Genomic DNA, 288,358 nt, shown 5'->3' on the forward strand with positions numbered 1-288,358 from the left:
TTGTTAAATCATCATCCAAAGAAATGTGTATCTTAGGCTCTCTCATCCTACAACTTGATCAGAAAAAATACTGATGGTGATACCAAGAAAATGTACAATTTTTATAGAAGTCTCTTTTGACATATTTAATAAAAATCAAGTCTCAATAATTCAGAAGTTTCCCGAAGTCAAGACATAAACTAGCAGTCTGCAACTTGACGGTCTACTGCTGCTACCTCTGTAGATCCATGCCCTTGAATTAACTTCCTCCAACAATGTACCTGTTAGACCCTGTGACAAAGAAAATACACTCTATTACTTTAGAGGTCTGGTTATAAAATACATGGCGGAGTTTATCTGCTTCTGACCTTATCCTTCCCTTTCTTACTTTCTCTCCAAGAAGGAAGCCAGCTGCTATGTCTGAGGAGCCCTAAGGAGAAGCCAACATGGTCAGGCACTAAAATCACCACTTAGGAGCTACCAAAATGAGCTCAGAAAAATGTTTTTGTTTTGTTTTGTTTTTTACCTTTCTTTTTTCTCTTTTTTAAAAATTTTTTATTAATTACACTTTATTCACTTTGTATCCCCCCTGTGGTTCCCTCCCTCCTACTGTCCCAATCCCTCCCTTCCTCCACCCTCTGCATGCATGCCCCTCCCCAAGTCCACTGATAGGGGAGGTCTTCTTTTCCTTCCTTCTGATCCTAGTCAATTAGGTCTCATCAGGAGTGGCTGCGCTGTCTTCTTCTGTGGCCTGGTAATGCTGCTTCACCCCTCAGGGGGAGGTAAAGTGCAGGAACCCTCCTCCTCTGCTGGTGGGACTGTAAACTTGTACAACCACTCTGGAAAGCAATCTGGCACTTTCTCAGACAACTAGGAATAGCGCTTCCTCAAGATCCAGCCATACCACTCCTAGGCATATACCCAAGAGTCTCAAGCACACAATAAGGACATTTGCTCAACCATGTTTGTAGCAGCCTTATTTGTAATAGCCAGAAGCTGGAAACAGCCCAGATGCCCCTCAGTGGAGGAACAGATGCACAAATTGTGGTATATCTACACAATGGAATATTACTCAGCAATAAAAAACAAGGAAATCATGAAATTTGCAGGTAAATGGTAGAATCTGGAAAAGATCATCCTGAGTGAGGTATCCCAGAAGCAGAAAGACGTACACGGCATATACTCACTCATATAGACATATAATATAGGATAAACCTACTAAAATCTGTACGCCTAAAGAAACTAATCAAGAGGGAAGACTCTTGCTAAAATGCTCAATCCCTATCCAGAAAGGCAAAGAGGATGGGCATCAGAAGAAGGAGAAAAGAGGGAATAAATCAGGAGCCTGACACAGAGGACCTCTGAAAGGCTCTGCCCTGCAGACTATCAATGCAGATGCTGAGACTTATGGGCAACCTTTGGGCAGAGTGCAGGGAATCTTAGGAAAGAAGTGGGAAACAGTAAGATCTGGAAAGGACAGGAACTCCACAAGGAGAACAACAGAACCTAAAAATCTGAGCAGAGGGATCTTTCCTGAACTTGATACTCCAACCAAGGACCATGCATGACCACTATAACCTAAGACCCCTGCACAGATGTAGTCCATGGCAGTTCAGTATCCAAGTGGGTTCCATTGTAATAGGAACAGGGACTGTCTCTGACATGAACTGATTGGCCTGCTCTTTAATCAGAAAAATGTTTTAGCCCAGGCATGGTGGTACACGATTATAACCCCAACGCGTGTGAGGTAGAGATAGGAGGAGCTCAGGCTTGTCCTCTGGAGAACTAGAGGCTAGCCTAGGTCACAAATAACCATGTCTCAAATGATGATGATTCAAAACTGGTTGGTGAAAATGACTTGCATACATGAGGCCTGAGCTTGGCTTCACTTTCCAACACTAAGGACAAAAAAAAAAGTGTGATATTCTAAATGACATCTGTCTCCTTAAATGCACTGGGGCTAGTTCAGGGGCGAACACTGAAGAAGGAAACAACTGTGTATAGCAAGGACATAGCCAACAAATCCACCACCTACTTGTGTCTCTATCCCCTGGTCCCTTTGGCCTTCACTTATTGCCCGTGTTCCTGTCTCTCTTACAGGCTGTGTAACCATCTGGGGATACCCCGGGTATGGCAGGATAATAAATCATATGCTTCGTCTTCAGGAAAAATGTGTAGCTGTTTACTGCAGAAGCAGCAGTGTTTGGAACACACAACAGTGACACTCGGTAAGCACGTGCTTCCAGTTTATGAACGGATCCATACAATCTATGTTGTAGTCCATCGACAACAGAATCCTTTCAAAGAATCGAAATACGTTTCCCTGGCTTAAGAAAAACTAAGGCCTTCACTGTTACTTGCAGGATAGAGCAAAAAGGATTTAGCCACGCCAAACACCAAGACAGCACATATAGAAGTCCTTCTTTATGCTATCAAAGAAAAGACTTGCACTCTCGTTCTTTTGGTTTTTCAAGACAGGATTTCTCTAGCCATGGTTGTCCTGGACTCACTTTGTAGACCAGGCTGGCCTTGAACTCACAGAGATCCACTTGCTGCCTCCCAGAGTGCTGACATTACAGGCACGTACGTAGCCCCAACATACATCAATCCTATTCCCAAGCAACCCTATTAAGGAGCACAGCTCACGTAGGCTCCAAGCCTAGATGTGCCTAGCTTGGTTGACTGGGTGAGGTTAGAGGGAGGAAACGCACCTGTTCTCCACATCTTCACAGCCTCTCCACTGTCATCTTCTGACCCACATTGTGCCTGTCAGGTTCCAGCTATCCCCACCACACTAGGGGTTTTGTGGGAATGCGGACTGAGTACTGTCAGGATCTGGAATGGTGCCAAAAGAGCCCCTGAAAAGCAAGGGTTCTCCTCTGGATCCCAGATTACCTTCAAACCACACTAAAACACCTGTTTTCACGCAGAGATTCTTTATCAGGCAGGGAAGAACAAGTTAAAAGTGGCTGCTTTCTGACTCAGGCAGAAAAACAGCAGCCAATGACCTTGCAGGTGTAATTTTTAAGAAGGGAAAAAAGGGGAGGTCTGTGTTGGAATAGGCTTGGATGCAGTGGTATATTTTGATTGGGTGTGTTGATCAGGTGAACCACAGGGGGCTTTCGATTGTGAACCTTGATAGTCAGCCTCAGGAGAAAGTGGCCAAATAAGAAATCAGACTGTGGGGGCTAGCTGTAGGAATGTAATCTAATGGTTTTGTTGTTGTTGTTGTTGTTTATCAAGGCAGAGGGAATGGGGGAAGGGCAAGACCTGCCAGAGCCATGACTGCCAGGCCTAGGATGTCTAGAGCCCCTTCAGTGCTGTATAGCCAACATCCAGTATTTGTAACAAGAGTTAACAGAGAACCACAAAAGCCTGAAGATAACTAGAAAAGCAGAGGAAGGGCTGGCCATCTTGGTTTTCAGCTCTAACTAGCCTGACTCCAAGTCCTCCAACTCTTTCCAGCTAAGCAAAGGAGAAAGCAGACTATTAGACAAGGTTCCTCTAGGAATTACAGCCCTACGTGCACGTGTGCAGAGTGCTTACAGCTACAACACTGACTGAGTGACAGCCAGAACTCACAAATACACATAAACATTAGTCTCTCTACAGGCAGGCATTTTGCCAAGTTTTCTTTCTTTCTTTTTTTAAAATTAACTTATTTTTTATATTAATCACAGGTTATTTACTTTGTATCCCAGCCGTAGCCCCCTCCCTCATTCCCTCCCAATCCCGTCCTCCCTCCCTCATCTCCTCCCTGCCCCTTTCCAAGTCCACTAACAGGGGAGGACCTCCTCCCCTTCCATCTGACCCTAGCTTATCAAGTCTCTTCAGGATTGGCTGCACTGTCCTCTTCTGTGGCCTCCAAGTTTTGTTTTTTCTAATTTAATGTACTTCTAAACATTCACAGAAGCAATGCCTGTAATCTCAGAATGTGGTAGGACACTGAGTGAGTTTTAGGCTAGCTTGGGATAAATTTAAAAAACAGAACTTTGTCTCAAAGAAAATTATATTACTAAAAACAAATAAAAAATTACAAAAGGGAATTCACATACACACACACACACACACACATTATATCTATAGTATTCCCCTTTGGAGAACCAAGACGATGCAACACTCCCAACATGGCTTTACCTGTTCGGTGCTTTGTTGTTTTTCTACTATGGCATGGATATCCTTCCTACATATCTTTCATGCACAGTGTATAATTTGTAGTGTGGCGACATTATCTGTTTTACACCCGGACATTTTGATCATTTATCTTACAAAAGAATTCCACGTTGTCCTGATGTGTGAAATTTTGTGCACATAACTGTGTTGACAAAACTAATTTCTAGAACTACATATCTGGAGCAAGCCTGCATTTTTACCTCAGTTGATGTGTATGCGGATCTCTACCCTTTTGGTAGGAGACATAACACAATCCCTGGAAGATGCCAATACTCATAGTGGGAGAAGCAAGTTGAGGGAAGTCTGATGATTAGAGTAAGAGAGAGAAAGCTGGACATGGTGGTGGTGTACACCTGTAATCCCAGCACTCAGGAGGCAGAGGCAGGCAGATCGCTGTGAGTTCCAGGCCAGCCTGGTCTACAAAGTGAGTCCTAGACAGCCAAGGCTATACAGAGAAACCCTGTCTCGGGGGAGGCGGGGGAAAGGATACATTTTTTTTCTTATCCAAAATCTCTGAGTTCACAGAGAGTCTAATTCAAAGTGGAATTAGAAATAACAAATTTCAAAACAGCAATTAGCTCACTACTCGGCCAAGCACAGCACTCTACAGGAGACCAGGGGTCCCTATCAATTCACTCAAAATGAGACGCACTGTTTCACCTACAACTTTTACTATTTGCAGTAAAGGTTCATTATGGCTTTCTGTAAACATATCACTTGAATGATACCATCAGCTCTTTCATTTTTACACCGCCACAAAAAATGCAGACATTATTCTTCTCAGTTTCTAGAGGATGAAATGGAAACCCAGAACAAATAAAGTGATTTGCTCTTGAAAACAAAGTTGATGAAACTAGAGATAAGAGCTATTTGCGGGTTTATAATGTTAAACACCATATTCTTTTCTTTTCTTTTTTGTTGTTGTTGTTGTTGTTGATTTTTCTGAGAGGTTCTTACTTTGTAGTCCAGGGTGGCCTTAAACTCACATGAAATTTCTAACTGTTGTGCTTAAATTTAATGAGATGACTATCTGATAAGAGACCTACTCCATTTAACCTGGAAGGAAGGAAACAAACCGGGGCACTGCTTATGAACAAGCATATTTACATTCTTGAGGAGAAACCTAAAGCAACCTCAAAATCCCATTTATTTGATTTGAGTAAAGTAAATACTGACACTTGGCCTTACATTTAATGACATTAGTCTGGCAAATGAGTCATATTTTAGCAACAATATTAAAAGGAGGAAAAGAATAGCAGTAGGTTAAGTAAAACTTGGAGGATCTCTTTTAAACCCGGATGAACACCTAACCTATGTTTAATACCAAGTCACTTCAGCTAAGGACAACTGAAGGGCAGAGCCAGCATTAAGAGCATCAATGATGAAAACTCAAACATGCATAGGGAGATTAAAGTTATTTTATTAAATCATGCACATCACGTGTGTTAGTGCAAATAGTTTAATCTGTACTCCAGAAATTCTATTGTACGTTTTATCTTTACAAAATAGATTTCAAACAATTATTTACTTTAAAAAAGGTAATTTTGAAGTTATGCATTTCAGAACAGTATTTGCAATAACTATATACAAGAGGTACTGGGTACCACTGGCATATTAGCATTCTGTGGTGGAGTGGCTTCCTGCAACAGAGATGGTAAAATGAACTATATGACAGTATTTTCTATAAGTCTTTTGTGGCTATTTCCTCCATATATCTAGTGATTCTCCCGGCAACAATCCCAAATAGCTTTAAATACAACTTTTAAAATAAAAACAATGACTGCCAAACATCACAAGGCAAATTATATCATAAACTCCTATCTCAATAGCTGGCTAGAGCTGGGTATTCTCATAGAACATTCAAGCCAATTCACTGACATTCCCCCCAGTCTTCACTGACTGAAGAAAATTTAACTATGTGATACTTTAGGATACTGACATCACTATGGTGCTGTACAAAACCATAGCTAAATTTTAACCCCTGTGTCTTAAATGTATAATGTCAAGCGGTGCTTAGGTGTGTCACTGTGCATGGAACACTACCAATCTTGGGAATAGTGCTACTAATTAAGAGGCCGTTCCGATTAATAATAAAAAGAGAATAACCATTTGTATACCTAACCAAGAACTCTGTTGGTAGGTAACATCAGCTCACCTTGAATGTGAATTAGCTCCACATCATAACCAAATTAAGTCAATAAAAGCTTATCTAAACAGATATAATTCTTCCTTCAATTAAACATGCTTGGAGGAACAGATGACAGAAAAAAAAATCATGCTTTCTAAACTGCTGTATATGAGAAGGTAACTTGGCTTTTAAAGAAAACATTTCTTAAATACATGAGGTTTAGTAAAGTACATTTCAATTCACTCAACAGTTTGGTTGATTGCACTGAAATTATGCAGTTATGCTTTTGCTCCCAGAAATATGTTTGCTCAAGAAAATACAAACTCTCATGGAAAGTTTTTCAAAGCTGATGTCCTTCACATCTTCAAGTCACATTAAGGCTGAACAAAAATGTATGTATCCCCCAAATTATCATTAGAAGAGAATATTTTTCAAATGTTTTTTCCTTAAAAAAAATCCACACAAATAATTGTCTAAGTCTTGTTCCCAATAGCTCAGTGGTTTTATAACAAGTAAAAATGGCGTAAATATGTAAAAAATATATATATATATGTGTGTGTGTATATATTCAAACTGATAGGCACTGAGCACACAGGGCCTCTCTTCCCATGTATGTATTGGTTGTTCGGTTTGAGTACTTATCGAATCAGAAAAATGAACTACGTGGCCATCAGAATTCAGAGTAAAATATCTATAAATTTATGGTATAAATAATTTGGTGCACTAGGAAGCCTACTTTAGGCCGCCATAATAATTCAGAATCTCAACATACTAATTTAAAAATTAAATGTAAAACCGAATAAATTCACAACTTTATATCCTCTCTATAGACAGATATATTTTATATAAGTTAAAGCAATGACCCTACAGCTGTATTCTTGCACTTTGCTGTTTTAAGAGGTAAAAAGGAAGAAAATGGTTCTGCTCGTCCCCAGCATGAGAGTGATGCCAGCTTCTAGAGGGAGGACGGTGTACAGACTCAAGACACACTGTCATGGAGAAGCTCTGGCCAGACCTGGCACATACAGCACAATAGCTGTCACTGCCACCAGGGCCGCCAACATGGGCATCCAGGGCCAGGGTTTCTGTGTGGAAAGAAACCAAGAGTCAATATCACATTCTCCCCTCTCTTTCCAGACATATTTAACCCTCTGGTGAACTGAGCCCCACATACTTAAAAGACCACTGCAAAACTTCTGTGTTTGCATTGTAAAGGTAAGTGTAGAAAGGACAACAGGGCGGAAGCACGCTGGCAGGACCATTATGTGGAAGCCTGAACACCCAGGGCAGCCCTGGACAGCTTGTTATAGCTGAAACTTAGCAGTTACTCCTAAGTGTGTCCCTGGGCTGTGCTGCTGCATTTGCTGTGCTGTCTACAGGTGTCAGCAGAACTCATGCCTATAGTGCACTTCTGCTGAAAAGTTCATTTGTTTTTATGAGATTCAGAGTTCCAAGACGGGATAGAAAGAAAAAAGGCCCAGGCTTGACCCTGTAACTTGAAACCAAAGAAGACGCAAATCAGACGAGTTAAGAGGAAAGGAGGCACTAAGAGCCTGCACAGATGGGCTCCCAGTCAGCTTTCAGGGGTTCATAACACCCACTTTACTTAGTTACTACCTTTATTCTTACTGGTATTCTCAAAGTATTCTTGATTAATTCTCTGATTTGCAGATCACAGCTCAAAAAGATTTGTTATAAAGTTTACTTATATTCTCAAGTAAATTCTCACTGGTGTTGAAATTGTAAGCCAATGGTTCAATACACTAATTGCATTTTCTTTCATCTTCACAGAAAACAGGCAAAGGATTAAAGGAGGAAAAAAAAAACTACACCATGGAAGGGAAGAAAAAAAGGGTAACACAGCTAGCTGAAGACTTCAAAGATGCAAACTCTTCATTTCTCATTCAAATCTTATTGAACACATAACTGGGGCGTGGATGGTGATACTGCAGAAATTCACTGCTTACTCCAGTTTGCTAGAGATAAAACTCAGTTAAAGGAAGCATATTAACAATGGTTAGCTTGAGGTTAATTTATGGTTAGCATTACTACAAAAGAAACACAACACAATGTTATGTGACGAGTTGATTGCTCATTAGTGTGACACAAACACACAGCATACTAAATGAAGGGTTTGCTTCAGGTAACAAATACCTGTGTGGTTTTGCCATGCACTCTATTACAAATATGGCACAAACAGGTGACAGGGACAAACAGACAAGGACTCAACAGTAGTGCTTGTACCTTTCTCTACCACAATGGACCGAAACACCAAAACAGGAAAGCCAGGAATAGGCCGATGAATACGGCTGGGACAGGTTGTAATATGGAGGGCTGAAGAAGGGAAGGTATATTAAAATCATTTTAGGCTATGAAAAAAAAAAAATCTGCTAAGATGATTCAGACCCCATGGGGTGGTTGGAGAGGAAGGAAAGGTAAGCTGAGGTAACAGAAGTACACCATTTAGGTTTTACACCAATTCAAACACTTTAAGGACATCTAACACAATTTAGAATGATGGGCTGTGATGTGTATCCTAAAAAACTACTATTTTAAAAGGAACAGTTGGAGGCAATAGTCAATGTGCTTGCCCCCAAATATCCTGATGAAACAAAACAAGTCCAGACAGAGCAATGATGACAGTTTATCACATGATGCTCTGTTTGACAATATGTTTTTTGTTTCATATTTGAAGTCCACTAGTTGATAAATGTGTTTCCATGGCAACAGATAGGTTATATCTTATTGTTTCATCAAAACCCATTTACCTTCTAAGCAAAATTCTTTCACTTTTGAGATAGTAATGCTTTAAAGTTTAAAAACATATCTTCTGTGATAATGTCAACTTGATGAGGCAAGAGACATGGCACGATATAGGATAAATAGGCAGCCAAAACATACAAATTTCCTTTATTCTAAACATTATTGATTTTAAAGGGAAAAGGAATTACTTGAAAATATAAGCCTTTACGGCAAAAAGGGAAATTCACCCTGAAGGTGAACAGTTTTATACAACTGTAAGGAGTAACAGAATGGGGAGGGCCACCCTGGTCCTGCAGGGCAGCTTTGGAGGTTGATTTAGCAGGACGCGAACTGGAATCCTATAATCAGATACGAATTAACACAGAAGATATCAACATTATGATCTGATTTTAGAAGAGTTCTATAATCTATGCATTAAAAAATAAATGCAATCCACTTTTGATTAGCATAACGCCTTCAACCCTTCATTTTTCTAAAGGGCTCCTACCTAAGCAGCAATCCTGGATTACCTAAAACCCACAGCTTTAATAAGCAAAGGACAGCTGGACGCCACTCATCAGCACTCTGTGAAAACTACGTCACTGGATGCCATGCAACATCACATGTCTGTGCTTCTGCTGCAAGCTAAGGAGCCACAGGAGGCATGTGGCTCACATCCGCTGCAGTGTCAAGCCGTGACAGAATTTGGAGTGAGTCTCAGAGCACAACCAACCACACTGAACAGCCATCAGTTAGGGCCCACAAATGGTCACCAAAACAAACAACACGACATTTATTTAGTATAACATTGCCTGAAAGACCTTTCTTTCTAACAAGTGAGAAACAAGTGTTATCAAACTAAGTTTACAGCCAAATATTTTTCCCACTTTTGTGCTTGAGACCTCAAATTCTCTTTCTCTCTCTCTCAAACACAAATGCTGACAGATACCACATAAACAGCAAGTTTTTGGGAATGTACTTACTACTATAAAAACTATACTGAAGCTCTGCTTTCTGAGACAACTTAATGCTAAGGGCCAGCATGTACCAAGTCTCCTAAGTGAACCCCCTGTGGTACAGGCTTCATTTCCCAGCAGGAAAGAAACAATGGCCCCATAATGACTTATTGACAGAATGCCAGACTCATCTGGGCAACCAGATAGTTCTACTAAGTTGTTTTACTGACAGTTGTTTTCCACCAGGCAGGCTTCAAGCTTCAAGCTTTTCTATGGATGTATGTTAAAGGGGTTAATTCTTACTTAAAAAGAAAGGGAGAAATCCTCCATCACAGTGGTTCTATCACAGATATTCTCAATGAAAAGCTTATTTCTCAGATATCCCGGATGTTAGTCTTCTGAAAAACATCCTCAAACCTCTGACACCCCTCTCAAAAGCAGCTAGACCAGTAGGTGGACACTTACATTATTTCCTTTCTCTCGCAGCAGCTTCAGGTTGTCTTTACATTGTTTGAGCTCATCTGTGATGGATTGCTTTTCCTGCTCAGTCATTTCAAACTTCAACTTCAGTTCTGAGAGTACGGTCTGTGTCTTTTCATACTAAAGGTAAAGAAAAAGAGAGTGTGCAGACTTGATTTAAGATGGGTATGAAGCTATGGTTTTATCAGGTATATATACTGGGCCCTGTTTGATAACTTTAACACCAAAGCCAAGTCTTTCCAGGCACTCATATAAACAAACCTTTAATAGTGACTTAATCCTATGTAATGACTTTTTTGCCCTGGTGTTAAAATCAAGGAACAAAACATATCTTGCTGCCATCTGTTTATAATATAAAGGGTCACTCTTCCATGAAGTGAGAAGAGGTAAAATTGAAATTTCTTTTCTTTGAGCAAAAGAAAACCAGGCAGAAACAAATCCTATAGCTTAACTAAATGGTAATGTTAGGTCTACATGTATTTTCTGGTAATTAAAAGTAAGCCTTGTTAGCCAAGTTATTTACTCTTGAAATAAAGAGCATTAACTTTCAGTAGATCTTCCGTTATTCAGCACTAGTGGATATCATCAGTGTGCTATCACTGAATTTTCTAGGCAAATAAGGCAAGGAAATGCGCCTGACATATCATAAAGACTGGGGGATTTGACACTTAAAATCTATCAGCACCAATGTAAAAAACTTCTAAAAATCTATTTCTTAAAGAAAAGTTTCCATAAAGGAACAAGCCATTTTCTACTCTTGAAAACTGTGTGTGTGTATAATATATAGACATAACATAAATAATGTATGACTTTCATACAAACTATCCTTCTATCCTTGAACACAGGTCAAAGAAAAGCAATACAGTGTGGTTTGATCTCTTTAACGTATCCAAGAAGCTGTAATTCTAGATTAGTCTTGTGTCCAGTACTGCAGGTTACTGAAGCCTAGGCACCCAAAGGGACACTGTTTTGCTGCTGGGCGTTTGTCTGTCCCCACTTCTGCTGCTCCATTCTGCATTTCTGAGTGTTTCAGAAGGAAGACAGGAAGACAAGGACTGAACAGAAAACAAATATACCATGAGTGTAGTCTGTCAGAAAGGCTCCTCCTCTTCTCTCAACATGGCTTAGGAGAATGGAAGGTTCCTAGTTCTTTTCTACCTATATCCTAAACTTAACAAAGGACTCCTTTATGATAGTACTCTTGAAATAAAAACACCTTGAAGTGGAGAAGATCTCCTCAATACTCAATAATGACAAATATTAAGAAAGATGGAAATGTGCAAATAACACTAGAACAGAAGGAGATAGGGAAGAGGTCAGGGTCAGCATAAAGCTCACTAGGAAGGAAAAGAAAAATATGAAAGAAATGTTTTGTTACCTAAGAACATTCCCAGAACTGTCCTGGGCAGTACTCTAAAAAAAAACGAACTAAAGACTAAAATCCATGGGTTTTTCCAGTTGATGTGAGAGTCTGTGAACTTCCCCAGAAGGTAGAAAGCTCCTAGGAGGCTGCCAAGAAAAGTCAGTGATTCTAGACTAATTTTTGCACCGTCAAATACAGTCAGTTCTCAGTGTGATGAAATAGTTCCGAACAGCACTAAGTTAAGTCAAAAGTGCCTTGTCAACCAAACTTCTCCTCTCCTTCCTTTCCCACAGTTTTCACATGCAGACTGCCCTCCTCTGTTTCAGGGACTGTGAAGCAGAACCACAAGAAAGCAGCGCTGTCTCGGGGATACTGCTGCATGTCTCCAGCACAGGAGTGTCTGGTGAGGACTCTGGCCCTACCAGCAGACAGGGAAGCCAAACACCAATCCTGAGTCAGTCTTTTTAGAGTACACTTAGATGTTCAAATGTTTCATTTCTCTGGTTGGTAGGTTTCTCTGAGACAGAATCTATGTAGCCTAAGTTGGCAACAATTCAAGACCTATCTCTCTCGGCTTCCTAAGTGTGGAGATTGCAAGTACATGCCACAAACTGGTTGAACTCTTGGATCACAGATAGTCTCACTAAATTAAAATACACCAAACCTTTATAAAACTAAATATAAAGATGATATACAATTTTTTCTTACTATTGAGCATTAAAATTTGTTTCCCATACTTTTTCTTTGGACTTAGTTATATAAAAATTACCACAGATGAAGCTTTAACCAGCAGAACAAAGGTCACCCTCTGCAGCCTTAGCTTTACACCTTGCTTGGATGTCACTTCTGTTCCCTCTTAACTTAGAAGTTAACAAGTGAGTTCGGTCTTAAGAGAGAAATATCACATAATATTACCAACACCTGTGGCTGTTCTTCATAAAAATAATCATATCTCAGCTTGCTCAGCTTACAATAGTTTGACCTGTTACAGTACTCAAGACACATATTAAGGATTTTGAGCACAAGAAGCATGATTCCGTGAGGAAAAGGAGAGCAAAGGGAAGTGTTGAAAGAAAGTAAATATGCATTATTAAAAAGTAATAATGTATTTGCAGTGGATTACACAGAGATAAAAACCTTATTAAAACTGTTTTACTTACAGACTAGTATCCAATGCATTGACAGAAGGACAAACAGAGCAATTTCACATTACAAAGGAATATGATGACCATACATTATTTCACAAGGAAAAACATTCAACATGAAAATAGGAAAGAAACATACCGACAAGCTCAGACATATTTTTAAATATGCTGCATTTAATGCAATCCAAAACCAGCAACACTTTAGATGCTGTGACAGCATGCCACTGCCATTTGTGGAAACAATTAAAAGCATTTGGCACTGATTATTCAGTGACTAAAAGCAGACAAACAAATAATGCAACAAAATGGCTAATGTATTCATAATAACAGAGGACAGAATCATCTTCCAACCACAAATTCTTCCCAAATACTGAAAGAATTATGGCACATGGACTGGAAGGGTACAAAGTGCTTACAGTATTAAAGATTATTTACTTTGGCACAAAATTTGTGTTTCACCGAAATGAGGATTTTCCTAAAATATACATCCTTAACCAGGTAAAGCAGAACATTTCAAAATCAATGTATCTACACAAATATAAAAACTGTTGCAGTTTCCCCCCCCCCTTTAGAAACAAGCACAAAGATAGAAGAACAATAATCATTCCCAAATTCAGGACACTCAAGGCAAAGTGCAAAGAGAAACTTGCATTAATCAAATTTTCTAAAATCAACTTTCAGAAAATTCATTTCTAAAGACACAGAGATGTCTTCTGTTTCCTTCTAACTTATGAGGAATCTTGCCTGTAAGCAAGTCTATACTGGTGGTTCCTTATAAGCAGACAGGCTAACAATCTGTATGCTGAGCTGGCCAGGAATTATTGCAGGAAGGCCAGCAGGAGCTGGCCCTATTGTCAGCTTTAAAGATATGTACCTATTCTATTCAGAAAGACCTTGGGTAGGTTCCTTCCAGAGTTAATCTCTCACCATCCTTAATACGATTATTCAAAAAGTTAATGAAATCAAGGTATAAGCAAAAATCACATGGAAATTTAAGTGTGTGCATTTGTGAAGACAAAAAGAAAGTAGAGGGGAAAACACAGTTTTACAGAACAGGCAGCTGGCTGCATTTTATGTATAGATGAATTTTAAGTAATGTTTTTTTCTTGTCTGTTTTCAGACATGGGATCTCATATAGCCTAAGCTCACCTCAAACTCACTATGTTGCTGAAGCTGACCTTGAACTCCTGATTTTCCTGCTCTGCCTCCCAAGTGCTAGGATTACAGATGTGCATCACCATGCCCATCTATCTATATGTCTTATTTGGTGTTTTAAGCTAGGAATCATTATGTAAGCCAGGCTAGCCTTGAATTCATTGCAATCCTCCTGCCTCAGTCTTCTACATGCTGGGATGACAAGCATGAGACATCACATCAGAGTATGTGACTTTTTAGTCACTTTCCCAGTAGCGTATACTTTCAGTATTAGTGTTGCCCTAGTCTGCCTTCTGAAAGAACAGTCTGTTAAATATGACACTCTTTGATAGTTAAACCAATAGACCAAGCATCTGGTACAAAGGGTCTCTTATGTTAGTGAGTTAGAGAAAAATAAAAACTAACTCTTATATCTGTATGTTTGAAAAGAAACACTTGATAAATTCTCTTGATACAGACCATGACGCACACCTAGAAATTAGAAATGACCAGGTTGGAGTGTTCCAAGTGTCAACTGACAGGTAATATGGTTTCTGCTTTCCTTAAGTTCTAAGTAGCATGGATATCTGATTTGCCTTTGGCTTTAAGTCCAACCATAATTGGGCTCAGAATGTCTTTTCGCTTTACCTCTTTCTGTACATCCTTTGCTTGGTTTTCAGCCTTACTGAGAAGAGTTTTTAAGTCTGCTGAATCCCGAAGGTGTTGTTCTTTCAAGGATCCCACTTGGTTCTCAAGCTCTTTCCTAGTAATCTGAAGGACGCTGAGGTCACTCGTGAGCTCCAAACTCTGCTTCTGAGAACTGCAACATAAACAATGACAGTCATCACAGCAGACCCTGGACACAGAGGAAGTCCAGAACCCTCAGCATTTCACCAGGTAAGAGCAGATTTCACAGCAGAAAAAGGTATACAGAAAGTAAGATACTTTAGTAAGGAAAAGACATTAAGACATTAAAAATCCCTTTAAGTTTTAAGCTATATCCTTTCAAATATAAAAGAAATTTTTTATAAATAGAAAAAAAAAGACTAATTAAATGTGGGGAGTTTTCTTTGCTTTGTTTTCTTGTTCTGAGATAGGGTATGCAGCTTTTGGCTGGTCTGTAATTCCCAGACTGGTCCTGTACTCACAGAGATCTGCTTGCTTTTGCCTTCCGAATGCTGAGAGTAGAGATAGGCACCACCATGTTAGGCCCTAACTGTATACTTTGGGATATGGAAAAAGTCATGTAACTGGTACACCTTATTCTCTGATTAAACATTTCCTGAGCTCTTAGATGTGTACAGGAGGCATGTTATAATAGCAAGGGGTGCCTCAGTGTCCTCTTTTGTCAAACATTTACCTCAGTGCTGGTTAGTTTTTTGTCAACTTAACACATTCTAGAATCATCTGAGAAGTCTCAGTTGAAAAAAAATGCCCAGTAGGGATAAGGTTATTGGGTATTCAAATGCTGATTTCTACACACCCTGTATTTGGTTGCAATCCTTGTTCTGAGAATCTCCTGTCTCAATATTGTGTAAACACTGCTCCCAAACTGTTCCCTGGTATGCCAATAAAGTAGCTTACAGCCAATCGCTGAACAGGGAAGGAAATAGGGATGGACTTCCTGTCAGCCAGGGGAGGAGTAGATTAAGCTCAGCAGAGAAGCTGAATCAGGAAAGCTACAAAGTGCAAGTATCTCTGCAATGTATGCAGGGAAGAGGCCAAATTAGCTTAAAGAATTAATAATAGCGTTAATACTGCTCAGGATTGTGCTATGAAGCTTGTTAAAATAACATGATGGGGTCTCGGTTATTTGTGTGAAAGCCAGGTAAGGGAAGAGCTGGGTTCAGAGAGAAACTGAGAAACAAACAGCTTCATAAAAATAAAATAAAATGAAACTGTAGCAATGGCCCTTGCTGACTAGCGTGTGGGGTATTTTGATTGATGTGGGCAGCCCCAGTCCACTGTGAGTGATGTGACACTGGGAAGAGGCCTTCCGCTGCGCCAGCCGTGAGGAGCCGGCCAGCACGAAGCATCCCTCATCCCGGGTCCTCAGTTCCTTCTCCAGGCTCCTACCCTGACTTCCTTTAAGGATGGTCTGTGACCCAAGACTTGTAAGACACAATAAACTATTTCCTCTCCAAATTGCTTCGGTCATGGTGTTTTATTACAACAGTAGAAACCCTAAGACAATATCTGAAGCTATTTTCCAGCTTTAATTACATTATTTTTCTAATTTTCTAATAAAAATAATTTACACATGAGGCAAGTAAGTTGATATGAATGAACATCGATGCTTTTTTTCAGAGACTGGGATGTATCTCAGTGGTGGGGTGTATGGCTAACATGACCAAGACTCTGGGTTCAATATCCATTATTAAAAATAACAATAGTTCCTTGTTCAATTCTTTGAAAAAGACCTATCTGGCTTAAAGAAAAGTTAGCTCCCACAATCAGATAAAAGAATATAAGATTTTTAGAGTTGGAAAGATGGCTCAGCGGTTTAGAGCACTAGTTGCTCTTCCCGAAGACATGTTTATTCCCTGTACCCACATGGCAGCCCACAACCATGTGTAACTCCAGTTCCAAGGAATGTGCTGCCCTCTTCTGGCTTCTGCAGGCAATGTATGCGCATGGTGCCCAGGTACACAGGCAACAAAACACCCATACACATAAAACATTTTTTTAAATATAAGATTTTCAAAATAACATTGTTATGTCTTTTAGAATGGAACTTAATCAGATTCCACACTATAAATAACGAACTATAGAGGATATATATCCTATTCTGATTATACAATGAGCATATTCTTAGGGATGAGTCTCATAGTATCAAGCCATTATACATGGACACTAAAGGGCCTTTAAGACCTTTAAAAGAGAAGCTTAGCAAATAAGTGCTCAGGCAGAAATGTTCAAGAAATAGAATTAACATATATATCATGTAATTCATGTGAGTTTAGACAGGTGACTGGATTCATGATACGTATTGATTCAGTATTCCTTTCTAGAACCTATTGTTTTGTTTTGTCTTGGTTATGAGGTAAGTATCTTACAAGGGACTCTCCCTGACTTAGTGTCCACATAGCTGATTCTCCAGGCAGCAGCAAATACCCAACTGAAGTCTAACATATTAAGCTATAGGCCCCTACTTACATGGAATCTGTAAACATTATTTTTAACATTTAAGCAAAACTGGCAAAATTTAAAAGAACAATACTTTAATAATCTGCTACATTTCAATTAATCACTTCTCAAAAATGAGAGATCAGGAGGTTCAGAATCTGGGTGTAGTTGCTAATGCCTGTATTGCACAGTACTTGGTAGACTGATGCAGAAGGGTTAGTAGTTCAGGACCAGCCTTGGCTACAAAGCAAGTTCAAGGACAGCCTGGGTTATATGAAACCCTATTTCAAAGTGCTAACAAATACACAAACTCAATTTGTTTACATGTGCTACCGTAAAGGTAATCAATACATACACATACATGCATACTGTGGGTCTTTATTTTGTCCTATTCCTATTTTAAGCATTGCTTTTACTAAATTCCATGTTACAAGTAAACATTTGTTTTATTTATTAATTCTCACCACATACTCAAAAATGCAATAAACATAAAATACATAAAAATATGGAGCAAAGTTATGGCATTAGAAAACTCAGGGGCTAGAGAGATGGCTTAGTGGTTAAAAGCTCTAGCTAGTGTTTCAGGAGCCAGGTTTGGTTCCCAGTACCTTACAATTATCTGTAACTCTAGTTCCAAGGAGTAAGTACAGTTCTAAAGAATCCAATGCCCACTATATATGCAGGTTACCCTTACTTACATGCAGGCAAAACACAAATATACACCTAAAGTAAAAATATATAAAATCTTTAAAAATGAGAGAAAATCAAAGTGCTTTGTGGATCCTTATGCTGAGACCTCATGGTATTATGAGAGGCTTTAGAGAATAAACCAGCAGCTCTTATTCCTCAGGCCTTTCCATACTGAGTTTAGGAGGGGTAAGGAATTGAGATCAGGCTACCCAGACTGTAGGCCTAAAAAGGACATGGAATTCCTGGTCCTCCTGCCTCTCACTCTCTCCTAAGTGCAGGGGTTATAGGGCTGGGCCACCTTATAGATTAGTCACCCCCCTTCTGGTTGTGTGTGTGTCTGTGTGTGTGGATCAACATGTGTTGTATGTATATCTGTACATGTACAGGTGTGTGCATCTATTGCTTTGTAAGGGAAGGCCAAAATCAATGTCAGGTGTCTTCCTGTAGAGACAAGGTCTTACTGAACTTGGAATTCCCTGTTTTGGGTAGATAAACCGGAGCAAGCCACAGGTCCAATCTCAATCTGTAAAAATCTATCGTCCCCTCCTTTACACCAGAAATGGAACCTACAGCCTCAAGTCTTCCATTGTTTGCTACATTCATAGCCTTCTCCTGTGTGATTTATAAGCTAAATTTATGTCTCTTAAAGTGGTAAATTTTGTTAGTCTTAAATCACCATTCTTACTAACAGAGATCAATGGGGTGAAAAAAAAAACCAGTAATTTTATATGTGAAATATATCATAATTTTGTTAACAAGGCAATTTCAGTTTTGGAACTTTGCTGTTTGTTTTTAGCAGTGGGGAATAGTACAGCAGGAGCATCTAACTGTGTCTGAATTCTAGGGTATTCCAAAAGAAGCAGGCTTATGGGAGATAATGGTAAAAAGAAATGAAATAGTGTAATATTTACTTGCTATGTTTAACTTGTCAAGCAGTTTGGCTGAACATTATGCTCCAAAATGGCATTTAAATATCAAAATTTACATAAAAATCAAAGATAAATATTTTGAAGTTGAAAGGAAAATTCTCACATACTTGTGCAATTCTTTTTCTTGCCGCTGCAGTTCTGATGACAACAAAACATTTTCCTTTTTCAGAGAATGGCATTCAGTTTCCAATACATTCCATTCCTTTTTCAACTTCTCTAGTTCACCTAAAAGAGTCACAAAACATATTTGTTAACACAGAAACCAAAATCCACCATATTCCAAGGTGACAGAGTAACGTTTCAGAAAACACACCTTTTTTCTTAGAAGCACGGGAGTTTTCATAAGGGAGTCTTTGACTCCTATCACTTTGTTTTGTAGCTCAGGGACATTCTATCACCTTAAAATTTCAGGATGTTTCTTTTCCTACGCCACTGTTTTTGTTTGTTTGTTGGACAGGAGGTCCCTATGTAGCCCAGGCTGGGAAGGCTCTATGTAAACCAGACTGGCCTCCAACTCAAAGAAAACCATCTGCCTCTACCTCCTGAGTACCAGCACTAAGAGTATGTTCGAGTACGCCTGGTTGCTTTGTTGTTTTAAGATAATAATGTTAATGTTTGCTTGTTTTACACAGGCTCTCTGGATATAATCCAGACACGCCTTAAGCTCAAAATCCTCGGGTCTGTGCCTCCTAGGTGCTGGGATTACGGGTGGACATCATTGCTGTGACACATGCTCCTCAACAGCATTGCTTAGAATTAATAGTATATGCAACTCATTACACAACCTATAGACCTGCAGGGTGTGCCTACAGCCCTTGTATGGAAGCCCTGGTACACAGTTACCTTCCAGCAAAGAGAACAATTACTGCTGTCACCAGGTAAGAGCTAGCAGATGTGGGCTAGCACAACACAGTAGGACCAAAAGCCCTCCCCCTACTCCCTGAAAAGTAAGAGTTACTGAGCTTTATGACTCAGTACACACTCACCTTGCAACCTTGTTGCCTCCTCCCTTTGCTGGTCTTCACATTGCTGACATCTAAGCTGGAAACTGTTCTGCAGACTTGTGATTTCTTTCTCATACTCAGATGCTGCTTTCCTCCAGCTCTCAAGCTCTGCTCTCACCTTCTTATGCTCCTCTTGCAAAGAAGCAAAGTCAGTGTCCCGCTCAGAAGCGGCCCTCGCTGCTGCTTGATGAAGGAGCAAAATCTCATCTTGGGCACTAAGCAATTTATCTCTTGTGCTGGAGATTTCGGAGTCTTTTTCCTCTTGGAGATTCTCCATATCCACGTGTAACCTCTGCAGCTGGACTATAAAAGCGTATTTATCTATCATTTTCTAAAATGGTAAGTCCATAGCTCTAAGTCCACAGGAATTAGGAACAAAGTTATAACATATTACAGGCCACAGCTATGAGGCAGCCTAGCTGTCACAGCTGTTTCTTTTGATTAAACTGCACAAGCAATCCATGTTTGAGACAGAAAATGCCAAAATACAGATACAAAAGGGAAAACCAAAAAGCCAAAGCAAACTTTATTTTCTCCCACAGAGAGGAGATTTATTTTAATATTTTGCTATTTATTCTCCTTGTTTTCCAATGCCTTCCAATGCCTTCAAACATACATACGACCAAATATTAAATAGAAATATGTGTGTTTGTGTGTATTTTTCTATCCTCTTGCTGATGAAAATATTTTGGGAGGAGGTGAGACAGGCTAGTTCAAGCTAGTCTCAAATTCATTATGTAGATGAACTGGGTCTCAAAACTCAAACTCAAACGTCTTCCTCGTCTCTTAAGCGCTAGGATTATAGGCCTGCACCACCGCAGTTAGCATCAGGCCCGCCTTTTCACCTCCAGTGTGCAAAAAGAGGTTACTGAGACAATCCCTCCCCTTCATCTGCTTTAAAGGAAAACTATCCAAGAGCCTAGTATCACAGGGAAGACCCAGAGCCACGACAACTGAAGACCCTCTGCAACCTTACTTTCTATTCCTTTTCAATCATTGAACAAGAACAATATCAACATTCATCTCAAACAGTTTTGGGATGCCCCATACCTTGAAGAACCTGTATTTGTTTAGCAGACTCCTCAACTTGATTTCGATAGGCTTTTCGTTCTTCTTCCAAAAGAGCTAAAAAGAAAAAACACAGTACATCTAATTTTGTGAGTTAATGAAAAGCATTCACAATTTTGCGTAGCTAGAAAATTCTAAAATTTGTCTTTTAAATTTTACTGAAAGACACAAAGTTAGGAGATAAGTATTATCAGTATTAGCCATTATGATTTTAGGAACACAAAACAAAAGTAAGAAATCTACAAAATCTAGTTACAGAATCTACAAAAATCTAGTTACACTTTATCACCAGGAAGCCTTTCTTACATAAAAATATCCTAATAATTGTTAATCATCATTGAGCAGTGCAATACCACATGTTCAGAATGAAGGCTAAGGCAAGGAAGTTCCCAAGCTCAGGGCCAGCCTAGGCTATGTTAGATGGCTCTATCTGCAGAAAAGGAGTTGGGCTATGCCTCAGTAGTAGAGTGCTTGCCTTCTATGCACAAAGGCCTAGGTACAACCCAGAACCATTAAAAAAGAATGTATTAAGGGGCAGGCTGGTACTGTATACTTTAATCCGAGCGCTAAGGTAACAAAGGCATAAAGATCTCAAAAAAGAGTTCAAGCAAGAAATGACTAGGTAGTGAGAGCCTTTATCAAAAACAAAATAAAAAACTCTCCTCAACCACAAACAAACAAAAACAAATCTTAAAAATGATATATAAAACCAAAACAAAACAAAACACTTCAAAAAAGTTCTTGGGTTTGCTGTCAAGCACCTAGTAAGTACAACATAACAGCTGATTACTAAATATTTTTCAATGTAATTAAACATTATCCTGTAGCTTATAAAAGATACAAAATAAATGTTTATTTTTTCATTTTTTTGCAGTTCTGGGGTTCAAAGCCAGGGTTTCATATAAGCTAGGCTGGCCTTACACTAAGCTATAGCTACCTTGAGCTACAGTGCTAACAGCTCATCAAGATAATAATGTCTTTAAGAACAAGGAAAGGAAGTAGTCATAAGAAATTCCCAGATTCTTCTTGGCATTTGAGTGTTCTTCTGCTCAGGAAATGTATCTTATAAAACCTGAGGATGCCTTAAGAATCCATGGGCTAGATGTGTCTTCATTAGGTGCTGACCTCTGACATAATGAGCAACAAGCCTTATGACTTGAAGTGAAGTGGATGACAAAAAATAAACTGTCAGCCATCCCTGTCTCAGCATTCTGTGACTCAGTTTAAACTACAGTTTGAGAAGCTGGTGCAATTCTGCTTTATTAAAAAAGACAGCACACTGGATGCTGCCAAAGAAATCATCATGGCATGGGACAGACAGAGATGTCTGGATGTGTGCAGGTGCAGGTCCATCTTACAAAGGACTTCCTAGTCGGTGCTGCCACCTGGTGGGCACTAAAAAGAATCCATGGTCTGGATCTGAGGCCACTCCAAGGTTTTAATTGCCTAAGGGCAGATACTGGACCGCAATGGTAGCAAAAGCTCCAAAGAGCATGGCACCCACTGGCAATAATTATGGGGCAAATGAACCACGGGAAATCGAAGTGGCAAGATGAGAAGATCCTTCTTTTTCTTTTCTGAGGGAGTCTAGATACTCTGGCTGGCCACAAATTTGTGCTCTTCTTTCCTGCACATGTGCCACTGCGCTTGGCTTAGAAGATTCTAAATCCTGAAGCTTGCCTGCAACCTGACTGCTAAATAAACTCCTCCCTGCCCCTAAAGCGAACACTAATATCAGAAATAAATCAATTTCTAAGTCCCCTCCCCCAGGGCTTCTATTGCACTGACTGACTGGGCATCTCACATCCAAAAACACCTGAAATATGAAATCTGAAACTTCTGATTCCAAGAATAAGGAACATTTAGCCTGCAATTAGCACGTAATTAACAATGGAGGTCTTTTGTTGGCAGAGCTCCTAATGCTCTTCCCATTCACAGAGTGAACATCTGTAACAGTCCTCGTCTCCCCATCTGAAACAGAAACTGAGGGGTCTAAATGGACGTCTGAGAACAAGCCTAGCAAAGCCCTGGCTCTAGACACCCTGCCATGCCTCTGGGCTCTGAGTTCTGTGCCAACAAGTCACACTGTGCTGCCTTCATAAGACCCCAGAAAATTGCAGTGATCTTGATCTCACCTTGGAGTTCAAAGCATTTTTGTTTACTTGCTCTAGCTAGCTCCTGGGCTTCAATCAAGTCTTTGCGGAGATGCTGAATTTCTTGTTTGGCCTCAGTTTCTGACTGTGCACCCTGTAAGTCATCTGACAAAAACATGTTTATTTTTAAAAGCAAGTGTTAGTACTGCACTACAGCCTCTATAACTAAAGTCTGGCGCTCTTTTTCATATTTAGACACACACAGCTAGTAACATGGCACAACAGAGTTAAATAAAACTTAGAAGCAAATTAGAGTAAGCATATTAGTTATTTTTACTTTGACCAACAGAGTTAACATGGACACTAGTTCTATAAAATGCAGAAATTAACATACATTTTATGGACGTACAGCTCCTGTAAACTTGAAATTTAGTGAGACAAACATAACACTGTTTTTCCATCACTTTTCAAATTATTTATTATTATTGTTATTTTGTATGTGCGTGTGTAACATGCATGCCACATCACATATGTAGAGGTCAAATACAATGTAAGGAAGTTGGGGTTTTTGCTTTACTGTGGTGGTCCCAGGAGTTGAATTCAGGTTATCAGACTTGGCAGCGAGTGCCTATTTACCAGATGAACCCTCTTTCCAGCTTCTTCTCCATCAATTTTGAAGTTTAACAATAAGAGAAAAACTTTCCTTGGAACTTAAAGTATGGAAATAAAATATGGAAATAAAAATGGAAAAACAAAAGAAATTCTTCAAGACAGAGAAGACTACCAGGGCTCAGAGGGGAGAGGCAATGCCAAGCTGACCTATCCTAGAGTTCTATCCCACAGTTCTACCCTAGAGTCCCAAACCGCAGCAGGGTGGAGCAGCCTTCCTAAGAGCTGCTGTCCTCTTAAACTCCATACATATCTCTTCCCATCCTACCCACACGAACAAATAAACAAAATTTGAAAAACGAAAAACCAAACTTCTGGTCTGGGGTTTGCTTTTTCTTTTCTTTTTTTTTAAGTTGGGGTGTGTGTGTGTGTATGTGTGTGTGTGTGTTTTGACATAGGGGCTCACTACGTTTTGCTGTCTACTCTGAACCTCAGTATGCAAACTAGGCTGGTATGAGTTTACCTGTCTCTGCCTCTCAAATGCCAGGATTAAAGGTACGCACCAGCAGCTGGGAAGTGGTGACACACACCTTTAATCCAGCATCCAGGAGGCAGAGGCAGGTGGCAGGCCGTTTAAAGCCAGCCTGGTCTACAAAGCAAATTCCAGGACAGCCAGGGCTGCAATGTTACTTGTAGAATACAAAAAATAAATGTGTGTGTGTGTGTGTGTTTGAGAGAGAGAGAGAGAGAGAGAGAGAGAGAGAGAGAGAGAGATAACATTTAAAGAAAAAGAAATCACTTGAGGTTAGCATAGTAAAAGCTGAAGGGAGGAAAGGGTAATAGAGAAACAATGTTATAGATTAACTTTTAAAAATTAAAAATACTATGAATCATAAAAATGCAATAAAAACTAGACTGGATGCTCCAGTATACCTGATTTGTACCCACCATCACATAGACAGCAGGTAAAGATACTTGAATTATTAACTGATCTAACTTTAGCAATTTAACTAAAATAGACTTAACCCATCATTACCAACTTCCCTAGCCTCTTCCCTTTCTTGTTACTCTGCTACTCATCTTTTGCTGTACTAACACTTTGGTGGGATGGAAAGATGACTCAGCAGCTAAGAAAGCTTGCTAAGCAGCCACAGGGCTAGAGTTCAGAATCTAGCACACAGGTAACAAGCTGGGTGACTTAGAAATGCCTGAACTCACGTCCTTAGTCATAAGGGAAATGCAAACCAAAACGACCCTAAGATTTCACCTTACACCCATCAGAATGGCTAAGATCAAAAACTCAAGTGACAACACATGCTGGAGAAATTCTGGAGAAAGGGGAACCCTCCTCCACTGCTGGTGGGAATGTAAACTTGTACAACCACTCTGGAAAGCTATCTGGCGCTTCCTCAGACAACTAGGAATAGCGCTTCCTCAAGATCCAGCTATACCACTCCTAGGCATATACCCAAAAGAGGCTCAAGTACACAATAAGGAAATTTGCTCAACCATGTTTGTAGTAACCTTATTTTCAATAGCCAGAAGCTGGAAACAGCCCAGATGCCCCTCAGTAGAGGAATGGATACAGAAATTGTGGTACATTTACACAATGGACTATTACTCAGCAATAAAAAACAAGGAAATCATGAAATTTGCAGGTAAATGGTGGGATCTGGAAAAGATCATCCTGGCTGAGCTATCCCAGAAGCAGAAAAATACACACGGTATATACTCACTCATATAGATATATAAGATAAACCTACTAAAATCTGTACACCTAAAGAAACTAATCAAGAGGGAGGACTCTTGCTAAAATGCTCAATCCCTATCCAGAAAGGCAAAGAGGATGGATATCAGAAAAAGGAGAAAAGAGGGAACAAGTCAGGAGCCTGCCACAAAGGACCTCTGAAAGGCTCTGCCCTGCAGACTATCAATGTAGATGCTGAGGCTTATGGGCAACCTTTGGGCAGAGTGCAGGGAATCTTAGAAAAGAAGTGAGAAACAGTAAGATCTGGAGAGGACAGGAACTCCACAAGGAGAACAACAGAACCTAAAAATCTGAGCACAGGGGTCTTTCCTGAGACTGATAATCCAACTAAGGACTATGCATGGAGATAACCTAAGACCCCTGCACAGATGTAGCCCATGGCAGTTCAGTATCCAAGTGGGTTCCATTGTAATAGGAACAGGGACTGTCTCTGACATGAACTGATTAGCCTGCTCTTTAATTACCTCCCCCTGAGGGGGAAGCAGCATTACCAGGCCACAGAAGAAGACAATGCAGTCACTCCTGATGAGACCTAATTAACTAGTTTCAGAAGGAAGGAAAAGAAGACCTCCCCTATCAGTGGACTTGGGGAGGGGCATGCATGCAGAGGGTGGAGAGAGGGAAGGAATGAGACGGGAGGAGGGAGAGAACCACAGGGGTGATACAAAGTGAATAAAATGTAATTAATAAAAATTTTAAAAAAGTTTAATCAGTTAAAAAAAAAAAAAAAAGAAATGCCTGAACTCCTGATCTTATATCCCTTATTGGCTTCTGAGTGTACACAGGCCTACATATACCTCTCCAAAGCACACACATATACAAATGAATGTACATGTGAATGGGTGGGCGTGCACACACACACACACACAATCAAACAAATCTTTAAAAATATTTTGGCTATTAAACACTAACATCACCCTGTTAAGTCATATCTTTCTATTGTATCTAGTTGTGTTTTGCATTCTTTCGCGTACACATGCTTTAGCTATATTACACAGCAAGTTCTAGGTTAGCCTAGGCTATAGAGTAAGACTTTGTAGCAAAAAGAAATAAAATAAAGATTCTTACTACAATAGAAGGCAAGACAACAAATACATAAGAAATGATAAAGTTATAAAATCATTCTTTGACCCCCCCCCTACTGTAGCAATAACTAATTGGGTGTAAATAATCAACATTTACTAATACTTAAGTAGTAATAAGTGTGCGATTTAAAGGAACATGTTTGTAGTCAGACATTTCTCCAAAGTTAATTAGTTATAAAAATAAAATTACTTTAAAAGTTACTCTGCAAGGAGAAACCTGGGAGACAACACCTTAAATAATCAAAGTTAATGTCACCAACAAAAGAACAATTCAATATCTGGTAGTTTCTGACAAGAGCTCTAATATTTCTATAAAATATACACAGTTCAAATCTAGTCATGAGGAGACATTAGTCATCCAAACTGAGAGACATTTTAATTTTTTCACGCTGTTCAAAACTGCTAATGTCATGAAATTCAGAGGAGACTGAAGAGACACGACAAAGGCAATGCATGGTTCAGGACTCCTTTGTCATAGCACAAAGGAAAAATGAGAATGAAGTCAGCAGGTTCAAGTACAGTAACATACCAATGTTATTTAACATCTTGATTTTGAGAATGGTATAGTAGCCATATAGGAGGAGGTGGGTGTGTAGCAAGGTATTTAGGAATAAAGGTTATCATTTCTTCTATTAGTTCTGAATGAGTCACAGGAAAGAGACAGGGGAAAGAAGAGTATATGGGGCTCAGTCATAATGCTGTAAGTTTTCTGTGGATCCAGGAATTGTGTCAAAGTAAAATAAAAGAACATGCTACATATATTTAAATACAATAAATATAGTAGAATATTAACACTTACTGAATCTAGGAAGTAAACATATACAGGTGCTTCTGGTTTTCTTCAACTTTTACCAAATTCGTTTGGTTTTTTGTTTGTTTGTTTGTTTTGTTTTTCAAGACAGAATTTCCCTGTATAGCCTTGGCTGTCCTGGAACTCACTCTGAAGAACAGGCTGGCCTCAAATTCACAGAGATCTGCCTGCCTCTGCCTCCCGAGTGGTGGGATTAAAGGTATGCCCCATCACTGCTCAGCTGTTTACATTTTTTAATAATAATAATAATAATAACTCTCCTAAAGTAACCAATCCTAATACTACCATCTTAGGACAAGCCGAATCATTTCTGACTAAACTCCATCAACTTATCTTGCCCTTCTGTGTTTATCATTACAAGCACAGTAAGAATAAATGGATGTCTGCAACAGCTTTTAAAAAAAGACAGTTTTGCTTTAGTGGATCTTCATAAATCAGGAATCATCTACCTCTAAAGTCTATACATGGACAATTCTTGTCCATAGCATGACACTTCCCTGGATAGGTCATGCTGTCAAGCAAAACTAACAGAGTGCTTCACTTTCACATGAGATAACAGAGAAGTTGGTTTTTATGCCAAGTAATCACATTTTAAAGAACATATAATCAAAGCCATAATGAGCTGTGCTTATACAAGAGAGCATTATTTACAAATTAGTTCTCTGAACCATATAAAAGACCAAATAAAACAAACAAACAAACAAAAGGCATGTATCAGATCATACAAACTCTAGAGCATTTGGTCACAGAATTAGTACTACTACTGACTAAAATCTCTGCAAATTAAGTTTGGTGCAATAAACACAAATGACCACTTTCAAACTAATCAGAGTTAGTGTGTAGATCAGCCTTCTAAGCAGCCAAGAGACAATTTTTATCAAAGACTAATGAGAAATCTTTTTGTGCTCAAGGCTCATGAAGCATGTTTTTCACAAGGTTTTGCTGGAAAGTACTTTATTAGTTTAGCTTATTGTGACTTAAGTCTACCTTCATGGCACCCTACTTCTTTTTCTAAAAACAGGATTTTTGTTTTGTTTTGTTTTGTTTTGTTTTAAAATCAATCTGCTTCACAACCTTGGGAAAAGTTTGGTGATGAACATTAGTGAAAAATGTTTAGACAAGGGTAAATACAAGTGTTCTGCAGCCTAATTTATTTTCTCTATCTTTTCTTTTGGAGGCTGAGTCTTATCTAGCTTAGGCTGGCCCCAAATGAAATTAAGAGTATTGCCTCAACCTTGCACCAAGTAGCTAGGATTAATGGCATGTTCCTAAACACCTAACCCCATTTTATTTAGCTATAGAAGTCAAACGGAAATAGATATTTTTGAGGAATTATGATAAGTGAAAATAATAAAACAGCTTCCCTGCCCCAGCTTTTCTAGCATTTGGAAAGATGAGACAGGAGGATCTCGGAGGCTGAGACCTTAAAAAACATGTTTCACTCCTAACACTAATTGTCTATCTTTAGAGCTGCCTGTGCTGTGTTGACTAAATAAAACTATATATAGTGTGGACCTCAGAAGTACTCACATCCTACATGTGCACAGAAGCCCAAACTATGACACTGGTATCTGAGCAGAGGCCAGAACCAGCTTCTCAGCCGAAGGCTAATTTCTGCAGGTTTGTATTATGCATGAAGCAACTAAACTCAAAAGCATTAGCCTACAGAAAAACTGCATATGCCCTAAATTAAATTTGGTTTAAATAAATTATGTTCCAAAGACTCAGACTCTTTTAGTATGCATAGTTGAGAAATACTGAACCACTTAGGAAAAGGGCCAATCAAAGCATTTTCTCCAAGATCTGCCTATGCATGCTTCACCTGCTTGCACAGACACTAGCACATCAACTGATAGAAGTGATCTTGCTGAGGCTGCAGCTACTCAGATGGGTGCGTCCTCTTTCCACTACCATCAGCGTTCCCCTTTTCAGAAAGTCTGGCAGTGGTAGGCTTCGTCTGTAAATCAAATTGTCTACCATAATTATGTGTGCATGTAGGACAGTCACAGGTTACTGCCTAACTGCAAACTGAATCTTGGCAGTGGGCTCTTACAGCTGAGTTTTTCACTCCCTTGCCTCTCCTGATCAGACAGCTGGTTCCTTTGCTAGCTCTCTTGTCATTCCCATTTAGTTTTGTATTTATCTAGTAATTTCTCCTATCACCTGCATCCATAATCGTGTAAAAGTTCCTAAACTGAGCCACTGCCTTATGCCTGCCCAAGTCTTATCTTTAACCACATTTATCCAACAGGGCCATACCCACACCCATGCTCCTGCATGGATGGCTGAGAGATGGATTCCCACTGTTCACACTGGTCCTGCCTTTAAGAAATACACCCTTCTCTTGCTCTTCTTGGAACATTCTTACTTACTTTTAGCCATCTTCTTTGGGAATCCCATCCAGACTACTGCCCCAACCCTGTTCCTTACCAGGAAGTTAAGCATATTTTCCAAAGTTCCCATCAACTCATTAAAATGACATACCTCTCCTAAGATTACAACCTCAAGCAGGTATGTTGGCACACCTGCAATCCCAGCTCTTAAGAGGTAGAGACAGCAATACCAGAAGCTCAAGCTATACAGTAAGTTCAAGGCCAGACTGAGCTACATGAAACTGTTTCAAAATTCAAAACAAAACCAAGAAAGGAGGAGGAGAAAGAAAAGCGAAGAAGGGGCTGTCGCTTTCTTATCAGCCTGTTTCTGTGTCTTCCAGTTCAATAAATATGTCAGTGGCACAGGCTATCAGGAGGAACTGCAATGACGCAAGTGAGCTTCATAGAGATGGCCCATTGTTTTGCATGGCTATGATGGGTGTAACTTGGAGATGAGTGTCAAGCTTTTCTAATCAGTCCTAAAAGTTAACCATGGGGTCTGAAAATTTACCCTCTTCCTTTAAGAGAAATTTCCAAGTTGGGTGTGGTAGTGCATCCCCATAATCTCAGCATTCAGAAAGCTGGGGTACTGCAAGCTTGAGAACCTGTCTCAACTACCCCACACCAAATCAGAAAGTTCTGTCAGGCTACTGCACCTCATTATATAGAGTCAACCATCATCCCACACAATCAAGCATAATTTAAGTGTTTCTAGTAAGTTTCACTGAGTACATTGGTTTAGGAATGTATAAAACTCTTACAAAAAAAATAATAACTACCACTTAAAGTAATGATGATGATTATTTCTTGGCAACTCTTATAAGATCCTCCTGCTCCTAATCAAGCACGGAATGACTTAACACTCCATTCTGTCTTTTTTGAAGATTTACTTATCTTACTGTGTGCGTGAGTGTTGTTCCTGCATGTGTACAGGTGTACCACGTACACACCTGGTGCCCACAGGTGAGAAGGGTCCTGGGCCCCTCACACTGAAGTTATGGATGGTTGTGAACCACTCACATGCACTGAGAACCAAACTCAGGTCCTCCAGAGCAACAAATGCTCTTAACCATTGAGCCAAGCTCTGGATGCTTAATATTCTGTTTCTAAAAATCAAGCTGCAGGATGATGGAAAGATGGCTCAGCAATTAAGAGTGTGTACTGCGTGGAGAGAGTGCCAAAGTTTAAACCCCAGCATGTACAACAGGCAGCTACAATGGCCTGTAACTCCACCTCCAGAGAATCTGATAACCTTTCTGGACTCCAAAGGTATCTTCACTTATGTATACATACCTCTACATAGGTATCTATGCACACTTAATTAAAAATAAAGTAACTCTAAAAATAACTTTAAAAATCAAGTTGTAAAAATCTTTCTATTTTATTGAGAGGTAGACAGGCCTCTAAATTTGCTTCGCAGTCGAAGACAGCCTCGAGTTCCTTATTCTCCTGCTCTCCCAAATGTGGTTTGCTATTATAGGCAAGTGTCACCAGAGCCAGCTTCAAAATCTTTGAATAGCTGTGGTTAAAACACTATTTCATTAGCAAAAGTTAGCAGTCATATAGAAATGTTAGGAGGGAGGGAGGAAGGGAAGAAGAGAGGAACAGAAAGAGAGGCTGTGTGTGTGTGTGTGTGTGTGTGTGTTCATGCATGCAAATGTGGGTAGATAAGTGTCCATACAGATATGAACATATGTGGATGCATGAATGCACACTTGTGGACTTGTGAGTATAGAGGCCAGAGGTCAATGTTGGCTGTCTTCCCCCATTTGTACATACACATAATTAAAAATGAATTGAATGAATAAAAAAGCATTAGTAACAGTTGAATACAATTAACACAATCATAATGCTACCTAAAAGTTAATCAGAATTTAGCTGATAAGATTTGAGAGATTTATACAGCACAAAAGACCATATAAACTGCTACCTTTATAAGTGTTTATTACTTAATTTCCTTTCTTATTTTTTTATGGTCCCATAAAGTACCAAGGTTCCATTCACCGCTGCCCAGTATCAGCTCTTTTGTCTAACAGTGCTCCCTTTCCCAGTACCAGCCTGTTTGTTTGCTGGTTTATTTGTTTTGCAATGCTGGAAATCTTGCAAGGCCAGGGCCTTGTGCCAGAGTGGCAGGTACTCTAACAATGACTTTCACCCTCATCCCTTTTTTCCAGTATAACAAACATCTTATAGCAATGATTTTACGTTTCTGTGGAGATTTCTAAACTGTGCAAACATTAATTCTTTTTAATTATTATGACATGAAAGAAATCGTGCCTTGGGCACACCAAGAGTCACCTAAGAGAAGTACAGATCAATAAGTAAAGATAACTGTCATCAGACTGAAGGGCACACTGGCTACCCGGGTCAACAATCCTCAGGAACTTCCTGAGTGTGGAATTCAGTCAAAACTGCTTCCAGAGACAGTGTGACTTTCAGTGTCCATGGAGAAGGAAAAGAAAAAGAAAGTAGGAATGTCCAGATGAAAGAACATGAGAGAATCTGAGTGAACTCATTCTTGCCATGGTTGCATAACTAGGCCGGCAGTAGGGTCATGCAGGGCGGAGCAAGCCCTCTTCCCTCATATCTCAGAATTCAGCCTGCCTTCTACTGACCCTTAACAGCCCTGCTGAAACAATAGGTGTGCGCACACAAAGGAACTTCTAGAGACTACCCCCAATGTTCCTCTCCCAGAGAGCTTCCTGACTGGTGCTAGTTCATCAATCCCCATATACTCATCCACGGAACTGAAACTTTCTTGTATGAAGTGAGGCAATGAAAAGTAGTAAATGCTAAAAGTCATAGATTTATCAGTAAGTTTTCTCCAAAACACTTTATTTCAAAATAGTTTGTAAATAATTGGTATTTCCTACCCACTGTATTCTAAAAGAATAACTACCAAGAAAAAAAAAATACTTCCCTTTCAGGGTTGAAAAAAGTGAAGAGGTTTACTGTAAAATTTCTGAGCTCAGTGAAAGAGAAAGACTTAGTCTCCCATAGGGATGCGGCCCTGACTGGCTGCCTCCTCAGCTCTGAGTATACTACAGACGTTCAGGCTGTGTTCATGCACTTATGCATATACACAGAATAATAAGTAAAGAAAAAGAGGCCATGAACCCGAGAAGAAATGAATGAAGCATGAAAGGAGGTAGAGGGAGAAAAGATGTAATTGAAAAAATAATAATAATTCTAGCCCCAAATTTCTCAAAGAATCTTAAGAACTAGATAATTTTGGGGAAATAAGAAAGAGCAGCAAAGTTTGAATTTAAGGATTTCTAGCACATGACAGCAGAAATAATGTGGTTTTTTTCTAGAGAGGTAAGAGTTTTTACCTTACTCTGATTATGTTAAAAGTACATATAAGTTTCTATTAAGAAAATGAGAAAAAACACAAATACAGCTGAATTTCAGGTTCAACCACTTGCTTCTTTGTCTCCACCAAATTAAGTTACTCTGTAATTTAAATGTGTCTACATATTTCTTAGCAAGCACTAAGCATCAACACTTTTAACTTTAGTTCTTCATACTTTAAACAACCTTTTTAAAACAGTGAACTAAAATGTAAAGCTTTACGTATACATGAAACAAATTTTTGGCAAACGCTGAGTCTAATAATCCTGGCTTTAACTGTTGTAAAATCACATTAAAGTACCTTTTAATAGAGACACCTTAGCAAGGGGTTCATTTAGGTCTTGCTCATCCATTTGGGCGTCTACAAGGGGGGAGAGAGAGAGATACAGTTTTTAAATCTATCAGCAAATTATTATTATCAGAGTAAATAAACTATCTCTTACACTTGGACAGTTGAAAATAGTTTTAACAAAATATCTAAGATTTTATAGAAGGATCTGCTAAGTCAAAGCACTGCTTTTTGTTAAACACAAACTCTAAAGTTTTCATCCACATTTTAATCAATAAACCTAAATTGCCAAAAGACTGTTCAGCTTTGTAATACTAAGTTAACTTACCTGTAGTGTCGTCGCTGCTTTTTTCCTTGCTTGGACTCAGAGTATCTGATAAGTCAGATTCCTTTGCTTTTGCCTGATTTTCTGTCAGGAAAAACAGAAAAGTCAAAATGTTATTAAAATTCAACACCTTCTAGCAAGAACACTGCTTTAAGTTCAAAATCTATGCCTACGCAAAACTGTTAAAAATCTACTGAGATCTCTGAATCTCTTTGTTCTTCACCACCTGATCCAAAATGCAATGCTGGTTATTTCTCAGAGCTCAGAGCAAATCCTAACGCGGATCCTGCCTGCTATGCAGAAGGCTGGGGCTGTTATCCAAGCTGTCCACTTATCAACTGGGAACAAAAATGCAGTGAGCTTTGTTACAGTAATCAGGGAAGCACAACAAATACAACAAAATTCCCAGAGCAATTGGGACATTGTCTGAAGATAATCAAAGGGAAAGGTCACATTACTGCTGGAAACTTCTCTTAGTAGCACATTAGAAAAATCAATCTAAAACTCACAATTATGAAAGTACCTGTTAAGATGAGCAGCCCATTTCTAAAGAAAATTCAGCAAACCATAATTACAACAAGAAAGGAGACCTCTTTTAAAGATTCTGGTAGTGCCAAGTATTCTAATTAAAAAATGGGGTACAAAACTAAACAGAGAATTCTCAACAGAGGAATGCTGAATGACAGAGAAACACTTAAAGAAATGCTCAACCTCCTTAGTCATCTGAAAAATGCAAATCAAAACAACCCTGAGAATCTACCGTACACCAGTCAGAACGGCTAAGATCACAAACTCAAGTGACAATACATGCTGGAGAGGATGTGGAGAAAGGGGAAGAACCCTCTTCCATTGCTGGTGGGAATGTAAACTTGTATAACCACTTTGGAAATCAATCTGGCACTTTCTCAGACAATTACGAATAGTGCTACCTCAAGATCCAGCAATACCATTTGTAGGCATATATCTAAAAGATGCTCAAGTACACAACAAGGACATTTGCTCAACTATGTTCATGGCAGCTTTATTTGTAACTGCCAGAATCTGGAAACAATCTAGATATCCCTCAACCAAAGAATGGATACAGAAATTGTGGTACACTTACACATACACTACTCAGCTATTACAAACAAGAAAATCATGAATTTGAAGGCAAATGTATGGAACTAGAAAAGATCATCCTAAGTGAGGTAACCAAGAAGCAGAAAGACACATGTGGTATATACTCACTTATAAGTGGATATTTAGACATTTAGGATAATCATACTAAAATCTGTACACCTAAGGAAGCTAGTCAAGGAGGATCCTGGGTAAGATGCTCAATCTTCATTCAGAAAGGCAAATGAGATGGACGTCAGAAGAGAGAGAAAACAGGGAACTGCCTAACATGGGTGCTGGGAACTGAATTCTGTTCCTTTAGAAGAGCACAAGTACTCCTAACAGCTAAATCATCTCTCCAGCCCCCTCTTAAAGTATTTTAAAATTTCACTTCTGATTGACATTTAATCGTTAAGAGACATATACAAGAAAATGGAAAAGCTACCAACATAATAACAAAACTATTCCTAAACTGAGAAACATATAAGGTGACTGTTTTACTTTATCTTGAGTAGGCACAACTACTATAAAAAAAACACACCAACCATAGGCCATTTCTGTATATACCAATGGACCAATCACTTGGGGAAAAAAAAGGGAAGAATTCACTTTTTTGTTTTGTTTTTGTTTTAAACAAGGTCTCATTCCGTATCTTTAATCGTCCTAGAGCTTGCAATTTATGCCAGAAAGGCCTCATATTCATGGCAACCCTCTTGCCTCAGCCTCCTGTATGCTGGATCAGAGTACCAAATCTAGTTAACCATGAGAATTTTATAAGCAGTGTATGTTAGGATTGTACAGCGAAGTTATACATCAGGTTTATAAACCACGCCACGTGACTGGTTCCATGTGGGAGGTTTTATCAGGGAAGGAGGAGGGGGTCACAGAGACCATCTCTGAGTAGGGTAGGAGAGAGAGAGAGAGGGAGAGAGAGAGAAAGACATGGTGGGGGAGAAGGCGCAAGAGAGCTAGATAGCAACCATTATGACCACCCAGTTTGGCAGTGTGAAAAGTACTAATAAATGTTGATTTATAAAATATAAAACATACTTATATTATTGTTAGAAAATGAATTAAACTCATTTGCATGGAATTATTTACCATAATAGATTTAATATCTGACTGAAACAAAGAACCTTCAACATTTGTCCACTTTGTTCCTTAAGATAAAAGCCCAGCCAAGTGCGGCTGTTCCCATTTGTAATCTCAGCACTCAGGAGGCTGAGAAGGAGCTCAAGGCTAAATGAAACTACACAGTGAGTCCCTGTCCTAGAAAACAAAAGTCAAACTAAGAAAAGACCCAGAAGTGGAAATGCTGAGTCAAAACAGGTTCTCCAAAACTTTCCTTGTATATTTTTTACAATCAGTAATATTGCACACATCTTTTTCAAAAATTTTACCTGATTTCAAGCAAATATATTCTATTCCAGAATACACTAACGTACTAAGGCAGCAAGGCACTTTTCTTAAGGCAATACCAAACACCTTCTCCCTCTGCTTTGCTTCCAGTGTGAAGTGTTGGTTACTCAATCAACAGATTAGAATAGGAACTTAGGTGGTGAAGTAAAGGCTATTTTAAAATCTGTTCTCATCTCACTTTAATAAGATGAAATAAATTGCCTATGTACTAAAAATAGTTCACTATTCTGAAACCTTATGCCTGTTTGCCAGAACAATATTAGCATTGCATAGTCTATGCATTCTTTCTCCTAATATGGCATCTACTGTGCACAAAACTAGAATGAAAGCTACCAGACATTTGAAATAACACAATTTTTTAAAAAACACTTTAAAAAGCAAGCTAACCCCATTATTCTAACAATACAGAATGTACTAAAATAAAGTGTTACAAACACTTAGTGTTTGTTGTTTTAACTGGCTAAGATTGTGAAATTTTATGTTGGCAAAGTCTGATTAAAGTTCCACTCTAACAAAAAATACATCCCACCAGATTTATTTATTTCATTATCCTATGCTTAAAAGCAGCAGTATGATGCTTTAAACCTTAATTTTCTTCCCTGAGTTTAAACACTATGATAATAATAAATTTTTAAGCATAAAAAAACCTGCTACTTTGGCAAATTATTGGACTGTTAACTATAAAATACAACAGTTTACATTGACAAAAGTTATCACTAATGTTTTAATCGAACTGAGATAACAAAATAGAGAAATGCTGAATATCAAAAAGAATGTTAAAGATACAATAATCCTCAAAATAAAATTAAATATTTTTCACTCATAAAAGGTTTGCATTATGTTGACTAAAATTTTGAATGAAAACTAAAAACAATAACAATACAGAAGACAGAAAGATCAGAAGCAGACCTACCACAAATATTAACTTTAAAACCATACACAAATGCCTACATTAAAAGAAACTGTCCTATATTTTCTTAAAATAGACATCTAAATATTTCAGATAATATCTACACTTGCTAGATTGACATTTTGTAAGCAGTAATAAATAAAACCGTGGTTAAAATACAACAACCTTGAAATTTTAAACTAACTTTCATTATCCAAAATAACTGTAAAACCATAGGGGGAAAACAGAAAACTAACCTTTTGAAAGCTTTGATTCTTCTACCACTTTGGTTAGATGCCCCTGGACAATCAGCTTCTCTGCCAAAGAAAATAAATGTTACTACCGAAGCTCAAACACAGCCGCATTCCCTGAGTGGAGCAGTGTAACACATTCCATGACCAAATTTAAAGACGATAGCATGACCCGTTATGACCAAGCTTCAACAAAAAGCTTGAATCCGGAAGAAGAACTAGAGAACTGAACTTACTAAAACGATCACGTTAATGCAAAAAACTGGGAGTAGGAAAAGACTATGCCTTCTGTTTTCATTAGATATCACCATACTATAAAGTGCAGACCTTCGTATAAAGGAAACAACAACAACAACAACAACAAAAAACAATGTGAAATCTTTAAGTCATGGGTATGAAGCTGAAATAAAGGCATTCTGGGAAGGCAGTTTACTTAAAGAAGAGAAACAATGCTATATTGATAGTTTACTCTTTCCTACTGACACACTTCAGAAGAGTCTAAATAACATACACCAAGAAAATGATGACTTTAGAAGAGCTAGCTATTTAAAAGAAATTTTTAAAAAAGCATGTGGTTTAGCATTTGATGTATGTTTCCACATTCTGCACATCACTGAGGCAGATAACGTATCCATTCTGCTATTTCATTCTCTACTCCTGTGTATCAGCTGCTGTCCTTCAGTCAACTCCTTTGTGCTAGAACAATTTCTCTGTTCTTTGAGTCTTCAACTGCAACTTAGTCTGCGCCCTCCAATCAATCACTGAAGTCACTCCAACACCACTACCTCTTGGTTGCCTGAGTCCACAGCTCCTTCCCATTTCTTTTTTTTTCCTTTATTATTATTATTATTTTATTTATTATTATTATTATTACAATTTACTCACTTTGTATCCCAGCTGTAGCTCCCTCCCTCATCTCTTCCCGGCTTCACCCTCCCCCCTTTCCTCCTGTCTCTCCCCTATTCCACTGACAGGGGAGTCTCTCCTCCCCTGCAATCTGACCCTAGCCTCTCACCCACTGTTTATCTGCCTTTCTCTAAAACAAAGAGAGGTTCTTAGGAAGGAAGGGTAGTAGGGACTGAGGAAAGCGTCTCGTTCAAAGCAGGCAGCTACTTTACCACTAAGCAATACTTCTTGTCCTCTTTTCATATTTCATTTTGAGACGTAAGTTGCCTATGTTGGCTTTGAACTTGGAATTCTACCTTTCATGCGCCAAAGTAGTTAAGAATACAGATTAATGCAACAGATGTATTTCACACTTAGACAATTTGAAGAGGCACTAGTCCTCAAGACATAACTACCTGTTCTCAACTGTATCCTGTACTGTACTCTTGACCCTGAGCTCTAAATCTTGTTTTATTCTCTCATTTTATTATTGTAACATAATTTCTGATTATTTCATGAAACAGAATCGCCAGAAGGTAAATGATTTGTCACCCTTCTCCCCTGAAAATGCTGTTTTTCCACTAATACCGATAGTTGCTTGACAGTTTAACTAGGCCCATAATTCTACAAGAAATTTCCCTTCAGAGTTTTAAAAGCAGACTGCTCTGCTCTTTCCTGGCTTCTACATGAATGAGTCCAATGACAATCTGAATCCAGTTCCTCTTGGGTAGGAAGGACTTCTAATGCTTATAATACTGGATCTGCCTGTCCTTCCTGAATACCTGGGGGTGACATACCCCAATTCTGTGGCCCTGAGAAAGTTCCATAGACTTATGCTAGCCAGGGCCAAAGCATGTAAGAGAGGACGGGAGTTTCCTACTTCTTGCTCACACTCTCCCCACACTACAGGAACTCTAGAAAATCTTCTGAGATGGCAAAGACTATTAACCTAACCCTAAGTAATGATGTGGCACAAAGCGCTCTCATCACAACAAACAAGCAGCATAAATGAGAAATACATGCTTGACAAATTAAACTACTAAAAACCAGAGCTTGCTCAGTGGTTAAGAGCAAGTGCTCTTGCAGAGGAACTGGTTCCGTTCCCATATCAACACGGTGGCATGTCCACCTGAAACTAGCTCTAGGGGATCTGACACACTCTTCTGGCCTCCGTGGGCACCAGGCATGCACATAGTACAAATGCATACATGTAGGCAAAATAATCATCTATAAAAAGTAAAATAAATAAATGTTAAAAAAAAACAAATACAGACTACAAAGATGGCTCAGTGGTTAAGAGCACACTATCTGCTCTTCCAAAGGAACCAGGTTCAAATCCCAGCACCCACATGGCAGCTCACAATTGTCTGTAATTCCAGTTCCAGCGAATCTGACACGCTCACATCAATTCACAAAAAATAAAAATAAATTACTAAAAAAAAAAACAAAAAAACAAAAAAAAAAAAAAAAAAAACAAGAATACAGAGTTTGAAATGTAGAAGGGAGGGAGAGACAAAAAAAAATACTTCAGGGTTTATTTACTACCAATTTTGTTTACTATGAATCTTCTTTGTATTCTTACAGCTCTTGAATTCTCCTTCCCCATTCTAGCCCTCATACTGGAGAAAGAACACAGGGTACTATACCACTGGGCCATATACCCAAAGGTATTTTTTATACTCCCCCCCATCTTTCTCTAACTAAACTTCACAAACCACCCATTTTAAAGAAGCAATTCAGTAATATTTAGTATATTCGTGATATCTAAAACATTTTTGTCACTCAAAAAGAAGCCACATAAACATTAAGTATTTATTCCCAGCCTCCCTCTCCAGGCCCTGGCAGGTTCTGATCTGTTTTCTATCGCTTGATTTATTTATCCTGGGTGTTTCCTGTAAGTGGAACAATACAGTGTGTGCCTTGGTGTCTGGGTTAGCTTGTGGTCTTTAAGACACAATGTGATGAACATTCAGGGTACCTTCTTGGTTTACAATGTAGACTCTGAATATCTTTCACCGGGGAACTGTCTTATATTGTCTTATTGATAAGTATATTCATATTCTCTGTATGTGTGCATGTCCCCTCTCTCTATGTGTGTCCGGGTGTGTTATGTGTCCCCTTTCACTACATCCCATTCTCTTCCCTTCTCATACCTGAACTTATTATTGACATGTAACATCTTCAGGATAATTCAATATTTTAAAAATTTTAAATTAGAAGATTAAAAATTTTACTTAAAAATTCCTACCATTCTTATTTTCTAGAATATTTACTTTTTAAAATCCTTGTGCTGATTTAAAAAAACTCTAGTATCATAGTCTTAATTATCAAAAACTTTACTTACACTGCACCTTTTAAAAGACAATATCATCTTTTCCTTGTTTTATTTATATATAACTTTCTGAAAAATAATTACATTTTTTAAAAGCTTTCTTCTGCTTTATACACTTTTTTCCTGTTTCTTCCCCGGTCATGATCCCCTGTTTCTCCTATATTCAAACCTGGGCAAAGTTCTAGAAGCATGTACAGGACACAGGGTAGTTCAGAAAACATGTGCATATCAGTGCCTGTATGGACCAGGCTAAGGGAAATAAAGCACAGACTATTCTTTAGGTAAATCCAAATCCTTGCTTAAAGTACCACATGGACTACTCCCTTCCAGAGCCCCTACTGCTTTTGGTATCTGAGCTGTAGATTTAAATAAAACTTGTCCTTTTTATTTTTTATGCTCCCTGCAAAATAGAAAACAAAACAGATCCCAAATCTCTGACACCTGTTTTACTTGTGTGTATTCCAAAATATTGTTGACACCTATTGTTGACTTACTATAGTATTTTCTCCCATTGTCCTCATGACCTTATATTTAATACATATTTTTGTTATAAATGGATTCACTCACTGTATTTAATCAAAAGCTTACAAATGCCTTTTAAAAACTACTTCTTTTACTTCTGGAACTGCCCATTTACTCCCTATGTCTTCATGCTCCTTTCTTAGCTTTTCATTGCCTTTTTCTCCATCTGGCTATAATTTAAATAAGTGTATTTGGTCTTCAAGATTTTTGCTAATGGCAATAAAATTCATCTTTTCACAGTTTCAATTACCTGTAACTGAACTATTTCTAAATGCTGATGGCAAGTCACAATTTCTCTCAGTTTCCAGAATGCCGTTCCCTAACTACTTTCTAGATATCTTTATCCAGAATTCCGCAGGGACTTAATTTCATCATGGCTAAAGCTGAATTTCTATTTTCTTCTTTTCTCTTAAGTGATACTGTTGGTGTCCCTTCTCTTTTGTTCCACTATTCTTTATTCAAATCTCTCTGACAGGATATTGCAACTGCCCATTATATCTCTACCTTCATCAATTCACTATAAACTACTTGTGGGAATATAAGGATTTCTTCAAATGTTACTATGCATCAGGGTAACAACACTGTGAGACATCAAGGAACTTGGTTTAATCCAAGTGGGGAGGTAGCCTAACAAATCTGACAGTAGGTTTCTTATCTGCCTAACTATATCAATATAACTCTTCTGGTCTTTTCTCAACTACGCTGATTGTTTTAAAGATCAAAAACACAGCAGGGTGGTAGTGGCACACACCTTTAATGCCAGCACTGGGGAAGGCAAAGGCAGGCAGATCTCTATGATTTTGAGGCCAGCCTGATCTACAGTGCAAGTTCCAAGATATACAGGGCTACACAGAAAAACTCTGTCCTGAAAACCCAAAAGAACATATACTAAAAGACTAAAATTTATTGCTGAGAACTCTCTCTTCATTTTGAGAAAGTACAAAACAAAACAAACAAAGCAAAACACAAAATCTCCAACAACACAAAAACTTTTCTGCAATGCATATAATCCAAAGAGACACAGAGCTCTGCTTCTGGCCCTATCTACCTCCTCCTCCCCTTGCCAGAGATCTGAAGGAACAACTTCCTGTAACATAAATTCAGATCTTGAAAGAGCTCTCTGTCTTGCCACAACTGAAAGAGATAAAACAGAGGGCTTTCTTCTAAAAAAAAAAAAAAGAAAGAAAGAAAGAAAAGAAAAGAAAATCACTTGTTCCTTTGTCTTTGTTTGTTATTCTTTAGTTACTCTAGAGAGGGGATTATCCACACCCCTGCTCCTCTTTTATCTGAGGCAGGGTCTTACCTTTAGTGTTACTCTAGAGAGGGGTTCTTACCCACACTCCTGCTCCTCTTTTATCTGAGGCAGGGTCTTAGCGTGTAGTCCATGTTATCTAGCACCAGCAACCCTCCTAGCTCAGCCTCTTCAGCACTAGGATTATAGGCACCACATCTGGAGAGTTCCATGTTTAAGCCATGTGTATTTATTTTGAAAAATAGCACACACCCAAGAATACTTTTTTAAAAGAGTTATCTCTCCTGCCTGCAAGAATACTTTTTAAAGATACAGGTTTTTATAAAGTGAAGTTCTCTGAGACTATTGCCCAGTCAAAGAAATAGAGCCTTCCTTCCTACCAGCCTCCAAAGCCTCCATATTTTCCACAGTCTCTCCTGCACAAAGGCAAGAGCAACCTGACTTTATACTACTTATTCTTTCATATTTATCTGTTTCCTCCTTTTCTTGGTGTATAAGTTTGTGCGTTCATGTGTGGGTATGCGTGTACATGTGTGCATATGCATATGAAGGCCACACATTACACTGGGTGCCTCCCTCAGTTGCTCTCACATTATTTTTTGAGAGATGATTTCTGACAGAACCTAGTCTCACCATTTCGCTAGACGAGACAGCCAACATATCTTCCTGTCTTTGCCTCCCCCATGTCTGGGATTACAGAGATGCACAGCCAAGCCCAGCTTTTTGCACTACACTGTGACTAGAAACCCCTCTGGGCTTCACGCTGGTATTACAAGCACTTTACCAACCAACCATCTCACTGAGCACTCTCTCACATTTCTTTAGTCGCACTACCCAAATGTATCTGACTAAACATAACTTGAATGCTTAAAACTTCCCATAAATCAAATACTACAGTGTGCCTTTTTACATGCTAGGCTTCTTTCACCCAAGAGATCACATTTATTCCCTTATATTGAAAGTCTTTGGGGTTGTTTCTACTTCTCAACTATTATAAACACTGCTGCTATGAACATCCTTGAGTTTCAATCTGATATCACTCCTTGGGCAGTTCTCTAAGGAGCTTATTTTAGGGAGTAAAACTGACAACATAATAATTTTAACTATATTAGGAACCATCATCTAAGCTTTTAGCTTAGCCAGGAAGTAGAGGAGAATAAAAGCAGAAGAGCTATTGGATCTGCCACAACCTGCTAGATGAGAACTAAACTTCTGTCTTGGTTCACAGGAGTAAGTTATGGACCACATCACCAAGAGGTGCACAACGATATAAAAAACAAATGTACTAAAAAGAAGACTAAAGGAAATTCGGGTGTGCAAACATTAGAGTATAAGTGCTGAAGACACATTTTTCTTAATTAATAAGGAAAGCTAACCAGAACAGTAAGGCAGAACTTAAGTACAGTGGGGATCCCAGGAAATCAAAGGATAGAGGAGACCTAGGCTATCTGCTCTGCAACCACCAACTTGGAAATATTTCTAAATCTCAAAATTGAGCTTCATCAAGAAATAAGGTCATAGTAATAGACCTGAGCCTAAATTCTGTAAATTGTAAACATAACAGCAATTAAAATTTTGTAAATGGTATGCGTACTGGTAATGAGCGTGAAACTCTAGATTCTGAAAAGCATATTACAGTAATCTGAAAGGCAAAGCTGGCTCCTCTGGCTCGCCACTCATGCCTGAGACAGAGAAGGACAAACCAGCTACTCCAAAAAAAGCTTCTGCTGACATCTTCCCACAGTTTCTGAGACGTGAGTGTCTCCCACCTCCCAACCCACGAGCACTTCTACAGGTGAAGATCAGAGAGCACCAGGTAAACACAGTCTCTCAGGGCAGGAACACCACCTCACTCTGTGGAGCTAAAGGAGGGAGTGGAGCTGAAGGAGGCTGGTGTGCGAGGAATTGTGCTGTCGGTGAGAACTCATCAACATTCCTCTCTTAAAGGGAAATGAGCCAGAGTCACCTCAAGAGTTGCTTTTTAAAAAGCAAATACTAAAAATAAACTTATTAAAATTAATGTGAAGATATAATTAAATTGAAAAATTATAATTAGTATTCCACATCAAGCTAGTAACTAATCTTCCTCAGAGACTGGCAACTCACTAGAAAAAAACACAACCTTAGAACTTCACAGAAGAGGCTCCATGCTTGCATTTTAATAATCAGACATCTACACCGGAGGCACAGCTCTATCTAATGGAAACAGTGAAAGTCATAAAGCTAACATACCTCCTTGACAAAGATCCAACAAAGCTGAGCCAAGTGATGCAATTGCTATCCTGTGGTCTCCCTCTTGTTAGCCTTGAGCTACAGAAGCTGCATGCTTGTAAGGTGGATTTTACTATTTGTATAACTTGGGGATGTTGAATTGATAGACATTTTCTTATGAATCATTTATGCCTTCTCCCAAGAGTACTGCTTCTAAGCTTCTCCAGGAATGTCCTGACCATAACACCCCTCCGCTTTTAGAGAGATATCCTTTTCTGGCCTACTTGAGAGTCTTCCTTATGCCCTGCAGATTGTGACTCAAATAAAAGATGCCAGAGACCTCCTTATGAGGCTCTGACCCCAAGATACTCTAGAACAAGATAACCAGAACAAACTAAACTTTAAAAGGTAAACAAGATTCGGTGGGCTAGAGAAGTTGGCAGCAGATCAAATTAAAAGGCTCTTCCTACTACTGATGGATAAAGAATGATGTAGAAAATAATAAAAGAATAAAGTATTAAGTCCTCCCTTTTCTTAGAGAAAGTTAACTCATATAGGGTCACTATGGTGTTGTATGACCAAGGAACAAAAGAATATCATGATTAGACATATAAATAAATTCTACAAATACATAAAATATAAACACCTTATTGTGGCAGAAACTGAATACTAGCTGCAGCAGCTTTGGCCTGAAGACTTTTCCTAGGTCTAATGACAACTAGCACCCGACTATTAAAAGTTGATAATACACTGCTTGGGACATGACAATCTGCCCAGGCCAACTTGGAGATTTTCTTTCTGTCTAGTGCCCTTGAAACCGCAAGACCTACCAGCCTGAGAACAAACTGTCCTGCTTTGGCAAAATATGCCCTTGAAAGTAAAAGATTGTTAAAAGTTAGGTTGTGGGTTTGATGAGGGAAAATGATTGCAAAAGATAATTATGGTTTATCAGTGATGACTAAACATATGACCAAGAGGAAGCTGAAACACGTGCCAGGGACAAAAAAGATATGATCTGTGTTTTGGAACAACATGCATCTACTCTGCCCCCTGAGGATGCATAAATGAATGAGCACTCTGACTGCCGCAGTCAGGACGTAAAACTTACTGCATCCCCATCTCTGTGCCGACACACTCCTTCCTGGAAGACTCCTTATGTCCTCTCCCAAACCTGACCATAGGGGCTGACACCCCCCCACCCACACACACTAGTATTCATTTCTGGTGAAGTAAATCAATTGAAGCAATTCTTGTTTTAGACAATATTCTAAAAGCTGTTTTAAAACAACAGGAAGCAGAAACAAGCAACAGAGAGAAAGATTCAGAACTCAAACACAGGAGGACAACATGGTGAAAATAGACCAATTTCAAGAACAGAAGGATTGTTTCTACAAAGATAGCACCAGAACAAATGTATAATTGTCCTCTTCTTGCCTTTCAAGTGTTAGAAAAGCTGCCAGCAACCTTCAATGTATCCTAGACCAGACAAACTAACAAAAAGGGATCAAGTACTAGAAACACCTAACTCTGAAAAACAAGCCGAGTTTTCCCACGATGAATTCAGAACCATAATTCTGAATTCAGAACCATAATTATTTTTGGTTTTTTTTTTTATCATAAATATACTGACCAGGTTTAAAGGAATAAAAAAAAAATTTAAACCAAAGTTTAAAAGAAAAAAAAATCTGTTTCTAGTAGAGTATGTACCCAAATAAATCTGAGATTGTTCTGGGGCTGACCTCATAGAGTGATACAATAAACAGTGAGTTACCCAGCAACACTGATTCAGTGGATCCCTCTAAATAAGGCTTCAGTTTCAATGAATTTCAAAATGAGGATAGGGAAGGGGGAAAAATATTTTGCAAACATTAAGAGAGAAAAACACCTGGAGATAATGAAAACAATAAAGGCATGAATTTCACTTCAGGATACTTGGAAATGCAATCAAGAGGGAGACGACTCTAAGAAAACAGGCAACTTCTCTCTACAAAGCAGACTGGAGAGGAAAATTTCTCTGGCATCCAGCAACAAAATCTCTCCCCATATGAGGACATTCAGCAGCCAGAGATACCAAAGAGGCAGACAGCTCTCCAGAGAACAGTCTCTCCCTGTGCTCCAGAAAAGGTCTTAGGTCTCAGTCTCTACTTAAGAGTTTCACCTTTCACGCTTCATCTTTTCACTCAGCATTCAGGAAAGTTAACTGAGGGACAGAGTTCATGGACCAAACAAAACAGATGCACAGCTTGTTACCTCAGACAGCATCTTTAGCAAAACACATGAGTTTTGCTAAAAGAGTTTCAATGTATTTAAGCTTAATAGTGTATAAACTTAACAGTTTATAAACTAAGCCTCAAAGTACTCAAGAAATTAAACTTTACAGAGACAATGAAGGAACCTAGTCCTTCCTAAACCCTGAATTCCTGAAGGCAATTTTTTGCTAACAGGTTTTTAACAAGTTTTAATGAAGTTACCTGCTAATTCTAGATTTTATGTAACTTTATACATAACGTATACAGATCTAGAACCGTAAATTGCAAAAGGTTATACTTAAACCTGTTTAAAGACCACCTTCTTTCCCTAGGATTAAGAGCATTTATCTAAAAGAACTTTTGAAAAATTACAGTCTGAGTTTCCATACAAAAACACTGAAATACGTTCCGCGTTATTTATTTCTATAAAATCAAGCTATTCTCTTATTGATTCACGAGGGTAAATTAGAATATCTCACAGTATACTAAATATAGATGAAGAATCCAATGGAAGCAAACCATGGGCTTTTTAGTTTTAGAGCACAGTGATTTTATCCTAGATAAAGCCCAGTAAATAATAAAGACATTTGTTTTTTAAAAGACTGGAAACAAGAATTTGAAGTACTACTGCACACTGAATACATACGTAATCAAGACCAACCAACTTAAGATGCCTGGCCATTTAAATAAAAACACCGAAATGACTGTGTATGGCTCTCAGTACGTAATCCCAAACTACTCTACAACTCTTTTCACAAGTTTACCTGAGCAAGGTTTGCTGAGTTTCCTTGTTTGTGATAATACTCATTAAACGTAACAATGTCTACAACGGCAGTTTGCCATAAGATGACCTTTCTAACAACAGAGGTAACCATTGTTCCAGAAATCCTCAATTTCAGATTTGGAAAAATTTGGAAAAAAAATTGGAAAAATAACACCAGAATGGCTAAGATCAAAAACTCAAGTGACAACACAGGCTGGAGAGGTTGTGCAGAAAGGGGAACCCTCCTCCATTGCTGCTGGGAATGTAAACTTGTACAATCACTTTGGAAATCAATCTGGTGCTTTCTTAGACAATTAGGAATACTGCTTCCTCAAGATCCAGCTATACCACTCCTACGCATATATCCAAAAGATGTGCAAGTATACAACAAGGACATTTGTTCAACAATGTTCATAGCAGCTTTATGCACAATAGCCAGAATCTGGAAAAAAACCCAGATGTCCCTCAGCTGGGGAATGGACACAGAAATTGTGGTACATTTACACAATGGAATACTACTCAGCCTTTAAAAACAAGGAAATCATGAAATTTGCAGGCAAATGGTGGGAACTAGAAAAGACCATCCCAAGTGAGGTGACCCAGAAGAAGAAAGATACACATGGTATATACTCACTTATAAGTGAATATCATATATATAATATAGGATAAACATACTAAAATTTGTACACCTACAGAAGCTAAGCAAAAAGAAGGACTCTGGGTAAGATGATCAATCATCACTCAGAAAGGCAAATGGGATGGACATTGGAAGAGGGAGAAAACAGGGAAGTGGACAGGAGCCTACCACAGAGGGATTCTGAAAGACTCCACCTTGTGGAATATCAAAGTAGAGGCTAAGACTCACAGCCAAACAGTGGGCAGAATGAATGGAATTTTATGAAAGATAGAAAGATCGAAAGGAGATGGAAAGACCTGATGGGGACAGGAGTTCCCAAAGGAGACCGACAGAGAAAAAACAAAAAACAAAAAAACAAAAACAAAAAAAAAAAAAAACTGGGCTCTGGGGGCCCTGCAGAGACCGACACCCCAACCAAGGATGATGATGCATAGAGATGACCTAAGACTCCTGCTCAGATGTATCCCATAGACTCAGTCTCCAAGTGGGTTCCCTACAAAGGGGAGCAGGGGCTGTCTCTAGCATGAACTCAGTGAAAGGCTCTCTGATCACCTCCCCTTGGGGGTGCAGCCTTACCAGGCCACAGAGGAAGACAATGCAGGCAGTCATGATGAGACCTGATAAGCTAGAGTCAGAGAGAAGGGGAGGAGGACCTCCCCTATCAGTGGACTGGGGGAGGGGCATAGGTCTCCACCCTACGAAGGGTGGGAGGGTGGGACTGGGAGGAGATGAGGGAGGGGGCCACAGCCAGGATACAAAGTGAATACATTGTAATAATTAATAATAATTAAAATTTTAAAAAGTTAAAAAATATTTTTCTCAAGAGAAAAACAAGTAGGTGTGCTGACAGCTGAAGACGGTTCCTTGCACACTTCTACTACAAAAATACACCGACCCACGTTATTTCCTATAGCTTCTTAATTCTAGCCCCTGACTTCATACAAATCAATGTGAGAAATACTCTGTACTCACTCTGGCATTCTAGGAACTGATGAATAGAAGTGCAGTCCCCGCCACTCTTTGAAAGCAAGTGCTCTAATAAAGAAAGAAACACCTTTAAGGATATAATTTGTTGCTGTCTTGAAATAAACAACAGCCAAGGTAAAAAAAAAAAATATTTTTTAAATATTTTAACATAGGTAATTAAAAAGAACTAATAAAATTGAGTATATTTTAACACATTTTGAGGTACTGAAAATTGTAATTTATAAAATCACTAGTTTACTCTGGCAAGTTTTTAAAGGTGCAGTTTTTATCCAAAGAACTCAAAAACCTTTAAGAAATATGTTGCTTTAAAAAGCTTTTTCCATTTTTCATATGTACCTTTATCCATAATAGATCTACAAATACTCCTAGGTGATTTTTGTGTTTTTATTACTGAATTAATTTCAAGGATGTGTTCTAACAGTCTCTCTTCCAAGATGTTGACCTTAATTAAGATATAAAGGGTAAAAACGTCAGAATGCATAAAGTCAGCCAGGCAGAGCAACATATGCCTGACGTGCCCGCATTCAGAGCGTGAGGCGGGGCTGCCACGAGTGAGACCAGCATGGGCTGCACACAGAGCGTCCTGAGAACCGACACCAGGAAACCAGCCTTCTTTAAACACACCGAGCTGGGGAGGCGGGCTGCCAGACAATGACTTCTTTAAGTTGATGACATAAATATTTTTATGCATTCATCACCCATCTTACAAAGAGTTATCCACTTGACGTACCGTAATCTATATCATATATACCATTACAACATTACATTGTTTATCTCCACCCAAATTAGCCTGGTCTATGCAGCTGAAAACAAGAGCTTCATAAACACTTTTGCTTACTTAAGAAATAATCCAGTTTTGTGAAAAAAATTTTAAAAAAGAATTTAAAAAGAGAAAATTAAAGTTTTGGCCCTTTTCTTACAAGAGCCTCTACTTAATTCAAAGATCAAGGGCTAACTGATCCAGGAAGTTTTAGTATAAAGGCTACACCCAGCTGGCAACTGCTCGGAAGGTCTGAAGGTGCGCACACCAGGAAGGAGTGCATGCGGTTCAGCACCACCTCGCTGTGAACTCGCTCTCGTCACCTCAATCCACCCCCTCTCTGCTGTGTTGCACTGGTAGAACAGTCATATTTACACAGTATCCGAAGGGCCCATGCTACAGCTATAGGACAAAACTGGGAGAATGATGAACACAACTTTTGTTTAGGAAAGATCAATGAGAAGTTCAATACAGCCTCAACTGGAAAAAAAAAAAAATTAAAAGTTAACTGCAACAGAAATCAGGAATTAAAGAAGTAATTTAAACAAACAGAATCTGACAACTGGAGCTAACCCTAGCAAAACGGAAACCCTCAGTAGATTAGAAAATATCAAGGTAAAAAATCATTTTACGTAAACTCTTAACTATAACACTTTCAAAACTCAAACTATGTGATATCATGTAATGTGTGAAAATTTGTTTGGACAGGTAAAGAAAATGTATATACATGTGACAGAATTTTATGCAGTCATATAGAATGGTATATGATCTGCAGATCACCTGCAAGAAAATGGATGGAACTGATGATCAGCAAGCCAGACTCAGAAAAGACAAACATTATGTGTTTGTTTCTTTCACATGTAAAAATCTAGATTTAAATTTATAAAAAGCATATGTGATATGAAAGTAGGAAGGGACTATGTAGGAGGAGGAAGTGACCTAAAATGAGTGAGAACAAGTAAGGATAATGGGAGGAAAAAAGACAAATATATCTCTCTTACATGTAATCTAGCTTAAATCCACGTATTTATTTTATATAAGAGCAAAAGAAACCACTGGGAAAACAAGGAGAATCAGCAGAGAGGAAGATGATAAGGAAGACTATAAAAAGATATATGTACAAATGTACAAGAATATGAACAAACTGTCATTAGCCTTTATGTATGTCTATCAAAAAATTTAAAAACTCATTTCGAACCAAATGTGAACATAACTAAAGGACTTTAAGGCAGACATGAAACCAGAATTCAGACCGATATTAATTCTAGTGATTCTTATTAAAAACAGGGAATCCTGCCGGGTACAGTGGCGCAAGCCTGTAATCCCAGCAGAGGCAGGCAGATCTCTGTGAGTTCAAGGCCAGCCTGGTCTACAAAGTGAGTCCAGGACAGAAAAGGCTACACAGAGAAACTCTGTCTTGAAAAACTAAACTAAAAACAAACAAACAACACAAAAAACCAACAACAACAAACAGGGAAGCTCACTGTGACGGTCTGAATGAGAATGGCCTCCATAGACTCATATATTAGAATGCTGGGTCCTCAGTCGGTAGAACTGTTTGGAAACTGTTTGGAAAGATTAGGAAGTATGGCCTAACTGGAAGAGGTGTGTCACTGGAGTTTGGTTTTCAGGTTTCAAAGGCCCAAGCCAGGCCCTGTCTCCCTCTTGGCCTGCAGATGCGAGTTCTCTGCTGCTTCTCCAGCACCATGTCTCCTACCTGTGCCATGCTTCCTGCAGTGATGTTATGGACTCTCCCTCTGAACTGCAAGCTCCCAATTAAATGCTTTCTTCTAGAAGTTGCCTTGGTCACAGTGTCTCTTCATAGCATCGGAACATTACGTAATCACAGCACCCACTGGTACTCACTACACTAAAGATCATCCTTTATCTATTTTAGAATTGCATGCAGAAACCCACAGAAGTCAGAAAAGGATGTTGGATCCCCTAGAGCTGCACTTACAAGTGATTGTGAACTGCCACGTGGGTTCTAGGAACCAAACATGGTCCTCTGGCAGAGCGTTAAGTGCTGTGAACCACTGAGCCATCTCTTAAGTGCCCTATGTACTGTTTTTAATATCTGAACCCAATCCTAGAAATATTTAGTAGACTAGCTTAGATAAAGTCTTCTATTAAAGTAAAAGTACATACACATGTATCGTGTCTACAAAAGCACCTTTTACACACGAGACAACATCCTCATAGTCTATACAAAGCATTTTAAGCACAACACTTAATAATCTACTCCTTGAATTGAGACTTAGGAATTAAGCTGGCACAACTACAGGTTATATGATTAACACTGGTAACCAAAAAGAATCAGACAAATTGGAAGGAAAACAAGTCTCTATGATATTGGTTAAAGAAATGGAAAAAAAGACAAACATGGAGACATAAAGAACTCTATTTAGAATGCATAATTTATCAAATGAATTTCCTATGTATTACGGTTTTCTTCATCCCTATTTGGACATATGCCACTGTAGCTTTTCATTGCATATGCTACTAAGTCATTCAAACAGAGCTTATTCCAACAGCTATGTGGCAAGCATAAAATAATTACATGATGATTTCAAATACCTACTAGGGAAAATTAATATGAAATGGTCACTAATAACCTTTAAATATTGGTTACATATTTAAATCACATTTTTATATTGTTGGTTAATTAAAATTTATTATTAAAATGTGTTTTATTTGTTTCTTTTTAAACTTTTACTTCAGGTACCAGAAAAAAAATTTAAATTTTATATATGGCTCTGATATTGTTTCTAGACAGCACGATTCTACACTCTTATATTTAAATAATGCTTACTTAAAAAGAAACAAAAACTTGTGTTATCAAATCTGTGCTTTTAGAAAAGTTAAGTCATTTCAAAGAGAGCTCACTGGAAGAAGTGTGAACTTAACATCTCTAGACACCACTGACATTTTCTCTTGTACCTACACTTGGTGTTTTCTCTACTACTTAAAGTGTGATGTTAACCTAAAAATTCATAAAAATTATTGCTATGAACTTTGGTAGTATTAAAAAAGTAAACGATCTTACTACTAAGTCCACTCTGCAATAAAATGTGGCATAATAATATGTTTGGGTAAATGTAAAAACTTAGGGTCAAAATGCTCTACTAGTCATTCTCATGCTACTTAATTTATTTCCAACAAAGACCCAATATTTTAACACTGGAATACTAATTATAGCAAGGAGTTCCCCATAACAATAAAAACAAATTTATTTAATATTAATTAAGGAGTCTGTAACTATTCTCTAATAGAAAAGCAGTCTACTAATCTAAAATCTCAGGCAAAAACTTTACACAGTAATCTGACAGCTCTAGTATAAAGTTAGCTTTGAATGTATGTAAATATTCTTAACTGAAAACAATAAGTTTCAGCTTATATTAATATAACACATGATACATAATTAAAAGTATATAAGCAGAAATGAAAAAGCAAGCAAAATAATGGAAAAATAAAATCATTTAAGAAAAATGAGTACTTAAAAGACAAAGATTAATTAATTTAGCAAAAATTTGCTAACACTTAATAAAAAGTCTCTAAAAGTTTTGGTAAAATGAATATAAACTACACCTTTAAAATTTTTTAAATTGCAACTCAAAAACTTGAATATGAAAAACTTAAAGCATTTTACAAAACACACAAAGGAGTCAAAAAGCAATGAACAATTTTTTTCCTCAAGGATCTTAAACTTAAATGCATAATATACACAACATTAGACCTTGACCATACAGCTCATATTTACATGATTATCTGGGCCTGCTTGGGCAGTTTCTAGAAGAACTTTCTTTTTTTTCCTTTTTATAATGCTGGAATTGACTCCTAGGCATAAAGCAGGATAAGTCATGAAGCTACAGCTCCAGCTCATCCAGTTACAAATCAAAAGAAGCTGCTTCTTAATTCTGGCCTCTTACCATGCATGATAAAGATATACCCTGATATGTGGAAAACTGTTTCATTAGAGCTTCTAGTTCTGACCTTGATATCTCCTACTAACTTCTGTATATTAAAATGGGATGACAAGCACATCATTATGCACTCTCCTACTCCAAACATCCAGTGTAAAACTAAGCACCCAGTTGGAGTTGGTGCTCAGTGAGTCTTAGAGGAAAGGGGCAAGTGGCCAAAGCGAACAGAAATCTCAAGACTACAAAAGCCTGTGATTTAAGAGTAGCCATGTGCTGGGCGGGGCGGCTCCTGTCTTTAAAAGTAGCCATGTGCTGGGCGGGGCGGCTCCTGTCTTTAAAAGTAGCCATGTGCTGGGCGGGGCGGCTCCTGTCTTTGAGCCATCCCAGTGCTTGGAGGGCAGAAGCAAGTCAGCATTATTCAAATAGATAGATCCAAGCAGCCAAAGTGACATAGTGAGACTCTGCATTATAAAGGAGAGCGAGACAAAAAGGCAGAGACAGAGAAACAGAGAGAGAGAAAGAAAGTGAGAGAGAGAGAGAGAGAGAAAGAAAGAAAGAAAGAAAGAAAGAAAGAAAGAAAGAAAGAAAGAAAGAAAGAAGACAAAGAACAACAAAAGAAGACAGACAAACAACAAAAGAACAACAGGAAACCTAATAACCTAATACACTGGCCATAAACCATAAACTTTGGTTAACAGAGGACTCCTGCTACTCAGAAAAAAAAAAAAGGGTCAAGAAATTAAAAGCTAACAAAATATTTTTCTGATTAGAGTAATGCTTAATCTCATTCTGTGATCAATAAAACAGACGGATTAAAAAACGTTTCCACATGTCTAAGGATCCAATGGGACATTTAATAAGCTCATATACTGCATATGCAGACCTGGAGCCTGAGCATGATAGAACAAAACAGTAGTACAAGCTCCTAGGAAGGTAAGAGCCACACAAAACAAGCCACAGTTAGCAATGAACAGCACTTTCTTACCTGAGCCATTGTAACTTCCACATAGAAGGGATATCTAACAATAGATCGTATTTGTGTCTTAGACTATAAAGAGAAGCTGTATTTTAAACAACAAAATTCAATGGTATGTGAACAGTTGTATATGTGTTTTCTTCTAAGCACTAAAAATCATCAGGCATTTAGCTCTCTGTCCTACTTAAATGAGCTAAGGATATCATGAAAAAAATGTAAGTTTTTTACGCTACCTTTTTCTGTGCTCCCATTTATTTTAGGTAAGAAGTCATCAACTTGTATCCCTAGGATTAAGACAGGATATCATTGCCTGATCAGAGAAAGTATCACTTTAAAAATGGCGTCACGTGTAATCACTGTATGCATATTCCTACTCCCACTGATGCGGTCTAGAACACTGTACTTGTAAGATGAGCTCAAGCCGCCATACTCTTACTAATTCACACTTAGGGACCTTCCAAAGAACTTCAGGATAAAGGATCCTGCCACTGTTCAGAGACTCACAACTGTCTCAAGAGGCAGAAATCTCACCATCTCAAAGACTAAACAATGGCGCCCACTGGTGGCAATCATGAGAATTTTAAAAGGAGATTTCTAAAAGTGTAACCTTTGATACTTGATATGTGAAATATCAAATGAAAGTAAACAGTGTGAAATGTGAATAAGGTCAAAAGCTTAATGAAAACACATCTTTAAATAAGGTGACACCTACCTAAGCTGCTGCATTCTTTAAGAGTTTTCTCCTGCAGATGTTCTAACCGTACTGTAAAAAATAGTCCAAGAAAAAGATATTTCACAGACAAAGGAAACAAAAGCCAAATAAAACCCAATTTCTGTATCAGCCAGCTTACCTTGTAAAGCTGTCAGCCTTTCATTGGTGAAATCATTGTCAGCTTGCAAAGCTTCTATTTTTGCCTGAAGCTCCTGTTCTTTTTCTTCCATTTCATCTATTTTGCTCTGTAATTCTTTCTTCTCAGCTTGTCCCTTCTGTTGGATTTCCTCTTGTTTTCCCTCTGCTACCTATTGAATAGGAATCTTCAGTCATTTCATAAAGCCTCACATTTAAGTAGCCCAAGGCCAGGACTGCTTCATTTACTTATACTTCTAAAGAATATATTCAGAATTATAAAACATTTATAAAGCTGATTTTCTAAAGAAAACAAAGACAGAAACTTAATGTGGAAAGTGATCTGCACTGAGGTCACTACTACATGGCACTGACAAGGGAAAAACTTAGAAGCAAACAAGTAGGCACAAGAGATAAACACGGAGATAGTCAAAATTAAATCTGCCATATAACTTTCATGGGAAATAGATTTCCAAATTTACTATTATTACAAATTGTTTGTAAGTTCTAAAATGTAACATTAATTTAAAAGTATCAACTATTTATTTCTGGCCAAAAAGATGATACAAGCCCTTTCCAAAAACATTTCTCTTGACAGAAGCTTTCTGAGAACTACCATGAGTCTTCTCTGCCTTCTCTGATAAATACCTATCTTGTAGGCACTCACCTGAGACCAAGATCATTTTCCTTTATTTTAATTAATTTTTAAGTTAATATCACAAAGTACTGTGTTTTACTACAGCATTCTTCATACATACATGTCTATACATTGTTTTAATTTATCCTTATTTGCACTGCCCACCCCAATGACTACTGCCCCTCTGGCTGTTTCCCTTCCTCTTCCCAAACAGCCCCTTCTGCTTTCATGCCATATGCATTCTGTTACCCTCTCTTCTCTGTTCTCCACAATCTTCCTTCCTTCTCATAAGCCACTTGTTGTTTCATGACCCACTAACAGATATGAATAACAAACAGTAAGATGGGTTTTCAACAGTTGAGTCACAAGATTTTAAAGGACCAACTAGACCTATTCTCTAGTCTGATGCTCTTATTCCAAATGTTTCAGAGGGAATCGCAGCTGAAGCACAATCAACACCTGAAGGCTGAGGACAACCATGCCTGAAGCAGGTTATCCCACGCTCCCTGTGAGTTTGCTGCAGCACTAAACAGCTGGTCTCTAACTGTGAGATGACCTAAAAACAAGCATGTTTTCTCTTGCTTTCTTTTTCATTTTTGTTTTTGGTGGCAGGGTTTCTCTGTGTAGCCTTCACTGTTCTGGAACTCACTCCATAGACGAGGCTGGCCTCGAACTCAGAGATCCACCTGCCTCTGGCTCCTGAGACCTGGGATTAAAGGTTCGAGCTACTACCGCCCAGCTCAAAATGAGCAGGTTTTAAAAGCATCACATTATATTAGATTTTGCTAGTTCTTTTTTAAAACATTATTATTATTATTATTTTTTACTGTGTGTGAATATGTATATAAGAGGCGCAGATAGGTGCATGTGGAGATCAGAGCATAGCTCTATTTGTCATTTCCTTCCACTTTTACATGGGCTCCTGGGAGTGAACTCAGGTTATCAGGTTTGCAATACACTTCAATATCTCACTCTGACCACTGATCTCTCTTCTTATAATTTATATATTACTATTATTAAGTGTGTGTGTGTGTCACATGGCTAAGTTCTGGTACATGGGTGCCATGGCCCTCTTATGGAGATCAGAGGACAACTTTGGGGACTTTCCTTCCCCCATGGGTTCTATAACCAAACTTAGGTCTTACAGTTTGTATGACAGTGCCCACATTGAGCCATCTTGCCAATCCTTATCATGTTGATTTCCAATACTGCTCTTTTCTGTATCATTCCAATCTTAGTCTATGTGATGTTGAAGCAAACACTACACCGGACTGTCATGAAGCACTGACTGCATTTCCATCCAGAAGAAGTATGCCTGGTTTTGGTTTTAAAGGCTTTCAATTTTCAACAGTAATGGAGGGCACACTAAACACAATATACTTTTTTCACTATCAATTTCAACTTTTCAGTTTCACCAAATTTTACATCAACAACTACTGAGTGATGTATAGACTTTAAGAGTTAATGTGTAGACTATTAGCTTAACATGCTTTCAGGCAGACTAAACACAAGCTGTGATGGTTTGCGTAAGAATGCCCCTCACAGGTCTGCATGTTTGAATACTTGGTCCTTAGCAGGTGATACTGTTTGGGTAAGTTTAAGAGATCTGGCTTTGCTGGAGAAAGTAGATTTCAAAGCCTCAAGCCATTCCCAGCCAGCTCTCAGCTCCCAGCTCCAGTTGCCATGCCCGTTTGCTGCCACACTTCCTCAGCATGATGGGACTAGATTCCTACTCCTCTGGAGCCATAAGCCCAAATAAACTCTAACTTCTGTAAGGTGTCTTGTCATGGTGTTTATCACAGCAACAGAAGAGTAAATAATATACATACCTTTAATTTATCAGATAAATCTTTAATTTCATTAACTGCTCCATTATATTTATTGGCTAATTCTCTTAATTCCTCCTGAGTCCGTTCATTCATTTCTTTCAGGTGGGTACATTCATCTTCAGTGTTACTCAGGCTTCGCTGCAATTCAAGTTCACAGGCAATTCATTTAGAGTAAATGGGTCCTTATTTAAAATTTATCATAAATTCAATTTGTAAAAAAATGTAGCTCTGGACTATTCTCCATCAACATTAAACTTAACTTATGTAAAGGTAAGTTAAAAGACAAAATAATTTCAGGAATATGTAGACTAAAACAAAACTAAGTATTTCTTTTTTTTAATGTTGGGAAATGGACAAAAATACTTTTAAAAGGTCAACAGGTCTAACTTTTAGCCTTGAAAATGTTTTAAAACCACCAATTCCTTTTCTATTTATTTCTGAAACAAGACTATGTTACTCAGTCTGGCTTCAAATTTGCTACAGTACAGCTTGTGAATCTTCCTGACATCATCATCATCATCATCATTCTCATTCCTGCTATTATTGTAGTATAATCTATCACACTTAACTTCTAAGCCAACAATCCTAAAAATAAGTTTAATACCACGTAGCAGTTCATCTAATGTGAAAATAGGAAGATGTTTGAAACTTTCTTTGTACGTCAAATTAATCAAGCAATAATGAAGATAAAGTACATACTATAGAATAAGACCATAATACAAACTATCCAGTTCCTCATACGTGCTAAGCTCATACCCACTGAGCTAAACTCTCAGACTCAAGAATCACATTTTGATTGTTCCTAGGACCTACACGACAGTTAATATCTAAAGCCTAAGACACAGTGTTACTCTAGAGCAGAGGTTTTCAACCTGTGGGTCATGACTGTTTTATGGGTGGAATGACCCTTTCATTGGGCGCCTATTACCATCAGAAACACAGATATTTACCTTACAATTCATAACCATAGCAAAATTTCAGTTATGAAGTAGAAATGAAAATAATTTTATGCTTGGGGGTCACCACAGCATGAAGAACTGTATCAAATAAGCTCAGCATTAGGAAGGTTGAGAACCACTTCTCTAGAGGATGGGTAAGTAGTCAAATTCTCAGTCTTATGTTGCCATCCTCCATGAAAAGTCAGCAAACATTTACGCCAAAAGATCAATTCCCACCAGACATGGTATTGGCATATCTTTAATCCCATCCATTTGTCTCCATTTGGAAGACAAAACTAGGTGCATTTCTGTGAGCTTGGGGCCAATCTGGTCTATATAGTATGTTCCAGTCCAGGCAAAGGTAGTTTAGTTCCCAGCATCCATGTCAGATGGCCCAAAACTGCCTATAATTCCAACTCCAGTGGATCAAAGACCTTGGACTTCTGTAGACACCTTTACTTGCATACATGTACCCATACACACACTACACAGACATATAATTTTAAAAATAAAATAAATCTTTAAAAACAGTAACAATATAAGTGAAATACCTCAACTTCTGAAAGTTTTCTAACCACTTCAATTTTCTCCTGAAGAACCCGCCTCAGGGACTCTTTGGCTGTTGTTTCATAGTTGTGTTTATCTTCCTGCAGTGCTATAAGTTCCTTCCGTAAACTATCTTCTGTTTGATTCTAGAATAAAAGACACCTATATTATACCCAAACTACTCTCCTTTAAAAATTGCTTATCCTTTGAAAGAAATAAACACATTACAATAGTCAAATTTGTATGTTGAGGCACCCCCAAATACAAATATTGGCTACTATTAACGAAATCTGTATTTCAAAGTTGTGTCAGTAACTTATGCCTTCAGAAACTATACTAATTCCAATGGAAAGAACTAAAGGCAAAAAATTTCTCTCAAATATTAAGATTATTCATATTCTGTGGAAGCTATCACAGTTCCATTTATGAGCAAAAATCATTGCTATCAAAACATTAATCATTTTAGAATAACACTTAAGACAAATATAGTAAGACCATCATGAGGAAAAAGGAGATCCCAGGTCTGTAACTAGCAATGTGTAAAATAAGCATGAAGCATCCTGTCTAGTTTGGCCACAGGAAGCTATCGAAGTTTGTTTTAGCCAGAGCACCAACTTTTTACAGAAACTAAAATGTTTACTGCCAATACTTAATAAGTTGATCATCAACAAAGATAACTACAAATATAGACTGAAATACAGCAAATATACTTAACTCTAAGCAAGGGAGAAAGTACTTCATTGCCATTTGCTGGTACATAAAAAGGAATCAATTTATTCTGTTTCAATCTAGTAAATAATTGGGGGCTCACTTATTCTGTTTTTTCCCCCTGTAGAAAATGTAGTTAGAGTAACAAAATGGTTCATGAGGAAAAAATTCTCTTTGAAGAAGTAATCCAGCCAAGTAAATGAAGGAATGATAGAATTAAATTACAAGTTAAGTATCTTAATGAAATAATGGACCTAGTGAAGAATCAATGAATCAATAAAATCCTAAAAGAAACACCATCTAGCTATTATTTTGTCTTCGACTGAAGAACACCACCACCCATAGAGTGTTGTGTTGTTGGCCAAGGAAGGTAGAAGTGGGGGACAAACAAGTATCATAACCTAAACCAGACTAAATATCTATTATTTCATGCCTAGAGAAAGAGCTAGAAAAATATTTTAATAGCAGTATAGACTGAGTCACAATCCAGAAGGCAAATCATCTCTTCAATAAATATCAACTACAATAGAAAAAAAAAAGGAGTCAGGACTGGACCCGGGCGAGTACTACAACTCTTCCTACTTACAGGTATACCTGAATTTTTTTTTATGACAAAGATATAAATGAATTCTAGAACTATATAAAGAAATGAAACTGCGGAAAACACCATGAGTTCTTTCTATGTACCTGAAATTAAATTACCTACTTTGGAGCATGCCTGCAACTGGTTTCCCATAACTTCTAACCGTGATAAGAGTCTATCTTCATCTATTAAAGCCTGTTGAAAAAACAGATATAAATAAAAACCCAGAGTAACAACAACAACAACAAATTATGCAGAACAGATTTTATTGCCAACAAAAGAAAGAAAATTGGAAAATCAATCAAGATCTACTACAAAACACTGTTTCAACATTTAATTAAGATATAACTTTACTTTTGTTTGCCAGAGAATCTTATTCATTCAACACTTAAAACAAACAAACAACTGTTAAAATGTTTAAAAGCTTCTTGAATATAAGTCAATACAGTACCTGCCAACTAGTATCTGAGGCCTCTTGGGTGATGGCCAGTAGCCGCTGAAGTGTGGCTAACTTCTGCTCCAGCATCTGTTCCCGATGTAAGGCCTCCTAACATAGGTCACACACAAAAACTCCAATGAGCTCAGCAGCACAATTCCTCGGAAGAATAATACTCGGTATGGTGTGACTATATTCGCAAATTACACCATGGTTTCAGCTCACTATTTCAGCCCATGCACTGGACTGCAGGTACAGATGTAACAGGTAGTCTAATAACTTCTCCCCCACAAGTTACTCATTTCTGTTTTCTTTTTATTGGTAATCTACTAAAAGAGCAACTTTCAAAAGCAGAGTAGAAAAATTAACAAATGTTTCTGTTTCTGCTTGTATTTCATAAATTCACACATGGTTTTTAGAAATATTTATATACCTAGAGACAAATGCATTTCAAACTAAAACAAAGATACTTTACAGCAGCTCTACAACATGGTATCTAAAATAGTAATAGTTTTTAGGTTCTCCTTTTTACAATGTTATTTAAATATATATATATTTAAAAGAGAGACTACTCAGAGCTTAAGGCATTTTCAAATGTTCTGATTCTCCCCCTGATTATGTCACTGAGTAGTAGTTAATATTTAAAAAGCAAGAGCCCACTAATATTAGCCTCTATGTGAATATGGTGAAAACATCGAAGAGCAAGAGTACTCTGTGGTCAACATTTAATAGCTAACAGCATCCCCTTCACAGAGTGTGAAGGTAAAATGCCCACATCATCCAGCTATGGCTTTGGCACACCTTCATCCTCTGTCGTTCCTGTCAGTACCGGAAGGACACACACTATCATTCTATCTTTGAGCTATCTTTGCTTTAAAGATAGCACTTAAGGTTTAAAACAGTAATTTACTGCTCTCCACATCCTCAATAAACAATGACTAGGCGAAATCTGGCCTACTGTAGAATTATAAGTACTTTGTTTTAATGCAGAGTGAGTAATCTAATAACACCATCACCTGAGAATCCACATTAAAATGGCTATTTACCATATTTTATTTTAAGCTCTTGAAACATTCCTAATATCCAGGAAGTAACAAATACAAAAAGTTTTAGTGATGAACAAAGCTACCGGCCAACCACAGTTTTAGAATCTACCTCCACTAGATGGTGTCATTACATCTTTTTTAAAATTCCATTCCATTAGTTTCTTAATTCTGAACCAAACTCCCATAAATGTAGTACTTCTGGAAATAGTCTTTTAGATCTAAGATATAAAATTCAGGTGATCAAAGAGCCGGCCACTGAGTAATAGCCAGAATCTGGAAACAACCTAAGATATCCCTCAATGGAGGAATGGATACAGAAAGTGTGGTTGGTACATTTAGGTAGCAATTAAAAACAAGGAAACCATGAAATTTGCAGGCAAATGGTAGGAACTAGAAAAGATCATCCCGAGTGAAGTAATCCAGAAACAGAAAGACACATATGGTATATACTCACATATAAGTGGATACTAGCCATATAATATATGATAAACATACTAAAATCTATAGCCTTAAAAAAGATAAACAACAAGGAGGACCATAGGACCTCACTCAGCAGAAGCCTTCCACAGGGGACCTCTGAAAGACTCTACCCACCAGGATACCAAAGGAGAGACTAAGTTACTTTTAAAAGCTAAGAATTCTCAAGGTTTGCTTTTACCTGTAGATACTGAGAAAGTTGGAATAGTTCCTGAGAGTACATACTTGGAGTGTTAGCAGCAACCTAGAAATAAGACAAGATGACGTCAATAATCACAGAAAACGAGCGGTACATTAAGAAGGCTATTAATAGTCAATAAGCTAGTACAGCAAGTAACGGTGCCTGCTCTCAAGTCTGATAACTTCAGTGTGATCCCTGTGCTAGATGGTTTATGTCATCCTGACATAGGTTAAGTCATATGAGAGGAGGAAACCTCAATTAAAAAATGACTCCATAAGATTAGGCTGTAGGCAGGCCTGTACGGCATTTTCTCAATTAGTGATTGATGGGGGAGGGCCCAGACCATAGTGGGTGGAATCATCCCTGGGCTGGTGGTCCTCGGTTGTGTAAGAAAGTAGACTGAGCAAGGCATGGATAGCAAGCAGCATCCTTCTGCTTCAGCTCCTACTCCATCCAGGTTCGTACCCCGTTTGAGCTCCTGTCCTGACTTCCCTTGATAATGAACAGTGATGTGAAAGCGTAAGCCAAATGAATAAACCCTTCCCTCCCCAAGCTGCTTTTGGAGTTTTAGCACAGCAATAGTAACACTAACTAGGACAATCCCAATATCCACATGCTAAAATGAGAGAACCGACTCCTGCAAATCATTGTCTCATCTCCATTTGCAAAGACAGCATGCACACAAAATAAAATGCCCTTAAAGAATTAAAAACAAACCAATTTCATAAAATGTCTATTTTCCTAAATATGCATGTAAAATATTTTTAATCGACCTAGTCTCTCAGATTTCAATCGCTGTGACTTATAAGCAAGATGATGAAGCAAGCACTACTGTGAAACTTTATAAGCCAAATCAAACTTATAGCACAAAGATACTGAGACTTTTCATAACCAGGAATAATAACTCCTAACCAATACAGTCATGTTTTTCTTTTACAATTCATTACTAATTACTTCATTAATGTGTCAATATGTCACTTAGAAACAATGTCATTTAGAAACAACATTCTTCAAAATGTTACTTAAAAACACATGTCAGGTTAGAGGATAAAATGAAATTTCACACTCTTCACTCACTGAAAAATTAAAATGAAAATTTTTTATTATTATATATAAAATTTCACAAGAAGATAAAAAAAAAAATGTCCAAAAACTACAAATCAGCTTAACTGCTTAGAACCTAACTGTACTAGAATAAACCTCAGTAAGGGCTTTTCATGACTATTGAATACAGAATCGCATGATTAAAAAAAAAGTCAAATGTAAATGTAATGCCAAATAGTAAAGAGGTATGGCTTTGCTCTTTGATCACACTCTGTTATTTAGCAATGGCACCTATACTTGCAATGCACCATTACTGCTAAACAGAAACAAAACTCTAGCCATCAATTACTGCAATTTCTAATCTGTGGTGTCAAGAATCAATGTTCAATGGCATTAAAAGAACAATTTATGCAATTCCATTTTAGAGCTGCTTTGCTGCATGTGCAGATACTAAGTAACTTCTTGGATAGAAAGCTTTGGGAAATTCCTAGACAGAACTGTACTTCAGAATAAAAGGTAATAGTTAATACTACTTACCTCTGGCAAGGCACAAAACCAGGTACATTTAGTCTACTCAGTCAATGGTTTACCTGGGCTACAAAAGCTTTTTCTGAAGAAACACTCATTCCAAATTTTCCAGACAATGAAGGTTATATTAACTACATAGCCATATTAAAAGTTTTTTTATTGGTAAAACATATTAAATATAAATACTTGAATGAAATAATATTTCAAAGTTTGGAAAACAATCATTCACAACTTACTTTGTCAACAGGACTCGGTAATGGAGCATGGATGACACTGCAAAGTAAAATTTAGAATTTTTATCTAATTTCCTGAAAACAGAGGAAATGGAACTAGAGCACCAGAATATCTTGTTATAAAATTCATGTATTTACTCATGCAATTAGAAGACTATGAGTTATCTTTCATCCTTTCATAAACATATGATATTCTTAAAAAATAAACTAATACATACATAACTACTTTTTACTCATTATTTTCCTTAAAACAAATTTCAATTTCAAAATGTATCGTGCCTTGAGTGCTGTAATGACTTCTTATTTTTAGCATTTCAACACACTGAAGTACCTTTCCAATCATGTATTTTTAATTTGCAACATCCAAATTATCAAAAATTAACTGCTCCTATGCAGAAGTCTTTAATAAGCACAGTTGGAAAGAAAGGTTATAATTTGGAAAGTTGCTCTAGTCAAGAACAACTTTAGCTGTAAAGACAGTACAACTAATCTCACCTAGACATCTTGGGACTAACTTAAAGTTTTCATGTATGTATGAAACTGAACTCAGAGCAAACACAACAGAGATCATCAACTGACATTAATTCCCTTTCGAGCCTGATAAAGAACTTTTGACAAAGAAGCAGCAGCAAGTCAACATACGAGCTCAGAAAATATACCAACTAGACCAAACTGGCTCTACTTACCAGCTAAAAGGCAAAGTAACTAAGCAACACAGGCCTCAAGAAGTGGTCCTATAAATTTAAGTATTAAGTGCGTTGATATAAACAAGTAGTTTTAAACAATGGCTTGGAATAGCACCCAAGCAAACACTTCCTTTTACTTTCATGAGAAATGTGCAGCTAAGGAAGCCAGGGTCCCTATTTTACAAAGCTCTGTAAGAGACTGTATGTGTCTTGAAGGCACGTAGAGAAATGTAGAAAAAGCGTGACACCTATCCCCCCTACAGTTCACATCTTAGAAACCAACCTAGTGTCAACTTGACAGCTTGAAGGCTGATTTGGGAACATTCCCAGATTCAACTGGTAAAGCTTGTATAAACTGCTGAGAAACTGACCTGGTATGGAATACACAGGAGAGGGTTAAGTAACTACCTATTTTCTGCATACCAGGATATCTTACAGAGACTTCACTGAGCATGTATAAATCTTAACTATATTTATTTGGTAACATGTCTGTGTCTCAGGAATTACGATCAATTCACCCCTGCATTCACAGAGCCTATCAGATGGCCTTAAGAAACTTGCTGCCTAGTAAAGGTTTTTAAAAAGTTTTAACTACAAATATTTTTCTTCACTCTATAAAACTAAAATGGATGTTTTAAACATAAATTAATTTTCCTTGACTGTACAGGCAATATATGTTTAATATGGAAAATGTGTTAGGTATAAAAAAATAAACCAAAATTATTCAATCCTAACACCCAAAGATAACCATTTTTATGTATTCTTTTTCTCTCTATGTGTATTTGTTATGTCCATATACATATTTTTTTAATCTTGTTTTAAAATCTGGTTTTCTTAGTGATCCAAAAAGAAAGTCTCTGTTCTCATGAAATCTGGTTACCACCACCACCAACAACAACAACAAAAGGCTACAAAAGTCAAATAACAATTCTGCAAATATATTTGATTTTTACAAAATCTATATTAGATATAGATATACTTTGAATTGTTGAAAAACTTTTGTATATAAAAAGTATAGCAAGGGAATGTTAGAAGGCAAAACTGTTATTTAATGTTAGGGTTGTAAAGTTATAAGCAATTTCTATATCTTGTTAGAAAATTATAAAATATAACAAAAAATAAATTATCATAACTACCTACTGAAGTTAAAAAGCGTACACATCATTTACATGTGGACATGGCATTAATGTATTCTACCATTTAAACTCCCAATTAAAATTAGATTACAATAGCAGCAGTTAATGTTTATCAGGGATTTATTATACGGTAGATACTACACTAAGTTCTTTAAATATGCAACTATATTTAAGCCTTGTAAAGTTCCTTCTCAGTAAGTCTTATGATTTATCTTCATGTCTCAGATGAAAAAGGCCTGCAAAGTCACAGAAGAGGTGGAGTAAGGCTTTCACTGAGCCGCCTTCCCTAAAGTCTACTCAGATACTCATCCAGCTTTAGAGAACTGTTCGTTCAAAACTTGTTTTCTAAACTGAAGCAAGATATTCAATGAGGGAATGTTGACTAGCCCTTTAAACAGGGGTAGGGACCTTCTTCAGCGGGTAAGGTCCCTGCTGCTCAAGCATCCCCAGAACCCTGTAAAAGGTCAAGTGCTAGAGCATGCCTGTAACCTCAGCACTTGGAAGGTAAAGACAGGTAGGTCCCTTGGGCTCAATGAGACCCTGAGGCTGCCCTCCCCTCCGCATGCAGGCAATACACATATGCATACAAACATTCACATATGTAGTCACTAAAGGGAGTGGGGGAAGAAAACAAGAAATAGTTAGAAGATATTATAACTATTAAAGAATGGTGACAACACAAAATCCTGCCTCAAAGAAGCTGGAAGGCAAGCACCAACACCAAGGTTGTCCTGTGACCTCCACACATGCCATGGCACACACGTACACTCACTCACACACACACACTCTCTCTCTCACATACACACAAACACACACACATACATACATACATATGAAAATCCACTTATTCTATTAGATGGAACCTAAGAACACAGAAGACATACATGACTGCTCAAAGCTTTTAGCTCTATCAAAAATGATCTCATATCAACTATATTTCATATCAACTGCAAACAGTAGTCTTTAAAAAAGCTATATGTCATTGGTGAATCGATTAGGTATTATACAACTAAAAGCTTAATTCTTGACCCATAAAGGCTTTGTTACGTTAAAGTTCTTAAACTTTACTACAATTTTTAATAAACTGTAATTGCATTTTAATAAACTATAATTAAAATAAATGGTATTTTAAATTTCAAATGTTTTATAATCTCTGCTTTGCATAATCTAGCCATAAAACTACAGAGAAAAAAAAAACTATGGTAGGCCCTAAGAAAAGCATAAAATATATCATTCTAATGACAGAAAAAGAGACAATTACAGTAATGGGGACAGGAGGGCTCTTTCTGCTTTGTCTTTCTCTCTTCCCTACTCATTACTCAACTTTTCCTTAAACTCTGGGTATTCTGGCATAATCAAAATCATGTGAGCCATTAGTAAAATATAGACTGTCATAACAGGAAGCTCTTCTGAAACAAGGAAACAAGCATCTAGCATAGTCAAGGCTCTCCTTAAATTTAAAAGGAAAAAGCATTAATATTTAAATACTTCCCAGCCCCTACCATACTTCACAATGACAATCTGTAAAAAGCCCAGGATATACTTATGTTTACCTTTTAAACTCTAGACTTCATGATAGGACTTGACATCCCTTCATATAAAACATAAAATACAACTTTGGGGGGATTTAAAAAAAAAAAAAAAGCTCTCAAAAATATTGACTATATTGGCATCATCAAGTTCTGGAAGACAATGACACCTACACTAACTCCATAGGCACTCGGTTTAAAGAGCTTTATAGTAAACATATATCAAAAGGAATACAGTTATCATTCACCATATCCTGACATGTCCTAAAAATCACAAAAAAATTATCCATTCAAGTATACATTGTAAAAGTAGATTTAGAAACAAAACAACCTTTACCTCTGATACATTATTATTTACTAGATTTTCAGATAATATAAAAAGCAAGTAAACTGAAGTATATAATATGCCAAAAGGTACTATATCAGGTTTTTAATATGGTAAAGCAATCTCGTAGTATTAACAGTATATCATCACTCTGAATATTACCAACCAAGAAAATTGATCCAAAATTTCACAGCACTAAATTATACTCACTCTGAGCGGAGTCGGGCTTCCATACCATCTGGTAGAAAAAGTTTTATTGTGGAAACAATACACCCATGGGTAACTGGTTAAAACAAATAAAATAATTGTTTAAAAATATGAAGCTTAGTGGGTCTCATATCTAAACTTGTATTTCATTCTTAAAAGTAATAATTTCTAGGAAAGTAAATAAATCTAGTAGTTTAACGACAGTATCTACGACCTTGGAAAAGCTTCTAATTCCTTAACACAAAGGAAAGTCAACTGCCCAGTGTACAGAAATAATAAGGAGTAGAGAGGAATGAAACAGTTTTGTCCCAGTTTGTTTACATCAAACCTAATATACTACCCTTTAAAAAGTAGCCCTTATTCTTAATTACCCTGTCTCCAATATGTCCCCTCATTAGACTTTGTCCTTGATTTGCAGTGTAGATGGTGAAGTTGAGGAAACCAAGCCTGCGGACAAGCGCGGGCACCTCCCCGACTCTTCCCGTGCACAGCTGCTCTGACTCGCAGAGGAGGCTCTCCAGGCAGCTCTCACATGGCTGTTTTCCTACATCCCCAACACCTTCTGATAAAGTCATGGCAGCCCCTCTGTATACAACTCACAATACTGCCTCTCACTCCTTTTCCTCCTGAGGTTTTCAAGAGACAAACCTCCCACATACAGCGACTGTACAGAGGACTGTGTCTTTTACAGAAAAATATGCCTTCCAATTTAAAGATTCATAGTTTTGATTTCTCTGTTCTTAAAATTCTGCACCACTGACAGTTCAACAAATTTGTTAGTTTACTAAACTGACTTAAAGCTAATGTGGGCAGACAAAAACACACTGTATACTGATTTTAAAAGCAGTACTTAAAGTGGCTGCATACATCTGTCAAAACTCACCAAGCCGCACAAGGAAATTTGCCTATACATATATATATATAAACGTATATATATATATATATATATATATATACACATATATACACACACAATAATTATTGCTCTAAGGGTATAACAGGTTGAACAACTGCAATCATAGTATCAAGATGAAAAGAAAAAGTAATGTAATATCATCTGTAATGTATATTAAATTTAAGGAATTTAGCACAGTTTAGTCAGTATTTGTTTTCAGTAACTAGTTATATACCAGAAGTGCTAACACAGACAGAGAGCCATCGACTAGACATCTACTTCAAAGTTCTGACTGGAACAGCCATTACTGCCATGAATCATCCTCGAAGCTGCTGCCATAGGTCTCTTATTCAGGTTACATGCAATCTCAAATATCTTACTGTTAACAACCCCAACTTTACACAGCTGATCTGTGATGTTCTTTATCTTCTTGCTAACATAACCAAATGCATTTTTTTCCCCAGTAAGCAATGCCCCATCATGGCCTCTCCCTAAGTTCCTGCCTCCAGTTTCCTGCCTAAGGTTCCTACCTTGATCTCCCTGTATGATGAACTATAAGTTGTCAGCTGGAATAAACCCTTCCTCCCCAGTTGATTTGGTCATGGTGCTTTATCACAATAGAAGCCCTAAGACAAACAGTAAGTACTTTTACCACTGAACCATCTCTCCACCTCCCTGTGCTGGAATTCTCAGCTGGGAAAGACTTTGATCAAACTCCAGAGCAAGAGATTCCTTTTCCTCCCATATTATCTTAGTTTTCCCTTCTGCCCTGCTTCATTCCGTCTATGCCCTCTCTCTACCTCCAGACCTTCAGATTTTTTGCCCAAACCTCTCTTCCCTTAAAAGTACCCTGCATCCTCAGATCTTTATTCCAAAATCTCTTATCTTATCCTCCAACTTTCTTGTGCCTCAGAATCACTTCACTTAGTCCTTAAAATATGCTGCCAATTGTGCCCTTCCCTCAAAACTTCATCTCATTTTTTAACTCTTACCTCCTCCCTAATATCCTAACTGTTGATACGAAAGGAGCAAAAATTGAAGCAAGATGTCCCCTTTCCAGCAGTTTCAGATCGCCAGTGCTTAGAGCCTAACCCAGGGACTGTGATGCCATTACACAATTAGCACCTGGCTCTTCGTGGCCCCCAGCATTTCCGTCCAAATAGCTAACCTCACTGAAGGCACATGGTATTATAAAATTTGACTTCAGCTCCTATGAGTACCACTAATTAAACATGTACGTTCTCAAGGCATAAGAGTGGTAAAAGTAGAAGAACAGCTATTTTGAAACAAGAAGGGCATTACCAACGGGAAGGGGCAATAGAAGATAATTGGTGAATATAACTAAATGTTTCAAATACATGTACAAAATGTAATAAAACACATTATTATACCTAATTAAAATATGCTAACAAATAGCTTTTTATAAATTTACAGGAAGAAGAGGTGGATAAACTATAGAATCAAACTGCAGGTCCAGGGCCAGCATGTGATACATCACATCAGGAATTCTACCAGTCAGCTAGACGACTCTAAAGTTCAGCAAATGGACTAATACATAAACCAATGAAGTGAACCATGGACTAATACTGACTAGGCAGTCAAAGTTCATGTCTGACTATGCAGCTAACCGTATCTGCAAGAAGAATTCATCTCAAGTAGATACTCAGAAGCATAGAAACCGTAATGATTTTTCAGATTAGCAACAGGCAAACACTGAAAACAATGTAATAGGACTAGGCATGGAGATAACCTAAGACCCCTGCACAGATGTAGCCCATGGCAGTTCAGTATCCAAGTGGGTTCCATTGTAATAGGAACAGGTACTACCTCTGACATGAACTGATTGGCCTGCTCTTTAATTACCTCCCCCTGAGGGGGAAGCAGCATTACCAGGCCACAGAAGAAGACAATGGAGCCAGTCCTGATGAGACCTAATTGACTAGGATCAGAAGGAAGGAAAAGAGGTCCTACCCTATCAGTGGACTTGGGGAGGGGCATACATGCAGAGCATGGAGGAAGGGAGGGATTGGGATGGAAGGAGGGAGGGAACCACAGGGGGGAGGGGAATACAAAGCAAATAAAGTGTAATTAATAAAGAAAAAAAATTTAAAAATCAAGTAAAAAAAACAATGTAATAGGCATGTTTTAATATTTGTATTAATCAACCTGGTATAGTAGACTTTTCCCAAATATTATGCTAAAAAGTGTTAACAAAAAGGAATTAGGAGCCACATGGTGCTGACACATGTCTTTAATCCCAGCCCTTGGGAGGCAGAGACAGGCAGAGCTCTGAGTTCCACACCAGCCTGATGTACTCAGACTGAGTTCAACTGAGTCAAAAGAAGTTTAACAAGTTTTTATGTGTATTAATTCTGAGCTTTCTTTGCAGATGAGAGACGAAAGAAAAAGCTGAGAATATTGCTCAGTGGTAGAACAATTGTCCTGCATATATGCAAAGCCCTAGATTCAATTCCCAGGACAAAAACAAAAGACTTAAAGGATATTTGTACGGTATTAAGATACATTTTCCAAGTTTATCTGGCCATCAGCCCCAACCCCTTTCAAACACTTTCAGAGAATCTGATATTATGAAAGAAATACTTAGAATAATAATGTTCTAAAAAGTCTATGAAATATTTTAAACATATTTTGCTCTCAAAATCACCACAAAAAGGATTGCTACAGTTCATACTCAAAGACTAAGATAATTTAAATAGTTTGTCCACAAAAAAATGGAGCATCAGAACATTGCCACATTAAATATACAGATATGCTAAATCAGATATAAATTTCATCAATGTTAAATATGAAAAACAGGTGTGTACAAACAGAGGCAACGAAACACACGTGGAAGAACTACTTATATCGACTCCATGGATACAGACTACTAAAAATCAAAGTAACACCAGGAGCCGACTGCCACTGTTTCTTTTCTGTTACCTACACAGACCATTTATTTTGATTTTGAGATTTATTTACTTTGTGGTATGCACTCAGCCTCTATTTGCCTCTTCAGACAAATGCCAATTAGGAGACCCATATTCAGTTTGTTTGGTTTAAAATACTTTGGAAGCCTTCAGATGAGAAAGAGGAACAATGGGGTATATTATATCTGGCTTTGCCTCTAATCATTCTCTGTAGAGTAGAAAAGCCAGTACCATTTTATACATAGCAGTCATCTGAAGAACGGAAGACTGACAACAAGAAGCAAGAACAACAATGGAATCCTTTAAAACTCAAGCAAACATTTTAAAAAACAAGATCTGAATCAAATATTAATATTTCTAGACTGAAATAATTTGCATTAATCTATTTTTACCATTTGAGATAAAGTAATTGTTAAGACTTTCTATCTTGAAGATTTTTACTTTTTAAGGCTTCTAATTCTTGGGCTTTAAGAGTTAAAAATGCAGAGAAAGGTAGGTGAATCAACAGTGCTTTCATTCTAAAATTAAATTAGTATTCTATCATTCTGTCTTCTCTTGAGAACTGTAGTTTAGTTACCACAAAGCTTTCAACCTTCAACTAGTTTTTAAAAGACTTATGTTTTAGTTATGTGCATTGGTGTTTACCTGTGTGTGGTTTTGTACACACAAGCGAAGATGCCTGACGAGTCCAGGGGACAGTGTCAGATATCCTGGCGCTAGAGTCAGACCTTTGAATCTGAGCGCTTGATGTGGACACTGAGAACTCAAGGCTGGTCCTCTAAGAGCAAAACCTGCTCTTAACCACTAAAGCATTCCTCCATCCTCCTCAACTACTTTCTTTTTAAATCTTAGCTATAACTCAGGTTTGTTTTGATAGTTGTTGTTTCCCAAGTACTGAGATCAAGTTAGGACTTCATGCCTACTGGGCAAGCATTCTACCAATGATTTAACCCCTACCAACCAAGCTCTTCCTGATACAGGACAGGAGATATGAGTGCTTCTATTCTTTCTCTTTCTTTACCAGTTTTCAGAATGGCAAATGATTTCTTCTAAGTTCTTACAAAAGTAATAAAAAATCCAGTTCCCTTTTTAGTTTTAATATAAGCTCATCAACTTAAATGTATTTAGCATCCTTAAATCCAATGCTATTATAATCTGATGTTCAAAATACCTGCCTTTTCAGTAAAGAGTCATTCATGCTAGTTCCTAGTCCTTTTAATGGGAGGCCAGCAATCTTAGACAAATAATTTTACTGATATGACAAAAATCTTGTAGGCCTAGATTCAGCAGCTGCTGTTTCTCCAAGTCTTATTTCAAGTTCACCTAGTTGATACAGTCCTTTTTCTCAATATTCATATTTCACTATTTTATTTCTCTTAACATACCATTAGTAATATTACTACGGGGCTTGTTCTTTAGCCCCTACCCAAACAGAATTTCTCTGTGCCTGTCTGTCCTGAAACTTGCTCTGTAGACCAGGCTGACCTCAAACTCAAAGAGATCCACCTGCCTCTGCCTCCCAAGGCCTAGGATTAAAGATGTGTACCACCACTGCGTGGCTAATGTATTCTTTTTCTTTGCTTTTTACTTTGGGCCATGAGATATGGTGGTGCTGTGGAGAACTTGCTGGCTGCAAAGCAGCATTGCTAGGAATAATGTTGAAAAAAAAAAGGTGATTATGTCTAGGTCCCTTTAAGAAGATCTCAATAGGGAAACAAACCAGACATAAAAATAAAAAGGAGGTAATAGGTGTTGTAAGAAATAAAAACCAATATGGGAATTTTCAGTGAGCATGGACAAGGGAAGGCTTTATAAATTTGAGTCTTTGTGTGTGTGTGTGTGTGTTGAAAGGAACAAACAAAACAAGATTAGAAAGCTGGAAATAGAAGGAAAAGCCAGAATAAAGAAGAAAGCACACATACAGAAGAAAGCTGGAATAAGCTGTGAACAAGAAGAATGCACTCCAGAGGCAGAGGCAGGTGAGTCTCTTATAAACAAAAGACTGGCCGGTTTTATATAGGAAGTTCTAGGCCCACCTGAAGAAAAGAGCAAGAAGAGAAAGAAGGAGTAAAAAATGGGGGCCTATAAAGACAGCTCAACAATCAGAGCACTTGCTGCTCTTCCACTGGACCTGAGCTCTAATCCCAGCACCCATGCTGGGCAGCTCACAATCATCTACAACTCTAGCTCCAAGGATCCGACATCCTGGCCTCCAGGGACATACAGGTGCAATTTTTTAAAAAGAGAATGTACAGTTAAAGGCTTTCTGAATGCCAGGCCCCAATAAATGTTGTCTGACTAAGGGACTTGTCACATGTACACGTGGCCTCTCCTTTCGTGAAAATCCTCTTAATTTCTATTTGGTGATACTGTAGATATAGAATTCTTCAAGTGATATAAAGCTCATCATACTGCTGTTTAGCATTAAAAAAAATCTATAATTTTTCCTAGCATAAGCTTGAACAGGTAATACATGTTTTCTAATATACCTGTATCTCAACAGCCTCCAAATTAAATAAACTTTGTGGAGATGATGAATTTCCAAAGCATTTAAATGACAAACATTTTTATTTCATAAGTTGGTAGAAAACAAACATTCAAAGAAGCCTTCAGAAACCTACTATTGGAGAAATAATACCGTACTAATAATTATACTAAATCTTCTCCAGTCATAGATGGGGAAGAGAATAAAAGAACTAGAAAGAGGTGCAAGCTGCATTCTGTAATCAACCCCCTGTAAATCTGCATATATACCAGCATATTAAAGGCTTTGCTCAGCATAGCTTAACTAAGCTATTTTCTAAAACTGGCAACTACATTCTTTTATCAATTAATGCCTAATAAATTTTGAGAACCCTGTATCAATAAGTAGGAATTTCCTGAAGGAAATACATGTACTCAAAGTCTCTGTGGGCTCCTTACATCTGAGACTCCATTTACTTGAGCCTAATTATACTACAACAGCAGCAAAGTAGGTTTGCCAAGTGCTGCCCTTCTCACTGTGACAGCAAAATGTGAGTTCTCTTACTATGGAGTCATCAACGCTTTGTATCATGATTCAGCCTCTACTTTACAACTGTAAATGTAGGTTGACTCTGTACAAATTCAAATACCAAAACACAACTTAGAGAGGAGGGAAAATAATCTAACAAAAATAAGGCTACCATTATAAGGGCAATGAAAGTTTATACAGGGAATGCACACAAACGAGTCAGCACTACTGCCAAGTTTTAACGTACTGTGCATTGTGCAGTATAATGCCAAGTGCACTGCACTGTGCAAAATATCAGAGTCTAATGATTTAGGGCATCATCAGTTAAGATCATGCTCAGAAAAGAAAAGGAAAGATTTGCCAAGCTATTGTTCCATTGTCTGAATTAAACTAATAAAGTGTAACTGCCCTCTTTTGGTTTGTAACAGAAATGGTTTAATTTTATCAATCAGCCATTAGAGTTCATAATCAGAGAGTACATAGTGAACTAGTTAGCGCCAGGGAGCTTTAGAATTGTAAAATAAATAATTTTCAAAAGCAGTTGATTCTTTAGCTAGAGAACTTCCAGTTTCAGGGACTCTAGCACAGGAAACCTTACACTTGCGTTCAGTACTTCTGCTTGCCCTCATGGCTTTTCCTACTTCTTGATGACAGATCTCTGATTTCCTTGGTGATAACAATGCACAGTCAACCCAAGGAGAGAAATCAGAATTGATCCAGATCAACCATAGATCTCCTTTTTCTCATTTGTCACTTATTGGGTTTCTTTGGTATGTGTGTGACCTATTCATGAGGCCAGGAACACATAGAGAAATATAAGCTTGGAGCACTTTCTGTAAGATTGACTTTTACACACACACACACACACACACACACACACACACACACACACACACAAAAGGACACAAGAGAGCATTTTAGCCCCACGTTTTGCATGGTATGAGAAAAATGATACCTAGGTTTGCAGTTATCACCCTGTGACCATGAGATAATCAGAAGCATGTTAACAGTTTAACACTATGTTAAAGAGAATAGAAAAAAGAACAGTGAAGACCTTAAAGCCACAATGATTTATTTTTAGGATAAAACACGACATTCATTATACTATTTTTATGATTTTTTAGTTGGGTTACAGTGAGCTTCACTCTGTCTTTCTCATCCATGTGTCTGAGCACAGTGGACCAACCGCTGCACTTGGAGTGTGTTTACCCACTGCCCACCTGTCTCCTCAGAGCCAATTTCACTTCTGCTTTTATGACTGAGTTCCACTGTATCATCTAGTTCACTAAACAAACCGTCTCCAGGCTGCTCATCAAGCCTCAGTAACTCCTGCTACTGATAAGAACTCTCTACGCTTTAAGTTTATCTTAGCTGGGTATGATATCACGGCAACCTGTGCTTCCTGATACAACAGCTCCCTATGTTGTTGTTGTTTTTTTTTATAACATAATGAAAAATATCCATAACATATTTTAATTTATAATTTTAGAAAAGCAAAAAGGAAGTAGGTAACTTCTAAAATTTTTGGCTTTGTATATCCATATTTAAATCGTTTTTACGAGAATGTAATGTTTTATAACATAATAAAGAACTTTAAAACTTATAAAGACAAATGACAGGAAAAACTGACTCATACTCTTACCTTTCCGTGTATTCTCTGTGACATCTACCCCAAACTGGATAATGTCGCCAGAAAGAATTTCACATGGTGGACTTTCTTCAGAGCCTCGGCTCAATCTCTGACTATTTATAAAGGTACCATTACTACTTTTAGTGTCTTGGAGATAAAACTGAAAAAGAAACAAATGCAAAAAGCAAAAGATTAACAGTAATAATCTCAAACTTACTTTTTAAAAAGTACTGTCAACTTTGCAAACTACTTCAAGTGCTCTTTCCCCTATCAACTGAAACCACTCAGTTCAGTTAACACTCAATATACATGAAAATAAAAACTTAAAACTGGATAGCTTAAAAATCTAACTGAATATATGGTGTAACCACCTTATAAAACAGTTTGTGTTATGTCCTTAAAGTGTTAAATATAAAATTAGAGTACAACCCAAAACTTCCAAATCTCCTTGGTATTTATCCAAAATAATAGAAAACACGTCTTCACAAAATTTGCATATAAAAATTCATCATAACATTGTTCATAACAATCAAAAACAGAACTGAAATGTCTATCAACTGAATACATAAACAAATGCAGCATATCCACACACCAAGTTATTATTGAATACACAAAAGAATGAAGTATTGATGCATATGGGCCTTCATTTGATGAACCTACAGAAGAGAACACGAAGTAACAGAACAGAGTTAGGAATGAGTGCCTGTAATTTTAGCATTTGGGAGGCTTAGGCAGAAGGATTATGACATCCAAGAAGGAAAGAACCTGTCTCAAAAGACAAGGAAAAAGACAGGTGATGACTGGAGGTGAAAAAGACAGCTCAGCGACACAGTGCTTGTCAAGCATACACTAGGCCTTGGATTGAATCCCAGCAAGACAGTAAAGGAGGTGACAAGGGCAAAGCAGCTGCAGTCATCACCAGTCTCCAAAACCCCTATATTGGATCAATCCATTTACATGAAACGTACTGAATGTGTGAATACACAAAACAAAAGTACAAAGATGGTTGTACGGAACTAAGGTAGCAGGGTGACTGAATGACATATAGTTTGTTTTAGGAATAATGGGAAAAATAAGTAACAAGGATGTGGTTGCACACCATGAATGCACTAAATATACTAAGATATACACTTTAAAAGGTGAATTGTAATTCAGAAATAGCAGCCCATACCTGTAATCCCAGCACTCTGAGTTTGATACCAGCCTGAGCTACATAATAGCTCAATGACAGCCAGCCTGAACAATATAATGAGACCTTACTCAAAGAGTAAAAAGAAAAAGCCTATGATATGGATATTAACAGATTCATATATAAATAAGAAATGTAATGGTTAAACAAGTTAAATTATCTTTATAAAAGTTACAGAGGTAACAGGTAATCAAAGATTCAAATAATATATCAGAAGAATACTTTCCCTATTACTTCACAATAACTTTGATGTTTTAGTGTGCTTTCTTCTTCCCACAAGCACTCTCCCAAAATTAATCACATCAAAGGCTAGTACTTTGCTAAAAACATAAAATTTACATTTCATTTCATTTATTTCCAGATGATAATTTAAAGACTACCGTACTCTCTATAAATGACTTACTCTGCTTAAAATTTCAACATAGAACAACTGCTGACTTTGGCTAGAGGTCTGTACACTTAAATATAGATCATTAATAAATTGTTGCTATTTTACAAATCCATTTGAAATTTACAACACTTAACATTTCACACCAGGAAGACAAGGACAGGTGACAATGTCAGGAAAGAACATTTATTCACAAAACCTTTTTCAGCATTAGAACTTACTGTATAAGAAAAATGGAAGGGGAAGTACTGTACTTCTAATATATTCTTAGGAAATGTGGCAATAAACGGATTCTGGTTTAAGTTTTCAGAATTTATACGTGGAAAAGTCATAAATAGCTAATACAAAATTTACAGTCGCTTTCAAACTTCAAATAGTAATCTGTTAGCCAATCAAGTCAATTTGTAGAACTGCAATTCTATTTCCTTAATGTTTAGCTTTATGTTTAAATGTGTGTGAGTTTTGCATGCGTGCATATGTGTGCACTAGGTGCACACCTGATGTCCACAGAGGCCTGACAGGGTGTCTAACCCCTGGAACTGGGGATGCCTGTGAGCTCTTATATGGGTATTGAGAATCATTTCTGAGTTCTTCGCAAAAGAAAAATATGCTCTAAACCAGTGAACCACTGCTCTAACCCAGTTTCCTGGGTTAGAAATTAAAATTAAAAGTACATGGAACAGGGTTTAGTACTATTTATTAAAACTGTTGAAAAGCAAAGAAAAATATATACACATATATTATGGGTGAATATCTCATTTGCCTTCCACTTATAAATAAAACTGTGACAACTTTTCAATTAAAAAATAATACGTCAGTATTTAACCATGTTCTTTCCCTTCTGTTATTGTTTACTATATTTCTTTTCAGAATACACCATGCTATCTTTGGTCTCCATTTAGGTGGAACATTTCACTTCTTTAATTGCCATTTTTCCTTTGTTTTTAACCTTATGGCTTCCAAACACCTTAGAATAAAATATAAAGTCCTTTCTACTGTAGCCTAAGAGGTGGCCCTGTATGATACTGTTCCCTCTGAATTCAGTTATTCCAGGTCTTTCCTTGACACACTAGCATTCACGCATAGCTCTGAGTATGTACTTTCATTTCACACAGACTGAATTTCCTTGAAGGTATATCTGCTCTTGGCAGTTGTGATGGCTGGTTTTAATTGTAACTTGGCAGGATCTGGAATCCCCTGGGACAAGAATCTCACTGTAGGGTGAAGGGGGATCTCTGGGTTACAATGGCATGTGGGCATGACTATGGGGGATTGTCTTATGTTAATTGATATAAGATCCATATTAATTGGGAGCATTGCCGTGTAAGTGAAGAAAGTTAGCTGAGCACTAGGATGCACTGATCTCTTCTGCTGGCCTTGACTTTCTCACTATGATGGATGACTGTAACCTGGAACTGTGAATAAACCTTTTCTCCCTTGTTTTTGTCAAAAAGGAAAGAAAATAAAATGGAATTAAAAACAATGGTTCTGCACTACCTACAAAAAGAAGGAAAGAAAAAATGGAATTAAGAACAATGGCTCTGTTCCACCTATAAAGCAACGTTGTTACTGTCAGGTCTACACTACACAGAAAGCATTGTATTTACTCTTGGGTTAGCTTAACTAAGGATATCAACTTGTTTGCAAGGGACCACAGAGCCTATGCTTACAGCTCCTGAATGCTTTCATAGAAAGCAGTGTATCAGTTTGTCCTGTCAAACCAGATATAATTTTGTTATGCTTTTTTCCACTAAAAAAAAAAATTTGAATCACATCTGAAAATTTTAATTAGGGCAGATTTAATTATCCTTTTTTCTTAGCACCCTGAAGAATACCCTAATTGTCTCATTGTCTGTACTAGCTGCTAGGCATGCTCCTTGATATTCTAAACTTATAAAACAACCCCTGTGGCTTGAAGACCAAAGTTCAACAACAGTACTTTCACTGTTTTCAGGCTTTAATTCTTCAATTAACTCTTGCTTTCCCAAGTGAGCTTTAAGCTCCCTAAATCATGAATTGATGGTCATTCCTAACTGAAAAACTTTCTACACCAACAATGTCTTTTTTTAAAATCTCTGATCAACCAGCGCAGTCACAGCACTATCCAATCTGTATTATCTAACTTCACAAAGTTCCTATTATAAACTGATTCCATAACTACATTCATTGTACATTACTTTCAAAGTAGAATATTTAGAAGCTGAGAATACTTTCATCCCTATTATAAGTGATACGTTGTTTCTTTTTAACCTTTTCTATGTTGAAAGGCTTTTGAAATATCCAAATAACAAAAAGAGCTGAAGCTTCCAAACAAAACGCAAGCATATATATGTGGTGTGTGTGTGTGTGTGTGTGTGTGTGTGTGTGTGTGTTGTGTGTGTGGTCTCACAGGTAAGCACAGATTCTAACTGCATAGAGAAGAGGTTGTTTTGTTTATCCCTCAAGACAAGCTCTGTACCCTGGACTGGCCTCAAACCTGGCACCAGCAGAGGGTGAGCCTGAACTTCTTTGGCATGCACCACCCCCCCAAGTGCTATGTCATGCTGGGAACCAAGTCTGACAGGCCCTCCACTAACAGTGCCCCACAGGGAAGTCTTCTAAATGTGACCACAGAATGAATTCTGTGTATACTGCAGATACTGGAAAAAACACACACATTTTAATCTACCTTAATTATCATCTAAAATCAAACACTGAGACAAAAATCCAAAACCCCACAGACATTTACAGAAAGAGTAGGTAGCAGGATACCCACATGGCCCTCAAAACAAAACAAAAAGAAAGAAAACAGCCACATGACCATATACAGGGGAGTTGACCAGACTTGAGAATCACAAAATACCTGCTAAGTATTTGGGGGAGAGTTTGGAGGGCAGTGAGAGAAGAGAAGCTGAAAACGGAAACATTTAACTCAATCCAATAACCATTTAAACTTGGTTCCCAGTTGAACCCAGAGCCCTTCTCAGTGAGAAACTATGCTCTAACATTCAGGTAAACAAGCTCCCTATGGAAATTCTTGAAACCAATCAGCCAATCAAAGCTGCCTTCCAAGACACGGCTCCTCAAGGATGGAAAACTGCTGGAAATGGAACCAAAAGTGATAACAGGGACAACAAAAGAAAAGATCCACAGCTAGTGTGTATGTCTTTAATCAAAGCACTCAGGGAGGCAGAGGCAGGTGGATAACTGTGAATTCAAGAGCAGCCTGGTCTACAAAGCAAGTCCAGGACGGCCAAGGCTACACAAGAACCCTGTCTGGAGGGGAAAATAAAAGGAAGGAAGAAGGGAGAGAGGGAGGAACGGAGGGAGGGAGGGAAGAAGAAAGAAAGGAAGAAAGGAAGGAAAGAAGGAAGGAAGCCTACAGAACCAACTTTACAACTCCAGAAAATGGGCAAAGACTTAGGGCAGTGCAAAAACACTGATTCAAGAACAAGATAACATAACAGCAAAGTAAGCCAGTGCCAAACACAGCATATTTTCTCTCAGATACAGAGTTTGTGTCTTTATACGTGTGTGTGTGTGTGTGTGTGTGTGTGTGTGTGTGTGTAAGTGGATGAGAAAGAGGTCTAAAGAGAAAAGAGGAAATGATGGGAAGAAACATACATCATGTTCTCTTTTATGGAGAACTTAGATTTTATTACATACACACACAAACACACACATACATATATGACATGACAGCAACAGGCGAACTATTTGGGGAGAAGAAAAGAATCAACAGGAGCACAAAGATAAGGGGAACATAAGCAAAGTACAGTGATACCCATGCATGAAATCGCCAACAAAAGCCCGTTATGTCATACACTAGTAAATATGTGTGCGCCATGTACTGTAACTTTAAAATGTGTTTTTACACAAGGAAAAGGGCGATTTAAAATAGTAACAAGTGTCATATCACTTACCTTTTAGGCCTGCCTACTCTTCAGAACAGCAGAAATCTGGACAGTACCATAGGCATTCCCAAATAGGGACTTTGGTACCTGGCTCCAGAGGGAGCAGGCCAGACTGGAATCACAAATTACTGTGTAGCTTAACCTCTCTGAAAGTGATATGAAGGACAAACGTAGAACTCACCCAAACCAGAAAAGCAGCTGCTACTTTATCTATCACCAGTGGTGCCAATTAAGAAAGTTAGAAGACATAAGTCAACCAATGTTATGCATTAGTAGGAAAGGGAATCTCACAGTCATCTCAATTTATGCCAAAAAGGCATTTGACAGAACATAGTATCCTCTCATTAAAACACTCAGGAAGGTGGGGCTAGCAGGCAGCTTCCTAACATGGAAACACACTGCCTGACCTTCCTACACAGTATTAAGAGTAGCAACTTAACTTCAGGTAAACCTAACTGCAGATTAAAAGCCATTTGTATGTGACACGGTGGATGAAGAAAGCCAGTATAATAAAAATAAACACCATTACAATAAAGAGACAGCACTGGAAAATCATAAGGATAGACAGCTGAAAAGAGCTGAGAAACAGAAATGACTTAACAAAAAGCAGCAGGGTGTGTGGCCGTGTGACTGGGGGTGGGGCATGCAGACGTGACACTCAAAATAAGCCAGACAGCCCTGGTTAAAAAAAAAAAAAAAAAAAAAAGAAGAAGAAGAAGAAAAAAGGATTGACAGCCCTACATAAAGAGCAGACCCACAGTGCTCACAAGCCCCAATTCCAGGGTTTGGGTCACCACAGAGTTGCCCAAATGCGTCACTGGTTGTGTCTCCTGGGCTGTCTGGCTTGTGCCCCATTGAGAGAATCCATTACCTAAAACTGAGTCACGCAGGATGGCCTGAGAGCAAGAATGAACTGTCATCAAGACTGAAGTCGGCCTGCCACGGCCGCAGGGTGAGACGGTGAGAGGCAGTTATAGAGAGTGGTAGCTGGGCTTCAACAAACGTAAAATTCGGGAACAAGAGGCTCAGCTCGGGCAGTGATCATAGAGGGTGAAGTGACTGTCACAGATGCCTAGGAGCTGACCTTAATCATCTCCTGGTCCTCCAAACTCTGCCTGGAGCTAAGGGACTCAACCTCTAGAACCACCTATATGCCAAGAGATTCACTGCTATAGAACATGACTTCTTAAACTGTGAGCTGTGATCCCCATGGCAACCGAAAAGGTTTCTGAAAATGCAACAACCAAACATTAATTCAAAAGCAAACACATCTGGCAGCACATGGTAGCCTTGGTTCTTCAACACGTGTACTTTATCCTGAGCATGCAGGGCTAATACACACTGCCTGAACCTTTGGCTCAAATTCAAGGGCAGTGCAGGAGCCACACAAATAATTTTGCTCTTAGAGAAACACAATCGTTCAAGTTCAGTTACAGAAAACAAGAACTTTAAGCATTTTCCTACTACCATTTCTTGACACAAAAGCATCAAATTAGTATGTCTGTGGATTATTTTATGTTAGAAAGTTTGATTTTAAAAACTTATGTTTGTATTACTGATTTCAATTTCATAACAATGTAATTTTGGCTTGGAATTAGGATAAAACTTTCTCAATGATTTCTGAAAAACCTTAAACATATTTCTATCATTTTTGTCCTGTATCATCTATTCAAGTGGTATTCTTAGTATTGGTGATTATAAAATCAAAATATTGATCCTTCCTATAAAACTCTGAAGATGTTCTAAGCCTTATATAGTATCAGATACTCAGACATAATTCCATAAAAATAAACAAGCATAGAGTAGAGTCTTATCAGTATGCAATTTGGTTTTCATCCTTAATAAATATCAAAATCACATGTATATCACAGACTTATTTTAAATTCACTTTATGGTTTATTTCAAGTAAATGTCTGATTTATATATTGATTCTAGATGCTTACATATCCATGGTCACATACAAATTTAAGTGACAAAGAGTAAGGTGTGGAAAAACTATAAAAAAAAATCTGCTGCAGAAACTAAATAAAACTCCAGTGAACAACTGACTAGCCACAGCTTTAACACCCTCAAACGTGGTACTGAGCTTTAACAGATTCTACTGCTGTGCTATTGAGATGGTCTCACTGTATAGCTCTAACTCCCCTTAAGCTCACAGAAATCCGCCTGTCCGGCTTTCAAGCGCTGGAATTAAAAGATGTGCGCCACCACACCAACACTATTAACAAATGGGTTTTTTTAAGATTCATTTCTATTTTTCATAATTTTTTATGTTTTGAAATTGTAATATATTTACATCATTTCACCCTTCCCTTTCCTCCTTCCAATCCCTCCCATTTGTTCTCTCTAATTTATGGCCTCTTTTACTTTAATTGGTCATAGTGGCGTGTATGCATAAATACAACAGGTTCAGCCCTGTTATATTTGATTTGAAATCATATGTATATGATTTCAGAGCTGACCGCTGGGGTACTGGATGACCAGTTGAGAGCCCTTCCCTAGGGAAGACTATATCTCCTGCTCAGTACTCCTTAGCTGCCTATAGTTCCTTCTCTACAGTTGAGAGCCCCTTAGCCTTCCTCCTTCCATGTTAGCATGTCTGGTGTTATCACTGTTGTTGAGGCCTTGTTTAGGCAGCCACTATGACACCTCTGACCCACACAATGATCAGCATGACATGCTAACTCTAAGGGTTGCTGCAATAGTGGTAACCAACTGCACTTAAGAACTGCTCAGCAAGAAAACCATACCAGATACTGGAAACCTAGCCAACTACATAGTGCGAGGAAAGTGGATCTCTGATGAGAACCTACAAGTGTCACTTCACTACACCAGCCTAAGCCTAACAAAACTCTAAATATTTATCCTTCTATCCATAGATAAGTGTAGTTTGCAAACCTTATAAAAAAAATTCTCTTTGCAAAAGACAGAGACCATTCCAGAAAACCTCAAGTGGAGAGAACAAGAGATCATACGGTACCCAGTCTCAAATGATACATCTACAACACGATTCCTGCAACCTAAGGCTCGGGAGCATAGCAGACGAGAGAATGTGAAAACTCTAAGAGCCTGAGGAACCGGACGCTTACTGTGAGATTGTGTCTCCTAGAAATGTCAGAGCAGCTATACCAGTGAAATTACTTAACAAATTCTTAAAGCAAATATCTCAGAGCTGCTCTTGCTCCCCAGAGTTCCCATGCACTTGGGACACAACCCCTTCCTAAAGCATAAACCATCCTGGGGAGTATAAACTAGGAATCTTGACAAAGAGGGAGAACTCACCAGACCGCAGACTGTAATGTTACCTGTGACCAGCAGAGGCCACTGGTGTACTAAGAACTGAAGCTAATATGCAAAGACAGCACTGGCAGACCTGAGTTTGGAACCGGATCTACTATATATAAAGCCAGCAGTGAGAGAGAGTCCTGAAGGCACCAGCCAGGCAATCTAGCTCAATCATTGAGCTCCTGGTTCAGTGAAAGACCCTGTCTCAAAGAACAGAGGCTGAGTGGGCTGGCGGGATGACTGAGTGAATAAAGGTGCTTCCCCAACCCTGAAGACCTGCTGTCAGGCCCACAAGGTAGGAGAGAACCAATCCCACAAGCTGGCTCTGACCCTCATATGGATCTTATAGCTCCTATATGCATGTACACACACAGTAAAATGAAATTTAAAAATTATTTCAGATCTTATCTGTAAACCACATGGGTGCCTAGGCCACAGAGTCCAGAAGGATCAGATCCCCTGGAACTTGGAGTCATGATGTTTCTAAACCTGGTCTGCAAAAGCAACAAGTGCTGTTAATTAATTAATAAGCCATCACTCCAGCCCCCAAGTTAAAAAAAAATTAAAGAAATAAAAATAAAAGTAGAAAAAGATATAGGGAGAGAAGCAAAACTGAACTGACTTGTGCACATGCATTATGGAACAGGCACACATCATACACACATGTGATAACAGTTAATTGATTCATTAGCTGTGATGAGTGATAAAGGAAGACAACAGACTTCTACCTCTCGCCTCCACAAGCACATGCATAAGTCACACACACACACCTACCTCTGAGATCCCAGGGATTTACTCAGGTTCAGTGACAAATAGATCTCAAAAAATAACGTTGGGCATGGTGGCACATGCTTTTAATCCCAGCACTCATGCAGAAGTGGCCAAATCTATCAATTTAAGGCCAACCTGGTCAATATGGTGAATTCCAGTCCAGCCAAGACTATAGAGTAAGATCCTGTCTCAACAAACAAGGTAAAGGGACTGGAGCACCACATGATGACTCACAACCTGTAACTCCAGTTTCAGGGGAATCTTTTTGTGTCTTCTTCTGGCCTCCAAGAATACCAGGTACACACATGATGTGTGCATGTCTGTATATGTGTACGTGTGTGTGTGTAGGCAAAACACTTTAAATCTTTTAAAGATAAATACGGTATAGAGTGATTGAGGAAAACACCCTCTAACATCAGTCTCTACCATGCACACATTTAGGCACTTGCTCTTGCTCACACACATGTACATACAGAGATACCATACACATGTGCAGAGATAACATACAGATACACACAAAAGTATAAAAATCATTACAGAATACTAAAAACATATCCTAAAATGATAAAAAAATCTATATATGAAAAAATTTCTAGAAGTATGACCCACCAAGAACTTAAACCAAGAGGAATAAATAGCCTTAACATAACAAGTAACACACTAAAGAGATAACAGACTCTCAACAACAACAAAAGTCCAGGATGAGACAGATTCACTACTGGATTCTACTGGACCTTTAAAGAACTGCCACCAGTGCTCCTTACCCTGTTCCATAAAATAAAATGGGAAGGGACACTACAAACTCAATCTATAAAGCTATTTTTACCTCAATACCAAAATTAGACAAGGACACAACAAAAAAAGAAAACCACAGACCAAACTCCCAGATAACAACTCTCACTAAAGAGCCAGTAAAATGGTTCAGCAGGTGAAAGTGCTTTCCAGGGGCTGGAGAGAATAGCTCAGCAATTAAAGGGTACTAGCTACTCTTCCAGAAAACCTGGGTTCAATTTAATTCCCAAGACCCATGTTGCAGCTCACAACCATCTGTAACTCCAGTTCCATGAGATTTAAAGCCCTCTTCTAGCTTCCGCAGGCACAAAGTATGTACATGGTGCACAGACTTACATGGAGGCAAAACACCCATACACATAAATTTAAATTTTAAATTTAAAGCACAGGCTAGAAAGATAGCTCAGCAGTTAAGAGCACTGACTGCTCATCCAGAGGACCTGGCTTTAATTCCCAGAACCCACATGGCAGGTCACAATTGTCTGTAACTTCAGTTTCAGGGAATGTAGTACCCTTACACAGCCATACATGCAGTCAAAACACCAATGCACCTGATTTTATTTTTTTAATTAAAGCACAAGTCTGAGGTCTGAATTCAATTCTCAGAATTTAATTCTACAGAAAAGTGGAGAAGTGACTCCACAAAGATGAGCCCTGCTCTCAGTACACATATCATGCCAGGCATGCACATGCACAATAATAATAAATAAAAATTTTAATTCTCAATAAAAGACTTGCAAACTAAATTAAAAAACCATTTCAAAGATCATATACCATGACCAAATGGACTTTATTTATGGGATGACAGGATGGATCAACACACACAAATCAATATGTAATCTAGCTCATGATGATGAGAATTAAAAAACAAAAATCACATAGAATCTCAAAAGACTTTTGACAAAGCTCAAATCCCTTCACGATAAAAACCCTAAAGAAACTAAAACTAGAAGTACTATATCTCAACATAATAAACACTATATCTAACAACCATATAGCTAACATTATATTAATAGGGAAAAATTTCCTTGAACTAAACGATAAGGATGACCACTCTCTCTAAACTTATTACAGATCTTAAAGTCTTCAGCAGAGCTAAGAAAAGAAGGCAAACCATCGCTGTTTGCAGATGACATGATTGTAGACTTAAAATCCCTGCAGAATCCATCAGTAAGCTCTTAGGTCTCATAAATAATTTTAGCAAAGTAACATGATACAAAATTAGCATGCACACACACACACACACACACCGCCACTTTTCCATTTACCTATCACAAACATGCTGAGAAAGAAATCAGAGGGGGAAAGCCATAGAACATCTTTCCACTAAAGAAAATACCTAAGCACAGGCCTAACCAAGGAAGTAAAAGAACTGCAATGAAAACAGCAAAACACTGAAGAGGGGTTGAAGAGATGCCTCAGTGGTACTCTTGCAAAGGCCCTAAGTTAGGTTCCCAGAACTCAAAAAGGGCAGTTCACTACCTCCTGTAAGTCCAGTGCCAGGGAATCCAATATGCTCTTCCTGTCTCTCAGGACATACCATTGATGTACTCCACACATAGGGACATCAATGTGCATAATCTTTAAGATAAATCTTTAAGAACACTAAAGCAACTGAAGAAGACAACTGAAGATGGAAAGATTTCTCAAACTCACATTCACAGAAAAATACTATGAAAATAGCTGCATTAATAAACATGGTCTATAGAGTCAATGCATAAAATTTCAATGGTACTATAAACAGACCTTGAAAACAAAATCCTGAAATTCCTGAACAGACAAAACAGTCATATGAAGAAAACAATACTGAAGGTATTACAATACTTGACCTCAATTATATTATAAAGATCCAATAACAAAAACAGTATCATACTAGCAAAAAAGTCACATGGACTAATGGACTAGAAGAGAGGACCCAGAACTAAACCCATGAATCTACAGTCAACTAAATTTTAACAAAGGTGTCAAAAAAAAATGTGGAGAAAAGACATTCTCTTCATCAAATGGTGCTATGGCTCTCCATAGAAAGGAATAAAAACTCTGACATATGTAGAAAAACAGAACTAGAAGACCATCATTGTAAGCAAAATAAGCAGCTCAGAAGACAAACACTGCAGGTTTTCTTTCATACACAGCGCACACACACATTGTGCTGGTGAATTCACTGTCAGCTGGCCACATTTAGAATCATCTACGAGACACACCTTCAGGTAGTTCTGGGAAGGTATTTCCAGGGAGGTTTAAATGAGAGAAGACCCACTCTCAAAGAGGGCACGTCATCCCACAGGCTACTGGTGCCCAATGAAAAGAAAAAGAGAAAATAAAATGAACATCAGGATTCATTTCTCTTTGCTTTGTCGTGTATGGTAAACATCAAAGAAAAAAATGGGAGGCAATAAAGGGAGGAAGGCACCTGCACCAGTGCTGCTTGATTGTCAACTTGGAGGCATCGCCATGGAAACAAACTTCCGAGCACGCCTTTGAGGGAGTTTTTATACTGTGTTAATTGAGGTAGAAAGACTGACCCTAAATGTGGGTACACTATCCCACGGGCAGTAAAATGAGCACCAGTATTTATTACTCTCTGCTTGCCGAGCATGGAGACAATGTGAATAATCGCTTTATGTTCCTGCCATGCCCTCTCCTCAAGGATAGACTGTACTCTCAATCTGTGAATACAAATAAACCTTCTTTTCTTAAGTTTCTTTTGTCAGGTATGTCATTACAGCAACAAGAAAAGTAAGAAATATACCTAAAGTTAAGAGGTAGCATAAAAGCCACTCCTGATGAGAGTCTAACAGACTAGGATCAGAAGGAAGGAAAAGAAGACCTCCCCTACCAGTGAACTTGGGGAGGGGCATGAGTGAAGAAAGAGGAGGAAGGAAGGATTTGGGAGGGGAGGAGTGAGGGAACTACAGGGGGGATACAAAGTAACTAAAGTGTAATTAAAAAAAAATTAAAATAAAAAATATAACAAACAAAAAACAAAAAAGTGTAAAAAAAGAAGTAGCACGAACAAGAGAAGGACAAAAAAAACGTTTTCTTTTATGTGTTATATACAATATATATGGCATACATACTTATGTACATACATACGTGTGTAGAGAGTATGTGGTACAGAAGCAGAGGGGGACAATTACCAGGGAAGGCACCAATTGGTGGGGCAGGGCAGAATATGAGCAAAATATGGATACATATATGCACACATTGTCATATTAAATTTTTTTAAAGAATAGCAGCCTCTCCCCTTAGAGCAGGAACAATATAAAAACACCTAGCTTTACCATTATTTTGGTACAAAACATTATACTAGAACTTTTTGCCGACGACAAAAAAGACAACAAAACTTTAAAGGGAAAGGTAAAATACACTCATTCAGACATGGCGTGATCCTCTATCTAGAAACCCCATAGCTTGCACCAAATACCATTCAAGCTAATAAATTCCACAAAATTGCAGCGTATAACGCTGACCCAGAGAGCTCTTGTATTTCTCAGTTACAGCCCTTCCCCCCTCCTTTCCGCTTGTCGGTCTGTAGATGGAACCAGGCCTTTGTACACCCTAGGCAAACGTTCTACCATTCAGCCACAGCTCCGGCTTAGCAGCTACACTTCTACATGCCGGCATGGGCACCCCAAAAAGAAATTAAGAAAGCCCTTCCACTTAAAAAGACTATAAAAGAATAAAATACCTATGAATAAATTTAGTCAAGCAGGTAGGTCTCCGCAGTAGCATTAAAAGAAGCTGCACTAATAGCTACCACCTACAGACCCCGTGTGACGTGCAGATACTTGATGTGCATCACTTCCGATCCTCATAAGAAGACTATCAGGAAGATATTAAAATCTCTTTGCAAGGATTAAAAAACTGAGACTTGGGTATATTAAACAAATTAGAATAGTCTCATAGCTATTGCTGACTTGACACTATGATTCCAAAACAGAAAAACACAACACAACCTTCCTTCTTAAACTAAGCACTCTCTGATCTTTAATTCAAAGTTTCTTATACAATCTCATAAATTATGAAATTTTATTGAAGCAAAGAGAATAGTTAGAACTCGCTTCAATGTGAATCCATTAGGTCACGTCATCTTAGTTTACAATACTTACTGAGCACCCGACTATACAGAAAAATCAATCATATACACAGAAACACAAAAAAGAAGTCAGAGAATATGAATCAAATAGCCAAGCTCTGCAAGACTGATATGGAATGCAGATTGGCACAATTGTTTCTAAGTCACACTTATGTATGAGGATGGTGACTGGATTGAGGAGGCAAGGAAGAGGAGAAACAGGTACAGCAGGACATTTATATAGTTATGACCCAGCCCTAAAGAATAACAAAAACCAGAGGAACGAGGGCAAAAATCCAAGACAGAACATAAAGGGGAACCTTGGCACCAACAAAAGTTGAGATTTCTTAAAGCAGAAGGCACAAATAAGAGATTTAGTTAAAATATTAGTTTAGGTCCCTCTTTTCAAAATCAACTGTGGGCTGCCTGTGCCCTGGTTATTGATACTTCAGTAGAGGCTGTCAAAAGCCTTTCCCTGTGTTTGGAAGGTATGTTCCTGTCCTTGTCAAACCCTGGTGCTTTGGAACACATCTTCCTTCTCACAGCCTCAAGGTCTCCTAGCTGCTGAAAACAGGCTCACTGGGTGTTCTCTACCAACACCAGGCAGGGCTCCCTTACAGAATAAACAACTTCCGGGCTTAGTTTTGCTAGTATCTCACCAGCCCCAGTCACGGCTTCCTGTGGAACAACCTTCCCTGATTTCTGTGCAGAGGAGAGCCTCCAGAAGGCTGTGTGGTAGAAGACTAGTTTTTTGGGAGTTGGTCTGGTGCTACATATGCAAATGCTGATTTCAGTGCCTTGAGATCTGGTTACAGCCATGTCATGCACATTGTTATAATACTGAACTATCTCCTATAACCACATGATGAGATGGTATCTTCCCCATTTACCCCTGATTGGCTGATTAAAAGGCCTATTCCTGGGCAGGGCAGAAGGAGGTAGGCATGGCTAAGGTTCTTGGGCTTTGGGGACAAATGGATTATGGGAGAGAGAAACAGGAAGAGGAAGAAGAAGGAGTGAGAGAGTCGCCCTGGATTAGCATGGGAGATGCACATGGCCAGCATGGATGGAGGAAGTGGCCCAGATAGAAAAATGAACAAGTATTTATAGAATTACGGATGGGAGGTGGCCTGGGATGGGGCTGGGAGGTAAAGGTAGTTTAGAGGGTTAATATCTGCCCTGCCCCAGGTATGATAAGGCTATTCTAAAATCTATCAGGTGACTGTGTCTTTTATTGACTGTAACAGCAGGTTAGATATACCGCTGTAATAATTATAGGGCTAATAATAAACATCGTTAGACCATACCATTACATTAACAGCAACACTAACCTTTTCTCCTTGCCTCCCAGGTGTCTGTGGACACCACCTGGCCAAAGAGTAGACAACAAGACTACCACACAAAATGAAACTGCAGACACTGCCCACTCAGAACATCAGGAATCGGCTTGGACTCAGCTTAGGAACTGGCTCAGGCATGGGAGACTCCGCACACAGTCTCGACACCAGGACCTCAGAGGGCTGCTGTGTGTGCCCGTGTCCACCTGCTAGTGTCTGGAATGACTACAGTAACAAGAGATTTTCTATTGCACTTGTTGCAAACTTTTCTGCTACGATTATTAAAAGAAAATCGGATTTAAAAAATTATTCTAGTTGTACATAGTAGTGTAAGCCTTTAATCCCAGCACTTGGAAGGCAAAGGCAGGCGGAGCTCTGTGAGTTCGGGGCCAGCCTGGTCTACACAGTGAGTCCTAGGACAGCCAGGGCTACACAGAGAAACCCTGTCTTGAAAAACTAAAAACAAACAAAAAATTCTAATATCTCTGATGATATAGCAGCTCCAGGGAAAATGAACTGCAGTCAGAGTTACTAGGAATAAAAGAGTTCATGACTTGTTCCATTCTGCTACCAATAACTAGTCCCTTCTTAGAAAACACAGTTAGACTTTACATACTCAAAGCAAACTGTAATATTTAAAGAATTCCTCTGTCAATATTTATGGCCAAAGTCTGGAGCAGATGCTTTTTTCTTTGCAAAAGTAAACTTAATAACTATATATAGGTAAATAAATATAAACAATGATACAATCCATAAAAAATCTTATCTGAGAAAAGACTACCTTATCACGGTGAATGACTATTTGGGCTAAAGGAAATAGACTCCTTACAAGGTGAAGTGGAGAGGCCCCTGATTTTCTGCACCACATGACTCAGGTGTTCAAACTCCAATCTACTCCCAACATTTACCACTTCTCAGAATAAGCAGTACTCCCATTCTTTTAAAATTTTGAACTGAAATTCAGTAACAAAGTATTATGTTCAATTTCTACCCCCATTTATGGCTTAAGCATGGATACTAAACATATCCGCTAGGAAAAATTTGACAGCCAAGTTGGAGAAATTCTCCAAGTTGAAGAATTTTTCTTTTAATTAATTTCACTCATTTGTTTGTTTTGAGATAGGTCTCGCTATGGAACCTTTGGTTGGTCTCAAACTCACAAAGATCTACCGCTCCTGTCTCCTGAGTGTTGTAATAAAATGTGTGCACCACTATGCAAACTTTTCTTTTAAAAGAATTGATTTCTGGGCCAGTGGGTTGGATCAGCAAGTTAAAGGGGTTTGCCATCAAGCTTGACAACCTGAGATCAATCCCTGGAACACACACAGTAGAAAAAGAAAGCCTCCATATGAGCCATGTCACAGACGAATACACATACGCACAAACTAAATAAAAGAATACATACATTTTTAAAGAATGATTTCTTTCACCTCCATGAAAAGCAATACCATTTCCACCAAGAATTTAACTATCTACAAGTTTTAGTCACACAAAGCAAAGCCAAACAAGGAACTCATTGCTAATGACAACTCACAATCATTATAATCTGTGTTACGCATTTACTACATGCTTAGACAAGCTCCTCTGCATACATTTTTTTCCACTTAAGGCACTTGTTATATTATCCCCACACTACAGTAATAACTGAGAATCAAAAGAAACTAAGTAACTTGCTAAAAGTGTTCCTAAACTAGCAAGGGTGAGAAAGGTGCATTTTAAATATTTTGTTTTCCTGTTTGCTTCTGAAACAAGATCCTACGCTTCCAGGCTATGCAGACTTCACACAGGCTTGCCTTCAATGTGTTATACAGGCAAGGATGACCTTTAATACCTGGTTCTCCTGCCTCCAACTCCCAAGAGATGGCATTACAGATGTGAGACTTTACACTGTTTTAACTTCAACATTCTGCTCTATTATCTTCTGTTTCTCTCAAGCCTCTATGAAATAGGAGTGATTTTATTTCATGCATCAGTAAGATAAGGCTGACAAACTGGCCAGGTGGCAGATCTATAGTAGTGATGGGGAAAATAAAATGATCAGATCTTCTGTTACAAAAACCGTCTGGAAAGACAAGCTTTAATATTATTGAAATAATGTATATACTACTTCATACCAACTATTTGACACACAGGCCTAATAAATTTGGGTTTTTCATAGACTCAAAAAAGAAAAACAGAATTTGAACAGGAGTAATCTGCAAGGTGGTTAAGACACAGGTTTTCAAACCAAAATTCCAATGCCAAATATGAGATACTACCATGTGATTGGCTAGGTGGTCTTCACGGGCTCCCAAAACACTACAGACTATTATATTTGCTCTTGGATACCCACCACCATAGTGCTAGAACAATCACAAACTTGAAATAACTCTAAAGCCCATTCACAGTGTATGATAAGCAGGGCCTGGTGAACATGCCTCTAACCCAAACACTCCAGAGGCGAAGGAAGGGGAACTGCACATCTGAGACAAAACAACAGCAAAAATCCACACCATAACCATCTGATGAAATATAATGCAATCTTCAGAAATAATAAAATGCAGCTGTAGTACCAGGATTAAAATGTAATGAAGGTATTATTTATTTTTATAAGTCAACTATATAGATTACAGTATTAGGAAACAAAAACCGAAAGAATGTACACCAACAGTTTACAGTCCTTATCACCACAAAGAGAACCTAAAAGAGTTAACTTTTACCTTAAGGATATAAAACTTTATTCACTAAATCCAACAACTTCTTCAATGAGCACATTATGGTCATTAGTGGAAAATAATGTAAAAAGGTAAATGGGAAAGGAAAGAAAAAGGCTGAGGAGATGGTTGGGACTTAGTTCGGAGCCCCAGCACCCACTGAAAGTCATGTGGTACGCACTACAATACAGCGCTGGAAAAGCAGGCCCCTAGAGCCCGCCGATGGAACCTGATCCAAACAGGTGAGCTCTAGGTTCAGTGAGGAATCCTGTCTTGGAAAATAAGGTGGAGAGCAACAAAAGGCACAGACCCCCAACATCTGGCCTCCACACATACCATGCACCTGAATGCACACACCACACACACACACACAAACACACACACACACACACAAACACACACTACTGTTAGAGGGGGTGTGGGGACAACAAAGAAAGACAAGTATCACAAAATAAGAGGAAAAGCACAAAAAACAACATTTTCCAAGCACAGAAGGATAAATTTCAAGGATAATCAAAGGAGAAATTCAGTAAGTTAAAAATGGTTAGGAACAGTAGGCTTGTTATCTATCACCTTTCACACAGTCAAAACTCACCAAAAAAACAAACCAAACAAACAAACAAAAAAAACACAGTGTTCAGAAGTAAAGTTACTACCTTCAGGAATAAAATCAGACTTTTAATTTTAAGAGTTTTCACAGCAACTGGTTTTTTATTTGGGTAGGTTTTTTGGTGGTTTTTTTTTTTGTTGTTGTTTGTATGTTTTGTTTTTTTGTCTTTTAAGATTACAGAACTAAGTTCTGAATAGAAAACTTTTGGCAACCTGTTCTGTTTGGGATTTTTTTCTTTTAACTTAGGGGTAATTTAAACCATGAGCCTTAATATACCTAAGGTCTCCAGGGTCCCTACCGCTGAAGCAATGTTACAAAACTGAAAATGTATAATATTAACCATTTACTCAACAGCACAGGAAATTTGGTTTCCAACATAATATGAATGGAATTTAAAGTCATAAAGTAGATGAGATCACCCACACAGCAATTACAGATAAACAAGAGGTCCAACCTTGAAACAACTCAAAGTGTAAGGGTTAGGGAGATGAAGATCAAGTAAGAAACTGTGAAAAATAATAAACAAGTATAAAAAAATACCTTGAGAAAAGGTTATTTCCTGGAACTGTGTGAAGGCGTGAAGGGTGTTTCCCAGGAATATTGGGATGAACTAATGCTGCGCTAAGTAAGTAAGGTATGAAACAGAAACTGACTACTGGAAAGAGCAATCTAGATGTCATTAATGATCCCAGTAAGAACAACAGCTGAAAGGAACAAAATGAAATTAAAAGTACAAGCCGGGCGTGTTGGCACACGCCTTTAATCCCAGCACTCGGGGAGGCAGAGGTACGCAGATTGATGTAAGTTTGAGGGCAGCCTGGTCTACAAAGCAAGTCCAGAGAAACTATTTCTTGAAAGCCCCTCCTACCAAAAAAGGAAAATTGAAAGTATAGTAACGGAGAATAAAAGCCAAAATGACTCAAGAGAAAATAGAGAGACCACATATGTAGATAAATCTTTCAATGGACTTTGTTTTACAGGAAAGCAAAGAAATAAACAAAACATAGAAGAAAAAGTGACGTCAAGAGACTTTTTTAGAGGTGATACTCTTGTCATATTGCCCAGAGTATCCTCAAATTGCTAGGCTCAAGCCGTCTTCTCAGCTCAGAGCCCCAAAGCGCTACAACTACAGTACGCAACTGAGAATACTGTTACACAGGAACACACACTGCTTTATACATTAAAAGGAAAAAAAGCGACCCACCACCCCCACAGAGCACAGGACCTGCCCTAACCCCCAAGGAATAGATTTCCTCAATAAGGACATCCCATGTTTAGTCTATATAAGACTATGTCTGGATAATGGGGACTGAACAGCCTGAGCATCAAAATATTGGAAACAACAAAGCAAGTATGGCTGGCAAGAGAGAAGTTGGAAGAGATAAGCGGAAAATAGAAGACTAAGAAGACAGGAAATAAGACTAGAAAAGTAAGCAGTCATCAAGCCTTTCTTCCAGAAGCGTTAAGCAAATACAGTGTTTATAATACAGATGATATGGGATTCATCACTATAGATTTCAGGCAGGGAAGTATAGAAATCAAACTGGTACTTCATTCAGGGCAGGAAAAAATTTGAGAGGTGCTAGACTAAAGCCTTGGACACTCGGTTATAAGGCTTGTAAATAATAATGTTTTGAACTTGGACAATTTTAGAAGCAGTAAAAAGAGCTTAAATGGTAGATTCTATGCGCTGAGTACTGAAAGCACAGGGTTCTAGCTTTGGCTACCTGGGCAGCCCAGGTGTGTTTAGAAATCCTGGAGGGGCTGTGGTTGATGTGTGACTCTCTTCAGTTTTGGACATTTCACTTTTAGATTCTCTGTGTACATGCAGTGAGTAAATGCAGGCAAAAATAAAAAATATGGACAAGAGTTGGGAGTGGCGTACACACCTGTGATCCCAGACACTACTGGGAAATTGAGGCAGGAAAGAAAACTGCTGGCCTGGGAAACTTAGCAAGACTTTGTCCAAAAGTAAATTTGAAAAAGAGACTAAGAATGGGGTTCTGCAAAAGCATTTGCCTCACAGGCATGGGGCCACAGACTCAAGCCTCAGTAGTACAAATATGCAAGGAAGAGGAAGATACGGAGAATTGAAGGAAACAAAGATAAACATGAATGAAACACACAACCATTAACTGCTCACTACAGTTACATGTCCTAGACACTAGAGAGGGCTCAGTAGTTAGGAGTATGAACTGCTCTTTCAGAGGTCCCAAGAGACTGCCAGCACATATCAAGCAGCTTACAACCAACCCTCTATAACTCCATCTCCTGGGGATCCACTGGCCTCTGTGGGCACCTGTATCATGCGCACACTAAGACACACATTTTAAAATAATTAAAAAATTAATCATATTAAATAATACTAATATAAGTGAGAAAAAAATAACTCAAACTCCTAAAAGAGGAACCAGTACAGGAAATGCTTGAAATAATTTCTGACAGAATAGTCAGACATACACAACAGAAAAACTTCAGGAAAAATAATACCTAAAGAGGTCAAGAGCTACCTACTGTTTCCAAAAGTCTACATACAGAAGTCATGCTGATCTGAATAAACTACCAAAAACAGAAGAGCAGAGACAAAGAGCAGAAGAAATCTAGCAAAATCACAACACACTTCAACCCAGAATTTCTAATTCCAAAAGTTACAGGGATCTCTTTTCTTGAGGTCATAAAGTAACCAAGGGATCAGAGTGGAAAAGACTACCTCTGAGAAGCACTGCCTATGAGATATATATATAATCACTACCTATGAGAAGATCACTTACCATTCCAGAAAAGAACAGATACCATAAAGAAAATTATTACTATATTAAACAAGTTAAATGCTTTTCTGTTTGTTTGTTTGTTTGTTTCTGAATTTAATTTTCTTTTTTGGAGACAGGGTCTTGCTATATAGCCCATGCTGGCCTCAAGAGCATCTTCAGTCTCCTCTCCTAAGTACTGGAACTACAAGTGCCTACCACCACATCTGACTTTATTTTTAATAAAACAAAACTACTACAAAGCATAATAAAAATGAATAGGAAGATGTTTTACTTATCATCCCTGACTTCTTGATTATCATATACCATCTCTTCATCTTTGATTTCATGAAAACCAAACTACCAACAGTATAAATACCACACAGCCCTATATTAACAAAGAAGCATATTTTAAGTGTGGGTAAAGTACCAAACTATGGTAGTAATTATGCAACATATGATTAATACTTAATCAGAGAGGAGAACAATCTCTGATGTTAGAAGGAAAAAATAAAAGATAAATTTTTATTACTTGCTTTAAAAAAGCTCCTTTATTGGGATGCAGTAGTTAAGAGCACTAGCTGTTCTTCCAGAGGTCCTGAGTTCAATTTCCAGCACCCAAATGGTGGCTCACAACCATCTATAATGGGATCTGATGACCTCTTCTGTCATGCAGGCATACAAGCAAATATAGAACTCATGTACATAAAATACACATTTTTTAAAAGGTCTTTTAAAATTTATTTTTATTAGTTACATTTTATTAACTCTGTATCCCTGCTGCATCCCGCTCCCTGATTCCCTCCCAATCCCACCTTCCCTCCCGCATCTCCTCCCTGCCCCTTTCCAAGGGGAGGACCTCCTCCCCTTTCATCTGACCCTGTTTTATCGGGTATCTTCAAGACTGGCTGCTAAGTCTTCCTCTGTGGCCTAGCAGGGCTGTTCCTCCCTTGGGGGATGGGGAGTTTAAAGAGCCCACCACTGAGTTCATGTCAAAAATAGTCCCTGTTCCTCTTACTAGGGTAACCCACTTTACTGAGCTACCACGGGCTACATCCAAGCAGAGGTTCCAGGTTATATCCATACATGGTCCTTGGCTGGAGAAACAGTCTTATATAAGACTCTTTGCCCAGATATATTTGGTCCTTGTGGAGCTCCTATCCTCTCCAGGTCATATTAACTCCCCCTTCTTTCATATGATTCCCTGCACTCTGCTGAAGGTTTGGTTATGAGGCTCAGGATCTGCTTTGATACACTGCTAGGTAAAGTCTTTCAGAGGCCCTCTGTGGTAGGCTCCTGTCCTGTTACTTGTTTTCTCCTACATCCAATGTCCATCCCATTTGTCTTTCTAAGTGAGGATTGATCATCTTATCCTGGGTCTTCTTTCTTATCTTCTTTAGGTGTACAGATTTCATTATGTTTATCATATTTTATAAGTCTAAATAAGTGAGTATATACCAAGTGTGTCTTTCTCTTTCTGGGATACCTCACTCAGAATGACCTTTTCTAGATCCCACCATTTGCTGCAAATTTCATGATTTCCTCATTTTTAATTGCTGAGTAGTATTCCCTTCTGTAAAAATACCACAATTTCTGTATCCATTCCTCCGTTGAGGGACAGCTGGGTTGTTTCCAGGTTCTGGCTATTACAAATAAAGCTGCTACAAACATGGTTGAGCAAATGTCCTTGTTGTGTACTTGAGCAACTTTTGGATATATGCCTAAGTGTGGTATAGTTGGGTCTGGAGGAAGCGCTATTCCTAATTGTCTGAGAAAGCACTAGACTGATTTCCAAAGTGGTTGTACAAGTTTACATTCCCACCAGCAGTGGAGAAGGGTTCCCCTTTCTCCACAACCTCTCCAGCATGTGTTCTCATTTGAGTTTTTTATTTTAGCCATTTTTTAATTGGATTGCTTGATTATTGCTTTTTAACTTCTTTAGTTCTTTATATATTCTGGGTATCAGCCCTCTGAAAGATATAGGGTTGGTGAAGATCCTTTCCCAATCTATAGGCTGTTGTTTTGTTCTGATGACAGTGTCCTTTGCTTTACAGAAGCTTTTCAGTTTCATGAGGTCCCATTTATTGACTGTTACTCTTAGAGCCTGTGCTGTTGGTGTTCTGTTCAGGAAGTTATCTCCTGTGCCAATGAGTTCTAGGCTGTTCCCCACTTTTTCTTCTAACCGATTTAGTGTATCTGGTTTTATGTTGAGATCTTTGATCCACTTGGACTTTAGTTTTATGTAGGGTGATAAATATGGATCTATTTTCATTTTTCTGCATGTAGACATCAGTTGGACCAGCAATATTTGTTGAAGATGCTATCTTTTTTCCATTGAATGGTTTTGGCTTCTTTGTCAAAAATCAAGTATTCATATGGTGTGGGTTTATTTCTGGATCTTCTATTTGGTTCCATTGATCCTTCTTTCTGTTTCTATGCCAATACCATGCAGTTTTTATTACTATTGCTCTGTAGTGCAGCTTGAGGTCAGGGATGGAGATACTTCCAGATGATCTGTTGTTATACAGGATCGTTTTGGAGATTCTGGGTTGTTTGTTTCTCTATATCACATTTTTTTTTAAAGAGCTCCTTTATCACTCTTTTTTGGTAGGTAATTTGTCACTTATTCTTAAATGATTATTCTGAACTAAAATCAGTTGGGAATGATGCAAAGATGTTTGTTTGATCCACCCATAAAAAAGAACTATACAAGGAACTTACTTAAAACTCAGAAGCATATTTTCAGAAGAGTCTATAAAATAGATGAGAAAGTAGAGTCCAAAGCAAGTAGATTCATGACAAAATCTGCACTTGAAATGGTTTTCTTGGAGTAGCACAGGGTAGAATCCCAAGGTGTGAGTCACTGAGTAAGACGAACTGACTTTGGGATTTAGCCAAAGCTAAAAAAGCTGAATGCAGACTGCAGAACAAACACATGGCTCTCTCAGCAACAAGGAAACAACCATGCTGGATTAACAACTCTAGTGAGTGAGTCAAAGAAAAGCATTGAAAGAAAAGGCTGACCAGACCGACCCTTTAGAGCACCTTTAAACAGCTTTATATGTTTATCCCTTTATCTCTCCTTTTTAAATTCACTATTAAATTTTTTAAACTAAATTCAAAAATTAAAATGAAAGTTATCTTGGATTCACTAATTGCAAAATAAAAAGCTGGTGTCACTATCATAACCTTTATAACAGTACGTATTGTGCTGATTTAATATAATGACCAATTTGTATTTTGCTACATATGTATTTTCCCCCACTTTCTGCATTACTAGTGACTGGGTCCAGAGTGTCTTAGGGTTTTATTGCTGTGAAGCGACAACATAGCCAAGGCAACTCTTATAAAGGAAAACATTTAATTGGGACTGCCATGGAGTTTAAGAGGTTTAGTCCATTGTCACCATGGTGAGATGCATGGCAGCATACAGGAAGACATGGTGCTGGAGAAGGAGATAAAAGTTAGCAGTGTGTGGCAGTCAGGTATGGCAGCACACACATATAATCCCAGCACTGGGGAGAGAGAGGCAGATCTCTGAATTGGAGGCCAGCCTGGTCCAGGAATGCCAGGGAAACCCTGTCTCAAAAGAACAACAACAAACAGTTATACATCTTAATCCAAAGGCAGCGAGGAGGAAATTGTCTACACATTTCACATTGGGTGGAGCTTGAGCATAGGAAACCTCCTCTAACAAGGCCACACCTCCTAATAGTACCACTCCCCTCGGGCCAAACCTCAAACAGGTGAGTGAGTCTTTGTGGGCCAAACCTATTCAAACTACCACACACTGCTTTACAATACATGAGGCACATGCTTTATCACTGAGCTAAAATAACCCCAAACCTTTCATCTTTGAGTTGCCTTGGTCATGATATTTCATCATTTCATCATTGCAACAAAAAGTAACTAATGCAGTCGGTAAAAACAAAACAACAAAAAAAATTCCTTATGTTTCTAGGTAATTTGCAGAAATAATGACCCCTGCAGCTGGCAATCACTTCACATACCCTGCACAAAGAAGGGGAACCTTCTAAAGACATATAATAATAAAAAAAAAAAAAGAATGTACTGAAATACAATTTCTGCTCCTGTACCCATAGAAAACAAATATATAATTACCTTCATTATATAACTGCACAAACTTTGCTACCATATTGACCTATTCTCAGACAAAAATTTCCAAAGGAATGCAATAGCTGAGTCACTACTGACTGAAGAACTTAATTACCTCATATAGTGTGAAAGATAATGACATAATATGAAACTAATTTCGGCGGCCTTCATTCCAGATTACAGAACGAACTTCGACATGGGTACTAATTCTAAGTGTGAGTATGATTTATTTCTTACTAACAGTTGAGTACATTCTTTTCTGGGATTAAACTGAGTAACACCTATGCATCAATTGAGTGAAATGGAAAATTATGTTATACCAATTTCTAGCTGGGTTTAAAAGACCAAAATGTTAGGTTTTTCTACAATAAGCTAGTCAATTGCTATAACATTATCTTAACCCTTATGCTACAGCTGAAGTTAAAATATCAGTTGAAAAAAATAGGTACAACTAAAGAAAATTACACTGCGATTTATCACAGATTAAAGTACACACTGTGGCATCGAAAGAGTTAGACAAAACTCTAGAAAAATCAAGTAAGATTTTAGTGCTGAGTTCTCCAAAAACCCTCATCAATGAGATAACTTAAGGCCTATAGAAACTACCAGTATAAGAACCTAAAGTAGGGGCTGGAGAGATGGCTCAGAGGTTAAGAACACTCGCTGTTTTTTCAAAGGTTCTGAGTTCGATTCCCAGCAACCAGATGGTGGCTCATAACCATCTATAGTGAGATCTGGTGTGCAGGAAGAATGTTGTATAAATAATAAATAAATCTTTAAAAAAAAAAAAGAACCTAAAGTAAGAAAGCAAAGTATGAAGTCAGAAGTGTTTAAAATCCAAATTACTACACTTTACAAACTAGCAAACTCCACAATTTTCAACATACCTAAACAGAAAACTAAAGTTTTTAAATGATACACAAATTTAACAACCACCATGTTGGCTAACAATATTCCTGGCATTAAGAAACTACATAAGCAGGAGGACCCTAGGGAAGTTGCACTCCATCCTCACTCAGAAAGCAAATGGGATAGACATCACAGACATCAGAAGAAGGAGAAAACATGGAACAGGCAGAAGCCTACTGCAGAGGGCCTGTGAACTACCTAACAGGCTACAGAAGCAGATACTGAGACTCAAGCCAAACTTTGGGCAGAATGCAGGGTATCTTATGAAAGAAAGGGGAAATGAAAGACCTGGAGGGGACAGGAGCTCCACAAGGAGATCAATAGAACCAAAAAAACTGGGCCCAGGGGTCTTTGCAAAGGCCAATACGCCAACCAACAATCCAACAATCATGCATGGAGATAACCTGGAACCCTGGCACAGATGTAGCCCTTGGCAGCTCAGCCTCCAAAAGTGGGTTCCTAGTAAGGGGAGCAGGGATCATATCTGGCATGAACTCAGTGGCTGGCTCTTTGATCATCTCCCGCTGGGGGGAATGCAGCTGTACCAGGCCACAGAGGAAGACAATGCAACCAGTCCTGATGGGATCTGATAGGCTAGGGTCACACCTAAGGGGAGGAGAACCTCCTCTATCAGTGGACTAGGGAAGGGGCATGTGAGGAGAAGAGGGAGGGAGGGTGAGATTAGGAGGGGATGAGGGACAGGGCTACAGCTGGGATACAAAATGAATAAACTGTAACAATAAAAAAAATTTATTAAAAAAAAAAAAACAACTACATAAGGGATGTTATATAGTGAAATTGTGTGGCAGGCCCAAAATTACTTCCTTTACACATAATAACTCATTCAACTTTTTTTTTTTTTTGGTTGTTCAAGACAGGGTTTCTCTGTGCAGCACTGGCTGTCCTGGAACTCACTCTGTAGACCAAACTAGCCTCGAACTCATAGTCCACCTGCCTCTATTTCCAAGTGCATTTTTCTACCACACCCAGCTCATGTAATTTTCTCAATACCTACAAAATATTATTATTATTCCCATAAGAAAACTAAAGCACAAAGAGGCTAAGTTTTCATCAAATGCCACACAGCTAATAAGAGGTAGAAATACACAAGCTATGGACCTATGCGGTCATTTCCACAGCTATAGTCCCCAAATTGTCACACCTGACTTCTCAGTGCTTTACCACTCTACTGTAGCACCCTATAAAATGTAAGTCCAGAGCTGAAGAGCTGGCTCAGCAGTTAAGAGTACTAGCAAGTCTACAGGTAGAAAAATGCAAGTAGATCCATACTTATCACCCTGCACAAAACTACAGTCCAAGTGGATCAAAGATCTCAACATAAAACCAGACACACTAAACCGCTTAGAAGAAGAAGTGGGGAAGCGGCTTGACCTCATTGGCACAGGAGACAACATCCTGAACAGAACAGGCACTAAGAGCAACAATCAATAAATGGGACCTCGTGAAACTGAAAAGCTTCTGTAAAGCAAAGGACACTGTCATCAGAACAAAACAACAGCCTATAGATTGGGAAAGGATCTTTGCCAACCCTATATCTGACAGAGGACTAATTTCCAGTATATATAAAGAACTCAAGAAGTTAAACAGCAACAAATCAAGTATTCCAATTAAAAAATGGAGCACAGAGCTAAACAGAGAATTCTCAATAAAGGAATATCAAATGGCAGAGAAACACTTAAAGAAATGTTCAACGTCCTTAGTCATATGCAAACCAAAACGACCCTAAGATTTCACCTTACACCCATCAGAATGGCTAAGATCAAAAACTCAAGTGACAACACATGCTGGAGAAGTTCTGGAGAAAGGGGAACCCTCCTTCACTGCTGGTGGGAATGTAAACTTGTACAACCACTCTGGAAAGCAACCTGGCGCTTCCTCAGACAACTAGGAATAGCGCTTCCTCAAGATCCAGCTATACCACTCCTAGGCATATACCCAAAAGAGGCTTAAGTACACAATAAGGATGTCTGCTCAACCATGTTTGTAGTAGCTTTATTTGTAATAGCCAGAAGCTGGAAACAGCCCAGATGCCCCTCAGTGGAGAAATGGATACAGAAATTGTGGTATATTTACAAAATGGAATATTACTCAGCAATAAAAAACAAGGAAATCATGAAATCTGCAGGTAAATGGTGGGATCTGGAAAAGATCGTCCTGGCTGAGCTATCCCAGAAGCAGAAAGATGCACACGATATATACTCACTCATATAGACATATAATATAGGATAAACCTACTAAAATCTATACACCTAAAGAAACTAATCAAGGGGGAGGATTCTTGCTAAAATGTTCAATCCCTATCCAGAAAGGCAAAGAGACCTAAGAAGAAGGAAAAAACAGGGAATAAGTCAGGAGCCTGCCACAAAGGACCTCTGAAAGGCTTTGCCCTGCAGAGTATCAAAGCAGATGCTAAGACTCATGGGCAACCTTTGGGCAGAGTGCAGGGAACCTTATGAAAGCGGGAAACAGTAAGATCTGGAGAGGACAGGAACTCCACAAGGAGAACAACAGAACCAAAAAATCTGAGCAAGGGGTCTTTCCTGAGACTGATACTCCAACAAAGGACCATACATGGAGATAACCTAAGACCCCTGCACAGATGTAGCTCATGGCAGTTCAGTTTCCAAGTGGGTTCCATTGTAATAGGAACAGGGACTGTCTCTGACATGAACTGATTGGCCTCCTCTTTAATTACCTCCCCCTGAGGGGGGAGTAGCATTACCAGGCCACAGAAGAAGACAATGAAGCCAGCCACTCCTGATGAGACCTAATTGACTAGGATAAGAAGGAAGGAAAAGAAGTCCTACCCTATCAGTGGACTTGGGGAGGGACATGCGTGCAGAGGGTGGAGGAAGGGAGGGATTGGGACGGGAGGAGGGTGGGAACCATAGGGAGGATACAAAGTGAATAATGTGTAATTAATAAAGAATTAAAAAATAAATACCAAAAAAATACTTTAAAAAAATAAACTAGAATTCTGTGGGGAAAAAAAAAAAAGAGTGCTAGCTACTCTTCCAAAGGACCCAGGTTCAAACTCAGCACCTACATAACATCTCACAACTCTCTATAACTTCAGTTCCAGGGGATCTGACAATCTCTTCTGGCCTCTGTGTATAGGCAATACACATGAATGCAGATAAAAACAGCCATATACATAAAATCAGTTAATTAAAAATTTTAAATAAACATAAATCCAATTTCTCATTCTAGATGAACAAACTGTTTTACTATAAAAGACAAACAGTTAATTCAAAGTTCATAAACCTTCAATAGCAGTAGTGCTGACTGAGAGTCAGGCCTCATATGATCCTTATCTAAAATAATCTATTTTCTCTGAGTGTGTCTTTAATATCAGAACTGCAGACGAGAGACAGGCAGATCTCTGAGTTCAAAGCCTGCCTTGTTTATATAGAGAGCTCCAGGCCAGCCAAACCTACAACTTAAAAATAATTTTTAAATCATTATTGAAACCAGAATAACAAAATAAGTACAAAAGAAAATCAAAACAAATACTTCAAGCTTTCAAGAATAAGCTGCTGTCAACAGCACAATATATTTATCTATATGTAGTATACAATAAACATTTTAATGTCTTGCACTATCTCCTAGAATTAGAGACATACTCATTATAATGACATTTTTGCCTTTCCACTTATATCACTCCACAGGACTTACATTTCACCTATTTTTTAAGTGTCATTAAATACTTTCGGCAGGGCCGGTGAGATGCCTCACAGGTAAGCGCACTTACAACACAAGCCTGACAGCTCCATAGACGTGCATCACGCACACAGCTGCTTTACACACATACATACATATGCAACACTTAATGATAATAAAATTAAGCACATACTTGTGACACCATGACTTCATAACTATGTTGTTTTATAACTTTCACTATTCTATACTTAACTGATTTATTGAATGTACAGAATACTTTTTGCAATCAGACCCTGTGTTAACATTATCCTGCTTTCATCTTATGGTGTTTTGTTTTTGTTAGAGGGTAACAAAATGGAATCCAAGACTCCTTGAATTCTTTGATCAACCTGCCTTAGTGGTCTCCCTAGTGCCAAGATTTCAGATGTGTTCCATCACAACTGGTTTGAAGCTGGTACTTAGTACCTCTTTAACATTCCCCATAATAAGGCTCCTAGGAATATTACAATGACATAAGAACTCACACTTAGATGATTACTGAAGCCAAACTATTCTCAGCAGTTCTCCATATTCCAACCTGTATATGAGTTTTACATACTGATGTTGATTTTTGTCAACTTGATAGGATTAAGAAACATTTTAGAAAAGAGTGAGGTATACCCTGAATTGCAGGGAGAAGTAACTAAGGAGGGAAGACTCACCCTGAGGTGAGGAGCACCATCCATGAGCTGGAGAACCCAGAATGAACAAAAAGGAAAAGAGAGGAGAGCTAGATGGCTGCTGGTATTTCATTTCTTGGCTTCTTGTTATATATACCAAGGTAAGAGAAATTCCAACCACATGCTGCTATATGAACTCCACCATGCCGTCCCTTCCACAAAAGAGTCCCCCCTCTCAAACCATGGGCCACAATAAATCCTTCCCTCATTATAGATGCCTTTTGTCAGGTATTGATCACCGTGACAGGAAAGAAAACTATTAACTACATTTGTCCCAAGGTATGTTATTTCATAACACAGATATTTTAAGTGCTTCACAGGGATCCTATGACAGAGGAAGTGAAGGCTCTGAAACAGCAATGACTTGCCCAAGATTATGGAAAGTGACAGAGCCAGGATTCACAGACATCTATAATAACTGGGTTCCTCAATCAATGTTCTTATAATCTATGTTATATCATTTTAATTCTACATTTCTCAGTTAATATACAATAATCATCTGGGAACCTTTGCTTTAATAAGTATCTGATATTTGAAACCACCTTTTTTTTGAAAGTCCTTAAAGTTCATACCTGTAATCCCAGCACTAAGAAGAAGAGAACCTTATGTCCAGGTAAACCTAGGACACGTGAACACACCAAAACCCTGTCACAAAAAAACAAGAAAAGAAACAGAGATAGAGATTAGGAGAGACAAAGCGGAAGGAGGAAAGGGCAAAGAACAAGGAGAGGAGAGGAGAAAAAAAGAGAAAGAGAAAGGGGGAGGGTTGAAGGCAAGCTAAATAGGCAGTATGTGTGTGTGTATATATACACACATGCATATAATAACAATTTGAAAGAAACATGAAGGGATATATGGGAGGGTTTTGAGAAAGAAAAAGGAAGAGAGAAATTATTTACATATTATAATTGCAAAAATAAAACTCTTGGCCAAGTGTTGTGACACACACCTTTGATCCTAGCACTCAAGAGGCAGAGGAAGACAGATCTCAGTGAGTTTGATGCCAGCCTATTCTACATAATGAGACCCTGTCTGACAAAAAAAAAAAGAATCCCAACATGGATCTGATTAGGTACTTCTCCAAAATACTGATATATAGTTGAATGTGGTGGCACACACCTTTGATCCTAGCACTTGGGAGACAGAGGCCGATTTCAAGGTTGCCCTGGTCTACAGAGTGAGCTTCAGGACAGCCAGGACCACACACACACACAAAAAATGTCTCAAAAACGAAAACAAAAACAAACAAGCAAACAAACAAAAAACCAAAAACACTGCCACCCCAGGATGGGTATGGAGGTACACACCGAACTGCAGAAGGATAAAGCAGGAGGGTGGTGAGGAAGAAGGCAGCCTGGGCAAGGTCCAGTATCACAAATGAAAACAAAATATACTTCAATTACCAATGAGGATATGAAAAGTTGATTAACATTATTCCTCACTAGAGAATTCTAAATCAAAATCTGAGCTATTACCTCATACTCTCCTGACAGCTACAATTAAAAAAAAAAAATTCTGATCAGGAGATAAACTAAAAATTCTTATATACTGATAAAGTATAACATGGTAGATCTACTTTGAAAAACAAATTTTCAGTTTCTCAAAATGCTATATATAGTTACATATTACGTAGCAATAATTTTACTTCCAAATATATACACAAATAAACTGAAATATATGTAGCACAAAAACTTGTATACAAATCCATAATGGTCAAATAGAGAAAACCAAAACAACTTAAATGTCTGCGAGGATGCCTGGATGCGTAAAACATGACACAGTCATACTATCTACTACACAAGAAACAAAGTAATAGTTTGTCTCTACAACTTGAGAGGCTCTCAAAACACTATGCTAAATAAAAAGTAAATGCAGAAGAGGTGTTGCCTAAGTCCATTACACAATATCCAGACAGGCAATCTACAGACAGACGAGTGGCTGCCAGAGTCCGGCAGGGAGAAGGAACAGGTAGTGACTACCAAGAGATCCATAATCTCTTTAGAGGTGGAGTGACAAAACCGTCCTCCAACTAGAAGGTGTTAATAATTGCGCCCCTTTGTAGACACAATATGCACTACAGTGTACACTCTAGAAAATGAAAAGTGAGCTAAAAGTACAGTTAAGAAATACACAGAGATATAAAGATATAAAGAAATACACGGAGATATAAAGATATAAAGAAATACACGGAGATATAAAGTTTCAAATAAAAGAAGTAGTTAAAACTGTAATTATATGACTTTTGAGAAAGAGCAGGGAATATTAAAAATCAAGGGATAAAAATGAAGACGTTGTGGTAACTGTAGACAATAGAGACAAAGATGGAGGTGTCAAACTGTCAAAAACAGAGCCAGGAAAGAACAGCGTTACGCACAGAAAGTTTTAAAACTTCCATTAAGAATGCAGAGTGGGGGTGTTGGAAGCGCAGTACAGTAGTACACCTGCAACCCCGGGTTGGATCCCAGACCTCTTTCCTCCCTACCCCAACACACACAAATACCCCAAAACTAAACTAAACTAAATCATTGAATAATCCACACAAAAAGTTCCCTGATGACTTTTAAATATAATTTACAGCAAGGATTTCATGAGTTATATTAAGAGAAAGTACAGGGACATAGAAAGTACATCTGTGATCTGTATAACATCAGAGGAGATATGGAGACATTTCATCAAACGCAAAACTGAAATTGAACCAGAAGTATTGCTTTTGCACACTACACTTCTAGGACAAATAAACTGTGTTACATATTCTAGCAATAACTACAAAGCACTCCATTTGTCCTAAACAAGCTGAGGGGATGAAAGATGGGTGGTGGCACACTATTCTAGAATGTCAAGTCTGTTGGACAGAGACTTTTATTTATCCAGGACTGTGATGAGCTCACAGGAAGTGCTCAATGAATACTGCACTTTAAAATTATTAAATTATCACATATACTTTAGAAAATTAACAATGGAATCTTAATGAATAAAAAAGAAAAAGGACTCTCAAGTCTGAAACTTGAAATCTTGATAACCTGAAAATCCAGGGAAAGAAAAGAATTTCTCTCAAAAACCAACAAGAAACATACTACAGCTCAGATCCAGAATCAGAAGAAGCTCAGCAAATACCCTCATACTGACACATATTCCTGGCCCTCTGTTATTTAACTGTCAGTATATTTAAAAAATATCTGAGTGAGTCTACTCAATTCTAAGGAATTAGCATTTAAAATTATATAAGTAACTATAAACTATCCATTCGGAATTCACCGTAGCCGGGCTGGGTATGTAATCAACGACAGAGCACTTGCCTGGTATACACAAGGCTCTGTGTTCAATACATGACACCTCCATCATAGTCAACCTAAAAAATATACAGTACAGAAGACAAAAAGCATGGTGTAAGAAAAACAGAACAGATAAAACAATTATCTAAGGAAGAAATAAAAAAAGAAAATCTAACCCTAAAAATCTATTCAGTATTAACTAAACTTAGAACAATAACCTGTTATGATCTATTCAATATTAACTAAACTTAAATTTCATATACATACACACATATGTGCATATGCATTCATGTCAACCTTCCAACTCAGGTTCAAGACAGTCAAAGCGAACAGCCTAGAGACAAACACTAACACAAGGTTAAGGATGACTCCTTACCACCTGACTAAGCTCATCTAACTTAACTTTCACAGAGAAGAAAACTGTATTTTTATGCTGAAGAGTTAATACATACAAAAAGTACAAAGAAATCAATATAGTCAAAGCACATACAACTGTCATTAAGAATGCTGCTTTTTAAACATCGGATCAACATAATTACTACAATGTTTTGCTCTTTAAAGCAAAGTGCTCTGTTCCTAGAGCAACTCTACACATCAGTAGTTCACCTCCCTTTCTCTGTAAACCAGATATGTGCGAGCTAGGCCGTTAAAAGAGGGAGCTCAAGTTGCAAAACTACTTTGAACACAACAAAAATGCAAGTCACAAAATATCCTTTGTATTTCTCACATCAGAATACTTTTATAAACGTTACTTGAATCTAACATATAAATCAAAATTTTATATTAGATGGCGCCATTGTATTAATCAATTTCAACTTTAAATTCAGTAAAGAATATAAATTAGGAGAGCTCTGCTATACAATAAATCTTCTGAGGACATAATCTGAGCCAATTTAAATGCTATGCCAAAACACTTCAGAAATGTTTGCAGTTTTCTGATAATAATAATTTAAGGGGTTTTTTAAAAAATTATATTGAAAATACTGAAATAAACTTCAAAAAGTAGTTGTAATTCAGGCAATTTTTCTCATACCTTAACTTTTAGAGGGTATTCTCAACATGTTTTCGAGACTCAGAAGCTCAGCTTCATATAAGCGATGTTAGCAGCAGAGTTACACCGTCTGAGGAAGTGACAGTGCAGATTCTGGGCTTTGACATCCGATAAACATTGTGCAAATAAAGAGTACTAAAGCTCAACAAAATGACAGCTCTAAGCTGGACATGAAAATACACACCTGTAAGCCCAACACCTGGGAAAGCTGAATAAGAAATATTACAAGCTCAAGATTAGGCTAAAATTTTTATTACTGGCCAAATGGAAGCTCAGAAGCACAGTAAGCAGCTCAGGGAGCCTCTCATTCGCAGACTCTGGGCACAGCAGGCACACACAGACACATATTCAAAGTGCTTTCATGCAGTCTTTCTATCAATAGTGGTATAAAGTTCCCACCTTCCCAAACGCAGAACATCAGTAGCCACTGATTTTCTAATTCACGCTGTGTAATAAAGCTCAAGATTACAATATCTTTGACATCTGTGACTCACAATCTATTAGCACAATATGTATTCAACTCAAGATTCAACTAACTCATAAGCCCATGAAGAAATTCCTGAATTGTATAGCTTTTCTCAAGCCATATTCACCCCTCATGCATATAAACAATAAACAGAGGCTTCATAAAAGTAACAACAATTAAAATAAAAACGATTTACCAACAAGTATAATTTGCAAGACTTTGAGAGCAAAACTATGTTCATTCAATCAAGCACTTCCGAGTAATTGCAGTCACTAATTTACTGAGCTCCCGGATCTACCCTGAACATGCCCTTAAGTCACTGAGAAGACAGCACTGATAAAACAAGGATGTAGTTACCTCAGACTCACAGGTTAAAGGTCTACTCTAATGCAACCTTCCTAAGTAAGACTTCGGAAAAGTGATAAAATCATGAGGGCTTTCACAATCAAAAGATTAACCCACTGAAAGATTTTATAGGAAGATGGTGGAAACTGGGCCTCGCTGGAAGAAGAGGGTCACCGGAGGTCTGCTTTTAAGGGGCATATCTTTTTCCTTTACTTCTGATGTCCTCTGTTTCCTAGTTGACCTAAGGTAAACAAAGCAGCTTTTCTTACCATGATGATGTCTTACTGTCATGATGCCTAAAAACAATGGAGCCCTCAAACCAAGTAAACACACTCATAAATACTCATGAAGAGCTAGGCTGGAGGTACAGTGACTCAGTTGCATTCCTTACATGCACAAAGTCCTGGGTTTGATCTTCAGTACTACATGAGTGTTACCACAAGCCTAAGTGTTAAAAATGTGGCCTAATGGATGGTACTTTTAGGAAATATGGTAGGATATATTATGAGACGTGAGCTTGGAGAATTGTATGTGACACCACTCATTTCTTCTTTCTCATTTTTGTTCTCTGGCCATGAAGTAAATAGCTATGCTCAACCAAACACTACATTCATGGAAAACAACAGCAACAAAAACATAGAAGTACACAAATACTAGGAAAATGAACAATACTTTTGAATGAACAGTGGGTCATTGAAGGAATCAAAGAAGAAATTCTAAAATTCTTAGAATCAATCAAATGAAAACAACAGCACAATTTCCCGGAACCTAAGACACAGCTAGAGAAGTTCTAACAAAGACGTTTATATGTAAATGCTCACATTCAACGTTTAGAAACAGCATAAAAGCCTAACAACACACCCTAGCCAAATTAACAAAAGACCGAAATTATAAAGTTAGAGATGAAAAGAGAGATGTTACAAGTGCCAATGATATCCAAGAATCATTAGATAATATTTTGAAAGCTATAGTCCAATAAATTGGAAAATCTAGAAATGGATAAATTCCTAGATACATGTAATCTACAAATTAAGTAAAGACATAAACAACTTAAAAAGACCCATGCATGACAAATGAGACTGGATGTTTATTGAAACAATAATTTTAAAGTCTCTCTATGTACACACACAATAGCACACATATGCGTACGTGCACGCGCGCATACACATACACACATACATACACACACACACACACACACACACACACATATCAAAAAAACAAACTCAGAATTGGAAAGATTTGCTGCTGACTACTGTTTAACTTTTACGAAAGAACCAACAGCAATACTCACCAAACTGTTTCACAAAGCAGAAAGCAACAGTGCCAATCTCATTCTAAGAAGCCAAGATCATACTGATACCAAACAAATGAAGGTACAACCCAAAAGGAAAACTACAGACCAACTGCCCTGATTAACCCAGAAGCAAAAACTCTCAGTAAAATTCTTACAAACTGAATCAAAGAACACAGTAATAGTAATAAGACCATGCATCATGAGCAAATTATTTCTTCCCAGGGATTTAAGTTTGGTGCAATATATGCATATTAATAGATATATTATTCCATATAAGTATACTTGAAGACAGAACTCACATGATCATTTGATAGAGTTCAATATCCCTTCATAATAGAAGTCCTAAACATATTAGGATAGAAAGAGTACATGATAAAGATAGATAATAAATATAGATGGATATTCTAAACCATAGAAATTAAAAATCCCTACAATGAACACTTTAAGACTATAGAAACTGGGAATTGGAGAGATGGCTCAGTAGTTAAGAGCACTGGCTCCTCTTTCAGAGAACCCAGGTTCAATTCCCAGCACCCACTTGGCAGCTCACAACTGTCTGGAACTCCAGTTCCAGGGGATCAAATACTCTCACACAGATATATGTGCAGGCAAAACATCAATACACATAAAATAAATTTTTGTAAGAAATTCAATCAATCAATCAAAAAAAAAAAGACTGAAGAAATTGAAGTCACAAGATGAAGGAAAGGTCCATCCTCCATGCTCATAAAACAACAGAATATTGTGAAAATAGACGTATTCTGAAAGGTGCCCACCAATGCAACACAATCTCCTTCAAAATTCCAGTAATGATCTACACAGATATAGAAAAACAATCCTAAATCCATATGGAAGACCCTACGTAGCTAAACAATCCTAAGCAGAAGAGTGATGCTGGAAGTGTCATAATACCTAAAATCAAGTCATACTAGAGATAAAGCAAGAAAAGCGGCAAACAAAAAAGAGCAGCACAGTACTGGAATGAAAACAGACATGTACACCGGGTACAGTGACACATGCCTGTGATCTCAGCACTCAGGGAGGCAGAGGCAGGTGGATCTCTGTGAATTCGAGGACAGCCTGGTCTACTAAGTGAGTCCAGGACAGCCAAGCCTATACAGAGAAACCCCTTGAAAACCTAAAGAAAAAAAAAGAAGAAAAGAAAACAAAAGTGTAAGTCAATGAAATACAACAGAGGATGCAAAAAATTCACATAGCAAGATGCAAGTCATACATAGGAAAAACTGTCAGACTGGTCCACAAAGGATAATGAGAAAATAACATGTCCACTCACAGAAAACTGAAATTAGATGTGTATTTCTCACCCTGAACAAAATTCAACTCAAAATGGATCAAAGACCTTAACACAAGATCTGACATTTTAAAGCTGCTGGAGGAAACATAGGAAAGACCAACTTTAAGGCAGAATCACAGAGAAGAACCTTCTGAAAAGTGTTGCATTAGCCAAGAAAGTAAACACAATTTCTGACAAATGGATTACGTGAAACTAAAACAGCACTACCCAGCTAAGGAAAAAACGAAAATCAACAGAGTAAAGAAAGAAACGGCCTACAAAATGGACGAGAACTCTTTGCCAAACCTAACTTTACAAAAACCTTCCAGTAAAAACAATGGGCCAATAGTGAACCAAACAGACAATTCTCAAAAAAACACAATGGTCAATAATTTTTTAAAGATGTTCAACACCTGAGCTATGAGAAAAATTAAAACTGCTTTTAATGAAGTGGGAAATGCATCTCAGAAGTTAATCTAATTGGGAGGGGAAAGAGCATTGCTGTCAAATCTCTGAGGCACTTGAGCGCCTGTCAGGGATAGCGGCTGTAAGGCCTTCCAGCTCTGCCACCCTGGGGTCTCTGTTCCATTAGCTTCTGAGGTGCATTTTCCACCATGCATTATTCTCTTTCAGGCCATTCCGCCTTAAATGTTTCCTGTTCCCGCAGGCTAGGATTCACTGCTCTTTTTCATCCAGCCTGCAAAACCCTACTCACTCTTTAAACAGTGATTTAAAAACAGCATTCTCTGTGAAGCTTTCTTCATTCCTCCCACATTTTCTGCCCCCCTTCCTGGAGGAAGCAATACATGGTTTTCTCAGCTCCCTGGAAACAATGATTCACAGATACTTCTACTGGTATTTGGGATTCTAATCCTTTTTTTATAAAACTATCTACTGGGCTCTGGCCTGCACTTGCAAGCATTAGATACCGTGATGCTGGTTGGCCTGGAATACATAGGGTCCCAATCTAAGTTCAACAGTAATTAAAATTAATACTTTATTTTTCTCAAAGCAATAGTGTTACTCCCTCCATGTCCCTGCAATCATCACAAATCCACTGGATCAGCAGAATTTTTACACACTTCTCAGGTTCAGATTAGGCTTTAAAGTATCTTTACCATTTCTTGATCCCCACATTAAAACTCTAGCACTGCAACTTCTCAACAGCATCAGAATTGGTCTTGAGAACAAATATTTCTCCATCTACTAAACTTATTAAAACAAAGGTCCAATCATGATTAAGATATTCACACTAAGGAAACAGAAAAAAAAAATTCAAACTGCACTGTAATTCAAAGCAGGAGATGTAATCCCAGAAACTGGGAGGGGGAAATAAGATTGCAAGTTTGAAACCAGCCTGGACATTATGACAGTCTCAAAAAAAAAAAAAAAAAAAAAAAAAGGCATAGTAGCATGCATTTGTAATCCAGTACTATGGATGCAAAAGACAGGGGGCTGCTCGGGGCTCACAGCCCACCCAGTCATACCTAACTGTGTTCACGTGCTGAAGAATGTCCCAGATCCCCATGCTCTCCCTCTAAACTAGGTGCTTAACACTCCCCAAGTCCATGTAGCCCAGGATTGCCTTAACTTGCAATCTTCCTGTCTCAAGAGATTACAGGCATGCACCACACCTTATCTTTCAAGCATAAAAAAATGTACATAGTCAAAATGGAAGAAGGGGACCATTGGGGCAGACAACAGAAGCGATGGATATGAGTAAAGTACAACTACATACATGTACGAAAAAATACCATTACGAAATCTATTCTTTTGTATGCTAAAAAATTTTGTCAAAAATAAATTTTTAAAAATTTTGCTAGATGGGGTCACTGGTATTGCACCTCCTAGAATGGCCATGGAAAGCTAGGTTCCATTTCCAGTATTGCATTAAAACGTTTGTCCAAGGCTATTTTATTCATTTGCACATGTACCTAAACCCCAATCTAAGAAAAACAGCGGGAGTAGTGGAGTGAGTTTAGAAAAACATCATCTACCTAGGGAAATGATTACTGGATTCCTTCAGTTGCTGAAAATTTGTAATGGTCAAACTTTTGTTTATATACCATAAACAAAAGCTTAAATTGCCTTTTAATAGCAAAAGACATAGCCAGGAATGGTGGTGCACACCTTTAGTCTCAGCCCATGGGAGGCAAAGACAGACACACCTACATGAGTTCAAGGCCAGCCTGGCCTACAAAGTGAGTTCCAGGACAACCAGGGTTATACAGAGAAACCCTGTCCAGAAAAAAAGGCAAAACGACAGCCAGCAGAAAAAAAAAAAAAAAAAGGCAGCTAGGCATGGGGCACATGGTTCTACATGAATTAGAGGCTAACCTGATCTACATAATGAGTTCTAGTACAGCCAGAACCACATGGTGAAACCCTTGAATAAAAACTAATGAAATTTAGAAGAAAAGGAAGAAGCAGCAGCAGCAGCAGCAGCAAAAGACATAGTTTTATTACAACTGTTAAGTCCATGAAAGGTTCAGAATAAATGTCTAGCACTTTTGGCTTATTATTATTCCATGAGTTTTTTTTTTTTTAAGGTCAGACTGCAACAGTTCTACCTGCTTCCTAAACATGTTGTACAGATAAAAATAATATTTAAAAACATAAAACATACTCACCCAAGAAAGTATTATTTTTGTCTGAGAATGGATATAAATATACTAGTTCAAAACTAATATCACTAAAAACAAGTTTATATAAAAACCCAAAATACTTGGCAAGATACTTGCATATTTCAAGTTCTCAATAAGTAATAATCTGTACAAAGAATACACATGGGTAATTAAGTCCTTAACTTCAAATTGAAAACTAACTTGAATGACCTTCTGCGCTTCAATCCACCAATGGTTTGTAGAAACAGACTGCTGTATTGTTCACTTTTCACTCATTCAAACATTTATAGAGTGCCTATTCTTTGTTCTCAAGAGCTCACATCTGCAGAGCAACAGGGCATTTGCATTACACTTATTTTGTTGTCTATGTCCCATAATGAAGTTATAGACAAAATTCTATAGGAGTAGAGAGAAAGAAGTTATCTATTCTTCAGACAGTCAGGGAAAGTTTCTCCCTGGAACTCGGCCTTAGGGATAAAAGGGAAAGGTCATTTTGGAAGACAAAAAAACAGAAAAGGCACTCCTTTTCAAAAGGAACACTGAGCACTGTTATAGTCCCCATTACTCTAAGTTTTATATGAAAGAAAAAAACAGGAACAAAAGAGGATATGTCTGTGAAAAACATTTTAATACTAAAAACAATTAATGGAGAAACAATCAAGATTTTTTTGAGCAAGAGTGTGGAATATTTATCTGCCTATAACACCCAGAGGGAAGAAGGAATCCCAGAAAGTTCTTAGAATAAACACCACCCCATACACACCCTTTTTTTCCTTTGGAAATTCTGGAAAATGGAATTAGGGCCTCATGCATGATAGGCATGCATTCTATCATGGAGCTACATCCCAACCAGTCATATTTTCCTTGATTCAAATATAAAGTAACTGCCATTAAGAACCAATTTCATGCCAAACTGAGCAGTTCGTACTTACAGTCTAAGCCTAGGGAGATTAAGTCCAGCCTGGACTGGATACTAAGTTCTGGCTAGCCTGAGCTATACAACAAGATCTCGTCTCCAAAGCCTCCAATTACCAAACAATAATCAAGCTCACAATCTTTCTACTTAAACTCTTAAATGACAAACATTTTACTTCGCACTCACCAGAGGACAGATCTTAGGCCAATATAAATACCATTCTAAAAAGCCAAATAGGCGCCTAAGATGGTAAAGAAGTAACTCAAGGCCAGGTGTGGCAGAGCACACCTTTATTCTCAGCATTCACTAGGCAAAGCTCCATGACAGCCAGAGCCTTTTGAGAGCCTGTCTCAAAAAGCCAAGAAGAATGAATTTAAGGAGTAAAGTCAAGCTAGACGGGAGGGGACGATTAAGTATATAAACTACTCTTTTTCGGGTGCTTTGCCTCCATATAACACTGTGTATCGTGTGTGCAGTGACTACAAAGACCAGAGAGGGCACTGGACCCCTGGCTGTGCAGTTAGAATAGTTGGAAGCCACTATGTGGATGCTGGGAATCAAATCTGGGGCCTTTGAAAGCGCAACCAGTGATTGTTCTTAATAGCTGAGCCATCGTCTCTCCTGGCAGGAAAAAAAAAGCAGTATTTTCTTAAAGCCTTTTATCGATCCTTTGTGAATTTCACATCATGCACCCCAATCACACTCAACTCTCCATCCCTCCACATCTGCCCTCCACCTTTACAACTCTCCTCCAAGGGAAGAAAACAAAACATGAAAATGAAAACAACACAAATCTCGCTGTGGAAGGGGCGGTGTGTCTTGGTGTGTCACACAGGACACCCTTCTGCCTAAGCAGCTTTACCTGCAAAAGTTCGCTGCAATGACGCAAAGGCCTCTGGCCTGGGCGACACTGTCAATCCCCACTGGAACTCCTCCAGTATATCCTGCTGTTGCCCTGTGTCACGGAGATCCTGCCCCTTCACACAATCCAGCAGCCCACAGGCAGCACAGGTGTTGGGGTGAGCCAACTCAAAGCCCTGGATCTGGGCCTGGGTGGTAGCTGAGTTGGTCAGCCTGCCAGTTCCCCCACATCCATGCCCCCAAGGCCAGCTCTCCCACTTTGCCCAGGAGAGGGACAGGGGCTGGCTCTCCTGCCCAAGCTGAGTTTTTAAAAACCCATTACATTAAATATTTCATGAGTTTTCCGATATTGCAAAAAGTAACATGAAAGGAAATATACGTGTGGTTTGGAAATACAATCTTGCTTCCTATACATATTTAAAGTAATGCACCTTAAGTATAACCTATCAGATAGACAACTTTCTCACAAAAAACTAGCGTTTCTCAAAGAACTTTTACTTCGTTAACAAAAAAAAAAAATCCTAGAAATCTATTAAAACATACAAACGAAATAAAAATGAATATATACATAACTGCTATTCTCCCAAAGGCTGCATCTAGGGCCTTAGCAGTCATGTTTAGACAAGTCAAGGGAAGAAACAATCTGGCTTTCTTCTGTTGCAATGACTTCTTCGCAACGTCCCTGGAACACATAATATCTTCTTTTTTCTATGCCTTTTCCTAAGCAGTTCCTCCTTCCCAAAACTCCTCTCCTTTGATTCATTCTTAACTCCACTTGGCCTTTTTTCTAAGTCCTTCAGTCTTGCTGAATTTGCATTTCATCCATGAACTATACAATCCACGTAGCTATCCCTAATCTTCAGTTGTTATAGAAATCCTACTAGACACGTTAAACTAATACAAATTAATCTGTTTGTTTGCTTTTGGACATTTAATCATTTTCATTTCTACTGTCACCTGGTGTTTGCAGTAACAAAATCACATCCTGTTTAAAATGTCATAGTCTTGGGATGGCAGTATTTATGAGGTTGACCCTGCAGATAACAAGTCAAGAAGCAAAACACCTGTGCCCAAATCATGGTTCTACCATTTATTAGCAATATTTACTGAGGGGTGTTAACCTAACCTAATCTCCCTATCCCTCAATTTTCTCATATTCATAAGGGAAAAATAAGCACCTACCACACAGAGTTGAGGATTAGGTTAACCTGTAAAGCAGTGGTTTTCAGCCCTCCTAATGCTGGGACCCTTTGATATAGTTCCTCATGTTGTGGTGATCCCCAACCATAAAATTATTTCATTGCTACTTCATACTATAATTTTGTTATTTGTATGAATCATAATGTAAATATGCAGGATATCTGGTATGAGATCCCAAGGGGTTGCAACCCACAGGCTGAGAACCACATTTAGAAGAGAAGAACATAGGACATAATGGCACAAATCAAGCTGTATTTTCTTTGCTCCAGGCCCCCACGGTATACAACATTGCATCACTTTTCTTAAATGGTGACTTTGACAGTTTTGTGATCGCCAGCCAAAACTCTCTGGAATTCACTAACAAATAAGGCCATTCAAATATGTTCATGTATAATCCCTTCTGTGTAATTACCATATGGATAGATTTACTTGCTTAGTGACATTTCTGAATCAATTGAAGAATTATCTATTATCTGCTATAAAAATTGAAGAGCTTGGAGTCCACAAAGAAGGCAGCTGTCAACAACATCCCTAGGATGAACTAACTGTAAGACTAGTGAACACACTGTGGCAAAATCATCATTCACTCTCCATGTAACATTAAAAAGTATCACCTATGCATCCCTGATAACTCAAGCCCATCCAAGATTCTATCTTCTTTCACTTGATAAACTCCAAGTTTACTTCAAAGGTAAATTCCCAAATGTGTAATCTGCCTACATTTTGCCAGTTATCTAAAGTACACATTTATTTGCTGAATAATCAAAGTTTCAAACAACCAGGCATGGTGGCTAATCCTTGTAATCCTAACACTGAGGAGGCAAAAGAGTACACTGCCTTGAGCAGTTTTAGAAACAGATGAGAGAAGACCATGTCTCAAAATTGCAAAACACATGCTTCAAGTGCATATTACTTCTTCCAGCTTTTACTAGGCCTTCCATAATGGCAAATGCAGAAATGCTCTCCAACAAAGTCAACCAAAGGGCACATTACTCCAGTTTCCTACCTCCAAGGCAAAATGCCTATTGGGACAAAGTTATCAACTTCACTAACTTCTATTTTTTAAATTATTTCTTTATCTGCCATTGTATTAAACAATTTCTGGGCTTAGGAGGTAGCTCAGTTGGTAGAGTGCTTTCTTAGCTTGTACAAAGGCCTGGGTTCACTCCTCAACACTAATAAACTGGCTGTTTTGGCAAAAGCCTGAATTCCCACTTATGGGCATGTACTGAGTTTGAAGAGTTCCTGTCTAAAAATGAAAAGAAATGTCTTATTAACTTCCCCAGACTCCCCAGCACAACAGAAATCCACAAACCACTGTTTTTGGTTCACTCTTCCCCCCACATCCAAACATCCCCCGCCCCCACCCAGTACGTTGGTGAAAATAAACTCATTAAGTAGCCCAGGCTAGACTCAAACATGAAGCATTCTTCCTGTCCTGAGAGGTAGGCCTACAGGTGTGTGAACTGCGCCAGGCACTATTTCTCAAAACAAGAACTGCAGTTGGCAAAGCTGTGTACTGTAAGCAAATCTGTCCTCTGATTAGGCTGGACCTGTTTCCCAAGGACATAAAAAGGTAACAATGTAGAAGCTGGTTGAATTAAGGCACTAGTAGTCAAATAATGTAGAAATTCAATAAAGAACTCTACACCCCTTTACAAAGAATCAAGGTCATCTAAGAATGCACCTAAATGTCAGCTTTCAGGAAGGAAAGAAAGGTGTCTGTTACTTGGGTTTTTCACAGGTTAAAGAGTATCTCCTATAACAGAAAAAAGTTAGCGCACTGTCTAGTTCTCACCCTACACACAGACCAGGTTATAGGCATTATGCAAGCACATAACACTTAGGGATCTTTTTCCTTCTTTTAAAAATATATAGTTTATTCATTACTTCCTTCCTGCAGTAGCTGCACATACACTACTTTCTTCCTCTAGAGGCTCAAGTTTCTTTAATTTCAAAACACCACTCTTGAAGACAAATTCTTTAAAAAGCAAAACAAAAAAAAAGACTTGATCATGTCACTCAGGAAGAGGGGGCAAAAAGTCAGGAGACAAAATTGGAGACAATCCTATTAGTCTTATGTAACTTACTTTGAGTTGGAATTAATTCAGTAGTTTTCAAGTAAAACCTTGGGTTTAGGCCCAAAGACGATTTCTTTAAAATATTCTCCATACATACACAGTTTTGAAAAACTGAAAGGATTTTTTTTCAATATAAACAACTAGCAAGATACAGTGCCAAAATAAACAAGCTAAAGTGGATTAAAAGTTAAAAGAAAGGCCAGGCCTGGGGACCTTTAAGCCCAGCACTTGGGAGGCAGAGGCAAGCAAATCTCTGAGTTTGAGGCCAACTTGATCTACAGGATGAGTTCCAGGCCAGCTAGTCCCTGCCTTAAAAATATAATATAATATATATATGTGTGTGTGTGTTTTATATTATATATAATTGACAATATCGGATATAGTTTAATAAGCTAATATATTAATACTAGTTTTTGCATATCATTGTATAACTATACATTACCTACCAAAGAAATTAAAAAGTGACTTTCAAAAGCAATAGATTTCTGTTCATCCAACTTGTAAACAAAACTCTGAAAACGTAATAATTCCAGCTTAATTAAAATGCCTTTAATTTTTACAAATTACTTCATGGGGCAAATATGTATCAACCCTTACAAAAAAATTAAGTTTGCAGTCCAATTATCGCACCAAACAGGCCCTGAATCGAAATCAACTACAAGCTATGTGTTAACTCCATTTCACCACAGTGACACTTGAGCCTCGCTGTAACAGTGGCCACAGATTCCGGCTTTGCTTTGGGAACTGCTGCTTGCTTAACCAAGCACTAGACTGTGGAGTCACCTCTCCAAAAGCAGGAGGTCAAGTTTCACTATCTACTTTTCCTAAACGAATTAGGGTTTGGGATTTCACTGGGAATGACCAAGTTATCAGGAAGCCATCGCCCTACTGAGACATTTAATAACAATACCTTCTCTGTTTTCCATTCAACCACTTCGATTAAATTTCCACTAGAATTCAGATGCACAAAAAGCTGATTGCATGGCCTCGCAGAAACGCGTCCTCTGGGAACAAACCCTGAGATCCTGCATACGTTATTGTAAGACACTGTAGTGACATTACCTTGCTCGTCTTGTGATCGAACCAGACCAGAGCATGGTTCCTTGACAGCACTTTGCAGTCAAAGGTGGCATTATTCTGCGCTGGTCGGCAGCGGGCCACCGAGCGGCCGATCTTGATGGGCTCGTCCAGGTAGACATGACGCTCCTGAAACGGGTGCGAGTTCGGGCGGCAAGTGAAGATGGCCAAGGCTGACGGCATCGAGGACAGGCTGGGGGGTTGTCTCTACCGGGGACAATGAGGAGCTCCTCCGGGTTCGGAAGGCTCTTCACAAGCTTATAGCCCTAGCCCCCCAAAATTTTTAAATTAAAACAGACTGCGCATTGTCTAAGCATAACCAGTGAACATCAACAACTCTTCAACTGGGCAGGAAGACAAGTCAGCGCAAGCCCCATCACCTCCTTCAAAATACAGAGACTTCTTGACCAAAAAAAGTCCCCAACTGGCAGCTTTCAGTCTATCTTCCCTAGGAAGAAAAGGCTCAAACATTGGGCAGCTTCGGCCGAGAAAACTCCGGGAAGACAGTTCGGGGACGGGAGGTATCCGAGCAGATGAGTCACACACCAGTTCTCGGGTTTTGTTTGCGATCCCGGCCGCTTCTCCCCTTCGGTAGCGGAAACGGTGCGGCACTGCAGCATGAAGAGGGCTGGCTCGGGGCGGTCGGAAGGTCCTCCGGGCGGCCGCCGCCGGGGCTCAGAAGCCGCGGGGCTGACAGGAGGTGAGGGGACCGGCCGAGCGGGCTAGAGGGCCAGCGGGCCGGGGGGCATCGCCCCGCTGCGCCGCCGCCGCCGCCGGGAGTGGCAGGGGGGCCCGGGCCGCAGGGAGCCGGGCCGCGACCCCGGGCTGGGGCGAGCGACTGAGCCGCGAGTCCCGGCACCGGGCGGCTGGCCCCGCGACCAGGGCGGGGACCCGGCTCGGCAGGCCGGGGCGGACAGGCGCTGAGCCCGGAGGCCGGGGCGCCCGGGCCGGCGGGAAGTCGGTCCCGCGGAGCTCGGGGCTCGGCCTGCTCAGCACGCGGGCCGCCTCGCCTCAGGACGTCCCCGCGAGGGTCGCATGTCGGGGGCCGGCGGCTCCCGGAGGGCGGCGGTGCGTGGGGGAGGGAGGCTGGCCCGGAGCGGGAGGGAGAGGCCTGGAGGCCGGCGCTGGCTCCGCCGCAGCCTCCGCCGCGCGGCCAGTGCGGCGAGCTCAGGCGGTGGCGGCCGAGGCAGGAAACTTCGCGCCCTGGTCGGAGAAACAGCAAAACAAACGGCGGTCAGGAACCGGTGCCCGCTCGCTCAGCCCTCGCCCCCTCGCCAGCCCGGCCGGCCCGGCCGCCGGCCACGACCTCGACCGCGGCTCCTCGGGCAGGCTGCGGGGAGCAGGATCCGGGACGCAACGCCGGGGCCTCCCTCCCCTGCCGCCGCCGCCGGCCCCCACCGCCGCCGCCTCAGCTTACCTCGCCAGCGCTGGCCGCCATAGTGACTCTGACTGAAACCTACCCGGTGCACCGCCACGGGAACGCGCACCCTTTTCAAGGGCCCTCCTGCGCCGTCTCCCGTGCCGTAGTCCGGGGAGGTCATGTGGGTGACGCCTTGGAAGCCATGTTTGTCACGGGCGCAGAAGAGGGCAAACTCGTAGCTAACGTGCCTCTCGGCGCCATCTTTGTTAAGGGCCAGGAGCTTCAGCCCTCCGGACCCCCTTAACGACCATTTTGGTTAAGGGCAGGAGAAACTTTGAGGGGTTGAGTGTTTCGAAAACACACGGCGGCAACTTCCTGATTCAACTGATGAGTAAGAAGGTACCAACATTTTACTAAATGTATTCACTGTAGTTCTCACAGTAAATGCTGACACGTAAAGAAGATAGATCCGGGCAAAAGAAAGCCTCAGCAGCAGCCATCGCAGCTCTGGGCAACTGAGTCACTCCCCACTGCCCTACCGGTGACCGAACAGATCCCACAAGTCCCTGGATTTGATAACACCAGGACTTTCCTCTGCTAAACGCTATGTGAATTCCATTTCGAATTCCTGTCCTTTCACTGGTCCGACAGTGTTTCTCAGGATTCCTGTGTGTATTCTGACCTGGAATTAGTAACAGAAAGTTTTGGGTTTTGCTGTTGTTGTTGTTGTTTTGGGTGGGGGAAGAGAGGCGGGGGATTGTGGGTTAGAGACAGGATTTCTCTGTTTAGCCTGGCTGTCTTGGAACTCTGTATGTAAACCAGGCTGGCCTCGAACTCAAAAATTCACCTGTCTCTGCCTCCTGAATGCTGGTATTAAAGGCATGTGCCACCACTGCCCGACTGGAGACCAGAAAGTTTTAAAACACATTTCCAAACGGGGATCGAAAGTTTCTAGTGGGAAAATATGGGGTATTACCCAACTAACAATCCTGACATATGTGTTAAACCTGAGAATCACGAGAAGAAAGACCAGTAATATAAGGAGTCATTGTTCTAAAGAAGGAAAAAAATGTGGCCAGAGCTGAATGAAAACCTTAAGACAGTAGAGAATCTTTTAGACTCAGTGTTGACTTCACACTTGAGATTTCTGTGATCACAGCCTTCCCTGGGAAACCTGGGACTTCTTTAAACTTCTTTCGGCCACTTTTTGTCTTCTATAACATATAATAATACATAACTTCATGGTATCAAACCACATTGTTCAACAGAGCATTCGTTCCATTGCTTCTGGGGTTCTAGGCCTAAGCTGAGTCCAGGGGACACGGATGAACAGAGCCTTAATATCTGCTCTCTGCTCACATAACCAGCGTAGTGGGTTTGAGAATGAAGGAATAAAATAAGGTATATTTTATTTTGATATATTCAGAACTCAGGGACACCCTTCTGGAAGAAGTAACAAAAACTGAAAGAAGATTGAAGGACTACAATAAATAGGGAATTTGCTGAATGGTTTACTGAATTTCTAGGAAGAGAAATGGCAAGTAATAAAATGAGCCTGTTAAAACAGTACATCAGTGTGCCTGGCACAGTGGCTAAGTAAATATTTAATGTGTGAATGAAAATCAGATATTGTTATTATTAGAAGATAAAGTAGGAGCAGCACAAAGTGAATGGCAAGAATATGTAATGCATTATAAAAGCGTGTGTGTGTGTGTGTGTGCGTGAGCGCACAGGCCCACTTGAAGCTTAAATTCATGGTAATATGAGTGTCCATGACCTGACCTCTCACACTTTTTCATAGTTCTTCATCATTTCAACAAATACATGGGATAACTACAGTATCCTGGGTGTTTTGACCTAGAGAATAAGGAAATGCTGAAGAGTTTTCATTTTTGCTTCTGATAACTTTTAGCCTTAAAAACAATAAAGCAAACCAGGTGTAGTAGAGCATGCCTGTAATCCCAGCCCTCAGGAGGCAGAGGCAAGTGGATTTCTGAGTTTGAGGTGAGCCTTAGTGAGTTCCAGACAAGCCAAGGCTACATAGTGAGACCCTGTATCAGTAAGATAAAAAATTTTTTCATAAGTCTCTAATGAGTTGTGTGCATGAATTATGAACTTATTTAAGCTTTTTCCCCCACTTGGGACAGGGTTACTCTGTGTAGCCTTGGCTGTCCTGGACTTGTTGACCAGGCTGGCAAACTCACAGAAATCACATGCCTCTGCCTCCCCTAGTGCTGGGATTACAAGTGTGCGCCACCGAGCCTGGCTTATGTAAGCATTTTTTATTTATTTTATAAACATTTAATTGAATACCCACTGGGAAACAGAAGCTCTGAAATGCCCTGAGATTTCAAAATGGAAGAAAAAAAAGAATCCCTGAGTTTCTTATAATTTAGATGAAGACACAATAAGATTCTTGCTGCATTTGGAGTAACCCTGAAACAACAGGAACATGGGAGAATGATCTAAACTGGAACTTCAAACATGAGGAGCTGGGAGCAGAATGATGACATAATATTTGCATGGCCTTAGGTCCACCCCAGCACCACAAAAAGAAAACAGCAACCAGCAGTGTTGGAGTAACTCCGTTAATCTGGTACTAATGAGATAGAAACATTTAAGCCAAAGCAATATCCCGAACAAAGGACTTGAGACTGAGAAGACACAATGTCCATGGAAGTAGAAGGAAGCCTGTATTACCGGAGAGTGAGGAGCAAGAGAGTGAGTGGGAAAGGAGTCAGAAGTCAGAGAGCTGGTAACCAGTGCGGCAGACTTCAGAACATTTTCATTTTCCTTCTAGAAGGTCAAAGTAAATAAAAAAAAAAATAAAAAATAAAAGTTGCATAATCAAACATGATGTCTTTTACCATTTATGGTAGGTTCTCTGTAAATGTTGTTTTATTGTTGTTACTAATAGAATTCTTTTAGCTCTCCACTTACAGTAAGGAGCAAGATGTTTTATCTCTAGTTTGTGTCTAGAGAATCTTAGTCATAAATGTCAAATCAAAAAGAAATGTCTCTTTAGTCAGTACCACTGTACTGTCTCCCAAAAACAATGTTAAACAAAGAGAGTGAGCTTTCTAGCAAGGAAACTTGGAACTGCTGCAACCTGCCAGAGTAAAGAATCCTACCCTACTACGTGGGGCACTGGAAATGCCAAGTGCATTGAAGGCGTTCTTCACCCACTGTTATTTGGCAGGCACAGAAAAGGCTTAAATTAAGAACTCTCATACATAAGATATTTTGAATTGTAGGCCATGTGGGTGTTCCTTTCTCTAGCCATACAAAATTTTAATTGAATTAAAAACATTCCAGGATTTTAAAAACTGGAATGGTAATATTTCATGGTGGTATAGTTCTCGTTTCCTTTTAATTTTTTTTTTAATGTTTTTTATAGACTGGTAAAATTGCCACTATTGTGGTCTAGGCTATTTTTGTTTGGTTTTTGTTTGTTTGTTTGTTTGTTTTTTCTGAGACAGGGTTTCTCTGTAGCCTTAGATATCCTGTACTCACTTTGTAGACCAGGCTGGCCTCGAACTCATAGTAATCCACCTGCCTTTGCCTCCCCGACTGTTGCCACCTTGCCCAGCTGATCTAGGCCACTTTTCAATCTTGGAAAAATGAAGATAAAATTGTACATTTATTATCACAGTACCATTCAAATGGGTATCATTTTCATGACAGATATATTGGGGACAGTTCTGTAAATTCAGTTAGTATATAGCCTTCCATCATGGCCTAATTGGATTCCGGCTAATTACTTTGGATACAATAAGTCATGGAATGATTTACATACTTTCCAGGCAGACATATCCAAACCTCTAGTATTGAAAGAGAACATTGTCATCTACAAAGTTCACCTTTTTTATTACTATTAAACAGATACTTTAAAAGATTTGTTTACTTTTAGTTTATGTTTTTAAATTCTGTCTGTAAATATGTATGTGTACCGCTTGAGTTCCTGGTACCCGAAGAAGCCAAAAGAGGGCTTCTGATCCCCTAGAACTAGAGTTAATAGGCAGTCATAAGCCACTGAATGTGGGTGCTGGGCCCTGAATCCAGGAGTTAAGTGCTCTTAACTGCTGAGCCTTCTATTCAGTACACATAGGTCACTTTCAAGAACTCACAATTGAGCTTTTAAAAATAACTACAAAATATGTAATGTTTTAAGTAGTTTACAATTTTGTGTTGGGCCACACTCCTAGCTATCCTGACTTCAGCCTGTGGGCCACAGGTTGGACTCAGCTGCTAAGTAAGAAGCCAAGCATACTCAGATATCAAAAGTGTGAGCATTAGTATTTTTAAAGACACATGCTGGTATATTATGATTGAAGCTGAGCCAGTCATGGTAGTGCACACTTGTAACCTTAGCACTGTGGAGACAGAAACAGGAGGATCAAGAATTCAAAGCCAGGCTGGACTACAGAAGGAATTCAAAGCTGGGCTGAGCTACACAAGACCCTGTATTTAAAAGGGGGAAAAAGTTGATTTTCTGCCCATTAAGAAAGACTCTCCTCCTCAGTGGAAACACCCATCGTTTCCCAGGTGTCCAGGGTGGAGTTGCCACCACATTCCAGAAGCACTGCTCATCTGTTTTGCTTTCCCGGTTCTTCAGGAAATAAAAGAAAAATAATTACCCAAAGACAAGTAAAGACATTTATATTTCATTCAACACACTATTCCTGCAAATATAAAAAGAGGGAATCAGAGTATCAACTCCAGAAAGAATCACAATTAATCTAACTCCTTCATTACACAAGCAAGAAGTCTGAGACCCAGAAAAGAAAATGTTATTAAATCTGTAGTTACTATCTTGTAACATTTCTATACTGTAGCATTGACCCTATTTTATAGGTAGGGAAATGGATCTGAAGGCTCAAACACTAAGATTTTTCAATGATAAATCCTAAATCACCATACACACCCAGAATAAAAATAAAAATAAATCTTTAGTAATTTTTCTTGATTGATAGGGATGTATACTCCGTGGTTATTCAAATAGAAGTCCTCTCAGAACACTCCTAAGTGCCAAGTCTGGTACTACTAGCAGTTTGTCAGCTCTCTCCTTCGACATGTTCTCAGCCATCTGAGGCATGCCCTCTTAAAATTCTACAGCAGTTAATAGAGATGGAAAGTCAACAGTAAGAACCGTTTTTCTAAAAGTGACAAACAGTTGATATCGCTAACAAAAGTCGTGTGCTGGGAAGAAAAGAAGGCATGAAACTGGGTTTGTTTTGTCACTCTTATGTAAGGCTCATTTTGATTATTGAAAGTGTCCTCTTGCCTTTCAAAACTAACTTAAGAATGTTACTTGGTATGTGGCAAAGGCTTAAGAATAAAGGGGCTGGGTCACAGAGACACACGAGGCATTTTCTTTCTGAATTTACTGATGTATCTGATTTCTTTCTAAATATCTTCATTCCCAAGTAAAATACCAGAGACACTGTTTATATGTGTTCATAACTAGTGAAAGGTGTTTTAAAGAATTATATTTATATTAAACTATGGCATTCTGAAAATCAGTTTTTGTTAGTAATTATTTGTGAGTCACTATTTAGCTCCGTTGGACTTTTAGAGATATACATCGTTGCTACTGCGCAGCACTGCCTTCTCACTGAATGGGATTTCTGTCTGGTGCTGGACTTTAAGGATCCCTAGAAAAGATGAGGTGGTGTGGAGTGGAGAGGTCTGTACCTGTAGATGGGTATAGCACTCTAGAGCACCTCTCTTCCTCAGTTATCACCCGCCTCCCACAAACCAGAACACTTGGCATTCAAGCATTGAGATGGAGTGGGAAGACCATCTATGGAGTCTTTACAAACTGTGGATACAGATGGTTTCACGTGTGCACAGCCTGTGTGTAGGGCCTGTGCTCAGATGCTTGGAAGGACTCCACTGTCTTGACATTTTCTGTTACTTTTTTAACAAGTGCTCTCTTCATCTGTACTCAGTCCTCAAATTATATAGCTGATCCTGCTTTAAACATACTGCTTCAAACTCCCAGCTTCCATTGTTGTGTATGTCTAGCATGTTGACAACCTTTTGAAATGCTGTGGGGAAATTAGTGGGTTTTTTTATTGTTTTTTGTTTTAGGTTTTTTTTTTAAGATTTATTTATTTTATGTAGATTATTGAACTCAGGACCTCTGGAAGAGCAGACAGTGCCCTTAACCTCTGAGCTATCGCTCCAGCCCCTTGTTCTAGTTTTGAGACAGGGTCTTACCAAATAGCCTAGGCTGATTTCAGACTCTCTATCTTCCCACCTGTACCTGTTCTTGAATTCTGGGATTATGGGTTGGATAGCACCACGACTAGCAAACGTTATTTTTGGAAATAGGGGATGGAAAGATAGCTCAACTGCTGTGGTAGTTTGAATGAAAATGGCCTCTATAAGCCCATCGGGAGTGGCAATATTAGTAGGCATGGCCTTGTTGGAAGAAGTGTGTCACTGGAGGTGGGCTTTCAGGTTTGAGAAGCTCAAGCCAGGGCCAGTGTCACTCTTTTCCTCCTGCCTGCTGATTCAGATAGAGAACTCTCAGCTACCTCTACAGCACCGTATCTGTCTGCATGCCAGCATGTTCTCTGCTATGACAATAATGGGCCAAACCTCTGAACTGTAAGCCATCCCCAATTGAATGTTTTCCTTCATAAGAGTTGCCATAATTATGATGTCTCTTCACAGCAATAAAATTCTAAATAAGGCAGCTGTAAATGTGTTTGCCACACAAGCTTGACAGCCTAAATTCAAACCCACCAAAAACTGGAAGAAAAAAAAACAAAACAGCTCCACAAAGTTCTTTGAACTCCACATGACTGTCATTGTAACAGAAGAGTGTTCTTTCCACATCCCAGTTCCCAAAATAACAACTCTTTATTTCATGAATAAATGCCTAGGCATAAGCTTTGGGTTGTTTCCTGACTAACTTTTAACTTATTGCCCGTTTGTTCTATGCTATGTGTGCCACATGGCTGATTACCTCGCCTCAGTTTAATATATTTATTGGTGAATAGTCCATTAGACTCTAGTTAGCTTCTTGACCCCAGCAGAGAGAGACCTTTTGGTTTTCATAAAAGCTTTAAGCCACCATAACTGGGCAGGTAACAACCCTCTAAGCTATTTCCCAGATACACACCCCAAGTTACTTGTCATAATTGTTTCTGCCTAAGCTGCTTCTATTCCGTCGGGTCTCATGGCCACAAACTCATGGTTCTTGCTGCCCCACGGAGTCGTCTTCTCTCTGGCTTCCTCTCTCTCTCTCCTCCCAGCCTCATGGTCCCTCTCTGACCCCAAGCCTGGAAACCTAAGCTTTGCCTACTTCTCTTCTGCTCAGTTACAGGCTTCAGCAACTTTTTGTTGTTGTTGTTGTTGTTGTTTAGGTTTTTCAAGACAAGGTTAACTCTGTGTAGCCTTGGCTGTCCTGGACTACATTTGTAAACCAGGGTGGCTGGGAACTTACAGAGATCTGCCTGCCTCTGCCTCCCAGAGTGCTGGGATTAAAGGCATTCACCACCATGCCTGGCTTTCAGCAACTTTATTAACCAATTAGCTTTGAATTAGGTGGAGTAAAATTTACAAAACAAAGGCTGGTGTGTATGAGGATATATTTGTCTGGGCAGCAACCAGACAAATATATGAGGGCCAGTAACTAGCACTAGAATTTATAGCGCCAGACCAACCCCAACATATATCCATCTTGTTCAGAAACAGAGGCGAATCTGCCTCTGACTCTATTCTGCCAGAACTCCCACCTCCTTATTTCCTGCGTCAGCTAACAGTTCTTTATTGACAAGTGATGCTTCCATACAGACACAAGAGATTCCTCCTGTATGTCATGACACATTTAACCCCCTATACACGCCTCATTCATACACATACACAATAATAAAATTTTTAAGAAGAAAATGAGAGTGAGAGTAATATAGAATCAATTCAGAATCTCTGTTCACTAAAGTTTTGCATTTCAAAGCATGTTCCAATCTTTTTATTGTATAAGCATAAATTATGTATTGCAATACAATTATAATAAACATGTAGTTCCCTGATTCAAAGTTACAACCATTGTACATGTTCTCAGTCTTTTGACAGTAAGTGTGGACATCATAACATTTCACCCATAAACAGATCAATAAGTATTTTCTAATAAGAATAGTCTCCGAAATGACCATAGTTTTAAAAAATATTTTATCATTTTCTTTTACTTTTTACATATGAAAAAGAGAGGGTGTTGGTGGTGCTTAAACCCGGAGACTTCTGAATCTAGTCAAATTCTCAACTGCTAAGCTACATCACAAGCCTCAAAGTATTTTGTTGTAAATGTAGAAAAGTTGGAAAACCAAAGGAAACAAAAATTTTTTTTGAAATATAAACTGGGCGTAGTGGCACACACCTTTAACTCTAGCATTTGGGAGGCAGAGGCAGGCAGATCTCTGTGAGTTCCAGGACAACCCAACCTATATAGTGAGACTCTGCCTTGAAAAAAGTAATTAATTAATTGTCAACATGCTAGACATACACAGTAATGGAAGCTGGGAGTTTGAAGCAGTATGTTTAAAGCAGGATCAGCTATATAATTATTAAGTAATCATAATCATATCAATTAATTAAAAATAAAAATGAGGAAGTATCCTTAATACCACTGCCTCAGGCTGTCTAGAAAAACAGAGACTATCTTGTACCTATTGCTTTGTCCACATAGTTCAATGCATCTTTGCTTGGTTTATCCTCACACAGAATATTTTTCTTGTCTGCTGAAATAGGCAGAATAATGGCTCCCAAAAGATGTCCACATGCAATCACTGTGTAAATGTATGGTTTTCTGTGCCTGCCCTTCCTTTGAATAATGACACAGAGAACTTTAGACTTATTAAAAGCTTTAGGCACAGTAACTGGGCAGATACTCAGCCATTCTACCCTGATAATACTGACCTACTTCCTAGCCCATGTGGCCTGTTACCTGTCATCTAAGTCTCATCCTGACATCTCTTTTTTTTCATCCATGTCCGTATAGTGACCCCTCCCTCTCTCCCTGGTCCCCATCTGAGACACTCTCACTGAGCTTAGAAGTGCCTTATCCTCTCCCTCCAGCTATTGGTTGTTCAGCTCTTTTTTTTAACCAATCAGAAGATGATGGAAAACAAAGTTTACAGAATAGTAAGACAGGAGGTGCTTCCTAATAATGACAATAGCAAAGCCCCATATGCCTGCAGGGCACAGAAGTCAGCATTTGAAAACACAGTGCACAAAACACTAAAATATCTCCCCTCCCCTTAATCCAATAAACGACTCTTTCTCTTACAATAACTATATACAATAAGAACAATTATGAAAACCAGGTAAGAATTATATTCACAATGTCCAGTTCATTTGTATTTGGCAACATTGGAGAAAGTATTCCACTATCTGTCCTATCTTGTTGAGTTCAAAGTTCTGTTTATAATTGACTTTCTATCCTAACTTGCATTTACCAACCTATAAATATCCTTTTAGACATTGAAACATTTTTTGAAGTCCTAAACAATTGTGAGACAAAACTAGTCTTCAACCCTATCAGAGACCTGAGAAAGATAAATAATCCTGAGTGAACATAAAGAGGAGGCAGCTTCCAAAACTATAGAAATGCCAGAGATAGCTTGTAAAAGATATTTGTGTTTTGGGGGGATTTGTATAATCACCAGCTCTAACTCCTAAATAAATAATGCAGAGACTTATTAAAAGTATTAATAAGGTTTAGGCTCAATAACTGGGCAGATACTCTTGCATGCAAGTCTTCTAAGCTAGTCTGACTACTTCCCAGCTACGTGCCCCAAGTTCCTTGCCATGTTAGTCCTGTCTGGGCTATTTCTCTCTATCAGCAATATCCTTTCGCATCTTCTTTCTTTCCTTCTCCTCTCCCCTACCTGACACTCCAAGGCCAGAAACAGAAGTCCCTCCTACCTATCTCCTCTGCCCAGAATTAGCTATCTAGCTTCTTTATTAACCAATCAGAGATCATTCAGAGCAAAGTTTACACAGTATTGATCAGAGTACGTGACAGTGCCCTTGTCTGGACTGTAACCAGATCTTGGGGCCCAGAAGTCAGCATAGAGCACCAGACCAACCACCAGCAACAGCTGGCTTCCTAGACAGTCCTCCAAGGTTTCTCCACAATGTTGGAGCATCTATCTTTGGCCTTCTGGCCCAATATAAGTCAGACTTTTCTGAGATATAGGAATTATGAAGGACTTTGCTTACCTTGTCCTTGCAAAGTTCAGCAGTTAACCTTTGTGTCCTGCTTGTCCACAGCTTGAATAGTATTCTGTCAGCAGTTGAAGCAAGGGCAGTGTTTTTGGTCAGTGGCTAGCTTCCCACATTAGAAGCAAACTCCATATGGAGGTTCTTTAATGCCAATCATCTTCATTGAAGTAGAATGGGGGTGCTGCCAGGAGCTGATGTATCTCATTGTCTAAAAAACTATTTATTAAGGAAACATCTTTAAATGCCATATTCTATAGATATAGCACATATGAATAGGCAAACATTGCTTGTTTCTAGCTATTTACTTTTTGTGTAATTCTGAAAACATGTACAGGAAGCTAAACAAAGCATATTTCTGTGATTAACTAAACTGGTGTCTAATATGACCGTAAGTTCGACTGACTACTAACTTGCATTTCTTAAGTAGCCTAAACAGTTCATCATAGTAGCGTTTAAAGACTACACTTCACATTATATTTTCATGAGTTGCATAAGTATACTACCTTAAACATGAGTTGAAACACTGTGTATAGTGTTGTAGCAAAATATAATTTTTTTAAAGACGTGGGTTTTTTTTTTAAGATTTATTTATTTATTATTTATACAGCATTCTGCCTGCACGCCAGATCTCACAGTATATGGTTATGAGCCACCATGTGGCTGCTGAGAATTGAACTCAGGACCTTTGGAAGAACAGTGAGTATTCCTAACCTCTCAACCATCTCTCCAGCCTGAGATTTTACTTTCTGTGTGCATTTATTTATCTTTCTTTTGCTGCTTTTTAACTTAATGTATTTTTCCATGTTTAGTTTTCTCTAAACTTTCCTCTAGGGATTGCCAGTTTTAAGAATTTAACATGGCTTGGTCTTTTTAATTTTAATTCAATCTCTCTTTGTGTACTTTATTACCTGTATATTATTTCTGTCTAATTTTTTTTTTGTAATTAGTTTGTAGCTTTTAGTGAATGTAGCTTTTAGCCTTTATATTTTTATCTTTAGCTACTTTGCTTCTTTCATTTTTCTGTTTTTGCACTTAAGCACAATTCCAAACATACTTAACTGATCAGAGGTTCGTCTGTGCTCAGGTGGTCTTGGATTTATTTTGTGTGCTACTCCCTTCTGTTTAGCCTAGCACCTGGAGTGGCTGGCTCAGCCATTGCCCCTCTGCCAGTTCTGGCTACTGTATTCTGCCTGCTGGTGCGGCAGAAGCAGCACTCTCTAGGCTGGCATGAGTTCCCTGGCTTGCCCAGGACCATGTGCCACCCTGGGCTGGGCTGCCACTCATGATCTCTGTTCACACCAAGCCTCACAATCATGGAAAACAGCTGGCAGCCCTGTTTGATGCAGCCTTGGCCACTTACGTCTCTCTCAGCATAGTGCACACAAGGCCACCTGGGTACAGTCTTTGCAGGACTAGTTTAGCCAGTCCAGCAGAGATCCAGCTGCCTGCATGGCAGAACCCGGGTCACTCTCCCTGGAGGCCCGACCCCTTCCCTGCAGCAGGTGCTGGGCAGCTGCCAGGTGTGCCCCTAGTTCCCGCCAAGGGCTGCAGCTCAGAGCAGCACTCTGAGGGTAGTTGCCTTTCCAACCCATGAACGCTCACAAGCCCCACAGGATGATATTGGGCCAATCTGCCAAGCTTGGGAAAACTAGTAGTGGTTTGTCCTGAGGGTCTATGCCCCACACTGCTATGGGCGGCTTGAGGTTGCTGGGGGAAAAAAAAACAAAAAAAATTTGTCTTCTACCCAGGATTGCTCTAAACTTGGATTTCTGTCTTAGTTTGGATTATATGCCTACCACTTTGGATGCCAAATGTAAATGTATGGTTTTCTATGCCCACCCTTGCTCTGAACAATGAAGTAAAGACCTTTTTATTTATTAAAAGCATCAGGCACAATAGTTGGGTAGGTACTCAACTATTCTAGCCTGATAATACTGGTCTACTTCCCAGCCATGTGGCCTTTACCTGACATCGTACTCTCCCCTTGGAACCTTCTTTTTCATCTGTGTCCAAAAGGCTACTCTTCTCCCTCTATTACCTACCTGAGACCCTCTTATTGGACTTGGAAGTCCTGCCTTATCCTCTCCTGCCCAGCAGTTGAATGTTCTTTATTTAACCAATCAGAAGGTGATGGAGAACTATGTTTACAGAATACTAAAACAGGAGATGCTTCATAATAATGACAGTAGCAAAGTCCGGCCTGAAATCAGCTTTTGAATGTAAAGTTGGGGGGTGGGGACGACATCACTCTAACATCCCCTGGGATGTACAAACATGTTATAGTACATGGAAAAAGAGATTTTGCTGATATGATTAAGGTACAGAAGTCCAGCTAAGGAGATTATTTTGGATTATCTGAGTAGGCCTAATTTTCATCACACAAGACCTTAAAAGTGCAAGAGAGAAACAGAGTAGGTCAGAGAGATGTGGCAGAGGACTCAACCTCAAGCAGCGGACTTTGTATATTGAAGAAGGGAGGCCATGAGCCACAGAATGAAGGAATCCTCTGGAAGGTAGAGGGGTAAAGAAAGTGGTGCTCCCCTCCAGCCTCCAGAAAGGGACACAGACCTGCCAACACCTCAGTTTTAGCCTAGTGAAGCCATACCAGATTTCTGTTCTCTGGGATTTTAAAATAGTGAATTTGTGCTATTTACCCTATAAATTTGATATCTTCTGGTAGCAATGAAAATCAGATGTACTTACTTTTTTGTTTTGTCTGTGAAATGCTAGTCTTTTATTCTTTAGAATATCCTTTCTAGGTGATTTTCGGTTTCTATTTGGCTTTGAAATAATACTAGTTGATGCACTGAGAAAATAAAAAAATAAAACCCTTAGGTTTTTTTCTGAAAGAGAAACTAGATCATTGCAGTGTAGGGGGAGAAGCAGGCTGCTGAATTTATAGACTGTTTACAGATTAGTAGGATAGGAGTAGAGTGATCTTCCAGCCTTTTAAGAAATGGTACTTGGAATTATGGAGCATATATTTTAGGGGGAAATTGTTTACCCTTAACCTCCCTTAAAGATCTTTGAATTTATCTTTCTAGTTACTGGCACTAATAAAAATTTGTTGATTTGGATATGACATCTTGACCAAGGACTGTGTGGCCTCTGTACTATAAACATTGTAAGGGCTCTGTTTCTGCTTTCTGTTATTTTATCAGCACCTAGCACAATTCTGGACTGTTGTTGAAAATTAAAAATGGTGTTGGGCTAAATATCATTTATTATTTGTCCTATGATTATCACAGCATCATTATTAAGCCTATCACAATCAAATAGACCAGACTCCTGTTAGATTTTATAATTGCCTTATTTACCTTGGGCTGGGCAGATATTTCACCTACACTGTCTCAACAACCTTACCATCCAACTCCCAGCCCCCATCCAATGCCATCTGCCTTAACCATCCTCATCTAGGCTACCTTCCATCCATAATCTTATAAATACTTGTTTATATTTTTCATGTTGGTGCTTTCTCATCCATGCCATTCTTGGAGTCCTTTCTCCTGACCTACGTGGTTTCTTCTCCACATTCACTCATTAATAGCGTCCTCCTTCCTCCTCTCTTCCGTCCATCTGTCTGAACCTTAGCCATGCCTACCACATTGTGCCCTTCCCAGATTTTAGGCCTTTTAATGAATCAGTGAGGTGTAATGTCTTAGGCAAGTTTACACAACAAGAATAGGTCCATCAAGGCAGGAACCAGATCTTCAGGGCCAGTAATTAGCATCAAAATAATGCATCAGACCAACCCCCAACACTGGATCCATTATACACAAGTAAATATTTGCTCATTGGTTTACTTACTATTTCTTTTCTGTTGAATTGCTGGGGATCAAATCCAGGGATTTGGATTTGAGCAAACTAGGTAAGAATTCTTTCACTGAGCCACACCTCAGGCCATTGACATTTATTAAATGACTAAAGTTTTTGTCCACAGGAATGTAAAGTCAACGTTTCATAAATGATTGAGAAAACCAAGTACTGTACCGAATAATAAGAGGGGGAGAGCAAGGGAGAAGGGCAAAAAAGTGACCAGAGGAGTGGAGAGAGGGAGAGAAAGAGAGAGAGAAAGGGAGAGGGAGGGGGAGAGAAACTCTCTCTAGGGACCCTTTTGCTATGAATATGCTTTGATGAGAATCTTCTCCCATGATATGTGATTGCACTATCTAAATGACATTCTGAAGATATTTTTGTGTTCTTGTGTATGTGTGAGCTCCTGCTAATAGCTCACAGCAAGTAGGAACAGGTTGTCAAGAAAAACAAAGAGCACTGTGGTTACTTCCTGTTAATAGCAAACCTTAAAATCAGTCAGGCAGGTAGGTAGTCCATGATGAGCCACTGTGCTAATGACAGATTGTGTGTTATGACCATTAACACTCAGGCGGAGCTAGTTTTGTAAAAGTAACTTTTATTTGCCTGACGGAAGCTTACTGCCTCTGTCTGCTAACCTCAGTCTAGTCCTGGAAGCTTCTAGCCTCCATACAATCTAATCTAGACCTAAAATGGTTTCAGCCTCTGAGACTTACTGCTGAATACGCTCACCCTTTCTAACTCTTTCTGAACTTTTGCTGGCTGGTTCAACTCAGTTGTTCTTGTTCAAACTCCTCTCCAAGTTTACTGATTCAAACTGGCTTTTCTCTCAGCTTCTGACTGAATGCTCTGCTTGGCCTCATACTAACTTTGGCAATAAACTCTAATCTTCTGACTCGTTCTCATTCTCTGGCTTGTTCTATCTCTTTTGTGTTGTTCTCTCAAGTTCTCTTTTTCCCGTCTCTTCTGGTGAGAGTTGGGCATATCGTATCCTGACATATTCTGTCAAATCTTTCTCTTATTTGTCACTTTGTCTGTCCCTCAATCAGACATCACTTTCAAACATTGGTGCATCCTTCTACAAACTAACTTAACCTTCAATGTTTGGGATTAAAGGTGTGTACTAAGGGCATATCTGTATTCCAGCTAGAGTAGCCATGTCACTGGATTAAAATCCCCTAAATCCTCTAAATAGTTTGGTAAAGGAGTTCAAATAACTTCCGACTATTTCCAGCCCATTTTCTGGAGATACTCCAAAGCCTACAAAGATAAGCTGCTCTGCTTTTCCAAAATGGTGACTTCTGGGAGCATAAAGAAAAGGGTGTCAGAGTAAACAGCAGAGCTTTAACCTATAAAGCACTGCTACATGGAGCCATGGGGAATGGTGTACCCAAGGCTTACTGGATACATAATTCCAGAAGGTGAAAATTTCTGAAAACAGACTTTTTTAAAATCATCTTTACTGACTAGGGGCTTCTTTTTACAAGCAAAAGAAAAAAGACCTGACTCTGGGGGCTGAACAGAGGGCTCACTGGTTAAAGTACTTGCTCCACAAATAGGAGGGCCTATGTTCTGCTCCCAGGGACCCATGTAAAAGCCAAGTGTAGAATGTAGCAACACAAGCCTGTAATCTCAGTTCTGGGAATGGAGGCAAAAGGTGGATTCCTGAAGCTTTACTGGCCAGTCTGCCTAGCTAAAAGTGATGCACTCCAGGCTCATTGAGAGACTCTGTCTCAAAAACATGATGGGCATGGGCTGGGCTGTGGTTCTGTTGGAAGAATGCTTGTGTGGTATTGAGAAAGCCCTGGGTTAGAGCCCCAGTGTCACATAAACTGATCGTGGTGGTCCATGCTTGTAATGTTAGCAGTCAGAAAGTGGATGCAGGAGGATTGGAAGTTGAACATCATTGATTACTTGGTGAGGCCAGCCTGAGCCACGTGAGATCCTCCTCTCTATCTATATATGTATGATGAGGAGTGAGAAAGACTTACCCATATCCACATGTATCTACCATGAGGTGAGGGGAAGAAGGAGAAAGGAAGAGAAGGGGAAAAAAAGGAAGAGGGAGAAAAGAAAAAACTCTGGCCAACCCAAGCCTTTGAATATGACCAGAATGCATGATAGTTCAGAGAATGGAGGATGGATATGGGCTGGGGTGTGGCTCAATTGGAAAAATGTTTGCCTAGCATTCACACACACGTCTCAGAGAACTTGAGAGATAACTTAGCAGTTAAAGGCTCTGGCTGCTCCTCCAGAGGACCTAGGCTAGATCAACCATCCCTCGTGGCTCACAACCTTCTGTAACTATAGCACCAAAGGATCAGATGCCTTATTCTGGCTTCTGTAGGCACCAGGCCTGCACACGGTGCACAGCCATACATGTAGACAAAACACCCACACACGTTAGATTCTTTATAAACTAAGTCTCAGGAAGGAGCTGTTGATAACTAATGAGAGGCACCATCCTTAGAAAGTCCCTTTCTTCAAGATGGAAAGGGCACAGAGAAACTGACAAAACTATATTGAATTGCATGCTCATTTCATGGACAGCACACTTTGAAGAACAGTCCTGATAACTACATCCAGTGAAAAAGGGCTGGTTCCCTGAAGCTGTTGCCAAAGCAGAAGAAAAAGCCAGGCAAATCATTTAGGTGTCTACTTATTGGCATGCTCGCTGAGTGTGTATTCAGGAGCATTAGTCTTCCCTCATGATAATCAGTAAGGAGATATAACACATATGGACCCCATTCCAACATTCTATTTTTAAAAAGTATACAGATAAACAAGAATAAAAATATGTAAAAATACATAAAAGAATTCTGTAAGGGTTTAGATAAATAGAGTGGCTAGGTTGGTTTCTTCCCAACAAGCTAAAGGATCTCTCTCTCTTGAGTATTGAGATGTTTTAAAAAGCAGAATATATGGAATCTCATCTCAAAAGAAGAAATATATGTATGGGAAAGAAAATGTGGCAAGATGTTTTGAGAATAGTGAATTTGGAGGTTCATGATGTTGCTCAGTGAGTTAAGGCACTAGCTGCCAAACCTTAGCACCAGAGTTCAAGGTCCCCAATCCACACAAAGAAAGACCCACTTCTGAAAGCAGTTCTCTCATCTTCAGGAAGGAAGGAAGACAGGAAGGAAGGAGGAAGGAAGAAAAGAGAGAGAGAGAAACAAAGAAAGAAACAAAGAAAAAAATATTTAATTAGTGTATTTGGCTAAAGGAGAAATTGTTCTTTGTGCTATTCTTGAAAGTTTTCTAAGTTTTTTAATTATTTCAAAATAAAGCTGAATAAAAGTCACTGGGCAGGGCAAAAAGAAATGTGTTCTTTACTTGCATGGTCAAAGGTCTTTTTGATAAACTGTTATGTGACAAATGAACCCTTGTATGCCTGTATTTTTAGGTCCTCACTCTCTAGGGGAGTTCTTAGTGCCAAGGCAAGGCCTTGGTGATGACTCCCGTGATGACCGTGACAAAGCTCCTCTGTAGATCTAGAGGACACCAATGGGCCTTTCTAGAGCAGTCTGATGACAGAGGGAGACCTTGGCTTTTATCCTTTTAACAGTTGTTTGGAGGGATGTATTTCAGGCACAGTGTATATAGTTAATGCTTTGTACTTTTGTCTGAGACAGAATCTCACTGTGTAGCTCCAGGCTGGCCTTAATCCTTAGCCTTTAGCCCCATTCCCTCCCCTGAGCACTGGGATTGCAGGCATATTCCACGACACCAAATTTGCTTTGTAGCCTTTAACATTCCCATACAAGTCAACAGTTTTCTATATCAAATTCTTAGTGTCTGGATTTGAAACAAAACATTACCAACATCACAGTTATTTTTTCTTACTACCAAAAATATCCTAATCCATAGAAGAATAACTATTACAGCATTGGCATTAGCAAAGTTTCGGGTCCAGCCATCCATTCAGCACTGGCTAAATTCATCCATGCAAAGGAATAGTGTATCGATGGTAAGGAGGACACACCCAGACACACTGGAGGTTGATATAGATGTCACATTCAGGCCAAGCAAGAGCCACCAAAGTTCTTAGCACTTTGACCAGTGATGAGTCTCTGTGTTGATTGAAGCCCACGACAAAAAGAAGCTGCCATAACCAACGCTGAAAACAGTACTAATCTGTGGAGATTAACTCTACGTATTAACAAGGAAGTCAGTTTTAGCAAAACAACAGTAGGAGACTCCCCCTTAGGGCCTATGACTTTCCCAGCCACAGGTTTGAGCAGATTCTGGTCAGGCATGAATTCTCGCCTGTAGAACAGGCCTCAAATCCAATTTTAAAAAAAAAATGGTTTGGAACTGCCATAACCTTCATGCTTCTATCGTACTGATGGGCAAATCAGATGGTATATTATAACATTTAGATTTCACTTTGGCCAACTTTCTTGTAATAGTACCTGCTGTAATTACTTTGCTTAAAAGCCTGTGTCTTCTTCAGTAGCCTGGAGGTCAGACTCCAGAGTTTCCGTCATGATTGATGACTTTTCTTCCCCACTGGCCTCTACAGAACCTCCCAGAAGCCAGCCTGCAAGGAGGAGGCATTCAGGTCAGTTCCAGCATTATTTCCCTATGTTCTGCAATCAGAATGTGTTCTGTCTTTAGTGATAATGTAATAATAATAACCATCTAGTTACGGGTAGTAGCCAAGAACAGTGTCAGTAGCATGTTCGGGGGACCTTCGGGACCTTTTTGACTAATACGTCATGTGAAGATATCGTATACTTAACACTTAAATTTCCAAACGCCTACCATTTAAATTGATAACCTATGTTGCCTGGAAGAAGCACCGTCTACCCATGAAAGGTGCAAACCTGTATCTGCTTGACTCCAAAATCTCTCATTTCACCTGGGCTCACTGTTCCCACATGACAGTCTGCTTGGCATTATCGTCTATCATTAGGCACCTTTTTTTTTTTTTTTCCATATCTCTTTTAGCTCTGCTTTTGCTGTCTAACCCCCAGGCTCTCTAATGAAGAAGAGACATGCTTTCAAACAAGTAATTACAGCAGGTGATATGACAAGCAGGTTGGCCAAAGCCAGGATTTTATTTTATTTTTTATGTGCATTAGTGTGAAGGTAACAGATCCCTTGGAATTGGCATTACAGACAGTTGTGAGCTGCCATGCAGATGCTGGGAATTGAACCTGGGTCCTTTGGAAGAGCACACAATGCTCTTAACCACTGAGCCATTTCTCCAGCCCCAGGATTTTATTTTTTAACCTTGTCAAGTAAATCAGCCAGAAACACAAACTTCTCAAAGGATGAAGGATCGTTTATCATTTTGATTCTAATTCTACCTTAGTCCTGGGGAATACTCCTGAGTAGCCTCTTGAATTATGTAAGTACAAAATAATTAACTATGTGTAATTCAAAATGAAGGCCTGGAAAAGCTGAAGTAAAGCAAATGTCTTACTAAGGATGGTCCTATGACATGTTCTGCTTCTTTTGATTGATTTCTACATTTAAATGTCTTCACTTGGATTCAGGTTGTTCTGTGTTCGTGGCTTGCCAGACATCTGTGCAGAATTGAAAGGAATGGTTTGGTGAGGGTCATGGAAGTGGGATGAGGATGAATGAGAGCAGGCAAGCTTCTCCAGCCAAACTGGAGGAAAGGCTGTGAATGAGAAATGGATGACCCTTGGACAGAGCCCCAGGGAATGGATAGCATGTTCCATCCATGGAAATTTCCCAGACTTTAGGAATTGGACTGGTGACTGACTGTACTATACTTTGTCTTCTGTAGAACATAGAACAGGGATACCATCTGGTGGTTGAAGAATTTCTGGAGGACCATTTCATGCCGTTCTGAGAGTGAGTTTAGATTATGAACCTCTTAGAATAGCCACTGGTAATCGTAGTGTAAGTTGCCCCAACTGCTCCTTATAAGCAGTTTAGTGACCTGCCAGTCATCACAGCCCAACCTCAGTGTGCTCTTGGGCTTGTTTGACTCTTTTGGAGAAATATCAACGACTTCCCAAAGTCAAATGTAAAAGCAATGATGACACTCATCAGTATAGGACAGAGGCCCAATGAAGTGACAGCCTCATAAGGGTAAGAGACAAGAACTGTGGCACATACCGAAGGCTGGGACAGAAAAACAGGAGAAACTGATTCTGAAATGCAATGGCTATATATTGGGTATCATCAGAAATGCAGGTGGAGAGAGAAGTCGTGTTTTGCAGGAGATGAACTATGAGACTTAAGCCATCATAGTTGAAGTACTAAAAGCAACTGTGACTAGGGATAGTAGCTCACACATGTCATCCAGCACTTTGAAGGAAGCAGCTCAGAATAAGGAATCAAGGTCATCCTCAGTTATATAAAAGTTTGAGACCACTTTGAGCTACAGGGAGGCTCTATCTTGAACAAAATTAAATAAGATTTTGATTCTCTACATTATATAAGGAACTTAAACAGCTCTGTAACAATAAAACAAAAACCCAGATATATCAAGAGAAAAATATACAAATGGCTAACAGGTTTTTGAGAAAATGCTCAATATTCGTAGTCATCATGGAAATGCAAAATGAAACTATAATGGCAGGCATATCACCTTGCACCTGTTAGAATGTCTATGATCAAAAAGATAATAGCTGAGCTAGGAGTTGTAGCATGTGACTATAATCCCAGAGGATGCTGAGGTAGGAGGATTGCAACAAGTTTGAAGCCAGCTGGGATTATACATTGAATAAAGCCCTTTCTCAAAAACTAAAACAAGAAGATGAATGCTGACAATACTGAGAAGAGTTCAGAAAAGTCTGTGGGTTTAATCCTCAACACTTGGAGAAAAAAAAACAAGTTGAAAAGTAAAATGTCTTGGTAAAAATAGAAAAAGAAAAAATGGGATCAGACGGATGATAAAGAAAGATAAGAGGTATGGAGAATTATGCTCAACATATAATATGTAGTTGTATAAAATTTCTAAAATAAATGAATTTTTTAAAATAAAAAAGAAAAGAGAGAATTTGTGCATTGGTGGAAGGAATGTAAAATACTAAACCTGTATCAAAAACCACAAGGAGGTTTCTCAAGATACTAAAAGCAGAACTAACATATCACCCAGAAATCCTAACCAGGAAGCATATCTAAAGAAACTGAAAACAGCTAGTTAAACAGACATTTGCTCTATATCCACTGCAGTGTTAATTACAATAGTCAAGATTTGGAATTAACCTGAATATCCATCAACAGATGAACAGATAGCAAAAAGGTGGCATATATGCACAACATAGCCTTAAAAAAAAAAAAACCAAAAAAACAAAATGTTGCCATTTGCAGTGACATAGGTGAACTTGGAAGCTATTAGGCTAATGAACATAAGCCAGGCACACAAAAGTAAAGCATGATCTCAGCCATATGTTAAATCTCATAGTAAGATCCGAAGTACTAGTAGGGAGGAAAATGCTGGTTTCCAGAGGCTCAGTCGGAGAGTACAAAGTTTCATATACAAGGAGGAAGATCTGAGATCTACCATACGGCGTAGTAACAAGGGTTCATATGTATGTTTTGAAATTGCTAAGAAAGGCTTTTAAATGATAACCCTACAGAATGATTATCAATAGGTCAAATGGTAGACACCTTTATTTGTTTTAATTATTCTATAATGCATCTTTAACATTGAATCTAATAAATATGCACCAATGAGTATTCGTCATTTTAAAGTAGAGTCTTACTTTGCACTCCTAGGCAGGAGGCAGCGTTCCACCAGTTCACGCAATTTGAAAGGACTGACCGATTTATCTAAGAAAGATGTAGCTTAAAATATTATACAGGTAGCACAATGCCCGTGACATTAGTATTCCAAGAATTAAAGAGAAGTATCCCATATATCATATACTTTTATAATCACCTTACTTAGGAGGAAGAATCACTACATAAATGTGTGGAAACACTAGATTTCTGTACATTTATTTCTTTGGAGTGTGTGTGTATGGCAAGATTTCATATAGCCTATACTGGCTTTGAACTTCTGATCTTCTTGCCTCCTTCTCCCAAGAGCTGTTACGCACTACCACTCCTAGATAATTCTTTCTTAAAGCAGGACTACAAAATAATGGACTTATTTTTATTTTTGTCATTTAAAAGTGTTATTGATTGGGGTAGGGGGCTGACAAGGGTGTGCCACAGCATATGTCTAGAGGTCAGAGGACAAATTGTAGAAACGATTTCTTTCCTTCCACCAGGTGGGGCCTAGGGATTGAACTCAGGTTGTCAGTCTCAGTTTGCTGGGTGACACCCCCTGAGCTGTCTTGCCCGCCCGAGGGGTTTACGGCACTCCAACGCGCATGTATCTTTGTACTTGTTCACGTTCACTCCCTCTCACCCTCCTTAAAGCTGCCTCTCACTGATCTCCAGCTCCGCCCAAGCAAGGGAGACAGTGGTATTTCTCTTTTTCATTTCATTGCTCCTTCTGCCTCCTTGTTCTGGACTCCTTCCTCCTTTTCATAGTCCCTTCTCTTTTTACAGAAAGATAGATGGATTAGACAGATAATAGACAGACAGACAGACAGACAGACAGACAGACACACACACACACACACACACACACGAGAGAACAAATGAAAACAAGAGACTGAATCATATTTTTTCCTTTGGTTGTTTCAAAGCTTATTTGTGCCTCAGTAAAACATGTCAGTGAATTTCATGTTACCTTATTTATGGAAATAGCTGTGGTTTCTAAAAAGCAATCACTTAATTCTTGTCAGTACGAAGTCCAAGAAAACTGGTACTTGGAGAGAAAGAAAGAAAATTAGAGTAAATGGAGCAGAGTGTGTTAGCTTAGTGAGAAGAACTTGAGTATAAAGAGACACTACAGTCTACTTAACTTTTTCAGAATTCAGTTGATGAAATGGATACCTAGTAAAAATTTTCTAAGGTAAAAATATCTAATGGATACTTTAAATGTAGCTTTAGATAGAAGCAGTTTGGTGGCCAAGTGAGATGTTATACACCTGTAGCTCTAGTGCTTGGGAGATGGAGGATCAGGAGGCCAATGTCAGCCAAGGCCATACAGCAAGTTCCAGGTGAACCTAAGCTACAGTAAATGGATGGACAGACGGATGGACAGACAGACAAATAGATGATAGCTAGGCAGGCTGAGATGGTGAAGCACTTCCATTGGTGACGTGCTTGTTATACAAGCATAAAAACATGAGTTCAATCCCCAGTCTTGAGATTATGCCAAGAACTCTCATAAACATCTGCGTTCTGTTATTCTAGCACTGGGAAGAGGGAGACACGAGGCTCCCCAGAGCTTTCTGGACAGCTAATCTAGCTGACTCATTGAGCTTCAGATTCAGTGAAAGACCCTTTCTTCAAAAACAAAGTTAGGCTGGGCGTGGTGGCACTCAAAGGATTAGTGAGTCAGACGGTTCTATTCTCAGGTCGTTTAAGGTTGATGAACTGTCTCCAAAGAACTTTTGATCAAAAGAGATAGGGAATATTTGTCATGAATAAAAGTGGGAAAGTGAAAAACAGTAATAATTATAATAAATAAGGTGAGAACTGTGGAGAGCTGCTTGTTCGTCAAGCTGCTTAACAAAGCAGTGGAAAAACATGTTTTCACCTTGAGGCAGAGAAAAGAGGAAGTTTCATAAAACTTGTTTGTGTAACCTTGGAACATATCTGCTATAGGGAAGTAGTTTTTGAAAACAATTTTACAGTTCCACGAACTTCTTTCTTGTATTGATGTGACTTGTTTTTGCTTTGTCTATAAAAAAGGAATTGTGGAATAAACTCATGCTGCAGACTTACTGACAGCCCTCTCAAGCTGACCCCATGTGTATTGTAATTTTCTTTAATTATTTCAATCCTCACTCCCCACTCAGGAACTGTTCGACTTTGCCGGGTGGCTCCGGGAGAGAGCAACTGGGGAAGAAACTCAGAGTTGACTTCTGACATTATACATACAAACACACAGGTATATACTGTTATGCCAGGTTCACGGGACCCTCAGAGACCACCAGGAGACAACTCGATGCAATTGCAAGAGAGCTTTATTACGAGAGCGATCGAACTCGGGACCCAAATCTCACTGGCGCAGCAGTAGAGAAGTGGGACCCCAAGCTCTGAGTGAATGGGATTTTTAAAGGGAAAGTCTGTGAGCAGGGGGTTTCCATGGCAGCAAGCAGGGGGGCACAAGTCTTAGTGTTACAGAATTGGGTGAAGTTTAGCAGGGCAGGGTGACCTTTTCTGAGGCACACAATCACAATGGCTAAGGCATATAATCACAATGGCTAAGGCATATAATCACAATGGCTATTTTTCTAAACCATATCTGAAACATTGGGGAGAATTTTCCCACCCGATTCTCAACCGATTCCCATTGATTATTGCCAGGGAGTTTGTCTCTATTTTCTATGAAGCATTTATTCTGTTATATTTCCTGGAGGCTGTTGCTAGGAGAGTTAGCCTTGTTTTCTGCCAGGTGTACATTCTGTGATATTTCCTGGTACCTGAATTCAGTTCCCAGTCAAGATCTTTATTTCAAAATGGAGTTATATTCTGGCTAATTTAAACTCTTCAATACATGATCTCATGCACCACATACCCCTACAGGCAATAAATAAATAACAGCAGCAACCAGTTTTATAACACAGTTAAACATAAAATTGTGCACTGGCATTGTCACTCACTGTTATAATGCTTTTCTGACATACCCAAGGCCCCGTGTTAGATTTCCAACAATGAAGAAGAGAAAGAAAGGAGAGAAAAAAGAGCCTGCTGAAATGGTATACACCTGTGATCTCAGTACTTCAAAAGCAGAAGCAGGAATATCAAGAGTTGAAGGTCACCCTATGTACACCAGACATCAAAATCAAGATGAGCTATGTGAAACTCCATTTCAGGGAAAACAAAACATAAGGCTTGGAGGGTTGGATCTTTGGTTAAGAGCACCCACATGATGGCTCACAACCATCTCTAAGTCTAGTTCTAGGGAATCTGACATCCTCTTCTGAACCCCATGGACATCATGAATGAAAGTGGTACATTTACAAACACTTAAAGACATGAAAATTAAAAACACCTTTTTTGTTTTTTTAATATTTGTATTTTAGTTTTTATTAATTACACTTTATTCACTTTGTATCCCCCATAAACCCCTCCCTCCTCCCCACCCAATACCACCTTCCCCCCTTTCTCCACGCATACCCCTCCCCAAGTCCACTGATAGGGAAGGTCTTCCTCTCCTTCCTTCTGATCCTAGTCTATCAGATCTCATCAGGAGTGGCTGCATTGTCTTCCTCTGTAGCCTGGTAAGGCTGCTCCCTCATCAGGGTGAGGTGATCAAAGAGCAGGCCAATCAGATTATGTCAGAGGCAGTCCCTCTTCCCATTACTATGGAACCCACTTGGATACTGAACTGCCATGGGCTGCATCTGTGGAGGGGTTCTAGGTTATCTCCATGCATGGTACTTGGTTGAGTGTCAAGAAAAGACCCCTGTGCTCAAATTTTTTGGTTCTGTTGCTGTCTTTGTGGAGCTCCTGTCCTCTCCAGATCTTACTATTTCCCACTTCTTTCATGAGATTCCATGCACTCTGCCCAACAGTTGGCCATAAGTCTCAGCATCTGCTTTGATAGTCTGCAGGGCAGAGCCTTTCAGAGGCCCTCTGTGGCAGGTTCCTGACTTGTTTCCTGTTTTCTCCTTCTTCTGCTGTCCATCCTCTTTGCCTTTCAGGATGGGGATTGAGTGTTTTAGCCAGAGTTCTCCCTCTTGATTAGTTTCTTCAGGTGTACAGATTTTAGTAGGTTTATCCTATATTATATGTCTATATGAGTTAGTATATACTGTGTGTGTGAGGGTAGGGGTGCATGCCATAATGCTCCTATTGAGGTCAGAATACAAGTTTGAAGAATTAATTCTCTCCTTCTAACACGTGGGGAGTTGGGGGGCAGAACAGATCATCAAGCGTTGCCTGAAACACCCTTATCAACTGAGCAATCTTCCCCAGCCAGATTTCCTTCCCTTCCCTTCCCTTCCCTTCCCTTCCCTTCCCTTCCCTTCCCTTCCCTTCCCTTCCCTTTCCCTTTCCCTTTCCCTTTCCCTTTCCCTTTCCCTTTCCCTTTCCCTTTCCCTTTCCCTTTCCCTTTCCCTTTCCCTTTCCCTTTCCCTTTCCCTTTCCCTTTCCCTTTCCCTTTCCCTTTCCCTTTCCCTTTCCCTTTCCCTTTCCCTTTCCCTTTCCCTTTCCCTTTCCCTTTCCCTTTCCCTTTCCCTTTCCCTTTCCCTTTCCCTTTCCCTTTCCCTTTCCCTTTCCCTTTCCCTTTCCCTTTCCCTTTCCCTTTCCCTTTCCCTTTCCCTTTCCCTTTCCCTTTCCCTTTCCCTTTCCCTTTCCCTTTCCCTTTCCCTTTCCCTTTCCCTTTCCCTTTCCCTTTCCCTTTCCCTTTCCCTTTCCCTTTCCCTTTCCCTTTCCCTTTCCCTTTCCCTTTCCCTTTCCCTTTCCCTTTCCCTTTCCCTTTCCCTTTCCCTTTCCCTTTCCCTTTCCCTTTCCCTTTCCCTTTCCCTTTCCCTTTCCCTTTCCCTTTCCCTTTCCCTTTCCCTTTCCCTTTCCCTTTCCCTTTCCCTTTCCCTTTCCCTTTCCCTTTCCCTTTCCCTTTCCCTTTCCCTTTCCCTTTCCCTTTCCCTTTCCCTTTCCCTTTCCCTTTCCCTTTCCCTTTCCCTTTCCCTTTCCCTTTCCCTTTCCCTTTCCCTTTCCCTTTCCCTTTCCCTTTCCCTTTCCCTTTCCCTTTCCCTTTCCCTTTCCCTTTCCCTTTCCCTTTCCCTTTCCCTTTCCCTTTCCCTTTCCCTTTCCCTTTCCCTTTCCCTTTCCCTTTCCCTTTCCCTTTCCCTTTCCCTTTCCCTTTCCCTTTCCCTTTCCCTTTCCCTTTCCCTTTCCCTTTCCCTTTCCCTTTCCCTTTCCCTTTCCCTTTCCCTTTCCCTTTCCCTTTCCCTTTCCCTTTCCCTTTCCCTTTCCCTTTCCCTTTCCCTTTCCCTTTCCCTTTCCCTTTCCCTTTCCCTTTCCCTTTCCCTTTCCCTTTCCCTTTCCCTTTCCCTTTCCCTTTCCCTTTCCCTTTCCCTTTCCCTTTCCCTTTCCCTTTCCCTTTCCCTTTCCCTTTCCCTTTCCCTTTCCCTTTCCCTTTCCCTTTCCCTTTCCCTTTCCCTTTCCCTTTCCCTTTCCCTTTCCCTTTCCCTTTCCCTTTCCCTTTCCCTTTCCCTTTCCCTTTCCCTTTCCCTTTCCCTTTCCCTTTCCCTTTCCCTTTCCCTTTCCCTTTCCCTTTCCCTTTCCCTTTCCCTTTCCCTTTCCCTTTCCCTTTCCCTTTCCCTTTCCCTTTCCCTTTCCCTTTCCCTTTCCCTTTCCCTTTCCCTTTCCCTTTCCCTTTCCCTTTCCCTTTCCCTTCCCTTTCCCTTCCCTTTCCCTTTCCTTTCTTTCTTTCTTTCTTTCTTTTTTTTCTTTTTTGTGGGGTGGGAGTTATTATTTGAAAACTTAGGCCTTGGGCAGACTCTCAACTAACTCATCTCAGTTAACCCAATCACAGAGACCCCATCTAGCCCCGTGGCTTGCTATACCTTCCAGGCCTGTAATTAAGTCTGTCTCTCCTGGCAAAAAGACCTACCTCTTTCTTCCTCCCAAAGATCCTTTCTCCATACCCGGAAGACCCAGCTTCCACTTCCTACCCAGCTACTGGCTATCAGATTTTTATTAAAATCAATCAGAGAATGCCTTAGGTATGAAAGCCAAAGACACAGCTTTCCACAGTGCACTGCAACATTCCCTTCAGGAGCTTCTGTTGCTTCCAAGAAAGGCCAGATTTAGGGGCCTCTGGAGCTTCCTTTCTGGGAAGGCATCCTTTTGGGGCCTCTGCTGCTCCCATGGAGGGCCCCCTTTAAGGGTCTCTGCTCTTCCCAAGGCCTCTGCTCTTCCCAAGGAAGGCCTCATAAAGGAGCCTCTGCTGCTCCCATGGAAGGTGTTTATTCTGGGCCTCTGCTGCCCTGGTGGAAGATGTTTATTCCAGCCCTCTGCTGCTCCCCAGGAAGACCTCCTTTATGGGTCTCTGTTGCAACCAAGGAAAGTGTCTTTTGTGGAAGACCCAGGGTATTGTTGTGAGATACTTGTGGCCCTTCCAGGCCTGTCGTTATGTCTGTCTCCCCTCTTGTCTCCTAGTGAAAAGCCAGGCCCAGATTTCTTATCAAGCCCAAAATCTTTAGAATTTGAGTGGTTTGGGGAAGATGGATGAGGCAACGCTATTGCATGACTTGTCTGACCAGAGACACTTGCTTCTTGAGGTCTTCCCTCTACTTGATGGAAAGCCAACTCAGCTATCTCAGCTGTTGTTTCCAGGGGTTCAGGAACTGGTGACCTGTCTGTCAGGTGTCTCAGGTATCTTTCAGCCATCCCAACCTGAGTCCTGCCCTTTACAGTGTTTTCTAAAATAAGCCCATGACCACTTCCTTGTGTTTATATTAGCAAAAAGTTCTTGGAAAACAAAGGCCTGTTATTTCTGTCAGGTCAACTGAAGGGCAGAGCTCCAGCCCAGGCTGTTGTTGTAGGGATGCAGAAGGAACTGCCACTTAGTTTTTGCAGCTAAATCTGTAACAGACAGCTAGACCGTTGACTTTGGAAGAATTACTTAACATCCTTTAAAAAACATTTTAAGTCAAAATACAATTATATGATTTCTCTTTCTCCTTCCTCCTGCCCCTCCATATGCCCCCTCCCTCCCTCTCAAATCCATAGCCTTTTTAAAAATTGTGACTTTTAACTTTTAAAAAGATATTTCATTTGTTTTTTGAGATAACAATATAATTATATCATTTTCCCCTTCCCCTTCCTCCATCCTTAAGCCTCAGCTTGTTTATCTATTGAAGCAACCAAGAGCGACTCTATCTTAGTTTCATTATCCCCAAGGTCAGTTGTCTTTAACTCTTTATCTTCTCACCTTCTAGATGCCGTATTGTACCTGCTAAAGCTTCAAAACACATCTAGAATCTGACTACTTCTCACCCTGATTGCTTTTACGTTGGGCTGTGCCTCATCATGTCATAACTGGATCCTTATTGTATCCTTCTAGCCGGTCTCCCTTGGTTGTCCATCTCCCCATGCTATTTTCTCTACCTCCAGCTGTCTCCTCAACACCTCTAATCTTCATTCCCTGCTTCAATTTTTCTTCCTGATGACAAATTAGGTTTTGTTTTGTTAGGATTTATGTATGTGTTTCATGTATATAGGTGTTTTGTCTGCATGTATTTTGAAAACATCAGATTTCATGAGAATTACAGGAGACTATATTACGAACAATTGTAAGCTGCTGTGTGTGTGCTGAATTGAACTTCGGGTGTCGGGAAGGGCACCCAGTGCTTTTGCTCTCTAAGCCATGTCTCCAAGGCTCTCTGTTGTCAAGGTTTAGGCTTGCTTGTTCACTTATTGTCTCTGTAAGCTGTAAGGTGAGCTTGTTGGAGGAAAAGATTTGTCTACATAGTTTTTCAGTGCCTAAAGTTTTGCCAGGTACATGTGAGAGAATAACCAAATCTTTCTAAGAGTTTATTTATTTAGGTGTTGTTGTTTTTTTGTTGTTTGTTTGTTTATAGACAGGGTCACACTTTTCAGCTTTGGCTGACCTCAAACTAGATAAGGAGACTGATTGGCCTTGAACATAATTAGCTTTCACTGGCCTAGAAAGCTTTCAGGGATCTGCCTATCTCTGACTCTGGATTGCTAGGATTAAAAGCATGCACCACCATGGCTGGCCAAAATGAATGGGATTTAATATTTATCTTCCAGAGATGCAGTCAGAATTCTTTGAGAAAAATAAATCGTCTAATGAGCAGCAAGTACTGTGTAAACGTAGACTGTTGCTTTTAATGATTATTGTTACGTTTCAGATACACTTTGAAGGCTATTACAAGACGCCTTGGCAAGAATACTGAAGTGGAGGTCTCCGAATAGGGGGTGCCTTGTAGGATTGGTGTAACCTGTGCTAAGTGTGTGTGGTAGTTTGAATGGGATGTCTCCATAGTCTCAGGCATTTGAATACTTGATCCCCAGTTGGTATTGTTTGGAGAGGTATAGGATGTCACCTTGTTGGAGGAAGTGAGCCACTTGGAAAGACTTTGAGAGACCCTAACTATTGCCTCACTTACCTCACTTGAGACCAATCAGCTTAAAGATTAGCTGATAATACTTTGTATACTTAGCCAAAATATAACACTTGCCCTCTGCACTTGGTTTTTCTATAAAAAGACTACTTTAAGGGCAGGCAGATGTCACAGTTTGGCTCCCGAGTCCACTGTGTCCCTGATCATGGTCCATCTTGGGATGTGCATTCAGTAACCCATCAATATCTGACTGAGATTAATGTCTCAGTGGTTTGTGTGGCTAATCTTGGACTATAACAAAACCCTCCTACAAAATAGCAAAAACTTCTAGACTCTGTAAACCTGCTTATGTCAAGCACATAAACTGCATTAGAGAGAAGGACAGGCTTGAGAAAGATTTCTGACCTAGATAAACTTTCAGTCTTGCTCCAGAGATAAAGTCATGACAGATAGCCATGACCAGAAAATAGATAATTAACTAATTATAGGATGAAAGGCACATGGAAATATTTGAACTTCTAATGAAATGAGGAGCTAAGAGATAGGTGGGAAATGTTTTGTTGGGTTTGAGACTCAATGGAAAGACATACAAGCAATAATCCTGCTGTAAACCCTTAGATCCTGTTAACCTGTGACATGAACAATTGTTCCCTCTAACTTACAATGAACTTATGTAATGAAGACATAGATAAAAAATGTTTAGGTTAACATGTAATCAATAATCCTGCTCTGTGTAATAAATTTTATGATAATTGCCTTTATAGCCTTGAGGTCATTTTTCTCCTGACATACAGAGCTTTGCTTCAGAAGATATAGGTCAATAATAAAAGTTGTTGGAGGTTGTGGGGTTTGCTCCATCCACCGGATGTGTCTGTATATATGTAAGAGTTGGTTGGAGTTAGAGTTTTGCTCTGTTCACCATCCACCAAATATGTTTGTCTGACTGTATGTGTGTATGAAGTTCACTGGAGCTAGAGCTTCTGTTCCATTCACTATCCATCAAATATGTATCTATCTGTCTGATTGTTTGTATGTGTGAATGTATGTATGTAAGTATGTATGAATGTATATAAGTTTGCGTGTCTCTATGTCTGATTGTCTATATGTATGTTTAAAGTGTTGGAGCCAATCAAGGTTTCTCCATGTTGCCGGTCTCTGAGATGAAGAACCTGAGAGTTTTTTCACCAGAAACTATCAGTTTCTGGCTCTTTCTCCCTTCCTTTTCCCTTGAGTTTCTTGCCGCAGTTTAAGAATTAAAAGGAGCTTCAGAGTCCCTATACCGCACTCCCCACCCCATCATCGGAAACGGCCATCAGCCAGATCCATTCCTTAGAGAGTTAAACTTCAGAGTTCCTAGCCGGAAGCTATCAGTTCTGGCAGTTAATGAGTCAGAGAGAAATTAGAACCTTTAGCCAGTAACAAAAAGTGTTGGTTCCGAGATGCCTGAGCCATCAGTTCTGCCTGTTAAAAGAGTTAAAGAGAGACATCTAGGTTGTTTCCAGTTTCTGGCTATTACAAATAAAGCCCCAGTGGACATAGCTGAGGAGATGTCCTTGATGTATGGTGGAGCATCTTTTAGATATAGGTCCAGGAGTGGTATAGCTGGATCTTGAGGTAGAATTATTCCCAGTTTTCTGAGAAAGCGCCAGATTGATTTCCAGAGATGTTATACTAGCTTGCACCCCCACCAGCAATGGAGGAGGGTTCCCCTTTCTCCACATTATCACCAGCATGTGTTGTCACTTGAGTTTTTGATCTTAGCCATTTTGACTGATATAAGATAGAATCTTAGAGTCACTCTGATTTGCATTTCTCTGATGGCTAAGGACATTGAGCATTTCTTTAAGTGCTTCTCAGGCATTTGAGATTTCTCTTTTGTGAATTCTCATTTTAGCTCTGTACCCCATTTTTTAATTGTACTATTTGATTTGTTGGTGTTTAATTTCATAAGTTCTCTGTGTATTTTAGATATCAGCCCTTTGTCTGATGTAGGGTTGAAGATCTTTTCCCGATCTTCTTCAATTTTGTTATAGTGACAGTGTCCTTTGTCTTACAGAAGCTTCTCAGTTTCATGAAGTCCCATTTACTAATTGTTGATCTCAGAGACTGTGCTGTTAGTGTTCTATTCAGGAAGTTGTCTCCTATGCTAATGAGTTCCAGACTTTTCCCCATTTCCTCAACTGAAGAATGGATACAGAAATTGTGGTACATTTATACAATGGTATAAAATTAAATTAAAAACAAATCATGAAATTTTCAGGCAAATGGATGGAACTAGAAAAGATCATCCTAAGTGAGGTAATACAGACCCAGAAAGATGCACATGGTATATATTCACTTATAAGCAGATATTACACCTATAGTATAGGATAACCATACTACAAGCCACAGACCCAAAGAAGCTAAGTAACAAGGAGGGCCCAAGGAAGGCTGCTGGAATGTCACTCAGAAGGAGAAATAGAATAGACAGCAGAAGTGCATGAAGAGAGTGAACTGGACAGGACATGGAATGGGGAAGGAAACAAGAGCGGGGATCAGATGTGGGGAGAATGGGATGGGAGATTAGAGGTCTGGGAACAAGAAGGAAAACTGGGGTAGAGGAGGGACATCTCTTTATCAGGCTGGAGGCCTGCACCAGGGTAGGCTCCTGGGAGGACATAGGTGTGACTCTAGCTGAGACTCCTAACGAGGGCGGGGGGACATGAAGACTGAAGTGACCACCTCCTAGCCAGGCAGAACTAGTGGAAGGAGGGGAACAACAACCCACCGACAAAACCTTTGATATAAAAATTATCCAGGTTGATTGTTGCTCTTAGAGCCCGTGCTGTGGGTGTTTTGTTCAGGAAGTTGTCTCCTGTGCCAACGAGTTCCAATGTCTTACCCACTTTTTCTTCTAACCGATTTAGTGTATCTGGTTTTATGTTGATATCTTTGATCCACTTGGGCTTTAGTTTTGTGCAGGGTGATAAATATGGATCTATTTGCATTTTTCTGCATGTAGACATCCAGTTGGACCAGCACCATTTGTTGAAGATGCTGTCTTTTTTCCACTGAATGGTTTTGGCTTCTTTGTCAAAAATCAAATATCCATAGGTATGTGGGTTTAATTATGGGTCTTCTATTAGGTTCCATTGATCCACTATTCTATTTCTATGCCAATACCAGGCTGTTTTTATTACTGTTGCTCTGTAGTACAGCTTGAGATCAGGGATGGAGATGCCTCCAGACGATCTGTTGTTGTACAGTTTCGTTTTAGAAATTCTGGGTTTTTTGTTTCTCCATATGAAGTTGATAATTTTTCTCTCAAGATCTATGAAGAATTGTGTTGGTATTTTGATGGGATTTGCATTGAATCTGTAGATTGCTTTTGGCAGGAGAGCCATTTTCACTGTTAATCCTACCGATCGATGAGCACGGGAGATCTTTCCGTCTTCTGATATCTTCTTCAATTTCTTTCTTCAGAGACTTGAAGTTTTTCTCATACAGGTCTTTCACTTGCTTGGTTAGAGTTACTCTAAGGTACTTAATGTTATTAGTGGCTATTGTGAAGGGTGTTGTTTCCCTAATTTCTTTTCATCCCTTTTGTCTTTGGTATACAGGAGGGCTTGTGATTTTTTTTTTTTTTTAATGAGGCATCACTACCTAGTCTTGGCTAGCCTGGAACTTGCTATTATAGACCAGGCTGGCCTCAAACTCACAAAGATCTACCTGCCTCTGCCTTCCAAGTGCTAGGCTTAAAAGTGTGCACCATGACACTCGGCCAAGAGGTAAGGTTTTTGAGGTTTTGAAGAATCCCAGACAAGGTCCAGGGTTTCATTTGAGCTACAACACTGCTTCCTAATTTCTATCTGCATTTAAACTTAGACCCATCAAAGACACTGAGAGGTAGCAATATTTAGGCAAAACAACCAAAAGGAGAGGAAGGGGAAAATAACCTAAGTCAAGAGCCAGGAGGATCATTGGTCTAATGGTTTTGGGGTGAGCATTTGGGATCCTGGTATCTGTTTGGTATTGTTTGAGATGGCCAGATTTCATGAACTGTTGGATGCACTATCATCTCTATGTGGTAAATATCTTGACAGATAAGTGTGTATTTAAGCTCATCAGAACAGAAGCAAAGAACACAGAGCACTTTAATAGCTGCATCTATAGCACTTCTGGCCTATGTGTTTGTACTGGTGACTTACAAAGTGGGTATGCTTGGTATAAGCTTTTCCACAGTTATCAGACGGGCAGAAATAAAGAAGTGGGGATTTCCTTCTGGATGCCCCTCCAAGAGCTCTCTGTTGTCTGTGGACAGATGTGGACTCCTCAAGTAAGATGGGCCCTTCCTGCATTTTTAGTGGCTCACAAGAATCCTGGGAGTCTGAAATCAGCAGTGATTGGAGACAGGTGAGCATCCCACAGTTGTTGAGATTTCAGCATCAGGGGAAGCAGTAGCATCTGTCCCATAGAGGAGAACATGACCTGGTCATCAGTGAAAGGCATGTTTGGTGCCAGTAGCATTTTGTTTGTTAAAGAAACTGTGGTGGGAGGTACTTTTGGGATATAAGAATAAGGCATTGTTGGGGACTCATGTGAGACATCATAAGATTCCACTGGAAGGTATGACTGATTACCCATTGGGGGACATCAAATTGTCACTTAAGGTCATGACCACTCCTCCCAGGATATCAGGCTTTCTTGGAATCATCTGGGATCCCTTGCAGATCATCCTCCCAGACTAGGAGAGAGGCATTTCTTGACCTTAAATCTGGAAAGGAGTAGGGACTGCTCAGGAACAGCAGCTCACCCTGTTCAGGTAGTAGCACACTGAACTATGACCCTGCTTCACCCACATTCTTCCTGGGGACTTCAGCAGATGAAAATGGGCCCTCAATATCTCTGGTCCCTGAGGAAAGTGTTGATTACCTGATGGGTCATGATTTTAAGTGTGCACTCTACTGCTTCCAGAAGAAGACATATCCAAGATAAACCAGGACAGTCTTGTGCATAGCTCCCAATGGTTAGGACCTTGAGCCTCTTGCTCCACATGAGTTAGGGGTGTGGTGTACATTGTCACTGTGGGAAGCCACACCCACTTCATACCAGAGAGAAAACCAAGACCTACAGTAGCATTACCAGCCAGTGCCCTGATACTAGTATGACTTGCTTTTCTTCCATTGAGCCTGGAGCTGTATACATATGAAGCTGAATTTACACTGTGTGTGGATCCAACTCAACTGAAGGCAGACTCAGAAATGGAGAGAAGACAAATCCTAACAGCAGCAAGTGTAGCTCAGAGGTGGGACATTTGTCTAGTGAGTGTGAGGCCCTGACCTCAATCCCCAGAGCCGGAAGGAAGGAAGGAAAGAAGGAAGGAAGGAAGAAAGGAAGGAAGGAAGGAAGGAAGGAAGGAAGGAAGGAAGGAAGGAAGGAAGGAAGGAAGAGAATGAAGCAGAGATGGAAGAAGAAAAACAAGAGGTTGGTGAGATGACTTAGCAAGTAATGGCACTTGCCACAAAGCTTGAAGATTTGAGCATAAGCCCCAGGACCCATATGGTCGGAAAAGAAAATCAACTGCCAAAACTTGTTATCTGACTTCCACACAGTTGTTGTGGTATGTACACACACAAATACACACATTAAAATTTGATTTAAAAAAAATTTAAAAGAAAGTAGGCCTGTAATCCCAGCACTCAGGGAGGCAAAGGCAGGCAGATCTCTGTGAGTTTGAGGCCAGCCTGTTCTACAAAATGAGTCCAGGACAGCCAAGACTATACAGTGAAACCCTGTCTTGGAAAAACAAACAAACAAAAAATTAAAAAGAAACTAAAATATGGCAGACATTGCTAAAGCCTTTGAATAGAGCTGTGTGGTAGTTTAATATTGATTGTTAACCTGAGAAGATATAAAATCACCTAGAACACAAGCCCCTGGGCATGCCTGTGAGGGACTACTTAAATTAGGTAAACTGAGCCAGGCAGTGGTGGACGCCTTTAACCCCTAGCACTTGGGAAGAAGAGGCAGATGGATCTCTGAGTTCGGTTGATGAATATTAACAACTAATATTCATTCATATTATTAATAAAGCTTAGTAACTCCTTAATCTACAATTTTCCCCAAGTAACCACATATGGAGACTATGATTTATTCAAAAGCTAAACACAGAGCTGAGCATAAAATCTAATCTACTACCCTACTATCGATTCATCTTCTACCCACCCAATGTTTGCAGTTATTATCTTCTCTGGAACCCGTTTTTCCTCCTCCCTCCTCCATCTCTCTCCTCATGGTCTCTCCCTTACTCCTGTTGCCATACCTTCCCTGCCAAAATAAACTGTGTCTCCTGGAACTATAAACCTTCCTAAGTTACTTTTGTCAGGTATCTTGTTACAGCATGAGTCAAGTCACTAATATAAGATGCACCACATACATGCTTTTAGGCTGTAGTGATGGCTCTTGGGTTAGGAGAACTTGCTGCTCTTGCTGAGGACTGGAGTTGAGTTCTCAGCACCCACATCAGCAGCTCGTAACTACCTCTAAGTCTAATGCAGGTGGAACTGATACCCTCATTTGGCCTCTGAGAGCATTCCCTCACATGCACACTCAGGGACACACATACACATAGCTCTTTTTTAATCTAAATATATATTATATGTTTCAATATGCATGGATCTGTTACCTAATTATTAAATGGACTTTGGTTTTCTTTTTATCACTTGGCACCAAAAAGTCTTTATGAATACATACATAAATTCTGAATTGTGTGGGACATACTCTGTTTTGAGAGGTACTGAGTTGTCTGGTCAGAGCTTCGAGTCAGAAAAAGCTTTATAACTAAAATGGGGTTTACATGAGTCAGAAAAGATAAAGCAAGAAGTGGAAGAAGTACATAACAAAGCATTGGAGTTAGCAAGAAGCACGCTGTGTCAGCAGGGCCTGGGAGAGAGGGCAAGCGTCAGGAAGAACAAAGGTGGGGGGCTAAACTAAATTGGATGGGGTATGAGAAAGTCTTGAAAGGAATGTAGTGTGATGACAATGGGAACGGATTGATAATTAAGGAAGATTCGATTACACAAGTGTGGCTGAGGGTGCAGAACCTTACACTAGAAAGAATGGCTTTCTAAACCAATGCAGTACATACCTTAAGAGATTTAGCATTAGAACCACAGTGGTGCCGACAAAAACAGAGAGATACAGGTAGTGTGGTGCCCTTGAACAAAACAGGCAAGCAGATACTTAGTTAACTGAATCAAAGTTAACAAAACTGAGTGGGGAATTAGGAAGAAAGAACCAAATTTTCCATCTCAGAAAGGGATTTCCATTCTGTTTGAATTTTTACTATAAACATAATAGTTTAGAAACCATGCTTCTCTTACTAATGTATTTATGTGTGTGTGCCTGTGCATACCACAGTGCTTATGGAAATCAGAGGGCAGCTTGCAGGAGTTGGTTCTCTCTTTCTGCCATGAGGATACCAGGGATCCAAATCAGACAGTCGCCTTGGCAGCAGCCACCTGTTCTTGCTGAACCACCTCATCAGAGTTCCCCAAGACCACTGTGGTTCAAATAATTTGCTACGGCCGGGTGCCCTGGTGCAGGCCTTCCAGTAACAGGGGAGGCAGAGGAAGGCGAATCTCTGTGACCTGTGACTTAGATTGAGGCCAACCTGGTCTATAAAGTGAATCCAAGACAGCCAAGGCTACTCAGAGAAACCCTTTCTCAAAAAATAAAAAATAAAATAAAATAAAATTAAAGCAAGTAGCTTGCTAGGAAGGCTCATAAGACTTAGAATATTACCATAAATCTGTGATTTATTGTAGCATACTTAAAATGAAATTAACAGTGGAGGGACATGGGGCAAAGTCTGATGAAATCAGACCAACTTCCCAAGGATCATCCCTAGTGGATTCACACTGATGTGATTAGGGTACCACCTACCCTGTGACATTAGTAAAATGTTGCCAAACAGGGAATCTTGTTCCAGATTCACACCCATGGATTTTCCTCCAGAGCTAGTCCGTCACCTTTTGTCGTGCAAGTACCAAAGTTTTGAGTTCCTAAATGGAAAGTAGGTTATGGTTCCCAGTTCCACTTAGTCCCTCACAATGTTCAGAGGTCACTAAACACCAAACCTGGAGTGAGGGAGCAAAGTCCAGAATAGGTGGGCTCTGCAGGATTCCAGTCCACCTGGGGGTGCCTGGGGGAAAAGGCCTTCTCCAAGGCATTTAGCTTTATGGCTCTTTTATGTCAATGAGTAATTATCAGCCTCCCCAAAGAGGGACAAGAAGAAGGAATGACCATGGGGTAGGAGCTCAAGGCTCTGATGCTGACCAGGCAGGCAGGTCCAAGGTTCCAAAAGATGAATGCTTTGGAGAGAGAGAGAAATCCCTTCCAAAAGCCACTCAGGTGAAATAGCTTGTGCTCTTTTGTTAGTGAAATAGTTAAAGTGTGTGTGTGTGTGTGTGTGTGTCTATGTTCTATGGTAAGCAGGTAGTATATAAACCTTCAGAAGTAGGGAGGGGTTTGAGGGTAAACCCCTCTGCTGTTTGGGGCTGACATGTTGATGATGCTCTATTTGCATCCAGGTGGACTGACTACCTGACCACCTGATTGGCAGGCACAGAAACAGGAAGGGAATTGTCCCCCTCCTGCAGGTCTCAGGATGAGATTTTAAATGTCAAATTTGAGATTTCTGGGGTTTGAACATGTTCCCCCTCACCGGTTTCAGAATAGTTCCTCTGGTGGCATGGTCCACCTGCCCACAGTAGGTGGTTTCAAATTGCTAGGGCTTGAGGCTTTTTCCTGATACTATGCAGCTCAGGCTAGACTTTCTGTGTAGACCCAGCTGGTCTTGAGGCAGAAATCTTCCTCTGCCTCCTGAGTACTGCTATTATGAGCCACCACATTTGGATCTTTACATATTTTTGTTTTCCTCAAATTCATAAGTTAAAATCCTCATAAAGTGAGGATTGGGAGCTGGGCCTTTGAGAAGCAAGAGGGCCATGGAGTAGAGTCCTCATGATTGTAGTTGCTACTCTCATAGAAAAGGCAATGTGCTTTGCAAAAAGTGAGAAGATGGCATCTTTGAATGAAACAAGCAGGCCCTTAGCCTAGAAGGAATCTGCCAAGGCTTTGACCTTGGACTTCCCATGCTCCAGAACTGTGAGAAATAAGCTTCTGTTGTACGTAGCCTCTCGGTGTGTGGTATTTTATTATACCAGTCCACAAAGATCAAACCATGAAGCCCATTGCGTAGTTTAGACATAATGACTATAAGGTTGATGGTGGGGGCTTTGCCAAACTCAAATTCTAACCAAGGAACTAATATAGTCAGCTGGGCTTTCAAAGGATAGCTATCAGGTTGGCTATCTTTTTTTAAGATTTATTTTATTTGTGTGTGTGTGTATGTATGCGTGCGCGCCCATGCATGCCTGTAGTTGCTAGAAGAGATTATCAGATCCTCTGGACCTGGTTGTTATATGCACACAACATTAGAGATGTAAACCAAACTCCTATCCTTTTCAAGAACAACCAAGTCCTCTTAACTGCTGAGCCATCTCTTCAGCCCGAGTCTGCCATCTTAATTCATTTCTATTCATTTCTAACCTGTTCTTCAGTTAATAACCAGAGGCATACCTTCTTAAAATGTATATTGCTTTATTTTTATTGTATTTAGACTAAGACACAAACCTTTTTACACTATACAAGTTCCTACCTAATCTCAACACTGAATTCCTCTCTAAACTCATGTCATGCTACTCTCCACAATATCACCTTTTAAACATATTTGATGTGGTAGTTTGAGAATGTCTGTCATAGGCACATACATTTGAATGATTGGTCCCTCGTTGTTAAAACTGTTGTGAGAAAGATTAGGCTGTGTTGTTGGAGAAGGTGTATCAAGGTGGGCTTTCAAGTTTCATAAGCCCATGTCAGGCCCAGTCTCCTCTCTCTCTCTCTCTCTCTCTCTCGCTCTCTCTCTCTCTCTCTCTCTCTCTGCCTCCTGCTTGTGGATCAGATGTATGCTCTCAGCCACTGCTCCAGCCTGCCATGTCTGCCTGCCAGCTGCCAGGCTCCCTGCCATGATGATCATGGACTCATCCTCTGAAGCTATAAGCAAGCCCTCAATTAGTTAAATGCTTTCTTTTATAAGTTGCCTTGGGCATAGATGTCTTTTCAGAGCAATAGCAAAGTACCTAAGACATTGGGTTCTAAATTTCTAGAATCCACCGCCCCAGTAGAATGTTCTATAAAAGGAGAAAGCGAAAGAGACTGGTCTTCTGCACCGTCCACCCTGGTCTTCTACACTGTCCACCAAGCACATGCTGCCATTGTGCACAGGAACTGTGGCCAATTTGTACTTTAAAATCCCTTCACTTGCAAATAGAGTTTCAACTTGTTTTCACTTTTTGGCCATAACGAATAAAGCTGTTGTGAACATGGTATCCAAATAATTGTTAGGTTCCCTGTTACTCCTTCTTTGGAATACAACCTAAAAGTATCACTGCTGGATCATATGCTAACTTTAAATTTCAATTCTGTAGTGTTTGGGATAGAATTCTTGTGCTTTCTAGGCAGTCACCTTACTACCAAATTACATCTCCAGACAAATTAGGTTTAATTATTTTTATGAACCCCTATATTGTTTTCTAGAGAAGCTGCACTTTTTTACATTCCTATAAACAGTACATGCGTGTGCCAGTTTCTTCACATCCAAGCCCAAACTGGTCATTGCTTGCCTTCTTTTCGGTCTCCACTCTTGTCTTAATAGCTTGGCTAGTAGGCGTGAAATAATATCTAATGTCTTTCTTTCTTTTCTTTTCTTAAGGTAGGGCTTCTCTATGTAGTCCTGACTGTCCTGAAACTCATCATGCAGACCAAATTGGCGTCAAATTCACAGAGATACTCCTGCTTCTGCCACTTCAGTGTTGAGCTTAATAACTTGTTCCACAATGACTTGCCTACTTATGCTTTTAATTTGCAATATTAACACAGTGACTCTTTTCATGTGCTTAAGTGGCCATTTGTATATCTCCTTTGGAAAAACTATTCAAGTTGTTTGCTCATTTTTTTTAAAAAGTCTTTATTAATTACACTTTATTCAGTTTGTATCCCCCCTGTAGTTCCCTCCCTCCTCTCATCCCAATCCCTCCCTTTCTCCACCCTCTGCATGCATGCCCCTCCCCAAGTCCACTGATAGGGGAGGTCTTCTTTTCCTTCCTTCTGATCCTAGTCAATTAGGTCTCATCAGGAGTGGATGCATTGTCTTCTTCTGTGGCCTGGTAATGCTGCTTCCCCCTCAGGGGGAGGTAATTAAACAGCAGGCCAATCAGTTCATGTCAGAGAAGGTCCCTGTTCCTATTACAGTGCAACCCACTTGGATACTGAACTGCCATGGGCTACATCTGTGCAGGGGTCTTAGGTTATCTCCATGCATAGTCCTTGGTTGGAGTATCAGTCTCAGGAAAGACCCCTTGCTCAGATTTCTTGTTTCTGTTGCTCTCCTTGTGGAGTTCCTGTCCTCTCCAGAGCTTACTGTTTCCCACTTCTTTCCTAAGATTCTCTGCCCTCTGCCCAAAGGTTGGCCATAAGTCTCAGCATCTGCATTGATAGTCTGCAGGGCAGAGCCTTTCAGAGATCTTCTGTGTCAGGCTCCTGACTTGTTCCCTCTTTTCTCCTTCTGATGCCCATCCTCTTTGCCTTTCTGGATAGGAATTGAGCATTTTAGCAAGAGTTCTCCCTCTTGATTAGTTTCTTTAGGTGTACAGATTTTAGTAGGTTTATCCTATATTATATGTCTATATGAGTGAGTATATGCCATGTGCGTCTTTCTGCTTCTGGGATAGCTCAGTCAGGATGATCTTTTCCAGATCCCACCATTTACCTGCAAATTTCATGATTTCCTTGTTTTTTATTGCTGAGTAATAGTCCATTGTGTAGATGTACCATAATTTCTGTATCCATTCCTCCACTGAGGGGTATCTGGACTGTCTCCAGCTTCTGACTATTACAAATAAGGCTGATACAAACATGGTTGAGCAAATGTCCTTATTGTGTACTTGAGCCTCTTTTGGGTATATGCCTAGGAGTGGTATAGCTGGATCTTGAGGAAGCACTATTCCTAGTTGTCTGAGAAAGCGCCAGATTGCTTTCCAGAGTAGTTGTACAAGTTTACATTCCCACCAGCAGTGGAGGAGGGTTCCCCTTTCTCCACAACCTCTTCAGCATGTGTTGTCTCTGGAGTTTTTGATCTTAGCCATTCTGATGGGTGTAAGGTGAAATCTTAGGGTCGTTTTGATTTGCATTTCCCTTATGACTAAGGACGTTGAACATTTCTTTAAGTGTTTCTCTGCCATTTGATATTCCTCTGTTGAGAATTCTCTGTTTAGCTCTATACTCCATTCAGCAAGATGGCGGCGCCTGGACAGCTCTCATTCCGACCAGCAGCACAGCAGGATCGGCACAGTGACCAGCAGTCAGAACTCGAGGCCCTAAAACACAAGTGATTGTATTTCCCAGGTAAGAGGATACTCCATGGTGGGGGATTCAATCAGCTTCAACTCACCCAGCTAAACCTAGTAAAAGAACCCGGTTCCACCAGGCACTTGGTTGCCAGCCCAGAGCCACACGCAGGCTTGCTCTGATCACTGTCCCAGACTGAACTGTGGGTACCCAAAACATCAGAGACTGCAATTTCCAGTCAAGAGATAACCCCACGGTGCAGGAAACAATTGGGACCAACCTTAGGTCACCCAGACATTTCCTGGAAAAGACCCGGGTTCCGAGGGTGCCCAGGAGCCAGAACAGAGCCAGAGCGGGGACCCAGGCTCCTACACAGAGTCCTGCCTGCGTGCCTGACTTGCTGCCCCAGATAGAACTGCGGGCCCCAGGGCACCAGAGACTGAGTTTCTCTGTCGGATGCAAACCCACAGGGAGGGGAACCGCTGGTCTGATCACAGAGTACTCACAGCAGACACCCAGGCACCCAATCACCAGAAAGGCAGAAAGGCAGAGCCATGCAAATCTGTGCCTGCGGGTTCTACTTGCCATCACAGACAGAATGGCTGTCCCCAAAACAAAGACTGGGTGTCCTTGTCAGGAGGAAACCCCACAGTGGGGGGTGGGGAGAGAATCATCAGGTCCAATGCTCAGGACACCCAGCTCCAGAAGACTTTCTGGATTCACACAGACTCTAGGCTCTAGCCTTCTACTGCAGGCATGAATGCTGTGTTCACCTGCAATTATTGAGTACCTCTAGGGCACTGGGGCACACAGCTGCATCCTCAGACCTACAAAAGCCAGAGCATCATTATAGCAGCCCTCAGACACTGCTCTAAGTTTCAACCAGTTATCCCTAGCTAAACTGACAAAACTATGGGAGTCCCTGGTTCTTCAAGAGGGCTGCACCCAACAATTACATCTTAAGAGCAACAGCTGCTGCTCATTAAATTCAAAGCAAGAAACCCAGCAGCAGGGCAGCCATCACCAGAACCTCTCCTGATGAGAGGAGAGCCTTCCTGAACACAAGAGTTACCACACAGGTCCATATGCCTGAAGTGAACTGTAACAATTCCTGAGAAGCACCACCATTCAGTTGACCATACCCAAAAAGCAGAGAAGAACTTCAGAACCCCGTCAAGTGGATTCTCCCCACCCCAAGCACCAGCAGGTACCAGAGATTAACAGACAACACCTGAGACAGAGAGATGGGTAGAGGCCAGTGAAAAAGCACAACCAACAAAAGGCAAAGCGATATGGCATCCCCAGAATTCACATAAGTGAATTCAAGAAGATGACCTTACATCTATGCTTATGAAGAGGTTAATGGAGGAAACAAATAAAATGCATAAAGAATTAGGGGAAGATGTAATCAAACAGATAATGGCCATCCGTAATGAAATACAGGAAGATTCAGCCAAACAGTTTGTGGCATTCAGAGAGGAAATATTTAAATCACTGAAAAAAAAATAAAAGAAACAGAGGAATGTTCAAAGAAACAGGTGAAGGAATTGAAGGAAAAATAGGAAAATACAATCAGACAGGTGAAGAAAATCAACAAAATGGTTCAAGATCTGAAGATAGAATTGGAAAAATTAAAGAAAACACAAATGGAGGAAATCATGGAGAGGGAGAACCTAGGAAAGAAAACAGGAAATACAGAGGTAAGCATAACCAACAGACTACAAAGATGGAAGAAAAAAATCTCAGGTGCAGAAGATACGATGAAGAAATCGATGTGTCCGTCAAAGAAAATAATAAATCTAAAACATTCCTGACACAAACCATCCAAGAAATCCAAGACAACATAAAAAGACAAAACCTAAGAATAATAGGAATAGAGGAAAAAGAAGATTCCCTACTCCAAGGCCCAGAAAATATTTTCAACAAAATCATTGAAGAAAATTTCCCCAACTTAAAGGGAAGGCCCATAAGAATACAAGAGGCCTACAGAACACCTAATAAATTAAACCAGAAAAGAAAATCCTCCTGTCACATAATAATCAAAACAGTAAGTATAGAGAACAAAGAAAAACTGCTAAAAGCTGCAAGGGAAAAAGGTGAAGTGACATATAATGGCAAACCCATCAGAATCACACCTGACTTCTCAACAGAAGCTATGAAAGCCAGAAGAGCCTGGACAGATATGCAGACACTAAGAGAACACAGTTGTCAGCCTAGGCTACTGTACCCAGCAAAACTCTCAGTCCTCATAGATGTAGAAAACAAGATATTCAACGACAAAAACAAATTTCAACAATACCTACACACAAATCCAGCGTTACAGAAGATACTAGAAGGAAAAATACAACCCAAGAAAACAAACTACTTTCAAGAAAACACAGGAAATAAATAATCTCACTACAGCAAAACAAAAAGTAGCCAAACACACAAACAGTCTACCATTGCCAACATCAATATCAAAGGATCTAACAGCCACTGGTCATTAATCTCCCTCAACATCAGTGGACTCAATTCTCCAATAAAAAGACACAGATTAACAGAATGGATGCGTAAACAAGACCCAACAATCTGTTGCATACAAGAAACACACCTAAATCACAAAGATAGACATTACATGAGAGTAAAGGGCTGGAAAACGGTTTTCCAAGCAAATGGACCCAAGAATCAAGCAGGAGTAGCCATTCTGATATCTAATAAAATAGATTTTCAACCAAAATTAATCAAAAGAGATAGAGAAGGACACTTCATAGGCATCAAGGGAAAAATCCACCAGGAAGATATCACAATCCTGAACATCTATGCCCCAAATGCAAGGGCACCCACATTTGTAAAAGAAACTTTAATAAAACTTAAACCACACATAGACCCCCACACATTAATAGTGGGAGACTTCAACACCCCACTCTCAACAAAGGACAGGTCAACTAAACAGAAATTAAACAAAGAAACAATATCTCTAACAGAGGTCATGAATCAAATGGACCTCACGGACATCTACAAACCTTTCACCCAAACACAAAAGAATTTACCTTCTTCTCCACATCTCATGGAACCTTCTCCAAAATAGACCATATAGTTGGTCACAAAGCAAGACTCAACAGATACAAGAAGATTGAAATAATACTTTGTATCCTCTCTGATCACCATGGACTAAAGCTGGACCTCAATGACAAAAATAGCAAAAGGTGTACACCCACATGGAAACTGAACAACTTGCTACTAAATGACAGTTGGGTGAGAGAAGAAATAAACCTACTAAAATCTGTATGCCTAAGGAAACTAATCAAGAGGGCGGACTCTTGCTGAAATGCTCAATTCCCATCCAGAAAGGCAAAGAGGCTGGACATCAGAAGAAGGAGAAAAGAGGGAACAAGTTAGGAGCCTGACACAGAGGGCCTCTGAAAGGCTCTGCCCTGCAGACTATCAATGCAGATGCTGAGACTTATGGCCAACCTTTGGGCAGAGTGCAGGGAATCTTAGGAAAGCAGTGGGAAACAGTAAGCTCTGGAGAGGATAGGAACTCCACAAGGAGAGCAACAGAAACAAGAAATCTGAGCAAGGGGTCTTTCCTGAGACTGATACTCCAACCAAGGACTATGCATGGAGATAACCTAAGACCCCTGCACAGATGTAGCCCATGGCAGTTCAGTATCCAAGTGGGTTGCACTGTAATAGGAACAGGGACCTTCTCTGACATGAACTGATTGGCCTGCTGTTTAATTACTCCCCCTGAGGGAGAAGCAGCATTACCAGGCCACAGAAGAAGACAATGCATCCACTCCTGATGAGACCTAATAGACTAGGATCAGAAGGAAGGAAAAGAAGACCTCCCCTATCAGTGGACTTGGGGAGGGGCATGCATGCAGAGGGTGGAGGAAGGGAGGGATTGGGATGGGAGGAGGGAGAGAACCACAGGGGGGGATACAAAGTGAATAAAGTGTAATTAATAAAGAAAAAAAAGAAGTATATAAAAAAAAGAAAGAAATTAAAGACTTCCTAGAATTCAATGAAAATGAAGGCACAACATACCCAAACTTATGGGAAACAATGAAAACAGTCCTAAGACGAAAAGTTCATAGCACTAACTGCCTTCAAGAAATTCAAAACATGTCATGCAAGCAACTTAATGGCTCACTTAAACTCCCTAGAAAAAAGAGAAGCAGACACACCAAAGAGGAGCAGACGGCTGGAAATAATCAAACTCAGGGCTGAAATCAATCAAAATAAAACAATTCAAAGAATCAATGAAACCAAGAGCTGGTTCTTTGAGAAAATCAACAAGATAGACAAACCCTAAGCCAAACTAACTAAAAGGCAGAAATACACTATCCAAATCAACAAAATAAAAAATGAAAAGGAGGATATAACCACAGATACTGAAGAAATAGAAAAAAATAATTAGGACATACTTTAAAAGCCTATATGCCACAAAATTTGAAAATCTAAATGAAATGGACAATTTTCTTGACCCATTCCACATGCCAAAGCTGAATCAAGACCAGGTAAATCAATTAAATAGTCCTATATCCCCTAAGGAAATAGAAGCTGTCATCAAAAGTCTACCATGCAAAAAAAAGCCCAGGGCCAGATGGTTTCAGCGCAGAATTCTATCAGACCTTCAAAGTCAAGCTAACTTCAGTTCTCTTCAAACTATTCCACAAAATAGAAACAGAAGGAACACTACTGAACTCATTCTATGAAGCCACAGTCACCTTGATACCTAAACCTCACAAAGACCCAACAAAGAAAGAGAATTTCAGGCCAATCTCCCTCATGAACATTGATGCAAAAATACTCAACAAAATATTTGCAAACCGATTACAAGAACACATCAAAGATATCCATCCACTACGACCAAGTAGGCTTCATCTCAGGCATGCAGGAGTGGTTCAATATACAGAAATCCGTCAATGTGATCCACCACATAAACAAGCTGAAGGAGAAAAACCACATGATCATCTCCTTAGATGCTGAAAAGGCATTTGCCAAAATCCAACATCCATTCAGGTTTAAAGTCTTGGAGAGATCAGGCATACAAGGCACATACCTGAACATAGTAAAGGCAACATACAGCAAGCCTATAGCTAATATCAGACTCAATGGAGAGAAACTTAAATCAATCCCACTGAAATCAGGGACAAGACAAGGCTGCCCACTCTCTCCATATCTCTTCAACATTGTTCTAGAAGTCCTTGCTAGAGAAATAAGACAATTGAAGGAGATCAAGGAGATACAAATTGGAAAGGAAAAATTCAAAGTACCACTATTTGCAGATGATATGATATGATATGATATATCTGAGTGACCCCAAAAATTCTACCAGGGAACTCCTACAGCTGATTAACACCTTCAGCAAAGTGGCTGGATACAAATTAACTCAAAAAAAAAAAAAATCAGTAGCCCTCCTGTGTACAAAAGACAAAAGGTTCGAGAAAGAAATTAGGGAAACAACACCCTTCACAATAGCCACAAAGGACATAAAGTACCTTGGTGTGAACCTAACCAAGCAAGTCAAAGACTTGTATGAAAAAAATTTCCAGTCTCTGAAGAAAGAATTAGAAGAAGATATCAGAAGATGGAAAGATCTCTCATGCTCATGGCTTGGCAGGATTAATATAGTAAAAATGGCCATCTTACCAAAAGCAATCTACAGATTCAATGCAATTCCCATCAAATTACCAACACAATTCTTTACAGACCTTGAAAGAAAAATTCTCACCTTCATATGGAAGAACAAGAAACCCAGAATTGCTAAAACAATTCTCTACAGTAAAAGATCTTCAGGAGGTATCTCTATCCCTGTTCTTAAACTGTACTATAGAGTAACAACACTAAAAACTGCATGGTACTGGCATAGAAACAGACTGGTGGATCAATGGCATTGAATAGAAGACCTTGACATAAATCCACACACTTATGGACATCTGATTTTTGACAAAGATGCCAAAACCATTCGGTGGAAAAATGACAGCATCTTCAACAAATGGTGCTGGTCTAAGTGGATGTCTACATGTAGAAAAATGCAAATAGAAAATGCTCATCACTCTGCACAAAACTAAAGTCCAAGTGGATCTCAATATAAAACCAGACACACTAAACCTGTTAGAAGAAAAAGTGGGGAAGAGCCTTGAACTCACTGGCACATGAGAGAACTTCCTGAACAGATACAGGCTCTAAAAGCAACAATCAATAAATGGGAGCTCATGAAACTGAAAAGCTTCTGTAAAGCAAAGGACACTGTCATCAGAACAAAATGACAGCCTACAGATTGGGAAAGGATCTTCACCAACCTTCTATCTGAAAGAGGACTAATATCCAGTATATATAAAGAACTCAAGAAGTTAAACAGCACCAAATCAAGCAATCCAATTAAAAAATGTTTGCTCATATTTTAGCTAACTGCAACTGCCAATGTGGTGCAAACCTAGAATCATCCAGGAAGGGGAGAAACCTCAGCTGAAGAATTTCCTTAATGGGAATGGCTTATGGGCATGACTCTTAGACGTTTTCTTGCTTGCCGATTGATGTGGGAAGGTCCAGCCCACTGTGTGTAATGCCACCTGTGGAAAGATGATCTCAGGTTGTTTAGGAAAGCTGGCTGAGCAGGGTTGGTCTTCCGTGGTTTCTGCTTTAGGCTCCTGTGTTGAGTTCCTCCCACGATGATCAAATAAACTTTTTCCTCTCAAAGTTGCTTTTAGACATGGTATTTATTATAACAACTGAAAAAGAAACTAGAACAGGATTTGTTGTTGATGGTGGTGGTAGTGGTAACTTATACAATAATTATTTATACAGTCTGGATATTTCCCTCTTATCAGAACAGAAATTTATAACATCTTGTGGATCGCCTTTTAACTCTGCTACTGGTATCCTTTATATACAGAAGTTTTAACTTAGAATGCTTTCCTAGCATGTACAGTGTCCTAGGTTTAATCCTAGTGGATCCCCCCCAAAACATTTTGATAGTGACAAGCCTAGTATAACTGGTTGCCCCACCTTATACTTTTGCTGTAACGCCCAAGAAATTGCCGAATCCAACATCATGAAGCTTTTCTTTTGTGTTTTCTTCAAAGAGCTTTAGGGGTGTAGCTTCTAGGTTTAGATTGTTAGCCTATTTTGAATATTTTCTGCTTATAATCTTAGATAAAGATCCAACTGCATCATTTTTACATGTGAATTTCTAGTTTTTCCGGCACTATTTGTTGAACAGTCTGGCCTTTCTCCAACGAATGTTCTTGGCATCTTTCCCAGAAACCATTTGAGCACATCTACAGCGGTTTATTTCTGTTCTCGGTGTTCTATTCCACTGATTTGTCTGTCTGTCTTCTTGCCACTACTACACTGTTTTTACTACTGTGGTTTTGTATTATGTTTTGATACCAGAGAATGTGAGTCTTCTGGCTTCATTTTTGAAATAAAAAAAATGTAATCTTGTTTAATCCACCACCTCACATTATTCCTGGAGGATTGTAAGCTCAGTAACATTATAAAAAAGATATACTTCATAGCAATCATTTCTAATTAGAAGTAGTCCTCTCTGTAAATTTTTACTTCTTATCTAAGTCAAAGGCAACCACAACCCAGAGACCTTGTATATCCTACCCAAACCCTCTCCCTATCAAGTTGCTTCTTCAGCCCTTCCTTTTTGGCAATAATTTGTTATTTATTGTTATTGTTGGGGCTGGAGATCAAATCCTGCCCTCATCTATACTAGGCAAGCACTCTACCGTGAGGTTCTCTGTACATTCTTGAGAAGAAGGTGGCTAAGCAACCCCAGCCGGGAAATGCACTCTGTCCTATCTTTTCCCTAAGTAGACAAAGCTCTTATTCAGGATGGAATTCAAGTTCGCAGTAGCATCGAGCTGTCCAGGCTGGCACTGCCTAGCTGGGAAACCAGTCAAGGAAGACTTCCTGGAGTAAGTTTAATTTAGGCAATTCTTTTGGTTTGTACTCTCAGATGCCATTGGTTTGCCTAGAACAGTGAAAACAAATGTGTTCAAAATAAGCTGTTTGGAATTTTTCTCAAGCAGGATTGTTGTATGTTCAAAGTTAGACTAAAAAATAAAAATAAAAATAAAAATCAGTGAGTAATGAAGCCAAACTGAGGCAGAGCCTTGGCCATTAAAAAAATAAATTATAAAAAGGCAGACATAAAGCAACCAAACTGGGCCTGGGAGTACACACCTAAATGCCTAGTATGTAGTTGTATGTAGGTAGGCTTTAGAAATAGAAGCAGGAATAATCCAAGTTTAAGGTCTTCTTAAGTTACATGTTAAATTTTAGGCCAGTCTGGTATATATGAGATGAGAGAGAGAGAACATGGGATTTAAAGGAAGAACACTCTAGAGCAGGCAAGCTGGAAACCTCAACAATTGCATAGAGAAGGGGAAAAGCCCCTGGGTTTGAGTTACTGCCATGGAGGCCCACCATGGAAGAGCCACATGGCAGGAAGCAGGGCTTCAGAGAAAGAGTAAAGAAGCCCAAAGTATCAGAAAACAAACAAAAAAACAAGCAAACAAAAACAAAACAAAAAAAATGTATTTAGGTTCTGGCCAGCATCTGAAACAGTCAGAAAAAGTATTATTTCTAGTAATTCTCCAATTCTAGGAGAATTTATGTAACTCACTTACATATTTGTTTTATATTTTCTGCTAAATTGTGAATTTTTAGAAAACACTGAGTTTATTATTTCTCACAGCATTGCACTGTATCTTTCCCAAGTTCAGTATTTGAAGGGATGGCTGGAGAGATGGCTCAGAGGTTAAGAGCACTGGCTGCTCTTCCAGAGATCCTGAGTTCAATTCCCAGCACATGGTGACTCATAAACATCTATAATGAGATCTGGTGCCTGTTGCTGGTGTATATCCAATAAATAAATAGACTAAATCTTTAAAAAATATTTGAATGGAGAAAGAATTTAATTATCTCCTATGTTTTGAATTTTTTTTTTTTTGGTTTTGTGAGACAGGGTTTCTTTGTGTAGCCCTGGCTGTACTGGACTTCTCTCTTTAGACTAGCCTGGCCTCAAACTCAGATCTGCCTGCCTCTTTGAAGATCATTTTTCAATAAGAATAGTTTTATGTGTGAAATGGGTATCACCTAGCTACGTGTTTATTATTTTTTTTAATTTGTTCCTCCAATTTGTGGATTATTTTAGAATCTGTAGACCCCGGAAAACAATAAATTAGTTTATTACTCTATTGTACAGCTTTTTTTGTCAAATAAACTTTCAGGAAATATTTTATTTATGTATTTATTTGTTTTTATTTTATTTTTATTTGTGTATTTATTTATTTTGAGACAGTATTTCTCTATGTAACCTTTGTTGGCCTGGGACTACTCTGTCTAGATCAGGCCTCAAAGTCAGAGATCCACCTGCCTCTGCTTGGAGGGTGCTGGGACTAGGCGTGTGCCACTAGGCCACCAGTTCAATGGAGGAGTTTCTGTAAGTATTTAGTGTAGTAATAGACCAATGTAAATAATTGGAGCTACTTACCATGAAAAACTCAGTTTAGTTGAATCTAGAGCCTTAACCCTCTTCTTTCCCACTTGTCTTAGTTATTTTTCTATTGCTGTGAATTAAAACAAAAAACAAACACTACCACTACCACCACCACCAACAATAAAAAAAAAAAACCCACCAAGACCAAGGTAACTTTTCTTTTGAGATGATGATATTTTAAATTTCCTATCTATCTATCTATCTATCTATCTATCTATCTATCTATCTATCTATCATGTGTGCAGTGTTTTGTTTGCATGTCAAAGTTGCCTTCTGGGGCTGGAGAGATGGCCCACTAGTGCTCTTAACCTCTGAGCCAAGGGGCTGTTTTAAAAGAAAACATTTTATTTGGGGCTCATAGTTACAGAGGCTTAGACTCCCTACTGGCATGGCAGCAGAGCAGCTGGAGCAGCCGGGTAAGCAGGAGCTGGGGGGTGAAAGCAAATTGGAAAATGGCCCCAGGCTTTTATTATTATTATTACTTTTTTTTTTTTCTCAAAGCCTCGCTTCAGTGACATGCTTTCTCCAACAAGGCTGTACCACCGAATGTGCCCCTATAGCACCACCAGCTGGGACCCCAGTGTTCAAACGCCAACAAGTGTGGGAGCTATCTCTTTCAAACACCACACATGCAAATCGCTTTTTGATCCTATAGGATTTCAAAAATTCCACAATCTTGCTTAACTATATCCCTTTCGGCTAAAACTGACAATATGTCAGCTGGAAAGCTTATCAAATGGTCATTTAGCCACGTGGTGTTCTTTTCAAAAATAATTCCTCTTGTTTGTTTGTTTTTTAAGCCTTATGAATAGGCTGAGAAATTTTCAGACTTATAATTTCTGGTCCCCTTTCACTTCATAATCTCTTCTTAAATTCATTCCTTTTTGGTTTTTACAAAGAGGAGGAAATAAGCCACTTGTATTTGCTTAGAAAGTTCAGGCAAATGTACAGTCTCATTGTTGACAGGTCCTAAATTCCACGAAATAGAACATAGCGAATGTCTTTATCGGGTTATAGCAAGAATCATCTTCTTTCCATTGTTGACTAACGTATCTTTTACTCCCACTGATCACTAGAGTGGCCGTTGCTGCCCAGATTCTTACTAATGATTATGATTACTTGTATCTTTTCTGAAAAGATGGAAGCAAACCAGAAATGCTGGCATTTGCCTGTAATTCTAGTACTTGGGAAACGTAGGAAGAAGGACAGAAGTTCCAGGCCACCCTCAGCTGTATAGCAAGTTCAAGGGAAAAAAAAAAGTGCAAGGACAGCTTGGGCTATAAAACCTATAGCCCAAACACAAACAAAAACAAAAACAAAACAAAAAAAAAATATTTCTGTCCTTTGCACATCAAAGTCTTCTACCCCATACCCTATTACCCAGTTCCAAAGCCAATTTCCTTTAAAAATAATTTTTAAAATTATTTTGTTAGTATGGGTGTTTTGCTGGCATGCATGTCTGGGCATCCCTTGTATATAATGCTCTCAGAGGCCAGAAGAGGGTATCAGATCCCCTGGAACAGGAATTTCAGGCAGTTATGAGCTGCTGTGTGAGTGCTGGGAACTGAACCTAGGTCCTCTGGAAGAGGAACCAATTCTCTAAACCTACCTCTCCAGCCCCCGTTCCCTTTCTTAAATATTCGTTATAGCAGAACCCTACTGTTTAGCATCATAATCTGTTATTCATCAGAGAAGTAGAATAAGACAGTTTTTCTCTCCTTCCCTCCCTTCCTCCCCCTCCCCCTCACTTCTCTCTCAAATTGGCCCACTCAAATATATGAGCCTATGGGGGACTACCACATTTACCTTTTCTTAGTTGTTTTACTATTAAAAACAAGCTTTTCATTAACTAGATGTTATACAGATGAAATAAAATAAATACTTAGATCCAAGCAAAAAAAAAAAATCTTTTTTTAAGGATAATTTTATCTATTCCAGTGAGTTTTTTAAAAGATGTATTAGTCATTATATATTTGTTTTATAACCTACCTTTTACTCTACCTAAAATATATTCTTTCACAAAATAATAATTTATGAAATTTTTAGTAACTTTTATTAAATACATATGATATTTTAATTAATCTATTGTGAACAATTATGTGACTTCCAATTTTTCATATTATACACAACCATTATACATAAAAGCAATGAAGTCCCTTTCTAAATACTTAAGATAATACAAAATTTAGTAAAATAAGAAGCAAAATTCTGTGTTTTAATTATTCTCAAAATGATGGTATTGATATGTGGGGTATTGGAGATCTAACTAGGTTTAAATTAAATGATGACTCTGGGGTCCCTTTGATGGGTCTCTAGCTCCCTCTCCCCTGCTCCCCAAGTCTGTTTTCCAGTATTACTACCCCAGAAACCACTACTAACTGCTTTCTGTGTGGCCTTTGAACCCTCTTGGACTTCTTTGTTTGTTGCCCTTGTCCTGCTCAGGCTCAGGGATCCTCTTTGTTCTGCTCAATTTGGGAAATCAAACAAAGTAATCTGTTAGGTTTATGTGCAAATTGAGTCAAAAAAATTAGGAATAAAGATCTCATCTCTTTCTGATTAAAGAGCATGATGTTGGAAAACATAAGGAAGAAATATGAAATTTATTGTTTTTTGAATTTTTCTCAATTTTTTTAAAATTTTAAACTGCTAGTAGGCCTATTAAATTCACTTTATAGTAGTGTGTGTGTGTGTGTGTGTGTGTGTGTGTGTTGGCCCTAGGTTATAATCACGGTGCTCTTAATTTTTTTTTTATAGTGGGTCTTGCCTAATCCAGAGTTCAGTGACTGATTGAGCTGGCTGGCCAGTGAGCTTGGGGATCTACCCTTCTCTATCCCCTCAGCAGCAGGTTTCAGAAGAGAGTCATCTCTGGGCTTTTGTGTGGGTGCTGGGAACTCAACTCCTCAGACTTGCATGGCAAGCACTTCACTGACGAGCCATTTTTCCTGTCCTTCATTGCCCCTTTTAAAACATTCACAGACTATGTGGAAGTGCCAAGAAGTCCATTTTATCGTTGATTTTCTTTTTCTAATTTCTCCATCTTTCCTTTAAAATCTGCGCTTAGACATCAGAGATGTTCTACAGTAAACTCAGATTTCTAATGATAGCATAATGGTAGTTGGCCTTTCTATGTTTTTGTTGTTATTGTTTTGATAGGGTCTCATGTAGCCCAGGGTGGCCCCAAACTTTCTCTGTAGCCAAGGATGACCTTGAATTTTTGAAGCTCCTGCTGCCTGCCTCCTGTTGCAGGGTATTTGATCCCATTGTGAACCTGAAGATTGTGAACTGTAAAAACCAGTTTCTTATTTGTTGTGGTTCATCCCCAACACACAACTTTAATCCAAGAACCTTCTGGGTTTTTTTCTTTGTTTGGTTGGTTGTTTAGTTGGTTGGTTTTTGTTTTTGTCGTTTTCTGAGACAGGGTTTCTCTATGTAGCTTTGGCTATCCTAGACTTGCTTTGTAGACCAAACTGGCCTTGAATTCACAGAGATCTGCTTACCTCTGCCTTCCCAAGTCCTGGGATTATAGGCATGCACCACTGCACCAGGCAAACTTTCTGTTTATTTTAAACAGGTGGTTATGGTATGGCTTAGCCCTAGCACACACCTTTAATCCAAGAAACAGGATTAAATAAATTTGATCCCAGGTCAAGAGGCAGAACAAGAAACCATCTGACAGGGGTTAAACAGAGAGGAGGGACATTGAGAGAAGGGCATTTACGACATGGGGCTTTTTAGCTTTTAGCTTTTGGCTTTTGGCTTTTTCTATCTGGAATGTGAGCTGAGTAAGAACCTGGCTCTTTATTGGTAAAATCAAATGATTGGGATTATATATATATATGTCAACAAACAACCTCCCAATGCTAGGATTATAGATGTGAACCACTAAGTCTAAGTCCAAGGTGACTTTGGTTAGTTGGATGGTTGGTTTGGGTTTGTTTTGGGTGGGTTTTGTTTGTTTGTTTTTTGGTTCTGGGAATTGAACCTTGAACTATATGGACAGCCCTATTCTATTTGCTTGCCACTGCACTGTAGTTATTCACCCACAAATGCATTTGGTTGAAAAGCAAGGAAATCTACTGGTCACCCAGGTAAGTGAATGTCTAGGACATTTAGTCTTCCTTCGGCCCCTTTTGGTAAAAATTAAGTTCCAAAACATGACATTGCAATTCACATCATGTATCATGTTCACCTTTTTTTTTTTGGTTGCTGTTAAAGCTATTGAAATTGCTTAAATACCAGGAGTTTGGTTGAGGGTGAATAGAGAAGTCTGAAATGTTTTTAATCTTGTATTTGGTATTCTTGATAATATTAGAAGAGCAGCATGGCCATGAATTCAGTCAATTTTTTGGCTCAATCAGCCTCCACTGACTCAAGTGCTTCTCACAGGAAGAAAAACAGCAATAACAACAACAAAAGCCTATGACCTAGGGCTTCAGTTGACAGGAAACACAACCTGAGCCAGGAATGTGACCTGGCTGCCAAGGCAAGTGGATGTGAACTGAAGTGGTACTTATAGTAGACCGTTGGCCAGGCTAAGAAAGGATATAATCCCAGGGTTCACTTTGCTAGGGTTAGGTCACACCTAGAGAGTGGTGTTTTCTTCTGTGTCTTGAAAGTGATCTGACAACTTGAGGTTTACCAAGTTGGGTGACAGGATGATGAATTGCTAGAATCCTTTTAAGAACAGGTAGAGGATTTGGGGTAGTTTGTTGTTTAAAAGAAGGAAAATCCCAACTGTTCTATTTTACCAATGAAGACTCAGAAACCAGATGCTGGGATGAAAATCTGCTAGCTCAGAGAGGGAGTAACCAGCTAACCTTCCTTCTCAGTTCAGGTCTGAATGAAAAAACCCCAGAAGGCTCACTAGCTCAGTTGACAGCCCAGGAACAAAAGGCAAAACAAACAACAAAACAAAACAAAACAAAAAAAGGCCAAAGGCTTGCTCTCTCAAAGCCCAAAAAGCTAAGGAGCTGAGGAGCTGAAGTGTAAGCTAAAGCCAGAGCCTGAGCTAATAGCCCTGGTTCTTTTTCTCCACGCTCTTAAATACCTTTCAACTCAAAGTCCCTCCTACTCTTTAATCCCCGTTAGCTGGTTTCTTGCTCTTCCTCTGGACTTGGGGTTGAGTTTTTTAGATCTGATTTACGGAGAGCTCTTGGATTAAAGGTATGTGCTAGAGCTGGGTGAACCACACCATAATCACCTGTTTGAAATAAACAGAAAGTTCTTTGATTAAAGGTGTGTGATTGGGTTCAACCAAACCAAACAAACAGGGTTTTACATTTCACAATTTTTGGGTTCACAACGGGATCAAATATCCTGCAACAGTAGTTTGCCTTGGAAACTAAAAGACATGGGGATATGGGATGACTCTTTTGAAACAATTGAATTGATACTAAACTTGATTGTATTTTGGTCATTTTGCCTTCAGCTCATTCTCCTACTGGGCTCATTATGCAAAGGGAAGACAGTACTATGGAATGGATTTTCTTAGCACATAAACAAAGCAAAAAAGGTAGACACATATAGACAAGCTTTGTGGATTAATTATAAAAGGTAGACTTGGACTACATCAGTTGTCGGGGACAGACCCAGATGAGACTGTAGCACCTCTCACTCCTACTGAGGCCATGTCACTCCGGGTGACCAATAAAGACCGGCAAAGAGCTTGTAGTGATTAGTTGCCAGAAATTAAATAATGAACATCCAAAAGCAAATGTATGGAGCTTATAAGAAGAACTGATTGGATTCTTCCACGTAAAGAAAACAGCAGTTCCAGAGGCACCGACGTCCTATACTGATGCAAACAACGTGGGGATGACAGGTTATAAGGCAGACAAAGTAATTCATATACCTCCGTTCAAAAATCAGAACTGTGTGCAGTCTCTAGGGTATTATTAAATTTTCTTAGATCTCCCAATATAATTTCTTATTCTTTATATGCAGAAAGAGTTGTTTAGCATATAGAGCCTGCTTAATTTCTTCCTGATAACTCAGAATTCTGATGGCCTGCAATTACAACAGGCCATCAGAAGTAGAAACTGTTCATTTATATTATTCATATTCAGTCTCATACAGGTTTGCCAGGTCCACTGGCACAAGAAAGTGAGGTAATCGACCAATTACTAATAGGGAATGTGTTAGAAGCGTCCAAATTTCATTAGAAACATCATGTTAATGAAAAAAGTTCAAAGAAAAAAATTTATAACGTTTGGTAACAAGCTAGAGAAATAGTAAAAGAAATAGTAAAAACATCCTACATATTCTGTGTATAACTAAATTCTGTTACCTGCTGATAGTAACCCTAGGGGTACCAAAAGAAATGAAATCTGGCATATGGATGTTTTTCATTTTGCAGAATTTGGAAAACAGAGGTGTATACACCATACCATTGACACATGCTCAGGGTTTCAACGGTCAACTGCTTTAAGTTCTGAAAAGGCTGATTTTGTAATTGCATACTTATTAGAAATAATGGCGATTACAGGGATACCTGCACAAACTGAGAGTAGTTATTTACATTCAAGAGCCGGTGCAGTGTGCATTCAAAAAGGGATTGGCAGCCAGGCATGGGGGTGCACGCTTGTAATCCCAGCACTTAGGAAGGCAGAGGCAGGTGAATCTCTGCTAGTTTGAGGCCAGCCTGAGCTACAAAGCAAGTCCAGAATGGCCAAAGCTACACACACACACACACAAAGTCTCAAACAAACAAACAAACAAACAAACAAAAAGAGATTGGCCGACCCAACATCAGAAAATTTACAAATTGGAAAGTGTGGAGAAATGACCCTCTTCAAGGTCCTTTTCGATTCAAAGGTTCTAATGAAAAACTTTATGAAGAAAGGTATTGCCATTTTTCTCTTCCAGGCCCCAATGTAAGGATTAACCACAGAAATCATGTTCAAAATAGATTCCAGGACCAGCAATTTTACCGGTAGGTGAAAGCACTGGCTGCCAATTTGGCAACCTGCTGACCACATGATAGAAGGAGTGAACTTGAAATACATTTTTCCAGCCCTTTACTCTGAGACTGATACTCCAACCAAGGACCATGTATGGAGATAACCTAGAACCCCTGTTCAGAGGTAGCCCATGGCAGCTCAGTATCCAAGTGGATTCCGTAGTAAGGGGAACAGGGTCTGTCTCTGACATGAACTCAGTGGCTGGCTCGTTGACCGACTCCCCTGGATGGGGGAGCAGCCTTGCCAGGCCACAGAGGAGGACAATGCAGCCAGCCCTGGTGAGACCAGATAAGCTAGGGTCAGATGGAAGGGGAGGAGGACCTCCCCTATCAGTGGACTTGGAGAGGGGCATAGGTGGAGATGAGGGAAGGGGGGTGAGGCTGAGAGGGGAAGAGGGAGGGGCTACAGCTGGGATACGAAGTGAATAAACTGTAATTAATATAAAAATTAAAATTAAAATAACTAAAATAAAAAAGGAGGGAACTCCAGAAAGTTGTCCTATGACCACCATATGCAAGCCATACTACATATGTGCCCCCGAAAACAAATAAACATAATAAAGCCTTTAAAAGAGACACCATGAGAGAGTATCAATGCTAAAAGTATGGAGAGAAGGCAAACCCATACCTACTTCTGGTTTTGCTTGGTGTTCATAGACCCTTTCGAGTAAAGGTGTAAGAGGTAGTAGTATGAATGTATGTTTTTGTCACGAAACCAGGTGTTTGGTTTCTCATCACACTATGGCCTTCTTCACATGTGGTTTTAGGATGCATCATTTGGACAAGATTTTATTTTATTTTTTATACATTTATTGACTTATATATATGAGTGTTCTGTCTGCATGTACACCTGCATGCCAGAATTGGGTATCAAATCCCATTATAGATGGTTGTGAGCCACCACGTGGTTGGTGGGAATTGAACACAAGACCTCTGAAAGAGCAGCCAGTGCTGCTCTTAGCCTCTGAGCCATCTCTCCAGCCCCTAGATAAGATTAGAGGTGGCTCGCGCCTTTAATTCTAGCACTCTAAAGGCAGAGGCAGGATGTCTGAGTTCAAGGCCAGCCTGGTCTACATTGCTAATTCCAGAACAGCTACAACTACATCAAGAAACTCTATCTCAAACAAACAACATGAGAGAGAGAGAGAGAGAGAGAGAGAGAGAGAGAGAGAGAGATAGTATTTGAAAGAATTATGGTTTGTCCTCTGGTCAAAGGTCCAGCACTGTGGAACAGCTTGTCATTAGAGCTTATTAATCATTAATAATAAAGTAGCATACAGTAAAGTGTGTACATTGCTATCATTTTTCTCTTTTTGACAGACAGTGAGGCGGGTTAGTAATTATCATTTTTATTTACCGGTCCAGAACCTAGTTCTTGGAGATGCTTGCCTATCACAATAATGAGTGGGCCTACTGCTGGATCACAGGCTTTTTTATTTCTACTCCACTCTTCTTTCTCCAAAAAGTAGGCTTAGAACCTTCCTTGAATACAGATGATGCTTTTCTTTCTGAACTATTCTGGTTCTGTGTGGTAGGCAGGTTGTTTTGGTCAAAAGACAGTTTCTAATTTAACTGTTGTCCCCAGTTAATTTTGTGCCATGGAAAGCTTCCAGATGGGGCTAGAGAGACAATGGCTCAGCAGTTAAGAACATGTGCTGTTCCTGCCGAAGACAGGGTTTGGTTCTCAGCACCCACTACTCGGTGGTATCCTGCTGTGCCGAGAAGCCACAAAGGTTCAACAGAGCAGGTGTATCCTGAGTGCCCAACCTTGAGCTGACTGGCCTCTAACAAAGTAGCTTGAAATCAGGCCCTTCCTCCAGTACACAGAGAGCATGGTCCAAAGGTGCCTGACCAACCTGAGAGAGTTGAGTGAGTCAGCCAGACCAAAAACGATGGGAGTTGCCTTGGTAGAGAGGGAGGGGTACGGCCCGGGGAAAGGACACGGCTATCAGTAGGCTGCAGGAGTGAGCATATGCTTTCGCGTCTTACACTTCCGGGGCTAGTCACGGAGCCTCTCAGAACTTCGGTTTCCTTCTCTGGGAAGAGAAAGAAATTAGCCAAAGGTGGTGGCCCATGCCAGTAAACCTAGCATCTTGGGAGGCTGAGGCAGAAGTACCACAAATTAGAGGCCTGTGGGGACTACGCTAAAACAAAGAAGAGAAACCTATCCTGAGCCACTGTCTCCAGTTTAAAGAGCTGCGAGACGGGTAGAGAGGGACGGTGTGTACGGAGAAGCGGGGAGCTGGGCTCCCAGGGTCACGTGGCTCGTGGCCGCGCCCCTGTGCAGCGAGCCCTGAGCCGCTGCAGCAGCAGTCGGTGCGCGTGCGCGGAGGCCTGCGCGCTCTGCGGCGCGGTCCGCGGTGGAGGCGGCTGGAGAGGCTAGGGGGCGGCGGATGGCTCTGCGGGGCCCGGCGGTCTTCGGGCCCGGTTCCCGCGGGTCGTTGGACGAGGTCGGGGCCGAGGGGCGCGAGGCCGCGGCCCTTGCGGCGGCGGGAGTCGCGCTGGAGGACGATGAGGAGGACGATGGCCGCCGGGGCCTGCTGCGCTGGGACGGCTTCTCGGCCTGGCTGCACTGCGTGTGTGTGGTGGGCTTCGACCTGGAACTGGGCCAGGCGGTGGAGGTGAGGGCGAGCCGCACCCCGTCTCCACCCTCGGGCGGCCGCGCATCCAGGGCGCGGCCCGCAGCCCCCGTGCGGCGCAGCTGGGCGGCGCTCCTCCGGCCCCGCGGTGGGAGGACCGAGGGATGCGGCCAGGGTGAAAAGTTCTCTGTGGGCCCCTCCTATGTACTTGTTGGTGTTCGTTTTTTAGAAGAAGGCACAGCAGTAACTGAAGGGTAACGGCACCCAGGAAAGGCTGCAGCAGGCAGGGGGTTTGCTCGGGACTTTGAAGAAAGGGACAATACAGACATATGGTGAGTTAGTGTATGTACGTTGCAGGTCCAGTCGTTTTTGGCGCACAGATTGTATTGTCAGTTGCGCCAATTCCGCCGAATCCGAGCCAAAATGCTTATCTCGGCATGCATTTTCTCTTTTTGTTCCCCATTTCTGGGTGGTGTGTCGTTGGGCCCCTAGTCCCTCCAAGACTCTCCCTCCCATTACAGATAGAATCCAAGGCCTTCTGAATGCTAGGCCAGCTCGCTAGGCGAGAGCTGTACCCCCTTTCTCCCCCCCCACCCCCGTTTCCTGCTGTTTCTTAATACTGATTCTGTAACAGTTGCCCGTAACCTAATAATGTCAGGGAAAATCATTGGCTTGTAAATGTCAGTTAATCCTTCTTTATAGCATCTTATCTAAAAGGCCTTCGAATCTCACTCAGTTTTGGCATCATTTAGCATCCTTTTTTTTTTTTTTTTTTTTTTTTTTTTGGTAGCATAAGAGATTTGTTTTACTTACCGAAGGGAAAAGTTATGAGAAAGACTTATGTTCTGAAGGTTTTGGTATTTTGTTATTGTTTTTTTCAGGCGTCAGTGAGAGATTCTTATCTCATTCTAACTTTGGTGGTCTGAATTGACCAAGAAAATTGGCCAGGGAGGTTGTTCCAAATGAGAAACTACTGCTTTTGTGTTCCACATGTCTCTTTGTCTTTTGTGTCATTACACAGTTCAATTAAATACTGAGTTTTCAGTAAGATCTAGGCACTATGCAAGTTAGTGGACATAAAAAAATAAAAGGATGTTATAACCTGTGTGTGTGGATTGAGACAATAGAAGATCCAAGAATTAATCTCCGTAGTCAGTAGTCAGATTTACTGTCTGGCACATTCTCAGTCAGTATTGTTGGTAGATGCAGTCAGTACATACAGCAATTCTGTATTTCATTTGAGGGTGGAAGAGCAGTCTCCAAAGACTGAAGACATTTTCCTTAAGGTTTGTATTTTTACATAACGTGTAGGCATGTTCGCCACCGCGTCTGTGTGTATAGGACGTCTGTGTCATATGGCCGTGGAGCCTGGAAAAGGGGTCAGTTCCTCTGGATCTGTACTTACACAGTCGGTTCTGGCCATCCAGGTGCTGGGAACTGAACTCCCGATTCCTCTGGAAGAACAGCACGTGCTCTTAACTGAGCCGTGTCCCTAGCCCCTGAAGACAATATTTTAGGCCAGTTATTTAATGATAAACTGAAATTATATGTGTAGCAAAATAAAAATCGGAAAGCAGAAGCTGTTGTATTTGGTTGCATTTAAAAAAAATTTTGTTTATGTGTGAGTGTTTTGCTTGCATGTGAGTCTCTGCACCACACTCATGCCTGGTGCGCCGGGAGGTCAGAAGAGGGTGTCCGGTCCTCTGAAGAGGGGTTACAGAAACCATGGTCAGTTGCCCGGAAGCAGGGTCGTCTGCAAGAGCACAAGTGTTCTTAGCCATTGAGCCATCTCTCCAGCCGCATTGATTGGTTTTTATAATCAAATCATTTAGAACATTGATTTTAACGAGTATTTTTTTTAATATTATAACAATTGGGGTGCTGAAAAATATGAACCACTACAGGGTGCATACTAATTAAATTATTATTATTATTATTATCATTATGCTTCTCTGACCTTCAAAAAAAGAATTAACAGTATGAACTTCGATTGAGAATGAATAAGACAAAATTCTATTTATAGTTAAATAGACTATTTGAACTAATTCATGTATTCTTTGTTACATTTTGTGTCCAGTTTAAGAATCACTGCTTTTAGAAAGTAAGGATAAGAATGAAGGTTCTTTCATAAAGAATCCAAAGAAAGGTAAACACAGTAAGATAAAAAATGATTTTTGTTTTTCTTTGAGACCAGATCTCACTCTAACCCTGGAGTACATGTAGCCCAGGCTGGCCTTGAATCCACGGCCCTCTTCCTGTTTAAGTCTACACCCTCACTTCTCACCTCCCCACCTCTCCACTTCCCAGTGCTGGCATTAGCTAGTAGTTGTATGCTGTCCTGTTTGGGATCGAGCAGCTTTGCTTTGCTTGTCTTTAAAAAATTACTACATTTATTTATGTGTGTACATGTGCGCGTGCACATGCCTGTTCACAGCAGCAGCGTGCAGACACAGAACAAGAGTTGGCCCTCTCCTTTCACACAGGGTGGGTCCTCAGCCTTGGCAGCAGCAAATCCTTCTTCCTAAACAACTGAACCGTCTCACTGGCTTTTGTTCTTTGAGACAGGGTCTTTCTATGTAAACCAGGCTGGCTTCCAACTCAAGAGATCTCTCTACTTCTGCTTCCTGAGTACACCTGAGAAAATAAAGAGTATTTTGTCTTTGCTCTTTCTAAAATGAACACAGCAGTAAATAATATAAGTATAGTTGCAGATATATTTTGTTTATACCTGTGTTGGAAATGGACAGGAGTAGTATGGGATTAGAAAGGGAGACTTCTGTTCAAAGTGTCATGTATAGTGGCTCCAACTCTGTCTATAAACTACAACCAGGGAGAATGAAAAGGAAGATTAAAGAATTGCAGTCACGGGTTGGAGAGATGGCTCAGTGGTTAAGAGCAGTGTCAGCTCTGCTAGAGGTCCTGAGTTCAATTCCAGAAACCACATGGTGGGCTCTGATGCCCTCTTCTGGCCTGCAGGTGTACACACAGACAGAGCACTCACATACATTTAATGACAGTAAAATCCTGGAGCAGTGTTGTCCACCTCAGAATCGGGACTGAGAGGCCGGCGGATCTTCTAAGCCAGAAAGGCTGTATATTTGTTTTGTTGTGGAAGACAGGGTCTCTCTGTCTTGGAACTCACTCTTTTTTTTTTTTTTCTTTCCTGTTATAATGAGATTTATTATACAGGGTGGAATGAGACAGAGACAGAAATGGAGAGCGTAGAAAAAGAGAGAAAGGGGGATGGGATGAGGAGCCTTAGGAGAGAAAAGTCAGGGAAGGGGAGAGCAACCAAAGCAGAGTGGGCAAGAGAGGAAAGAGCCTGGAACACACTCTACTCTTTAGATCAGGCTGGTCTCCAACTCAAAGATCCACCTTTTTGCCCCCAAAGCGCTGGAATTCTAGGTGTGTACCACCACCACTGGGCTATGTATTTGTTTCTTAAAAAATGCAGAATCAACACTTAGAGAGTCGTATGATATAAATCCAGTCAGAAGGAGGTACAAATGAATAATCTGAAGAGAGCAGTTGAGCCCTGAAGGAACATCACCCTTAAAAAACAAAACAGCACAAAACAACAAAATGCAAAATTAGAGCCACTTTGCATCAGCTAAGAGCCACCATGGAGTAACAATCAGGAACCTAGTCTACACAGGGTGTGGTGCAACAGACCTGTAAGCCTAGCCCCCCAAAGTTGTAAGGTGGCCATGGCCAGCCTGTCTTATAGGTGAGTTCCAGGCTAGCCGAGGCTACGCTAGGGCAGCCTGTGCCCCAAACAGGCCACAGCAACAAAACAAACCACATACAAGTTTGAGCCACACATTGCTCTATTTGTGGGAAAAAAAGTAATCTGTGCACCATTGTTTTGCAAGGTAAATTAGTGTTGGGAAAGCATTTGGAGTGGTATTTGAGACTTAATGTGTTTGGGCGGCAATGATTTTCTAGAAATCTTTTTCAGTTTTTTGTTTTGTTTTGTTTTTTTAAATAACACAGAAATGTAAACCAGGATTTTGATTACTTCTGGTTTCAAAAGCTTGATTTTCTCTAGGATGCGAGCTATCCTGAGTGAAAAATGAAGCTGCTCAGAAAAAAACCCTGAAGCAAGGCAGACCTGTGAACTGCCAGAGATAACTTAAAGTGAGATTCCCAAGTTACTCGGGGCGGTTTGCCTTCCCCAGAGTACCTCCCTTTACACAACAATACTGAATAAAGCGCGCTAAGCACTTCTAATCTTAAGTCTGGAATTTAAATGCTTGAAACCCTTAAAACCTATTTTTTTTTTCATTTAATCAGTTTATGAGAGTTCCAGTAAGTAATATAGGATCAATTTTGAGGGCAGAGCTGTTAAAGTTTTTCGGGTATTTATCATAATAGGAACACCGAGGTTGTTTGGAGAGGCCACAGTAGTTGGCTTATTTATCACCTATCGTGTGCAGCAAACTGTGTTTTCTGTAATGCTAGCAAAGTGCTGGACACTGGGCGCTGCATCAAGGAAAGAAGCTTGTTTAGCTCACATTTTAGCTGTCCAGTAGCACAGCAGGAACATCTGTTGAGGGCCTCACTCCTTGACATTAGTGCGTGCCACTACAGTGAGCACAGAAAAAAGAGAGTCACACGGAGGGGAGAGAGGAAGCAAGCGATCACGGGGGGGGGGTCCTTTTTAAAATAAAATAAAAAATTTAACAGCCCTCCTAGAGGAACCTATCTTTTTGAGACCATCGTTATTCCTTTCTAGGCCACTAGCTCAGCACTGCACTGGGACCAAGCTTCCTACATAGGAACTTTATGTGGACACATACAAACCATATGCAAACAGCATATCTATCAGGTACCTTCGTAATTTTAATTTTTAAAAACTTTTTAATATTTTTAATGATGTATACGTATGTGGGTATATGCACATGAGTGCAGGTGCCCTCAGAGGGTTCAGGGGTCAGATACCCCTGGAACTGGAGTTATACGTGATTGTGAGACAGCTGACATGGGTTCTGGAAATCAAACGCAAGTCCTCCTAACCACTGAGCCATCTCTTTAGCCCTGCTTAGTTATCATTTGAAAAGAGATGGATTCTTCTACCAGGCATGGTGGTGCGCCTCTGGTTTTCCAGTGCTTAGGTGAAGGCAGAAGGATTTGGAGTTCAAGATTATTCTCAGCTACCTACTATGTTTGAGGTCAACTTGGGCTACATGAGACTTAATAGCAAATCACACAAACAAATAAAACAACAAAACAATGACAAATAGTTGAGCTCTTGCTGTGTTCCTGAGGTTGTTCTCACAAGCCCGAGCTCAACTGCGCATCTTGTTTCTGTCTCCTGGATACTGAGACTGTAGGCACAGGCTCTTGTGCCCTGTTTTCTGAGAGCTGACAGTGGTAAGGATAGTTATTTAATTCTTCATTATTAGTTAATGGGAGAGTTGAATAAGGGTATGAAGTAAGTTTCCTACACACTAAGTGAAAAAAATTTAATGTGAGATGAAAATTATTTTTAATCTTAAAACTTGAAAAGTTAAAATTTTTACATCACATAATGAAAATTATATGAATATTCACTTAAGAAAAATCGTAGAAAGAGAAAATAAAAATCACTTGTTTCATGTCCTAGATATGGTTTGATAGGAAAATCAAAACAGTTAAGCAGTTCCAAAGCATGGCCAAAGGAAGTTGAAGGGAAGTCCAAAGCCTATTTCAGATTAGTGAATGGACTTTATACTGAATGCTGATCTTCAGTAAAGCAGAAGGCTGTGGCACAGTGTGAAAGGTTGGGAATGGCTAGCGGGCATAGTGTTGTATACTTGTAGTCCTAATCGCCTCAGAGGCAGGCAGAGGTCAGTGAGTTCAAGACGGGCCCAGTCCACAGTCAGTTTCCAGCCAGCCAGGACTACACAGTGAGACTCGACTGTCTCAAAACAAGCAAAAATACAGGAATACTTTTTTTTTTTTTTTGAAAGGAAAATGTTTAATGATGGTTATACTGGAAGAGGGAGACTCTTGAGGTCATTGGGAAAAAAACTATAATTTTTACTCTATGACGTTAAGGGGAATTAGTAGCTCTGTCCAGGCACAGGCTGTTAGTGGTTTCCCTTGTTTTAGCCCAGATAATTTGCATATTGTAAGATCTACCTATTTAAAGTCACAGTTCAGTGATTTCAGTGTTTGCCTTAATCATACAACTAGTATCACTAATACAGTCGCAGGATGTTTTCATCACTTCCAAAGGAGACCACTACCCACTAACAGCCCCCCCAGCCTTTGGCGACCCCAAATCGGAGATCACTACCCACTAACAGCCCCCCCAGCCTTTGGCGACCCCAAATCTATGCTCAGTTATGGGTTTGCTTTTTGTGTACATTTCACATGAAAGAAATACATGTAGCCTTTTCTGTCTGCTTTCACTGAGCATGTTTTCAGGTTTCATCTGTCAGGTGTGTCTAGTCTTTGATATTGTAATACACTTTGCCATCTACAGAGGTCATGCCCAAGAACCATGGGAGCAAGTTACAAAAAAAAAAAAAATAGTATCTCAAACATCTCAAAATGTTTTAACTAATTTATCATTTGGTGTTGGATTGTACTCATTGCTTTCCTGGGTGAGACATGCATCTCAAGATCGGATACATTTCCTTTTATATCATGTTTGGATGGGCCACATTTTGTTTATCTGTTCATCGTTTGATAGAAATTATTTCTACTTTGGCTATTGTGAATGCTGCAAAGAATACTCCTGTACTAGTTTTCATGTGGACATATATTTCCCTGCACTTGGTTATGTTTATAGAGGTGAAATTGCTTGGCCATATTGGATACGTGATTTAGCTTAAAAAAAAAAAAAAAGAGCTAGCCCAGTGGCGCAGGTGCATATCTTTGAGTTTACGGCCAGCCTGGTCTGCAAAGTGAGTCCAGGACAGCCGAGGCTACACAGGAAAACCCTGTCTTCAAAAACAGAAACAAAACAAAAAACCAAACAAATAAAAAACAAAAACGCTATCAAAGTGTTTCTCCCAACAACCTAAAAGGGTTCCAGTTTTTCCTGCTCCTTGCCACTCTTATCTGTTCTTTGGAATATCCAAAAGGGTAGGAGCAATCCTTTATTTTGCCTTTGTCTTCATGCTCCCAGTGACTAATGGTGCTGAGTGTTGCTGTGTGCTTATTAGCTGTTGACCCTTTTTATTGTTGTTTGTTTGGTGCTACTAGGGTTGAACCTGGACTGTAACATGTGATAACATGGTAGGCAAGACTAGACCATCTACTTAGTTATACCTCCGGCCCTGTGGCTACATGTGTGTGCATGTGATGCCACCAGTAATTCATGTTCTTAATTATCTCTCCTCAGAGACCACAGTCTTCACACGGAAGGTGCGTGTGCAGGGTCATAACAGATACATCTGCCTTTGTGGACATAGTTTGTGTAAGACACTTCTTGGCTTGGGATATAATATACTACACACAAACACACACACACACACAAATATTCTGTGTAAAGACAGTGGTAAATAAAATGAGACAATTCATATCTATATATGTGGATATATATATATATATATTCATATATAAATTTTTTCTTTGATTTTTTTTGTTTTTTGTTTTCATTGTGTTCCCTCTACCTCTTCTAGGCAGGGTTTCTCTGTGTCCCCTTGGCTGACCTGGAACTAACTCTGTAGACCAGGCTGGTCTTGAGTTCAAAGATCCATCCGACTCCTTCTGCTTCCCAAGTGCTGGGATTAAAGGCATGTGCCACACCACCACCTTATGAATTTTTTTCTAAGAAATATTTTTTCTGTTATTAACTTAGTCCTTAAGTTCTTTTGTATTGTCATGTAGTCACAGCTTTATTTATAACTCAGAAGAATCTAATACGGTTAACAGAACATGTGATGCTCTCCCATACTTTAATTTTTTTACATTTTTTTGTTAATTTTTATTTTTTATATTAATCACAGGTTATTTACTTTGTATCCCAGCCGTAGCCCCCTCCCTCATTCCCTCCCAATCCCACCCTCCCTCCCTCATCTCCTCCCTGCCCCTTTCCAAGTCCACTGCTAGCGGAGGTCCTCCTCCCCTTCCATCTGACCCTAGCTTATCAGGTATCTTCAGGACTGGCTGCCATGTCCTCCTCTATGGCCTAGCAAGACTGTTCCTCCCTCAGGGGAATGGGGGGAGGTAAAGGAGCCAGTCGTTGAGTTCATGTCAGAAATAGTTCCTGTTCCCCTTATTAGGGTACCCACTTGGTTACTGAGCTACCATGGACAACATCCAAGCAGGGGTTCTAGGTTATCTCTATGCATGGTCCTTGGTTGGAGAAAATCTCATAGAGGGTCCCTGTGCCCTTTTTCTTACATTTTTATTTATTTTTGTGTGCAGAGTTCGTGTGTATAAGAAATAATTATTGAAAGAATAGTCCCATAAGACCAGTTATAGAGTTGTTGAAGATAAGTTGTTCTAGGCCACTGTTACCATCATGATTGAGTCCAGCAAACTGCACATTAACTTAGCTGCAATTGGCTGTGGTTTGAGACAGCCTCACTATGTTCTCCAGGTTGGCTTGCAAACTCTACAGGCTGACCTTAAAATCTTCCTTCCTGGGCTTTTCCAGTACTTAGATTACAGGCACATACCAATTCCCCCGGCTTGTAATGAGATGTACATAAACCAAGACTTAAATAGAACATAATGAGTTTTAGGTGTTATTTCTGCTTTAAAAATCTCAAGTAGAATAATGTCAGTATGAAGAAAGGGAGATGTGGGTACATGTAAAAGTGTTGTGTATTAATACTGCTTCGCTAGAACTAATGTGAGGGTGTATCCTCGGACGGAGCAAAGCTGGTTCATGTTTTTAGATCTTCTCTAGGCTAGAGCCTGTGCTAAGTGTAGAGACAGTGTGCTAAGTAAAACAAGACAGTTCTTTTATGAATTCCCATTGAGGGAAAAATTAACCCTGGCTTTTGTTTTTGTTGTTAAAAGTGACAAAAACTTAGCCTAACCTGGCATGAGAAAATATAATTTTGTTTGTTTATACTGGCCTCGACTAGTAGTAGGCAAACACTGTTCCTCTCACGCTACGTCGCCAGCCCTTGTTTTACTCTTATTTTTTTTTAAGTTTTTTTAAAGATTTATTTATTCTTTATACAGCATTCTGCCTGCATGTATGCCTGTGGACCAGAAGAGGGTACCAGATTTTACTATAGATGGTTGTGATCCACCATGTGGTTGCTGGGAATTGAACTTAGGACCTTTGGAAGAACAGCCAGTGTTCTTACCTCTGAGCCATCTCTCCAGCCCTTGCTTTACCTTTTATTTTGAGACATGCCTCACTCAATTGCCTAGGCCAACCTTGAACTCTCTGTAGTCAAGGCTGTCTTAAGCTTAAAATCCTCTTCCCTTAGCTTCTCAAGTAGTTCTGAGAGTAGGTGTGTGCCAGCAGATGTAGGTGAGAAAACAATTTCTTGCTGATACTGTGTCAGAATTCATAACTAAGTGTGATTCAAAGCAGAGTTAAATTTATCAGTTAAGCAGTGCTGTAAGGCTTTGGCTTCACCACCCTTCTCTTTCTATTTAGATTGACCACAGTAATATAAAATGTGAACAACAGGTAGAAAGTTACTAGAAGACAATACAGCACAGTGTCACATGCAGTATCTACATGCTGGCGAGTACTCGTAACACTGAGCTGTGCCCCAGCTGCAGGGAAAAAGTTTTGTTGGAAGCAAAGGGTATTTAAGAAGTTTGAAAACAAATTTGTGTGAGCTCTGACCCAGAGTTAAGAAAGAAAAAGCTCTTAAAATATTAGAAGAAATAAAGTGCTGAAAACTGAAGACATCGTTGTTCCCCGAATTTCAGTATTTCTGTTCTTAACTTGTACCAGAGCTCTTCGTCCCACATCTTTTTACTTAGCACTTGTGTTCATGCTACCCTTTTTTAAAGAAAAAGTTCTCAAGTTTCTCAGGATGACCTTGAACTGCTATTACCAAGGAAGATCTTGACCTTGAACTTCTGATCAGATCCTCTTGTTTCTGTCTCTAGAACCCTGGGATTATTATGTGCCACTGTGCCAAGCTTATGTGGCTCTGGGGATCAAACCCAGGGCTCCATTCATGAGTTCTATGGCCACTGCAGGTGCGAAGCTAGGAAAACACATAATAGTTACTTAAAGGAACAGGTTGTGTGGTTAGGATAGGCTCTGTGGTGGAGATTTTTAAAATTTTAGCTAATTTTTCCTCTAAATATTTATTCTCTTCATTTAGTCTTGCAAGCAGGCGTGACTACAGATGACACCACAGCACCAACTGTGATTTCTTAAAAACTGTTTGGCATAACCAACTAGAATTTCAGAAGTAACCATTATATGCTAACATAATTTAATCTTTTTCTCCCAGGTAATATATCCTCAGCACTCCAAACTTACTGATAAAGAAGTAAGTAAATACATTTCTCTCTATAGTCTTCTGTTAATTTTGCTTGCTTTTATTGGGGTATGTCAGCATCCATGCCTCTTGTTTTCTTTTTCAGAAAACGAATATTTGCTATCTGTCTTTTCCAGACTCAAATTCAGGTAACTATTAAAAGATGTTTCTCTTGAATCTTGTGCTAATATGGGTTATAGTCTTCATACATGACAAATAACCAGTATGGCATGTTAAAATGCATACTCAATTTTAGTTCAACACATCATTGAGTTTGAGTTTTTGTTTAATGATGCCTAATCTTGTCATTATTGATTTCATTTTTTTCAGCTCTTAAGGTAACTATTATAGTATGATAAGTTAAACCATACAAAGAACAATAAATTCTTACAATAAAAGCAAAATAGTGTATTTGATAACTTAGAGTGTATAGCTTACTTTTAGTTCAGAACTTAGGAATTTGCCCGGAATTGTGCAAAAGCAGTAAAAAAAAAAAATTTTTTTTTTAAATTATGTGTGTATATTGGATTATGGGTCTGTGCACATGAGTGTAGTGCTGTCAGAGGCCAGCAGAGGTCAGCAGGTCCCCTGGAGCTGGAGTTAAAGGCCGTTAAGAGCCACCCTGGCGCTCTGGAAGAGCAGCAGGCTGTCTTGGCGACTGACCATCTCTGTAGCTCCAAATTTTTTATGCAAGAACATAGTGGTGGAATGCTACCATCAGTTCTTTGCGGTTGGTTAAATGGATTACTGTGTCATGTAAAGCTTGAGATCTGCTTAGCTTATAGAGCCAGGCACACATTTGCCTGTTATTATGCTTGCTTTATCTGGTTCCTGTGAGCTGTGCTTGTGTGGTCCTAATCAGTGACATCTTTCAGGCTACCTCTGTGTTTTACTTTCAGAGCAGCCTCATGGACTCACAGAGACCAGAGCACTCAGCTCCTCAGGCCACACACAGAATCCTTAAAGCAGAGTTACTCCACTTTTCTTTCCCAAAAAGTTAATTGTATGGTATTTTAGCAGCCTAAAAATTTAAATTTATTTATTTTATTTATTTTAAAAACTGTGAATTGAAACTAGGACCTTGTGCAAGCCAGGTAAGAACTCTGTCACTGAGCTACTGGATAGCCTTTTTTTCTTCTTATATTGTTTTGTTTGCTTTTATTTTTGTTTTTGAGACAGGACTTCATTACGTAGCTCTGGTTGTCCTGAAACTCACTATGTAGACCAGGCTGGCCCTGAACGTGCAGAGTTCAAAAATCTACCTACCTCTGCCTCCCAAGTGCTTGGATTAAAGGCATGCACCACTGCATCTGGCACTTGATAGCCTTTTAAATAATTTATTTAATGTTATCTGTCTGGGTCATTTTTTTAATAAGTTTAAATTCAAGTGTAAATCTATATAAATAAAATTTATAGTATTTTAGGCATATGAATGACCTACATATTTTTAAAAATGTCTTTTTAATAAAGTGCCCGTCAAACGAATTATAGCTCATTTTACCCAAAGCCTGGTTGGAACATATTAGTGGAATTGGCAGAAGATGTTGAAAGCACAGGTCTCTCAGATAGATGAGTGTGATCTGGAACACATTTTGGAGCCCAGAGCTCATGATGCTTATGCAGACCACTGCTTTTCCTCTGTGTCCTGCAGATGGAAGTTTTAAGTACCGTGCCAACTGTGAGATTGACTTAAAATTTCCAAAATAGCTTTTATTGCTGTGGAAGAGCAGAGCAGACTGGAGTCATAAATCAAGGTTTCCTTACCATGGTACAATACCCGCCCCTCACAAAAAAAAAAAAAAAAAAAAAAAAAAAGTATTTTAGGCTGTATGAAAACTATGCAGAAGAAAAGTTTTACAATTCACAGTGAACTAGTTGGCCAATCCTACAACCCTCCTCTCACATATACCTTAGATCGTTGTGATTTTAGAAAAAAGCATGGGTGGGTTCTTTTTTCTTTTCGTGAATTTTATCTGGGTATGAATTTAAAGTGTGCTTAACCTCCGCTGCACATGCCACCTGTGCCCTCGTTATTTACGACTCTCACCATGTGAGTGGAAGTGTCCCTTACACTTAAGTTTTGTTGGACACTCAAGGACAGTAAGCTCCATATTTTAAACATGTCAAGGGGAAAAAGCTTGGGCTTAGTAGAGAGAATTTTAAGTAGCTATGAATTCAAGGAAGAAACAGTCCTTGTTGTGGGTAGATTTGGCTTGCAGACAATATTTTGTGTCAAGCAACAAGAACATTATAATAAACTGTATAATGTTAGATTATCTGTATTGAAGGGCCTTTTGTAATTTTTTTAAAATTTTTATTCATTACAGTTTATTCACTTTGTAACCCAGCTATAGCCCCCTTCCTCGACCCCTCCCAATCCCACCATCACTCCCTCTTCTACTCCTATGCCCCTCCCTCAGGCCACTGATAGGGGAGGGCTTCCTCCCCTTCCATCTGACCCTAGTCTATCAGGTCTCATCAGGAGTAGCTTCTTTTGTCTTCCTCTGTGGCCTGGTAAGGCTGCCCCCTACTCAGGTGTAGGTGATCAAAGAGCCAGCCCATGAGTTCATGTCAGAGACAGTCCCTGTTCCTAAATTGGGAAACCCTTTTGGACACTGAGCTGCCATTGTTCCTTCTGTGCAGGGGTTCTAAGTTATCTCCATGCATGATGCTTGTTTGGAGTATTTGAAGGGCCTTTTTTGTTTGTTTTTGAGACAGGGTTTCTCTGTGTAGCCTTGGCTTTCCTAAACTCACTTTGCAGACCAGGCTGGCCTTGAACTCAGAGAGATCTGCCTGCTTCTGCCTTCCAGAGTACTGGGATTATAGGCATGTGCCACAGTACCCACCTTTTTTTTTTTTTTTAAATGTCTGTGTAGATCAATACTTTTGTAAAATCTAATCTAAGAAATTAGAAAAGGGAAATTTTAGAAATATTAGTAAAACAAATAAAACTGTAAATTTGTCGCACTAGTATCAGATTGCTAGAAAGCTTTTAAGTGTATTCAACTTACATATTCATTTGGTCACATGTCAGTAGCAAGTTTAACTGATGTGGCTGCAGAGGCTACACTAATGCACTTCTACACTTCCGTATTTGCACACTTGTACACTTCTGTCTTGTACACACGTCCACTCGTCCATGCTTCTACACTTCGGTGCTTGTGCACTTGTATACTTGAAGACTTGTACACACACTTCTGTTTCCACACTTCTATGCTGTACACTGGTACACTGGTACTTTTTGAATGAACAGTTTGGCCAGAGACCTGGGGACTGAACAACCCTGACCTGAAGAGCTTTGCTTTTGAGAGAGGCTTTTATTAAAGGGAGAAAAGCAGTTTCAACATCTGCCCTCATTGTCAGTGAGATGACATGAAAAACAGTAGCTGGGGCTGGATGGATGGGCTGGCAGCCAGGAGCACTGCTGTTCTTGTGAGACACCCGGGTCCATGCCCAGCACCCACATGGTGGTTCTCAACTGTTCGTAACTCAAGTTTCAGGGGATCTTACACCCTCTCCTGGCCTCTGTGGAACCCACTCATATATCCTGCAGGCTAACACTCATACACACAATTAAAACAAATCTTAACAACAGCTTGGAGCTGAGGCCATAACTTAGTCTGTAAAGGGCTTGCCGTGTCCACATGTATGTGTGCATGCACACTCCTCACATAACATGCTCTTTACTCATAAAATGAAGGTTTGTGTAATGGAATGGCTCACTTTGTGACTACAGACAGAAAGCAGAAAGGACTCAGTGCAGAGATATCCTCAAGAACCTGCCCTGTGACCTGCTTCTTCCAGCTAGGTTCTACCTTTTGACGTTTTTAGAACCTCCAAGAAATAGTGCCATTAGCTGGGAACTGAGCCTTCTAATAGTCTTCTAATGAGCCTTTTGTGGGAATTCCCCATATTCAAACCATAGCATTTTCCAAAGAGAAAATCTGAGCCGTTGGTATAGAAGTTTATTTAACTGAATCAAAGCTAGACTATATCACTGAGCACTGCTCCCCATGCTTAAACAGGTAAGCACAAGTAGATCTGTATGCGAGGCATACACTGGTAATCCTAGATCTCAAGAGGCTGAGGCAGGAGGATCTTGACTTTGACACCATCCTTGGCTACAGAGTGAGTTCAGCTCAGACTGAGAAACAAAGCAGAACTGTTTCAGAACACACAGAAACTCGTCTTTCATTTCTTCCCTCTGACAGCAAAGAAACGTTAGTGTCTGGAATCGCCATTAAGTCAGTTACCTGTTGGCTCTCAGGACAGGTTGGACAGATTGTGATGTTTCTCTTTCCCCTTTAGAATGTCATAGAAGAAGGAAACACAAAAAGTAGTTACATGTGTAATGATAAAAATATTGAGCATTATTATATATTTTAATCTACCTTATTACCTGGGGGAAAATCCAAGTGATAGTACTGCAAGTATGTAATTTTACTGCAAGTAAAATTTAATTTACTATAATTATAAAACCTTTTACTCTGTGTATATGTGTGCACATACGCTCATGTTGGTACACATGTGCCAGTGTGCTGCTGTGTGTGAGGAGGCCAGAAGACAATTGCCAGGCATCAGTTCTCTCTTTCATCTGTGGGTTCTGGGGATTGAACTCAGTTTGTCGTGCTTGAGTGGAAAACACTTTTGCCTGCTGAGGCATCTCACTGGCTTAGCTGTTTCACCAGCTTGCATGTGTTTTAATAAGCTAATTTTTAGAGTAGTAATAGTTTTTAAAGTAATTATTGCCTGATAAATGTAATTAAAATTTACATCTTAAGAGGCTTGATGAAATAATTAAAGTTGAAAATTAATTGGTAATTCAGATAATTAAGATGGTAAGTTGATTACTTGGAATCTTACTGAATCTTGTATATTATGTTTTTAAAGGAGCTTCCTATTGTGAAAAGTAAAACACACACAGGACCAATTAATAGAACTTTGCCATTATCTACAAACCCTCCTCAGTCCTCTTCTGACTCATTCTCCCCTTCCTCAAGTGTAACCACTGATTATTAGAGTAAAAGCTTTCATGTTTTTCATTATTGTTATAATCTTCATTGTTGTTGTCATCTCTGGACCATGTATCCCAAAACACTTTGTCTACTTTTAAAAGTTTATGTATTTGGAAACTGGGCATGTAGTTTAGTGGGGTTAGTGCTTACCTGGCATACATGAATCCCTATATTTGGGGCTGGAGAGATAGCTCAGTGGTTAAGAACACTGCTTCGTAACCAAAAGATCTGGGTTCAATTCGCAGCATCCACATGGGAGCTCACAACAGTCTGTAACTCCGGTTCCAGGAGATCTGACACCCTCACAGACATACATGTAGGTAAAACACCAATGCACATAAACAAGCAAGAATCCCTTTATTCAGTTATTCAGTGCCTTACACCACATAAAAATGACATGATGGCACAACTGTGATGTCAGCACTGGGGAGGTAGGGACAGGAGGATCAGGAGTTCAAGGCTGTATAATAAGTTTGAGGACAGTCTGAGACCCTATCTAAATTTTTTTTTGTCCTAAATTTATATAAATGAGTATGGTGACACACACCTTTAATCTCAGCACTTGGGCAGCAGAAACAGGCTGAATTTGAAACAAGTCTGGTCTACATAGAGAATTCAGGATATCAGGGCTGCATAGTGAGACTGTATCTCAAAAACAAAACAGAAAAACCAAAGTTTGTATAGATGTAGATTTGAACAAGAGGGGTGTGTGTATATGTGTTTAGCTTCATTTGTTTATTTTTGTGAGACAACATCATTTGCAGACAAAAATATGACCCTGGAAAATGAAGTAGGAAAAATTGTAAAGAAACTTAGGAATTAAGATGTGCATTTTGCCTCTAAGTAGCAAGGAGTCCTTGAGTAAGTCCCGAGTTTATTGTGTGTGTGTGTGTGTGCGCGTGTGCTTGAGGTAGAGTCTCACTTTGTAGCTTTGGTTGTCCTAGAGCTCACTATATAGACCAAGCTGGCTGGCCTCAGACTCTAGAGGTCCACCTGCTTCTGCCTCCCAAGTACAGAGATTAAAGGTATGTGCCGCTATGCCTGGCTAAGTCCTAGAATTTTTAGCTGTCTTTTTTTCCTTGTTTGAAACATGAAGAAATGGGTTATAATTATTTGTAAAGTTCTCTCCTTATAATATCAATGAAACTGGCTGCATGTCAACATGAAACCATCCTGACTTGCCTTTCTTTTGTTTTCATTAGGTTGTCTTGGAGATACCCAATTTTGTTTTAGATTCCGCCAGTCTTCTGGGAGGAGGGTGTCACTGCATTGTCTTCTTGATCAATTTGACAAAGATTTACCAGTTTACTTAAAGGTTGGAAAAGTGGTCATGGAAAAATCCCATGTGAGAGGAAACATTGCTTTAGAGCTAATATATTTAATCACCTTTGATAACATTTCAATATTGTCTGCCTTTTTGAGGTGGGGCTTATTTTATTATGTAGCTGGGTTTCTTAAACAGCTTAAGTGATAGGATTCAGTATTTGAGTGAGACTGACTATACAGTTACTGCTCTGGAAATGATGCCATTAAAAATTGTAAACACTGATAGCATGGTGAGCCCTGGTTCTGATCTGTTGAGAAGTGCAGGTAGAGTGGAATTGGGGAAAAGACTGAATTTGATGCTTTTCTGATTTCAGTTTGCTAGTCGAGATGTGAAGAACATAAGCTGTTTGAAAAGTCCCACCTTTAGTTCTCGGGTGTAGTTTTAGTCTTTGGACAGTTGGCAGGTTCTTTATTCCCCTGATTTTTGTTTGATGCTAGGAAAGTATGACTAGCTTTTGTGTATTGTTCACATAGTGACTTGGGTTACTAAGGAAGCCCAGTGTTACTGTTAAAAGATATCTGTATATTCGTATGTACATACATACATACATACCTATGTTCGTACATACACACATGCATAACATTTTGTCTCTTCTTTCTTAGAAAGATCCTGCATATTTTTATGGATATGTGTATTTTCGACAAGTTCGAGATAAAACTCTTAAAAGAGGCTACTTTCAGAAGGTAATTTTTATGTGCACTATTAAAGTGTTTTATGTTATGACTTGGAAAGTGAGAGCTGGACTTGATGGTGCCTGCCTGAGATAGGAATATTTGTGAGGTGAAGATAGAAAAATCAGGAATTTGAGGCCAACTAGGAGTACATGAGACCCTGTCTCAATTCCCCACCCCCAAAGTAGGAATAGTTAAACTTAATAATGTCTCGAGTTTTTATGTTTTGCTTGTGTTTATTGTTGTTATTATTATTATTATTAGACTGTACTCACAGAAATCCACCCTCCTCTGCCTCCTGGGTTCTGAGATTAAAGGGGTGCGCCACCATGTTCTGTAATTTTTAACTATTGAATTTCGTTGTCTCTGTTCCGGACTCCTAATAAACTGTAGTGTTTTAGTGAGTATGTGGAAGAGTTCCATTGCGTTTTGACATTTTAGATTAAGGGAGAAAATAAACAAGGTGTATATTCTTACAACCTATGAAAACTTTTTTTAATGAGTCAGTAAGTAACATCTTAGCCATTATTGCTTCCAACCGTATGTATAGTCTTTCATAAATCATATGAAAAAAGGAAAATGAACCGTTCCTACTCTAATGTCAGCTATTAGGACATACCTTTTCCATTTGTAATGAAATTTTTAGTGCCCACTAATTAATGTTGAATGGAAAGATAAAAATTAGTTTGGAAGCTGAAGAGATGGCTCAGCAGTTAATAGCATTTTCTACTGTTGCAGAGAGAGGATATGAATTCAGTTCCTAGCATTCACTGAGACAGCTTACAGTCACCTGTAGCCAACTCCAGAGAATCTGCAGCCTCCTCTGGCCTCTGTGGTCACCACACATATATACATAAGTAAAAATAAAAAGGAGCAGTTTTCAAGGAAAAAACTACATTTAAAAATGAGTGTAATTTGTATATAAAGTGATCATACTTGCAATTTTTAAGTGTGTGGCTAGGCTAGGACAGCTGACCCGTAGAACGTAACAGGCATGGGGATTTGAGCCAAACATCACTGTTTGTTATTTCTTTAGTAGGAAGACTTCATGTGGCTAATTTTCCATATTGCTGTGTTGTAGACAATAGGTCGGCATCTCGGTTTGCTTCTGTTGCCGATAAAATACCCTGACCCGAACAGTCTAGGGGAGAATGTGGTTTATATTAGCTGTGGTTCCAGGGTGTAGTCCAGTTTTGTGGAGAGGTCACAAAGGCGGTAGCTTGAGACACTAATGACTTGCCTGCATACGATTGCATCCATCGCATGCTTGGCCCGTTCTTTTCACTCTTAGACAGTCTGCACCCCCGCCTAGGGAACGGTTTTGCCTGTAGTCGGTGGCTCCCCCACAGTTAACATGGTCAGGGTACTCTCCCACACACAGGCCAACCTGATACAGAGATCAGTCATTGATTTTCTCTTCCCAGGTGGCTAGAGATGGTCTCAAGTTAACAGTTAAAACTAATAGTTATACTTGGCTTTTTAAATTGTCCATTATATTTTAGTCTGTTTGTGGGGAATTCCAGTGGTTCTCAACCTTCCTCATGTTGTGGTGACCCAATTATTTGTGTTGCTATTTCATAATTTTGCTGCTGTTATGAATCATAATGTAAATATCTGATATGCAGGATATCTGATGAGACTCCTGTGAAAGGGTCCTTTGACTCTCAAAGGGGCCATGACTCACAGGTTGAGAACCACCTGTAAAGCATAATAAAATTAAACTTTTTGCATTCTTCAATTATGACTTTGTATCTTCTTGTAACCATGTGCTGTAAAAAATCTTTCAAAATCCATACTGTTTTGCTGAATTTTAGCTCATTATAATTGTTCATGCAAAACATAAGTGACAAACTTAAATTATATCATTAGGCATTAAAAAAACACCTTTGTCCCTTTTCTTTCCTCAGTCATTGGTTTTGATCAGCAAATTACCTTATATTCATTTTTTTCACACCGTACTCAAACAGATAGCACCAGAGTATTTTGAAAAAAATGAACCTTACTTGGAAGCAGGTAAGTTTAATATTATATGAGTTGTGTACTGTGTGTGTTAGTATGTGTGTCTGTGAGTGCAGATTCATGCATGTCCACATGTTTTCAGAGGTGTGTGTGTGTGCAAGTGCACATGCCCCTGTGTGTGGGAACCAGAGGTGAATCTTTGGTCATGTTCCTCAGGAGCCATTTGCCTTGATTTTTGAGGTAGGGTCTTTTACTAAGACCTGAGGCTTTCTAATTAGGCCAGGCTGACTGGTCAGTGAGCCCCAGGGACTCTCCTGTTTCCTCTTCTGGTGCTTGAATTATAAGCATGCATCATTGCCATGACTTGTATGAGTTATGGGGATCAAACATCATGCTTTGTGCAGCAAGCACTTGACTGACTTCTCCAAGCCCACAGTATGCTCTCTTAATATTTATTTTTGGTTTTCACTTATTTATTTACTTATTATTGTGTGTGTGTCTACACACACATGCTTGTGCACCCTTAGAGGCCAGAAGATTGCTTGGAGCTAGAGTTACAAGTAATTGTGGGCAGCCTGACATGGGTTCTGGGAACCAAATTTTGGTCTTTTGGGAGAGCTGTTATCACTTTTAACATTTCAGCCATATCTTCATCCCCTCACAAGTTATATATTCTTTTTTTTTTTTTTCCAATTTTATGTGCATTAGTGTGAAGGTGTCAGATCCCTTGGAATTGGCATTACAGACAGTTGTGAGCTGCCATGTGGGTCCTTTGGAAGAGGAGACAGTACTCTTAACCGCTGAGCCATCTCTCCAGCCCCTAGTTATATACTCTTCATTACAGAGTCTTAATAAAGTGGAAGTTAATATTCAGAGGATTTACGACTTAGATGATTTGAGAGAGATACAGAACATTTGGTCTGGCATCTTTAGCTATAAATACCAAGAATGGGATCTGGTCCTGTCTACTGTGGTGTCTGTTAAAGTTGGTAATAAGGCTTTGAACTGGTAGTTCTTGAAAGCACCATTGAATGGAAATCCAGAAACAGTAATTAAAAAATAAATGTGAAAGTTGGGCGTGGTGGCTCATGCCTGTAATCCCAGCACTCTGGGAGGCAGAGGCAGGTGGATCTCTGTGAGTTCGAGGCCAGCCTGGTCTACAAAGGGAGTCCAGGACAGCCAGGGCTACTCAGAGAAACCTTGCCTCAAAAAATCAAAAATAAATAAGAAAGCAAGCTACCCTTGAGCCTACTTGTCATTCAACAGGTTTTTCTTGTTAATTAGAAAAAATTTTATCAGTGTGTGTGAGACAGAAAGGGAGAGAGAGAGAGAGAGAGAGCACACACGCACAGCCTGAGAGGAGGCCAGAGAAGACATCAGATTCTTGGAGCTGGAGATGCAGGTGGTTGTGAGCCTCCTGGCATCAGTAGTAAAAACGAAACTCAGGTTTTTCACAAGAACAGGAAGTACTCTTAACAGCTAAGCCATCTATTTCTCTAGCTCCCATTCAACAATTAACCAACATATGTCCTAGAACAGTATTTCTGAAAGAAATGTAACTTAAATATTTCATCAATTTTACTTTACCTTATCTGCTGTTATTAATATATTTCTTCCATGTTACTAAAAAAGTTAGAACTTGCAATGCCCATTTTAAATATTTTAATTTTCCACTTGCATTGAGGAAATATTTTGTTACATTTTCAGCTTGTAATGATGTTGACCGATGGCCTGCCCCAGTGCCAGGGAAAACACTGCATCTGCCTATCATGGGAGTAGTAATGAAGGTAACAGCTTTCCATTATTAATTAGAAATCACTTGATTGCTCTTTAAGAACTTGGTAGGATGCTTGCACATGGGTTTTGCTTTTAACAACCTGGTGACATTTCGCAGTGCACTGCCTTCACTGTTACTGCTGTGAGGCATTACACCACAGTTTAAACGGCTTTACAGTTTTTTGTACAACTCCAGGCCCTTCCGGGCATGTCACCTTGTAGGATTTGCACAGCAGTGTTACTCCTGTGAAATGTACACAGATGTAAGTGCATCATCGTAGAGTTCCGCAATATGGGTGGAAAGCAGAAACAAAACACTTGTAGCATTGGATGTGACTCCCAGAAAATTAAGGTAGCTAGAAAAGTCCTTGGTTTCCAGCTCTAAATGGTCTTACACCATTTAATGTCAGACCAAGCATGTTTAGCCAGGAATATTTTCTGCTACAGTGAGGATTTTTTTGTCGTTTCTTTTCATTGTTTTTCTCTCTGTGTGTATTGGGAATTGAACCCAGGGCCTCATAAGTGCTAGGCAAATGCTATACCACTAAGCTCTGTCTCTAACCCATTGTTTTGCTTTTAAGGCATTTTACTCTCAGGTTTTCTATGAATGTACTCAAGTTCTTGGCAATTCAAGTATTTGTGACATTGGTTTTATTATTAAGGGTGTTCTTTCGTTAGATTTGCTGTTTGTGTATGTATTTTCTCCCCACCCTTTGGGCAAACAAAAAATGATACTGATAGCACTGGGTTGGGAGTTCCCATTGTTTCCTGTGGGATTTATTCAAAAGTTTGGCAGGTTTGAGAGGGTGTGTTTGGGTGTGTGTATTTATGAAGCAAAGAGTGGAAAGATAAGCAGGAGGATCTATGAGGCTGATGTCCTTACTTTGTTTTTCAGCACATTGGCTTCTTGGTTTTTAGTGATCTGTTTGTGGTCTTGAAAACTTTGGTTTTGCTACTTTCTGCTCCAACTAAAAATGAATACCCTTAATTCTAAGATCCTACATAAATACATACTAATGTATTTTAGAAGTGCTGAGTGTGTCCTTTTAGCAGCCAGATAGAGCACATCTCATACAGATGAAGGTAATATTTTCTCTCTTTGTCATTAAGGTTCGGATTCCCACATGCCATGACAAGCCTGGGACCACTCAGATGGTGCAGTTAACTCAGCAGGTAGTGTGATACGGAAATGATCACAATGCAGTTTCTCTGTCTTTTAATACATTTCTGAACATACTGAAACACCCCATTACCTTTAAAGTTAATTGGTGATAAACTTTATTGCATTTCTTGTTAGAAATGTTGCTGTTACTACCTCAGTAGGAACTGGAGTTCTCCAGTTGTGATTGTGAGGACAGAAGGACAGTAGATACTTTGAAAGAAGTTTAATTCCAGCAAAAGCTGTTCTCTTAGAAGAGTAGCCAATGGAATCCTAATTTTAGAAGATTCAGTCAAAAAGATTCCGGAACTTTTATTTTTCTGAAAGCAGTTTCTGTTCATCTTGGTTTGAAGCTTTCATTTGAAATAGTCTAGCTGCTTTTACTGCTCTGCAACCTCTGTTCTTGGAGTAAAGCTGCAGAACAGCAGGAAAACTGACTGCTCATTGCACATATCCTAGTCTTAATGGTTATCCAGTTGTGACCGAATCTCACTTCTGGTCACTGGACCAATTCTTACAGTGTTTGTGTTTTTCTCTCTCTTCTGCTGTATTGAGGGGCACTGGGGAGACCCACTCTCTCTGGCTGCTCCTGGAAGAAGAGAAACTTGTCAAAATGAACTGAGTGATAACAGATTTCTGATTATGGTAGTTGTATTGTTATTTTCCTTTATTTGTTACGTCTTTTTGAAACACTGTGTAGCCCTGTCTCCCTAGGAACTTGCTAATGAGCCTCACTTTGAATTTGCATCAGTTCTGCCTCCTTCTGAGTGCTGCTATCATGGTATAGTCATGTACCATCGTGTATAATACTTGGCTTTAGATAATCAGGTGTGGGGGTGCGCACCCTTTGTCCCAGTCCTAATCTCCTGTGATGTCAAGGCTAGGCTGGACTGCACAGTGATTGCCAGGACAGCCAAGGCTACGCTGTTAGGCCCTTTATTAAAAACAAAAGCAGAAAGCAATTTCTATAAATTTTAGTGATGTCTCCCCTAATTTTCTTCTTTTTCTTTTTTTAATCTTTTAGGCCGATACACACACATCTGTTATTTTACCTACTGTTCATGAGGTGGATCTTTTCAGGTAAAGAATAAAAAATTGTTAACTACCTTGTCTTTTTATTTTGTGATAATTGTTGTTAGTTTTTGAAGAATGTAAATAAAGCTAGAAAAGAATACTCATTATAATATACCAAAGATTCTTGAAAAGTTAAAAAAATAAATATTCTTTTAGTTTTAGTGGTAAAATCCAGTGATTCGTCCTTGGCTGCATCTGGTAAGTCAAGAAAATTGAGATATACATTGGGGTACCACATGGTTAAAACAGTTTTGTTTCATGTGGTACAAAAGTTGTACTGTGGAGATGTTAGAAAAAGTAGCATTTTGTTTGTTTTTTTTAAGTTGAATTTTAAATTTTGGAATGAAATGGCACAAGATTTGTGCTTTAATTAAAAACCTTCAGTAAAGGGGCTTGGAGAGATAGCTCAGAGGTTAAGAGCATTCGTTGCTCTTGCAGAGGTCCTGAGTTCAATTCCCAGCTACCACATGGTGGCTCACAACCACCTATTATGAGATCTGGTGCCCCCTGCTGGCCTGCACGCAGAACACTGTATAATAACTATATATATATATATATATATATATATATATATATATATATATATATAAATCTTCAGTAAGAAAAAAATAGAGAAACAGCAGCAAATACTATTTTTTATGTTTCAAATTTTTAAAATAAAATTATATACTCCAGTACTTGAAAAAAGAGGAAAGAAACAAAAAAGAAAAACTACCACTGTTTATGCTTTATATCCAGAAGAGCAGATTAAGAATCTTTAGGCTTCTGCCCAAGTCACAGATCTGAAAGTGTTTGTGATGTGTAGCCCAGCTTGAAAATGCACTATTCCCAGTGAGCAGTTAAGCAGACACTGAGAGACACTGAAATGCTCAATGAATGGGGTTGAAAAGGGAAGTGTGGGACTTCCCTTTTCTGTTTTCTAAAATGATTTTTAAAATAGCTGCATGGTATACTACTAGTTGATTAATTTTATTTGCTTAATTTATTTTATATACTGCTTCTAGCATAGCCCAGTATTCCCACTTCTACTTAACAAAGTGGAAACATAGCTGGCCATAGTGGTGCATGCCTTTGATCCCAGCACTCAAGAGGCAGAGGCAGGCAGATGTCTTTGAGTTTGAGGCCAGCCCGGCTACAAAGCAAGTTCCAGGACAGCAAGGGCTGTTACACAGAGAAACCCTGTCTCAAAAAACCAAAAAAAGAAACATGTCGGTACAAAGACATTTGTGTGCATACACGCATGTTACAATCTCCTTTATTCTTGGGGTGTATCACCCATGCCATGGGGGCAGGGCCTATGCTCAGGAGTCGTTGGCCAACATAACCTGCATGTTATTTCCTTGTTGTTTTGGTGTTTTTTGGGTGTGTGTGTGGTTTGTTTGAGAGAGAAAGAACATGAAGTTGGGTGGGCGGGTAGAATCTGGGAGAAGTTGAGTAAGAGGAAAGAATATGATCAAAATAGATCATACAGGGGTAGAGAGAGAGCGCAGAGATTAAGGGCACTGGTTGCTCTTCCAGAGGACCCAAGTTCAATTCTCAGCACTCACATGGTGACTCATAACCGCCTGAACTTCAGTCCCAGGGGACCTAATGTTATCTTCTGACCTCTTTGGCACAAATATACACACAAGCAAAACACACACATACATAAAAAATAAATGAATAAAATTTAAAATACATATATACTACGAAAATCTTTTTTAAAGCCAATAAATTAAAAAGTTACTTTATTCATAGTAGCCTGAAATTGGATACAACTGAAATACCACGCACATAGAAAACCACTCAACAGTAAGAGAATGAATGAACCATTGCTCAGTACATCAGCAGAAATGACTTTCAAAGACTGTATGCTAATTAAAAGTGTCAGACTCTTGTAAGCTACTTAATAGTCAGTTTCATTTACATAATTTTGGCACAGGCAAAACTGCAGGGCCAGAAATCCAAGGAGAGGGGACCTTGAGGGTGAGGGAATTTTTTGAGCTGATGGAACTGTTTTGTATCTTTGGCAAGACTCAGTTTTACTGTAAATAAATTATGAATAAGACTTAAAATTATGATCTTTAAATGTTTTAACATTGAATTAAAAGGCGGAGTAGCTATAAAATAAGTTAATTACCACAGAAAAGATGCATAGAGATTGCATACTGTTGATAATTTTGATACTCGAGTCATTAAGGGATAAGTTGAGTTCATATAAGTTAACTGAGAATTTGTTACTGGTTTTTTGTTTTCTGGGTTTGTGGGGATGTTGTTTTTATTTTGTTTTGTTGAGATAGAGTGGCGTTCCTGCCTCAGTGTCTGAGGTGAAAGGAGTATGTGAGCCATCATTCCTCAATGAACTAGAATGCTTTTCTTTTTAACTTCCCAGTGTTGAATCTTTTTATTTATGGGGAAGAGGAAAAAGGAAATAAGACAAATCTAAACTATTTATGGGGGCTGAAGAAATGGCTCAGTGGTTTAGAGCATTTGTTGCTCTTGAAGAGGACCCAGGTTTGGTTCCTAGCACCCACTTGTGGCTTCTAGGGAATCTGACGCTCCCTCCTGGCCTCTGTGGACACTGAGCATACATGTACACAGATATACAGCCAAAGCATTCATACACATACAAATAAGATAGCATAAATAAATTTCTGTTTTGTTTTGTTTCTCTGTGTAGCCCTGACTGTCCTAGAATTTGATCTATAGACCAGACTGTCCTTAAGCTCTAGACATCCATCTGCCTTTGCCTCCCAAGTGCTGGGATTAAAGGTACATACCACTACCACCCAGCCTATAAAAAATTCTTTAAAAAATTTTTACAAATAAGCCATAAAAAATAATCTAGGACAAAATATCTAACAATTATATTAATACTTTCCCTCTGATAGTACTCTATTTTTTTTGTGTGTAGAACTTTTGTTTTTCTTTTTGTTTTGGTTGGTGTTTTTTGAGACAGATTCTGTAGCCCTGACTGGCCTCAACCTCATGGTGTAACTAAGGCTGGCCTTGGTCTTCCTGTCTTTACCTCCCAACTGCTGAGATTATAGGCTTTTGCACCATACCTATCTGAAAAATTTCATTCTATGCTTGTTAATGTAAATGGCATTTGTTATATTGAAATAATATGTATGTATGTATGTATGTATTGGTTTTTTGAGACAGGGTTTCTCTGTGTAGTCCTGACTGTCCTAGAACTAGCCCTGCAGACCAGGCTGTCCTGGAACTCACAGAGATCTGCCTGCCTCTGTCTCCAGAGTGCTGAAATTAAAGGCTTATGCCACCACTGCCTGGCTAAAATGGTATTTTTACACTCACAAGAGCAAAGGACAGAGGTCATTTTTGAAAGGCATCTGAGCTTGTAGAGAAACCATTGAGGGTTAAGCCCATGTTCCTACTTTCACTAGGCCAGGACTTGGACTCGTTCCGTAGCTGGACCTTTTTCTCCTTCCTTCTTTCCTTCCTTCCTTCTTTCCTTCCTTCTTTCCTTCCTTCCTTCCTTCCTTCCTTCCTTCCTTCCTTCCTCCCTCCCTCCCTCCCTCCCTCCCTCCCTCCCTCCCTCCCTATGATATGAGATTGCACTATCTAAATGACATTCTGAAGATATTTTTGTGTTCTTGTATATGTGTGAGCTCCTGCTAATAGCTCACAGCAAGTAGGAACAGGTTGTCAAGAAAAACAAAGAGCACTGTGGTTACTTCCTGTTAATAGCAAACCTTAAAATCAGTCAGGCAGGTAGGTTCCATGATGAGCCACTGTGCTCATGACAGATTGTGTGTTATGACCATTAACACTCAGGCGGAGCTAGTTTTGTAAAAGTAACTTTTATTTGCCTGATGGAAGCTTACTGCCTCTGTCTGCTAACCTCAGTCTAGTCCTGGAAGCTTCTAGCCTCCATACAATCTAATCTAGACCTAAAATGGTTTCAGCCTCTGAGACTTAATGTTGAATACGCTCACCCTTTCTAACTCTTTCTGAACTTTTGCTGGCTGGTTCAACTCAGTTGTTCTTGTTCAAACTCCTCTCCAAGCTGACTGATTCAAACTGTTTTTTCTCTCCGTGTTTGACTGACTTGCTCTGATTGGCCTCATACTAACTTTATCAATCTGTTCTAATCTTCTGACTCCTTCCCTTTCTTTCTTTTCTTTCTATTTCTCTCTTTTTTTAAAACATGGTTTCTCTGTGTAACCCTGACTATCCTATAGACCAGGCTAGCCTCGAACTCAGTGATCCACCTGCCTCTGCTTCCTGACTGCTGGGATCAAAGGATTGCACCACCACTGCCCAGCTACTCATAACCACTTCTTTGTTTGTTTGTTTCTTTGTTTGTTTGTTTTGGATTTGGCTTTTTGAAACAGAATTTCTCTGTATAGCCTTGGCTGCCCTGGAACTCACAGGGATCCATCTACCTCTGCCTCCCAAGTGCTGGCATTAAAAGCATGCACCACCACTACCTAACCACTGGACTGGACCTTGGATTTCAGTTTCCTCTGGATCACAAAAAATAGTCCTCTTAGTTTTTAAGTTGAAAGAGGAATTAAAGGCACTTTTCTGAAACAGTTGAAAGGAGCTAACATTCTCTTCTTACAGTCTCTTCAGGTCAGGGACTCTCTACCTGATGATACTTGCAGATGATCCCTAGTACAGTAAGGGGCACATAATTCCTCCCTTTCACTCCCCCATACCTTGTAATTTCACAATGAAGCCATTTTGGCAGAGCTGCTGACTGAGTTTACAAGTTTTTAAACTTTCTTAAGTCTGATAATACATGTACATACAGTAGATACACACATTTTATGTATGTACTTATTTCTCTGTCTATATAAAACCATAAGGTCATGATAAATGTTCTCAATTCCGGTACTGTGTATTTCCTTGCCTTGAGAAATTACCTTTTACAATGTTTTAAATTTATTTACTGATTGGATCAGTGCTCTTGCTAGTGAAGTTCACCATCTCCACTGTAATTCCACCCCCTGTGTATGCCTTTCTCCATTGGGCCCTGGCACCCTACGTCTAGCCACCCCTCTGCACTGGAGCCCTCCTTACCCTGCTCAGTCTTTGACTTGTCACACCGACCCTGTGCACCACTCTGTATTCAACTAGACCACCTCTCCAAGTAATGCCAGCTTCTCTGCGCATGGGCTCTGACTCTGTCCCGTGAGCGCCCTCCTTGCTGTACTTCCCCACTCGTCATTTCTCCATGAGGTTATCTTCCTCCTCTTGCCCTGACCCCTGTCAGATGGTTTCATGCTACTATAGCATGAATGTAAAATGGCCCCCTCTCCGAGGCCTTTGAGTCCTAGCTGGTAGGTACTGTTTTGAGTGACTAGAACCTGAATCCTGGTGATGGAAGTAAATCATTGGGAGTGAGTTAGAGCCTGGCCTCACTCCTCATCCGAGCTCTCAGCTGTTGGCATACTTTTTAAACATTTTTAAAACGTATTTTTAAGCATATTTTAAAAACATTTAAAAAACTATTTTATTTGAGTTTCTTATGCCTCTTCCTCCCTTCACCCCAATCCTTCCAACACATGAACACCAGGTAGTAGAGAAAGAACAATAGTGGGGAGAAGGGCCATAGTTCTCTTTGGCTACTTCCTGCTGGTTAGGGTCATTGGGAGCACCTTCTTGTCAAACTGCAACACCAACCAGGACCGGCAGGGAGCAGGACCGGCAGGGAGCAGGACCAGCAGCCTGCTTCTTTCTCAAGCCATTTTTCCCGCCCTGCTTCCCCCTTTGGGCTCGGGCATTTATTCCCTCCCAGAATCCTCAGAATTAAAGTAACTGCAGCTGGCAAAGACCGTGCCCCTCTCTGAGCTGCTTGAGGCAAATAGTCTGCTGCTGTGGACAATTCTGTATCCCACACCTGGAATTAAAACAAAAACATGTTTATATAACATTAACTGAGTTTTTTTTGGTTTTTTTTTTTTTGGTTTTTTTTTGTTTTGTTTTTTGTTTTTTTTTAATTAACTGAGTTTTTAAAGAAACCAAAACTTACATTACACTCAGCTTCCTGCTTTCCTGAGAAATAATAAATCAAGGTTCCAGCTCCTACCCACGGATGAACCCAGCCACCACACCTTCCCGGCCATGATGGATTGTACCCTGTCTACTGTGAACCTGCTCAAACCTTAAGTTGCTTCTGTTAGTATCTGGTTATAGTCACCTAAAAGTCTGTGACTTTTACATAACACAAACACATCAAGGCAAGTCCCCTTGGTCCACTGTAGCTCTGATACCACATTAATAGGATATTCCTCTGTTTGTGAGCTCACTCATGTGTCCTAAGCTCTGTACTCCAAACCATTCCCACCCCAGTACCATATACCCATCTTCACCACTGCACCTAAGTCCCACCAGCCTCATAGACCATCACCTCTTTTCCTTATCCAGCTTCCCCTCACACCCACACCCACAATCAGACTCTTCTGGCAGAGATGCCTGTGTTCTGCTTTAGGTTTGAGAACCTTAGGAAGGGTGCTCGCTTCGGCAGCACATATACTAAAATTGGAACGATACAGAGAAGATTAGCATGGCCTCTGCGCAAGGATGACACACAAATTCGTGAAGCGTTCCATATTTTTTTTCTCTTGGTTGGCTGGTTGAATTTTTAAACAGGGTCTCATTATGAAGCCTGGTTGGCCTGAAACTTTCTCTACGGACTAAGCTGTCTTCAGACTCACAGAGATCCTCACTGGTATTAGGATTAATGGTGTGTACCACCATTACTGGCTTAATATTTTTCTTAATACGGTTGTGCTAGAGACGCAAAATAGAAGGGGAAGATTGTTAACAACGTTGAAACAAAGTTCTAAATGGTGATAAGCAGTAAAGACTACATTTCTTAAAATGCAAACTGTTATAAAATGAAGGTAATAAACATGCTACCAAGAAAGAAAAAAAGAGAACCTTAGGAAGGGAAGGGAAACAGCTCCTTTGCTCTAATCTCGAGCTTTCTTGAAGAGAGGCCCTACTTTGCATTTGCTTTATTTTTTATTCTTTTGTTTTTTTCCAGGCAGGGTTTCTCTATGTGGCCTTGGCTGTCCTAGAACTCACTTTGTAGACCAGACTGGTCACAAATTCACAGAGATCCTGCCTCTGCCTTCAGAGTGCTGGGATTAAAGGCATGTGCTGCCACCACCACTACCTTTTTTCTTTTTTTCTTTTTGTTTTTATTGGTTAAAAGTAACTTGTCTATTTTTAATCTCAAAATTTTGTTTCATGTTTTTGCACTTAAGTGTTTCTTTGGTTTGGGGTAGTATTTATGTTTTTAACTAGTGAGGTGGGTCAGGGGGTATTCAAAAATACTTTTTTCTCTAATCTGCTAGGAAAAATTGTTAGCAAACAAGGAAGAAAAATAAGTAAAGGATACCAAATATTGAGACTTAAACACTAGTGGAATTGTGTCCTCACTGCCACACTAACTCCAGGAGCTCTGTAAAAATATGCAGGCTTTCTTTGGAAGAGAATTTGTCCAGGGATTACTTTGTTAAGCAGGGGTCTTTAGTGATTTGTTATCATTCTTTGATATCAAAAGCTTCAGCTCTTTGGCTGTTACAAGGTAGTTGTTAGCTCATTTGCTCAGAGTCAGTCACAAGTGGACTCTTCTTTCCCTTTTTTTCCTACTGCACTTGACTATTAGAAACAAAAGCATTGACTTTTCTCTTTGGTGTGTGTGTGTGTGTGTGTGTGTGTGTGTGTGTTGTAGAGATTGAACCCAGGGTCTTGCACTGTGCAAAGCACATGTTCTATGCACAGCTCTCCTCGAAGCCTAGCTTTGTATTTTAAGTTGTAGACATTCAGTAAATGTCTTCTTGTAAGATTTTTTTTAAGGTTTATTTATTTTTTATTATGTGTACAGTGTTCTGTCTGCATGTACACCTGCAGGCCAGAAGAGGGCATTAGATCTCATTGTAGATGGTTGTGAGCCACCATGTGGTTGCTGGGAATTGAACTCAGGACCTCTGAAAGAGTAGCCAGTGCTCTTAACCTCTGAGCCACATCTCTAGCCCGTAGATTATTTTGTTTCCCTGAAAATACTTAGAATAGAAATTCAGGTATTGTTGGGGTGACTTTCCTTCACATTGTGTGAATGTGTGTTTCTGTACTTTGAGTTGTTAATTTTGTACAGCTGAGAACTGAGTGCTGGAAGAATTTAGTTGTAATTTTCGTGGTCTATCACCTGCTGTACGTGTGTAAATATTTGCCCTTCCACACGTGCTCAGATATTTGAGGGTCAGACAGGCCTCTATGCCTAGAGGCCATGTAAATGCTGTGTCAAGTGCTGTCTCAATGCTGATTTGTTGTAATAAAGAGCTGATGTCCCGTATCTGGGGCAGAAAGTGTGAGAGTGGAGCATCTAGGCAGAGAGAAGGGCGAAGGGAGACTGGCCGAGACCGACTCAGGAGAATTGAGGGGCACAGAGTTCCTCGGTTAGTTAGATAGCAATTGGGTAGCTGTCCCAGCAAAAGGCCTAAGCTTTAAACTATATTGGAAGTCTCCGTGCCTTATTTATACCCTCGGGTGGGTTTTTGAAAGTCCTGCAGTGAAGTATAACAAAGGATTGCTAGTAAAATAGATCTGTCACAATTTGACGATATGCTTTTATTGTTTGTCATCTGTTCTGTGTGTGTTGCATCCAACTTTATAAAAATTGGAATAAGTCAAACTGATGCATTCTTTGGATGGTCTTTTTTTTTTGAGACAGGTCTTGAGCTCACTATCTCACTATGTATCTGAGAATGATCTTGATCTTCTGATCCTCCTTTGAGCACTGGTATTACAAGAGTGTGCCTCACACCTGGCTTTGATTTTGAGTGTGTGTGTGTGTGTGTGTGTGAGAGAGAGAGAGAGAGAGAGAGGTATGCAGGCTTATGTCTCTATGCCTTACCACATTCTCAGTTAATTTTACAAGTCAAGCTGTCAGTAGCAAGAAATTTTTGTATTAATGTGAAGTTGTTATGATTATTTAGGAGTTTTAAAGGCAAAATTAGATTATAAATAATGAAGTGTTTCTACTGTATAAACTTTCTAGGTGTTTCTGTCCAGTTTTCCTTCATAGTCAGATGCTTTGGGAGTTGGTGCTGCTGGGAGAGCCTCTTGTGGTCATGGCACCGTCGCCATCAGAGTCTTCTGAAACTGTACTGGCCCTTGTTAAGTAAGTCTATTTGCTAGTTGATGCTGATTCTTGCAGTATTCTGAGTCTGTGATGTTCCCTCACTTATTCCATCAGTCCATGCAACAACTTTCTCAGAATGGATGAGAAGGTTGATTCAGGTTTAGTTAGAGCTAAAACCATGTTTTTGTTCCTTTGAATAACACATGCATTCAGTAACATGAAGTTAGATCTTGATAAACTCCAACTAATATTGGTGATTAGTGCTAACCCGATATTGACATAATTTGTCTACTAGGTCTATGTTGTTTGTATGGATGTCTCATGGTTGTGGAGTGCAATCTTGATTTTTGTGTCTTCCTGTTCCACAGCTGTATATCCCCATTAAAGTACTTTAGTGATTTTCGACCTTACTTCACAATTCATGATAGTGAATTCAAAGAATATACTACCCGTACTCAAGCTCCGTGAGTAAACACAATAACTTTTGTTGACTAAGTGTTACTTTTATTACCAAAATTTTGTAGAATTGTGTAATAAATTCTATTGTGTAATAGAATGTAAATTTTTTACTTAAAGATTGGTTTTTATAAAAGGTTTGGGGAGCTGTCGGTAATAACTTAAGGTTTGAAGAATTAGTAACTTACTTTCTTTGAGTGATTTTACTTAATAAAAATCTGTGTTGTTATTAACAGTTACCCAACTGTTTGATGATTTAAAATGTTTTATTATGAAAAATCTTTCTGATCTATGGAAGAGAAAAATAGTCATATTCTTTCCATTTAGCTTCTGTTTTATAGTTGCTAACCTTTCTTAGCTAAAGTTTTAGAAGAACAAAAATAAATTCCATTTACTATCCCTACTTTTTGGTTTTCTGTTATCATCATAGTATCTGTTGAAGGCTAACTTTCTCTGTCTTTTTTTAATAGTATCTTTTTTAAATTTATTTTTGTTTTATGTGTAAGAGTGTTTTGTTTGAATTTCTGTCTCATGCATGCAGTGCTCGTGGAGGCCAGAGGGTGTCAGAAATCCTGGAACTGGAGTTAAAGATAGTTGTAAGATGTCATTTGGGTGGTAAGAAATGAATCTGAATGCTCTGAAACAGCAGCCAGTGCTCTTAGCCTCTTAGCCTTTTCTCCAGTTCCCAGGCAAATTTCTTAATATCTATCAACATTTTCTATTTTCAATTCTTGACCTACTGAACAACACTGCCCTCTTTGTGTATGTGTGATCTTTTTGTTTTGTTTCTTTTGAGACAGGGTCTTATATAATGCAGACTGGCCTTGAACTCTGTGTAGCCGAAGGTGGCCTTGAATTTCTGAGCCTCCTGATGCTTACCTTCCAACTATTTTAATGGCAATTTGCGATTTTTAAGACAGAATTTCCATATGTAGCCCAGACTGAGTTTGAACTTTCGATCCTTATGCTAGAACCTCCCATGGGATTGAAGGCCTGTTTCACACTTACCTTTAAAATATCTTTTTTCCCTCTTGATTTTGTTAGACAGGGTTTTTCTGTAGCCCTAGCTGCCCTGGAACTCAGAGATCCGCTTGCCTCTGGCTTACAGGTGCTGGGGTTAACGGTTTGCTCCACCCCTGCCCGGCTTCCTTAAAATACCTAAATCCCGATTCTCCTGTCTCCTGGGTATACGGTGGTGTGTTTAGTCTGCTGTGTAGACTTCTTTCTCTGCTGTTCCCATAAATGTTGATATTAGCAAAGAGTGTTCTAGGTTCTTCTTTTAGACAGATCATTTTTTCTATATAACCTTAACAGTATCCATCTCTTTTTAAAGACCCTGTACTAAGACGAGGAGGTGGCTAAGCATGTAAAAAAAAAACACTTGCCATGCAAGCCATCAAGCATGAGTTAAGCTCCAAAACCCATGTACAAAGCTGAGTGCAGTGGCATCCATCTGTAGTCTCAATACTCCCACAGTTAGATGGGAGTTGGAGGGAGAGGCCCAGGAAGCTTGTGAGTGAGCCAGCCAGCCTGGAGTATGCATTGCATCAACAGGAACAGTAAAAGGTCGACCCTGCTTCAGGAAGGTGGAAGGAGAGAACCAGCTCATGAAAATTGTCTTCTCTCTTGCTCTGTCTCTCTCCTTCTCTCTCTCTCATGCTCTTGTGCTCTTTCACTCTTTGTCTAACATGTAATTAATTTAAAAGACCCTGTATTAACTTGGCATGATAGTTCACTCCTGTAATCTTAGCACCTGAGAGGCTGAGTAGGAAGACTGAGGTAATTTAAAAGCCCCCTGGACTAACTACAGAATAAAAACATAAACGATCCTATGCTAATGACTAAAGTGAGAATTTTGGAATTTTGGTTTCTTTAAAAAACAGAAATAAGGGTGCTGGAGAGATAGCTCAGAGGTTAAGATCACTGGTGCTCTTCCAAAGGTCCTGAGTTCAATTCCCAGCAACCACATGGTGGTTCACAACCATCTATAGTCAGATCTGCTGCCCTCTTCTGGCACGAAGGTTTACACACCCTGTAGCCATGATAAAATAAATAAATAAGATCTTAAAAACAACAAACAAATAAAAACAAATAAGAATGTGTTTTTGTTTTAATCCCAGGTGTGGGGATATGGGACTGATTTTCAGCAGCTGATTATGATTTGCCTTGTGCGATAGCGGGGGCGTGATTTTGCCAGCTGCAGGTAGTTTTTTGCGATTGAGTGATGGTTGGAATTCTGGGGACTTTTAAGGGGGTATATAAATTTGGGTTGCTGTTGTTTGTTTCAGTTTGTTAAGTAGTTGTTCGCAAAAAAGAAACAGGAAGAAAAAGAAATTAGATAAGCTGATGGCAAAGATCAAACTTGCCTAAAGGAATTCAGTGCTTTTATCAGTGGGAAGTATTATGCTGTCCTTTTCCCATCCCCAACTTTAGTCAGGGTTCTCTCTTATCTAGTGTTAGGTGGTAGAAGAAAGAACCCACAAAGTAGCAAAAGTCAGTTACAAATGGCTGAAGTATATCTTTGTGCCTTAGATGTCTTCAACACCCAGACCTAAATGCACGCTTTTGGTGGTGCGGTGTAGAATGTAGCGCCTGTATATCTTCTCTCTGAGAGGGATCTGAGTCCTTAGCACTGTCAGCCTAGAGCTCACCCATAGATAAGGTTGTTTCTGACTTGATACTGTAGTTTAGGATGATCCTCCTGCCTTTGCCTACCAGGTGCTGCTGATTATAGGTTCATACCTGTATGTTTTTGTTTGTTTGTTTTGTTTTTCGAGACAGGGTTTCTCTGGGTGTCCTGGACTCTCTGTAGACCAGGCTGGCCTCCAACTCACAGAGATCTGCCTACCTCTGCCTCCGGAGTGCTGGGATTTTGTGTGCCACCACACCTAACACCTGTATGTCTTAATGTATCTGAAACTAAGCATGTTCTAACTGATTTCTTTTTATTTCCCTCTTTTTTGTTCTGATCTCTTGTCTATTTGTTGTAAAATCATAAGTGTTGGGCTATATATTATTTATTATTAGCCTTATGATTATCATGGCAGTATTATTTAATCTGCTATCACAATTAATAAGATACAGACACCTGTTAGGTTTATAATTATCTTATTTACCTTGGGCCAGACAGATATTTTTCTTGTGCTGTCTCAGTATCCTCACCATCCATCTCCCAGCCCCCCATCCAGTGCCATCAGCCTTCATCCTCCTCATCTGGTCTACCTTCCATCCATAATCTTATAAATACTTACAGTTATTCTTAATAGCCTTTTCATGCATTATTGGAGTCCTTCCTCCCAGCCCCACATGGTTTCTTCTCCAGGCTAATCCGTCTTGGCATCTTTCTTCTTCCTCTCTTTTCTTCCATCTGTTCCCCAATTCTCAAGATTCTTGCATCCTCAAAAGCCACACCTACCCCATTCTTCCTGCCCAGGCATAAGCCATTTAATGAACCAGTCAGGAATAATGTTTTAGGCAGGTTTACACAAACAATGATGGGTGTTTCTGGTGGGAATCTTGAGTGTCAGTAATTAGCAGTAGACCAACCTCCCACATCTGTTACTTTCTTGATAAGTGGTATTAGTTTTGATTTAGTTATAAAAAACATAGTATTATGTCTCCTTAATATGGTCAGCAGCAAATTCTACCAGTTCATCACCCTAAAGTATCTGTCAGCCTATTTATTACGTTATTTTCATAATTTATTCTTCAGACTCTAGTTTTTCTGTCTGCTGTTGCTTTTCCCCCAGGTTTTTCCCTCTTTACAGGGCATCCTCCAAATTTCCCCACAGTGATTTATAGCATTTATGTGGCATACCTCCACTTGATTCTGTGTGGCTTCTCTTTGCTTACAAGATAAACTACTATTTTCTGAGTATATGGACTTGGTGCTGCCCTAAACTCTTTTTTTTTTTCTGTTTATCCTCCCCACTCTGCTCAGGTATGCTGAAGTACCTGTAATTGTGTGTAGCTCAGGGTAGAGATAATCATTGCTTTGCATGTACTATTCTGTATTGCCCTTACCTTCCTTGTGTGCTGCTCATGTTTCATGTCTTGTCTGTATCCTGCCTTTGGTGAGTCTGCCCTTTAAACTCTGGCAGACCACAGGTTCTCCTTGTTATTACTGTGCACTTTATTTCACCTTCAGTATCTTCTAATGGTTAACATCATGACTGAGTGTGTATGCCTTTATTGCTTTATGCTGTTTTAAGAATCATGTCTCTCGGAGACAGAAGAGATGGTTCAACAGGTAAAAGCACTGGCTGCTCTTCCAGAGTATGCAGGTCCCATTCTTAATGCCCACATGGTGGTTCACAGCCATCCCTAACTCCAGTTGCAGGTGATCTGATGCCCTCTTCTGATCTTCCAGGGTACCAAGCACATACATGATGTATAGACAAAACACTCACACAAGATAAAATTAATAAATTAATAAAAAGTCATCTGTTTTTATCTTCATGTGTCTAGTACTGAATGTGTTACCTATCATGTTGATATGTAATAATCCAGTAAGGGCTACTCTACATATAGTTCATTCAAATTGTCACCTATTCTTCTGTGATTTAACATGCTTTTCTGCACCTTTCTGTTTTGTCTCATTTGTATACAGGCCCTCAGTCATCTTAGGAGTAACCAACCCCTTTTTTGCTAAAACACTACAGCACTGGCCGCACATTATTCGAATAGGAGATCTTAAACCTGCAGGTAACGTGTCTGCTTGGTGTTCACAGTGTGTGATGGGACTGTAACACCCTGGTGTTTGTTTATATTATTGGCAACATTCTTGGAAACAGCCTACATAAGGACCTTTGGAGAGTATAGTTACTCACTAAAATAGGCATATGCCCTACCCTAAAAGGATTGTTAGAAAGCCCAAGAAAACTGAGCTTTTTATTTTGTAAGCTAGATAAAATTGGAATTCTAGTTTTGCTTTTGGAAAATCTTATAGAAAAGTAAAATGATAGCCAGATGTCATAGTGCCCAAACATAATCCCAGCACTCTGGAGACTGCGGCACAAGGATGTGAGTTCAGGTCAGCATGAGCTACCTACCAGAGACCCTGTTACAAAATAAGAAAGAAAAAAAAAGCTAGAATTATTGCAGACATAGCATGAAATTTTCGTAGGTCTTAAGACAAGTGTTGTGTAGTCTCCTGCCATTGTATTGATTGAAGAAGTCCTCACAGGTTGTACTTTCCTTGAGAAAAAGTGTTTGGCTTGTTGCAGGAATTTAGTAAGTGTTCAGTGCATACATAAATGAATTCTGAGATAGGGTGTTTACTTTAGATGCCAGTTTAATGACACCCTTAACATTGTCATGGTCTCCTGTCGTTCCATTAGTTCTCTGAGAGATCTAAATGATAGTTCAGAGAACAGCTTACTCCACTCTCAAAAGACATGGGGGTTTGTTGTTGTTGTTGTTTTCAATCTTTATACTTACTGTTATGGTTTTGGCTTTTACAAATATAGACTGACTTCCTGTAATACAGTATATTGCTATTTACTTTTTTTCCTATAAAAAAGGGGTTTCATTAGGGACATAGGTAGGAAATTGCCATTGGTAATATAGTAGGAACTGATAAACTTGTTTTAAAAATCCCCCAAGGGGAGCCGAGCATGGTGGCACATGTTTTTAATCCCAGCATCCCAGCACTTGGGAGGCAGAGGCAGGTGGATCCCTGAGTTTGAGTCCAGCCTGGTCTACAAGGAAAGTCCAGGACCTAGGACCTGGGTAAAGAAGGGTTTGAATAGCTTCTGAACTTTTGAAAATGTACATGGAGCCAGGTGGGCTGTGGTGGCACACACTTCTAATCCCAGCGCTCTGGAGCCAGAAGCAGACAGATCTCTATGAGGTTCCATGACACCCAGGACTACAGAGAGAGAAACCTTGTCTCAAAAAAATGTATTAAAAAGTATATTTATGAGATGAGCCAGGCATGGTGATAGACTCCTTTAATCCCAGTACTTGAGAGAGAGAGGCAGGCAGATCTCTTGAGGTAGAAGCCCATGTTGTTTACATAGTGAATTTCAGAATAACCTGGGCTACACTGAGAAACCCTGTCTTAAAATATACACACACGCACACCCACACATATACACACACACAAAGAAGGAAAGAAAGAAGTAGAGGATGATATTCTAGCAAGTTAAGTGCATTTTATTTTTAGCAGTCTGTTTTAGAGGAGAGATAACATGTTTTCTGTTTCAGTGTATTTGGGCCATTTCATTGCTTGTTTTCTATTTTATTACATATTTATGTATTGTGCGCGCGCGCCACAGCATACATGTAGGCGAGAGGACAACTCTAGGAGCTGATTCTCTGGTTGTATTGGCCGTCAGGCAGCGAGCACTTTTACCAAAGAACCACCTCGGCAGCCCGCCCGCCCGCCCGCCCTTCCAGCGGCCATCCCAATGTGTATGGCGCCATGTCTGTTATAGGGTCCCTGTCCTCGTGGCCAGTAACTTTGAGCGTCTTTACATGATCTTTTATAGGACTTCTTTGGAGAAATGTTTATTCAAGTCTTTCCCATTTTTGGTAGTCTGAGTCCTTTACGTGGCCCGGTGCCGGTCTCCTAGCGGACAGGCTTTGTAAGCTTGCCACTGCGCTGTGAGCTGTCTTTTTGCTCTCTGAATGAGTCTCTTTATGCAGTAGAGTTTTTAGTTTGGATGAAGTTCGTTGTATCTAAATTTTTCTTTATTGTGATTTAGAGCCGTTTTCATGAGGTCAGATTTACAACCATGAATGTATGGAATGTGTCTGAGGGCACTGTTTGGCTTCTCAGGAAGCCAGTGAGTATTCAACATAACCCATAGGAGAGTCTGACTTTAACAACTTAACATGGACAGAAGCTCTAGAGCTATAGGAAATCCTACCTGCAGGCCCCAGAGGGGAGCATGGCAGTGCAGAGCATGTCTCTCAGGCTCAGGGGTTTATAATGATCTAGAAATGTGCATTTGGTAATTAGCTCTGATGCAGAGAGGCTGCTTTTTCTGTATCTTAGCTTTTGGTAAAATACAGAATTTTTACTTTATACTAAGAGAAGAGATAAAACGTAAGGATAATTATTGGCACCTGAAGAAAAAAAATGTTGTGCTGGTTTTTATTGGCTCTAATTATAGACTGATCATTTCTAATGAGAAAGTGTATTGGTTTATTTCACAACAGGAAAGGTAAAATATTTGGGCTAAGTCAAGAAAATGTATGTGCAGATACGCAAGGGTGCACTGAAATGGCCACCAGTTGAAGCCCCTCTTGTTTGTCAGTCACATCAGACACTGAATAACTTTGTAAAAAAAGTAAATATTTACAATCATAGAACTGTGGTTTACTTCCTCACGTTGGTGACACAGCTATTCCCAGAGCTGCCTGGCATTTATTTTATGTTTTTAAAAGAATTGCTTGAGAATTTTGTGCACGCATCTAATGTGTTTTGATCAAGTCCACCTGTCATTCCTTCCACTGATGGCTAGGGTTGGAGCTCAGTATATGTCTTACTTACTCCTGATGAAGTTTCCTGAGTCAGAGGGAAGCCTTCTGCTCATTTAAAAAAATATATGTGTTTATTATTACCAAGAACTTAATGACAAGAAATAGGAAACTTACTGCTAAATTATTTCCCTCCCTGGCATTTAGATTTTGTTGCACATTATGTTTTAGCCATAATACATAAATCCTGTAGCCTGTATGATTGTAACTACGAATATTATGTGCTAAAGATGGAATTTTGTACATGACAGGCAAACATTCTATCACTGAGTTATATCCTCAGCCCAATTTATAAGAATTTTTTAAATTTATTTTTATTTTTATTAATTATACTTTATTCACTTTGTATCCCCCCTGTAGCTCCCTCCCTCCACCCCTCCCAATGCCACCTTTCCTTTCTCTTCCCCACCTCTGCCCCTCCCCCAGTCCACTGATAGGGGAGGTCCTCTTCCCCTTCCCTCTGATCCTAGTCTATCAGGTCTCATCAGGAGTGGCTACATTGTCTTCCTCTGTGGCCTGGTAAGGCTGCTCCCCCCTCAGGGGGAGGTGGTCAAAGAGCTGGCCACTGAATTCATGTCAGAGACAGTCCCTGTCCCCATTGCAGGCCACTTGTACACTGAACTGCCATGGGCAACCTCTGTGCAGGGGCTCCAGGCCATCTCCATGAGTGGTCCTTGGCTGGAGTATCGGTCTCAGAAAAGACCCCTGTGCCCAGACCTTTTGGATCTGTTGCTGTCCTTGTGGAGCGCCTGTCCTCTCCAGGTCTTTCTATTTCCCCTTCTTTCCTAAGATTCCGTCCACTCTGCCCAAAGATGTTTATGTTTTTCTTTTTTTTTTTCTTTTTTTCTTTCAGGTGAAATTCCTAAGCAAGTAAAAGTGAAAAAGTTGAAGAACCTAAAAACTCTGGATTCTAAACCTGGTATTGACTTTTCTTGTTCTGTGTATACTTGTGAATGTCTGCATGGTAGTGCCATAGTGCATGTGTGGAGGGCAGAGGGCAGTTTTCAGGGGTTATTTTTCTTCTTGAACTAAGGATTCCAGGGATATTCATGGAGTGAGGGCTTGGCCCAGCCTTTTATTATTTTGAAGTGTGTGTGTGTGTGTGTGTGTGTGTGTGCGCGTGCGTGTATATATGAGGGTACACACACTCATCCAGTTTGTTGGGTTTTTCTGTTTATCTTCTTTTCTTAGGAGTTTATACTTCTTACAAGCCATATCTAAACAGAGATGAGGAGATCATAAAACAACTCCAGAAGGTAAATACCTGCTCATATTAATGTAAATCTCCTTGTTGAGGTTTGTAATACCCAGGGAATGTATGGGGTGTTTTGCATACTAATGTGAAATGGAATTTCTCTTCTTAAAAATGGAATTGCTGACTGAGCTTTATGCATGCGAGGCAAGTGCTTTACCATTGAGGCATATCCCTAGCCTAGAACTCACTATGCAGACCAGGCCAGTCTTGAACTTGTAATTCTCCTGCTTCTGCCTTCTCAGTACTGCATTACAGGCATGTGCATTATGCCTTGGCTTGGATTTTCTTTGGAAAAAAAAAAAAAAATCTTTGTGCGTGCGTGCGTGCGTGCGTGCGTGCGTGCGTGTGTGTGTGTAGAGTATCTTCTCTCTTTCCACCTTTATGTGAGTTCCAGGGGAAATACCTCTATTCACTGAGCCTTCTTGCTAGCTCTGAGTCACTTTTGTTTTTTGTCTTGCACACCTTAACCCTGAATCACTTTTAAACCCAAGCTTTAGGTCTGGATGTTGTGGCTCATGCCTTTAATACCAGCCCTAGGAAAGTGAGACAGAAGGATCTTAAGCTCTAGACCAGCCTGGCTAAATAGTGAGCCCTTGTCTCAAAAATAAGTACACAGGTCAGGTGAGATGGCTCAGCAGGTAAAGGTGCTAGCTGCCAAGTGACAACCTGAATTCAACCTCTGGTTCCACATGATGCAAAAAGAGGAGAAAACCAACTCCCACAAGTTGCCCTCAACGCATTCTGCTCTGGTACATGTGTCACTTCCCACATCCCAGACACACACACACACTATGCACAGAACAAATGCCTAAAATTGAGTTCAACTCTAGGATCCACATGTTAAGAGAGAAGTGCCTCTTGCAGGCTGACCTTGGCACATGTGCACATGCACACATATGCACTCAAATAAATGTAATGAAAGTTTAATTTAAAAAACCAGAAGTCTAGGGTCTGCAGAGGTGGCTCAGTTGCTAAGGGGCACGTACATATAATCAGGGCACCAGCACAGCAGTAGACCTGGACTTGAGCGTTGTTCTGTAGCTGTAGAAAAATGCCAGTCATTCTAGAAACAGACATTGTAATGGAAAGGTCAGTAGCGTCTAACAGTAAGGGACAGTTTGGGAGTTTTTGTTTTTTGTTTTAAGAAATGGCAGTAGTATTAATACAGCATATGCAAAATAAAGATTATTTTCACTGTGAACTGTTGCTCTTAAGTATGGGATAAATGAGATTAGTAAATCAGGTCTCAGGTTCCACTCTGAGGATTTTTAAACCAAATTCATGTTTGAATTATAAAAGCAAATTATATGTATCAATATAATACTGTAATATTTTGATATACATTGTATAATGTTTAAGTCAGGTTAAACATGCCCATTTTTTCAAACATTTGTCATTTCTTTGTGGTGAAAAACATTTAAAATCCTTTCTTCTATGTTTTTTAGATATTTAGTATGTAATTGTTTTGTGGTCACCCTAGCTGTACAATAAGAACACACCAAAATTGCTTGCTCCTGTCCACCTGTAACTTCATGCCTTTACAACTCAGCCTTCCCCTCTTCTCTACCCCACCTCTCCCCAGCCTCCAGCCAAAGCTTCTCACAGAGCTTTACAAAAGGAACTTCAAATTAAGTTACCTCAACATAACATTCTAGGATTTTTTGCTGGTTGGTTGGTACTAAATTTAAATGTCTAGTTATAAAGCAGTTGGTTTTGGTCACTTGCTGTCTTATGTTTCCTGACACTAACAAATGGGTTTCCTTTTTTTTTTTTTCAAGGGTGTACAGCAGAAACGTCCTTCTGAGGCTCAGAGTGTTATCCTGCGACGCTATTTTTTGGAACTGACACAAAGTTTCATCATCCCATTAGTAAGTTATTAATGAAGAAGCCACAGTATTTTGGACAAACCTTGTATTATTCAAGTGTTTTATCACGATGACAAATTCCTGAGAAAACATTTCAAAGGAGGATTTAATTTTGCTCATAATTTTAGAAACTTGAGTGAAAGGTCAGCTTTGTCTCTACTATCTTAGGCATGAGGTCAGGTAGACTTTCATAGCAGTGTGAACTTGTAACAAGAGGCTGGCCACTTCATGAGAAAGGGACCAGGGACAAGCTATACGTCCAGGGTTGTGCTGTCAGTGACACCTAGCCGAGCCCATCTCATAAGTAGCCCATCTCTTACAAACTAACAGTGGACTACCCATTGATGAGTTTAGTACTTTCATGACCCAATCACATCTTACTTGCATCACCAGCTAGGGAACCAAGCCTTTAACCTATGAGTCACTTTGGTAGGATACTTTATATCCAACCACGGAAATGCTGTAATGTAGTGTTAGTAATTTTAATATCAATGTTATTCATTCTTTAGAAACCGAAAAGTTCCAGCTGAATCAATTTTGTTTTGTTTTGTTTTTTAAGATAGAGTGTATCTGTGTAGCCCTGACTATCCTGCAGCTCTATCTGTAGACCAGGTTGATCTTGAACTCACAGAGCTCTACTGTCTCTGCCTCCCGAGTGCTGGGGTTAAAGTTGTTTGCCACAGGCTGGAGAGATGGCTCAGAGGTTAAGAGCACTGGCTGTTCTTCCAACGGTCCTGAGTTCAATGCTCAGCAACTACTTGGTTGCTTGTAGTCATCTATAGTGAGATCTGATGCCCTCTTCTGGTGCTTAGGCACACATGCAGGCAAAATGCTCTTTACATAGTAAATAAGTATCTCTTAAAAAAAAATGTTTGCCACCACTGCCCAACTGACTTAATTGATATCTAAATTACTATGTACACCTTAACTAGTACATTGAAGTTATTTTTACTAGATACTTATGCCACTTATCCAAAGAGAATTTACTACCAAATTGCTACATTAGATCAACCAGTCCAAAATGTATACCAGTTTATCCTTTAGATACAATAGATGTTTTTGGTGATTGTTCTTTTTGGTTTTTGTTTGATTGATTTTGAGACAAGGTCTCTCTGTGTAGCTCTGACTGACCTGGAACTCATGGAGATTTGCCTGCCTCTGCCTCCCAAATGCTGGGATTAATGGCTTGCACTTTTAAAAGCAAAACCATTCTTGTCTTTGGTGATTTTCTATGGATTTATAGTGCAGCATTCAGAGAACAAATAATTACAAATTGTGCAGATACCCAAGGATCAGGTCAGGTTTGTGTTAGCTGTCACCAGTTGATATGTAAATTTCCACAGTGTGTGCAAAACTGGACCCAGTTCCTATCAGAAATTACTGGGAGGCTGTCAGATAGAGCAAAGGAAAAGAAACAATCAGAAATGCTGCCAAAGCATGCTCCTTTCACGAACTGCTGCTGATCCTCATACTGAGAGGAGCTGTGCACATTGTGTTTTTGGAGAGAAAGTTCTTGAGTTGGATGGAAGGATGTTTTCTGGATGACTCAACCAATCCCATATCTGATTTATAGTTTTCTTCATGATGCTTTCAACTTCTTTTCTTCTCTTAAATGCCATCTTCCTCAGACTAGGAGCTCTTGTTTTTTCCAGCGATGTGGGCATCTATTTCAGAAGCCTTATTCCTGTCTGGTACCTGGGAATGAGGAGGCTCCTATAGCAAGAGCGTGAGGCACTGCTCTGTTCCCATTCATACTAGGCACCTGGAAGTATTTTTCTCCATCACCCTTATGAATAGAAACGAAGGCTGGAACTTTGACCCTGTTTCCCCTGTTGCTGAGGTACTCCAGCAGCCCTGCAGGTTGCCCTGCCGCAGCATACAGGCTGCTCTGTGACAGAGACCCAGGAGGCAGCTGCCTCGGTCTGGTCAGGATCAGTTCAGGGAAGTGTGCTGTGCCTTGGCCCAGGTGGGTCAAAGCAGGGAGTGCATGCTTTCTGGTACATACATCTCCTGAACTAGTCTGTTGTGAAATTTTATATAATGCCTGCATATTGTACCTTAAAAGGTCACCCTGGAGTTTCTTCCTCAGATACTTTTTCTTTGTTTGTTTTTGCTTTGTTTCTTTGAGAGAGGGTCTCACTGTGTAGCCCCTGTTGGCCTGAGAATCACTATGTGGATCAGGATGGCCTCCAACTCACAGACATATACCTGCTTCTGCCTCCCAAATCCTGGGATTAAAAGACATATGCCACCATCCCTGACTGATAGTAGTTTTTTTGAAGACATCTAAGAAACTATATAATTCTGATAAAGGGACCTATGTGTGTCTTGCTTTTTAACACTTCCTCAGTCTGATGTAGGGTACTTTTATTTATTGAATAAATGACTAAGTAATACAGACATTCTACATAATTTAGTGAAGTGACATATAAATATAGTTAGCATCACAATGTCTTCGTAGTCATTGCTTTTATGTGGTTATTAATAGGATCTGTAAACATTATATGAAAGCAACCTGATGATCTTTGTTGTTCATTTTAGAAAATAGTATTCTTTGTTGGTTTGTGGGTGGAATTTTGATCCATTTAAACCTGGGTTGCACTGGAATGTAACTTGGTGGTTCAGGAAGCATTGGTGATTTCGTTGCCTGGAATCAAAAAATGAAACTGCTTTTTCTTTTTTTTTTTTTTGGTACTTAGCATAAGCTAAGCTAGACCTGGTGATTCACTTATATATTCCTCGCACTCAGGAGGCTGAAACAGAAGGACTTTCACAAGTTGAAAGCCAGCCAAAGCCGATTCTGTCTCAGACAAACAAACAAGCAAACAAAACCAGCAAAACCAAACAAAATGCAGAGTCATGGAGTCCAATCCCAACTGATGAGTCCACAGTGTAGCTCCTGGGCTGGAGGCTTAGGGATCATTGTGGAAAGAGTGTAAGATCCAGAGTAACAGGAAGTTTGTTGTGAAATTCTATTGCTTAGAAATATCAGAAGTTACACCCAGGAAGTCTCAACAACATGGCTGCTTAAATAGGACCTGAACAATGACAATACCCATACACATGCTCACGTGGAAGGGAAAAGTTAATGAGGCTTCTACAAGCCAGGCAAAAAGCTGTTGACAGCCAGGAAATGCTGAAAGTGGGAGAAATAGTCTTCCATAGGAAAAAGCATACCAATTGGTTAAACACTGAGTACTCAGACCTGGAAACATACATACAAATACCATTATACAGGCAGAGCAGGTTGTAGCTGTGTATTTAGGAGAATGTGTGTGTATGTATGTGTGTGTTAAAAAGGAAACATACACACATGTAACAACAAAGATAAAGAGGCCATGAGTTTGAAAAGACACAGGGTGGGCTGGTGTTACATGGAAGGTTTGGGAAAACAAAAGGGAAAGGGGGAAATGTTGTCATTTCTAATCTCAATTTAAATAAATAGCAACAATAAATGAAAGAAAAAACAATATCAAACAGACCTGATTTCAAGTTCTAATAATGAGTCAGGTTGTTTAACTTTTTTGTTGTTTGTTTTATTTTGTTTTTTGAGACAGGGTTTCTCTGAATAGCCTTGGCTGTCCAGGACTCGCTTTATAGACTAGGCTGGCATTGAACACACAGTGATCTGCCTGCCTCACGGAGTGCTGGCACTAAAGGCGTACACTGCCATGCCCCGCTTAGCTTTTTGGTTAGCTTTTTGAAACGTCAGTTTCCCAGTAGTGCTGTATGTCTCAAGGATTGCAAGAGATGAAGCATGTATAAAGTGTTACATATTTTCTGACAGAGTCAACACAATTAATAATGGCCATTAAAATTGCAGGTGGCCGGAGAGATGGCTCTGCAGTTAGGAGCACTTGGCTCCTCCTGCAGAGGATCAGAGTTGTGTTCCAACACCCATTTCTAGAGGTTCAAAACTGCCTGTAACTCTCACTTTAGGGCATTCAACACCCTCTTCTAGTATCTGTGAGTGTACACACACACACACACACACGCACACACACACACACGCAAACTAAACCTTAAAATGTCTATGAGTTTAGAGCCAGATAGAGTAACATAGTCCTGTAATTCCAACATTTGGTGTGGAGGCAGAAGGATCATGAGTTCAAAGCTAGCCAGGAGTACACAGCAAGACCCCATCTCAACAAAGCAAACAAGAGCTGCTGAGAAGCTCAGAAATGAAGGCAGTTGCTGCACAAGTCTGGCAACTTGTTCAATCCCTGAGACTGTGGAGAGGTGGAAGGAGAGAACCAACACCACAGAGTTGTTCTCTGCCCTCCACATGTGTGTTGTGGAATGGGCTTAAGCCCATTTAGATCATGCACTCACACACAAATTAAACAAACGAAAATATGAATTGAGTACAGCGTCATGTACTAGCTGCTCGGGAAGCTAAGGTGGAAGGATCACTCGAGCCCACGAGGTCAAGAACAACTCAGGCAGTACAGCAAGCCACCAGTCTCAGAAAGAAACAAAGCAAAACAAAACAAAAAGGCAGTGTTTTGCGTTAATGTCTAAACATGACTTTCCAACTCAATTTAACTGGAGCAGTGTTTGTGGGAAATGGTGAAATCATTGAAGAAACATGATGGAAAAACTCAGATTCAGGTTGTTAAGATGACTCAGCAGGTAAAGACTCCTGCTGCTAAGCCTCATGATCTGAGTTCCATCCCTGGATCCCTGGGATCCCATGGTAAAATGGAGGAGAGCTGACTTCTGCATACATGCTATGGTATGTGTGCACATAAGTGTGTGTGTGCACCTACACAAACACACAGTAAATAAATGAATGTAATAACTTAAAAATATTAAAAAAAAACTTGGGCTCAGGGCTCACTTTTTCTTTTTAAAGATTTATTTATTTTTTATGTATATGAGTACTCTCTCCCTACATGCCAGAAGAGGACATCAGATCACAGTATGGATGGTTTTGAACCACCATGTGGTTGCTGGGAATTGAACTCAGGACCTCTGGAAGAGCAGACAGTGCTCTTAACCGCTGAGCCATTTCTTTAACCCTGACTTTTTCTTTCTATATACTCACAAGACCTGTCACTTCTGAGACTTCATGAGGTATGCAGTTTTTTACCTCACTAACAAGCAAGCAATCTTGTTAGTGAGTAGATAGCAGCAAGGTATCCCTGAATCCCTTAATTAAATTCTGACACTGTCTATCTGGCAATAGCTTCAGATCCTAAGTGCTGAGGGCTGGGTTCTTGAGTTGCTCTACTCCATGTTAGATGCCAATCACAAGCTCCAGTGTGTGGTTACTTATCTACTCTGAATCCCATATCCCCTTGTTGGCGTTCCAGTAATTTACTCAAATGACTTAGGGAAACATTTGATGTTAGTTGGTTTTTTTATATAGAACATTTCAAAGAGTATAGATGAATAGGATGGGTTATAAATATAAAGACTGGAGCTTGCACAACATCTCTTGAATGTGTCACCCTCTATGAACGTCATGTATTCAGCTACATAAAAACTCTCTAGTCCTTTGGATTGCAACAGAGACTTCATGGCATAAGCATGTTTGAAGCATAGGTATCTGTGTCCAGTGTTATTTGTACAAAGAGTATATGATCTGATGCTACCTGACTGGGTGGTGAAAGTCAACAAAGCCTGCCTGTCACATTCCTTCCTTGCTTCCTTGAAGTTCACTTGTGATCCAGATCCTTTCTTTTTTTTTTTTTTTTTGGTTTTTTGAGGTAGAGTTTCTTTGTGTAGCCTTGGCTGTGCTAGAACTCACTCTGTAGACCAGGCTGGTCTTGAACTCACAGAGGTCTGCCTGCCTCTCCCTCCCAAGTGCCGGAATCACAAGTGTACAGCAACGTGCTCTGCTCAAAATATAGGTCTTAACAGCTACTTTCAGACAAGATAGATCAGAGAGCTGCCAGTTAACACCTCCTAGACAGAAAAGCCATGGAAGACTTAAAGACCTTTGTAATCAACTATGCAGAGTGAGATTCTAGTTTCTGTGAACTGCCTTTTGTAGGAAATTATAAGCCAGAAACTTTATGAGAAAAAAAGTGTGTTTGTGTGTGTGTTGTAGTATCATTTGGAAAACCTGTTTGTTTGTTTGTTTGTTTGTTTGTTTGTTTGTTTTGAAGCAGGGTCTCTCTGTATAGTCTTGGCTGTCCTGGACTTGATTTGTAGCTCAGGCTGGCTTTGAACTCACAAAGATCCACCTGTCTCTGCCTCCCCGAGTGCTGGGATTACAGGCATGTACCACCATGACCAGCTGGAAAACCATTTTAATAAAATAAAAGATCCCTTAAGTAAGACTTGTAAAAACGCCTAATAGCATTTTTTTTTAAATTTATTTTGGCTTTAGGAAAGATATGTGGCAAGCTTGATGCCTTTGCAGAAAAGTATTTCTCCATGGAAGGTATGTGATATTCAAGTAATTTCCTTTTTCAGTTGTTTGGCTATAATTGCCTTCTTTGAATAGAGCAGTTCCTTATTTCTAAATATAGTGTCCTTGTTTCCTAGAGTCCACCCCAGCTACGACAGTTCCTTCCAGAGGAATTTATGAGAACACTTGAGAAAACGGGTCCTCAGCTCACATCTGGAATAAAAGGCGATTGGATTGGACTGTACCGGTCAGTCTCTTTACTTACTTCACATCTCTCTGTGGATCAGAACTTAAAACAAAACAAAAACCCACTATTTGAAAGCCTAGATTACTCTTCTGACATGGATTTCTGAACTCTAAGAAAGGAGGGAAAGGCTGGTGTGGTGGTGCATGCCTAGGATGCAACCACCTGGGGCTGGGGCCAGCAGAGGCAAGTGCCAGCCGCAGTTCGAAGCAGGTTTGAGGCAGCCTGGATTACTGGAGACCCGGGGATTTTCTTGCTGTTCTGTTTTGTTCTAAGAGTGGGGGTTGGAAGAAGAAATAAATCTTAACCAGACTTTGCTTTTTTAAAATGTATTTTGAAGGCAGTTTCTAAAGTCTCCAAACTTTGATGGCTGGTTCAAGACCCGACGGAAAGAAATGACCCAAAAATTGGAGGCACTTCATCTAGAAGCTCTTTGTGAAGAGGTTAGAAAACAGTTTATTAGTATGGTACAAGGATTAAGAGTACAAAGTGTTCTTAGAGGTTGAAAATAATACTGAGAATCCACTTTGTGACATTCACTTACGTTCTGTGTGCATGTGTGTGCATGTGTGCATGCATGCTGCAGTGTCGGTATCTCAAGGACAGCTTTCAGGTATGAGTTCTCTCCTTCTGCCATGCAGGTTCCACGTCTAAACTAAGCCATCTGGCTCGGCAGTAGCGCTTTTATCCACTGAGCCCCACTTTAGTATAAATAGTGCTCGGAGCTAACATTCTCATATCCTGTCAGGGCCCTCTTGAGAACAATTTGTTGAGGTAGGTGTGTTGTGATCTGCATTATGCTGCACCTGTGGTTTAGGGCTGCAGTGATCTTGCCTCAGTTTGCAGCACTCCAAGTGTGAAGCCACGAGGTGCTATAGTCTGCTTTGTGGTCTACATGAACTCAGTGACCTCAGTTAGTAGCATGATATCATCTGCAGTGAAGTATCATACCACAGAAACTGGCACCTCCTATAAGCAGAGAGTACAGCTGAGATCAGGACTCAAATCCCCACAGTCTCACTCCAGCTTGTTTCCAGTGTGACTTAATCACTATGTAGTTAGTGCTAATTTGTTCCTGTGGTTGGACTGCATTATGTATTTGTATAATACGCCAGCCTACTTCAAAGTAAACTTCTTGAGATAATATAATCTTATTTTCCTTTGTATTTATCTTTAAATGTTGAAGTGGGTTGGTCACAGTCTTATTTTTTCTACCATAAACTCCTACTGACTGTCTTTTAGAAAAACACTATGGGGTCTGGAGATATGGCTCAGTGGTTAAGAGCACTGTCTGCTCTTCCAGAGGTCCTGATTTCAATTCCCATAAACCACATGGTAGCTCACAAACATCTATACTGAGATCTGATGCCCTCTTCCTGGCATGCAGGTGTTCATGCAGATAGAGCACTCATACACATAAAATAAATAAATCCTTTTTTTAAAAAAAAAAAGAAAAGCACTATGATTGATGAAAGCAACCACAAGTAAGCCATATTAAAATCTTATTTGAAGCTATAAAATTTATATCGAGTAATATATTCATGTTTGGTTATCTTGATTTGTTAGCGAAAAATTCCTTATAAATTACTATTATAATAAGTAAAGATTAGTATTGCATTGAGCTGCTGTTTTGTTTTTTCCTCTTGACAAAAGGGCCACCTCAGAAAGGAGTTTTCTTACCTTTTGTTTACAGTTCTTTTGGCTAATGTTAAAATATATCTACTTAACGAGTTTTTAGATTTTCATGGAAATTACCCTTGCGTTGTACTGCTGTGTTGGGCTTGTATGTTCTCTTTTCCTTCCCATCTTATCCTTCCTCTCCACTAGCCTCACTGCTTGAAATAGAGAGGCTCAGATATTTTTTGAGTATGTATCAATTTGAGATTTTCTTACTGTTCTAGGACCTCCTTCTCTGGATCCAGAAACATACAGAAGTAGAAACAGTAGACCTTGTATTGAAGCTGAAAAATAAGTTGGTATGTAACTAAAGAGATGAAGACATAAAATGGACTTTTTCGTGAAAATGTTTTTCTCATCTGAGCTGACGCTCACTGTATTATGTACTACAGAAGCAACTCTTTAAGTGAGAAGATTTGAGATTGGCCAGTTGGTCAATTTGATCACTCAAACAGGTCAAATGATTCCATATTATTCAAAAAATATTTAATGGTTTTAAAAATTATTTTATGTGTGTTGGTGTCTGGCCTGCACTTAGAAAGCACACCATATGCATGCAGTGCCTAGTAGAATTCGAGAAAATGGCATCCCATCCATGGGAACTGTGAGGCCATGTACATGCTGGGAACCGACACAGGGCTTCCACAAGTGCAGCCAGTGCCCTTAACTGCTGAGCTGTCTCTCCACCCCCTCAAAAGACCCTTAGAATGGAATCTTTTGAATTCTAAAAAACCATCATCTCACCTAGCTTTTAAGCCACACAATATCCTCAGACATCATCTGTGAATTTAGAGGATAACCTTTTATTGAGGTTATCGTATAACCTCCCTTCCCCACTTAATGTTGTCTACAGTTTTAGTTTCTGTAATTTCTAAACGGTGACCTAAAATTCCAAGTGATCAGGCTATAAAAAGGATATTTATATAGCAAATACAATGCATTAATACAGATTCACTTAAACTATTCCTTATGTAGTTGCAGGCGGACCGAGAGAATTTACCTGTGAAACCTGATACTGTGGAGAAGTTACGGACACATATAGATGCAATTATCCTAGCATTGCCAGAGGACCTGCAAGGCATACTGCTCAAGACTGGCATGACATGATACTTACCAGGCTTTCCAGCCAAAAAGGATTGTGAACCATGAAGCATACTGACATTTTATCCAGACACACAGAGGACCTGTCTCAGTGGCGTGGAAAACAGCAGCAGTTGCTAGACACAGGTGGAAAGACTGAGCATACAGACAAACATTTTTAGTGCGTTCTGTGGTGGCTCCACAATAGTGAAATACCGAAAGACATTTGCATATTTTTAATCACGTTCTAAAGTGCTCTTATGAGAGACCCGTGGGCCGTCAATCTAAGTGACTCCAAACTGCAGTGCCGGCATTGCAGGTGTTTTTTAAACTGGTGCTGCTTTGCCCAATCATGCCGAAACTCAGGGGAATATAAAATAATGCTCACACTGGCTGTCCTCCTAAAGAGAGGCTGAACGCTCCGACTACGGTCAGATATAACTGGGCTGTGTAGTGCCTTCCTCTGTCCTATGTTTCACAGGTCCAGCTGCGGATTGAGAAAGAAAAGCTGTTTCTTTTTTAATTCTGATACAGAACTTTAAAGGCATTAAGAACTTTAAAGTCAGAACTTTAAAGTCAAGTAATCATTTGCTCAAAAGTGTTTCTTGTTGCCCCTTGTGTTTATTGGCTAGTATTTTAAAATATCAGGTAGGTTTTCATTTCACAATTCTCTTTACCATTGTCTTATGAAACAATTAAGTCTTATGAGTTTCTCTAAAGGAAAAAGGCATATGTAATTCTAGTTATGGACGAGCTGATTTTTTTCTTTCCTTTTACTAACTGGGCCTATGTAAATTAATCAGCTTGAATGCCTTTAGAAAACATTCTCACTATGAACATCATAGTCAGCTTTTTAAAAAAATTATTATTATTATGTTATTCATAAGCCATTCATGTAATAATTATTTAGGACTTTAATCTTCTTTCTTTTATTTTTTTCCCCCCTCCAGAGACAGGATTTCTCTGTGTAGCCTTGGCTGTTCACAAATTCACAGAGATCGGCCTGCTCTGCCTCCCTAAGTGCTGGGATTGCAGGCATGTGCCAACACACCCAGCTTTTAAGTTTAATTTTCAACGTTATTTGTTGAGTGATACTTTTTCCCCTAAATTAATGATTTTCAGAATACTTGTTCTGTTATTGTTTGACATAGGAACTTTTGTCTAAATCAACATTATGATTTTGTTTGTTTTCATTTTGTTTGTACTACCTTGCCAAAAAAAGAATGATATTGTTTGGTTTGTGTTTAAATGGGAGTGTTTGCAGAAGCTACTGTTCAAATAGGCACACACAAAGTAGCACATATGTAAATAGCTGTGTCTCAGTACTCTCCCCTCCTAGCAGCCAAAACTAGGTATATGTGTTTGTCAAACAATGGCTTCAGAAGCCATCTCTTGTTCTCTCTTGATGTTATTATTAAGGGCATTTTTGATCCAAGAAGGGTTCTCTGTACTGTGACTGTGGTCTCAAATCCAAGTGTGCCCTTAGTCATGGATACAGTTTCTTGAAGCATACCACTGTCAAAGAATATGGCCTTTGGATGAAATAATTTGTCTGGATCAAATGGGTTATTTTGTGAAACAATACTCCCCTTTCAGAAAAGGGGCAATTACTTTTATATGCTAAAGTACTTCATAACTTTCTGGGAAACTTTATTTAGGTAGAAATGGTTATCTTATTATTTTTCAAAAAATGTATTTTAATAATTTCACAATTTATATAAAGTTTGTGACATGAAAGTTGTTAGTGTTATATCCAGGATCTTTTGAAATATACTTCTACAGGATATATCATTTGAAGTTTATTTTGCACACCTAAAGAATAACATGAAGTGTCAATTAGCATGAAAATGCTGTTTTTACATTTAACGCATATACTAGAAACTCAACCTAGGTTGAAAACCAAATCACATGCACCTACTTTATCTCTTAATTTCAAATTATGTACCTGCAAGAACAGCTTAAGGTTGCATTGAAAGCCCAAGAAAGACTGAATGCTAACCTAAATTGTTGTATGATTTTTAGAGTCGTCTCTCTTTTTTTAAGTTTAATATTCACACCCTCCATGTAATGTGTTACCTCCACCAGCATCGGAAGGAGTCAGTGCTTTTAGGGTGTGATGTAATGCCGAGTGCCTTCTATTTACAGTGGAAAGAGGTTTTGTGGAGGCATCTATGGTCATTACCAAAAACTGAATTAAAGGCCTTGGATTTTAAACCACTTGGATAGCTTGTGCTATGTCTCTTCTCTTCTGCTTTTTTGTTTTTGTTTTTGTTTTGGAGACAGGATTTCCTGTATCCCAGACTGTCTTCAAACTCCTTGTGTAGCCAAGGGTGACCTTGATATTCCTGCTTCTACCTCTTCCTGTGGGAATTACAGGTCTGTTCTACCACACCTTATTTATGCAGTGCCGAGGATTGAACCCAAGGCTTCATGCAATCTAGGCAAGCACTCTGCCAACTGAACTGCATGCCCAGCCCTAGCTTGGATTTCTTGTATTTTTAATAATTGGGAAAACATACATAACGACACTTGCATGTTATTAAAATATTTTATTTCCAGATAGTTTTTTTTCAAATGAAATTAAAAGCAAAAGGTTTTTTTCTGTATATTTTACTATAAACAGATGAAATTAAAAGATTAGTCTCTTAGCCAGGCAGTGGTGCCGCACACTTTTAATCTAGGCAGGGAAGTTCTGTCTTGAAAAATAAAAGCAAACAGCTTTAGAGGCTGGGGCGGTAGCTCACTGGTAAATGCTTGCCTGACAAGCATGAGGACTGAGTTCAGATCCAGAACACACCTGGAAAATCCAGGTGCAGTGGCACATGTCTGTAATCCCCACTCTGTAGAGATAGTAGATCCTGGTGTCCCACTGACCAGCCAGTGTAACCTACAGCACCAGATTGATCAGAGGCAGTCTTAAAAACAAAGGAGAAGGGTCCTGAGGAGCTGCACAGGTGATGTTTGCCTTACACACACACACACACTGATGTGGGCCCAGAGAGAAGGCTGCACATGGTGACCCTTGCCTTAACCACAGCACTTGGGAGGGAGAGGCTGGAGGATCCCTGTGTGTTCAAGGCCAGCCTGGTTTATGTTAGTGAGTTCCAAGCTATCGAGGGCTACCTAGAGAGATCCTGTCTCAAAAACAAACACACAAAACACATACCCATACATGAACAGAACATATAAAAACCTTTAAATTTCAGTTTGCTTTCATTTTTCACTCTTTCCCCAACCCGTTTGAGACAGGGTTTCTTGTATAGCCCTGGCTATCCTGGAACTCACTCTGTAGACCAGGCTGGCCTCAAACTCAGAGATCCGCCTGCCTCTGCCTCTCAGTGCTGGGATCAAAGGCATGTGCCATCACCACCCAACTCATTGTTTACTCTTTTTAAAGGGAATTTCAGTGCAGAATTGGTGGTAGAGAGTTTGCCCATGTGCAAGGTCTTAGGTTTGACCCCAGCATGACCAAAATGAAAGAAAACAGAATCTTAAAAATAACCATGGACAAGCAAGATGGCTCAGTGGGTAAGGACCGCTGTAGCCAAGCTTGATGACCTGAAATTGATCCCTGGGGCCAACATAGTGAAAGGAGAGAACCAACCTCCACAAGTAGTCCTTGAACCTCTACATGTGTGCTATAACATATGTATAAAAGTAACTTTTATTCTCCTTACTTACCTAGGCCTAGAATGTTTTCGGCCTGTGAGGCTTACTGCTGAATAAGCTCACCCTTTCTAGCTCTTTCCGAACTCAGCCTGGCTGGTTCAACTCAGCTGTTCTGGCTCAAACTCCTCTCCAAGCTGACTGATTCAAACTGGCTCCTCTCACTTCTGACTGAATTGCTCAGTGGCCTCATACTAACTTTGGTAATATGTTCTAATATTCTAGCTCCTCATTCTCTGACTTGTTCTGTCTCCATCTGTGTCTAGGTTCTCTCTTCAACTTCTCTCTGTAAAACTGCCTCCTCTCTCCCTCATTCTCTGTGTTGCTCCCTTAAGTAGCTTCCCTTTCCTCTCCCATGAGAGTCTGGCATATCCTATTCTGTGAAATCTTTCTCTAATTTATCACTTTGTCTGTCACTTAATTAGACATCACTTTCAAACATGGGTGTGTAAAAGGGTGCATGTTTTTCCTCCTGGCCCTAAACTCTCATGAGCTCAGAATAAACTTAACAAATACCTAGGCCATATAACTGTGTTCTTCTCTGACTGGCTCATAACCTATATCCTAAAAAAGTCCTGTCCTGTGGCTGGTTACCTCTGCTCAGGTACCATCATGTGAGAAAATGTGCTCCTCACATCTCAGGTGAATCATCTGCACCTGGCTCTATCCCAGAAGCCTTTCTGCCTGCTGGATGTCTCACCTTCTATTCTACCCTTTCCTTTAGGCCATAGTTTTTTTGGTTTGGTTTGGTTTTGGTTTTGATTTATTGACAGGTGCTGCTTCCAAACAGATACAAGAGAGCCCTACATGGGAGCTTTCTTATACAAATTAACTTTACCTTCATTGTTTGGGATTAAAGGCATATAACACTATACCTGGACCTAAGCTTTTCTTTACCTGAAACTTGCCTTATACCAGGCTGGCCTTGAACTCAGACATCTGCTAACCTCTAAGCATTAAAGGCGTGTGCCACCACTGCCCAGGGTGTCTGTATTCCATCCAAATCACACAGACCTGGAAGGTCTTTGGATGCAATCTCTTGCCAGAGCATCTGTGTTGTGAATTAAAATTCCTCCACTTTTGTACATATGTATGAGTACACAGTTGTGATTTAAAAAAAAAAAAAAATTTAAGGTAACTATTCCTTGGCTTACTAGTAAAATCCAGGTGTGGTGGAGTATGCCTGTAATTGTAGCATTTGAGAGTTGGAGTCTTGGGGGAGCAGGAGTTCAAGATAATTTTTGACTTTATCTAGAGTAATGACAGCAGCCTGAATGAGATCCTGTCTTAAAAAAAAAATAAAAATAAAAAAATTAAAAATGGGGAAAAGGTATATGATTGCATGGATATGAAATGCTAGAAAATGTAAACTGTAGTGATGCAGGCTATCAATAGTTGATTGGGGGGAGTCAAGATTGTTGTGTGCACAGGGACAGAGAAGTAATTGGGGATGATGCTATGTTCACTGCCTCAGTTGTGGCAATAGTTTTATGGGAAAATAGTAAAATGGCAAAATTTAACAAATTGCGTACTTTAAAAATATGTTCAGTTTTTATATGTCTATCAGTATTTTTAAACAGTACATTGGGTTATAGAACCAGAGCCTGGAATGTCAGGTTCATGTTTTTCCAGCAGTAATTGAGCCCCCATAGCGGCAGTCCACACTGTGGCTGAGGGAAGACAAGCGGCTGCTGGAACATACAGATCCGTGACGTTCTCCCCCCTAATGCAGTTCTGATGGTCAGGAAAGCGGGGAGACAGGAAGCACACTAGCCTGTCAGTGACGCTAATAACAAAATGAGACGGGATTATAAGCCAGTTGAGAATGGCGTGACATTCAAGCAACAGCAGAGAAAGGCTAGGACTTGGGACTCAGGAAGAAGTGGCAGAGAAAAAGACACGGTAGGACCCTGCACATCAGGAGACAGGCAGCGCGTCAACTATACGAGAAACCTATTTTAGTAACCCTAAATCTTGTCAAAGAGCTAGATACGGAACTTCTATTAGCAATTAGGATTCCGTTTTTTGTCTGCTTTTTGGAGTGAGGATAGAAGGGAGGAGCAAGGCTTCGCTAGGCCAAGCTGGACTCATCAGTCTCCCAGGTGCTAAGATTACAGGTGTGCAGAACCATACCTGGCTCATAATTCTGGATCTTGTCAATTTGCTTCATCTACTTAAAACTGGCAAATATAACTGGAAGTTCTTTGTTCTATTTAAAAATGTTAATTTCTACTTGTGTAAAATATAGTGGCATATTATATAATACAATAATTGGGCCAAGTTGAGTATATAAGTAATATATTTTACATAAATGTTAAATAATAATGGTTGCTAGTAAAAGCTAATCTATTATATTAAAATATTTATCCAGAGTATGATGTAATCCTAGCAGTTGGGAAGCTGAGGCAAGAGGAGTTTGAGTTATGGTCAGCCTGGGCTACATAGTAGGACCTGGTCTAAAAAAAAAAAGAAATTATCTATAATTATAGCTCTTTGCTTTCTTCAACTACTTGTTTTGAGAGAACTAATATTGGAAATTTAGAAATTTCTAATTAGAAATTATAAATTTTTTTCTCCCCTCTGAGTTATGAGGAAATGGGAAAAAGTAGCAAGTGAAGACAAAGAAGCAGTTTCTTGGGTGTGTAATGTGTGGTGTGTGCATCATCTGGGCAGGTGAATAGGGAGGTCAGAGAAGACTGGGAATGTCTTCCATTCTTGTTCTCCACCTGGTTTTTTAAGACAAGGTCTCACTGACCCTGGAGCTTCACCCTGAAGCTCAGCAACTTCTTGGGTCCAACTCTGGAGAAACAGGCATTCAAAGCCATGCTGAGCTTTAACTTGCGTGCTTGAGAATCCTGCTTGCATAGCAAGCACTCCTACCCTCTGATCTGTCTCTATAGGCCCCTATAGAATTTTTTTAAGTGTTTTTTAAATGATTGTATATGTATGTGTGTGAGTGTGTGGGCAAAGGTCAGAGGACAGCTTTGTGAAATTGCTTCCACCTTTATGTAGATATAGGTTCAGTAAGGTTCAATGAGGTAGAATCAAACTCAGGTCCCTGGTTTGCATAGCTAATGCCTATCTCCTGAGCCATCTTACCAGCATGAAAAATACATTTTGGTTTTGGTTTGTTTGTTTTGACAAGGTATGTAGTCCTGGCTTGTCTGGAACCCCGTATAGACCAGGGTGGTCTTCAGCTCACAGCGATCTGCCTTCTTCTGAGGGCTGAGGTTAAAGGCATGAACCACCATGCCTGGCCCAAAAAAACACATTTTAGTATCAGTTATCAGATACATGTTTTAGGAACTGTTTGGCCTTTCTCCGGAGTTTATAACTCCCTTTCCAATTTTCTTAACATATTTAACATATTTATTAAAATTGTCTTTACCTTTTTATTTTTCAGACTAGCCTTGTGTAACCCAAGATGACTATGAATTTCTGATCATCCTGCCTTCACCTCTCAAGTGCTGGGGTTACAAAAGTAACCAACTAACAGAGAATTGACATCTTAATACTGAAAATTTTGATACATGAACAGAGGATGTCTTCTCATTTGTTCTTTAATTTTGCTTTCTAGTTTTCAGGATGCAGGGTTTTTTTTTCTGTTTCTGTCAGATTTATCTTTAAGCCTGTCATTTTTTTTGACAGAATTTTTACAAATTCTATTCTTAAATTTTTAATTTTCAGTTTGGAATTCTTCATCTGAAAATTCTTTTAAAATGCTAGTATCTGACAACTCTTGGATTTTTGAGATGGGGTTTCTTTGTGTAACCTTGACTGTCCTGGACTCACTTTGTGGACCAGATTGGCCTCAAACTCACAGGGATCCACCTGCCTCCCTGAGTGCTAGGGTTAAAGGCATGTGCCACAGCACCAGATACTTACTGATTTTAATATTGCTTTAAACTTTTTGGATAAACATTTTGCCACATATAAATAATAATGGCAGTTTTACTTCTTCTTCAGTTCTGGATGGCTTTTTATTAACTTTTATTGCCGAACTGCATTGGCTACTATCTGTATTACAATACCGAATGTTATTGGTAAGAGTAGAGATCTGTCTTTTATTCCTGGTCCTAAAGAAAAAAAATGCAGTTCTCTCAACAAGTATAATAGTAATTATAGAGTTCTTTTAAACTTATATTTACAGAGAGAGAGAGGGAAAGAGGATGCTACATCTGCCCGGGTAGGTGGCCAGAGTTAGGGATTCCTCTGCAATTGCTTCTCATCTCCCTTAGGAGCATACATCCACAGTTTGTGGGTTCTGGGGACTAAGCTCAGAAGCTCCTGTTTGTGTGGCAAGTGCTTTTACCTGCTGAGCTACTTCTCCAGTCCCTGCTTCCTCTTTTCAGGGATCATTGCCTCCTGCATCTCAAAACCGCTGTTTCACATGTTGCTGGTCTAGTGTTTGTATTGTTCTAGGTGATAAATCTGATGATCCTTGTTCCTAGCAATCTAGTTTTAACAGCCTTCCAGGCTTGAGAAGTTTTAAAATTTAAGAACATAGGTTTATGAACTTAACATTAGGTGATTTTTAAAAAAATACAGGATCTTGCTATATATAGACTGGTCTGGAGCTTGCTATCCTAGGGTTATTTCAAACTTGTGATCCTCCTGCTTCAGTCTCCTGAATGTCACAGTTACTTGTCTGCACCATTACATCCTGTTAACATGAGGTAATTGTTTCATTATTACCACCATCTCTGAAAACAGGATTAGTGACTCACTAAATCTAATTTGAGGGTTACAGCACATCTGTTAGTTTGCTTTTTCCTAATTTTCTGAAGCACAGGAGATATTTTCAATAATTGGGAGCATATAAAACATTTGTGTTGAACTGGTGTGGTGGTGGCACAAGCCTTTAATCCCAGCACTTAGGAGGAAAAGACAGCTCTCTGGGAGTTCAAGGCCAGCCTGGTTTATAGAGTGAGTTCCAGGACAACCAAGGCTACAAAGAGAAACCTTGTCTCAAAAAAAAAAAGGTTGTGTTTGGTCTACATGGTGATTCACACCTGTAATCCCAGTGTTGTGGAAAGGATCTTTGACTCTAGAGAGCTTCTTTGCCCCAGCTAGTTCCCAAATACTTAAGACAGAGACCTTTTAGAATTATAAAAGCTTTAAGGCACAATAACTGGGCAGGTGAAAGTGAAAATAAAAACATTCATACCACACAAAGGCCGTTGGAAGCTTTGAGGCATAACCTTCTTTGATTGATTTGGCTATGGTACATAGTAAGTGGGTTTAGACATTTAACCTAACATTCAAGGAATAAGGTCTGATTCCCACCCACAATCCCACATACAATTTTTCTTCTCCTTTTACTGGAATAATGGCCTTAGTTGGTATACTCTATGAGACTACTTTAAAGCATGCAGGAAACTTCTAGAAGTCAGAATGTGACTGCTATAAATTGTGAAGTCTGATGGCTTAGTAGTTGCGCGCTCTGTTTTTAAAAGGGCCAAGAATTGCTTAGCTGTGGAGTCCTAGCCTAGCATGCAGCAAGCATGGTGGACTGGATATGGGGTCATGCCTAGAGGTAAGAGGATCAGAAGTTCAGGGTCATCCTTGACTACACAGTAAGGTTGAGGTCAGCCTGGGCTACATGAAAACTGTGTCTCCAAAGGAAAAATAATTTAGTAAATAAAAAACTTTTAATGGGGAGTGGTGGCTCATGCCTTTAATCCCAGCAGAGGCAGGCAGATTCCTGTGAGTTCAAGGCCAGCCTGACCTACAAAGCAAGTCCAGGACAGCCAGGGCTACAAAGAGAAGCTCTGTCTTGAAAAGCAGAAACAAGCAAACAAAACTTCCTGTAACAAATGTTAACGTAGTTCAGTACATATATAACAGTTCTTTGTAAAGCTGTAAGGCAAGGCTCTGAGGGCTTCCCCTCATTTGGGGAAGCAGGTAAATGTGGACATAGTGAAGTCAAGCAGGCTGCATTGTTCTAAGTCAACAATATTTCCCCAAATTATTAAAGAGCAGACACAGCCTTGACCGTCAGGAAAGCTGAGGTCTAGATACACAAGACCCCTCCCAAAATCATTTGGAATAAGTAAAACATCTTGTTTAAAATCTTTACTGAGAGATGGCTCAGCAGTTCAAGTTCAGCTCTTCTTCCTGAAGACCTGAGGTGGATTCCCAGCACTTACGTGGTGGCTCACAGCTGGCTGTCACCCTAGTTCCAGGGCCTTGGGCATTTTCTGGCTTTCCTGGGTACCAGGCATACACATGATGCACAGACATAGATGCATACAAAACACCCATGCACGTAAAATAAAAATGAAAATTTTTAAAGAACAAAGAGATGATTATAAATATCATGAAAAGTAAGGTAAAGTTTAACTTTACAGCAGGTTGGTCTCAACTGCACCCCTCTTGCATATGGCTCTCCATCTTAAGTAGGCGTGTTTTGGACATGTTACAGTTTGTGTTGACATGCTCTACATCTCAGTTTGCAGCCGTTCTTCCATCCACGTGTGTCTGGAATCCAACCTTGTTGGTAAGCTCACTACTCTTCACAGGTATGTGTGGTGGCTGGGTCTGTGAGTGGAGAGTCAGTTCCGTGTTGGTGGACACCTGGGTGGCTGGCTTAGGTGTTCCTGTTGCTCCATATTCCCTCTGCTCTATTCATTGAACAGGCTGGGCTAGCTGAAGACTCCTTAAAACTCCCACACTGATGCCTACAGAAGAAAAGGTAGGTGGGTAAGATTCTTCATAGAAGCATAGATACTGTTCTACTGTTGAGGATAAATAATGTTCAGAAGATGTAACTTTTTTTCTTTTTCAGGATTTCATTTTTAGATTCTTTTTTATTTTTTTAATTTTTAAATAATTTTATACATTCACTTGTATCCCAGCTGTAGCCCTCTCCCTCTTTCCCTCCCATTCCTCCCCTCCCTCCCTCATCTCCTCCCTGCCCCCTTCCGAGTCCACTGAGAGGGGGTGTCCTCCTGTCCTTCCCTCTGGCCCTAGCTTATCAGGTATCTTCAGGATAGTTGCATGTCCTTATCTCAGGGGAGAGGGGAAACTCATGAGTTCATGTCAGAAACAGTTCCTGTCCCCCTTACTAGGGAACCGACTTGGATACTGAGCTACAGTAGGCTATGTCTGAGCAGGGTTGTAGATTATATCCATGCACGGTCCTTGGTTGGATAAATAGTCTCATAGAAGACCCCTGTGCTTAGATATATTTGGACCTTGTGGGGCTCCCTCTCCCCTCTAGGATATACTAATTTCTCCTTCCTTCATATGATTCCCTACACTCTGCCAAAGGCTTGGTTATGGGTCGCAGCATCTGCTTTGATACACTGCTCAGTAGAGTCTTTCAGGTGCCCTATATGGTAGGCTACTGTCCTGTTACTTGTTTTCTCCTATTTCCAATGTCCATCCCCTTTGTCCTTACAGATGGGGATTGATCATCTTACCCCTGGACCTCTTTCTTGTTTATCTTCTTTAGGTGTACATATTTTAGTATGTTTATCCTATCTTATAGGGTAACTTTTCAAAAGACAAGAAATGGATTAAAATAAGAGAATGAGATTGATGATACAGTTTACAGAGTCTAAGGGAAAGCAAGGGCAAAAATTTTACTGTTTGTACACTGATGAGTGGACTGAGTCATGTGCAGCCTCTGAACAGTGATTGGTATATATTGAATTGAGAGTAAGCTTTATGTATTTGCAATACTGGAATTTGAACATCATACAACTAGGCAAATTAAGTCAACAGTAGGCATAGTAAAATGATTAAATAGAATACAGTATGTTAAATGTCTGACCTGTTGTAATGCTTCATAACCACATTATTATTGCTATTATATATTAGCATTACAGAATATATCCTCTCACAGTTTTGAAATTTCAACAGAAGTTTTCTTCCTTTTTTGTTTTTGCTATGTTGCCACATCTGGTCTTGAACTCACAATCCTATCCCAGCCTCCAGAGTTGGGATTACAAACATATGTACCACTATCCCCACTTAGTTTTTAAAAAATAAGATGAAATTGTAAAAATATCTACAACATTAAATCCAAAAGGCGTACATATACTATGTTTGTAAGTAAAAAATACTACGTTTATAATTAAGAATAGTCAGAGGATAGGTGTGTGATAATCCCAGCACCTGAGAAGCTGAATCAGGAGGAGGTTGAGTTTGAGGGTAGTCTGGGCTATAAAGTTATATGCTAATAGAAAGAGCAAGGTGTTGGAGAGAGAATGCAGCTGGTGAGTGAACTTGGTATATACACATTAGGGCCCAAGTTTGGTTCCTAGCGCCCTTGTAAGAAGTTAGAGGTCACATGCACCTGTCACCCCAGAGCTGAGGGATCAGGGACAGAGACAGGAGAATCACTGGGGCATTTTGGCTCCCAGCCAAGCTTCAGTTTTGGCGAGAGACCCTTTCTCAGGGGAGTAATGAAGAATGACAAGACACCTGATGCCCTTTTTTGGCCCTTAAATGTGCACAGCATATGTGAGCATGTAGACCACAGTCACACAACAGTACGTAAACTTACATACACAGACAAAAAGTGGGGAAGGGGAGAAGGACATGAGGAGTGGACTGGTGTGTTGATGAGACTTGGGCCCACGTTACTGCATCTTCCTCCAAGTTGTTAGGATGAAATGAAGTATAGGACTTGACCTGGGTAAACTAGCAAACTTACTTTGGGGCTGTTTCCTTATTTCTAAAGTAGCAAGTTACTGTGAGTAGTGGCTGTACAGTTGTTGTCATCAGAAGAAATAGGCTCCTATGCTAATTCCACTGTGTTGATTAATCTCTGATCCTGAATAACCTTATCCATACTGTGTATCCCAGCATGCCAGCTGTTAACATTCTGGTTTGTGATCAGCTGCCTGCTTGATGTAGAGCATATTCTCTTTTATTTTTAATTTTATTTTTATTAATTACAGTTTGTTCACTTTGTATCCCAGCTGTAGCCCCCTCCCCTATCCCTTCCGAATCCCATCCTCCTTCCCCCTTCTTCTCCTATGCCCCTCCCCCAGGCCACTGGTAGGGGAGGTCCTCCTCCCCTTCTCTCTGACCCTAGTCTATCAGGTCTCATCAGGACTGTCTTCATTGTCTTCCTCTGTGGCCTGGTAAGGCTGCCCCACTCAGGTGGAGGTGATCAAAGAGCAGGCCACTGAGTTCATGTCAGAGATGGGCCTTGTTCCTATTATTGCATATTCTTAATTGGAAATTTGAAAATGTGTCTTGAAATTACTTTTTCTTTTGTTTATTTTGGGTTTTAAAGAGATGAACAGAATGATAGAATATTTTTCATTTATTCTTCTTAACTGAAGAGGATATAAAAACCAGATACAGTGGCACACACATGTAATCCCAGCACTCAGGGAGGCAGAGGCAGGAGGATCCCTGTGAGTCTGAGGCCAGCCTGGTCTGCAAAGCGAGTCCAGGACAGCCAAGGCTACACAGAGAAATCCTGACTCAATCTATGAAAGTTTTCTTGGAACTCAGACACTAAAGGGGGAAGGTTGCATAAAATTTGGACAAATTTAAAGACTAAATTTGAGATCTTTTTAGTGGTAGAGGTGTAGTTCACTTGGCAGAATGTTTAACATACATGAAGCCCTGGGCTTGATTATACTATAGCAAGTTTAAGGCCAGCTTGGAATACATGAGACTCTGGGAGAGATGGGGCCAGGGAGAGACACACAGAGAGAGGGTGGGGAAGAGGGCACTTGGAAGACTACTCTTACCCACTGATCCATCTCTTAAGTACTTTTTATCATCTTATTTTCTGTTAAGGTTCTCTGTGTTGTGTGATTCCCTATTATAATTTTTAAAGGCTATCTGGTTTGTTTGTATCTTTGTTTTTGCTTGGAGCTTTAAAAATTATTAAGTAGGCGCTGGAGAGATAGCTCAGTGTCTAAGAGTACTTGCTGCTGTTGCAGAAGACCAGACTTGGAATTCACTGGGAGCCTCACAACTGTCTGTAATTCCAGTTCCAGGGGATTTGACACCCTCTTCTGGTCTCCTTGGGAACCTGCATACACAAATGCACACACACAAATAAACCTTTAAAAATACTAGGGGTCAGTAGTTGCCTAGAGGTTGTTAGCAAAAAGAGGTTACGTACAAATGAGTAAAGGAGTATGGGCAAGCTTGTGTTTGTGGGTAACAGAAATATTACCAGTGGTCTCATAAGTGGTAATGTAGCAAATGTTCCTATTCAAGGTAAAGGGAAAGTCTAGAGTATATGTGCTGCAGGGGAGCAGCTGGTCCCAGTGAGGCCTGGTTGCTGCTTGGGGCTTTTGCAGGTCCAGGAAAAGTAGAGTTATTTCCTGGGGGTCGGGGTATGTGGGTAGCTTTTGTTTTGATCCATAGGCTTGTGTTATGTCTTTGTTACTCTACATGTTATTTCTTACATTGCATCAGATTTTAATTATATGCATGCCCCACCATGAACAGGAGTAAGATAGCCGATAGGTGATTTTTCCCTAAAAGTTCACTCAAAGGATAGCTTGCCTTACAGCGTGTTTATCCAAAGCCAGTTCAGGCTGGATTGTCCCGTTGCCCTGAAGGTTCCTGGTTATGTGTTTGGCCACAAAAGGGTCAGTTACTAAGAGTTGCTCAGGAGCTAGGTCAGCTTAATGAAGGTGAGGATCTCAGGTTGCAAGGTATGATATTCGGAAGGGTGTGTGTAGTTCAAGCCAGGCAGGGTCCTAGGCCCTAAATAGGGTCAAGCTATCTCTGTCCTAACCAGCCTTAGAAATGGATATGCTACAGAACATTTTTTAATGGTACACTTAAAATTGGTGAGTCATTGAAGTAAGATGTATCTTAAAGTGATTTTTTTAAGAAGTAAAAGTAAAACTCTCCTTTGACTATTTCAGTACAGATTTCTCCATTTCCCAGAAAGGTTCCCTCCCTAGTTAATCAGGTAACTGCTGACTACTGAATTCTACTTCAAATTCCTGTGCTGTATCCACATGCATGCACACATACACATACACACAGGGATAATCTGTATCATTGCTGGGGTCTCATAGTTCAGGCTAGCCTCACATATGCTATGAAGCCACTTTCTAGCTCCGAAGAGCTGGAATTACAAATGTGCTCTATCACAGACTTCAGAGATTTGTGTGTATATATATATATATATATATATATATATATTTAAAGCTAGTCTCATATTTTCCAGGCTTTCCTTAAACTATGTAGCAGGGCTTGTCCTTGGATTTCTGATCATCCTGTCTCCATCTCCCAAGTGCTAGGATTACATGCAGTGCTGGGGATGAATGAACCAAAAGCTATTATGAAAAGACTTTTATTAACTGGGCTATATCCCCAGATTTTGTGTGTGTTTATTTTTAAGATAGGGTTTCCTTGTGTAACCTTGGGTGTCCTGGACTCACTTTGTAGACCAAGCTGGCCTCGCACACACAGAGTTCTACCTGCTGAGATTTCAGGTGTGGGCCACTGCACCACCTCCAGATACCTATTTTTATATCACCTTACTATATTTATCCCTATATTTGTCCCTAGCTCCACTAATGCTACTTTGTAAATCTTTGTTACGATACTCTGTATAGTTCTTATTTGTTCTAACTTTTCATGTATTCTGGAGTATGGATATACCATAGTTTATTTGGTCATCTCCCTATCAGTGTGGTGTGTCAAATTCTCTGCTTTTTGTTGTTATTGTTCTGACTTTTTAATGCTTTCAGACAAGAGGGAAAAGATGGAATATTGCCAATAACATTATTTATGAAGAGAAGCTTTCATGCTTTGAGCCTAAGAAACAGGGAAGCCTCTTGGTCAAAAGTACCTTCCCAGGGAAAATACTTGAGTTGGTGAACACTGAGTAGAAAGGGAGGGATTGTGGGCACTATTAACGGTAAACTTCAGCAATAGTGGTAAGGGAAATTTGTGGGGCGAGATGAAATTCTTAGAGCATTTGCTTAAAGAAAAAATTATATTTATACTTTATTTTGTGATCAGTAAGACAGTAATTCTTTCTCATTACTCTGGGAATAAGTCTCAGAAATGCAGTCTTTAGTTGGCTTCTCAAAGCATTAATACTCAGATGGGTGTGGTGGTACAAGCCTGGAAAAACCAAGTTACTCTGGAGGCTGGCAGAGGAGAATCACAAATCCAAGATCAGTTTGCCATCTCAAAAGGAAAACTGTCCAACAGTTAGAACGCTTCTTCGCTCACTTGAAATCCTGGGTTCCACCCTCAGTAGTGGGTGGAAAAGCTTGGGGCATTCTCGTTCTGTGATAATGGGACTAGCGATTTCCGTGTGACTGCGTCGGGCTAGTTTTTCACCTTCACTCAGCCAGCAGGTCTGTTTTTAATCATCTCCGGAGAAGCTAGGGTCAGTTAGATGTCGCTCCAGTGAAGATCAGCCGCACTTTATTTACTATTTAATACTTTTCATTAAGCTAAGTTCAGGTACCTCTCTCTCCCTTAAAGGGAGACTCTAGAGGTCTATAAGTAAATGTAAATAAAACGTCTATACAAGTAAGGACTTTCCTTTGTTGTGCGGCTTGCTGTGAGCGGCCAGGCTACCAAGGATATTTCTCAGGAGATCCGTCTCAGCGCACCTTCCTGCCTAGCCCGGGAGAGCTCTGCTTGAAACAGGCCCATCTTCGTTACTCCACTGTGGCAAGCATCTGGGCGGCGGGCAAGGCTCGATCACACTTGTGGGAGTGGAAACCACCGAGACTCCCGGAAGGAGGAAGCCACCCAAAGGTCAGCGAGAACGTCACCACTAAGCCCACAATGCACGTCTCGCCGGCCTGGAGCCGTGGACTCCACTGCCCCTCCGGGAGGCCGACCTCTCCGAACCCCATTGGAAGTGAAGAAGCAAGGGATCATGGGAGCCTGCCCGCCCTTCCGCACGCACGGGCCAACCGTCCCCGCCGGGCCCCGCTGCGGGGAGGGCGCACGCCGGCGAGGGGCGCAGGCCGCGTGCGCGCAGGCGCCGTGGCCCGGGCGGCGTCGGCGCCGCGGGGGGGGTGGGGCAGCGGTGACGCGATTCTGTCCGCGTTGGAGCGGGCGGGCCGCCGCCAGAGCCTCCGCGGCCGCCGTGTGACGTGGCACAGCCGAACACTTAACGCCGAGCCGGAGCCGCCGCGCCAGTCGCCGAGCAGGTCCCGGGCCCGCTACGTCGCGCCCCGCGGCTTCGCCGACACGCCGGCCTGCGAGACGGGCCTCCTCTTCCCCTCCGCCCGCTGGGTCGTGAGCCGGCCCCGAGAAGGCCCGAGCACGCACCGGACCCCCGCTTCGGGCCGTCGCAAGTGCCGCCACCGCCATGGGCCTCACCATCTCCTCTCTCTTCTCGCGCCTCTTCGGCAAGAAGCAGATGCGCATTTTGATGGGTGAGCGGGGAGCCGGGAGGGGGGAAGGCCGGTGGCCCGCCGGTGGCCCGGGGCCCAGCCCTCTCCGGCGGCCGTGGGGGAGGGCTGCCGAGAAGACGCCTGGAGGGGGAACAATGGGGCGAGGGGTGTGGGCGCTCTCCCTCGGAGGCTGAGCCAGAGCTGGGCTCCCTTTCCCCGCTCTCGGCTTGGCGTGCCCCTCTCTCCCTGGGAAGGTTGAGATGTGGGGTCAGGACACGTTGGTGAAGCCCGTTCTGGGGGTACAGTCTTCCACTTCACTGTCCTGGCTGTGGGCAGCGGTCGAGGCTGAGGCTGGGCCACTCCGCTCTTCCTCCTCCCCCTGTCCTGGTTGTGTCCGCCTTGTGCACACACCACTGGTATGTGACCCGGGCCGGGAGCCACCTGGGGCAGGAAGTGACCAGGCCCACTGTAGCGATGAAGCGCCCAAGGTTTGAGGAAAAGTCCCGAGTCTTCCGAGCTCCTTTTGCTAAACTTTGCCTTGCTCTGGTTTCGACTTCATTTTCTCGTAGTACTGAAGCTTAGTCTGTGAGAACCGAATTTACCCCCGGGCTGTCTTTCAGTTCCTAACCTGAAACGTTAAACCTATTTGGCTTACCATCTTTGCTTTTTTCAAACTAATTTTATCCGTCTGGCCTGGATAATAATAAAAAGTAAACTTTTAGGATCGACTTCTTAAAAAAAAAAGTCCTAAAGCACCAGAATCGATCTGTTATTTAAAAAAAAAAAGGTTTTAGAACTGCTTCTCAGTGACAGGTTCTCTTGCCGAGCGGAGGCCGTTCGCTTGGGCATTGTAGGCGGTCTCCCCTCAGAGCAGCAGCCCACCGCACGGCTGAGTGGCGAGGACCTGAATGATGCCTTTTAAAAAGCGCCTAGAATGCTCAGTGTTGACACTTGTTGAGTGTGAGAAGTGTTGCTTTGAGCACCACTACCACGGAGCGCTTCAGTTCTGTAAGACTGCAGAGGATGGGTGGACAAGTCGGTTATTGTGTTATTCTCTTGTTTGCTCAGCCTCTTTATAACCCATAAAACAATTGTTCACGATTCATTCACAAAGCTAAGTGAAAAATTTTTTTTCACAGTTTTGCAGATTCCCTTTATGAAGAGGGCAGTTATTTTGGGAGGGCAGGCGTGTAATTTAAGCTTCCAGTGGTTGGAAATTGGCAGTGTGAAAAAGAATCTGAAGTCAAAGGGAGGACTTTGTACTGTGATAAATGGGTTTCTTAGAGATTAGCCAGTACAAGATTGTGTTACTGAAAAGTAAAGAATTTGTTGTAAATGAATTTTCATTGTCATAATGGCTAAAGGGATAGAGGGAGCAGGGTGGAAGGATGCTTTAGCACATTGCTGTTTTTGAGAAACTTTTCTGCCAATCCCAAATGAAAGAAAATGGAAGAAGACAAGCAATTAACAGGCTGTGACTAGGGAAGAGATAGCAGTCATTTTGGATTATTTGATCACTCTGGTTTGCTTTCTTTTTGTTGTTATACGGTACAAGATTAATCTGTGTAGCTCTGACTGTCCTGGAAGTCACTGGGTAGGTCAGGCTAGGCTGGAACTCGGAGAGCCATTTGCCTCTGCCTGCCAAATGCTGGAATTAAATGTGTTTACCATCACACCTGGCAGGCTTGCTGTTCGGATTTTACACTTTAGTTTAGAAATACGCTAATTTAGAAATGCGCAGTTTTCCTTGTGTAAAAGCACTCTGGCCATAAAGTCAACTTTTATGGCAACTCATCAGAGGAAGTATGCATGTCATGCTTGTGTGCATGAACTGGGAATATAATTTCTAAATTTTGGGAGTTGTTTTTCTTTTCTTTCTTGCTTTTTTTTTTTTTTTTTTTTTTTTTTGGTCTTAGTGGCTTTATGAATGAATGGTTGAGTTTGTAATTAATAATCACTTTTTATGAGCCGTATGCAGTGGCACACGCCGGTAATCCTAGCACTTTGGGAGGTTGATTCAGGCAGATCACTGTGATTTCATGCCAGCCTGGTCTACAAAGCAACTCCAGGACAGCAAAGCCTACACAGAAGAACAAAAATCACTTCCCATTCTAGTATTGGAATTCTAGTGAATGATTGTATGTACGCATGTGCTTATATGCTCATCTCTTTCCATGTGTGAGTGTGTGTGTGTGTGTGTGTGTGGTAGTGCTGGTTTTGAGAATGGAACCCAAGGCCTTGTGCATGAACTCTATCCTGGCCTAGCCCTGACTTTTTTTTTTTTTTTTTTTTTAAGAAGATGTCAGATCCCTTGGAACTGGAGTTACAGTTGAGCTGTCATGGGTGCTGGGAATTGAACCTAGGTCCTTTGGAAGAGCAGACAGTGATATTAACCATTGAGCCATCTCTCCAGCCTCCTGAATGATTTTCCCCTTCTATTTTTTTTTTTGTCAGGCTATGTGTGCCCCTTTGAGTCAGCAGCCTCTCATACACTGTTGTTTTGGTGATGGGTCTCTTGAGTTTTGAGCACACATACACCCACTGAGCTACATCTGTAGTCCTAGATTACTGTTTAGAAGTGTATTAAGAGACAGTAATTAGTCTGATTTAAAAGTCTGATTTGCTTAACTACTGCGGAAATAAAAACTTAATTTCTATACTAGCTGACCTCCCAAAATTAATTTGAGCTAATAGTTAATCATAATTAAAATATATATATATATATAGCTAATAGTTAATCATAATTAAAAAATGAGCCAAGGCAGGAGTAACATGATAGTATATATCAGCAATCTCTGCACCAAAGAGACTAAAACGAGAGGATCTCAAATTTGAGGCCAGTAATACTATGTTTCGAACACTGACAAATAAATAGTCAATGCATTATATTGAATTTAACATCTTCTAGACTATTGATCCACAGAAATTATCTGCTAGTTATTTATAAGGAAAGTTTACTCATTTGAATAATACTGACTTCAAGTTAAAGGACAACTAGTTTTCAATTTAGATTACTCAGGAAGCCAGGGTTAGAAAGCAGTAACTCTGAATTTTTAGGTTGGTCCATATCTTAGGTTCTATGATAGGTGTACTTTTGACAAATACTTAAATTTATTTCTGAAATTACTAATGTATTTTGTAGAGGAGTTACTAATTGTAACCTATTTTCTTAGAACTTGGGGAGAAGGCTTTTGGGGATGAAGTGTCTCTATTCACTGAGTTATCTTGCCAGGAGACAGGAGCTCATGTAGCCCAGGCTGGCCTGCTAACTATGTAGCTAAGGGTGATGTTAAATTTCTGATCTGAGTACGGGGAAGGATCTTCTGTTTGCTCGTTTAAAAAAATAAGCTAATGCCAGGCACAGTTGCTAAGGCTACACAGAGAGACCTTGTTTTGGAAAACCAAAAGCCAAAAAATCAAACCAAATATGCGTGTGTGTGTGTGTGTGTGTGTGTGTAATAAAAACATACTAATAAGAGAAGCTTTAATCTAGAATGATACATTTTCCATGTGTTTTTTTTTTTTTTCTCAACATTTTGTAAATCCTTTCATTAGGTAATTCTTGGTTCTGATTAAGTCCTTTTTGTGAAATTTATACTTGAAAAAGTCATTGTCACCTGTAGTCCATCCATTTCACTATTATTTACTTTATGTGGATCTGAGGCCATTGTGTACTGCCCGATGTGGGTGCTGGGACTTGAACTCAGGTCCTCCAGAAGAGCAGCAGTACTTCCCACTGAGCCATCTCTTCAGGCCCTACTTACTACATTTATTCTCCACGTTTCAGTAGGTTTCAGTCCTCCAAAATTGTTTTGTGTTCCCTTTTTATTTAATATATTACAAGCATTTTCTGTGCCATTATTTGCAGACATAATTGCTAGCCTTTGATAATGTTTTGCTAAGTAATTCATTCGTAAAAGGGAAAATACTCCCCAATTGTGTTGGGTAGAAGCAAAATCCAAACATTAATTTTAACAAAACCTAAATTTACTTTTCTGTACCTGGTAGGTCCAGTTTCTGTTTAGATGATCAAACCCTGAGGAATTAGATAAAATATTAAAATATAGTATCTGTCTAGCACTGGCTGTCCTATAGACCAGGCTGGCCTTCAAGCTGGAGCTCTACCTGCCTCTGTCTCTTGAGTGCTGAGATTAAAAGTTGTGATGTTACCACACCTGCCCCTGCTTTTTTTTCCCAAGAACACCTCATTTGGCTACCTGCACTTTCTTATCCCAGAATTTTAAAACTACACCAAGTAAACATAACATCCTAAAGATAAGATCACAGGACATAAGTACTATATGTGAAGATCACAGTCTATAAGTATTACTTGAGAGCTCTGGCAAAAGAATTAACTTTCTTACATTGGTGGGTGTTTTGTGAGACAAGGTCTTATATAGCCTAGCCTTGGTTTGAATTCCTCGTTCTTCTGTTCAGTTTTGCATATTCTGAGATTACACCACTGAGCAACTCTTCTGTTACTTTTTCTGCATTTTGTAAAATGTTCAAAATCTTGTCTCCTCTGGCCTTCAAGATGTCTCAGCACTTTCTGTCAAACCTGGCTACTGGAATTCAGTCCCCGGGATGGAATGGTGGAGGGACAGAAGTGGCTCCTACAGACTGTCTCTGACTTTCACAGGAACTGTTCATGCATGCATGTAGCTGCACATGTACACATAGTGACTCACACACAAAGTGAATAACTGTAATAAAAAGTGTGCCACCTCTATAGTTTGTCAAATTCTAGAATATTTTCGTGACTGCCCAAAATGAATCCGGTAACTTTTATCAGTCATTCCCATTTTACTCTTCACCATTCATGGCAGCCACTAATACACTTTGTTTCTATATGTTTTTCTGTTCTGGACATTTTAATTAATGGAATAATAACGTGGCTTTTTTTAAATGTCTGGTGTTTATGTCATAGTTGTTTTCATAGTTTGTGTAACATGTAGTAGTGTTCTGTGATGTTTGTGGCCTAAGGGAAGTTCCATTGTGTAGAAAGCCACAGTTTGGTTTTCCATCTATTAGTTGATGGAAGTTGGTAGTTACTTTAACTCTCATGAATAACGTTATTGTGCACATTTGTGAACTGCTCTGTGTGGTGACCCAAACTCACAGAGATCCTCCTGCCTCTGACTCCAGAGTGTTGGAATTAAACTCATAACACCCCATCTTGCCCAAAAGTAAATTTTGATGTTAATAAAGTTTGAATACAAGCACCCAAAGAATTCATAGAGTTGAAAGATCTGATTGGTTTTTGCTCCTTTTTTCCCTTTCTCTTTGCTGAAGATACCATTAAGCTACCCCCTTAGATTTGCTCGTCTTATTGATACTCTTCCACATTTGAAAAACAAACACTTTGTGTAACACTTAACCTTTCTAGGGTCTGTGAAGCCACACTAGTCACTAGTATATGTCATAATACACCGGAAGAAAACAAACAAACAAACAAACAAACAAAAAACTGCAAGCAAAAAACTGGTACCCAGTATCCACAAATGAGAGTCCAGGTTCAATTACCATAGGAATAAAAATGAATGAGTGCTTGATTCCCATCCTCCCACCTCCTCAGCACCCCCTTCACCTCCCAAATTTTCAAAGTTAGATTCCCAAATGTTGATGGGAGTAGTGGCCATGTTCATGTTGTCAAGCCTAAAGGGCCTTTTCTGTTTCTGTCAAGAGGAGCGGTAACTTTCTTCTTTGAAACAGCCTCTCCAGAAAGATGCTGCTGTTTGCAGGATACAGAGTAGAAAAAGTTTTATAGGTGGAAGTCCAACTCCTGTAGCTTTTTATTTCTCTTGTAGAAACTGAAAAAAGTCATGCACAGAAATATGAAATGGATGGATGAGGTTAAAACCTGCTAGCATTCTTTTCATGTGTTAAGTTGTTGTGGTTTGATTTAAACATTTAGTGGGTGTTTTTGCCTTAGCTAGTGCTCAGTTGATTTAGTTTTAAAATTCTGGGAGAAGTAAGTACAGATAGCCAAGTGTTCTTGAAGAAAAAAAAAAAAAGTAGGAGCAAGTGTGGTGACATGTTTTTAATCTCAGCAGTCAAGAGACAGAGGCAGGTAGAGCTCCGAGTTGAAGGCCAGCCTGGTCATAGGAGAAGCATCAGGATGTACAGGCCAGCTTTGGTACGATGTGAGTTTGAGGTCAGGTTGTGCTACATGAAATCCTGTTTTATAAAACAAGACAACAAAACTAAGAATTAGAGAAGAATATGATAGGACCATTTCCGTAACACAAATCAAGACTTTGAATTGTATTTGTGCATATTTGATGTTGATACAGGTTTAGGTAGCTGTAAAATTGGTCTTATTAGGAGACTAAGACAAAGTATAGATGGTCCCCCTTAGCATTTAGAGCTTTTTAAAAGAAAGGATTTCACTTTTAATTTTTAACTATGTGTATATGTGTGTCAGTGTGTGAGTTGTGCACATGAGTGCAGGCCAGAAGAAGGTGTGGTGGGGGATCCTTAGAGCTGGAGTAACAGGCGCTTGTGTGCTGTCTGATAGCGGGTGCCAGGGACCAAACCAGTATTTGCTCTTAACCACTAAGTCATCTCTCCAGCATGAAGAGTGTTTATTTGAAAAACAATGTGTAAATACTGGATGGATTATTTTTTGGTCTGGAGATGTAGCTTAGTTGGTGTACTGGCTTCTTCCGTTCCTAACAGGCACAACTCTCCTATAATTCTAGCACGAGTACTCAGGCATATAGAGAAAGGAATATCAAGAGTTAAAGGCCATCCTCAGCCACATAATGAGTTTCATAACTGTACTTGCTACTGTTATAAATGACAATACAAGTATATGATAAGCAGATGGTCTCAGGTAGTCCCTGTGAAAGGGTTATTTGACCCCCAAAGGGGTTGCTATCCACAGGTTGAAAGCCATTGGTCTAAAAGGAAAAATGGAAAGGGAGAGAGGAAAAAAGGAAGTGTTGTTTTGGAGGGGCAGGGCAGAAATGAGAAAAATTACATTTTGGTAATCAAGCAGTTGACTTTTACGTAGAAACTAAATTATTGTTGAATTGCTTCTTTATGTATAATTGATCATGGTGTCTTCTTCTAGTTGGATTGGATGCTGCTGGCAAGACGACAATTCTGTATAAACTGAAATTAGGGGAGATAGTCACCACCATTCCTACCATTGGTAAGAAAATTTATAGATGACTTTATTTGGTGAAAAAATAATTTTTTTTTTGTTAATCTTAGAGATGATTTTGGTAAGACTTAAAAAGCTATTCTAAAAGGATTTTACATTAAAGGGGTTTATTTTCTTGGTACCCTATTGTGCACAGTGGTCATTTTATTTTGTTTTTGTTTTTTTCCTTATAGGTTTTAATGTGGAAACAGTAGAGTATAAGAATATTTGTTTCACAGTATGGGATGTCGGTGGTCAAGATAAGATTAGGCCTCTCTGGAGGCATTACTTCCAAAATACCCAGGTGAGAAATGCTACATATTTGTAACTTTAATTTATAAATTGCATATTCTAAATTGTATGTTGAGTATTTATTCAGCTTATATTCTTCTCATCACCAGTCTCTTTCTTTACTCTTTCTTTACTCTATGCTCTTACTTGTGCCTTTGAAAGTTCAGTTATGCCATGTGCAGGGGTGCACGCTTGTAATCCCAGCACTGGGAGAGGCAGAGGCAGGTGGATCTCTGTGAGTTCGAGGCCAGCCTCCTACAAAGTGAGTCCAGGACAGCCAAGGCTACACAGAGAAACCCTGTCTCGAAAACAAACAAAACAACAACAAATTCGGTTACATAGTGTGGTAGAAGTAAATGTAGCTTTTCCAGTAAGATTTTGAATTTTCAAGAATGGATTATTTCATTGGTAGTTCTTTTTATTTTAACCTTAATTTTGGGGTTAAAACACATACCTTAATTAAGATATGTATCACAGTGGATCCAATCAGACAGTGGTACAGCTCAAGTTATCTGTGTTACCTTGTGAGGATATTTTTATATTATCATATAGGATTTGCTGGTGAGAAAGAGACCATAGTGATTGAATAGATTATGGGTTGTCAGATTTGGTTGCATTTTGGAGCACTGGGAGAGTTTTGAAAGCTCTCAAAAGTCTAGTCATAAGTCAGCATCTTGGGCATGTAAGTCAGGCAGTCTTAGTGTTCTAGTACGTGAGGTGCAGATGAGCCTCCTGCTTGTCTGTTAAAAATACCGATTGATTCAGTAGGACAAGCTTCTTAGATTTTGTACTTCTAGCAGGTTCTCCTGTGGTACTGATGCTAGTGTGAGTTCTTACAACAGCAGCTCTTAACGTGTCACTGTGGGAGGCCTCTTGGATGTTTAACAGCGTCCTTAGTGCCTGCCCACCAAACGCTCTACCTTTCCAGTCAGGTTGTGAGAACCACAAATGGCTTGCACTTAACACCAGAAAAACTCTCTAGGGACAAAATCCTTTCCTGATGAGAACAACTGTTCTAGCTGTCTTGTTGCTGTGTTCTCTCTTCTGAGTGGTGGCATTGCAGACACCATTTTATTGGGGCTTTTAAATGTGAGAAACCGAAGTTTAGAGGTGCTTCAAGATTGAGGATTGAGTAAATTTCCTAAAGTCATAGCGCTTGGGAAGCAGGAGGGCAAATCTAAGTTTGAGTCCAGCCTACTCTGGATAGCAAGTTCTAGGAAAGCCAAGGCTGCCCAGGGAGAGCCTGGCTTTAAAAAGAAGATTGAGGTGTTTTTGTTTTTGTTTTTGTTAACCTGGTCTCAGTCCTCCTGTCTTTTCTACCGTACCATACACATCAAGTCTTGTTTACTATCAAAGTTAAGAATTTTTTGAAGTAGTATATTAAATTGGATATTTAAGATCTGCAGTTTTGTGCTTATTCTCCATTGATGTACATTGTTGCCTGGTAGCAGTGATCACCAATCCTGGCTTAAGTAATATATCTTATTAAGTATGTATGAATAGAAAAATAAATATGTGGCATAATTTTTTTTCCTGAAAAATAAGAATGTGTTCACATGGCTTTGGATAGAAAACAGATTTTGCAAAAGTAAAGATTAAAAAAAAAACTTCATTGTGAAAATAGAAACTAACACAGTAAGCTCTCATGTGTAACTGGTGCAATATCAGTTATTAGGACATGGCCAGTATGTTTATAGTGCTCATCTGCAATGTGCTATCACCTTCAACTGTTTGAAGATAAGATGTAGATATTTATTTTAGGGAGTATATTTTTGAGACAAAATTGGGCACCATGTAAATCTTGCTGTTTTTTAAACGTTAAAAGCAATAGTATTATCTCTGTATTTGTTTAGAATGCTCTTTAACACATGTGAATCATAAATTTGAGATTAAATCTATTCCTGGCCTCTTTGGACAACCCATAGTATTAAAAGCCAGAGCGTTCTTCATCCTAGTGAGCTCTTGCTTGCTAGGGAAAGCTTTATGTGGCCAGGTGTAATTACAGCTTAGCTGTTTCAGCTTGCATTGCTAGCATTCCTAACCAATTCTTCTAACTCTTAACACTTAAACAAAACTAATTTCTTATTGTGGTAAATTCTTTCAAGAGATAATTCCAATTCTTTTACTTTTCTAAATAATTTATTTGTTTTTTTGTTTTCTTTTTTTTTTTTTTTTTTTTTCTTTTTTGAGACAGGATTTCTCTGTGTAGCCTTGGCTGTCCTGGACTCTTCTTTGTAGACCAGGCTGGCCTTGAACTTGAAGCAGCCGGCCTGCCTCTGCCTCCCTGAGTACTGGTGATTATAGGTGTGTGACATCACACCTGGCTCATTTGTAAAAAAAAGATTCATTTTATTTTGTGTGTATGCACTTTCTGCCTACAGATATGTAAGTGTACCACATACATGCCTGGTGCCGGCAGAGCCAGAAGATGTACTAGGGCACTAGGAACTGACCGTGGGTCCTTTACTAGAGCAAGAAGTGTTCTTACTCACTGAACCAATTTTGCTGCCCCCAATGTATTTGGCTTTTTAAGTAGTTTTTTTCTTAGAACAGATGTGTTTATTTTTAGAAGCCTAGCTTTTCCATACTGTTGATCCTAGGCTATTACAGGAAAGGACTAACTTAGAATTTATTCTTAACTTGGGCATGGTGTCTCATGCCTGTAATTCTTAGAATATCTTACTAATGTTACTTGGAACTGATGACATTATTTACATTTAGAAAAAAATGAAAATGTAATGTTAGAAAAAGAGATTGGGCTGGGAAGATGGCCCAGCAGTTAAGAGTGCTAGTTGCTCTCCCTAAAAGGCCTCCGTTTAATTTCCAGCACCCAGATGGTGCCTCCCAAGCATCTGTATCTCTAGTTTCAGGGGATCTAATGCCCTCTTGTGACATCTGTGCCTGCAGGCTCTTGCATGTGTGTGCATGTGGAACAGTCAGGCACACAAACACACACCCATTAAAAAAATAAAATTAATTATTTTTAAAAATTCTGTAAGGGCTAGAGTTGTGGAAAGTACATTTAACCAAACGCTTAAATATAATATAAGGTGTAGACTTATTTTAACTGAGGTGCAGTTTAACTACTGTTTTACTGAGGATTTCATATACTGTGCCATTTGAAATTTTTCAGAAAAGTCTTTTTCGGTTTTTTGAGACAGGGTTTCTCTGTGCAGCCCTGGCTGTCCTGGCCTTTGTAGACTAGGCTGGCCTCAAGGGGATCCCCGTGCCTCTGCTTCCCCAAGTCCTGGGATTACAGGCGAATGCCACCATGCCTGGCTTCAGAAAAGTCTTAATTAATTTGTTTCCTAATGCTACTTCTTTTGTTGTATAAAATTGTGTTATTTGTGGATATCTTCAAAATTCTTACTGCAGCCTTTTATGTTATAAATTTCTTACTTGATCATGCAGACCTTGAATTTTTCATGAGATATTTGCTTAGGGCTTGTTTCTCCCAATTAGAGAATTAGCTGGCGACATTTTAGAGCAAGACTTCATTCTTTCTATGATGAGGAATATACAAACCATTGACCAAGTAGGTTATGTTGCTATATTTAGGAATATACATGCTAACAACAAAGAAAAGAAGTTAATGAATTTGAAAGAGAACAAAGGGCTTGGGGGTACATGGGAGGTGTTGGAGGGAGAAAGGGGAAAGGGAAAATGATGTAATTATAATACCAAAAATAAATACATAATAAAATTTAAATTTAAAAGATGTATTTACAAAATTCTTTTGTTACTAATGAAAATACCTTTTCTTAAAGAATAACTTTAAACTGTTGGAAAGTTATTCTTGTAATCAAACACCTTAAAAGAACATGATAGTACCGTTATGCAGTTCTCCAATCCAATTTATTTTAAACAAAAAAACTAATGAAGTGTGTCATCTATTCTTTTTACACTTTGTGCGTGCCTTTACTGGATACATAAATCTACATAGCTCATAAATTTTTAGGAGCCTTTGTTTATTTTCTTTTTGTTCTACTGTGTAGCCTTTGTTTTATTTTTGAGACTGTGTCTCTCATAGCATATACCACCCTGGTGGAAATCAGAGTCCCTTAGAACTTGTGATCTCCTGCCTCTGCTTCCTGAATGTTGGAATCACGGAGGAGTGCAACACTTGTGATACCCAGTTTTATTCAGTCCAAGACCTCAAACTCAGACTTCTTGCATGCCAGGCAAGCATTCTACCCTCTGCAGCTCTTTTGCTATTTGCATGTTACTGCATTTAAATACCATAGGGAAGAGGAAAGGGTTACAGTTATTTCTCTTACATTGAGAAAGGTAGTCATTGGTTAATAAGTTTTTTCTGTTTTGTTTGTGTGTGTGATTGTGTGTGTGTGTGTGTTTATTTGAAGTAAGAATATAGGTTAAAATCACATGGTGTTTAAAACAGTTTTCAGTATAAGCCTTGAGCTTATCTTTGTGTTGTTTATTTGGTTTTTATTTTACTAAGAATGTCTTAGGGTTACTTATTGTTGTGAGGAAATAACATGACCAATGCAGCTTGGGGAGGAAAGGGTTAATTTGGCCTAGGCTTCCATAGCATTCTTCATCATTAAAGGGAGTCAGGACAGGAACTCAAGCAGGGCAGGAACCTAGCTGATAGAAGATGGATATTTGCTGGCTTGCACAGCCTGCTTTTTTATAGAATCCAGGACCACCAGCACAGGAATGGCCCCACTCACAATGTACTGGGCCTTCATACATCAATCACTAGGTAAGAAAATGCCCTCCAGGTCTCCCTGTAGCCTGATCTTATGGAGGCATTTTTCCACTGAGGTTCCCTCCTGTCAGATTGCATCAAGCTGACATAAAATTAACATGAACAGAAACTTTTTCTTTTTAATTTAAGATAATGATTTAAGTTGAACAATGGTTGTGCATGCCTGTAATCCCAGCATTTGGAAGGTAGAGGCTCTGTGAGTTCCAGGCAAGCTGGGTCTACAGAGTGAGCTCCAGGACAGCCAAGGCTACACAAAGAAACCTGTCTTGAAAAAAGAAAACAAAAATCACTGTTTTCTCTGTGTGTATGTGTGGTGGTGGTGATGGTGGGGAGTGCCACGGAACACAACCAGCATTGTAGGGAGTAATCTTTTCTTATGTGGGTTCTGTGGATCAAACTCAGGTCATCATGTGCCTTTTCCTGCTGAACTGTCTTGCTAGACCCATGTTGGAGACTTTAAAAACTCTTTTAAACCCTCTGTCTTAGTTAGGGTTACTACTGCTGTGATCAAACCCTATGATCAAAGCAACTCAGAACCACCAGCCCAGGGATAGCACTACCCACCCTGGGCTGGGTCCTTACATACTCGAAACGATCCAGCTGATCTTTGTTTGTTTGTTGTTTTTTGTTTTGGTTTTGAAGACAGTAACAGCCCTGGCTGACCTGGAACTCACTTTATGGACCAGGCTTGCCTCACAGAGATTCACCTGCCTCTGCCTCCCAGGTGCTGGGATTAAAGGCATGTGACACCACACCCAACTCAACAGCTGGATCTTACGGAGGCATTTTCTCATGAGGTTTCCTTCTTTCTGATGACTCCAGTTTGTTGACATAAAACTAGCCAGACGCAAGAACATTATTTTCTACCTCATGTCTAATATTCCATACTGTTTTGCTGCGTATTTTATATTTAGTGTGACCCTTAAGTTTAACTGTTATAATTTATTGAAAAAATTTCCCCTAGGGTCTTATTTTTGTGGTAGATAGCAATGATCGTGAAAGAATTCAGGAAGGAGCAGCTGTGCTGCAGAAAATGGTAAGTATGTACTTTAATTTGATCATTTTCAAGATGTATCATTTTGGGTATTGTAGTTTGTTACACATTTTAGATGTAGAAATAAACTTGGGAAACTGTATTGTTTCCAAGTCCTTAAGAATGCACAGAAAAGCCTTCTATGCCCTGACCCTGTTATCTAGTCACTTATTTTAAACTTCATATAAGTGTAACCATTTAAAACTTGAGTTTTTGATATATCATAGGGTTTTTTTTCAACTTTATCTACATTATATAATGTATCACAGTTACTTAATTCTTACCAACTTTTTGCTTATTTGGTTGGTCGGTTGGTTTCTCTGTATAGCTTTGGCTGACTCATTTTGTAGACCAGGCTGTTCTGAAACTCAGAGATGTGCTTGCTTTTGCCCAGAGTGCTGGGATGAAAGGTGTAAGCTCATCACGCCTGGCTTCTTACCAATTTTTATCTGTTCCTGGTACATCTCTTGCACTGGGAAAGATAGAAGTTCAAAAAAGAATCATAACAACGTAAGCTTGCTACTTAAATACCATATGGTCCTGGAATACATACTTTGGTACATATTTTTGTCCTTTGTCAGTTCTGAACCTGAGTTCTAATCATGAAGGGTGAATAAATGATATATATTATATAATGTAGGATGATTGGCTTTGAACAGTTTTGCTACGGGAATGGCAGCACAGGTTTGTGATTCTCAGCGCTGGGGAAGCAAAAGCAGTAAAATTGCAATTTTGAGGCTAGTCTAGGTGATAAATAGTGACAAAGCAAAAAAGAAAGTTTATTTTCTTAAAGGCAAATCATTATTTGATCAAACTGAAGGATGAGATTTACAAGAGTGCTTGAAATTTACATTGAGAAATTTAATTGGTGTTTAGTATCTTGTTTAGTGTTGAATAAAACGTATATTTAGGAGGATTGTTGAGTAGTCTGACTTTAGATGGGTAGCTGCTAATGGTTCAGCCTTTATCTTCAGCTTCTGGAAGATGAGCTACAGGATGCAGTGCTGCTGCTTTTTGCAAACAAACAGGATTTGCCAAATGCTATGGCCATCAGCGAGATGACAGATAAATTAGGTCTTCAGTCTCTCCGTAACAGAACAGTAAGTATTTGTAGGTGATGCTAACCTCCTCACTGGTGAAATTAGGATAATTAGGTTAAGATTCAGTTGCCTGTTTTTTTAGTATTATTTGGAAGTAAAGTCTCACTGTAGTCCTGGTTGGCTTGGAACCACGTAGAACAGGCTGGACTCAGAGAGAGCTGCCTACCTCTGCATGTGCCACAGTGCCCATCCAGCTTAAATGTGTAATAATTATTTCCATTGGACAGATACAATATTTATAAAAATATGGTAAAATGGTTTATAGAAAACATGTAACATACTAAAAAATCATCACTTTCATGCTTTATTTTAAAACTATAAATACAGCATTAAAATTTGCTTTTAGAAATATTAATAGTCAGGCTAGAGAGATGGCTCAGTAGTTAAGAGCACTGTCTGCTCCTCCAGAAGTCCTGAGTTCAATTCCCAACATCCACATAATGGCTCACAACCATCTATACTGGGATCTGATGGCTTCTTTTGGCATGTAGGTGTGCATGCAGATAGAATACTTACATAAAATAAATAAATCTTTAAAGAATATTGATAGTCTCGTTTTCCTGTTTTAACTTTTTTAATTTATGTTCTATATTGATGCATTAACAGTCTAAGAGTTGAATATGTAGAGATTACAGACATTGTTAATTTTGTATTATTCAAATAGGTCTCCAGCTATTTAATTTTTTTATGTTTTACTTTTACTGTTTCTTGGGGTGTTGGGATGTGAACCCAGAGTTGTTCTTGCACAAGTTAGGAAGATCAGGGTAATCACTGTACCACTGAGCTGTATCTCCAGCATAGCAAGAATTTTATACTTGGCTTTCTTTTTTAGGGGTTGCTTACTAAGTAATCTATGCCAGCCTTGAGCTTAGGGACATCCTCCTGCTCTTCTTCCCTGCGTGCAGGCATGCAATCATACCCAGGTCCACCTTTTGAGTTGTTCATAAAAGTCCCGGGACATAGCAACTGTATTTTCGATCATATTGTTTAGTACTTGTTGCTTATTAACTTTAAAACCTAAAAGATGGAGGAAGCTCTACTGATACATTTTTTTGAAGATACTCTGAATACAAAATTATAAGAAATACTGTGCCTACTATCAAGTACCTTATCATTTTACATCAGTGATTGATGTGTTGGCAAAATCCAACACATACAAATTGTATCACAGACATGAGACCATATCTTCAAAAAACAAAAGATGCTGTCAAAAACTGAGTGTACCATACTTTACAACAACTTTGCATTACCTTGTCAACAAGGAGGATACTATTTGTTTATTGTATAGCCTGTTGCAATGTCCCATGTGAATTAAAAAAAGATACCTGGTAAAAGATAGAAAATTTTCATGCTGTGGAGCTATCAATTTGTGTCCTTCCCTTCCGTTTGGGTTACTAGGGTATTTGGTATTCAGATAATTGGCAGCATGGTAAACCTACAGTTACCTTGAAATGTTAAAATAAGTTTTTTTAATTGTGAAATAAGGCTCTTCAGTTAAAAATTAATTAATTATCCATTAAATGTGGATTGTTTTCTAGATGTTTGAAGTTTTGTGGGGTTTTTGTTTTTTTTGAGATAAGGTCTCTTTTTAAAAAATACTTAGATTTTTATTGTTTCATACAAGCAATCTTTACTGTGTAAAAAGTGAAAATTTTTGGAATATCTGAGACCAAATAATCTTTAGTCTCACATATTATATGCTAAAATTATATATTTTTTAAAGTAAAATTGTGGGGGCTGGAGAGATGCCTCAGAGGTCACTGGCTGTTCTTCCAGAGGTCCTGAGTTCAAGTCCCTGCAACCACATGGTGGCTCATAATCATCTATGATGAGATCTGGTGCCCTCTGGTAGTATGCTGGTAAAACACTGTATATGTAGTAAATTAATTAATTAAATCTTTTTTAAAAAGTAAGACTATGTGAAAAGTATCAACAAACATCTCTAAAAGATGTTTGTTGACTTTGAGAACCCCTTTGAGACTGGGAATGTGGCTTAAATGGCAGAGGACTTGCCTAGCACTTAGGAGGCCCCGGGTATGATCTAGCGCTACAAAAAACAAAGTTAAAAAACATTTGCACATGTGTTCTACTTAGTTTATGGGATAATGAGAGGATCTTATGGACCAGATGAGTAGTTTGAGATTTTCCCATTACTCCTTATTATGTGGGAGAACACTTTATAAACTAATAAATCTATTGAATGATAGATGTGGTTTTAAATGGGTACAGTGAGAAACAAGAGGTGTGAGAAAATTTCTAAAGTATAGTTTTGAGTAACCTTTGTAGTTACTGAGAGCATTCAGTTCATGATCACTTATTTCCTTATGTTTATTACCGTGAGTTTATAGTTTCCATTTTGCATACTTTCAATTACTTAGTCAGTAGGGCCCTTGGGCATTTATGGGAAGGGACTTAGTACTTTCTGTTTTAAAAAGTCATTCTATATTGTTAATCTTGTATTTTCTTGTCCTTTTTTCACAGTGGTATGTCCAAGCCACTTGTGCTACACAAGGAACTGGTCTGTATGAGGGACTCGATTGGCTGTCAAATGAACTTTCAAAACGTTAAAAGAAACTGAAGATCCAACCAAGGACACATTTGATAGAATTGGTCTAGGCTTGTTACAACAAAATTAGTTTGCATCTTGGTTATTAAAGGATACCTGAGACAGGTTTGGGCAGAAATTACAGCATTTAAAACTTGTTTTGTTGCCAATTATTGTTTACCAAGTACAATGTTGCTGCTTAGCAATATGCTTGGGTTTAAGAGAAATTCTCCTTGGTGGGAAAAAGTATCCATTATTAGATTTCCCTTAAACCTAAATGCCAGGATATATAGATATGTGACACCTTTAAACAAATCTGTTTTGAGTGTTTTTTGAGCCCACACCAATAATGTTTTCAAGTTACTCCCTTGATACTTTCCTGATACCTTGATCATTCCCAGGACAGTCTGCTGATTTAAAAATGTAGCGTTCCATTTGTATTTATTTCTACCCCTTGCCAGAAAAGATTTTTTAATACTGCTTGTGCCGGCCAGGGACACGCTCCAGAACACTATCCAGTTTTCTTGTACTGAGGACCCCCACCACCCTCACATTATCCACTCCTGGATCCCACCAGCCAAACTCACCTTGATGTGGTTTGGGTTTGGTGGCTAATTCTGTGCTGGTTGCAAAGAGTTCATATTGTAACTTTTACTACTCAGCAGATTGTCTTCCTTTATATTGTTATCTTTTTTATGTTGCATGTTGCTTTTGGAATCAGCCTCTTTGCCCAGTATATGATAGTTCTGCTATTTTACTGTTTATTGATGAACATATCTTCATTAAGGATTTTTAAAAACTCATCAAAGTCAATGAATAAGTTTTCTTTATAACCCATTTGAAATTATTCCTAATAAAATGATTAAAAAAAAACCCACGATGTGTTCTTTTTAGCCTTTTCAGTATTTAAAACTGATTTCCTTACAAATTCTAGGCATGAGTGTGTCTTCCTCATAGTGGCTCCTTTTCTCTCACAAGGTGTCCCGTTCAAGCCTCCTCACCCTCAAACGCATAATCTTGCCCCATTTCCCAACAAGATGGCCAGCTGGATCTAGACGCTATAGTCCAGTGAAACCCCCGCCTAAGTCTTCTTCCTACATGGTAGGGCCAATTAAGACAAATCCCAGCTAGTTTACTAATGCTTTACGTTGGCAGTAAGCTGACCAAGTGCATTAAAGTAAGAAGCACTGTGAAGGATTTTATTTTTCCTAATAGAATACCATTTAAAGCTATAAAGTTCAACAGATCAAGAAGAGGAAGAAGTTACATAACATCAACTCCAGAAGCAGGGTTCAAGGGGCTGGTGATGCTCAGTTGCTAGTGTGCTTGCCTTATATATACTGAGTTTGATCTTCAGTGCCATGTTCCACAGAGAGCTAAGGACTGTCAGAAATCGCTCTTGTCCACTTCCTAGTGAGTTTGAAGCCAGCTTGAGACCATTACAAAAAAGGTAAAACAAGTGGCTGTGCATATATTTGGGATCTAACATGAGTGGAATATAAAGCTAAGTGATGCTACTCTAGAGAAGAGTCCACAAGCACTATAATTCAGTGTTTCAAAATGTCAACACAAAGCTAGCTGTGTGTTATTTATTTGTTATGGTGGGAACAGTAGCACATGCCATAACTATACTAGCTGGAGTGGATTTTTGTCTATTTTAATCTTGTATTACAAATTGCCTTTTTTTTTTTCTAAAGATATATATAGTGTTCTACCTACATATACACCTGCACTCAAGAAGAGGGTACCAGATCTTACCTTAGATGGTTCTGAGCTACCATGTGGTTGCTGGGAATTGAACTCAGGACCTCTGGAAGAGCAGCCAGTGCTCTTAACCTCTGAGCCATCTCTCCAGCCCTATAAACTGCTTTTTTATGGTTCATATTAGCTCTTACAGATTTAGGTAAGTTAGGGATCAAAAATGACTTTCTTTTGTTCACTCGTTTTGTTTTCTTGAGACAGGGTTTCTCTGTCCTGGAACTTGATTTGTAGACCAGGCTAGTCTTGAACTCAGAGATCGACCTGCCCTTGCCTCCCAAGTGCTGGGATAAAGGTGTGCACCACTACACCCACTTTCAAAAATTTATTTTTAAAGTCAATTACTTGCTTGTAAAATGTCTATTTTAAATTTTTCATAAAATAAAAACCACAGAATTTAGCAGAATAAACTGAAGTTAAGTTTATGAGTATCTGAAATATTTTCCTGGGATAAAGTGATTAGTCTGCTTCATTTGATGTGATGAAACTCAGCCCATCAGCTGAGTTCTCCCTTCTTTCCAAATAAGAGGTCTTATTTCTTAGAGAAAATGAAAATATGGTACTGTGTGTACTTTTTTAATGGAGTATAAAGTAAAAAAAAAAAAAAAAATATGAAACTTCTTAAGGTCGGGTAGGAATCCTAAATTAGCATCATAATAATTTTAAAAACTAAGCAAGCTAGAGAGTTGGCTCTGGTAAAGAGCACTGTCTGCTCTTCCAGATTGCCAGCACCCAGATGGGGGCTCACAATTACACTCAAGTTCCAGGGGATCCAGCGCCCTCTTCTGGCCCCTGAGCACTAGACATGTGAATAGACACATGAAGACAAAACAAAACACTTAAAAATTTTAAAAATATTTTGCCTGGCAAACGTGGTGCATGCCTTTACTCCCAGCACTATAAGGCAGAGTTTGAGGCCAGCCTGGTCTACAGAGTGAGTTCCAGGATAGCCAGGGCTACAGGAAGAAACACTGTCTGGAATAACCAAAAACAAAACAACAAAAGCTCAACTAAGCCATTTAAAGGTTCATTAGTTTTTAGTTACATGTAGGCAAATGTATTATGAATAATAACAGTTGCTAACTAGATTCAGTGAACATCAATACTAGGACTTGGGTAAAAATAACACTAGGTTACTTACGCCTTGTCAATAATTCCTACTCTTGCCAATGAATGTATGCATTGAGTTTTATTGGGCACTTAGGGACTAGCTCTTAGGAACTGTTCTGGCTTTAGATACAGTGGTTCTTTTTGTCCAGACATAGTACAATTCAAATAGAGATGTACAGTATTCTGTTATCTACTGTTGTCATATATTTACTATCGATATATATTTTAGTTAAGCAGCAGTTAATTCTAAACCTGCTGTATACCCAAATCACCACACAGAGACTGGGATTTATTTAATTAACCTAGAGCACAATATAGTTATTCCATCTTAAAACTCCAAGCCCACAGTTTCCTACCATTCCTATTTCACCCATTATACTTGATTTTAGTCATATCTTAGGTCCAGTCCCATCTCTCCACGTGGTTCCAAGACCTCTCCTCAGGATTCTCCTCTCCTCCCCTGCCTCCTCCTTCCTCCCACTTTGGACCAGGATGTCCCACCCTAGCTTCTCCATTGCTCAGCATTGTGGCTGGTTGTTTTTAATGACAAGATAGAGAACAAATGGTGGCATGTTTACACAAACTTAAGACAGGTGATGCTTAGAATAAGCATCACAATGCAATGTCCAGATTGAAACCAGAGAGTGGGGTAGAAAAATCATCATGTGAATGAACAAGGGTAAATTGTATACATTCCACAAGAACATTACACCAACAGTCTACACTTCTGCTTTCCACAATTTTAGTCCTTCTGTTCAACCTTGTTCTAAAAAAGCTTAAAGAATTAGGTTTTAAAAAGTTATAATTTTCTATTTATTGTTAATAGATTCTGTTTAGTATATCAGTTAAACTTTTATCATAAGTATGTGCACACCCAAAAATGATATAGGGTCTGATACTGTTTTAGGGATCCATTAGTCTTATGGAGCATGTGTTCCTTAGAGGAATGTAAATTAAAAGGCAAAGCCAGTGCCACTTCATGCTAGACGACCTGTGATCAGAAAACTCGTGTTGAGGATGTGCCGAAATTGGAGCCCTTCTGTATTGCTGGTAAGGATGTGTACCTGCTTTCAGTAACATTCTAGCAATTTCCCAGAAGGTAAGTCTTGCTTCCACATGACTCCACAGTTCTGCTCCTGTGGAAAAGCAATGCCCAAAAGAAATGAAAACACCCACACAAAACTTATACACAAATGTTTATAGCAACATTCTTTGTGGAAGCAGCACGAATGTCTATCAGTCTACAAGAAGATAAAGGGTATAATCAACCTAACAAGGGAAAATTCATAGACCCAGTACTGATGCTACATGGAAGTACCTCAACAGCCTAAGTGAAAGAAGCAAGTCACAACAGTTTTTGCAGTTATGAAGTAGGTAAAGGGTTGCCAGGGCAAATGGAGTGACACCCATAAGTGCAGGGTTTCTTTTAGGTGTCAGACTTTGTGAGTCTGACAAAGGGTAACGTAATTCCATTCTTCAGAAGAACACAACTCCCAGTGGAAGAGATGGCTCAGAGGTTAAGAGCGCTCACTCCCACTTCACTTCCCAGCCATCTTAGGAGATCTGGCGCCCTCTTCTGGCCTGCAGGCATGCATGCAGACAGAATACTATGTTAAAAAATCTTACAAAAAAAAAAGTACACAACTCTGAGGTTTTAGGTGAGCCACCATGTGGGTGATAGGAAATGAACCCCAGGTCCTTTGAAAGAGTAGTGGTCTCTTCAGGCTCTGGTTTATGTTTTAAATGTCATTTATTAATAGTTATATAGAAAGCTCAACTGATAAGCTTCAAGTTTGAAATTAGTTTCTATAGAAGTTAAACTGTAGCATGTGGATGTGAATACACTACAGGTGGTCCATTTTCCCACCCCTTATTTAACAGGGTAAAAGCCAGCTTCATTTACTGGCTTACAGTTTAAAGTTCCCTTGAATTTAGAGATTTTTTAAAAAAATACAATAGTCTGAACTTTTAATGATTATACATTGTAATTTTTATACTCAATTTTATCCATCTCATTTTCTCAGTAATTGGTATTTAAACATTCTTGCCATCTGCTAATCTGTACCTAAAATGGGACTCAAAGTAGACCCATTTAAAAGTGCAGTTCTCTGTAATTAATGAAGTGTAAAGACCTGGCCTTTTGTTGTGCGCCTCTTAGGCTTTCACCGTAATTTTTTTGTTTACAACCTTGAGGCTGTGGTGTTGTTGAACTTGATGCTCAGTCTCCTCTAAAGGAAGCAATAAGCCCCTCCCACTTGGCACAAACTGTAGGAACAAGCAGCAGTTGGTGAAGGTGGGCTTTGGAGAGAGGCTGGTAAACTGTCCAAGCCTATTTGTGACTGCAACTTTGAAGTTTAAAATGTGTAGATTAGAGACCACCTCATATTAACTAGGATGGTTTTTTAAAAATGGAAAGAAGTTGGTGAGGATGGATGGAAACTAACCCTGCATATAACAGAGAAGGTGTGTTAAGATGATAGCCATGGTGGGAAAGTATGGCAGTGCTGTAGAAAGCTAAAGAGAATCATGACCCAGCAACAAGTATATACTCTGAAAAGCTGAAAACAGATGGTCTGCGCTGGGTGTATAGCTCAGTGGCAGAATATTTGCCTAATATACACTAGTCCAGGGTTTGATTCCCCAGTACTACCAAAAAATGAATTCAGGTTGAGCAAATATCCATAGGATTAGTCACAATTCCAAAAAGAAACCATCTAAATGTTCAGATAAGCAAGATGTATTATCCATGCAACAGAAAAGTCACCTGTAAAAAAAAAGTATCGGTATATACTGTAACCCAGATGAATTCCCAAAAACATACCAAGTGAAGAAAGGCAGATATATCAGAAATGGCAGATGACATATCTATAACGGCAGGGGTGGGAACGAGGGCTAATTAATAGACTCAGGCTCCCCTTTTGAACTGATGAAAATGACTTAGAATTAGCTGCACAATAGTGAAAATACAACTAGGTTGTATACATTTAAATGATTAATCTTATATAAGTTTTACCTCAGTTCTTTGGTGTTGTAATCAGAATGTAGTACTGTTACACAGTGCTAAAAACTCACCCAGATTAATGCATCGCCACTCTATTAGAAATGGCATATATTTCTTAGGAAATAGGACACAGAATTTATCAGCGAAAGCTCTTAAAATTGTTTCCTCTCTACAAATGAAAATACTGTATTTCTTTCAAGTATGCTGAACAAAAGATTTTCAAATTTTTGAATGGTGTTCAGAAAGTTAGTGTTGGAAATCTTCAGAGAAGATTTCCCTACTGAGTTTTATGGTGAGTGCTACAGACTTTTATTTTCTGTTACATTACAGAGATCTTAGATTTACCTTATGTTAGTGTATAGAGAACCTTTACCTCTATCTCACAGTTACAGAATATAATCTAAAAACATGAATTTGTTGTCAGGGTGCTCTTCCCACAAGTGCCCTTTAGCCTTTTTCCCACTTATGTTCCTCAGAGCTCTGTCTCCAGTGAAATCAGCACATTCCGATGACAAAGCGTAAGTACTCCAGGTTACCACCCACTGAAGTTTTTGGAAATTTCAACACTGATTAGTATTCGGAATTTTAAAAAACAGATACTGTAACCAAAGTAATCCTCTTGCTAATGAATTACAAATTGTTAGTGCTACCAGGACAACTGTTGTACGAGTTGATTTTAACAGAACAGCATGCTCTAAAATATTCACTTTTCCTTCAGCAAGAATTTGTGACATAAATGTGGTTTACCACAAAGTAGACTTCTTATAATGTACTCAAAATTTCAAAATAGAAAAATTCAATCATAAAGACAGCTTTAAACACTTTTGATCAACACTGTAAGTACAAATAACCTTTGATATGTATTTAGTTTTTACAGTGCTCCTTATCTTTGCACTCCTGTCATCTTAACATCTGCATGCTGAAGTCAGAACTTTACACTTCATTGTCTGACTGTCCTGAAATATCTGTATATAATCTGATGATGCCATTTAATCCATAAATGCCAAATTTAAGGATTTAGGATGGGGGACGTTTGGTAAATCTCAGTTCAATCCCACCAGGGAGTTAATATAGGATCTCAATATATTTTTTTGTGGGTATGAATAATCTCATTAATCTTTTAAAATGTTGACTTCTTGCTGAGTAAAATACTGTTAATTCCTTAAGAGTTCATGTAAGTTTGCCAACATGCTTATCTGTAAGCACAACAAAACCAAGTTTTGAAAAGAAAATGGTTGTAGCGTTGATGTAGCTTGGCAGTACTGCACATACTCAGGATTTTGGGTTCAACCCCCAGAACTAGTTCTGACTATAAAAACTGCCACTAAAATGCTCTCAAAGAATGGCATGTATATGGCTAGGGGTAGAATTCAGTGGCCCTGAATCTCATCCGCTGGAGGAAAAACAAACAAAATAACCCAGTACCATATTTAGGAAGGCACAATTTGGTAACATCAATTTTTCATAAGCTTTAAACAAACAAACAAACAAAAAAAAAAAAAAACCAAGAAACTTCCACCTTAATGATTAATTCCCTGAAAATAATTTGAATAAAAGTCCAATGTGAAGTACAGATGAAATGCTTATATTCTCAGACTTATTAGCTTCAGGGTGTCTGATAGAATATGAAAACACATATTACACTAGAAGAATATGGGAGAAAACAGATTTTCAAAAGGGAAAGTTCGTATGGCACTGGGTTTAGAGGTTCAAAATTTGTAAATAAGGGCTTTTAAGACTAGAAAGTTAGACCTCTTCTTGAGGTGAGAGGCCTTTACTATCCAAGCTAGAAACTGACTACAGAAAGCTATGCTACAGTTAGTCCTGACCATTAAAAAGCAATAACTAAAGCATTACATGAGGGTATGAAGACAACAGATTTAGGAAAAGTTATCTAAACTAGATACTGATCAATACAACTTGTAATTCTCATCTTGTTTGTTTCATTTTAAAATTTTCTTTTATATATAAATTATGTGGCACTGTTTTGTTACTCAAACTATAATGCTTACATCTATAAAAAGTTTATTTCAGATATTGGCAAAAGCCCACTGTCCCCCTTTTTTCCTATTGATGTATCCTAAGCTGGCCTTGGACTCAGAGCAGTCCTGCCTCAGACTCCCAGGAACTAGGACATGGTTATAAAGCACCATCCTGCTTCCGTTCTTCCTACTGACAACAACTGGCAATTTTGAAAACAGTTCCAGCATAGAAATATGCTCAATGGTTCGTATACATCATCCCGAAGCCCCTAACAGAAGTTTCTTATAAAATGATTGTGCTGTGTTCTTTCATATCATGGTCAAGCACCCTGTGCGCATACAAGTGTGCTTCATGAGTGAGAATGAAGACAAGGGGGTCAAGTCACGTCACTGCTCCCCTTGTGTACGCTACTGTGCTCGCCTTCTATTAGAACGGGCTGCAAATGAGAACAGATTCCATGTGTCTGTGTACACTGAGAGACAAAAATGCTAGAGGGAAAATACCTTGCTAACTGACAAACAAAATATCTATAAAATTTGTAATGGTGTATTTTAATCTTTTGTAAAAGCTCCAAAATTACAATAAATTCTAACCAAATTGAGGTAGTGATAGACTAATGTATTCCGTGTGTCTCCAAGGTCTCTCTCACCTTTTACCTGCATGACCCCTCCTCTCCCAATTACATGAACATAATTCAATGTAAAATGTGTTACAAAAGAAAAATTATGAGATCAGTTAAACAGTACTTAAAAATCTTAATTACCAGCTTAAAAAAACTTATAAAATGTACACAGTAATTCAATTTCCCTTTTGCCAGTCATAAATGTTTTCCCCCAAATGTAGGAAATTACAAAAAGAGGATAGATACAGGATGAAAACATTATGCACTGGTCCTGTAACAAAGCCATCTGGAACATAACTAGTAGGGAAGGAATGACCATATAGTGTCTAGATTTCTTCACTGAAGGTTTTATATAAGCTCTGTTTCATAATAAGTTTTCTGAAAAGTAATTAGCCTCCTTTTCATACAATGGAGCAAAATCTACTTCCATTTTAAGTCACATACAAGGGCTATGTGATCGGAAGGGTGAGAAACACTAGGTAAGGCCTGGTGGGTGGTAACTTCCTCGTGACTCGGCAATGGGATCACCTGTTCAACCTCTAACGCATTTACGTCAATGAAAATGTAATCTAGACATCCGTGAAAGCCACCGACATAATTTGTATAGGCAGGTTCACCACAAGCACTTTTCAGTTTGAAAAGGTGTGTGAGAGACATGCTGCACTTTTCCTCTTCCCCATTGGAAGCCCAGTCTTCATGATCCTCCGTGATGCTGCCATTGATGGCAAAGTGATACATTCCTGTCGACGGTGTACTATTGAAGTCTCCACAAAATATAACTGGTATGCCAGGATACAGATCACAGGAAACATGTCTGATGTGAGCCAAGGCCACTGCCATTTGAATGAGACGAATGTATCCACCTACAAACAAACAACAAAATTAGTGTAGGTACTTCTTAAAATCCTGGGACGGGGCACTTACAAATCATGGTACCTGAATGAATTACAGACACACTCACACCCACATTTACAATGTGTGTTACAGGTGGTATATGTGGAGGTCAGAGTTCGTTCTCTCACCACAGGTGCCTGGACTGAACTCAGGTCGTCAGGCTTGGTGGCAAGTGCCCTTACCAGCGGAGCCATCTTGTTGGGTCCAAGACTTAATTTTTGTAAAACAACTTAGCATCTTGAAACAATCACCTACAGTATCTGAGTGACATTCAGGATAAGTGTTTAATACGGTTGGGGTAGTGGTACACACCTGTAATCTCAGCTCTGAGGAAGCTGTGGCAGGAGGATTTCAAGTTCCAGGCCAATATGTATTTCAAAACTCTATCAGAAACAAATCAAAACAAACAAAAAACCTAAAAGCAAGATATGTACGTGTGTAAGAAACAGCTTTAATAGTCACAACGTTTATGTCACTTGTAAAACTAAACAAAACCTACCTTTTGGGTGCCAGTAGAGATGAGTATTAGCAACACATAACTTTTTAGAAGAGTCCTTTGTAGACTGAAGAACTGAAATCTGTAATAGGAAACACCAAGACTTCAGTTGGTATCTGCCATCTCCTGAAAACTTTTTGGTTTTGGTTGTTTGAGACAGTTTCTCACTGTTTGGTCCTGGCTGCCCTGGAACTATATAAACCAAAGTGCTGGGATTAAAGGCAGGTGCCACAACACGCCACTCTCTAAAATGTTTTGTACTTAAGACTGTAGGCTTAGCTATTTTATTCCATAGTCCCTTGAAAACTAAGATAGTAATTTTTAAACTTGACACTGCAGGTTTTCAGGTATGTCAACACTAAGTAAATCTAACATTTCAGTTGACAAAATTAAGACTGGATAATGCTTTCAAGTGTAAAAGCACATGTCCTGGAGTCTGGCAGGTTTGTTTGAACAGTCTAGCATTTACAGCATTGTGCCTCGGAGCAAGATATTTTTCAGTGTTTAAATGGTAAGTAAATTTATCACCTCCCTCATGGATCTGAGTATTCAACTAAATGAACTTAAGAAGTGCACAGAACACAATGGTGCTCAACCCATTACTTAAAAAAAAGATGTCCTCTAAAGAGTGTGTGGCGGCACTCACATTTAACGGAGGCAAAGGCAGATGAGTCTTAGTGAGTTCAAGGCGCGACTGGCCTGCATATCCAGTTCCAGGACACCCACAAGCTACACGGTGAGACCCTGTCTGAAAATATCAACAAAACCCAAATAACAAGCAAAAAACCACCAAAGACAACGTTAAGCTAAGTAGCAGTTCATAGCCCGAGCTATAATGCTAGCACTGTCTACCGATGAACCAGCAGTGTATGAGAATCTGAATATGTTCTCATTTATGAAACATGAGTATCTATAAAAGCAGATTTAAAAAAAAGGAAATTTATTTTTTACATACTAGGTTACAATAGTTATGAAACAGGCCTTAAAACACAAAACATTTACACTTTAAACTGCTTTAAAATCAGCTCGACAAGTTACTATCATTACTGAATTTCGTGTGTATGTAGCTGGATTGTAAACACTAACAATGTCTATAGAACTTGTTCAAGGCAACCTGTGGCGGGATAGGCACACGAGAAGTGCTTAATATGTGCTGAATTAAAGAACAAGCTACAGTATACAAGACGCAAGCGGGATCGGTAAATATATAAGGTACTAGTGGTGGCGTATTCCTTTAATCCCAGCACTCGGGAGGAAGAGGCAGGAGGATCTCTAAGTTCGAGGCCACCCTGGTCTACAAAAAAAAAAAAAAAAGATATTAGAGCAAACATACAATAAAGAAATACACTTTAGATAGATTCAATGGCGAGTCCTAATACCATCCCCCCACTCCAAAGGCCCCTAAACATAGGTGAGTATGATGAAAACAGGCAGAGCCACTTGACCTGAAGGACAGACGATCTCTGGAGTACCTTCTCCTGCGCTAGCGGATTCAAAGACAGTTTCTCTAATAGTTCTTTGTGCAGTGGATCCGACTCCAGGACTTCTTGAAAAGAAATGTCGTGTTGGCTGAGGAGGCTGAACTTCGACTTCCGGTAGAAAGTGGCCAGGCCTTCGTGCTGCTTGATTCGAAACACGCCCTCCAGCCCGAAGGCCTCCAGAGCCGGGACCAAGCTGTCGGCGAACACTGCGCGGTCCACCTCCTGCAAACAGATAAGGTCGGCGTTGTAGCCCGTGAGCTCCTTCTGAATAAGGTTCTGGCGGTAGTCAAGCTCCAGGGCGTAGGGGGCGCAGTACGGGTACAGGACTGTCCGGGAGAACTCAGTCTGGGCGTACGTGTCGGCCAGGATGTTGTAGGAGACGGTACGGATGAAAGCGTCGTCTGTCACCTTCTTGGTGTACAGATGCCGATGGTCAAAAGTGCAGGTGCCAGGCCCGGCCTCCACGGGGCACACGCTCTCCAGCTCGCGGCTCGGCCCGAAGCGCTGCCCGTTGCCCGGCATGCAGTAAAACTTGAGCCGGAGCCCGATGTCGGCATTGCTCGGGGTGTACACACGCTCGTCCACACCCGTCTCGGCCCAGGTGGGAGACGGCGACGAGTGCGACGACGACGCGAGGTCGCCGTCGCCAGGTCCTTCCGCCCCCGGCTTGACTTCCCTGTACCAGCGGAACACGGAGCTGGCGGGATCCCCGAACTCCAGGCTGAGTTTAGGGCACACCGGGAAGCCGGCCATGATGTAGCGCGGCAGCTGCAGGTCCGTGAAGGCCGGCGGGTTTCGCTCCACCTTGTACTTGACGTCGCCGATGTGCAGCACGGCGCCGTCCTGCCAGGCGTCCGCGTTGAGCACGTCCTCGGCCACGGCCTCCTCCCGGTAGTACAGCTTCACCACGGGCTCGCAGGCCGCGGCCGGGTCGGGCCCCGCCGCCGCCGCGCAGGCCGCGCCGCCGCTCGGGTGGGCGCGGGTCTTCCTGCTCTTCTTGGCGGCCGCTGCCTTAGCGTGGCCCTTGAGGGCGTGGGTGGCGATCCGTCTGAGGGCCCGGCCCAGGGGCTCGCTCTGGTCGCGCTGCATGTTTTTGTGGCTGCCATCGGCCAGCGCGAACGTCAGGCTGAGCTTGGGCTCCGAGGGCACGCAGCGCACCACCGCGCGCTCCATGGCGCGCACCGCCTCGCCGGCCGCCGCCTCGGCCCGGCTGGGCTGCTCCAGCACCGACCGGACCCCACGGAGCGCGGCGCGGCCTGGGAGCCTCCACATGAACCTGGCGGCCGACAAAACCCGAGAGCCAGGGCTACAAGTCGCCCGCGGTCAAGCCTATGGGGAGGAGCGGCGGCCGCCGGCTGCCGGACTCATTCAGACCGCGGACTTCCGGCCGGCGGCGCGGAAGTGCGGCGGGCGAGCACGGAGCGTGCGGTGCTCCCCGCTCGCACTTTCGCCACGTCCGCTCGCCCGCTCGTTCTTCCCGCAGGCTCCCGTCTCACGGTCCAAACCAAGCGCCTTGGTGTTTGAATTCAGCATGGGTTACGGGCAAAGAGAGAAGGAGGTGCAAACGTGCCAGAGGGAGCGGGCAGACCCCGGAGTTTTGTCGAAAGTGCGGGCTCACGGAACCGGAAGTGGTCGCCGGGCTCGGGCCGTGTGTGGGCGGGGAGGTGGGGCGCGCGTGAGGACCAGGCGTGCGGCCGCCGCTCTGCTCCCTGGCCTTCGAGACCCGGCGGATGAAGGACATCAGGTACGGCAGGCGCCAACCTCTGGGAGTTGAGGCACTGCGAGCCGCCCGCCGGGTTCCAACCCTCCAGCAAACGCGGAGGATACAAAACACAGGGCCCATGGTTTACCGAAGCCTCACGGGTTTGTTGGTTTAAAGGTAGGTCTCGTATCCATTTTTTTTTTTAAAGGAAATGTAGAACCCAGAAAGACTGTGGTCAAAGCCACATAGCATTTTAAATTGACAGAAAGTTCCGACAAGTTGCCGAAAGCTGTTTGTGTTTAGTAAGAGCTTGGAAGGCCTTGCAAGAGAGAGCAAATAAAATCAGAACTCAGGTAAAACTTGAATTAAAGAGCCTTTTCTAAAGAACGTTTTTCCTGTGTTACGTTATTACTTTGTTTGAGGTTTAAATCTAGCTTAGAGTTTTGTTTCTTTTTTTTTTTCTTCTTTCAGAGCTGAGGACCGGACCCAGGGCTAGATAGACGAGGGCTCTACCGCTGAGCTAAATCCTTCAAAACTCTTAGCCAGTGAATCATCTTTGTTTATTTGTAGACCAAGATGACTTCCCATCTGACCGGAACAGTGAGCCTCTCAGGGGACAGTAGCATGTAAAAAAGACTCATGGACGATTCTGAACTGAGACTGTCAAGCCCGACGGCAGCACCATCACCATTACAGCCATTCGCCAGCCCAGACCTTCTTTTGTTTTCATGATCTTTTATTTTTCAAGAAGTGTTCTCAAATCTCGTGGAAAGCTTGCTTTAAATTCACAAGCTTGAA

General features: G+C 39.8%; 4 protein-coding genes and 2 non-coding genes across 38 annotated transcripts; 4 read left to right on the top strand and 2 right to left on the bottom strand.

The window, feature by feature from the left end:
- Nucleotides 1–5,552: 5,552 nt before the first annotated feature.
- Nucleotides 5,553–125,329, bottom strand: Slmap (sarcolemma associated protein). Of its 29 annotated transcripts, XM_060390720.1 has the most exons (24): nucleotides 124,809–125,328; nucleotides 77,144–77,291; nucleotides 68,691–68,763; nucleotides 64,808–64,844; nucleotides 63,000–63,062; nucleotides 61,311–61,406; nucleotides 60,983–61,054; nucleotides 59,574–59,714; nucleotides 58,085–58,222; nucleotides 55,623–55,791; nucleotides 55,484–55,534; nucleotides 55,005–55,055; nucleotides 49,098–49,160; nucleotides 37,281–37,340; nucleotides 33,624–33,704; nucleotides 33,308–33,367; nucleotides 23,053–23,175; nucleotides 20,900–20,974; nucleotides 19,832–20,152; nucleotides 18,953–19,070; nucleotides 14,749–14,920; nucleotides 10,444–10,578; nucleotides 8,525–8,614; nucleotides 5,553–7,365 (listed from the first exon to the last, which is right to left on the bottom strand). In XM_060390720.1, exons 1-23 carry the CDS (start codon nucleotides 125,004–125,006, stop codon nucleotides 8,531–8,533), a joined length of 2,529 nt encoding a protein of 842 aa, XP_060246703.1. In that variant the 5' UTR covers nucleotides 125,007–125,328; the 3' UTR covers nucleotides 5,553–7,365; nucleotides 8,525–8,530. The 29 variants fall into 29 exon arrangements, with proteins under 29 accessions (XP_060246703.1, XP_060246709.1, XP_060246708.1 ...); XM_060390726.1 differs by lacking the exon at nucleotides 55,484–55,534; XM_060390725.1 differs by lacking the exon at nucleotides 55,005–55,055.
- On the top strand, nucleotides 91,928–92,055 carry LOC132656670 (small nucleolar RNA SNORA71). The gene has a single exon (XR_009594386.1). It is a non-coding gene; the product is annotated as a small nucleolar RNA SNORA71 (small nucleolar RNA).
- Nucleotides 125,330–125,389: 60 nt separating the features above from the next.
- On the top strand, nucleotides 125,390–242,918 carry Dennd6a (DENN domain containing 6A). 4 transcript variants are annotated; one of them, XM_060390744.1, is made up of 21 exons: nucleotides 125,390–125,523; nucleotides 137,024–137,112; nucleotides 198,174–198,212; nucleotides 198,307–198,349; nucleotides 204,418–204,560; nucleotides 205,145–205,225; nucleotides 207,121–207,226; nucleotides 208,880–208,959; nucleotides 210,059–210,121; nucleotides 211,132–211,187; nucleotides 220,198–220,320; nucleotides 220,650–220,745; nucleotides 225,347–225,441; nucleotides 229,076–229,141; nucleotides 229,414–229,478; nucleotides 231,256–231,345; nucleotides 237,680–237,733; nucleotides 237,838–237,947; nucleotides 238,285–238,387; nucleotides 239,846–239,920; nucleotides 240,597–242,918. In XM_060390744.1, exons 2-21 carry the CDS (start codon nucleotides 137,071–137,073, stop codon nucleotides 240,726–240,728), a joined length of 1,662 nt encoding a protein of 553 aa, XP_060246727.1. In that variant the 5' UTR covers nucleotides 125,390–125,523; nucleotides 137,024–137,070; the 3' UTR covers nucleotides 240,729–242,918. The 4 variants fall into 4 exon arrangements, with proteins under 4 accessions (XP_060246727.1, XP_060246726.1, XP_021511700.1 ...); XM_060390743.1 differs by lacking the exon at nucleotides 125,390–125,523 and adding an exon at nucleotides 126,432–126,582; XM_021656025.2 differs by lacking the exons at nucleotides 125,390–125,523; nucleotides 137,024–137,112 and adding an exon at nucleotides 187,529–187,842.
- On the top strand, nucleotides 217,641–217,747 carry LOC132656743 (U6 spliceosomal RNA). The gene has a single exon (XR_009594435.1). It is a non-coding gene; the product is annotated as a U6 spliceosomal RNA (small nuclear RNA).
- A 14,394-nt stretch (nucleotides 242,919–257,312) lies between the features above and the next one.
- Nucleotides 257,313–275,170, top strand: Arf4 (ADP ribosylation factor 4). Its single transcript, XM_021656023.2, has 6 exons — nucleotides 257,313–257,710; nucleotides 264,744–264,824; nucleotides 265,010–265,119; nucleotides 270,800–270,871; nucleotides 271,843–271,968; nucleotides 274,450–275,170. The coding sequence occupies exons 1-6, from the start codon at nucleotides 257,644–257,646 to the stop codon at nucleotides 274,534–274,536; spliced, it is 543 nt and encodes a 180-aa protein (XP_021511698.1). The 5' UTR covers nucleotides 257,313–257,643; the 3' UTR covers nucleotides 274,537–275,170.
- Nucleotides 275,171–278,564: 3,394 nt separating this feature from the next.
- On the bottom strand, nucleotides 278,565–287,237 carry Pde12 (phosphodiesterase 12). Of its 2 annotated transcripts, none has more exons than XM_060390746.1 (3): nucleotides 285,850–287,237; nucleotides 284,381–284,459; nucleotides 278,565–283,850 (listed from the first exon to the last, which is right to left on the bottom strand). In XM_060390746.1, exons 1-3 carry the CDS (start codon nucleotides 287,128–287,130, stop codon nucleotides 283,408–283,410), a joined length of 1,803 nt encoding a protein of 600 aa, XP_060246729.1. In that variant the 5' UTR covers nucleotides 287,131–287,237; the 3' UTR covers nucleotides 278,565–283,407. The 2 variants fall into 2 exon arrangements, with proteins under 2 accessions (XP_060246729.1, XP_021511697.1); XM_021656022.2 differs by having other exon boundaries at nucleotides 285,823–287,237.
- Between the last annotated feature and the right edge of the window lie 1,121 nt (nucleotides 287,238–288,358).

This window comes from Meriones unguiculatus, chromosome 9, assembly GCF_030254825.1.
Source record: "Meriones unguiculatus strain TT.TT164.6M chromosome 9, Bangor_MerUng_6.1, whole genome shotgun sequence".
Taxonomy (NCBI): Eukaryota; Metazoa; Chordata; class Mammalia; order Rodentia; family Muridae; genus Meriones; species Meriones unguiculatus.

Bases quoted from the DNA above. Each gene is read 5' to 3' on its own strand.
- Slmap (XM_060390719.1), bottom strand. From the start codon at position 125,006: ATGCCGTCAGCCTTGGCCATCTTCACTTGCCGCCCGAACTCGCACCCG. The intron at 77,292-124,808 runs GTAATGTCACTA...TTTCTTTTTCAG, and splicing joins TCGATCACAAGACGAGCAAG to TTTTATCTCCAAGACACTAA. The intron at 61,055-61,310 runs GTACTGTATTGA...TTTTTTCAACAG, and splicing joins CCTCAGATACTAGTTGGCAG to GCTTTAATAGATGAAGATAG.
- Dennd6a (XM_021656025.2), top strand. From the start codon at position 187,615: ATGGCTCTGCGGGGCCCGGCGGTCTTCGGGCCCGGTTCCCGCGGGTCG. The intron at 220,321-220,649 runs GTAAGTCTATTT...CCTGTTCCACAG, and splicing joins ACTGTACTGGCCCTTGTTAA to CTGTATATCCCCATTAAAGT. The intron at 237,734-237,837 runs GTATGTGATATT...CTTGTTTCCTAG, and splicing joins AAAGTATTTCTCCATGGAAG to AGTCCACCCCAGCTACGACA.
- Arf4 (XM_021656023.2), top strand. From the start codon at position 257,644: ATGGGCCTCACCATCTCCTCTCTCTTCTCGCGCCTCTTCGGCAAGAAG. The intron at 265,120-270,799 runs GTGAGAAATGCT...AATTTCCCCTAG, and splicing joins ATTACTTCCAAAATACCCAG to GGTCTTATTTTTGTGGTAGA. The intron at 270,872-271,842 runs GTAAGTATGTAC...CTTTATCTTCAG, and splicing joins CAGCTGTGCTGCAGAAAATG to CTTCTGGAAGATGAGCTACA.
- Pde12 (XM_021656022.2), bottom strand. From the start codon at position 287,130: ATGTGGAGGCTCCCAGGCCGCGCCGCGCTCCGTGGGGTCCGGTCGGTG. The intron at 284,460-285,822 runs GTCAAGTGGCTC...TTCCTATTACAG, and splicing joins AGAGATCGTCTGTCCTTCAG to ATTTCAGTTCTTCAGTCTAC. The intron at 283,851-284,380 runs GTAGGTTTTGTT...GTTTGTTTGTAG, and splicing joins TCTCTACTGGCACCCAAAAG to GTGGATACATTCGTCTCATT.